Genomic DNA, 280568 nt, shown 5'->3' with positions numbered 1-280568 from the left:
GGCTCAGGCGGGGATTCGTATTTTTCAACGCCCGCAGCCCCGCCGGCACTTGGGGCGTTTGGTTCAGCTGGAACAGATGAAACGAGAAATGGCTTTTCCGCGGTCGGAACTTCGGCGTTGCAGTTTAACGAGCGTTATCGAATCGCGGTACACGAAGATAACCGAGTTACTGGACTGTTGCCGCAAAGTTACAAATCGTTTCCCGCTTCATTTCTCTGGACAAAAGAGGACGAGGTGTACCTGCTCGAGGAACTGGGCGAGAGCCTCGTGATTCGCGACCACCACGGCGCCATAATTGTCCTCGAGGCTTCGATGAACTATACTGCGGCCTCTGCGCTGCCTCAATCGGCTTATCCTCAATTCGTCGTCCTTGCTCTTCCAGTCCTGGTCCTCCTCGGGGCCCTGCGTTTCAAAAAACTCCGTCAGAAATTCCACGCCGTCCACCGAACTACCCCCGGAGCGAAATTCTTCCTAAGCCTCTTTATTAAACAAGAAAAGTCGCCGAACTTCTGCCCGAGCAATAAGCTGCCGCGAATACCGCGGGATAATAAAATCGCTGCGAAGCGCATCCCCTCTGACCGCCCGCGCGGAAACTCGTTTAACAGAAGCGTGCAAATATTTTATCAGCTCCCGTATACTGTAAATTCTCGCCGCGATCGATTGCTCCCGGTGTTTTGATAGCATCGGGTCAACCGTAAAGTTCGTGTCACTTCGCGGTGAACTCGGGGGTGAAATTCTCAACCCTATTACGATTTAGTAACTCCCGTTTACCACTCTTCGATTATACTTCCCACTGTGCAGCTAATCCGTGCTAGCGAGAATTTCGAAGCTGCTTGAATCGGGCTTGTCGAACCGATGCAACTCGGAGCTTCCAAGCACTTTTCGGTTAGGCGAGCTAGATCTACGGAAACGATGCGATGGGAACACACAAATTGCTACTCGTATCTCGGCCGATTTTCCCCGGCGGAGCAGTATTTTATGGAACCGTCGACACCGTCACGTCCACGGCGAAGGAATACCCGAGGAATCGTACCTCATCGCCGGTGTAAAAACCGTACGGGGCGTAAAGTTCGCTCTCGGTCTCGCTGCCGCAATATGGTAGCGAGGTCGATCTGACGAACGTCTGATGATGAAATTTGAATTCCGCAGCGAGCTCCATCGCGTTGCTGTCGGATTTCCTCTTGCAGGTGACATGGGATCCGCTCCCGTGTCGGAGCTCGAGATTCGAGTCGCACTCCGGCGAGCTGGAAAGGCACTCGTAAACATGACTGTCGTTAGACGTCTGGAAAAGTCGAGGGAAACCACAGCGGGGTATTAGTGATCAGCTGGCGGCGACAATGCTCGCGCGATTACGTTCGTACGGAAGCGAAATCGCTTTCTCCGTACGGTTTTGGTGGAAATTCGTTTGGGAGAGAGGTGGTCGTCGCTTTCGACTCGTAGACTCTGCGCGGAACTGCGGAGCGCTTCGTTTAAGACAACTAGTATATAAAAAAATCAGCTACTTCCTCGCGCTGCAAATATCCATCTAGCGGGAACACAAATCTTTTGAAATATCGTTAGCAGTCTTCGCCGCGATCCGTAGGCGATATCTTCCGGCATTTCCGACGGTACCTCGATCCCAAAGCCATTTCACGAAAGGAGATATACAGGGCGTTGAAGCGAAGGCGTTCGAGAATTTATTTCCACCCGTATCGGCGGAATGAAAGTTCATCAAACTCAGGCTGCACTGGTGCTTAAGTATTATACACCAAGTGCTTCTTCGATAGAAACAAATTTGAAATAAAAGGGAACATCTTTCTCGAGTTAAGCACCCACTGAGTGCAGGCTGATTAGACATCCGACGGTCATCTAATCATAAGTGTAAGAACTCCCGAGGATAGAGGAATGGGGTGGTTCGCTTCCCTTGTTGCCCGCTAAATTTTCAAACACTTTTTTTCCAACGGCCTGTACACTCGCCCGCGGGTCATAAAAATCGTTAAAAGCCCATTAATAGTAGCATTACCAGAGAATCGGAGGTGGGTGGCGCAGTAACCGCGACGGCCTCGTAATCCTGATTAAGGGCCTGGCTGGAGGAGCCGTGTTTCTTGAGGATCGGCTGCGAGGTCGCCTGGTCCCTCATGCTGGCGGTTCTTTGGGGTTTCGAGGGTGCCAGCGAGCTGCGCACCTCACCTGTAACATCCTCCGCTGCTGCAGGCACGTCCGCCATCGTCAAGCGCCACGGGTTAGTACCACAAGACACAAGGCATGTCACAAAACAGGCTAGCTACCGTAACTAGCGTGCTAGGAGGACGATATTCACGCTCCACTAATATACTATAGACCGCGGCTAGCACTTCCATACGTACCTACGCAGAGCGGGGTGTTCTTGCGAGGGGGAGGAAGCGACGACGGGGTAAATCATTCCATCGACTCGCGTGTCTCGCGGCCCTGCGACGATTATCGCGCGGATCCAACGAATCGTCCAAACTAATTGACACCGTGAAGTCGAGGGTGGGATGGAGAGGATAATTTAGCGTTAATTCCACGGGGGTGGTCAGGAATCGGACAGCTTTTGGAGGCCATTTCCACAGAGTTTACAGGCGTGACGATCGACCTGTTAACTAGGTCATCGTGGAACAGAAACATCTCTGAACGCGATAGTATATTTGCACGTTTTTATTATTAAACTTTGGCAAAGAGTTTATCCTTCTTCCCTAGTTAACAGGTCAAGCGTACATGATCGGCGTGTCTGGGTGTCGTGCGGAGAGATTGCAGCGAGTAAGAAGACGCCTATTTTTAGAGACAGCTGAAGTGCGTCGGGGAAGAATCCCTTTATCTATTCAACCCTTTAGCCAAGAGGAATCTGTCGTGTATTTTTGTAATTAAAATAGGTAGCACAGGTCTAACTGATACAGCAACGTTTGATTAAAGCTAGGTAATCGATCAAGCAGAGAATTTGTAAGCGATTGGAGGCACGCGGAGTATCCTAATCCCCCACGAAAGTAATTGCACGGCTAAAGGGTTGAATAGAGTTCTATAAATTCCGAGGGAAACACGTCGAATTAAGTGCTGTTCGGGGTTGCTGCGCGATCATCGGGAATCCTGGAATTGGCAGGCATTCGTTATCAGGGCTAGACTAAAGGGGGAGCACGATGCTAATATGCAATCAATACATGCGGCGTTAGTTGCACCCAGGGCGGTTAAGGAAACCTTGCGCAACGACGGTGCACGCTCGGACGTGCTACCAGCGGCGTTTACTATTTACAGCAGACTAGATACAGGAGAGGAGCACCCTCGCTACCCTAGCTGTCGAGCAAAGCAAAATCGATTCCTTGCCCGAAGGGAAAGAAAGGCGTTGGATATAGGTGGCCGTTGAATCTGGCCTCTCGCGAATGGTGAAACTGGTCAGTGGGAAATTCGAAAGTGAGACAGGGAGGACGATTATGACGATGGAGGGTAGAGGAAGATACAATGAATCCCTTGGTAGCCTGTGAACGCAAGTGTTGACCGGTGCATGCGGTTAACGATGAAGCGGACCAATCCAATGACAATTACCAAGGGGATCGATCACGTTTCCTTTCTCGCCTCGTCGTTTCACGTCGTCGAGGCCTCCGTTCCGTTCGTCGATGGAGGAGCACGCGCGAAGCTCCCGCCGTAGTTTGCGATAGACAGACGAGACTCCGCGAGGATCAGTGCGCGACGGGTGCAACGAACAGATTGTGTGTCCAAGAAAATAAGGCTCTCTGGTGTATTTTTTTTCAGGCAACAAACGTTTATTTCAGACACAGAAATTCGAGGTTACAGCATCTTGATCGTTTCGTTTCTATTTACAAACGGGGTGGGCCGGCTGGTATCAGCTGGCTTCGCAATCGGCCCTTATCGTTTCGTTCGGCCAGCCATTCTCAGACTTTTCGATCGCACTCCTCGCCTCTTCAGAGGCAGACTCGACGAGACAACGGTGAAATTTCTGTATCGAAAATACTATCGTATCGCGATTGCGAGGCGACCGCGAGCGGCGTCGACTCCCGTCTCGCTCCGCGGTGCACAGTTAACATTGCAATAAGATGATATCACAGGAGATCGTGAACCTCGGAAGCGCATAATATCTCTATAAGGTAGTTAGTCGAAAGAGCGGAGTATAGTCTTCGGAAACATTAGTCGTGGGGTACAAAAAACGCGTATGGCATACAGACGGAGCAGAGGATCAAAGAAACAGACGGAAAGTACATATCGTAGCGTTCGCTGTGTCGCGGTTCCAGCCTGGATATCTCGCAATATTTCCTCGACAAACCTTCCATCGAGACCTTCCTGCTCGTTAATCGAAGCGCGAGAGAACGAACGGTAGCATTTAAAACGAGAGAGAGAGGGAAAGAAGTAATATTGAGAGGAAAAAAAATAAAAATAAAATAAAAGAGACGCCAAATTGGCGACGGGCGCGCGTCGACTCGGCGAAACGAGGAACGAAGAAGAAGAACGAGAGACCGTGGAGGGGTGAGAGTTAACCACCGTTATCCAGCGTTACAGGATTATTCCCGGTTCGGACGTACACTCGCAAGAAAGTATGTAATTCGTAAGGAAGCAGCTGGCGCGAGGATTCGTGTGAGTATGGCTGTTACAACATCGAGACTTGCCGGTGGTTTCATTAGTTACATTGTATGGGCCTGAACTTACCCAGGTTCGCGTAAATCGAGTCGGACGTCGTGGCTGGCTGCCAGGACGAGGACGACGACGAGGAGGACGACGATGTCGAGGACGTGGACGAGGACGACGACGGCGATTTGGATGACGACTTGTCGCTTCTCGGAGGCAGTTGCTTGGTCTCTACCCGTGGCGGCGGTGGTCTGACCGGTTTGCTGGCTGGATCCAGCCTCGACCAATCCTCCAGGGACTGGTTCCTCGGCGGTGGTGGTGGTTTTCCGGGTCTCACTGAAACAACATCGAATAATGTAGCCACGTTAGGATCCCTGTAGTTTTAACGCGCCGCTTCTGTTAATTAAGCGGCCAGACGGGTCGAGAGCGTTGGTGGTCCACGCGCGAATATTAATCGTTGCCCCCAAAGAGAGCGTGGGCGAGGTGGGGCAGCGGCAGTATTATCTGCGGTGCGGATTGTTAATTAGAGAGAGGGTATTAGAATCGAAAAGCGGATGCCTGCGCGGACCAAGCGCAGAGAAAGCCAGGATATATCGCGGGAGTCTATGAAATCGAAGACTAAGGAGACACCGACGGTCTGCTGCGCCCGCAATCTCCCTTGTAAGCCACCGTTTGGCCAGTGATCGAGTAGCAAAAAGGAGGCTCACCGGCAGCGTGTGATGCAGCGGACAACGGCGATCGAGTTGCTCTCCCAGCGTCGTTTCTGGGCCCGCAGGAATCAGGTTGATCTTCGCTTATCCTGCTGATCCGATCGTTGCCCACCACCTCGACGGCAGCGCCGTCCAGCTCGAGGGGGTGGATGATCTCCAGGCGCGGCTTGGGCTGCGGCGTCGACGGGATCTCGTCGATCCTCCCGTTAGACGCGTGCCCGCTGACCATGTCCACGTCCTTCCTCGAGCCCATCCTCAGGAATCTCTTCAAAGAGAAACGCGATCTGCCTCTCTTCTTCTCTTCCCTCACCTCCTGGCCACTCGTCAGGCTGTCCTGCGACAGGGATATCGTCCTTCTCGATGCAGGATCCGAGGATTGCGCGCTGGTGGGGTCGGGCAGGTCCGAGACAGCCTTGCGGAACTTCGGGCTGCAAGACGAGGCCCTTTCTCGCTTCTCCTTCTCTCTGACCACCGGCGAGTCGGACTTGAAGTTCGCCCCAGGATTCCTGGCGAACAGGGAGGCACTCGGGGCCAATTCTTCCACGGAATCGGCCGCCGGTGGCTTCGGCGCCATTCTTCTCTTGCTCGGCGATCGTATCGACTCGGTCGTCGTGCACTGCGCGTCCAGCGCTACTTCCTCCAGGCTCTCGTTATCTCCGCCGTCTGCGGTTTGACTTCTGGCCACGCTCAAAGGAGCTGCAGCCTTTGCCTTGACTCCCGGGCAAGCTTTCGACGTCCCGAGCTCCTGCACCGGTGATCTCGCGGCGGCTCCGAATTCCTGGCAGCCGGACTTTGCGGGATTCTGAGCCGGCGACATCTGATACTCCTGCTGGTCCCTATCTCTCGAAGCACTCTGACCCGTGGCTGCAGCTTCGAGCTCCTCGGACTTGTCTTTGGTGGCCGGCCGAGGCGGGCTCGCCTGCTCTTGCGGCTGGGGACCTGAGAATTAGTCGCGACCGTGAACGTTGATAATTGGACGGCGTTATACGCCGGCTCGTTTCGACTAATTACAGGGCTGGCTTAGCCAGGTCTCGCGATCTCCTTATGTCTAATTACAGTATCTCATAGGAGCACGCGGAGTTTCTAAACCGGGTGTCGCTTAATCGTCGAATTAACATGGCCCTGAGTATAATCGAGAACTTGGACCGGGCACTCTGTACTACTCTAGGTGATCAGGATAAACAACGCGGCCCTGTTATCGCCGGTAGTTGAAGGGGAATCGTGAGTTTGCACGTGGTGCGGCCACCAGTTCTCCGAGGACCGTGCTACCTAGGGGGGACCCGCTAACGACTTGGCTTTTCATTGTCCATCGAAACACGAGACTCGAAACTACACTCTACAGCCACGGTGGACTACCGTGACGCTGCAACAAGGGACCCGCGGAAGTGTATCTTTAGGGGAAATTCTTTTAAATCCAAACGTAGTGTCTCTCACCTGTACTTTGAGCAGATCTGCTCGCGGCATTTTGAAGCAAAGGTGGAGGCAGCGCGTAGGTCTTCTTTGGCTGGCCGTTTCCCTCGGAGGACGCGGTGAAGCTCTTGGAGAAGTTTATCGGCTTCTGAGGCACCGCAGGCTTCACTTTCAACTCAAGATTGACAGCGCCGTGAAGGAAAGACGGTCGAGGCTCCGTGGTTATGGTCGCTGGCTTGCTGGTCTGGCCCTGAAGAGGAGGCCTCGCCTCCATGGGTGGCGGGCTTCTCGGAAGGGCTGGCGGTTCAGTCACTTCCTCCTCGTCCGCTTTCCCATCTGGTTCCCCGGCCAGTTCGCGACTTTCCTCGAAGCTGAACTTCTTCTCTGTCGGTGCAGCTTCGCCCTCGACTTTCCGCGCTTCAGGGGACAGGTGTTCGTTCACGCTCTTGCTATCGGCGGACGTTGCGACTTTATTCCCGTCCTTTCCTCGAGCCAGCATGGGCCTGTCGCTCTCGGCTGCCTCCTCGGCGTCGCTCCTCGCCAGAGGCGTCAAAGACAACTCGATACCCCTGTCCGATCCATCGTTCCTCGCTCCAGACACCTCTGGCGATTTTCTCGTCACTCGGGAAAACTCCAACTCACCCTTGGTGCCGTTCTGCGCAGGCTGAACTGGTACTTTGAGCTTCTCGTTGTCCGGCTTCTTCGTAGCGGAACTACGAGCAACGTTGCCCGCTTTCTTATCTAATTTCGCCACTTCAAGGTTCTCCTCGGTGTTGTCTACACTAGCCTCTCTCGTTCTATCCTTTGCGTCATCGGCGCCGATTGATTCGTTCCTCTGGACGACGGAAATTAGATTGTTGGGCGTGATCAGAGGCATGTCCACGATCTTCTCCGTCGCCGCGGTGTGCCTCTGCTCCTTCCTCTCGTCCTTCTTCGCCTCGACGTCGATTTTCTTCGCATTCTTCAGCGTGATCTGCAAGAAGCAACGAGATTCTGTACGCCGTGTTGTAACGAAAGCAATAGGTGGAAGACCGATGGGGATATCAGCCACTAACCTCCGTTTTATCAGCGTTCTCGGCGACCTTGTGCTTGGGGGGTTTAGCGACGCCGTTGGCGAAGCCATTCGCCTTCTTGTCGCTGGGCCTTTTGGCGGTGGGCAGCGTCTCGTCGCCGCCGAACGGAGTGACAGAGACCAGCAGGGTGGTCTTCTTGCCATCGGAGTCCTTCTGTATCCTTCCCAGCATCAGGGAGGCGAAGGATCTCGCCGCGGTCGACTTGCTCGTCTCGTGAGCGGGCACGATCTCCGTCAGATTGGCAGTGATGGTGTTAAAGTTCGTATTGGCACGCGTCAGGTTACCCAGTGCGCGCTCCTCCTCGCTGTCCGGCGCCCAGTCATCGTCCGCGCCGAAGGACTCCACGAAATCCTGCTCGTCCTCCTCCTCGCCGTCCGAGAGAAAGTCATCGCCACCGTAGCCGATTATCTCCGTCAGGCACTCCGGGAACGCGACGCTCTTCTTCTTCTGGTCCCTCTGGAAGGCCCCCTTGCACCGAAGGATACTCTGAGAACCATGAAAACGCGCATGATTTAAGGATTTCAAGGGATCATTCCGGTTAGCGCGCCGAAAAATTCAGCGATTTTCAAGAATTTATTGCGACGAATATAATTATAATAACGGAATAAAACTTTCCTCTATTTATTAAACTACATTTCTACCGTAAATAAAAAATATAAAAGTAATCAAATCTTTGTTTTTCAAATGCTTTTGAAAGCAGTCTTGATGACGTGTTTAAAAATTCTTGATTTATAATATTTCTATAACATGAATCTATGAAAATATGTATAAAAAAAATCCGATTTTTAACACTTTCCAACGTGTTAAACCCCCTTAATCTCATTGCCGCTTCTTTCAAACTACAAAGCAAATGGCCCCATTACTGGACACCCGGCAATACAATCGTGTACAGGTCTTACTGCTTTTATTAATCAGCGGGCGCGATACATTTATCCACCTGCTCCTTTTAATGGAAAGATAAAGGAAATCAGAAATAGCTACGCGACTGCTAATCGAGTCATCTACCCGACTCGCGAAATTGTCTTAACATGTAGCACGTGATAGCGCACAGAGAGTGCTGATAGGATCTACAGTTCCCTCACATATCGCCGACGTGAAAGTCGCTGTAATGAGTCTCTTCGGAGCTCAAATGTCAATCCTAAAAAAGAGGAATCAAATGCACACCGTCGCAGACCTTACGTTCCACTTGGAGCACCTAATGTAAAAGCTACTTATTTATCCAAGGATATTCATGGAAATGGAGCAGGCTGTCTCCAGTGGTCGTAACGCTACCGATCGATCTTCGTGTTTATGTTGGCCAGAGCATCCTGAACGATAAACGACAAGAGCGACAGAACTTTCTCGCGGACCCAATAGTTCAGGACGCATTTACCAAGTCGATCCAAGTGGCAGGCATGAATTAAAGCCTTCAGCAGCGTCGAGCAGATATCTCTCCCTCCGGCAAGTTTCCGCCATCCAATTTCCAGATTTACTTTCGATCCAGCGGCGCTGAAGGAATTAAATATTATTGCTGGACATCGTCGGGGCTGCTACGAGCAGAGCAACTCGGGGATCCCTTCGGCTCAGCCGAGTTGCAATCCTTTGAGACACTGTACCCCCCCCGGTAATCCAGTTGATAATTCATTCAGGCTCCAAAGAATTTCCACCGGCTATCTGGTCCGAAGATCCTGCAGCTCTCGTTGACGGCAGATCGCCTTATCGCAGTCCGCCAGGAAATGAAATTTCGTCTCCCGGTTAAATCGACGACACGGTCGTCAGGCAGAGGGGTCCCTTTTTTTTATCGCCGCGTTAAAGAAACCTTCGTTGAATAATTCAGCGAATATCAGCCAGGCCCCGATTCGAAATTCCGTAACTCGGCGGCGTGTCGGCGAGCACAGCCTGCAAGCGCGGACTATCGACTTTCCGCGAACGCGGGGGCTGCCTAAAGGCGGCCAGCCTATACCGATCGCTCCAGTTTCATGACACGAGTCAGCGAACGATGATCTAGAATATTCTGCGTCGTCCGAATGACGCCGCGAATTCCATTAGAAACGGCCACTCGGCAGAATCGCGAGCTGCATTTCTGCGCCCGCGATTTCGTTTTCCCAATAGCAATCGCTCGTTTCCCCTCTTTCTCTTCGCCGCGACCTCGCCCACTTCTCCGCGGCGGGTGTCACGCGACCAGGATACTCTCCTTCGACGGGATCCTTTCGACCGGATGCCGTCGACACACTTGCGGATCCTCCCCGGCTCCCGCCCGAGAAAACCCGTCCCGAGCGCGTTATTTTCTCGACGCGGAAAAAGTCGCGCGATTAGATGCCGGTGAAAGTGATCGGTGCTGATGAATCGCGAGGAGGCGTCGCGAGAAGTTTCCTCCCCTTTCTTTCGTTCGCCGGAGACACGAGAGAGAATTTTTTTTTTTAAAAATATCCCCCGCGTGGGTGGACGTCGCTTTCGTTCGGAAGAACGCGCCCACGCCTGTCGCGAAACCCTCGCGACGCCTACCCTCTCGGGAACGGATGCACGCGTGTGCGCTTCAGGCGATTAAGCGTTCACCCCTGTCGCCGTGTGACGTGGACGCATGCATCATGTAAATTTAGAATTCCCCGACAATGAGATCGTCTCGCCGCGATTCAAGTTGCAGAGCCTGAATGGAATATTAACGCCGACGAGGCGGGACTGTCGACTACGGGGGTGGACGTCGCGTGATTCATCTTTTTTTTTTTAACAATTCTCCGAAGGAACTCGCGTCTGCGAGCTCGTGGTACCAGAAACGTAACCGAAGAACAGCTGTCGTACCCTCCGTTAATTCCAAAATCTGCTGGCAGATACCAGCGACGTAACGATGCCGTATTCTAAATCCTGTTGGCGAGGCAGAACGGGGAACGAGAAGATACAAGCCCGTTGCACCGAAAGGGAAAGTAATGGGGCGAAAAGTTTCCAGAAATTGCGCGACGGAGGAGCGCGGCGCAATTTTACCGTTGGGCGTAAAAAGTATATTGGACATCGGTGTAACATGCATTACAGTTGGCACGGTTAGCCATAAATTCTGTTCTTACCGCGAGCGAGGCATGCTCTCGACCAGCGAGGATGCAGCGGGGTCTCTAAGCGCCAGTCCCTTACTCGGACGACCCAGTTTTACAAACTCGATACCGCGGCCATAATGCCGCCCGATTCGCGGCTACGAGTTCTCCAAACAGTTCGCCGCGACGAGGGGCTAGCGAGCCTCCTCGTCGATCGCGACGCCAGGACCTCTCGGCGGTAAAGCGACGCGTGTAAAATGATAACGGGCCAGCGCGGCACGGTTACGACCGTCCCCGTTAGCTCCGGCCACTCGCGCTGATAATCAACTCCCAGAATGCTAATTCAATGAATTCCCGCCCCCTTGATCTTGCTCGCGAAGGTATCTCCTCTAACCCAGTTCCGCGCGCGCCCCGATTACGCCCGTCCCGCGGCCAGTTTTTTCCCCCGCCGTTTCCAGAGATCATTACCAATTAAGCGGCCCCGATTTCCCGGCCGTTGCAGTAATTCGGTTAGACCCGCCGCACCGAAATGTCGCCGCGAAACGACCGAGCGTTTCGCCGAGTTAGCTGCCAGCCAACTCGAACCGGTCCGTAGGATATTCACGACGGTGCGCCGCGCAACTCCCAAGTCCATTCCGAACTTTTTCATATCCGCGGGCATCCGCCTGGGACTCGTTCGCGTTTAGAGCAACGTTTAATAAAGTGGCGACGGTGTAACGGAGCGAATCCCTTAAAGTTACATCAGCTTCCTCGGAGCGCCGAGCAACAGACATAATTTCGCCGGAGAGAGCGAGGAGGCGAGTCCGTTCCAGTTTCTAACGTCGCTACATGCAGGATACTAGCAGGATAGAGTACTGTGTGCCCTGGCGTTTAGAGGCGCTCCAGTTAAATTGCGAAAAATAATGGAACTTGCGGGGAAGCTTCCCCTGTCTTCTAATATTCTAATGTCGGCGTGGATGACGTTGAATGGTACCTGTATCTTAAGATTATCGGTCCGGACGTGCGCGAAAGCCCTGCCGATGTTCAACCTGAGCGTCTCCTCCAGCAGGGTGTGCTCCTCCCTTGGCTTGAAGCAGTTCGAACAGAGCTCCTTCTTCCAGGCGTTCTGCACGAAGCGGTTGCATTGCGCGGACATCGTTGCTTCACTGCAGCGACAGCGAAAGTCCCGTTACATCATCACCCTGAAAGGAAAGAGGTGAAATAGTAATCGGCCAATTCTTAACCCGGCAGCGAGCGGAGGTTTCGTGCTGCACGTGTGCAACATCGCATGAGAAACCACTCCTCCTACACGACCGAGCCGCGTATCCTCTGGAGGGACATTACTCCAGATATACAGGGTGTCTCTGGCCCGAGTGACCAAACTCCTGCTCCCAGGACTTTGCCTCCAGCGCAAGACACCGCCCTCAACTTGCCCCGTTTGCTTTAATTAGCGAATTACGGTGCGCGCCGTGAGAGTGGCTCGTAACGGGATTCACTTGGAATTGTAGCTACACGCGATTTCCTAAATCACTTCTTCTAAATCTAGCCGATGGAACGTGGTTCCTAGCTTAGTCGACCCCTACCCTTCATCTTCCTCCGTGGACCTATCATCGTGCGATTTTTACTTCGAAATATGATAAAGCGATTGCTCGTAATCTACACCGCGACGTGTTTAATTAAATGAAATTTTAAATATTATTACCACTGCTGGATTGTTTAAAGGGGCACCGTGTATACGTGCCTGCACGCTAGAGGGAAACCTAGTAAATTTTATAGAGCACAGTCGAAACGCAATCTCGCGATGCACCTCAAGGGCGAGATAAAAAGATAATTAAACATCTCGCGTTCCCTTTGCTGCATAGCCTCGGGAGAAAAGTGCCCACGGTGTTCCGTGAAGTTTAACGAAGGGTGTACGGCTGTAAGTTACTTCGGGGGAACGGTGCTTTATTGTTAACGTTGCTCCTTGCAACAAAGTTTGATCAGAACGAGTTGAATAAATGATCCGGCTGCAGGAAGCTCGAAAATGAGTTTAATCTCCGATACTTTCCAGACTTCTTGTGTACGATCCCACTCATCGCCCGGAGCTATACATGCTTTCAAATAGCCAGCAGCCTCTTCCATAGAATCTTCGATTTGGAATTCAGCGTAAACGTTTCCGCAAAGTAGCAAGGCGCTCGAATACAGCATTCGACCGAGAAGCTCGCCTCGCTCGTTCTGAAAGATCAAGGGGTGGACTGAAATGTCAGGAGATCCATAACGAAGGGAGAACTGTCACTCGGGTCCGACGAATAAATTCACCAACTTCATTAATACCGGGCGTTTTATCGCGTCTTCCATCCACTACCGCGGAACAAGAAGGTCTCTCTGGAAACTAGTTTGCTTTCCAGCGATAAAAATACGAGCGGTTTCAGCGGCGAGCACGGTCGGTTAGTTTTTGGAAATTTCATTCGAGGCCAGGGGATCACGTCCCGGAATATTCCCCGCTCTTTTCAGTAGGGAAGACATTTGAAATTCACGAAATCCTCGCGTGCAGTTTCGAAGTTTCGGCGATTTTTATTTCCCCGCGCGAAGTTCCCGCCCGAAACTTCTGCGCCCAGGGGATCGCCTTTCCAATACGGGATCACGCTGGGAAAATGGGTCTCTACCCAGTAGACAAATGGCGGGGAAAGCTAGTTTAACCAAAGTTAACTATCCCGCCAATAGGACTCATTTATCGAGCCCTGATTTCTGGTTACCTCTCAGTAACAAAGAGTCAACAAATCCCCAGGACTGTTACTATTAAATATACGACCCATATATTTTTCCAGAACCTTTTTGCGCTTAAAAGAACAACGTTTAAAGAACATTTGGTAACTTTTTGTAGAAAATATTCAGGTTTATAATGAAGTTACAACGGACATCGAAGAAGCCTTTTTAAAAAGTTGTTTTGGGCTTCTTGGTTGTAACTTTATTAAAAACGTAAATATTTTTCTACAAAAAAATTACCAAATGTTCTCTAAGTTACTCTTTTAAGTGCAAAAACTCCTGTAAAAATATGCGCTGCAGCTTTTTCAACAAAAAATTCACAAATATTCGCCTCATTTCGGCCGCCTGACTAACAAGGGATGATCCCGAACCCGGAAATTCAAAAGATTCTGACACTTTGTGAATACGTAGGGGATTTCCTCCTGATTACAGCGCAATTTTTGTTTGCTGCCCAAATTGACATTAAGGGGGTGAAATTACCCCGCGAAAATTCGGCTATTTTCTGATTTTATTTTTTAATTCGCAATCTGTACGAGATAAAAAAAAAGTTTCAAGACAAAAGTTACTTCTTTTAATTAGGACTATCATTTGGTAACTTGCAGATCTTAAAGTTCGCGATTTATAACACAAAATCAGAAAATAGCCGGAATTTAAGGGGTCAATTTCACCCCCTTAGAGTGAATTTGGGCGGCAAACAAAAATTGCGTTGTAATCAGGAGGAAATTCCCTACATACTCGCAAAGTGTCAGAATTTTTTGAATTCCCGGGTTCGGGATCATTCCTTGTAAGTAGGTGTAACCTCTTAAACGTCATTCATTGCACGTTATCGATTAACAGCCTCGTGAAGAATGGATCCCGCAACATTTGCCCTCCCTTCCCCGACAGGCAGTAGCCTGATAATTATAAACGCTACTCGGTGGATGATTCCATAGCATCGATCCGGTTAATCCGACTGACCGTGCTTTCCTGCCGACGTCGGCCATCGTGTACGCAATCAGAACAATTGACCCGAGCTGGCCGCTCGACTGAATAATTGCTTGGCTTCCGGTCTCGCTTTTATCCGTCGTCGACATTAGCCGGCGATACTCGCAGCGCGGTCGCGACGGGCTCGCCTCGGACGAAGTCTAGGAGCCGTCCCTTCTCTGGTACAAAGAAGAGCGCGTCCAGTTCTCGAGCGAGTGGCTGGGGAAGCGGGAACTTAGGGGCCCGATTCCCAGAGACACGCGGGGAAGCTGTCGCGATGAAAATGAACGTCGACGCGGGCGAGGGAAATAACGGATGGCCGAAGTATGAGACGGAATATTAGCGAGGGAACTAGTGCCGAACGAATGAATTGATTTATTCGTCCGTTAAATGAAAGTTCCGCGGCTCTACATTTCCCGATTACACGGTGTCCAAGACAAACGGCGACGCCTCCTCGCGAGCAGCGTAAACGTTGATTAAATTTCTCTTCTTTCCTTTCCCGTCCCCCGATTTTTTTGTTCCTTCCGCTGCGAAGGGACAAACGGATTCACTTGGCTGATTAATTGCTTCATTTCCGCCCTCCGGTGCCGTGGTAAATCGTAACATCGCGCTGGAACGAGGAGACACGGTGCTTCCAGGCTTCCCTCTCTCGGCGAAGTTGAAATGGTCAGGACACGTTCGAATGGCCGACAAGAACCTGCGCTACGTCTCGTCGATTTGCCCCTGGACCGTCCGGGCGTCGATCAATCTGCCCTGTCGCCAACAGTTCCGGAAGCAGCCGGGGCCACCTTTCTTTAACCCTTAACCGCTGCTGTAATGGATCTGCTGTACCAGGAACGACTTGAACGCCAGGGGAAGAGACACCAAGGCTGGCTTGTATGACCTGCTCGTTACGACGATCTTCCCACCGTGAAAATCGTCGTGGATCCCCGCGAACGGGTCGCAACTGTGGCTTCGATCCAGCAGGGACGAGAGCGATTTGGTTGTGACCTGTACTCTTCGGCGCACGATTCGTCAAGGACAAAGAACCGTAGTGACACCAGTGGAGCATTAACATGCACGAGAGCTGCAAGCACGCCGGCCAGGAATAAAGTACCGTTTGCAATCTCGATGATCCGTTACATCCCCTGCGTTCCATCCAAGGCGGCTGGAATCTCTTCTACGGCGATTCCGAGGCTCGATCCGAGAGGACTTTCGCGGGTCCAACGACTTCATTAACTACAGAATGCAGGAGGGGTGTAAAGACTGCAGTGTTACTCATCTGGCAATTAAATTAAGGGAGGCTGCCAACCTGAAGCCACTAACAAAAGGCAAAGTTAGGGATTTTTTTGTTCGCGTAAATGAAAATATAGGAGTTGGAGTTTTTATATAGTTTTAAAGCAATCTTTTGTTTGCTAGAAAAATTTTTTTTTTGTGGAAAATTGTACAATATGACGGCGAAAAAAATGCCTTCCCGGAGCACTGCATAAAGACTGGCCTACACTCCCGGGAATGACTGGATCATATGAGAAGGAAATACAAAAAGATATATAAGCAGGAATATATTACCTAGAGTAGGATTTTCTGAATATTTCAATTATTCGATTTTCTACAAGCATTTCAGTGCAAATTCTTATGTTAAAAATTAAAGTAAATTCTTCAAACTGCTATAATTTCCAAAATAATTCGAAGGTCTTTGACGTAGAGTAGGATTTACTGAATATTTCAATTATTCGATTTTTTACAAGCATTTCAGTGCAAATTTTTATGTATAAAATTAAAGTAAATTCTTCAAACTGCTCTAATTTCCAAAATAATTCGAATGTCTTTGACGTAGAGTAGGATTTTCTAAATATCTCAATTATTCGATTTTTTACAAGCATTTCAGTGCAAAATTTTATGTATAAAATTAAAGTAAATTCTTCAAACTGCTATAATTTCCAAAATAATTCGAATGTTGAGAAAATCCTACGATAGGTCAAAGATAATACATTCCTGTTTATATATCTCTTTTGTATTTCCTTCCCAGAGGATCCAGTCATTCCCGGGAGTGTGGGTCACCTTTTGCAGTGCTCCGAGAAGCCATTTCGTACAATTTTTCATAAAAAAATAATTTTTCTCGCAAAATAAAGATTGCTTCAAAACTACATGAAAAATCCAATTATACGAACAAAAAAATTCCTAACTTTGTCTTTTGTTAGTGGCTTCATGATGGGGTCCCCCTTACCCTCGAATGAAGCTAGAACTCGAGTGTTCGTAGATGGGCTCGAATCTCAGTTTCTTCTGGCACTAGTTACTTTCCTATCGTGTTCTATTCACCAGCCATCCATTACCAAATTATAAACTGCATTTTCCATGAGCTCCCTTCCCGTTCCCTGCACCGCTTCGGGATAGAGCCGCAGCATGCAGCGCAGAAATTCGCGCAACAAGAAGTTGAAATGAATTACCGGGTGCTTGATAAATCCCTCCTAGAAACAATCTTACGGAAGGGGCTGGGATTTCGAAGGTTTAATGACAGGAGAAATATCGTCGCGTTAAACGCTCCTCAGCCTGATGGCGATAATTTATCCGCGGAACGATCGAGCGGACTGGGTCTCGTTCGGAAAGCCGTAACAGCCCCGCTTAATCAGTTTCAAGGGAAATTTTTGCCCCATTTATCCCGACCCGGGGCTCGCGGGGGGAGGGAAGCGTCTGGAAGCGTCGAGGAAAAGTCCTGAGGATCCAGCGGATAGAACGATGACAGGTTACGCATTCCCCTTCGTAATACGATAATCTCCGAGCGATTTGGATCGGTGCTGTAACCCTGCTACCTGTCCACTGCCAGCGAATTAATGACGCATGCAACGAGTGCATTTTGACAAGCGAGCACAGCTTGCGTCCGACCGCACGCTTCTCGCTCCGATGCGTACGCACTGCCTTCTCCCAAGATCACGTTCAAGATCGAGTCATGTCCAAGCGACGTCCGCGGATCCCGCGATAGCCCTCGCAATCGTCCAGCGAATCCCACGGAAAATCGAGCGAGAGACGCGTTGCCCGTTAAAGCGGACCTTTCTCGATCTGTGGAGCTGCGTTAGACTGTCGTTCTGATGCTGTCCCAGCGATCGTCTCTTATTGGCCTGAGGTTGCTGCGGTCCGCGCTAATTCACTGGCGCTTCCGGGGCTGAAATTGAATTCTACAGAGAATTCAAATAGAATTATATCCGTGACGCCGCTGTTGTTTATTAGCGTGATTAATACGGTTAATCTCGGCCGGACGGACGCTGACGAGACCAGAGGTGGACGTCGGTTTTCTCCTTCGAGCTCGTAACCGCCGGATTGCTCTTGCCGGTTTCAGTTCCGCGCCGCTCGCGCCTCACCTACGTTCCGAAGGATTGAAATTCAAATTGCCAAGCTTGACGGAGAAAGAATGTGTCTATCGAGCGATATCGTGGCGCGGCGATGAATAAGAGAAAGTAGAAGAGTGGCCAGGCCCGGCGAGATAAAGGAGTCTCGTGGAAGGCCTTTAGAGGCATAACGAGGCCTCTCCAACGTGGCCCGTAAACAGGTTCGTGAATCGATCTCCTCGCGGGCTATCCTGGGCACTCGGGCGGGTCGTCGACCCCGCCGGGCCAAAATCATTTCAAATTCTTGGCGCGCTACTTGCGCCCGGATGAGGCACGGTCTCGTTCATTGCCACGGAGCCAAGTGCAGGCCGAGAACGGAGGATGAAGAACAGACGTATCGTATTTGCAAGCGGAACGCTCATCGTCATCCCTCGTGTCTATCTATTATGCATGAAGCGGCGAGAATAATTCTCCGCCAACCATCCGCGGATAGAGCGCCGTAGAAAAATTCGCCCAAAAGGGATCGCCCTCCGCGTGTCGCCGCAGCCCTCAGATGGTAGCGACGAAGCCCGGACGCTGCCAGTTTGCCGATGAAATTCAGTAATACGACGCGCATCGGCCGGAGGAACGCGGAGGCATTCGAATTTCCATACAAAACGTTCATCATCGAATCGCGCCTTCATTTGTCATGCACCGCGAGTTACCCGCTCGTCGAGGGGACTACGAAACCACTCTTCCTTTCGGAAAACGTTTTACTTCGAGCCTGATTAAGCCGCAACGCTTCAGGGAGCGCTAGAGTTTCCCAATTTCCCAGCAACTCCAATCGCGATCAGATTGGCCAACGAGTGATTCCACGAAGTACCCGCGAATCTTTCCAGCCTCCGTTTGTGCGCTGACGAGGTTCGAGGGGAAATTGCAGCACTCTGGAGGAAAGAGGCTCGGCACATAAACACGCGTCGATTGTCCGGTGCACGTGAAGAGGCAGATACAGCTATCTTTCGTTTGTAAAACTTCACGCTCCCGTACTTTGACCGGGCATGATTTACGGAGCAGAGTCTCTTTGATGTCGAGAGGCTCGCTCCTCTGCCGTCGGCTTCTCGGCGCGCCTCTCCTTTCTTCGACGTGGGCACAAAGTCGGAAAGGCAGACCTTGCCAGAGCATTCCATAAAGGTGACGCTGTCTCGCCACCCAAGGAAATGAACCCGATTGACGCGCCGTATTGTTCCCAGCCACAGACCGGCTCGAATACACTTTGCGCTCCGACAGCGCCGAGCTTCTCGCCTGGAAATGGCCACTGCAGCTTCGAGGTTTATCTACTCCATCGGTGGCATCGTCGATTAACCCTTAACTGGTATACTGTTTTCTTCAAACGTAACTGTTATCTCGGGGTCGTGGCAGACCCCAAATAAAAAAGGACACAGAAATCTGTAAAGTCGACATTAGATCAACCTCTATGAATACCTATTTTGTTCGTAGGTAATGTATAAAATAATAGATACGTAGAAAGCTAAACTATTACGATCAAATTAATTAGAAATTCAGTTTACAAACTTAGACAACCAAATATTTTGCAGCGAACCTTGCGTGCTTGGGGTCACGACTGGCCCCAGGATACCAGTTAAGGGGAGGTTCTGGTCTAAATGTCGATTTTTCTTTTATATCATTTTTCGAATGTTCAATCTTTTAGGAATACGGGTTTAAAAGGATTTGTTGAAATTCGTAAAATTCCCCAAGTTGTAGGCATTTGAGTCGCGGCAAATACATGGGTCACAACCGGCTACTCGGCGCTCACGTAAAACTTCAAATGCGTTTTTCTCGAAACAGTGTTCTCAAAACGGTGGGACCTGTATCTTCAAAAGTTATTATCCGATTCGACTGAAACTTGTTTTATTTTGAAGATTATTCTTTTGGCTAGGGGGGGAACTAAAAAAAATTACAAAAAGTTGAAAATTTATAATTTTTAAAGGCGTTGAAAGGACGAAAAATACAGGGAAAAGTGATTTCAAACGTGAAGTGTCGTTATTTTCTAAAAAAATGTAATTTTGTATTTTTTTTAGTTCCCCCCCTAGAAAAAAGAATAATCTTCAAAATAAAAAAGGTTTCAGTCAAATCGGATAATAACTTTTAGAGATACAGGTCCCACCGATTTGGATCAATTTTTTGACGCCTTAACTTTAACGACTCCCCAGGGCTGTTTGCACTGATTAATTATAAAACAAAAAATATATTTCTATAACATAAGACATCCTTAATACAATGCAACAAGTCCCATTAAATTATATATAGTAGTTTTCCTTTAATTAATTCCTAAATATCACCTATTTTTTGGGGCTCTAGACCAGAACCTCCCCTTAAGGGTTAAAAGGAATCTGTCGCTTCGAATAGCAGTCCGTGTATTCGAACAATGCTATTTCAAATACACCTGCTTCTTCACGGTTTATACCTGAAGTCGAAAATCGCACGCGGTGGTTGAACACCCGTTTGTAAAACAGATATGAATATTTATCGGCTCGACCAATAAATCCAGCTTATCCTGACCCCTGCGCGACACTGTTCGAATTTATGTTCGCGGTGTATTTCAGGTTCTCGTGTGAATTAGGAGAAGTTACGTAAGTGGCTGGAAATAGGAAGAGTGATCTCCTGGAAGGAGCAGCTTCGATGCACACGCGGTTGCCGAAAACGAGCCTCGATCGACTAAGCAGAGGTGTCGGGGATCAATTTTCGTAGGAGTCACGTTTCAGAGAGCTACGTGAGCCCAGCCTCTCTTCTGGCCGGGCAATAAGGGTGGCTGGGGCGAAACAAATTTTTGTTCGCCAGGCGAACTCGGCTGCTCGCATTGGCACACTACCTTTCGCGGGGCAGCAACGAAACGAGCAGACCTGTGTGGAAAGCCAAATGCAGAGTGCTAGAAAGATCCTCGCACGATACGTTTGCAGCGAGCTATTTTTAGAAACTATGGGGAGATTAATTAAGCGAAGTGTTAGAAAACTTCTTTCTCCGGCTCGTTTGCAGCCATGGCTCACTGAGCACGCTGTTCAAGCCCACGCCTACGCGTCTGAACCGCGTTACCCAGAAAATTCGGCGGAGTCTGCCGCGAGTCTCGTTTTTTGCATCGCCGTAATTGCTGTCAGCCTGCCAGTCAATTGCGGGCATTAATGCTGCTCGAGCCTAACGACACGGCGTCTGGGAATTCGGAGCGGAGCGGAGACAACCGGAAACCACGGAGAAAGAGGGACTGTTTCCTCGAGGAGGATGAAGGCAGGTCGCGTTCGGAGCTGGCTCCTAGCGCGCAGGCTGATTTAAAGCGCGAGATAGCGCGATTCTCGCGAACCACTCTCCTCTTAGGAGGACTTATTAGCCATTTCAGATTCGCCGCGGTTACACGAGATCTACTGCTGATGCTCGTCGCGATGGATTTATCGCCCCCGGCGCTGCTCCCGCCGGAATAAGGACGGGGATTTATTCGCGCGGTTCCCTGGAAAGAATTACCAGTCGGAGAATTTCGGTCGCGGCGCGCCTCGAATCGAGCTCGCTTCGGCGAACAAAACGGTGCTCTCCGTGTACAGGGGGGACCAAGCATATTCGCCAGCGATACGCTTTTGTTGTCTCGTGAATGAAACCGCGGGACCTTGGCACACTTAGCTGATCGATTAATCGAGGCATTAAACGTTTTTGCGTTACATTTCAATCGATGCTAATGGGGGAAAAGGGGAGAGGGAGATATGTAATTGTAAGGGATTGAAAGAAACGTATTTCTCAACCCGGCATCGATGGATTTCGATAAACGTGGAACTCAATAATTTCAGGGGGGGAAGGTTACAAATGGGGGAATTATATGGACGATCCATTGCTCCTCGTCTAGGGTACGGTGGGGCTAAAAGTCCCGAATTCAAAATATTTATTCTTAAACAATTTATTGAGTTTCGCTGTCTAGTATGTAAAAGGCGAGAAGAAACGGAGGTGACCACAGAGTCGCCAGTCTCGACTTACACGACGCCTTATTTTATGTATCGAAAATCGAAAGAAATACGAGTTTTATACGGAGTAAACCACAGTTTAAAAGCGTATCGGCCAAGTACGTTGAATTAAGATTGAATGTTCCTTTAGTAATGTGTGCACGATATTGTTTATTGCTTAATAATAATATTTTCTAACGTAGATATCGCAGAAACTATACGGCACAAAGTCCCTCAGACTGAAAATATATATTTTATTAATTGTTTTCATAATAAGATGGCCAAAGTATAAAGAAATGATGCCAAAGTCTTTAAATACTGTTTTCGTTTTAATTGAGCGATTTTTTTTAGTTTAAAATGGGTCTCTTATATTTTTATTTTTGTTAAAGAAGTCATGCTTTCCTTTCAATATTGTATACCAAAAAGAATTGGGTTAATAAATATTTGTTGATTTGAAAAGAGTTTTTCACTTATTTACTTTAATATCACACGAAAAGACATTAAGAACTTTCTACCTTATGTTTGTCAATGCAAAATAAACTTGTTGTGGTATAACTCAACAGAAAATAACAGTATCAACAAACGAACTTCGTGAAAGTAAAGCATAATATTTATAGTTTATACAAAGAAAACACCAGCTATCTGTAGATTGTTAGTACTAAATTTAACACAGGTTTATACAAAGAACGGGACTTTTAGCCCCACGCTGCCCTACTCGAACCCGTATCCTGATAAAATTTTAACACAAACGAGCCCAACTCCCGCGCCAATCCAATAGATTCTACACGATTAATTACGGATACGCTGGCCATGGTGGCTTTCCCAGTTAAAAAAACGCGCGCACGACGATGAGAGGGATGAAAAAGCAGATGGTAGGAAAAAAGAGAATTATCTTTCATCGTGACCAATTAACGTGCGGTTCCCTTTCGGAGCCATCAAACAGAGCCGCTTCGTCGTGGGAACAAAGGGGCTTCTAAGTGCCTTAATTTGTATTCATCGCACAGAAGTTCTGGCAAAAAGCGTACAGTCAACCCAGTTCCCTAAGCGAGCGCCCCTCGATGCTCGCGAAATAAAATCGACCCCGGAGCCGTTGGCGTACACAATCGCTGCGAGCCGAAGGGGCAATCGACGCGTCAACCGTTTCGGAGATTGCAAGCAGGCTTTGTTGGCTCTCAGACTCGCAGCGGTGCGAGTGGAGCAAACGAGCGTGCAGCGATCGTTCAGCAGCTGCCTGGTTTCAAGGAAAGCGTTGGCACAGCATTGCGATACACGATTCCGAGGGCCTGATAAGTAGTCGCACGCGCGTTAGAGGATTCGCCGCTTGGAATCCGCTGGCTCGTTCTGCCCGGCCCCCTTTGACTCTCGTTAGTTACAATTTCGTTACTTAGTTAGCGGCAGAGTCCCGCGCGGTTCGGCCGGAGCTCATAAAACACGGTGGCCCAGCGGTGTGAGAAATTGATTCGGCTGTGTAAGCGCCGGTGGAAAAGCGCCGCCGGAAAAAAAAACAAAGCAACAGCATAATTGAGTTCGTTTCCTGCTCCCTACTTGGATAGTGGAATCCGCAGTTTTTCACGCGGCCCGGCCGCGTAATTGTTATCTCGATTACTCGGCGGCGGCCCCGTTGATATTTCCATTCGTAATTGCGTCAACACGCGACGGTGCCCGACGTTCCCGGAATTAGCGGGCCGCCCCACCTAATTCGAAATAACAATTAAGCAATAAAACGGCGATTCGCAATTTGTAACGAGCGCGAGCCAATTTATTACGCGGGCTTAACGATCGCAATCACAGCTTTCTCGCGCGTCACCCCGCGCATCGCGAAAACGATTTCGCGCCTTCCCTTCGCGAGCGTGTGTACCGCGAACCGTCTGGCACCGCGGTTAACGAAGTTACTTTCTAATTGCGACTTTTTGGCGCAAAGGACGCCCCGGGATGGCGCGTTTAATTGTCTGAAAATCACGCCATTCGTATTCAAATAGCTAAACACGCGCAGGGGTTGGGGAAAAGCCGCTAGCTCGCCGCGAGTGTCGGGGTAAAACTGGACGACTGTAACTTTGCCACCGTAGCTGCTGCTAACTGTTCATAATTAAGCGATTATAACAGACTTATGTGTAGCTGCTCGAATATCGCAGCGAGGTACAGACACGACGAGCTCGTAAAGGGACTCGAAAGCTTCCATCGGGCGTCGAAAACCAAGACCGCGTAAACAGCTGGATGGTCGCCGTCTGCAGCTGCACCTTTTGCATTACGTACGAGCCGAGATTCTGAGGGAGGCACGTTCGGTAAGGCTGCGCTGCGGTTTGCAGCTCGCTAAACTCCTCCGTGCCACTTCGAGGTGACGCATTTAGCGAGCCGGTATGGTTAGCGATGCTTTTATTTAAAAAGCATTTAGTGCGCGACCGACGGCGACATTAACACCGAGACTCGTCGTATACAGCGCGTTACATTCGGCTGAATGATTGACAGTGGGAAAAACTGTATAATAGAGGGAGGGGGTGCGGAAATGTGAATTTATGCGCATGAATACGCCGGAGCAAGAATACTTGTGGCAGTCCTGGTAATGAGATTTGTCTGGCCAATGGTATTTCGTAGATTGGATTCCGCGTACAAAGAAGCGATTATAATATGAGGATAATTATACATCGCGGGGATTATGTTGCAACTGGACGTGCCTCCATTTGAAATCGAATGGAGCCCGAAACAATCGGCACCGGCGACAGATATCCCGCGGAACTGTCGCGCGTAACCCTTCAAACGGCTGGCATGAATTCTTGTTAAAATCCAACTGCGTTTGAATGCGCCCCGCTGACAGCTAACGTAAACATCGCGCTCTAAACTAGCGATTTCTGGTTAGCGAGATGAATTATTCACACGGGACTCGCAGAAAGTATTTACCAGGATGTGTGGCGCGATACACAGCTGGGCGTCCAGGTAATATTACTTTATGGCCTGTAGAGATCGGGATTCGTGAAAAACCCGACCGCGTCTGTCGCGAATAAATGCATGCCGTTGATAGAAGAGAGACACTCGCGGGCCACGATTTCGCTGGTTTCGTTTCCAACGCAGCTCGCGTCCGGTCGGGGGTGGAGCCCAGCGGGTTCAATGTTTATCGAGCGTTGCGCTTTATGAAATTCACACCCCGCGCGCTTAAGAGATTTAAGGCTGGAGCGCTCGTGATCGACGGGGGACAGTCCGCGGTTCTCCCGGTCGATTCGCTTGGGGGTCGTTTCTTTCCAGCCGCGTAATTGCCACCGCTGTTCCTCCGATGGCTGTCTAACAGTAATCCGCGCGTTAGAAACCGTTGTTAAACCGTTCGCAGTTTTTCGTCCCAGCTAATTTCAGTCACGTAGCCGCTTCGTAAACCGTTTAACGTAAATCTCCGCGGCAGCGAAATGCCAATCGCCCCTGCGGTGGTAGCTCCCCGGCGCTTCGCTGTTTCTGTTCCCCCATCCTCGTCTCATTATCCAGTTTTTGCTCGAAGCTGAGCATACGCTCGTGACAACGCGCCTGTTTCCCCCTTATCCAGCTCGGCAGGATAATTCTGAGTGGAAGAATAATAGAGACACGCACAAAACACGCCACGAAGTTAGAAGCGATCCCAGAGGCGGATTCAGGAGCCTTTCTTGGAGGGGGCGAAATATTTCGTAAATAAGTACATTTTTGAACCCTCTTTTACAAGATTTAAAATTCGCTTGTAACTTATATTTTAATATCTCCATCTGATACTATAGCCTAAATAATTAAATTCACATTAATTATTTATACAGAATAATACACAATGTCATAATATTTTTCTATTTTATTACTCTTGGGCGGGGGGGTGGGGGTGCGATCGCCTCTATCGTCCCCCTTCTGGATCCACCCATGAGCGATCCTCGGGCAAAGGAAGCTTCTAAATCAAAGGAGCAGCGCGTATGAGAGGAAAGGATCGAGACACGGAAGAATCGGTTCGGAATTCTCGCGTTTCCCGCTATGCAAATGAGCGCAACGTAATGACGCGCGTCTGCTAATCAGGGCGTCGAAGGTCGACGTGTTGCGGGGCACCGTGCCACCAAGGAAAGCGCGTTTCCCATCTACCGCGCGATAGTTGGTCAGCTGCTGTCGATGGTAATGCAACTGGATTAGCGCGCGAAGCGGAATTATATCCGCGTTTCGCGTATATTTCTCACGACCGGCCGTCGGTATTATGAACGAAGGGGAACGGTCCATAAAACGCATTCTATAAGGCTGGAACAAGGCGAGAGACGGCTACAGTCCATTTGTACTCGGTTCCTGCGTCAGCGAGGGAGCGCGCGCCCGTGTTATGCCTTTACCGGTCCTAAACGAGGTCGACCAGCTCCGACCATAACCACACCTCCTTTTACTAGAGCCAGGAGAGACTCTACCCAAGCGCTGTGTATTTCATCCCGCGATGCCAGACGCGAGATTCGACGGCGGATACCGGGCCCGCCCGACAAAAGCATCCCGCGGACCGGAATTTCAGCTGGGAGCCGAACGAACGACGACCGCGCGCCACGACTGGCCCTCCCTCATTTACATAACACGAGGATCGCCGGCTAGATTCGTGATAGGATCCGACGTGCTCCCAGCGTGCATGCTCCGCTTCGATGGGACACCTGACAACGCTGGAGGCTGCTAAAACAAAAGCCCGCGGAGCAGCGCTAAAGATTCCGAGACCCAGATCGAACCGAAACCGTACGCCTCGCCAAGGCCTCCGAGGAGAATACGGGCCTCTTGAGGCCCGCGTTACATAAATCCGGCTTCGCATTCGCTGAGTCAAGTGACCGGTCGATACTTGGACAGTGGAGCAAGCCGAACAGAACTATTGTCACAGACGCGTAGCCCGGGTGTCTGTGTAAGAAAGGACGAAGCTACTAATTGACCAGGCAGAAAGGCTGGAAAGGATAGAGGTTTCCAGGGGACTCGGTTGCGCCTAGATGAGTGAGTTGTTAGAGGCGCGCGAGGGCTCGTGGATCCCTTTGTGCCGAGTGTTCGATCCTCGCTGGATCCTTCCACTAACGGCCATTGTTGTCCGAAGGGATTCGCCCGGCACAATAAGCGGTCTCGCGCGGAGGTTGACAAGGGAGCCCGGCGAAATAAGCGACTCGTCTTAGCCGACGGATAGAGAATGGAATCGTAAAGCAGGCTCGACCGGGGGATGCTGGTTTTATGCCGAGGAACGACGATCGGTATCGAAATGGAAACGATTGCACGCGGACTCGTGACGCGACTACGCTCGATTGCCCGTGCCTTGTTGGCCAGGAAGAGTTACATAATTTCGCGGCGAGGTTGTGACCGTTCCCCTAGGTCTGCCTCGTAATCGCGCGACAGTAAAAATCGCGCCAGTTACTCAAGTTTCTCCGCGGAACCACCCACCGTTAAGCCTCGAGGAACGAAACTCGCTGGCACTGCGCGCTGCTTTGTTTTAATAACTTTACGTAATACCCCGGAGTGAAATGCGCGCAGCGATCGTATTAGGAAGCCAAGTGACTATAGGTCTGCAAGAACGCAGCACATCTTACCACCGCGAAGAAGCATCACCCGTTTTACACAGCCTGACAATGATGGATGCACAGCGGGGCAAAAAAGATGCGGTCGGTACAAGAGACTATCATGAATAGACTGAAACCTCCTCCATACTTTCCGACACTCGGCCCTCGAATTTCATTATCAAGATACGCAAATCCGCGAGCAGCGCAGCAGGCTCGTCTGCGGGGACAAGGGATAACTGAATATCGAATAGTTGCGTCTGCCTGGCTAACGAACCAATCGATAGGGCTCTTAGATCAATCAGAGGCCAGCAAAGCTGTGGGAGATACGCGGGCCGTGCATTAAGAAACTCGAAGATAAAGTCTTATCCCCCGTGGAATGCTTTATAGCCCTGAAATTCCTCCATTTCTTATTACGAATTTTTCTTGTTACCCGGGGCACCGGTGCAGCGGCCTCGCCGGCGCTCCTTCGGCCCCGCTGCGGAATTAATGCGATAACTTGGCAAGTTTTTCAAGAATGAAAACTCCACTGCCCCGGAACTCGTCTCGTTCAAATAAACTTGAAGCCAAGAGTACATTTCTCTGGGCCGCCGTTTCCACGTCGGATTTCCATGCAACACCGGTCCGGGCTGTTGCTCCTTGATCGACGTGTCCTTTCGTCCACCTTTTAGCCACTTTCAGCAGGCTCGTTCTATAATTCCCGTTCAGAGTCCCACGACTCGTGGAGAGCAGGGGAAGAAGAGCCGAGGCGCGCCGAATTCACGCGTCGTTTGTTGGCCTGCCAGGCGTTTTTAATGCCGCCCGACGTCTTTCACTTTGAGAGCTAGAATGCGCGAAGCCGACACACGTAGGTAGGTGATGCGTGCAAACGGACTTTCCCTCGTAACCCTACGATCTTACGTGTGTCTGGCTGGTCCCGTTCCACGGCCTGGCCACCGTTACGAGGCAATCAACGCCAGAAAACGAACGAATTAACGCGTTTCCACGGCAAAAACGCGGCAGGCAGGAACGCCTGCCTTACGCGGAACGAAAGGAGATATGCTCGGGTAAAAAGAGAAACGCGATCTCTGCTCGTCTGCCCGCCCGGTGAACGAGGGATGAATTATTGATACGCGTCGACCGCGGATCCGCGATTAATCGCGCGTAGGTGATTCAGCAATGCCCGCCGCTAAAGTGGCCGGCGGTTCTTTTTCTTCTGAGTCCCGATTTTCTTCACGCTGGAATGCGCACTTGCTCTTGCTGCGTTTATCCGCCGCTCCGCTCCGTGGGCGTGCATCGACGCAACACTCGGATTCTTAATCGAAAGTCGCCTCTGCAATCTGCCTCTCCGCACCTCGGGTATACTTGTCCTGAATGAACCTTGGATTATTTCTCGAGCCATCGATGATTATTGTCTCGCCCGGATCTTCTTCGCGCCGCGGGACCCCGTTCGCGGATTCGGCGCGTTTGGAAAGCGGTTCTTTCGCCGGCGAGCTTTGGAGGCATCACCTCGGGGAGTATGAGCCGTTGCAAATAAAGAAACTTTCCTGCCGCGTGTCGTAAAAATGTGAAACGCTCGCTCCATCGAGAATTTTATGTCTACGTGCTCGAGTCTCGGTGGTGAACACACAGCGGGCTCTCTTAACACGTTTACCGTACTTCACGCGAGATTCTACCTTGTTTGGCACGTGTAAGTCGAGTCGAGGGTCTAAAGAATAATTACTTCTTCGTCAATTTAACTGTGGATTGAAGTTTATTCAAGTGCAACCTGCATTAAGCTCCTATTGTTTAGGAGACTGTTACCTCAGTAATTTAATTTAATTTAAATTAATTTAAGCACCTTTGGTGCTGCGATTAGGGCTTAGGGCTCAGACTGTTTTGTTTGTTTTTATTTATTTTATTTCACTTTGTTTTATTTTATTGTTTTACATTTTATTTTATGTTATTTTATGTTTTTGTTATATTTACTTTATCCTTGTACTAATTTGCTCTATACTTTGTATTTAAAGGGTTTTCCTGTTAATTTAATAATAATAATTAAGGGGTCATTCTACTTTGATCGGTCGAAAAATTAAGCGATTTTTAAAGATTTCTTTCTCAGTAAATACAACATCTACTGAAATAAATCTTTTTGGAATTTATTAAGCTACTCTTATATTATACAAGAAAATTTAAAAAGATTTTTTTTAATTTATTTTAAATATTTTTTTATACCGTCAATGTGACACCTGCAAAAAAGAGGTGCGTTGGTGGCGCGAGTGATTTCCCGGCTCAGGCTTATCTGAAACAAAAAACTCGAAAAGATTCTTAATCCGTACGAGTGTCGCTATCGCCCGTAGCTCAAATAATAATTTTCGTTGAGAAATAACAAAATGCGCCGATTTGAAAGAAAACGTTCTCCAAAAGCGTCTTCTCTCGAACGTTCTCCGAGAAAAATCTCGGTTATTTTTCGACAAAAATTATTAATTGAGCTACGGGCGATAGCGACACTCATACAGATTAAGAATCGTTTCGAATTTTTCGTTTCAATTCAGCCTGAGCCGGGAAATCTCCTGCGTCACCAACATACCCTTTTTTTGTAGGTGTCACGTTGACGCTGTAAAAAAACATTTGCAAGCAACTAAAAAAATTCTTTTTAATTTTGTTTATATAATATAAGAGTAGCTTAATAAATTCCAAAAAGATTTATTTCATTATATGTTATATTTACTGAGAAAAAAAACTTTAAAAATAGCTTCGTTTTTCGGCCGATCAAAGTGGAATGACCCCTTATTAACTCTCAGTCCATTCAAGATTGCATTTGAGTCAGCTCCAAGCGAGATTCCAACCGTGGATCACTGAGCTTCCCTGAAAACCAGCCGCCACGTTCCAAGATAAAGAGCGGCTACACAGAAAAAAGTTCTGCAGTCTGTGCCCCAAAAACCGCCATCGTCCAGAGGCAGCGACACATTGGCGAGAGGTACGGACGAGAATAGCAGCGCCGCGAAACAAAGCGCAGACAGAGGGGGACAATGAAACGCTCGATGCTCGCAATGGATTTTTATTCCCTTTCCCATCACTTCGGAAGAGCCGCGTGCCTGGGTGCAATCGCGGAAACTCCAGGGGAAAGAAGAAGCATTTCTCAGACCGCGTGCATCCCGGATGCCTCCGAGTGTTCTTTAAACCAGCAACTCTTAAGTGGGACTCGAGCAATCTCTCCTCCCCTAACTGCTTCAAACTAATAAAAATATCGAAGCTCCGTAGTCGCGTTCCCCCGAAAATAAGGGTGTTCTTTCACGCAAAGGCAGCAGTTCCGTTTCCCCGTTCGCGAAGTTGTGGAAGTAAAAGAGCGTTTGGAACCGCGCACTTCCAAGAGACCGAAGTAGAGGCGAACTCGGTTCCCTCGCTTTTTAAAGAACTTTCTCGAGTTACGCTGGAAATACCGAATTAGCGGTTAGCAAAGTATATTTGGTGCACGATGAAGAGCGACAAAAGTTAAGTTTCAAATGCATCGGCACTCACGGCGACCAGAGTGCAGGGGATTAATAAATAATTACTCGGCCCGATAATCGCACAGTACTTCGTCTATTCCCCTTATCTGGCGCAAACACCGACACGTCGTCCACTCGATACCGCGCATTGTCTGCCCCGAAGTAAGCTACAAAGATATATCGTCATTTATCTGAGCGGGCCGCAGCTATTCTTCTCCTTGTATCTCGCAAGTGGGCACGCGTTCGCCTACCACCGATGACGAGCAGCCTATTTTCGTTGCGTGTTATTTATTTCGCCCATCGGATAAATCCTGCTCCTCTTCGCAAGGGATCGGCCTTGATCTTTCACTGTGCTGCGTCACGCCTCTTTTTTCCACGGCTCTCCGCGATCGTTCCATCCGCGTACGAAGCGGAGTTCGCCGGAGGACCAAACATGGCTTCGCTCGCCGCGCCGCTGATAAACAATTCGCGGGCCGCAGAGTTCCTCGTTCAAGGAAATGCCCACGCCGCGACTCGCGGTCAACGAAGCGAAGTGCAAGTTTCCCGCGTACAGCTGGACAGGAAACGGACGATGACCGCGATAGATCGCGGCAGAGTTGCGCGGAGGAAGCGTCACAAGAGCGGATTTCGAGGTAGCTTCGAACGAAACGAGTGCGAGCATCGCGCATTATTCCTCCGCGGGGGTCCACGCGTCCCCGTTCCACCCCCTTGCCGAATAATCGATCGCCCCGGCGAACCGCGGATCCGCCGATTGAAAGGCCCTTCGGCGCAGGTGTCCGTGGATAACTGCCAGCTACTCCTCCGGCTCGGGTTGCCATAATTGCTGTGAAATCGGACATTCTCCAGCACCCAGCCGACTAATGACGCGACCGAAAAGTGTATTCTTCACCCGGCTCCGTAGAAAGTATCTCGTGAATCAGCGTGGTTAATTAGAAGAAAAAAAGAGCCCGCGGTTAGTTAGAGCCGCCTGCGTTCTTGGTACATAAATTCCGGAATTCCGTTTTCAATAATTCATGAGCGACGCGAGTCGGCGATTAAACGATGATTAAGAGAGCGGCTGAATCTTTTAGCACCCCGTTTGAATTTCACTGCCAATAACCCGAGTAATTGCCAGCCACCGTAACGGGGCTAAAGTTCCTTTAATCGATGATGAGAGGATCATTACTCGAACAGCGAACTTAGCGTCCCTCCGCAGCCTCTCTGTTGTTCCCCGCGAGACTCCAACAAAATTCATCTTCGGTATACAAAATCGCCGTTAAAATCTATCCTCTGGGAAGCGCAAGTAAATGTCCAGGCGAAAGAAGACGAACCGTCGCGATGATGTCCCGGATAGCTCGCCGGCAGGCCGGGAAAAAGACGTTTCTCGCGCGGAGAGCAGCTACCCGAGTCTCGTCGCAGAAACCGGAACAGCAGCCCGAGCGTCCACGCGTATACGGTGATCCCGGAAGCGTCGCGATTCCGAAAGAACTCGGCGATTCACAATGCCAGTCCCCGCGATCAGCGACCAGGTTTCACGAGAGCCGCGGAAAAAAAACCGGACCCCGTTACTATGTCACCCGTTTCCAGAAACGTCTGCTTCGGCCCGCTTTCCCGAAGCTCATCCCTGCCGCCGGTGTCTTCCTTCGCTCGTTTAACCCCTGAACTGGGTCGCTCCTCGAGCAGACACGGTTCCCGTGTGCTTGGGAATGATTGAAGGCGATTCCAGCTTCTTTCCCGAGTGTAATTACATCGCGACCTTTCTTCGGAGGCTTCCGATTCGGTGGAACTCGAAGCGCAACAGACGGTATGTGTTGAATCGATGTTCACGTTTCACCTGGGTCGGTGCAGAGGCGTTTCCAAATGGCCCGCCGGCTCGGCTTGCTCAGCGGAGTGATGGAAAAAACTAGGCTCGACTGGCCGGTGTGTCATGGTTTCTAGGATCATCGAAACTCTCTCTCGGTGGGTCCGCGAGCACGTGATGCCCTTGTTCCGTGGTCGATCTCAGCCGCGGCAATGAGCACAAGGTCTCCGGACCCGGTTTCCTCCTTCTTTTTTTTCTCCGCCTCCTCCTCTGTTTCTCTCGCGGCGGCGTCGTCGTTCTTACCTGCCCTGGAACACCTCGACCCGTTCTGGGGCGACCTAACGAGGAGGCGCGATACAATTAATGCGAAGCCCTACTTCGCGACCGATGCACCCGGCCGGAGTTTTTCCTTTCCTTCGCGCGTTTAATTACCTGCTAGAAGAAACGGCCCCTTAATGAGGTCGTTCTCGATTCCTGCGCTCCGCGGCCAACTAATTCCAATATCCGCGAAATACCCGCCGCCTCTGCCGCCGTTAATTAACACCGGAACTTCGGACACCCGGCCCCTTTGTCTTTTTCGTCGGGCGACACGATCATCCGTAGGACCGATCGGTCCTGGTCCACAGGCTCGCCGCGGGAATGACAGCGGATCGGGGAGAGTTCGAACGAGGGCAGAGGGTTTCTTCCGTGTAGCTACTTGGCGCGGATATTACCGAGATTCGTGAGACACGGCCGAGGAACGTGGGAGGCACCGGACTGGAGAAAGTCTAGGAACCTCGGTGTCCAATGAATCGGGAGTACCTAGGTTCTGTTCCGAGAAGCGCGTACACTTCAGCGTGAAACACTGATGAATAAAACAGTCGTAGAAGACAATTCGTTACGGTTGCGAACGGTCCCGAAGCGATGACGAAAGAAACGAGCGGGCAATTCGAAAGGTTATAGTATCCCTGACCAACGTTAACGGAGCCTCGATTCTTAGCGCGCGGAACGTCCGTGTAACCTTTCCCGCTCGAACTTTCAAGGCGATTCAGGCGTGCATTGCACAAAGGCCCGATCGTTCGCAATACCCCGGTCGCCGAGGCAGTCAGCCAGCACGGGGAGAAGCGAGGCACGTGAAATAAATCATCGTCCACGTCGTAGCGAGTGCCGCTCGAAATTTCGAGAGACGGTGCGGCTGTGCGTGCAGCCATAAATCTCGGGCTGCAAACTCTAACGTATCGCTCGTATATCCGCACCGGCTTTATGTTTCCAGAAACTTGAATCCCGAATCGGGACTATCCACTTCGACAAAATTGCTGCTGGTTGCAGGCGCGTTGCATTTCCTCCGAATGCACTCTGTATAGTCTTCTGCGGAGTGAAAGAACTATTCGGGAGGCGAACCTGCCTGCCTGCCAATTTCAGCTAGGTTTGACAAAGTGTAGAAGAACGCTGCAGTATCTCCCTGGCTTCTGTCGTCTCGAGAGATTAACACAGAAACGGGACAAAGAAAGTTTTGAACGCCGTGACGAAGCGCTCGCGCGATTCACCGCCGATCCATCCAGAGAATGCGCTCGCTCGCTCGCTGCGTTTCGCACGCGTGTCGTGTCACTCGCTCGCGCGTGTGCGACTCGCCAAGGAGGTCAATGCCTCTGTCATTCGTTCGTTCGCATACACGCACCGTCGAATCGCGCGGTGACAGCGCTTCCTCTTCACCTCGGCGAGCTTCCGTGCCCGCCGCCGCGCGGTCCCTCGTGTCGCCGCGATCCGCTCATCGCAGAACGAGACGAATTTCTTCGGTCAGATTCGTATCCCGAGCCCTGCCGAGGCACACTCGACATTCTCATTCCCGCGTGCGACGCTCCAGCGAACCAATATACCGTAAAGTCACCTACACGCGCGCTGCCACACGCGTGCCCCATTCTGTGGGACTGTTGGTCACTGTGTGCGTGCACACTGTTCTGTTGTACAGGGTGATCGCTTCGAATCGCGATCTCGGAGGATGCAAGGGAGCTCTGAGACCTGTATTCGCGAAATTCGGAGTGGAGTATCGTTGGTTATTTGAGGAGTCATTCTACTTTGATCGGCCCAAAAATGAAGCTATTTTTAAAGATTTCTTTCTCAGTAAATACAACGTATAATGAAATAAATCTTTTTGGAATTTATTAAGCTACTCTTATGTTATTCGAAAAAAATTAAAAAGAATTTTTTTAGTTGCTTGCAAATGTTTTTTTACAGCGTCAATGTGACACCTACAAAAAAAGGGTATGTTGGTGACGCAGGTGATTTCCCGGCTCAGGCTTATCCGAAACCAAAAAATCGAAAAGATTCTTAACCTGTAGGAGTATCGCTATCGCCCATAGCTCTATTAACAATTTTTGTCGAAAAATAACCGAGATTTTTTTCGAAGAACATTCGAGAGAATACGCTTTTGGAGAACGTTTTCTTTCAAATCGGCGCATTTTGTTATTTCTCAACAAAAATTGTTAATTGAGCTACGGGCGATAGCGACACTCATACAGATTAAGAATCTTTTCGAGTTCTTTGTTTCAGATAAGCCTGAGTCAGGAAATCACCTGCGTCACCAACATACCCTTTTCATGTAGGTGTCACATTGACGCTATAAAAAAAGCATTTGAAACAAATTAAAAAAAATCTTTTTAAACTTTTTTGTATAATATAAAAGTAGCTTAATAAATTCCGAAAATATTTATTTCATTATACGTTGTATTTATTGAGAAAAAAAATCTTTAAAAATAGCTTCATTTTGGGGTCGAGAGTTCTTGTCGCATAGGTTGCGGTGGCAGTATTTCCAATTTGGGGTGCTCGAACCTGAACTTTAGTATCAATTTCTTCAATCTTATGGTGGTTACATTCTACGTTCCATCGTGTAGTAGGCTCGCGTCGCGGTAGACACAGCGTTGCCAGAGAAGCGCTGCTTTGCGAGGTACGGCGTTGCCAGGAAAGTGTTGCTAAGTCTGCGTCGAGCCGAGTAGCGAGACACATTATCTGTATACCTCTATCGTAAAGAAATCAAGCATATATATATATATATATATATATATATATATATATCTATTTCCCTATTAGCCCAACAATCCTCCAAAATACACGATGGTAGTATGGATCAAGCGAGAGTGTGCATTTGACGCATAGCCAGAATCGCTAGTGAGAGAGTGAACGCGTGAAGATTGACCTAAAACGTGTGGCCGCTAGACCTCTGGAAGCTGGAGAAATTTATAGGCGACGTCTATCATAATTCCACCGAACCATGCTTCCACCTCTTACCTCGTCTCTCCCCAGCAGGAACCTAACACCACTTCCCCAACCGATAGAAAACAATTCTCAAATCGATCATCCTTCGATCCTCTTTCGATCTTTTCGAAACGATCCCCCAGTATCGCGACACACCGGTGAACGTCTCGTTGGCAGTGCGCACAGACACGCAGCCGTACACGGCGAAGCAGGCACACGGGCCCCTGTCCAGACACTCGGGGCAAGGATTCCGGTGTGCGGGGACCACGTACGGGGCAAAGTTCCGCTACGTGCCAGCACGTTTGCCATCGGTTGCCGAAGAAACGCATAACTCTGGGAGGAACGTACATAAAGCACGCGAGAGCGCTCCATTCGTTTCGATAAAACGTTCTCGGCTGAGAGCTGGCCGGAGTTCGTTCCGCGGCCGGCGGATCGCTTTTCGCAGCGCATCGAGATTTAGCCGAGGGGCCAGATATCTATCGCCCCGCGTTGCACCGACCTCGCCGTGGATTTTCGAATGACGCGGGTCACGCGACAATCGGTCTGCTCGAAACCCCGGGACGCGACGGGACGTCAGTCTCACTTTCACGAGCGGAGCAGCACGCGATAGCTTGCGTGCCTAAATTCATTCGTAAAGGTAATCGCGTTAAACGGAAGATTTCTAAGCCATCGCGCGGCAGATGGTCTGTTTAGCGTGGTACTGTACGAAAGCAGATCGCAGGGAGAGTCGGTGAAAGCGGTTCTCCCCAGCGGCCTCTGCGATAAGCTTGCCCGCGAACGAGCTTCGCGCAGATAAGGGGATCGGCACGCGAGCAAATCGACTTCGCGGGAGGATACGCGATCGGATGGCCCCCATTGCCAATGCCATCGGCACGTAAAAGCGAGAGACCTCGCCTGGGCACCGTCACAAAAGGTACCACGGGTACTTTCACTTATTACGGGCGAATTCTCGCGGCCCTGCCTCTTTCCCAGTAATTAAGGCGTGCGCGGGCTTTGGATCACCGCCAGTGATTAGCATCGGTTCTCCGCCGAGGGGAAGTCGCGGAGGACACCGGCGCTGAAACCTAATTTCGATTCGCGCGGAAAGACACCGCCGGGTAATTGCAGAACTTCGGTTCCAACCACTCCTCCCGTGGATCAATCTGTTTCGGCTGGCGTCCGAAATCGATTACTGACCGACTTGGTCCCGCTGCGTCGTTTCAAATAAATTTTCAGACGAATCAATCGTTGGTTACATCTCGATAATATTTCCCATTGCCAGCATGCCACGCGTAGAAGGTTCCGAGCGCTATCCAAGCTTTTCTCGTGTTCGTCAAGCTCGAGGGTCAATCGAATCGATTCGAAGCGTCTTAAGAAATGCCTGGAGGTGGATCGCGAGCGAGGCGAGCCGTGAAAATCCCCGTTCGAACGGGCTCGAGCGTTTCACGCGTCTTCTTTTGGAAACTTGGTTCACCCTAGCTGGCTCGAGCAGCGAAACAACGATCGAATGTAATTATCGCGGAGAAGGTGGGCTTTAATCGAGTTCTCAGCCGAGGGGTCTGGATTAGAAGAGAGAGAGAAGGAATACGGAGGAACAATCAGGAGCGCCAGTTTCCGAGGAAAGTTCCTAACGACGAAACGGAAGTTAGGAGAGCGTGGAGCGTTCGGCACAGATTCCTAGACGGGCAACGGTACTCCCCTTCGTGTTCGTTAACTTCTATTGGCGAATCTAGCAGCGAGCAGCCGCGGCATTAATATTTATTTCGCCGACCATGCAACGCCACCGGATTCCACGGACGGCTAAGTAGCAACGCCGCGGATCGTTTTAACCGCGGCCGTTGTTTCTTTCGCCGAGCAGCGACGAGAGCAATACACAGTTTGTAGAGTTGCAAAGCGGCCGGATTTATTAATGAGTAGCAACCTGTTACGTTCGTCTCCTCTCGCTCGTTTAGCCCCTATTAGCGCTGCGCACTGGCCACGATCTTTCTCCTTCCTTATCCACTTTGAAGTAATCGGGGGATCGTCTGCTCCACTGACTTTATCGCTTTGTCAGATGCTTCATACTTTAATAGCCTCGATATTTCAGTAGAATTTCCGTGGATACTTTTATCCGGCGTACAGTCGGGAATACCAGAAGCATAGAGGAGAGAAATAAGCTAAGGAAACCACGGGGAAAGGGAATTTAAACACCCTCTAAGAGAAATTCTATTTCATTCCAAGAATGTGAATGGAAAATTTGAAGTACATACTTCCGCGGAAGCAGGACTCTACTCTGCGAAACGTTTCGTCCCAACTTCGCTTCTGTTTAATCTCGTTTGATGGTCATTTCCACAGCTGTGCTCTGGTCCACTCGATATGGAGGAATAAAAGAATATATGCAGGAGAAACCTGTACAAAACCGTATACCAGGGCAAAATCGTATATCTTACTTATTCCTGAAAATAAATGAAAGAAGCCCCCGTGTGTTTGGTAATTGTTTTCCGCTGTATTGAACTATTAGTCAGCAGAGATTCGTGGCGAAATACGTACAGTCCAGCGAATTATTAAATTTATTCTGCTTCTAAGTGCTGCGATCTTATTTTCGACTTACTTTAAGTGGACTATACAGTGTTTTGGTAATTAGAATGTTAGATACATGAAGATACCTATCAACAGTAGCTATTTCTATTATATTTTCAAGATCGTGGCCGATTGTTGTCATTTTCATATTTAGCTGTAAACAAAAGCGAAGGCGCTTACGTCCTGGGATACAACCGTGCGGGGTAATCCGCAAGAGCTAAAAAGACAGGTAGAGAAAATAACATTGAAAATAACCTTTGTGTATACATGATGAGCCCCTAAGACAAGCCACCTGAATAACTTCTATAATTTTTTAAATAGAAAGAAATGTTTGCCACAAAAGTTGTTTGGTTCCGAGGGGCTCATTACGTCATAGATAGAACTTAATACTACTGTTGTTACTTCAGGGTTTTGCCCACCCTATAGGGCAAACTCTGAAAAAGAACAGGTTTTGTTTTATGGTTAAATTAAATAGCCTGTTCGGACTTTTCAATAATATTTTTCTAATTTTATGTTGTTCGTGAAAAAATTTAATAAACACCGTTTTCATCACCCAATTTGTTTTATAATTTAACAAATTATGGACCTAGAACCTTAAGTATCCGCTTTTGGACAGATTTCCCCTACATCCGCTAAAACCTCGGTGCTCCCCGGCGAATTTCAATTTCGTATTTTCAAACGGTAAATTAAATCCCCTCTTCCCCTCTTTACCACTGAATATTTTCCCCCAAAAACCCCGATGTACACATCCCAGAACCTCAGACTATCGGGAGTCGATCGAAGAGTGCTCGCGTCGGTGCATTTCCTTTGGCCCCCTTCTTCCTTGCATTTCCGCTCTCCGCTCCGCGCAGCTTTTCCTCCCCGCTTTCCTCGCCGTGGTCGCTGCCAACGTCGCACCCCACGCCCATGCTAATTCCCGGCGATGCACACCCACTTTCCAGGCACCTCCGTGCATGGAAAGTGCGACGAGCACCGCGGGAAAACCCCCGCGATCGCGTTTACGCGGTCCTTTCACGCATTCCCTCGTTATTGTGCGTGCCGATCGACACTTTCTAACCCGTCGATTTGTCCAAGGTTAAAGCGTGAACATCGGACCCGTTCCACGACGTTCGAGAGCCGGCGACGGGGCGCCGTGCCAGCGGATTAGAAATTCCGCGGACGGTTTTCTAGACCGGCGTAGGCAGCTCGAAAGGCGATGATCCCGAGCGATTTGCATCGCCATCGAAAAGTCGAGCTCGCGAATTGCATGCATACAGAGTGGTTGATAAACGCTGGGAATTCTCGGGATCGCTGAACGGCTCCATACGTGGAAAGCAATGGCGGAAATGCGGGGCGGTAACAGCGCCGCGGGGCGCCCCGCCGCGCCGTTTTTGGCCGGCTCGGCGGCTTTCGAAATCGATTAGCCTGCCCGCCTGCCGCGCGAAATTTGCATCGCGATCCCGCCGTCACGTTTCGAGATTCTGATTAGCGGCTCGAGACAATGGCCGCCCCCAGGTGAATGTCGGTCGATCGACGTGACCTTTGAGCCGCTGACATTTTAACCCTAAGGAAGAAGAGGGTGCCGGCGCGCGAGGGGCTGGCGGCGGACGGCTCGTGACGTACGATCCGGAGAAATCGAATCGAAGCACGTCGACGAGCTTGCAGATTGATTGACCTTTCCCTCCGAAAGCTTCTGCGCAACGACCAGCTGCCTGCACCTCGTTTCGTGTTCCATGAAAGTCAATGCCGCTTAAGAGGCAGCAAGAAAGATACCCGGCCGAGTCTGCATTTAAACGAATCACTATCGTTCCCAACTCTTTCCACGAAAACTCCGCTCCGCCAGCCGAACCGAACCAGCGCCGCGTTTACAGAGCTTCTCCCGCTCCTTTCGCCGGGTCCCATCAATCCGCAAAGCTCCCGCTCGTAAACCGGCGCATGAGGCCAGCTCCAATTAACGCTTCCAGGCCAACCGCGCGCTCCGGATAATTGATTTAACGCAGCGGCTCAGTGTCAGAGCAGCGGACGCATTGTTAATCAGCTGAGTCAAACTGTGACCCTGAGAAAATCTCCGAGCCTCGGAGCAAACCGCGAGAACGTGACGGAGCGTGTGCGCCATTGTTCGCCACTTTACATTCGTCCGTCTCTCTGCGTTCAAGTGCAGCACGCCGGTCGCAACAAAGCTGCCTCGCGCTTTGGAAAAGCCGCGCTTCGAAAAGAAGACTGATCTCAGAGAGGTGAATCTCGTTAGCACCCTTCGCGTCTCTCCACCGTTACTCCGGCGCGAAAGAAGGCTGCAACCGGATCAGCGATTCGACGCAAGAGCAACCCCTCGGCACCCGCCTGAATCGTCGTAAACACGGAGGAACTTGAACCCGTGTGTTTACTAGAGACCACGGTATGGTACGTGTAGTAAAAAGACACGTGTACACGGGTACACGTGTATTACATATATCCGTACCTCGATCCGTGTAGCTTTTAGTACACGGGTACCCGTGCACTATTTCACGTGTATTTAAATACACGTGTATCAACGTATTTGTGTATTTTCATCAGAATTGGGCATTAACTACGGGAGAATGGGCAATGGCGGTCACTTAAGGGGGTATACCCGTTTGAACCCTCGGAAAATGTATACACTTTGTGGATTTTTTTACATGTCAACGGATTGATGAAGATTTCCCGTTTTTTTACTATCTTTGCATAGTATTATGAACTACTTACAAAAAAAGTTTCAGTTAAAAAACTATTGTTTTTCGGAAGTTACAGATACATGTCCGAAAGTCTCTCGATTTTAGACGGCTAAACGGTGGCCCTAAAAACTCGCGCTACGTTCAACCAATTTACTTCAAATTTTGCATGCAGAATCATAATAAGATTCCGCATCGTCCAACGAAGGCTTTTTTTATTTCGATTCCCCGTTTATTATTTATAAAGGAAAAAGGTGGATTTTTCTCTTAGAAAAATTTAACTTTACCTTTGATCTCTCACCATTTCTTTATTTTTCAAAATTTTCAAAATCGCCTTCGTTGGACGATGTGGAATCTTATTATGATTCCGCATGCAAAATTTGAAGTAAATTGGTTGAACGTAGCGCGAGTTTTTAGGGCCACCGTTTAGCCGTCTAAAATCGAGAGACTTTCGGACATGTATCCGTAACTTCCGAAAAACAATAGTTTTTTAACTGAAACTTTTTTTATAAGTAGTTCATAATACTATGTAAACATAGTTAAAAAACGGGAAATCTGCATCAAACCGTTGACTTGTAAAAAAATCCACAAAATGTATACATTTTCCGAGGGTTCAAACGGGTATACCCCCTTAAGCAATAAGTGTAATAAAACCGAGTGATGTTTTTCAATTTTAAGGATTATCGTTGCGTCTAAAAAGAAGCTCGCTTATTACCAGTAATGCCTTAATTTTTTGTATCAAAACAGGTAATCGATTAAATAAATCTTGTTAATTTTGTAATTGTGTTATTAGTTACACTCTGAAAATTTGTAAAACCATACTTTCCGCATATGATTCTAGTAAATATATTTAAACACATTAATTCTTTTATGAATTTCGCAATCCCCCAGAGTTCTGGGATATCTATAGACATTAAAAATCAGACGAATCAAAATACGGATACGTTAATATACGTGTATTTATAAATACACGAGTATCTAAATTCACGTGTATTTAAATACACGTGAAATATTGCACGGGTACCCGTGTACTAAAAGATACACGGATTGAGGGACAGATACGTTTAATACACGTGTACACGTGTATTTAAATACACGTGAAATAGGGATCTCTAGTGTCTACGACTAATCCAATCGCGTCCCAGGTCCGCGAGGCTCTCTCGGAAGAGCAGATCGAGCAGGCGCGAGCCACGCGATTTCCCGGGCGGGCTAATACAAAGTTATCGCAGTCAGCCAACCTTGGTCGTTAATCTCGTTCGTTGTGGATCCACGTCCGGGGGGGTTATTTCGAGCGGAAGTGCATCGAGGGCTTAGTCTGCGCGCGCGAGGCCTCTCTGGTACCGCGAGCGACGGTCCCCAAAAGAACACGCGCTCCTCTAAATTTAACCACCCTCTTCGCGCGGCCCTCTCGTCTGGGGTAGGCGAGCCCGTCTGCCCGCACCGAGGGAAAAACAACGAGCAGCCACTCGAGCGAGCCGGCTGCTTAATGGAGATGCATCGGCGGACAGCGCGTCGAAGGACACGATCAACATGCGACGCCCTCGATAAATTTAGCCCCCGGACGGATTTTCGTCCCGTGGAAATTATGTGGCGCGCGTTATCGTCACGTGCCGTCGAGGGTCCCTCGCCATCCCGTACAGATTTGTGGCCCACATCGGGTAAATATAAACGACGCGAAGGCGAATGTATTACGAGCTCCTGCGGCTGGGGTAGAGATGGCTTATTTGCGCGGCGGTAACCCTTGGCGAAGGGGAGTGACTGGTGAAAATCGTTTCGCAGGGTCGAGCTCTAAGTATTAGAAATCGTTCTTCGGAGTGATTGATGGGGAACGGGAGAGTGGTGGTAGATTTTAGACTCGCCCTGTATCGTTTATTCGAGGATGTGGAATTGCTTCGCGCACTTTTCGAGGACGGAAATAGAGAAGCCCGTTGACCGCGGTGGATCAGCCGGTAAAGCGGGGACTTCCTAGCTTCTGGAAACGCGACGACGAGCCACGGAACGAATTAAGGCTGCGCAGTATCTCGCGCGGTGTGATAAATCATATTCCCGTTCTCCGGCGCGAGAACAGATGCGTGGCTCCGTTGCGAAAGATCGGATGCTCTATGCTTCGGCGCATCGGGTCTCGAACCCCGTCGCGATTTCGTCACTCGGAAAAACTGATGGGATCTGCGGCGTGGTCGGTGAGCCAACGCTGGGCGCGGGAGGCCTCGATTCCGCTTGAACGTGTATCGAAGATGGTGCCAATTATGTGCGGCTTTCAGAATTAATTCAGGAAGCCGCGAAAGCCTGCCCTGCCCGGCCGGTGCTTTCCACTCGACGATACATATTCATTTGAGAAGCTGATCGAGGTAAAAACCGCCCGGCTAGAGGCACGAGCCAGCGCGCGACTCGCGGACCAAGCTTTCGTAATATCGCTCTAACAAATCTACCAACAGCTCCGCCGGGATACCGATCGACGTCTACGGAGAGCGTTTATGCTCCGTTTCGCCTAATTGCGCCTGCGAAACCGGATCACCGTTATTCTCGGTGGAACGTAAGAACGCCAGGCGGAAAAGGAGAAGAAAAGAAAGAAACGATTTTACCGTACGTGAAGGACACTCGAGCCGCGCGATTTTCCAGTCACTGCGCTCTGGCGGGTCATTTTTCTGCAAACTGCCCCAATAATCTGCGATATTGCGAAATGTTCTTTGGATCCTTTGGAATTCTACTGGCACTGAACGCGTGACTGTTGTTACGAAGGGAAGTGAAGTGGAAGCCCTTGGGTTCACTGATTACACTTTTATTTCAAACAAGTAACTTTAAGAATTGGACCTATTTATTACACTTGTTATTGAGGCGTACGCCAAAAACGGCTAAAGCCTATTAATTGAATAATTGACTTAAACCTGTCACCCTGTATGTTTTTGTAGTGCTGAATCCGAATATGACGTTGTTTTTTGTGAAAACAAATTTCCTAAGGTAGTTGTCTTAATAAAAAATCAGTTTCTTGGAGATAACTCAAAAAGAAAAGGCCGAAGAATTTTTTAAATAGCATGTCCCAGCGCTGGATTTTCTCTATGTTGTATCGTTCACAAAATACTTTCATATCACATCCCGCCTTATCTCTATAATATTCTTCGCAACAATCTTTCTTACCATGGGCCTAATTCCTTTTCTACTCAGGATTAAAATCTCCTTTTCATACCAGCACACTCGACATCTAAATTTGAATCCTATATTTCTGCTCACTATTATAATTCCCTTCCACCTGATATTCGAGGGCTAAATTCGTTTCCTGATGTTAAATGTAAAGCTCGATGATATATATTTCTACATTATTCCTAAGTCACCATTATATTCCTTCTTTTCCTTGCCTCGTCCCTGTCTGTCCATCTACGTTTATGCTTTTCTGTCTTAATGCCCCAGGATAATAAAAAAAAATTCTCTTAATAAATTTTCTCCTATTTTTTCTGTTCTTACTTAACTTCCCTAATTTTACCTTTAGTTATTTAGTTACGGTTAGGCTTCTAACAGTATTGTACTGCAGCCTCGCCTTTTATTACTGTTCTTTGTATGTTTCAAGTAATAAAGACGAATAATAATAATAATAATATTATAAATACATTTCTGTTTACTATTAGACGTCTATTTTGACAAATCTACTTTTAGGCAACACATAACACTATGCTTGATAGGAAAACATGAATTTCCCAGAGTAATTGGCGTTATGCAACGGCTACCCCAAACCGCGAGCCCTTTCAACTCTCTATTATCAACAAAACCAAAGCAACCCCTTCGTCGAATCATCCGCCATTCATCCCCCAATGCCCAACAAACCAGAGTCCACAGAGGACCCCTTATTCCCAAAACAGCAGACGGTTCTATCCGCATCGGGCCGCGACAGGTTCATCCGTCGATTCACCGTTAAACGTCAGAAATGAAGTGCATCGGTAGGCCGGCGTGAATGGTGCACGCGAAACACCGTTCCCCGTGCCGTTATCACGAGCATTAGCAGCGTCCACAGAACGAGATGCAGCCGGGCGTCTGGCGGGGGTTTCTTGCCGCTCGTACGCCGACGGTTGCACCTTAAGCGGGTCGTAAAGTTTTACGAGGCCTCGGCGTCTCGAGGCTGCGCTTTTGGTACCGTGTGCACGCGGCGCACTCTTGAAATAGCCCGCGCGAGCGCGATCCGCAGCGGGGTGAGCGCGCACGACAGACGGCCCGCTTCCTTCCCCGCGATCCATTCTTCCGACCGGATGTCGTACCCAGCCCATTCATTCGTATTGTCCGAATGGAACCGCTCTCTCCCCCCGTTCGAGGCGTGCATACACGCGCCCTCGTGACGCGGCGTGCATACCGTACGCGCTCATAAAACGCGCGCTCCTTCGAAGTGCACCGTGCTCGCGATGCATTCTAAGAGTGGAAGTGTTCTGACTTACGGACGATCGTCGTGGGGCTTGTTGCGCGAGGGGGATCTTAAATTCTACTCGTTACCTGCTCGAAAGTAACAGAACACAGCGCGCTCCCCTCGAGGGCCACATTTCTGCGCGAGTACAAAGCCACTGATCACACGGCACCGTGACTCATTCCGTGCTCGCGCTGCGATGATAATTTAATTTGACACGCCGATTCTAATTCCTCGCGGCGTGACCTTTAGCATCCCCGCTACTCTGCGCCGTGACATTGCATCTCTGATTCATATCCTCCTAATGGAAGATTACGCAATTCCGATCCCCCCCCGGCGCAACCGATCCGTCGATACGGATACCAAAACGCACGTGCGCTGCCTGCCGAGATCGTTACGTCGATGCTGCGCTCTTGAATGTTCAGTCGCTTCTGAGCATTCATCCCGGCGCGCAATCCTTTGCGAATTAAACCGTCCCAGCACACCGAAACACGCCGGTGTTTCGCGGATGTTTCTGGGTCAGGGGGTGCAGTCTCTCGAGCGACTAGCAAGCAGAGAGAAGAAACGACATTTTCGAGTGCGCCGGGACGAAAGAGGAACGTGACGGAAAAATTCGAAGAGCGCTCCGCGCTACTTCCTAGGGAGAGGTGGTTAGTGCACGCAGGGGAGCCTCGAGTGGTCTTGCGGAACGGGGGAGTTTTACGGTTCGCGGAGGGCGGTAATAGCTTAATAATACGTTGACAAAATAAAAGTATCCTCTCCGCCCCGCCGGCGGAATGTGAAATTTATCCACGAGAGCCCCGGCTCTCGTCGCTGAAACTTTTACGCCGCCCTTTGATCGAGTTTTATTGCTCGCGGAATTTTATTTTCCCGACCCACGCGCGAAATAAAGGAGCAGCCGCGGCTCGGCTCTTTTTCTCTGTTTCCACGACGGGTTAATGGGTGGCCAGGCACAAATTTCTACCCTAATCTCGTTCAGCTTCTCGAACTACGTCGCGCTGCTAATTCCTAACGTAGAGCCTGAAAGAAACAGGAAAACGTTTCAACGATGCATCCATCGACGATCGGATTGATATTCTACGACTCCCCGGTGAAGCCGCTCGGCAATTCCTCTCACGGACGGATGGCACTAGAGACAGAGAGGAGGAGCTGCTATTGGAAGAGCGCGGTGTTCTCCACGGTCGTACTTCCGGCCGAGACCAGCCGCGCTGAATCGTGCCTCTCTTCCTGCTGCCGCGCTTTTCACTTCTTAATTGGCAGATTCTCTAGATTAAATAATATTACGGCCGTTGCGGGTATTAGAGTGGCGCGCAATCTGTTACGATCGGCGGCGGGGGGATGAGGCGCGGTCGCTTTGTCTCTGGTCGGCACTCGGTCGAAATCTAGAGATCGCGTGGGCTCGCGTTCCTCTCCAGCGACACGGGATCTCCCGCTTTCCGGGCTTCTTCGACCGATTGTTCTTATCTCTCGAGACCGTAAATCTCAGCTCCGTGCGCGATGTATTTATCGCCGGGAAAGTGCGAACAAGAGCGGCCTTGATCCGCCCGCGGTATCTAACGTTCAAGCGTTTAAATCGCGAGGCGGGTCCTCCGTCATTCTGGTCCACGATTCGCGCCAGCGATCTGTCTATGCATCTTGGAAACACTTGCGCTTAACGGGGGATTCTCGTGTAAAAGCCACCGAAATTTATGATTTTTTTTTTCAAAAAGTATTGTTGATATTTTAGTAAACTCTTTTGGGATATAAGGAGGCATCTTTAAACTTGTAGAATTTTATTTTTTTATGTCCATCCCTCTTATTGTTTATTAATTATTGTGGAATCTCGATGGCAGGTGTCGCACCTGTCACAGTCATCTGATTGCAAAAGGAAGACAATTTTCTTAAAGTTAAATAATTTACCCCGGTGCTGGACCTAAAACTGTAATTTTGGTTTTTATTTGTAACACTGTTTTCGTCGATATAAAGAATAATACGAAACATTTGTCCGAGGAACACACCTACTTTTTCTTCCAACGCTATAACTCTTTCAATTTTTCATTTCTTTTCTTTAAAGTGGACTAATCCCAGCGTAAACTATCTAACTTTAAGAAACTTCTATTTGTTTTACAATCAGATGACTGTGGTAGGTGCAACACATCCCGCCAACAGGAGTTACATCGTAGAAGAGGTGAAAAAGATTCCACAGTAATTAATAAATAATTAGAAGGATCGACATAAAAAAAATATTTTCTGCAAGTTTAAATATGCCTCCTTATATCCGAAGAGAGTTTAATCGAATACGACCAACAGTTTTTTCAAAACAAATTCTTAAATACAGTCACTTTTGAGGCTGTACTTAAGGGTAGGTACTTTCGAAGGGGAGGAATACCGCGGTTAAAAAGAGGAATAACTTGGGGATCGTGATTCTAAATCGCCGCTGCTTTTTTAAGCGGCTCTAAATGCTAAGATCGCGATAAACTTGGACGAACACTGTGCGGAGCAAGTGACTCGGGGCTGCGTTTATGTATTCCTTTCTATCGCCACTAGTGCTCTAGGAACTGAGCGAACCGTCATGAAGAGCTTCTACTATCGCGTATAATAACCCGAATGGTGTCTCCAAGAGTTCTTGCTGGTGGCTGTCCTAAAGAGAACGGTGACGAGGAACGGTTAATAAGAATAAGATTCGAGGATAAGACAGGTTTAATCAGAAATTTCGCGCAGCAGCAGCAAAAACGACCCAGCCCGGGATATATTAATGTGCGATCGTAAACTGGCACCGCCATTCTCGACATTGTCTGCTTAAGTAGGTAATGTCGCGAAACGGCTAGGCTGACGTGTAGCCTCGTGGTTTTAAGAGTAGGTAATGTCCTCGTAATACGATCCCACGTCGGTTGAAATCGACGTCTAAACGGCGGACGTGTGTCGTACTTTCTCCGAATGCGTTCTCCTCCATCGGCCATTGCAGTCGCTCGAGAATCGAGCATTCCTCTTTCCATCGTCTATCCACACGATCATTTCTGTGGCCCCATTTTGTTTCGCCAAGAGGCTGAGGTGGAAGACGCGAGGGTAGTAATAACTTACGCGTCTTAATAACACTCAACAAAGAGCATGGTTTATTTAAGGGTGTAACGCCAAAAACTTCTCTGGAGTAAAAAATAGCTGAGCGGACGAAACCTTCGGTTGAACTTTATTACCCTACCTGGTCTTCTGCTTCGCTCGAAGTCCAGCGCTACGCACGCTACAAGGGTATAGAATCCAACGCGATAGAAACTAATCATTAAGGGGAGGTTCCGGTCTAAAAGTCGATTTTTTTTTTTATTTCATTTTTCGAATGTTCAATCTTTTAGGAATACGTGTTTAAAAGGATTTGTTGAAATTCGTAAAAGTCCCGGAGTTATAGACACTTGAGTAGCGGCAAATGCATGGGTAACACCCGGCCACTCGGCACTCGCGTAAAACTTTAAACGCGTTTTTCTCGAAACAGTGTTCTCAAGACGGCGGGACCTGTATCTCCAAAAGTTATTATCCGATTCGACTGAAACTTTTTTTAAATTGAAGTATATACTTCTGGCTAGGAGGGAAACTAGAAGAAATGCAAAAAAAATGAAAAATTATAATTTTCAAAGGCGTTGAAAGGACGAAAAATATAGGGGAAAAGTGATTTCAAACTTCAAGTGTCGTTATTTTAAAAAAAAATGTTATTTTTGTAATCTTTTCTGGTTTCCCACCTAGCCAGAAGTATATTCTTCAAAATAAGAAAAGTTTCAGTCGAATCGGATCATAACTTTTGGGGATACAGGTTCCACCAATTTGGATCAATTTTTTGACGCCTTGACTTTAACGACACTCCAGTGTCGTCTGTAATGATTAATTATAAAACAAAAAATATATTTCTATAACTGAAGACATCCTTAATACAATGCAAAAAGTCGCATTAAATTATATACAGTAGTTTTCCTTTAATTAATTCCTAAAGATCACCTATTTTGGGGGCTCTAGACCGGAACCTCCCCTTAACAGAGCGATCACAAGCACCCCCGTTCCCCAATATTTTACCCTAACACGAATTCCGTCAAACCGTGTCTTTCTCAACCGAAACGTCGCGTAAGAATATCGCGGTCCTCTCCGCTGTCGCAGATATAGGTCGCTTCCGCTGATTATGCGTTATAATAGAAACAGGCATCGCGCGCGGAAAAGCAGCGGTCGCGGGATCTCCCGCAGCCGGTTTAGAAATTCCTCTTCCTGTCTGTAACCAGAGATAAATCGGGAAGATATCCTTGAAAACGTAACGCAAATAGGAACGCGTCGTTATCTCGAGGAGCGTACCGTCATTGTGGCAGCTTTCATCGCGGCTGATGTTCCCCCCATTAAGAACAAATTCACCGAACTTCGTCGCCATTCAACTTATTACTTTCCATCAACTTTCTCGGACGGCTGGTCGACGGAAACGCGCGGCGCGCAGGGAGATTCAGTTCCTCCCAGGGTCTAGGACTGCGTCGTTGCCAGGAATTTCTGTTACCGCGGCCTAAATTTGATTTAACCCATGCCCCGTGGGATCGGACGTAAATTCAAGGGAGTACACCCGTTTGAAACCTCGGAAAATGTGTACATCTTGTGGATTTTTTTACAAGTCAACGGCTTCATGAAGATTTCCCGTTTTTTTACTATCTTTACATAGTAATATGAACTACTTAAAAAAAAAGTTTCAGTTAATAAACTATTGTTTTTCGGAAGTTATGCATACATATCCGAAAGTCTCTCGATTTTAGACGGCTAAACGGTGGGCCTGAAAACAGCTGTATGTCGTGTCTGAAATAAAAAACAATAAAATCTTCTTATAAAGTATGTCAATAGCTGTCGTCCAACGTGGTCGATTTTGAAAATTTAGAAAAATAAAGAAATGGTGAGAGATCAAAGGTAAAGTTACATTTATCTAAGAGAAAAGGCCACCTTTTTTCTTTATAAATAATAAACGGGGAATCGAAATATTAGAAGCCCCCGTTGGACGATGTGGAATCTTATTACGATCCTGCATGCAAAATTGAAAGTGAATTGGTTGAACGTAGCGCGAGTTTTTAGGCCCACCGTTTAGCCGTGTAAAATCGAGAGACTTTCGTATATGTATGCATAACTCCCGAAAAACAAAAGTTTTTTAACTGAAACTTTTTTGTCAAGTAGTTCATAATACTATGTAAAGATAGTAAAAAAACGGGAAATCTTCATCAAGCCGTTGACTTGTAAAAAAATCCACAAAGTGTATACATTTTCCGAGGGTTCGAACGGGTATACCCCTTAATCGTGACCCGCTCGTGCAGGGAAGCTGGAGAAGCGGCGTCGCAGGTTTTCCAGCGCGGCTCGCGGGGAAATGTGTGCCCCGCGCGCTTCCTTATAAGCCACACGACAGAGAGACGCCTATGGGCTTCACGAGAAGCTAAATGGTGCATTGTAAGCGGCGCAACGAATCGCGCGCATTTCCGCGCCCGAATTTAATTGCTGCCGCGGGCACGCGGCCGTTTCGCGCCCTTTATGGCGACCTGGGATTGATCGCGCACTGTTATCAGGGCTTGGAAACAGGCGTTTCGCGGAAACTCCAGCAGGAAGTAGCTTTGTCCAGGAGAGACAGGAGAAACCCACTGGAAGAACATCCGCGTGTTTCTCCTCAATTTTTTTTATTACTCATAGGGAAAGAGTTTTATGGCGTATCGAGTAATGGAGGGTTACCAAACAATGTGCAGCCTGGGTAATTGCAAAGGGATGTCCAACGTGATTCGCCCCTCGAATCCATTAATTAAGTTTCGCCACTTCGCGCCGATATCGGAGGAGTCAGCTTTGATAATGGACCAAGAGGGGAAAGTTACAGTCCCTGGGCCAGCGCTAACTATGCGCACAACGTTTGCTGGATCGTTGCGCCGCGAACGGTGAATAAGTACGTAAATAATAGCCTTTACTTCGGTACGCACGTTACGAGCGTTTCCTTTTACGGGGCAAGCGTCTATGGCTGGGATCGTGACTTTAACGCTATCGTTCGAAACGGGAACAGGAACGTGTCCTTTCGGTTTTATTCGCCGAGATACAGGGGGACTTTACGGGCCCGAAACAATGGACTTGTCCCTGTAACTGGTTCAGTAAAGCGGGAAACAAACGCGACGATCGTACACCTTCTCTGTTAACATTTCATGCAGCTTCCTATTGTCATTACGACCGCTTTTCTCAATGTTAACGTCCCACCGTTTCATACGGACACGATGATTACCGTCGATTCACGTTTGCTTCGCTATCGATTACACCGAGTCCACAGCTACGCAAACGTTGCTCGCTAATTGTTCAACAACATTAGGTAGGGTCCACGCTGATGAGAACATCGCTCGCCGATGTTGCCTGTAATAACGTTACTTGCGTCCAGTTCACAGCTCGCCGATGGCAATACTGTTTTCGGTAGGGTAAACTGTACAATGATTAGCACCGTAAGCGGAAATCCCAATTGGATTGTCTATATTTTTTTCTGAAGCTTTTGTACGGTCTTAATTTTCAGTTGTTATCGGTGATCGTGGGTTTATCATTAAATTAAAGCATCTTGAGTACCTATTCAGTACTTTGTTTTAGAAATATTCAATGAAAAACCAAAATACGCATAAAAGTACAATCATTGGCACCCTGAAATTTGAGGTTACGTAGAAAAATGTGTGTATTTGAAAACGAAGTTTAAAGTGCTTAAACAGACTGTTTTATTCGCTATTAAATACCTGCAACAGTTACAAGGGAAGATCCCGAACCCGGAAAATCAAAGAATTCTGAAAGTTTGCGAATATGTAAGGAATTTTCTCCTGATTACAACGCAATTTTTGCTTGCCGCCCAAATTCACTCGAAGAGGGTGAAATTAACCCCTGAAAATTCGGCTATTCTCCGATTTTGTGTTATAACTCGCAAAAATCTTTTACAAAATTTTATTTTGTAACCCGCAATCTGTAAGAGGTAGAAAGAAAGTTTCAACACAAAAGTTACTTCATTTAATTAGATCTATCATTTGGTAAACAAATTATTTTACAGTTCACGAGTTATAACACAAAATCGAAAAATAGCCGAATTTCCAGGGGTTAACTTCAGCCCCTTCCAGTGAATTTGAGCAACAAACAAAAATTGCGTTGTAATCAGTAGGGAATCCTTTACATATTCACAAAGTTTCAGATTCTTTTGAATTTTCGTTTTCGGGATCCTTGCTTCTTAATAAATCTGTACTTCAATCCATTACTTAGTTATGAAGCGACAAAATATACTTACTTACCCCCTATCAAAATTTCTCCTGCAAAAATTACGCGAACAAATCAGGATTTCAACTTTAAATAGCTGCCATGTTGTTTTAACTTAATATTTCGGAAAATTCTCTCCGCCAACCTGAGGATACATTAATATACTAACGAAATCTTTTTTGTTTTTTGATTTCAGATAATCTGGTTACGAATGGCAGAGCTCACCGCGAAAGCAAATTTTTAAAAATGCTTCTTGGATGTCGCCTGTTATTTTATTATAAACGTAAATATTTTTCTACGAAAAAATTACCAAATGTTCTTTAAATGTTGCTCTTTTAAACGCAAAAAGTTCTGTAAAATTACACGCTTCCGCTTCTTCTTCAAAAAATCACAAATATTCGCCTCTTTTCTGCCGTCTGACTAGGTATAACCCCTTAATATTTGGCTTTTTAATCCGGAGTGCCAATGATCAGCGCAGTGCCAGCATTAGTGCAGTTTACACGACTGTCGAGCAGATATTCAGAAGCGTTCGGCGCTCGGTGCGCGCGAAAGAACCCGTGGCCACTCCGCAATAACTTTTACCCGCTGATTTCCCAGGCACGGTCGCCCAAGGTGAATCTTATTAATCGCGACTGGCATCGGGGATCGCCGCGGCGCAAAGGAGACCCGCGCGCGACGTCGGTCGAGGCATCGGATTTCGTGCACAGAAATTCAAGATTTTCTTTGCGTACAGTGCGGCTACGTAACAGGAGATTTCACATCCTGCTTTCGTGGACGAGTCCACGTTCCGCGACACGATACTCCGTATCAGCCCGGGCAAGAGAATACACGGAATTCTTTCGAGGTGAGTCCGTGCACTATGGCTCGCGGTATTCCTCCGGGGTTCGAATAAACTGCGCCAGCCACTTCCGCGAAGAATAATCGCTCGCTAATCGTTTCGCGTGTAACACTTCCAGCGCGCACGTCGGTTGTCCCGTCGACGACCGTCAGCGTTCGATTACCTTAGCGTCCGCGGAAAGAGCACGCGGTCCAACGGAGTAGTTGAAAGGAACCGAGGCCTGCTCGCGACAGGCGCCTAATCGGAGCTGCAATAGGGACATCCAGCCGGAAACTGGAACGAAACCGACGCTCGGGCTTGGATCGCGAAAGAATAAACGAGCCCGAGGCTTTTTCACGGCTTCGTGCCCCGGGGAGAGAAGCGATCTGCGTGCATTAGCCGCGGGCTGCGTGCGAAACGCAGATTAAGCCGAGCCTGTTGCGTTCCAATTCAGCTCCGGCAATTGGTCACGGCGCGAATTACGTTATCGCGTCTCGCTGTGTCCTCGAAGGTGTTATAATATTTCCCTCTTCCCACGGCCCCCTCGCCCCGCGCCGTATTCCGTGTCTAATGGGATCTTTGGAATCTTCGAATCATAAATAGACGGGCGTTGTTCGCCGATACTGGAGCACCGAGGCGCGCGCAGCGCTAAGTAGCGAGGTAATAACTTTTGTTTCGGACGAAACCGGGGGGTTCTATTGTAATAATTTATACCGTCTCAATTGCGAGGGATTTTATCGAAGGGAAAGAGCGCCTTCGAGGCGTTTCTTTTTATCTGGGAATGTAAAGTTCCTGCGGAACTCGATCTTTAATGAGAAACTCGAAGAATGAAGAAACAAGGCTCCTCCATTCATCGTGTCGGCCCAAATGGGATTCGTGATTCAATTAAAAAGTAGAACGACCGTTCGAACGCGCTCCATCGTCGCGCGAGCGGGAAAAATGGGAGATGAAGAAAAAAATAAAAGGCCGGTCGTCCGGTTGCGCGAAAAACGGGCAAGTGCGAGCGCGTTATTGTCCGTCATAACTCAGCGAACGGATGCGTTCGGTGTACGGCGCCGTGGCAGATATTCGCGGCCGTATCTCGCGCGAGGCATCGACGTTAACGAACTCGTCAAATAATTAGAGGCAATTAACGCGCGTTCGGTTTGTTTTGGCAGTCAGCCACAGAACGGACGGAACGGTATTCCGTTACCGTTAGAATTAGATTATATCCTCTCCTTGATTTCGCAGGCGTACTTTCACGTGTCAGCTTTTTCTCGTTTAAATCGCGCGGCGCGTGGCTCCCTCCGCGCCGAGCGCCTCCTGGTGAAACGCTGCCGGCACGCTCCGCGCACCTTGATGAACGCGATTCGAAACGGCCGGTTTCGCGAATAGAGGAACAATTGATTTGGATTCCATTGTATAGGGGGGACAACTTTGGGATGATGGTAAAGAAAAATATACCCTCTTGCTGTTTTAACCCATTTTGTAGTGCCAATTTAATTAAAAAATATTCCCTTTTTTAGTATAAACTTAACCCTTAACTGGTAGCCTAGAGTCGGGCATGACCCCAAGCGCGCAAAGTTCGCTGCAAAAATTTTAGTTGCCTAATAGGGCGGAGCGGAAAATTTAAATTCGAATTTTCAGGTGGCCTGGGTGCGAGATAGTTTTCTTTTGATTAACCAAACACAACTGTAAAAAAATGGAGAAATATTCACATCTGCAGGTTTCTTTTTCTCCTAAAAATGGTTATATAATCATACTGTATAGGCGAAAAATTAATTTTGAATTTTCAGTTGGCCTGGGTGCGGGATAGTTGTCTTTTGATTAACCAAACAGAACTGTACAAAATTTGGAGAAATATTCACATCTGCAGGTTTCTTTTTCTCCTAAAAATGGTTACATGATTACTTATATGATTGTATGATCATTTTCAGGAGAAAAAGGAACCTGCAGACATGTCTATTTCCCCCAAAAAATTTACACTTGTGTTAGGTTAATCAAAAGACAACTATCCCGCACCCAGGAGGCCAACTGAAAATTCAAATTTAAATTTTCGCCTACATAGTATCGCTCCGCCCTAAAGTCTAAGTTTGTAAACCGGATTTCTAATTAATTTTATAATAATAGTTTAACTCTCTACGTTTCTATTATTTCACACGTTACCTAAGAACAAAATATTCATAGACTTTCATCCAGCATCGACTTTACAAAATTCTGTGTCCTTTATTATTTAGGGCTGCCACGACCCCAGTGTACCAATTACGTTTGAAAAAAAAACAGTATAGCAGTTAAGTGTTAATAAAGATCACTTATATAAAATAATCTATTTTTTCTCAAAAACCAGGGCGGCAACTGCCCCGTTTGCACCCCTCTCCTGACGCCTACAGTAGCTATTACCAACAGGAGTATCAGTGAAGGATCTGAGCGCATATACCGGATCAGTAAAAACTTAGAAAGTGGGATCTTTCTGCAATTATTCCACGACACTTCACTCTGCTGCACGGAAAGGGTTTCGCCTCTACTATTACTATCCAACGATCCACCGATCAATGCACCAAACACACTGCAAGCTCGTGCAACGGGTAGCAAGATTTCGACTCGATCCATCTATTGAAACCTCGCGCAGTTGAAAAGTAGCCGCAGCTATTCAGCTCGTGGGAAATGTTACCAAGGAACTGTTACCGCGAGCCAGTACACCCGCGTGCGCAGGGATCAGGCTCGATCATTAGCAGGGATCGGTGCATCGAATGCGCACAGTCGGAGACGGTCATACGGACAAAAATAGCCCGAGTCAAACGAGTCACCGATGGATCGCGAGTTTGGTCGCGCGTTCAAGTGGCAGCCTCCGCGTCCACTGCTTATCGCCTTTAGTATGCACGCTCGCCGCGTCCGAAGAAGGTGGTCACGGTAAGCGACCGGGTCTTTTGACCGATAACGCGCCGGCCATCGAATGGTCTGCCGATAATCCCGATAATTGCGCCGATCTCGTCGGAACAACCGATCGTATCGGAGCGCACACAAAGGAGCGCCCGCGAGCGCCCACTTTCCGAATTGCGCGTGACGATCACCATCCGGCGCGTAATCCTTGACGAAACGCTGACAGCACAGCGCGCGCATTATCTCGTGTTTGCGTTGAACCGCCGGCGCGAACGGAATAGGAAGTGACACACGCCGCGAAATTCCGCGCAGAACCGCGTATCCTTGGTGCCGATCGTGGCCGAAGCTCCCGGGATCTGCGCGATCAACGCTCGAACTATGAAAGGAAATTCCCTGAGTAATTACGCGGCGAAAACAAACAAAGCGGCGGCTCTGAATCGACAATGGAATCGCTGGCTGCAGGGGTGAGGGGAAATTAGATGGTTTTTGCCTGGCCAGCTTGCGGTTTCGCGCGTTATCACGTTCACTCGCGATCCAGCCGAACGGGAAAACTCGACTTTCCCGTTTCGGCGGGATGCCACCGGGTGGTCGCCGACGGATTTGCCAGGAGGATTTCCCACCCGTGAATTTCACCTGCGCCGCGGTGGATCGCCCATCGATCGTTGACGCCTAACGGAACATCGAAATAATTCCGCCTGGACCCGGCGACGAGTTTACAGGCGCGTGCTGGCGACCGCGAAACGGCCACGTCTCTTTTCCGATTAAAGACTAGATCATATAAAGCAGCAGTTCTTTTTTTATACGCGGTGACTTATGCACAGTGTTACCCGCTCCGCGCCGCGAAATTCGCGTCGGTTCGGCGGAGCCTTAAACTCTGCTTTTTCCTCTTCTCCCATTCCCGCCGACCTGCTGTATTCCGCGTCTCTCGCGACATCCACGGAAACGTACTGGGCTCGCTTACCTGGCCGAACTCTTCCAGGCGGCGGCTCTCGCTGGGAACGTCCGCGGGATCGGTAATCCGTGCACTGGAGACGCGAAATCCGATTCCGAGGCGGTGGAAAATCGACGCGGAACAACGGGGCTCTCTGGGGAAGCGCGAGTCCGCTAGGGAACAGGCCCGCTGAGCAGGGTGACGCCGCGCTAAGGAGCGACGGCGGGGTCGAGGCGTGCGTTGCTTCGGAGCGAGAAAAATCCACGCGATCGTGCGTCGCGGCCGGTGCCGAGCCGACTGACTGACTGACTGACTGACTCCGCCAGTCAGCACGTACAGTCACCGCACTTGCATCAACACACACCGGCTGGCATCCACTTCCCCCGCAGCCTCTCGCTTCCAGCTCCATTCCAGCCGCTCGTGCATCTTACCGGGGCCTGGCTGGCTGCTCGCGTCTTCCCAGCCCGCACTCCAGCTGCGTGCGTTCCCCGACTCGCCACGCTCCTCGCGTGCTTCCAACCTTTACGTCTTGCCCGGTGGCAGCGTGGAATTCGACGGAGATTCCGAAGAGCGCTGGCTTTGGCTTCCAACGTAGCCCCGGCGGATTCGCAGCTCAAGTTTCTCCTCGCGCTCGAGCCTAGGACTGGCCCCAATTGGAGCGCACGCTCGGCTGGATAATTGCCGGCTGGAGTTGCCGGGGCATTTTCAATTCATAGATAGCACAGTGTCGGTCGCTCCGAATAGAATGGAGTGGGATTTTTTTTGGATTATAGGTATGAAATGGTTAGCGGGTCGCTTCGCGTACTCTCTCGGCTGCACGCAAGCTTCGCAGTGATTCATAGTGGGCGATGGAGCAGTGATTGATAATCGAGGCCGTGTATAATGCATCGAGCCTAGGGAGATGTGTGTACACTTTTGTTATTCGAGCACAGAGGCGCGCGAGGAGAATGAATTGCAGCGACTCTGTTCGTCGATAGAATTACTGGATCATGAAAATTACTGTAACTGCAAAACAGGACGAAATAGGTCACGCATCGCGATGCACTCCGCGCGAGTGGGAGGCGGGCATGAAACGGAATGCTAAAGACTCCTGGAATCGCTGCAAGCGCGCGATAAAGCGTTTACACCTGAATCGATTAGCATCTTTCATTAAAATTAATGGGGAATCGATAGTAATCCTCCTGCGATCGCGCATGCATGTTTCAGGAGTACCGATTCGCTAATTAGCCGAGCTAGCTGCGTCTGACCGAGATTTTCATTTTAGAAGCATCCAAGCGTCGCGCGCCGTTCGAATCTCGATATTCGATGTTTAACGTGTTATCGACTAAAGCTGGGAACACGTGACCATAGATGTGGTTCTGTACCTAGTCTGGGAACTGAATGGTAAGCTGTGATACGAGTTTAATGACCAATTATCGATTGAGAATGGAATAAAATTGCAGCGCTGCTAACGGTGCCTCTTGAAATTAAATATCGCGTGATAATAGCACAAACCATGGTGCACGTGTTTTCGTTTTGTTGCGATCCTTCTTTCTCGGTCGTTGCACGAAATACGTTTATAAAACGATCTTTAAATCGTTACTCTTCTAACAGAATCATTTGTAAATCGTGGGTTTCGAATGGCCTAATTTTACACTTCTTGAATTCTAATTCCTACCACGCGCAGCGTTACAATCTGTTTCCAGACTTCGTCGGTAACGTTGCACGTGACACGAAAATGGTAAGTGGCCTCGCGAGCCCCTCCCACCGAGGGCGTGACACAAAATTACAATGCGTGATAGGTCTATCCTATACCTCGTCTGTGGCTACATCCTTACTCTCAACTTCGATCGGTGCGTTGTTAAATGCGTAGTTCCCTCAATTGCAAACATAAAATCGAATGGAGTAGGAAAATATTTCATGGTTTATTCAACTGTAATGAAACATACAAAGACGTGTAAAAATTAGACGATCACTGAATACGAACAGATATTGTTATGGATTAATTTCATACATTACGCGTCGGTATAGAATGAATTCGCTTTTAAATGTTCATGCTAATCGGGGATAAAATTTGCAAAAGTACGTTGATATTCTCCGACAGCAGATAATCTTCCGAGATCAGTTTCGATGTATCGATAGTCGCAGCCGTTGCCCCGCTTCGCACTTTGAACTCGTTCCGCGCGTGCACCAGTTCCGTTAAAACATTCTTGTAAAGTTCCTGAAAAGACACGTGCAAGGTTATTGAATTTCCATTTTCCGCGTTGTTCCTCTAGTAATGCTGATTCGTTTACTTCGGTGCCACTGTAATTCGCCACACCAATACAGGCCACAAGTCCTCTTCCATGATTGAAGTATCCCAACTTTCGCCTTCGCAAACCGAAACAGAAGACTATGTTTTGCCTCTTGCACGTATCTAGCAGCTTCTCCACCTGGTCGTTCAATCCATCTGCAATCACGTAGGACTCGTTTAGATCCAATAGCTTAAATGTCTAAGGAGAGAATTTCTATTCACCTTCGAGGTCGACCTTCTCAACGTCAGGGGCGATAATCACAAATTTAATCTTCTTCAACTCGATATGCTTGCGAACTTCCTTCAATCCAGAATAGTAACGACGTTTGTACTTGGATTTATTCGGATTCTTCTCGTGGAATCTTTTCTGGAGTCTCGTAATCTCGCGTAGAAATTTCTCAAGGCTGTCGTTCAGGCCTGGCGTCAACATATTCGTGCAATATCTGCAAGATTCAGCAACTTGCAAAATGGATATTCCCACCAAAGTCCATAAAAGCAGCAGTACGCAAAGGAATCTTCTAAATGAAGAGCTTGTAATTTGCAATGGGACCGGGGGTAAATTAGAGGACAGACATTTTAGTAACAAAATAATATGTTTATTAAAAAGATTGAGGAGTCGAGCGTACAAATTAATAATGTAACAGTATCGTACAATAATCTCGAATGAATACACAATTACGTGCGTCGAGTTTCAAATACTTACTCTCTAAAGTTGTGAGAATATTTCAAAAAAATTCTATCGTCCAATTCAATGTTATTCTCTTGTTTGACGTCTTCCTTTATTTCGAGAGAAAGGGTCTGTTCTATAATGTCGTCTCCAATCGTATCGTTGTCGCGTTTAAAACGCGCTCGACTGTTACTCGCAGCTAATTGATTCGACACGCTCTTTCCTCCGATACGAAGATTATTTATTTTCTTTATTATATCTGGTCTGTGATATACAGATGTTTCAGAAACGTTCCCTTCGTCGCTGGCCCTATAATCATTGCCGTACAGCGTCATTGTACACATGTGTCTGTTATAATCCACGTCGATTTCCGGATCTGCTGTAATCTTTAGAGCATTGAAGTTGATAGAGTCTACTTCTTTGCAAATAGCCTCCATTTTCTCATGCTCGAAGGCCTCTCTTTTCTCTACATTGATTCGCGCTCTCTGGACGCGGCTCGATAGAATTATTCTCTTCAATTTCGATGGTTTCTTATCCTTCGAAATAGACACCCTGACTTTCTTGAACTTGAAATTCGTATCCCTATCCATTCCCTTCGACGCTACACCAGAATTTCCTTTATAAATGTTGATTCTCAATCTTGGTAGTCCCTTGCCATTCCCTTTGTTTACGCATCTAGTGTTCTGAAAGTAAGCTTACGCTGTAATTCAGTAATTTTCTAACAAGGGAAGATCCCGAACCCGGGAATTCAAAAAATTCTGAAACTTTGTGCATATGTAGGGGATTTCCTCCTCGTTTCAGCGCAATTTTTATTTGCTGCCCAAATTCACTCGAAGGGGGTGAAATTAACCCTCGAAAATTCGGCTATTTTCCGATTTTGTGTTATAACTCGCGAACTGTAAGAGATAGAAAAAATGTTTCAAGGCAAAAGTTACTTCTTTTAATTCGATCTATCATTTGGTAAAAAATTATTTTACAGTTCACGAGTTATAACACAAAATCGGAAAATAACCGGATTTTCAGGTAGCAATTACACCCCTCTAGAGTGAATTTGGGCAGCAAACAAAAATTGCCTTGTAATCAGGAGGAAATCCCCTACGTATTCACAAAGTTTCAGAATTTTTTGAATTTCCAGGTTTGGGATCTCTCCTTGTAAGACAGTTTCTTGAACTTAAACTGAATATTCACCTGCAAAGCTTCCTGAAGATTGATACAGATTTTTTCTGTTCTCTTAAACCTTCTGACATACTTTGACTTCTGTGGTTCCATGTTGAACTCCGTAGGTACTAAAACTCTTATGGTCGGGCTCTGTACACACTGCTTCTTCTCCGCAGCAGAAGTCTTACTCCTAACAGTCGCGCTGCCAAGCTCGGGATACTCTGAGTCGTCCAAGCTCACAGTCGTGGTGCTTTCCTCAGCATGCATCAATTGTTTCTTGCGTGCAGAATGCTTGACTTGATCCTTCTGACAAAGCTCTGGCCACAGATTATTAGCATTCTCATTTCCACTTGTGCTGCAAAGGTGATGCAAACTGAATACAAGGAGTGTACAGGCGAGAGCGTGTTAAGTCGGTTATCGGCTTGATATTTGCAGCGGTGCATCTACGATGGTTTCGTTGGATATAATACGGTGATTACGCAAACTACTTACAGAAATGACCAGGTCAGATTAACAATATGTGATCTCTGCATTCTATTTCACTCCAGAAGTATTGTAATCGCAGTTTACCTAACAGCGTGCTCAGCGGCTGCTACGACCACAGCGACGTTGCCATTTGCATAGAAAATACTATTCATAATTGCTGCGGCTACCCTTCACTATCGTCAACTACGCAAATAGTGCGTCACATGTATCATGTAAACAAAACTGCAAATGCAGCAGCTGCAGCTGTAGGAAATCACGCATGTCCCCATCTACTGGAATCATCTTCCCAGTCAATTTGCTATTCTGCAGTTCCCGCTTTCAACAACAGCTGCTAAAATAGAATTTCGTTAGTGTTTCCGATTTATCATTCTCCGCTCATCTTCCTTCTTTTATTATAAGAAACATCTTTGATAATAAATAACTAAACAATAATAAATTAGGCCTAACCCGTCTCATCGCAAAAGAATTCTGAAAATGTTTGGTCTTAAAATTATAAGACAGATAAAACAAACAAAAAAATAAATACTTCAAAACCACCCTTACAAAAATTAATCCAATATAATTAATATAAATTATTATTCTAAAATTTATAGAACCAAACATATAAATAGTTCACTCTAAAACTCACAAAAATAAATCTATATATATAAATACACTTAAAATTATAAATACTAACCCTAGAAATAACATAAAAAAACACAACAATTATTATTAAAACAAACCAATTTTTTTCATTAAACTATTTAAATAATAAAATATAACTAAATTAAAAAAATAAAAAATTTACAGGAATTCAATGAACAAGTAAAATAAATCAATTTAATATCAACCCCTTATCATACCTGCAAACCACTGCAGTTTCTATAAATCCCTACCATTAAGTACCAATTACCACTAAAAGAATCTCGAACCTCGATAGCGCCAGAATTCGAAATTGCGCTCATTCTTCCCAAAGACTAATGCTCAACGACCCACGTGCCAATTAACCCAATAATCTAGCGCTCAATTGACAAGCACTGTGCATTTAAATAACAAAGACATTTCTCAGAATCGAATATTAAGAACTGCCATCAAGGCAAGATACATCAAGCAAAATTCCCCGACCTCGACATTCCCGTTTCGATGAAAAAATTCCACCCCCTATATTCATCGCGGAATAAATTTTCGACCCATTTCGCAATCGATATCAGCCACTCCGCGATATTCTCCCCGTGACGCCACGCGTACAATAGAATATCTGCGGCGTAACCTCCTCGCCACGTTCTTCTTATCGTCTGCCGTGGATTTTTCACCGCCCACGGTGCCTGCCGTCCAAAACAATCGCGTCACGGCTAGCGGGGGCGTTTCTTTTGAAAATGCTGCTCCTCGCCCCGTGCCGACCGGTGTGCTCGTGCGCCGAGACGAAAGCTCTGCGCACGTGCAACGCCGGCCTAGGACCGAGCGAAGGAAATCAATAATATCTAGGGGTATAAAAGATCCTGTTTCCGTAACGTGGCCACCTCTCGAGTTCCGGTGATCGGTGTGTGCCGCGCACCTCGGGCTCGAACGTGTTTAGTGGCGTTCTTCTTCGTTTCCATTCGATTTCCGTTCCATCGAAGAGGTACACGAGCAGGTAGTCGATTAAGTGGTTTAGCAGTAAGACACCCACCGGCAGAGAAAACAGAGAGAAATCTGCCGGTGTTTAGAGATAAGCTTCCATGGTCACGGACGATCTCGGGGTGTGAACCGTGGCCCCCGTCGACGGGGGTGGGGGTCGCCATTCGCGACCACTCTCATCGACGGAGTCGACGGTTCATCTTTCACCGTTTCTCCTTCTTCAAAAAAAAAAAGAAAAAAAAGAAAAAATAAAATAATAACAAGCCACCCTTACTCCACTCACTCTGTGCCTCTCAATTTCGCAACGCCTGCTAGATTGTATTTAAAAAGTGCGCCACGAGTACCGATAATCCGCAATTCGTTTCGTCAAAGCTTTCGTAAGGCTAATTGCTGATCGGCGGACAACGCGTCGCGACGTAGAAAGTGCAGCCTGCACGTGGCACGTAATCGAACGAACGCCAAGAAGAAAAATGCGGGTCGTTAGGCGTCCCTACCTCCGAAAATACTTTCACCGGATTTGCATACACGGAGGCTGCTCGTGTTATCGGTATTCGAGGCTCGCCCCGCGTGTCACTCACCCCCCCCCCCCTCTCATCCCTGATATCGTCCGCGGCGTCTTACGCGTTAAGACTTCGTGTCAGAAAGATGAACTTCTTACGAGATTTGCATACATCCACGAGACTGATGGCTTAAGGATTCTATACACACTATACTCTTTTTCCGCTCTATTGCGTTTCCCTGTTCTGTTTTTGGTTTTCCACACGGGGCAGAACCGTGTGGCATGGTGTAGGCCTCCTGGGGATCCCCGCCATGTAAAATAACGGGAACGCGTTCGGGCACAGTACCCCTGGGGTGACGAGGAAACCTGTGCGACTTTGTGTTCCTGTCGATTTTGCAACGTTTCGTTCGCAACGGAATCCACGTTTGCCAACTTCCCTCGGTGCACCCTTCCCTCTGCCTCGTACCCGACGCTTTACAGTCAGTAAAGCGTTTTCCTTATTGTCCTACACCACTCTCAGAATGCATCGTCAACCTTGCAACTTTCCTGCATATATCCGCGGTGGATCTCGAAGACCCATACCCTTTCGTGTCTCCGTTCGCACCCCTTTGTCTCCTCCGCGTTGACACGCTCCGGTCCGCGGCTAACAATCGAACTCGCCGGAGAGTTTTGATTAAAACCCGGCCGCAGGAAACGGCAGAACGATTCATTGTTCTTGGGACAAGGTAAATACGCGCGGCGAGTCGCGCGTCACTTCGAACACAGGTGAAGGCAGGAAAAGCCGCGGAACAAGGTGAAACGTTTCATTGTCCCGGACGGTTTCGTCGTTACGCCCACGACAGCAAAACTCCGGGGACTCTGGCCTTCATTCCGCGCGACGAGTTGCTTTTGTTCGAAAAAGAAAGCCCGATGGATTTTCCCTCCACCGCATCCCGCGGAGTGCTTCTATCCATCCTTCTGTTCTCCCCTCGTGGGTGTAGATCGAACGTGTAATCCTTCGTCCGTCAGCTCCGATGCAGGCTCTGTTTAGTTGGGCAGCTAATGGAGCCTTCGTTGTTCTCGTCCGCCTTAATTCGTGGCGGGGAGAACAGAGTGGCAATCCTGTTTCTACGGGCATTATCTGTGAGAAAGTATCTGGTATATCGGCTCCTCTATTGAGCTTGACGATCTAGAATCGAGGGGATTAAGGAAGACATTGGGTCAAGCGGTTGCGCGTTTCGATCGAGGCCTGCTAATTTTTCCCGCGGCACGCAATTCAATTTTCAGGCCGCGTAAAACTCGACTCGTGTATCCAATTTGTAACGTTCTGCGAGGCGTGAGAAGGCGAAACCGCAGCGGCCGAGCATTAGCCTGGTGGAAAAAATCTATTGATTATTACAAAACGACCAGGTAATATCTCTCGCCGCCTACTTACCTACTTATCCGTCCGTTCGTCGTTGCGTATTTCGAGGTTGCACGAAAAACACCCCCTCGCCACCGAACGCGCTGCACTGTCATCGTTCCATTTCCTCGTAGCGGCTCTTCCACGATAATCCCCGTTGATGGTGATTATACCTGACCATTAGAGAGAGCCTCGAGCGCTCGTCGACGAGATTTTTCGTGGAAAGTAGAAGTGGAATGCCCGCGGACGCAGGAAATTCGATTCTAAGCAGCTCCTACGACGGGAAAGTGGAGGAAAGAGATGAGGGAACTGGAGAACGACGGTGTCCTGAATGATGTAACTCGAGTATACTTCTTTATAATTCCGGTAACTTTATTGAGGGAGGATCCTGTTCATTGGGCTGAGAACATAGCAAAATTTAGGATTTTTTTTTTAAGAATCCAGCGTTCCGATTCATCTGAAATTTGGACCATGTTTTCAGGCATCCTTGAGGAAACTGTAGTTTTTTTTTATTAATTTTTAACCATAGATATAGTAGTTATGCATAACCGACCATCACGCGGCGCAAAATTCGTCGTCCGTTGGTGTGGACGATGTTTATTATTAAAAATGAATGAAAGAAAAACTGCAACTTCTTCAAGGATGCATAAAAACATGGTCCAAACTTCAGATAAGTGAAAATGCTAGTTTCTTAAAAAAAAATCCTAAATTTCGCTAGGTTTTTAGCCCATAAAATAGGATTCCCCCTAATGAGCTTGAGACGTAATTGAGGACTTTAAAGTAAGAGAGGTGCAACTCTATTTTCGACAGTTTTTGCATTACGACCTGTAATGTACGTAAAGAAAAAGGATTTATTGCAAATGTAGAACCTGCACTCGTTACTATTTTCTGCAATATTTTTCTTTTAGGCAGCTCCAGATTTGAAAAATTCGCCAGAATAGAAATAAAAACCTATCAACTCGATAATTACTACTTACCCTGTGAAAATATATATTTTTCAGTTAGTGCTCTCCCTTTAACGTTAACTCAAAGCATTAATTTTATAAACAGTAGAGTGCACCTCTCTCGCTGCAAGTTCCTCAAGTAGAGGATAAAAAGTAGAAGCACGACATTCGCTATTAATCTCAATCCTGAAAGCTCCGGAGACCATCTCCAGCCAGAGTGCCGCTAAACCGTAGCAAAGCGTACGTACTTGGAACTCTCCGCGCCGTTATATGGGACGACAAAACGAGCACTCGAACCATAACAACGTAAATTGCAGGCGACGCATCCCCTTTAATCTGAGCGCCGATCGTCTATTATTAGCGAAAGGCATTGTCTCCGTTTAATCGGGCCACGCAACTCTAATGGAGCCTCGAACGCCCACGAAATCGAATCTCCGCGATGCGATGGTTCCGCGCGTAAACGGGGTGAGACGGGGTACCTTGCCTCGAACGCATCACGTAATTGATCGTTCGCGGAGGGTAGCGCGTCGTCACGCGACGCATCGACTCGAGGCCAGGGTAAACGGGAACCACCGAGTGGATTGGATATGCTAATTTCCTAAGAGGGACTGTCTGCTGGCCGTTGTCTGCCATTGTGCGGCGAGTACGCGTCCCGGCAACGAGGTCGATCAGTCGCTCTGGCGAGGGAGACCGAGTGGGTTGACCGATGGGTGGTGGTTTTTAACAGACGGGAAAATTGAATACGTGGGCGACGGTCGTTTGTATTAGATGCAGCGTTGGGCTTCAGGATGAGGAGAGTATCGACGACTAAGTTGTTTCGATTAATCCATGGGAAATATAGGCCCGAGCCTTGTCAGGGAAAAAGCTTTCCACTTCGTGGGTAGAGGCTAAGTCTTCGGGTGCTTCGATTAAAGGATTTTGCTTTCTTAATCCCGAGACCTAGATCTTCTAAAAGTTCATACAGTGAATTCCAGCCTGTTCCGTTTGAATTTGCAGGAATAATCGCCCACCAAAATTGCCCACGGTCCGGCGGGCGTGTTTCATTTTTCCTTTCGCACGCAACGCTCGCGGGATATACGACACTGGCTCCGGAGGCATGTGCAGCGCGGCAAGTCGCGCGGAACGCATTATTTTCCTTTGGCAGCCTTAAAATATGTTGCTACCTGTTCGCGTGGAAGCCAAGGAGGGGAAGAGGAGACGGGACGGCGGTGGTGGACGCGAGGGAAAAGGATAGGACGCTTCAGCATTTCGTACCTCGCGGAACCAGCGCGGAAATGAGGACGGTCGATGAAGCATGGGTGTTAATGCCTCCGCGCGAAACGGCGAAACACCGGTCGAACACGCCTCGGAATTAGCGAACGCAAACAATGGAATACGCTAACAGGCGGATTTCCATAAAATCGATGCCCCTGAGTTTATGACTGGCCGCGTGGAATCGCGATTACGGTATTATCCTCCGAAACGCGTCCTCCGCGTTCCAGTTATTATAATGCTGCGACGCGTTCCTGCTCAGCGGCGACGGAACCCAAGCCTGGCTCTCTGTTATCTCGCGCTATAAAGAGCAGAAGCTGTCGATAAACCGACCGATGCAACGCGAGTCTGCCAAGTGTCAGCTGCGCCCTTTGGAAGGATCCTAAAAAATTGCGCTAGTAGCGCAAGTGGTGCACGAATTAGACCACAGTGGAATAGTCAACGCATGCTCAGACCTCGGCGAAGCTGTGGTCGGGGGAAACTCGAGACGTCCCGTCATTTCTTCTCAAAGATCCCACTGGCTACGTGAAAACTTCCTCGGTCGTCAAACGAAACGTTTCAATCCGCCACGACACGGAGCAGGCCTGCAATTACGCTCGCAGGCACGGGTTACGGAATACTTAAGTCGTCGCCGGTGTCACGGCGTACAAACCATATCGTTACTCCAAGTAATCACGCTCTTAGGGGAACCTAATTTCGCGGCATCTGGTCCCCGGGGCGCCGTCGTGGAACTTTCTCGGCCGGGAGTCGCGCAAAGTCAATTCAACGACAGTTAAGTAAATTTGGGTTTGTTGGACGACCTCGGAGTGACGAAGTAATTCGTGTCAAGCGATCTGACCGCGACGGCTGACTTATTATTATTTTATTTTATTTATACGGATGACTCCTTTTATGTACAAAGGTTTACAAAGTGTTGTCGGAAAATAATTGAATGGGAGGCTATTTAGACGCTATGCTGGTGGCCATGACTCGTCGCGCTTGCAATTTGAAAGAAGTGAGTGGGAATCCAAAAAAGTTCAGTCCGCAAGCATAGGTATTAGCTAACTTACATACCCTAGTGACCGGATCACTGTGACCAAAGGAGGAAGAATAGAATTTGGCTTTAAACAGAGGAAAACTCCTAACTCGTCTTTCAGGTGCATTTGAATTAACCTGCTGAAGAAGTTGTGGGCAGTCCATTTGTCCATTCAATAATTTAAAGAGAAAGACCAAGTCAGACACCGTCCTTCTGTCCTTCAAGCTGTACATCCCATTTAAGTGGAATCCCTCGGCGTTTCAACGAAACACGAATTACGTTCCCTTCGCGTTAGCGATACATTTACTAGTCCCTTGGGTCTCGGAGTTTGCCACTTTACCGAGGCTCTACATTATCAAACAGTTCTCTTAGTCTTCTCAGAAAATGAGGACCTGCGGCGAAATTCTTCGCCGGTATATGCTTTCCTTACGCTTGTTCCTCGAGTCCCATCAAGGTATCCTCCCAGCCAAAGGACTGGCCATCGAGTCTCAGCGCAGCTCGGTCGAATTTACGAGGACGAGGGTCGCGCGTAATCCGAAAAGCCACCGGTTAATTAACCAGAAACCAGAGTATCGACTCGGTAACGGCGATAACGAGGTGGCCGAACAATGTCCGCCCGTAGCCTGTACCGTTATTTTTTTATATTTACAGCGCGATACCGTGCAACGTTCCGGGCCCTCCTGTTACGCAACTTTCGTAACTGTATATCGCGACCGTGTCACGGGATCAACGGAGAAATATGCCCCGGCTTCGAGCGAGCTTTCGGCGAGAACTTACGAGCCTCTTGGTGGCGAGGCGCGGGTTCCACGCAGGAGTCGTACCCCCGGGGCGATAAATCCAGGCTTCGATGGTGAAATATACGCGGTGATGCGTTCCAGATGGCACGGAGGTGAGCTGGCACTGTGCTCTGGCACGAAATCTCCGCTACGAAACCTCGAAATGGTTCTGGAGTCGAATTACAAAGGTCTCAGCGACAGTCATAATCGAAGTCATAGGTGGGGCGAATATCAGGTGAAATTTCGGGTCAGGGAGCTCTCGACTGTCATTCTCTAAATGGGATTTCGTCGAGGAGCGAACGAGCCAACTCGGTTTACCAAGGATGTCAGCTTGCCCGACAATGACGTTCAGCTGGAACACTGCTGCATTCTGATTAGACGCGACTATTTCGGGCGTGTAGCTGGCCGCCAGACGAGAATTCGCACTATGTATCGATACTTTGCATAGAAATTGGCTTGACCCAATTTACATAAGAGAGAACCGGCAGGGACGATCGCGGGAGGATTTCACAGGGGGTGCACGGAGCCTACTTTCGCATTCACGCCTCTATCGGGAAAGTCTTTGTTGCTTTCCAAGCCGCAAGCTGCATCTACTTGCTTCCATCATCGGTGGATTGATTCACTCTGACGAGGTAGCGGAATTTCATATCGATCCCGGGTGGATCTTCGGAGTCTTCAATTTGGAAGACGAAGAAGGAACTTAGCGAAGAAACTATGTTTCTTTTTCTAAAACAAATTCAATGCCTTCAAGAGTAGGTTAACTTGCCTAAATCGTACCCCTTAAGAACAAGTGCCTATTACATGAAAAATAACAAGGAAAATCAAAGAAAATTAGCGGTGGTCAACTCTTTATTAAATAGAATAAACAATTTATTTTCAATATGGAAAAAGTACGATTTAGGATTAAGGTTCCTAAATCCTACAACACTTATCCTAATTCGTACTTTCAAATTTAATTACTACAATCGTTATACACATAATCAAAAGTATTTCTATCCCCGCACAAAGCTGGCGTATCCATATTTTGCACTGCGTGCATTGCATCATATTTTCCTATCTATTTCCTTGACAGAATTCACAAAAGCAGCTTTCATTCTCATCCTCTTTCTCCCACTTCTTTTCTTCCTTTCCTTTATTGGCTTTGACGTTATTATTCCTCTTACGAGTTTTCTGTACTCTTCTGGTTTTTCTGGTTATGATATTCTTTTTAGCTTCATCCAATTTCTTTTCTGGATTGTTTTTGTGTTCATACCAGTACGATAAATATAGAGCACTGTTCTTTGATGTCGAAACAAGAAATAAACTTGAGAATAGACGTAGTTTCACATAGAATTTGTTTCACTGCCCCTCACAAATAGTAATTGTACAAAATCCTTAAGAATCTTGGCAAAATTTTAGTGAAAAGTACCCGAAAAACCTGCTTTCTATTTTTTTGTGTACACAGTTGTACACAGTTTCTACCCAGAAGGGCGATTGTGACTGTCTCGGGTTAAAAGAAACAGCGGGGTTACGATTTAGGCAGGTTTACCCTAAATTGTTCTCCGCAGAGAAAAAAAAAGGCCACGTTAGTTTAATTCTTTGAAGCTTGCGCCGTGTCCAACCGCATCCATTCGTCCGTCTTCTACAGGATTTTCGTCACGTCCGCGAAACATTCCCTGTCTCCGTGCCCGCCGTTCGCCGCGAAATCCCTGCCTGGCATCGTCCCCTCGTCAGAATCGCTTCGAGACAAAGATTTCTGTTCTCGGCGCGCATCCACGGGACGGATGCCTCTGCATCCCGTCTGCGTGCAAAACTTTCACCACTGTGCATTGTCTCTATCATTATGCTAACTCACACGCGCCGATGCGGACACAGAGGCTTTCGTTTCGCCAGTGACAGTCTGCTCGCTCAGGAACGGGGATTGTCGCGCGCGCTGAAGTCGCGGAGGCGGTTGGACGGACGATTTCTTTCGCTTCCGACTGCGAAACCCACTCTACCGTCGCCGCTTCGAGAAAGAAACTGCACCTGGGAATTTTAATCCGGAATGGTGTCGTTCGCTGCGAATACCACGAGCGCAAACTCTCCTGGATTATTCAGATTTAGCTGCAGAATTATTTACTCATTTCCCCATTCGGTTATCAAGCAGCAAATGGTATGCTATTCGTAAGGAATTCAAGCGGTTGAAGTGGTAAAACGTTGGTCTCCGCGTCCGACTAGCCCCAACCTCGTTTCTCACGCGCAAACGGAGAACGATTTGCCAGAGAATGTCTAACAACCTCACCCTCGGGGGCCAGGATCTTTTTCCAACGAGAGCCCACTTATCGCTGTCATCCCCGAAATTGCATCGCTGCACGCGAACAGGGGACACCTGGGCTTGCCACTCGTTGTTTAAACGGCAACCACTATGGGCGCAGCGCGATTGTTCCGAGCGGCGGAATGCCGCGGCATTAAACCTTTACGGCTCGTTGATATCGTAGACGTTCCGAAGTGTCTTCCAGAAATAGAAAGTGGCTTCTCCGCTCGAGGATTCTTCGTCCTTCGAGCGAGCGCAAGAAAGAAGTATCTCGATCACTCTCTCCGGTGTCAGATTGCTCCAAAGCTCCGGAAGAAAAACAATCCCCGGAGTTTGCATTCGTGAACGATGCAGATTCGAGCGGAGTGGAGTCGCGGCAGCGAAAAACTGGGACGATTTATAGCCAGTACATCATCCGGCAAAAACATTGTTTTGTCATCGGCGAAGCCCCGGTTGGTATCGTTAACAATGCTAAGCGGAGCCCCGATTATTCGAGGCGGACGTGACGTCGAAACAGTGAAAACTCCTGGCAGAGCTGGCTGTTACACTCGAGATCCTTAGGCCGCGTTCGCAGGGCGGGCGATTAAATTTTACGATGATTCTAATCGCACCGCGAGAATCCTGCGTCGGGAGCGCCGATCGCGAAACGCGCGTAGAAAATTAGATAACGACCAGCGGACCTCGCGTATTTTCCCGTCGCCGTTCCGGTGAAAGGGCGGCTTTAAGTCGGAGCCTCGATTATCCGGGGCCATTGAGGGCGAGGCGGTCTCGAGCGAGCCGTTTTACCGAAGAATAAAGCGGAACTTGGAACGGGCAATCGGGCCTCAATTGCGACAAACTTTCTCTGGTATCTTCCCATCGAGTGCCTTCGACGATGCTCGATCGAGTTTTAAACCAGCCGCGAATGCACCTTCGTTTAATCCTCTCGCTCCATGGAACGCGCTGAATGCTGCAAAGCGAGGATAGAAGTAAGGAGGTTTAAAGTCCTCGGATAAAGGACGTTCCCGTTTTTTCTTATTAGAAATTGGAAAATGACGAAGCCTCTTCAAGCAGGACCTCGGATTTCGTAAGCTCGAACCGTCGCGACCTTCTCCTCCTCGGGGTCTCGTCAACCTTCCAAAAGAAGGCCGCGATCGTTCGTACACAGGCATCGCAGTTGTTTCCCCTGAAAAAACGCGCCTCCGCAATTGTAATATCAAGAGCATTGTCCGTGACAAACAATGGCAGCTGGCTTCAGCCGTGACTTCCTTCTTTTTTTTCCACCGTTTCCTATTCTCGTTCGACTCTATTACGAAACCGCCGGGCCTCGCCAAGAAGCACTTTCATCCTCTTGTTCCTCATCTTTTTTATCATGCCTCTGATCTCGTAATTCGCGAAATCGCTGGTTTTACATAATGTCTCGTTACACCAGCGACGAGTGGAACGAAAGAAGTGACGCTTGTCTCCTTAATCGCGATAACGAGGTGTCGACAAGTTCCTCCGAAAGATCGCGGACTCTAAAATCGGAGGAAATTAGATTCGCTGCTTTGTAGCAGCGAACCAAGAAGAATACCGAAGCGATTTACCTGGTTTCGATACGATTTTTCCAGGGAAGAATAAAGTATAACCGAGCTGTCATTGGAAAGGCAGAAAACACATTATAAGTGCAATATAGCTCTTAAGAAAATTTAAAGTTCCTATATTCTCGCGATCTCGCGAACAGGTATCATGGAAACTTTGTTTTTTTTTGCCGATTCCCTCTCTAGTTTTAAGCAGAACGTTCAGAAAGCCTTGGTTCTTGATGGCATTATTTAGAGTAAGCTTGTCCCGTAAAATAACTAAAATAAAAATAAAATATTCTTCTAAGCACGTGCGCTCACGTGAGCCTGTTGCTTAAATATAATTGTTATAGTGACGAGGTGCCAATTTCAGCGGTGTTTATACCTCTGATATTCATATAATTCTGTTACGTATTTTCTTATGGCTAAATAAACACATTTACAAAAAAAAAAACAAGAAGAATCTGCGCGCCTGCATTTCATTGGCCCCAAGACCGTGGTGTGCTCGCATCGCCACGTTTTGTTGAATATTATGTCGGGAAGAATCCCGCGGACGGGCAGAAAAGTGTGTTGGATCGCGTCCAGGTCGCGGGTGCCCGTAATTCAGCGGAACATCGAATCTCAAAGTGGCGAATATATCAACACGGTGCGAGGCGCCCGTTCCGAAGGCTTGCCACGGCCGCACTCGGCTCGACGCTGGCGGAAGCCGCGATAAATCGAGAGATTCGAGTGCGCGAGACTGGTAGAGACAGTGCACGGAACGAATGGCGATTTTACAGCCGAATGTTGGCGCGGAGATCCTCCTTACTGGGCCAATGCGGCTTTACAGAACGGAACGGACAGACGTTTTCTCGTTTCCCACTTTTTAAATTGGCCGCGCGATGATAAATCCGCGCGGCTTTAATTGTGCCGAGCCGAGCAGGGACGAGGTCTCTCCTCACTCGATTCATTAGCGAGAGATCATTTTCCGTGCTTGGGATAGGAACCTCGAGCTGCTCGCTATTCGTCATTTATTTCCGAACTCATCAGCGATCGCCCTCGCATTTAGGAAATGATTGCTGCGAAGATTCGCCCCAGATTCATCACCTCCCTTCGTAACAACTCGCCACTCCGTTTTACCATCCACCGATCGGTTTCTCAAGGAAGTCACGTCTCTCAGCGTCCGCGGCGCCGATTCGTGTTCGATAGCTCGCGCGGTCGAGCGCAAAAAGACAGGAATCTTCGGTTTAATATCGCGTCTCCGGGGGGGAATCGTCTTTTTGTCTCGTCGCCGAGTCAGCAGCGGCGGGACGAATTAATATCCCCGCTGGGAAATGTTGCTCCTCGTATATTTATCATCGCTCCATTCTGCCCCCCTCCTTCGGCCGGTGGAAGCGGCGACGCGGGGCCAGAAAATGCCGCTAGAAAATGTGTATTGCGACCCAGTGACACGACGAAGATCCCCAGCAACCGTTATCGCGTGCTGCCGCGACTTTTTCCCCGCGTCTCTGCGACACGTTTCAGGAATGCGAGGACGTTATCGATGCTGGCTAGTGGTTCTTGATCTCGACTCCCTAACAGATGGCCGCGCGGCATGCTAGCCCCCAGGAAACAAGCGCGAAAGTATCCGAGAGCCACAGGACAACGACTTTATCCCCTCGAGGCCACCGAGCGCTCCGAATTTCCTCACCTCCGCTTCGTGCGTCGCGCAGGAGTCGCGCGCGAAATTTATAAGATTAGATTACTTTCTAATTGAAATACCTTGCAATTATCTTCTCCGCTATATTGGAGAGATGCCTCTTTGCCCCGGAGCGAGCAACCCTCCGAAGGCCTCGAAAGATGACTCGACTTTCCAGGAAGATCCACGCGGAGAGGTTCCGAAACACCGTCGGATCGCATGCCTCGGCTACCTAGCCATCGCGCAATCCGAAGAAAACGCTTCGTCGTCGTCCACCTAACTGTATTTTAATTGTATCAAAAGACGGGAGCGAGCGAAGGCGGTCATCGTTGCCCGGGAGTTAATTAAAATTTATTGCCGCACCGGGCACGCGTACGCGTTTGTTAAGTTATAATGGAAATCTGTACGGTGGGTGGGGGCGGCGTATCGAGCACGCGCGCGCGCGCGGTAATTGCGGGAAAATAAAACGGGGCCCCTAATTTAACCGCACCGCCCCTGCCGAAATTGTTACAAGAAAAGATTGAGAAGGAAGAGAAGGAAGAGTCCAGGGGGGGCTGGAGATGTCGAGATCGATCGGCTGGATCGATCGTTTGCTCCTCGTCTTCCGGCGTCTCTGTGCCCTTGAAGTGCAATTAAACGCGGGTGCGCGGCAGCGGAGGGACCGGAGGCACAATGAGAGGGACATGCTCGACGGCGAAGTGGTCGATAATTAAGAAGAGGGAATCGAACTCCGGTTCGTCAGCAATTTCTGGTGCTACGGTAGATCCGCGCGGATGCGAGACTTGCCTAACAGAGTTACCGAGGTGTCTTCTAATAATTTCATAAGACAACGGTGGGGGCGTAATGGAATTTGTAACAGTAATGAAACTCTCAAGTCTACATCGCCTCGTAGCCAGCACCGCGAACACCCGCTCGCCTTTATAAATAAATCGAATTCATTATCGAGACGAGCCGTTGTCTCTCTGTACCAGCGACCCACTTATTACCTTCCGAGGAGGACGGCCCGATAGCTGGCCGCGTTCGACGCATGCAAAGCCGCTGGGAACGTAGCTCCCTTTCTTTTTCTGAAAAGAAGGCGCGAGCAGCGGGCACGGAGAGCGTACAAAGAGAGCAGAATCAATTTTCAGCGTCTGTTTAAACGAATTATCGACGAGCCGACTGACGCCGAAGGGGAACGGCGAGCGGTATACCGAGGAGGGAGAGAAAAGAGACGAGGTTTGATCGATATCGAGCGCAATTACCCGCGATCCATCGGACGGCGCGAATAAATTCAATCCAGAGAAGAGCGGTTGTCCCTGCGGCCGACCATGGTCCAAGTGACCCACTTCCGTCGAGGAGGAAGAAGAAGCAGGAGGAGAAGAGGAGCACAGCCACGGGGTAGGCGAAAACGGCAGCGAAGGAGGCAGCTCGCCTCTCGGAGGAAAGGGAAGAGAGGCGTCTTCGAAGTACGAAACCGAAGATCGGAATCGTTTGCGGCGAGTTCCGTACGGAGAACGATTTAACTGCGCCTCATCCATAAACCCCGATGCAACGGTGTTCGTTATACCACGGAAATCCCGCTTAAAATCACCGTAAACCTGCCATCGCGGCTGCGTCAATTAGAGGCGAGCACACAGTCCCTCGAAAATGCAACGGAAAGGGGCATCGGTACGCCTCGCGCCGGTTTTATCGCGGTTCTCGCGCGTGGCTAATATAGTCAGAGTCGTCGAGCTCTTCGAAGACAATTTTTACGTTCCAGGAGACGATGGTTTTTAAGGGTGGAATCCTATTTTATGCGCTAAAAACATATCAGAATGTAGGAATTTTTTTTTAAGAAACTAGCATTTCGATTCATCTGAAATTTCGACCATGCTTTTATGCATCCTTGAAGAAGTTGCAGTTTTTTTTTTATTCATTTTTAATAATAAATATAGGAGTTATGCGTCACGCCACGCAAAACTCGTCGTCCGCTGCTGTGCACGATATTTACCTTCCAGGGAGTCTAAAACAGAAAAATGAAACGGCGTTTTACTTTGTAATATATGTAGCTTCAATTTGATGAACCAGAATACCGCTAAGTTCTACACTTCTTTCGTTACACAAGATAATTGACGCAGAATTGGACAGCAAAAATTAAAGGTTCAGACTTTCCATTTTGAAAACTCTCCACATACCTCAATAATTTTTTTTTGCTTTTTACTGATTCATCAATTTCAAGCTACATATGTATAAAATAAAACGCCGTATCATTTTGCTGTTTCAGATTAGCTGGTAGATAAATATCATGCACACCAACGGACGATGAATTTTGCGCGGCGTGATGGTCGATTATGTATAACTACAATATTTACGGTTAAAAATTAATAAAAAAAAACCTGCAGCTTCTTCAAACATGCATCAAAACATGGTCCAAATTTCAGATGAATCGAAGCGCTGGATTTTTAGAAAAAAAATCACAAACTTTGCTACGTTTTTAGCCCAAAGAATAAGATTCCCCCTTAAAAGCCTGACAGGGGACACTCTTCTACGATACTTTGATTGCACGTGGTAGAACACTTTGAAGCCCTGCCAGGGTTATGTAGACTGAGTCGACAATTAGAGGACCCTTGCGAGGCTCGCTGCGTTATTGGAGTAGGTCTACGTGATCCATCTAACCCAGAACTTGTGGGAAATGGAATGGTACCATTTACGACAGGTCCATTGCACCTTCACGCATGTCGTTGCCATGGCAGTGCTCGGTGCGCATCCCTGAGTGCTGCAACCTCGTTCCCCCGCGACGTCCTTTTTTGCTCCGCCGTTGTTATAACGAGCCGCAATTAACGAGGCCAGGCTGGCCAGCAATTTCGAGGATCCGTGTAACGCGTGGTGGGTCGTGGCGAGGAACGAGGGTCTTCTAAGTCGTCCCAGTGGCGTGGTAAATTCCGGTTCGGCTAATCGGCCCTGCATGCATCCCCCGGTGCATTCGAAATGAGGAGCTGGTCCCCCGCAGAGGCCTCCCTGTGTATCTTAAGCGTATGCAAAGCCCCCTCCCCAGCACCGAGATTGCCTTGGCGATTTATGCTCTAATATAAGCACGAATTTCGCGTGATACAATTACGCGGTAATGGTATCGCGGGGATGAATGGACGTTCATCTTCCATCGCGTTGCATCGACGCAAGTGAAAATTAGGGTCGAGGCAAGATTGATTCGATCGGAGCTGGCTCGCGATGGGCCATTGTTGCACCGTTGCTTTTATTCGCCAAGTGGGTCGTGGCGCACAGTGTTGCTTGCAAATTGAATTCGGATACATGCAATTTGCAACGCGGACCATCGTAAAACTTACGCGAAGTCGCGACGAAGTGCGCTTTCTCGTCGACTAGTTTCTAATCTCCACTTCGCACTGTAGACGTGGTCGCGAGTTTAGAATAACTCGCATTCAGGACTCGGCAGTATTGAAGAACTGTGGCATTTCATGGGAAAAGGGCAAATGCGCCAAAATGTCATTTCAAGAAAATTGATTGCAAAGCTTTCATTACAGTATAACTTAATAAAAAGTAATGGATTTAAATCCAATTTTTTCAAGGAGGTAGTACCGTGCCCTTCAAATGTTCTGAACACAGAAGTCATGATTTGAAAATCCTATGTGTCTTTATTTATAAGCTTCCAAGAAGTGGTTTATGTGCCCTTTTCCGTAAATTCATAATAAAATTGCTTCTTTGTCTAGTTATTAAATATAATTTTGTTTACTTACTTAGTTACACCTTTTTGTATACATTGCTTAAATAAAATGAAGCACATAAAGAAGCAAAAAATGTAATGTTTTAAGTAAGTATTAGCTTCTTCGACTCTTTACAGCAAGCTGTCTTACAAATCAATTTTTTCTTTCTTAAATTAACTTCTTCCCTTGCGGATTCGATACTCGCCTCACTGTCCGTATTTCCTCGCTTACACAAAATCCTCTGTGAAACTTGGTACACTGAAACTTGACGATGAACCTTTAATAGTAATTATGTCGTTCGAGACATTGAATTTTTTCACTTCGAGTCTGATAGTAATTGAGGCATTTGATGGAATATATATTCCTCAGTCGACTTAAATGATTTAAGGAAAAACGACGCATAAGCCTGTGGGCCCTTTTTCCATTAAATACCTCAATTACTATCAGACTCGAAGTGAAAAAAATTCAATGTCTCGAACGACATAATTGCTATTATGCACTACTGGTCCATCTCCCAAGCTATTCTTTCCCTCCTGGGAATACAAATTGCCTTGCCCCAAGAAGCTCGGGTGCATCGAACCGCTTCAGAAGGATCAAAGTGTAATCCGACGTTGCCCGCCGGTCCCTGTCGGATCAAGGAAGAAAAATGCATCGAGCAACATGCAAGTGCGACCCCGCCGCGTCACGGGGGCGCGTAATCCTTCCTCGATCCCTTGAAAAGACCCCCTGATCCGACTCGCTACTCGGAAGCGTACACCACCCCCGATAACTTAATGACAAAATACTGGCGCGCGGTGCACCGTCCGCGCCCGCGGCACAGCTGCATCTCGGTTGCATCGATCGCGTGCGCCTTCGAACGAACGGGCCACGCAAAAAAGAAAGCGATTGTCGACGCGAGGAGAAATTCCTTTTTTTTCAACCGGACCCCTCTGTCCGCCTGGAAACAATGGAATGAACCGCGGTGCGCGATGCACGCGCGATGCAACTGTACCGTGAAAAGAAAACGCATCTCTCCTGACGCTGCGTTTCGATCTACGCAGCCTCTCCGTTAATGGGGAAACGGCACGACGCTATCGGGATAATTAAGCAAAACCGTAGGTACTTAGGGGGCGATATGCAAACCCGCTGCTTGTGAATTAACAGTTTCTATTTCGAGATACCCGGTCGTTTCACAATTAACGATTCCCACGTCGCGCAGAACGACTGGAGTTACGTTCCTCTCGCGGCAGTTAAAGTAATTCGAGGTTCGTTAAGGTTCCATTACGAAGAGATGATAATAGGAGATTACAAGTGAAATTTCTTTTGGGGGTGGGGAGAGTCGAAGGAGGTTGGAACGGCGGTAAAACGGAGGGGGACGGAAAGGGGGTTAATTAATTGTGTCAATTACCCGTTTACCACCCGGTGGAAAAAAAATCTCGGTTTCATTAGGCGTTTACGCGCATTTCCAGTCTGAATCGCCGGATTTTTATACACGGCGGTACGCCATGCGAGCCTCCTATAACGTTCGTCTCTCTCTCTCTCTCTCTTTCTCTCTGGCCCCGTGTATCTAGCTCATCGCCATACATCTCGGCTCACGCGTTCGCAATTAGTGGACGCGGTTAATACAAGGGGAGCGCGTTAATTAACGCCGCCGCGATTTTCACCGGCACGGAATTATCGGTAAACAAAAGTACGGGATATTTCGTGGGTGAAAACGGAATCGAAGCGATAAGGCGCGCGAACGGTGACGTTAACGGTCACCGGCGATAAAAATGAAACGATAACGAGCAACGGTACTAACGAATTGCCGGCCGCCGGTCGTTTATTTAGTACCAACCAGCCCGCGAATCCTGGCTTTATGTCGTCAACATCCGAACGAGGTAATTCTTTTTACGAGGAAGGTATTAAATGATCGGGCGCGGCATTCTTTCCTCGACGGCGGACAATTTATTCGGAGTATATAGAGATAAAATTCAAGTGATATATTAATCTGGAGTTAGTACATTGTAGAATACGTAACACGGTGTAAAAGTATTTAAACAGCGATCGATGTAACGCGATCGTTTGCAGATTGGAGCGAGAGATGCTCGCCTCTGATTCCCCATCGAGTATCGAAACTAAAAAATTTCTCCTGTGCCAGATAATCACTGAGGAAACTTTGGTAACAATGCGGAGAACGCGTATGCAGAATCGGCCATTATTTCCGCGGCTTACGCACCAGTTACGAGCCCAGAAAGGAAATGCATTTCGCGAGCGGAGCGTCCGGCTGCGCTCGATACACACGATGCATTATCTCCTCGTGCCTGATGTCTGCAACGCTACGTCTGTTTGTCACTTTATCGCGGGATCAATCCCCTTCGTCGTCTAATTCCATTGGCCACGAACAATCGTACAGTTTCTCCTCTCGACCGTTTCTATCCTCGTGCTTTTCCATGCTCTCTGGTCCACTTGCTTCCACTGGCACCCAATCCTGAGTTAACAATCACATAAATTAGCTCTTGTTATAAGTTTTCTAAAGTTGTATGTAAATTCCGTGTATTTAAATTCTTTCCTCTGTCATTTACTTTTACTTCTGTCTTATTTATTTTTTAATTGATACATACATCTTGATATATGAAGCAGAAAGCTTATCTATATTACTAATAGGCTCAATAATAGTAATAGTAAAAATGTTACATTAGTATTTCATCAAAATATTCCTTTTATCAGGCATATTACTTTGATGAAAAATCTAGGTGGAGGTTCTAGATTTCTGGTTTCATTTTGTAACTTGTATTTAAATTTAGGCGGAGGATTCTAGATTTTAGTTACATTATGTAACCTGTATTTAAATCTAGGTGGGGGTTCTAGATTTCTGGTTTCATTCTGTAACTTGTATTTAAATTTAGGCGGAGGATTCTAGATTTTAGTTACATTATGTAACCTGTATTTAAATCTAGGTGGAGGATTTTAGATTTTAGTTACATTATGTAACCTGTATTTAAATCCAGACAGAGGATTTTAAATTTGTTCGTGTGTTTGTCTGTCGCCTAAAAACTTTCGAACGATAAACTCTGGGATCACGAAATGTGTCTGAGCTTATTATGCCTGACTAATCCAGATGAATGTGACTATTTTCACAAAAAGACTGATTTTTTCGTTATAAAAGCAGAACCTAAATTTCGGTTCAGCCGAGTAGTAAAGCTAGTAATCATATATTCGGCAAAGAATACAGTCCAGCGGTATATTTATTACAAGAAGTTCAATTTTCCGTAGATGACAGGCACATTTGAAACTTCAGAATGAAACTATCTCGTAACACCTTTGTAAGAAATTAGGTGCGACGAAGTTTCAACTGTGTAGTTGAAGCTGAGTGTTGATCAGGATCAGTGGGTGGCTGGGCCAGCCTCCTCGGACGGTTTCTCCTTGTATAGGACAAAGAGTTCGTATGAAATACGACGGAACAGGGGAGCAATTAAACGGGGACGTACTTGTGCAGGGCATAGGAAATTTTTCTTACCGCTTGGCGGAAGACGGTACTCGTTAGACTGGTGAACTAGAGCGAAAACTTCAAAAACTGGTGAGAGTGGCGTCGAGAGCTGTAGCCTTGTGTTTCGGTTTGTCCGCCGGTGCAACAATATATCAGTTCGAAACTTCGACGTAGAAATCGGGCAGCGAACGAATATTAATGATCCTGATAGAGGGTAATGCAGTTTCGTTTTCCAACTCTCTTTCCCCATCTTCCGTGCCATTCGATTTCACAGCAAGCTGCCTCGAGCCGTGGCTTCGCCGGCGATTATCGAAGATCGATCGTCGTTGGAAATTTGGTGAAAAACTCCGACCAACACCACCGACCGCGAACCAAGGCTAAGATAATTCCAAATCCTCCCGAAGGTGTCACGCGAACGGCGTTCGCGTGTTACCGTCGTCGTGCACTCTAAACTTCCACCACGACAGAACAAATTACTTTGCTGAACACACCGAGTTACAGCGTTCCTCCACCTACAGTCCCACTTATCCACCTAGCAGAGCTCATTTCACAAGTCTCCATACATCCCGCGCAACAACAGTCCCCTTATTTCCTCATCAACCCGGAGGAAAGTTCTCCGATACTTTCCGCTTTCGTGCGATACTTTCGGATCCTCCTCGGAGCTTCAGAAACGACCGAGGAAGAAGGAGCGTCACGGAACAGACGACCTTGATCCTGAGATTCTAGGAACCTTCATTGACAGCATCACTGGAAAGCGAGGTACTTTGTCCGAAGGCTCGCGTTCATAAGCATTGCACGCATTAAACCTAGCAAGAAGCATTCCTTAATTAGTCTAGGACCTAGGCTAGGTCTGGATAATTCAATGGACACTTGTGACTCGGTTTGATTCAGCTCGGCACGAGGCAGCATCCCAGAGGCACCTGCATCGTGGCACAGCGATGTCCACAGAGGGAGGAGACGCAGGACTAGACGTGGTCCGTGCAGCAGGTAGCGCGAGAGGAGGCCGTCGGCCTCGACTGTTCTCCAAGAGGTCGACCCACTTCGCCCAAAGGCGAGAGGGACCGTACTGGTAGGCAGTTACGTACATATACGCGCACCGTACATACGTAAATATATCTACGATCTTCTCTTTGCGTCGTATAACGGCCCCCCCTTCCTCACCCTTTCACCGCCTCTCTCTCTCTCTCTCTCTTTCTCTTCCACTCCCGTGCTCTTGTCCCTCTGTCTCGCTCCATCTGTCTCCCGATCCACGTTCGAAAGGTATTTCGTGCCTGTATCGTGCCGAACGATGCCGTAACGCTACGTTGATAAAGCGTTTCCTTATCGTCACGCTCGATCGAGCCTAGGAAAAACACGAACGCATGTGGCCCGCGCCTTGTCTTCCAAGGGGTGGTCACCACCACCGCTGTGGGAAATCCTTCGATGTCATTCAGCTTCCTACGTACATATGTAGGGTAAACTGGCACTCCTGGTTAAAAAGTCGAATATTAAGGAGTACAAGCTCAGAAAGTACTTTTTTTTTACAATTTCTTATTTTTCTTTCACTACAACACTGCAAAGCCCAGGTAGGGGAGACCGGGGCTAAAAGTTCCGGGGGTAAGTTGTTCCGACGGCTCTATCTTCAAAATAAAAAGAGCGTTGTACTTTAAATTATTTTTTCCGTGTGAGTTGATCACGCCACTCTGTCCCCCACTTTAATAGCGTCCGCGACAGCGAATTGTGTGGTTGTAAGCAAGGACCTATTAGTCGCGTACCAGATAAGTAAAAATTTTTCTATCATTACTTTTTGGTCTATTTCAATTATTTAACGTAGATATTATAGATTGAATCGTTCTTATGGATCAAATGACATTTAAGAACATGGTGTAATAGTGTTTATCGTTTGAATACATGTATAAGCAGAATAATCTTTGAAATTGCTACATGTGTCGGTAGGGGCTAGTTGTTACCGTGACTTGGGGCACGTTGGTACCGTAAAAACTTGCCCCGCCGCAAATAGGTCTGTGAAGATAGCACCCCCAAATTCGATTTTTTAAAAAAACTCAACGGCATTCGTTTGTCCTTCGTTTGCCCACGTTTGCCCATAAAAATTTTTTTTTTGCCCACCCTACAAAAAAAGTTATGAATAAAATAAAAAATTTGTCTTCATCACCCACGATGAATGCATTTCAATTTTTTAAAAGAAGGATACGAATATACCCGACCTGGCCACGTTTGCCCACTCTCAGATTTCATTTGCCCACCCTCCAGAATTTAAATAAAAAATAAAAACCTCGAAAAGAAGGGTACAGGTGAAGCGATCGCGTTAAAGTTCGATTTTTCTGGAAAATATTATCAAAATCGTTCTTTCAACGATGCAGTCCGTTAGTTTAGATGTAGAAGAGATTTGCCCATGCATTAATTTCGTATGCCCACCCTCCAGAATCGAATTATTAATAAAGATAGCCAAGAAGTGCGGTGCCCGTTGAAGCGATCGCGTTAAAGTTCGATTTTTCTGGAAAATAATATCAAAATCGTTCTTTTAACGATGCAGTCCGTTAGTTTAGATATAGAAGAGATTTGCCCATGCATTAATTTCGTATGCCCACCCTCCAGAATCGAATTATTAATAAAGATAGCCAAGAAGTGCGTCGTTGGAAATAATTCGAGAGTATCGCCAGACATCTGTTTACGTTTCGGCAGTGGCACTCGGCGCTGCGCCCCTTTAGTTAGGGTAGCAGCGCTGCGTGTCGTCATCGAACGTGCCGAAACGTAAACAGATGTCTGCGACACTCTCGAATTGTTTCCAACGACGCACGAAAGTCAGTCGGTCTACAGAGTTCGGGCGCAACTCTTGCGAAATCGTGCGTTCATTTACGGTTTGTGAAGTAACTGTGACATTATATTATTTTCCGTTGTGCGATATCATTGCGGTAATTAGTGAAAAATGACTAGAAAACCACTCTGGTATTATTCTACACATGCTGCAGATGTGTGAAAAGTGTGAAGTATTCGATGAACGATACAAATTGAAGTGGATAACATGTCACCAAACACCTTTAACCTTTACGGTAAGAACAATCCATTTTGATAATTCATTCGGAAAAAAAACGAACGGAAATGTATTCGGTTTAACGGGTACCGCACTTCTTGGCTATCTTTATTAATAATTCGATTCTGGAGGGTGGGCATACGAAATTAATGCATGGGCAAATCTCTTCTACATCTAAACTAACGGACTGCATCGTTGAAAGAACGATTTCGATAATATTTTCCAGAAAAATCGAACTTTAACGCGATCGCTTTAACGGGTCCCGCACTTCTTGGCTATCTTCATTAATAATTCGATTCTGGAGGGTGGGCATACGAAATTAATGGATGGGCAAATCTCTTCTACATCTAAACTAACGAACTGGACCGTTGAAAGAACGATTTTGATAATATTTTCGAGAATAATCGAACTTTAACGCGATCGCTTCATCTATACCCATTTTTTCGCGGTTTTTATTTTTTATTTAAATTCTGGAGGGTGGGCAAATGAAATCTGAGAGTGAGCAAACGTGGTCAGGTCGGGTACATTCGTATCCTTCTATTAAAAAGTTGAAATGCATTCATGATGGGTGATGAAGACAATTTTTTTATTTTGTTCATAACTCTGTTTTGGAGGGTGGTCAAACGCAAAATTTTTGATGGGCAAACGTGGGCAAACGATGGACAAACGAATGTCGTTGAGTTTTTCCAAAAATTCGAATTTGGGGGTGCTATCTTCACAGACCTACCGCAAATGTATAAATTGTTTCCGCTGTGCTTTAAGATGCGAACATATGAATGAAAGGCGGAAAGGGACACGACTTCGATGGAAGTTATGCGCAAAGATAAATAAAAACTGTCGCTTTTGGTTTTCTTTTAAAGATAATACATTTTTGTTGGTCCGAACCTTCATAAATAACCATTATTAATAAAATTCTGCTTTATTTCATTAGAAAATGAAATATTTCATTAGAAGGCAACTCTTATATCATAGTAACAACTTTCCCCAATGCGATAACAACTTGCCCCATATAGGGGTAAGAAGTTCCGCTTCGATCAGCCACAAATAAATTACTTTCTATGGGAAACCTATTACAATATATTAAACACAAGCTTAAAATCAGAAGATATAATAAATTTAACAAGAAATTAGTCAATAGTGAAGAGAATAACTACATTATTTTCCAGTCATTTTTTATGTTTTATCGAAATCGGAACTTTTAGCCCCGGCCTCCCCTACAGATTTACTAACAAGGGAAGATAACGAACACGAAAATTTGAAAAATTCTGAAACTTTGTGAATATGTAGGGGATTTCCTCCTGATTACAACGCAATTTTTGTTTGCTGCCCAAATTCACTCTAAGGGGGTGTAATTGACCCCTGAAAATTCGGTTGTTTTCCGATTTTGTGTTATAACTCGCGAACTGTAAGAGATAAAAAAAGTTTCAAGACAAAAGCTACTTCTTTTAATTAGATCTATTATTTGGTAAAACAATTATTTTACAGTTCACGAGTTATAACACAAAATCGGAAAATAACCGGCTTTTTAGGGGTCTTAAATTTCGATTTTAACTACATATGTTTTTCTATAGAACCTCACATTTTAGGGTGCCAATGATTATACTTCTATGCCTATTTTTGTTATTCATTGAATATTTTTAAAATAAAATACTTAACCTTCTAGTGCATAGATTTTTAATTCAGTTGGAAAAATTAGACTAGTCTAATTTGGGGATGAAAAGACCCAATCCGATGTCTGTTTTCAATTTGGAGGAAATAATAATAATAATTTTCGCAGCGTGCGTAGTTCAAAATGACACTTCAAACTAGATTTCTGTTAAATCTGAACGTCAGATTGACAGACGTTTCTTAGATCAATATGTGCGCTGTGTGGCGCTACTTTTAAGGCTGGCGAATGAGAATTCCGAACCCCTGGATTAAACAGGCGGTGGCCTAACAGGTACTCAAGATGTTTTATTTTAATGAGAAATCCAGAATCATCGATAATAGCTGAAAATTAAGTCCACACAAAAACTGCACAAAAAAATCTAGACATTCCAATTGGGATTTTTTTAGGGTGCCAATCATTGTACAGTTTACCCTACGTACCCTCGTGCCCTTTCCCCGGTTTCGGCTTGAGAGGGAAGAGAGTACGAGAATTGTTCGGAAGGTCACGTCGCGCTCAGTACAACGTTGGCGATCGTACCGCACGGTCGTCGTCGTGTGTCCCCACCAAGGCTGTAGTCTGTGATATTACCTTCGCTCCGAAAAACGCGCAGTGACACAACAGTCCTCCTTTCGCACCCTCTTCAAGCTCCCCTTCGTTTCATCCTCGCCTCCGACAGCACCCCGGCGTATCTGAGATTCCTCCCAAGTTCGAGGTCACAGCTAAGCCAGTTCCTCTATCTCCCAGCAATTTCATCCGCCCCTGCGGAAGCATTTCCTACCAAGCGTCAATTTCCCTCCGGTGAAAACAACAAGCTGCCCCAGCTGAAATCGCTGACCGTGGCGCGCAGAGACGCGAAGGATATCGGCCCGCGTGAAATTGCTCGGGCAATCCTGGCGGGAGACGACACGTGGTGTTGTGCAGTAGCGGCTGGCACGCGGCTCCCTACTCTGCCTTCCTCCTCGAGTTCCTCGTCCACGCTGGACGCAATCAGCCGATCCTCAAAGCGCGACCGGTAGTCGAACCGCGTGCACGTGGAGCCCCGACGTGGCCTCCGTCGATCTCCGTGGATCTCCGTGGCTACCGCGATTTATCGGCCGCCGGATGATATCGTCCCGGGCATCCAAGCTCTCTCGCCCATTCACCCCGAAGGTACCGGCTGCAACGTGACCGCGATCGTCCGTCGATCGAGCGTCGAACTCGGACGAGCCACGGAAGGGATCGATCGATCGCGCGCCGTGCCTAATTGAACGTCGTCGCCGTCTGCTAGCCAGCCCGAGGTGTCCCTCCCCGCCCCTTCGCTCTCCGTCACTCGATTTCCATCGAAAAGCCCGGTGAATCATCGAGCCCAGTCATCGAGCAGAGGACTGGACCCGACTGGATTTCAACAGCGGGGACTCAGCTGCGGCCGGGGTGGATCGTCCGAGTTCAGTGGCACATGTGAACCGCAGTCGTGATCAGGAGCTGCACGAGTGTCTGGGGTTCTCGTCGGTTTTTGTCCTGTGCCGGGGAGGATCCGGGGAATGAGTGGTCAAGAATGAAGAAAGGGTGAACGTTCGGCTGCCAGGAACGAGCTGCTTCAAATCGGTGAGTCCCTCCTCGGTCTGCTGCGGTGTCCCAGCAGCTTCTTACCGTTGAAGGAGTCTGCGAACTCTCGGTGAAATTGTAAATTCAGTTAGGGCTGCTTGGATGTAAAGTTCCGTTGCAGTTGCATAGGAAGTATATTATTTTACACGCGGGGGACACTGTTAAAAGTTTTTACCGAGCCACTTCTAGGTTCTAATTTCGGGGGCGTGGAAATTTCTCGTATTCACGAGATCGCGAATCGAAGCAGAAATGAAAAGTAGGTACCACCGCAGGTTTATCGCCGTGGGAACTCCATTCCGAACGAGAGTTTCGGCGCGTGTAATTAGCGAGCTTATTAGCGCCGTTTTCATACGATGCTTTTAAAAGCGGGCGTTCGACCTACTTGACTTCCGAATCGACGAGGCTCGCAGGCTCGTTTAGAATCGGGGATACCTCGAGCCGAGATGACTGTTATAAGACAAATTACACATCCGCCGCGTCGCCAGGGAACGCCGTCGTTAATATTCCTCTCGCCAACGCGAAACGAAAGTGACTTAATTTCTGTGGATCGGTAGAAGCGCGGTGGTTCGAATGATAAAAATAAAACGCCAACGTTGAATACTTGGAATCGTAATGAGATATGCATCTCCACAACGATCCTGCATAATTATCCATCCACTCTCGTTCTCCAAACCCTACGGCTACCGTGCACACTGACTCTGACTTTTCCGGTGTGATCTCGTCGACGTTATCTTCGCGCTACGAGGAATCCCTCGATTTCAACGCCAAGATTATTCGTTACATAACAGTTAGCAGATCGTGAAACCACTCGCCTCGGTTAGAGGATGGAGTTTTATGGACTCCCCGATCTAACGATCATAGTAATCCAGCAGTTTTCTAAACCGGACTTGCCCGTGCTATCTGAAACTCCTGGTTACGCATTGTCGAGGGAACCGGTCGGCGGTCGGATCGGAAACGCAAATAAATTTATCACGATAAAATCGAGCAGCATAATCGACGCGCGCGTCGACCTGATCCCTACGACGAATGTATCACCGGAAATAATCAACAGTCTATAAACCGGTGTCTTCTCGACGACTTACGGGTGCCAATAAACTACGGGAGTTAGACGGTGATTCGAGGAACGATAAAATTTGACGTTCGCAAAGAAGATCGGCGGGGACCGCGGGAGTACAGGGAGCGAGGAGAAACGACGGGGTAGAAAAAGCGTGGCTGAGCATCGCGTACACTGGGCAGGGCAATAAATCGTGGAAGATCGTGTCCCCGCCTTCTAACACGTACAATGAATATCTTATTGTCTATGTTACTTTCTCCCGCTGGCGACAGAACATCGTGCCGAAGTCCTTTGAACAGGAGCCACGTGTGTGTCTACACGGGGACACTTGTTCCACTGTCCAACTGGATTGTAGGCTCGTGCGTGATAGGTATCGTAAAAGATTACGATCGAAGCGGAGATATTTATTTCGGATTCGTTCAGAGGGCGTGATAGAATTTTGGAGCTCCGGGTGAATTGAAAGGGGGAGTACTCCATTTGCGAGTGATCCTCAGGAATTCGCGGCATTTCGGAGCGGAGGCGGGGGTTAGACAACAAAGCAAGAAGTGTCTGAGTAGGTGGAGGAGGGTAATTGAGGAAATGGAAGGAAAATTTCCTTGTGGATGATAATATTATGCCATAGAAGATAGTGCTTTCGTGTGTTCCAAGGGCTCCTCCAAAAGCAGACTTCGGAAGTTCCCTGCGCTTCGCCTCGGAGGCATTGTTGCACAGTGGACTAAGCTTCCGAAGCTACAATTGGGGGAAGTTCCTGAGTGCCAGGATAAAGGAAAGCCATTCTTGCTTTTACTTTGGCGCTCCTCTCGAGATCACTTCCCCCGGAGAGAAGATACACTGAATTTGACTCGAGTTAGACAGAAAAAGAGGCACCTGCTTCGTCCTAGAAGCTATCTAATGAAACATCTCTCTGGAAGAAACGAGTGGCTAATTACTTGGCTTCGAATATTCTATAGCCACGATCCAACGCACAAGTCTGTAAAAAAAAATATGCCTCTCCACTTGTGGTCCTCTTCTCCGAAGTGGGCCTCGGTTACACCACTAATTTGATCCCTCGATTGTCTCCGCTCCTCGCCGTCCTCGGCACTGTCCAATCCCCTTAATTGCATTCTCGAATATCCCCGGCGAGAAAGTGGCGTCCTTACCGCGTCTTACCGCAATTAACTGTAAAATCATCGTCTCGCTAGCCAGATGGCAAGAAGGATGGGTACTGAGCGCAAGCGAAGGCTGATCAGTGAAAGTGCCGCACGGCCAAGTAGCCGCCACCGCTTGTTTTGAAAATCGAATCGACCCAATTCGATGCACTCACGATTGGCCATTACGTACCTGTCGTATAATATAATCTCCGTTGCCTGCTGGTGTACGTGTCGCTTAATCGCGACACGCGTCGCCTTAACAGAAGGCGACTAATCGCGCGTAAAAGCACCTGCGCAGAAGAGAAAACCAGTTAGCTTGCGAGCCGGCACGCACAATGCACTCCCGCAGAAGCCTTTTCGTACGTTTATTTTTCCGTCACGGTTTCTTTAAGTGGGTTGCGCGTCTTTCGTCTTGTTCCAGTCGCCTACTTGCCTGTGGATAATCGTTCCGCAATGACGGTGCTAAAGACTCCCATGGAATTCGCTTCTTTGACAGGATATTTGCGGGAACCACTGGTAACTAGGATTTGGATGCTACGGAGCAAAGGTATCCGCGATCAATTTCCCAGGTACACGGTCCTTAAGGGGGGAATCCCATTCTTGGGGCTAAAAACATAGCAAAATTTGGGATTTTTTTTTTAAGAAACCAGCGTTTCGATTCATCTGAAATTTGGACCATGTTTTAATGCATCTTTGAGGAAGCTGCAGGTTTTTTTTCATTAATTTTTAACCATAAATATTTTAGTTATGCGTGATAGACCACCACGCCGCGCAATATTCGCAGGCCACTGGTGTGCATGATATTTACCTTCCAGGTAATCTGACACAGAAAAATGAAACGGCGTTTTATTTTATACATATGTATTATTTATAGATTCGTAGGCTTTGCCTGCGTATTAAGGTAGGTTTGAAGTAATATTCAGAATTTTCTTGATCTACTTTTTTGCACATATACATAGATATAGTCGGTGGCACAAACTTTTTCAACAAAATTCTTATCCGACGAGCTTTGGTGTGGGAACTGTCATCCAAAATTGAAAAACTAAGATTTACTTTCTTTATTATGTCTGCCACTATGGTTCGAACCGCGAACGAGTCTCTATATTGTATAAAATTAATTCTACGGAACGAAAACAGCTAAATTTATCAGCAAAAATTAAACATTTTTTTCATCCTGCTGTCATTCTGCAAATTTGTATTGTCAGGGGGTCTCTGTAGTTCCAACCATAGCGACAAAAATAATAAAGAAAATAAATCTCAGTTTCTCCACTTGGGAGCACTAGAGCGATAATATGTGATAAAATAGTTCAAAAAATTCTGAGTATTACTTCAAGCATACCTTAACATGAAGGCAAAACGGCAGATAGTATAACCTTATAGTTTTTATTAAATAAATTCTCAAAGATAGCGTTGAGAAGCGGACAGTTACACTAGAGTACACCCTTAAACCTGCTTGACTTATGAATCACCCCAGCTGTCTCTATCCGAAGCACCCTGAAGTCTTCCAGTGGCTATATCGAATCTTTCACTGATCCGCCACGGGATCTTGTTGCACTGCGGAAAAAGAGAACAACGTTGCGGAGCAATAGTGGAAGTGAAAAGGGAGCCGCGCAGCTCGTTGCTAATATCTGTTTAATTCCAATGAGATCCCCATTAAACAAGCGTCTAACAAGAGTTTAGCCACTCGATGTGACGGAGCGATAAGCTTACACGAGATACTCGGGTTACCAGCCGCGATATCGATCAATCCTGTTTTCTAAATTTCACCGCGGTCGCCGAGAGAGAGAGACGGGGATCCTTTTGTTCCAGGTAAGAGAGACAGAGAGAGGGTCGATAGACGGGGGATCCCGCACGGGCGAAGCAGAGATATCGGGATACCCAGGTGTCCCGATTAAATCGCTCCGTTCGCCCGGGATATATCGCGCTCGAGCGATCCGAGTTCGCTCTCATCGAAAGTCGCAGGTGTTAATTTCATCGGAACCGGAGCAGCCGGCCGCCACAACAGAGAATCGGCAAGTGGCTCGGTTTCCTTCCCCCCTGGCACCGACGCAGGCGCTCGCTGGTCACCCGAGCATCGGCCATTCCGCTCTAGTTTCGAGGCTCGCCAGATGTGCCGATTCGGAACAAATTAGAGCCGCTTTTGCCCGCGATGAATTTGTGATTCTCTCGTTCCAGCGGGGCCCCCCTTTCTCTCGCTCCCTCCACCGCCGGGCCCGTTAGATCGTTTCACCGTCACGGTCCCCGGACCACAAAAGATTTGTCCTCTATACACCTGGCAAAGCTCGCCGCGATTGACCCAAAATCCCCGCCGGGTTCGTCGCGAATTCGTTAATGCCTGCCCGTCTAACGTGCACTCGCGTGCGGCTGCTTTCTCGCGGGCGCACGCGTGCCTCGGCCACCGCGATTCGTCCAATTAGGATCCCCCGGAGGGAAACAGCCGAGTGAAAGACGACCTGGGAATGTATCAACGCCGATGACGAGGCGTTTCTGTTTTATGCCCGCGGAGCGCGTAAAGCGGTGCTCGCGAGCGCTTAATTGCTTTATTGTTGCGCGATCGATACTCGATTTTCCGTGACAGTATAATTGGGCCCTCTCTCGCGGCCTTTCCTTTTTTTCCCCCCCGTGATCCTGCAGAACCCAGGCGTAAAGCGAGAAATATTGTGCTGCTGGTGCGAAAGAGGAAATCGCTGTGACGTTTGCTGTCCAATGATTAACTCATTACTCGCGCAAGCAAAGCTGCAACGGGGATCTGGTCCGCTGCATACGCGCCGCTGGAATTCTTACGGGATACCTGCCGCGCTGCTGCGCCGTCCATTACGACAAAACAGGGAAACGATCCTCGGGGAATCGAGCGAGAATTACAGGCGGCAGTGATTCGATTCCCCGATCGGAAATGACGGGGATGCGGGCTCTCGTGGAAACATCCGGCGAGAGATTGAGATCGCTTGTTACGGGCTGCAGCGACGGAACCTTTGAATTCCCAGCGTTCGTTTTCCGTGGTCCATTCAACTCTCCCTCCGTAACCCCGCCGATCGAAAAGCGGCGCCGCTCTAATGACGCGACAGGAGAGATTTATTCGCGAGGGTGGCCAATTATCTGGTCCCGCTTCGTTCTAGAATTTTGATTCATCGATTGGCACGCCGGCCGCTCCACCCCCGAAATCCGTCATTCCAGTCACGAGTATGGACTTTTCTGTCAACATCGGCTCGAAATAAGCGATCCCCCGATACGACCATTAGCAATCGCGTGACCCTGTTTCCCGCGGCAATTGGAGGCTCGCTGAAATTTATCGAACCATTGGCTCGCAAAACTGCGGCGCTTCCCCCTCGACGAGTCCGATATATGGAGCCGGGGGATGATACTGTTGGATCGAATGGCGGTGGCACATCGCTCTGTCCCCTGGGCATATCCTGCTCGGGGAATATAAAAAAAAACGGTCGCGCGAAATAACACGGAAACTCTTTCGCGAGATTGTTTTTAGAGATTAGAAGATAACAGTTCCTCAGTCTCCGCCCTTTTAGGTGCAGCAGTTATCGATCAACCTTTCGAGGAACGAAAGACCAGGCTTCGCGGAAGAACGTTTTCGGTGTACCGCGATATCTCGTCGGGCGATTTTTCAATTTTGCGAGCCAGCACGCAATATCCGTTTCCCTTCGCCGAAATCACGGGCTTTTTAAACGGCCGAGGGCAGTGAAATCGGCGAGCCCGATTTATCGCCACGCCAGTTTTAACGGGCTGCAACCATTGACCCTTTGCGGTCCCTTGCCGGGCCACTGCTTGGCTACACTGTAAATAAAAGCCAGTCTGGTGGCTGTGTGCCGCGTGTACCGTAAAACAGGGTTACTAAAGTCGGATGTTAGCTGTGGTGTACACGTGTACTTCGTTCCCAATGATTTCAAAGGTTCTGTTCTGCTGGAAGACAAAAGCATCACCACTCCGTTTCAATCATGACGTAGTTGAAAGACGTGCGAAAGAAAAAAGTAGACAGTCTTAAGGGGAGACACCACTGTAATGGCTCGAAAAGTAAAGGTCTCTTTGGAAATTTATTAAAAGCAAACTACTTGACGAATCTTCGTGCAACTTTCAGCACTTTTTACTGGATATTTAGGTTATACGAATATATTTTTTGCGGTTTATTTAAAGCAGATTTATAAGTTGTACAGGACCAGTAACTTGGCGCTGCAAAAAATTTCCGCTGACACGGTTGACGGCTTTCCGACGAAACGGTTCTTCGGGAATCAAAAAACCAAAAAGTTTTAGAAACTATATACACACGGCTATGGCGCGGCGGGTTCGATTTGGAAATTTTTTAAAAATGACGAAATGGCGAACCTCTGGAAAAATGTTTGAAAGTTTGTTCTTTTAAATTAACCTCTTTCGTTGAAAAAGAAATAGGAGGAAACGACCAATCAATAAAATCTCCCGTCGTGCCACAGACATCCGCATATAGCTTCTAAAACATTTTGGTTCGTTGATTTCAGAAGCAGCGTTTCGTCAGAAAACTGTCAACCAGATATTTTGCAGCGCGAAGTTACGGGTCCTGTGCAGCTTGTAAATCCGCTTTAAGTAAATTTAAAAATAGATATTCGTATAACTCAATTACCCAGTAAAAAGTCCTGAAAGTTTGAAAAAGATTCATTACGTAGCGTGCTTTTAATAAATTCCCAACGGTACCTTTACTTTTCGGCGCACTACAGTGGTGTCCCCCCTTAAACTTTAATTTTAAAATTGCATAAGGTCTCGAAAAATTAAGAATTACGAATTAATTACAAATTCCCTACTGTGGAATACCATGAAAGAGAAAATCTAAGGAAGTCTCAAGCCAGTGGCGCACCCAAAGAAGGAGACTTTATAAAAACTTTCAGTTGGAAGCTCTTCAGACTATTGTGTCAGGAAAATCCTATCACTTCGTTGAAACTGTGCTTTGTATTAAGCAATTCCCGTTTAATTTTCAATAATAATAAAAAGAAAAGAAAACTAAATTTATTCATAAAAAAATAATTTTGTATTCTCACCAAATTAATTTGATTGAATTTCCATTAAGAATAAAAGATTAAATCCTGAGTGGCCACTGTCTCAAGCCATCAGTTACGAGAATCTCCGCGGTGACATATGCAAAGGAGCGTCGCGCATTAACAGGCGCCACATGGATCAGCGTGACGATCTGCAATCGCGAGGATGCTCGAAGGGATCATGACTAGGTACTCCTCGGTTTCCCATGAAACGGATATACGGGGCAGGCCCGAGGCTGCCAGGTGCGTTCTCTGCCGGGAGGCTAATAACACGTGCATCATCGTGAATAATTAACATCTCGCCCGGCCGAGCTGCCACGGAGCTGTTAGCCGTGCCAAGTGAAACGGGAGACATCGCGCTCGTGGGAAGGCACGGCCGAACGAGCCTCGCATTTTCACCTGCTCCCCACGCGACGACGATCCCTTCGCGATCGTGGATCGAACTTGAATCGCGAGCTCGTGATCCCTGATCGTTCCATCGATTGGCATTCGCGAGAAACGAGCTGGCTGGCAGGCTAGCTACGCCGAGACACCTTTTCGCTGAACCCTAGTGCTCGTTCGAAACACCAGAGCTCCGAGAAGTCAAAGAGCTCTTTCAGCTTTTAAGGCAGCAACTGTCGTACCTATTCGATATTCAAATTCATCCACTGCCATTGAGTCGCTTCCAGGTCACTCCAGGCGACAGCCTCATCGATGCATTTCAAGGAAATCGATCACCAGACCCGGAATTATTCTCGGCACATATTTCAGCCCGTTCGACATAAACTGTCCTCAGGAGCGTCGCCTAATTAGCCTAAACCGGCAATCCCGGTGCACAAACACGATGAAATCGAAGCCAGTGAACCGGTTGCTCCCCTGACAAATGTATGCCAACAATCGTACGGTTTCGCGAGGCTCCGGTCGAAAATCGCCGCGATAAACCACGAAGGCCGACGATCACCGGTGGCGGCCGTTTGCGCCGCCCAAATGGCCCGCGCAGAAACGCAACCCCGCGGTCGTTAATTGCGCGGGCCCCCTTAAAATATCGGCAATTAATAGGGAACGGCGGTGGAATTTTTCGCGAACGGTTCTTTGGTCGCGACCGAGCCGGTGGTCCCGGCGATCTCTCCATCGAGATAAGATTTTTCGGTCGAGCGAACCGACGGTGAACCTCGGCGAGCTTACGGATGCCGGTGGCCGCGAATCCTGGCGGCGTATAAATTTCGCGGAAGGCGATTCGCGGGGGAACAATTAGCGAGAGGCGGCCGAGCCCTGAGCGAGCGGGTACGCGCACCGCGAGCAGAGCGAATGTGTGTCAATCGAAAGCCGGTTTCTAGGTGGCGTCCAGCATCACCGGCCCCGGCGATTTTCAGCGTGGAATTAATGGGGGTCATTAATACCGCGGTGTAATTACGTGTTCCGCGTAGCCGGCTGTTAATGCGAGTCATTAATACGGCCGCGTAATAACGGGGCACCGGGGCTATTGATTCATCGAATCGTCGCTGATTAACGCCCGTCCTGCCCGCTGAAAATCGTACTCCTCGCGCGGGGCTAAATTAATATTTCCACTGGCCGAACGGGGTATCGCGGGGGAGGACTGCGCAGATTCCTCACTTTTACTTTAGATCCGGGAATGGCAGGGGATTCTATTAAAGCTGAGGGGAAATGTGGTGGTGTTGTGTTTTGGAAATCTAGGGTGCTTTTTATTCCTCTACAGCTTTCGATAAGTAGTTTGATTTAGCATCGAGTGCAATGACTACAGATTTCGTCGCTAGTGTTTCTACAGCTGTTTTACATGTTACGTCTGCGACGCTTAAAGAAGCCACTGTGAAATTCTTTTTTCCCGATTTTTCTTTTTGTGTATTTTCATTATATTTGGGGTCTTGAAAATATACCTGCACAATTTCAAAGTGGAGCTCGAAAAATTCTGGGAGCTACGAAAGGTTTTGTATAGGTAGCAGCGCTCAGAATCGAGGGTCGATCGCCCGAAAAGATTATATCCACGAATCCAAATGTATGTACTAAAAGGGATTATGAGTTTATATATATATTGTTTAGAAGTAGGTAGAGAATCACTGGCCACGACGAGACTGTATTATACAGCTGCGATCTTTAAGTTGCATAGAATAATTTAGTTTTGTGTATAATTTAGTTGGTTTTTATACCTTTTCTTTAAAAGTTCGTCATTTCTCCAAAAATTAATATTTTTTTAAATCCGTAAGCTTAACTCAAGCTATTGTAATATACTTTTAAAAAACGATCGAATTTTTCAATTCAGAGCAAACGGTGGAAAGTTACACGACCACCCGTTTTTTAATTTTTTTTTGCAGAGCGTAACATTATCCTATGCTGTGGCCATACTACCCAGTATTTTTTCAATCTAGAAGCATAAAATATTAGTTAAATATATGTATTTTCTTAGGTAATAGAGATTTTTCGTAGAAAGTTACAATTTCATTATAAAAGAATTCCTTGAAAATAGCCTTTATTTTCGCCCGTCGCAGTGGCTACCCCCTTAAAAAGGAGCAGCTTGTAGATGTCTTCTTGCCAGCCACGAAGTAACCCCTGTAAAGGGGGATCCTCTAAAATTCATAGCCTGGAAACTACGCGTTGCCTGGGTCCCGATTCTTTCCACGGGTAGCATCACGCGGCTACCAGACACCCCATAAAAATGAATGTTACGCGCGCATGCAGGCACGCCGCCGTTCTCGCGCACGTATACAGGCCCGAAGTGGGTCACTTTTACCCCCTATAGCAAGCTTGATCGCGAGATCGAAGATCGAGATCGGCCTGCCCGATCCGAGCAATCGTGATGTTGCGTGGCCATCCAACGTGCGCCGCCTCGCGTCGCCACGCGCGAATACAGGTCGTTTCAGAAACCTTTCACGCCCTTAATTGTTCACACTCTCCGTTACTCAAAACGCAGAATTGCGTGCGTTTTAATATCTAGCCCAGACGTGATAGAAACTTATCTGAGACTCGACCCAGATCTCACTGGAACGTAATCCACATCTACCTTTGACCCAACTGGGGCTTATCTGTGATCTGTCTCAAAATCCACGCGGGCCTATCTCAGATCTAAGTAGGACCTATTTCGAAAATACTCGAGGCTAACCCAGATCCAGGCTGCACTTAATTCCCTTAGTTTCGTGTGAATTAGTGGCGATTATATTCGATCCTTTTCCCAGTTAAAGAGACGGTGCTTGCGATATTTGAACCGGTCTGTATCTGCCTATCAAATATTCCCATTCGTGATCTAAATATTCCCAATAGAAAATCGCCGATCGACGTTGGAGCAAATCAACTGGTTCCCCCAATGCACCGCGGCTTCCCAAGATTTACGGCGATGCATCGATGATAACTCCAATTATGATCGCCGTGCTACTTCACGAGTTTACGATCTCACCAGCGACGGATCCGTCGCTATCGATCGGAGATCCAACAGCGAGATCCTCCTGTATCACTTACGCTGTCTCGGGGCTTGTTTGTCGATCAAGATACCTGCTCGGAGATCCATGACCGGTGAAAAATTCGAAATAAGTAAATCGAGGCTCCGACAGCCGACGGTTTCAGTGCAATAAAATTTGACAGTGCTCAACGGTGTCACATCCTCTTCCACCTAACTAATGCTTCCCTCCTGTAGCCTACCACGAGCCGAAGTACCCTCGAGTCCACTCTCGAAATGCGATTTCCCACGAGCATTCTACCCAACGCGTTACATTACCACGAGCCCAGGAAACAAAATTCAGCCGGGGCATTTCACTGGGGATTTCCCCCAGCGAGAGACGGTAATAAAAGACAATCACCCCCGATAGCATCGCGATCAAGATCCCCGAGCGTCGTCTCCGTCGATCAGGCTGGTACAAGCCGCGAACGAGCTGCGCCTATTCTCCTACCGCGGGAGAAAGAGGAGACGAGGCAAAAATGGCCCGCGAGCATGCTCCGAGGTGGGATCGGCGTCGGCGCTATCGCCGCGGAATCATCGCGTGTCATTCGTTATCGGAAGCGTGTCATCTATCAGAACGGTGCCCGAGGTGGTGGTTTCGTAGGTTGCTCGGTTTAGACGCGCGGCGACGAGATCGAGGACGATGGACGGAAAAGTCGACGGATCTCTCTTAAGAAGGTCGACCGGGTGAACGCCATGGGCGTTGGTACCGGCGCGAGAGGAGGTGGAAGAGACCGAAGGCCAGAGACGGAAGGCGAGGGAAGACACGCAGCGGATGGAAAGAATCGATCGGGGGAGGAAAGAAGACGAGCGCCCCGAGGTTGCGTCGGTTCGTAGGTGGTTCCCGAGACGAAACAGGAGGTAATGGGAGCGCGCGCCACCGCCACGGATATTGGGATTTGAATCGATGATTGGCAAGGCTGGATCTCGTGAGTGGCGACCGTTTTGTCGCGGTAGAAATCTCCGCGTGGCCATTTAGAGCAGCCTGCTCGTACCGGCAGAATTTATGGCGGGCGGTCTGTAACTGTTAGAAAGGGTGTTTCTACGATGGACGATGCATTTTAATGGCGACAGGCCGGTTAGGCGGCTGTTACGACACGCCAGGTGAGAGATATATAGAGGCGCGTGTACCTGCGTACGCGTTTTCCCCCGCGGATCATCCGAGCCGATTCGTCATCGCGAGTCTCTCCATTCGTCTCGAATTAATTCCCGGGGATCTCGCCAGTCGTCGGGTTTCTACGGTTTTTTTTTTTCTTTTTTACAGCCGCTCCATTAGAAATTGTGGTATTAAACGCGCCGGTGTCAGCTGGGCGAGGAGCCGCACGGTGAGGATGATCGCTCCGTACCTACGTGGGTCATAGGTGATCGACTCGCCTGATCTCGGAATCGGTCGCGCTGGAAGAGGAGTGGCGCGTACTGGGAACACCTCGGTCGGTATTTTCTTTTCCCCTTATACGGCCGGCCGGATCGAGGCTGATCCATATGAAGAAGAAATGCATTTCTCTTCCGCGCTCGGACTTCCGCCTGAAAAGCTTTCACGGAGTGGTTGAAATTTTCATCGGCCCCGGCGAGAGAACGGCCCATTTTCTCCGGACGAATTCTCCGCTCCCGAAGCAATTACTTTTTTCTTTTGCACCGTGACGGATTTGATACATTATTAATAAACACAACGGCGCGGCGAGTCGCCGCGGCGTACTATCGCGTTTTCTCATCGTATCGCGTTCCGCGAGCCGTGCATGCGAAATATCATCGGGAAAAATATTTCGCCTGGCACGCGAGCTTTCACAGCGACTTAAAATCGGGGAACAGGATCGGCCGGCTGCCGCGTTGTCCGCTGGCTGTGTGCTCGCGCGGCGTCGTGGAAAAGGAGAAATCACAATCTCTCGCCGGCCGTACAATTAAAGTAAAACATATTGCACTTTGCATAATGATCGTGCACGCGCGCCGCGCTCCGATCATCGCTGATCGACGTCGTCGAGCGTCGGGCGGCGGTGGTGTGGCATTAAATAAATTAAATGATCCGACACCCCGTGATCGTCGACTGTGCAACGGCGTCACGCGACACAGTGCGCGTTCCGGGGCCTACGATCGTGTCCGGGGGGCGAGCGAACGCTCGAAACGAGAGGGTGCACTCGTAGGCTCCAACTTCCCTTGTGTTAGGGGGTTATACCTAGCCAGGCGGCCGAAAAGAGGCGAATGTTTGTGAATTTTTTTTGAAGAAGTGGAAGCGAATATTTTTACAAAACTTTTTGCGCTTAAAAGAGCAACGTTTGAAGAACATTTGGTAATTTTTTCGTAGAAAAATATTTAGGTGTATAATAAAAATACAATCGACATCCAAGAAGCTTTTTTAAACATTTGGTTTCGCGGTGAGCGCTGGTATTCGGAACCAGATTATCTAAAATCAAAAAACGAAAAAGATTTCGTTAGTATATTAATGTATCCTCGGGTTGACGGAGAGAATTTTCCGAAATATTAATTTAAAACAAAATTACGGCTATTTAAAGTTGAAATACTGATTTTATCTTGCAAAAATCACGCGAAAAAATGAATATTTCAACTTTAAATAACCGTAATTTTGTTTTAAATTAATATTTCGGAAAATTCTCTCCGTCAACCTGAGGATACATTAGTATACTAACGAAATCTTTTTTGTTTTTTGATTTTAGATAATCTAGTTCCGAACGGCAGTGCTCACCGCAAAACCAAATGTTTAAAAATGCTTCTTGGATGTCGGTTGTATTTTTATTATAAACATAAATATTTTTCTACGAAAAAATTACCAAATGTTCTTTAAATGTTGCTCTTTTAATCGCAAAAAGTTTTGTAAAAATATACGCTCCCGATTCTTCGAAAAAAATTCACAAATATCCGCCTCTTTTCGGCCGCCTGACTAGGTATAACCCCTTAACCCTCGTTGAAGAATTGGGTCGCCTTGAAGGTCCTTCTTTTATTAGCGATTTTACGGTCCGATCGGTTATATTCGGAAAGAGGAAATCCTCGCGTGGAAATTGCCTTCCCCACCCCTTCGATCTTCCAGCCTTAGCTTCGCGTCGTTTCAATTTCTAAACGAGGCACTCGCCTCCCTTCTGTCAAACATGGGAGGACAGTGATGAATCAGTGTCGCATCGATACTTTCACTGATGCCCAGGGAACAGCCGAGTGGCTCGTACGCTCGTTGGAGGCGAGCACGCGTGGGCGGAAGTTACATATTAAAGTTACGTCGAAACGGGACGGACAGGTGCACCGGTACACGCATTCTCTTTGCATTGTTGGTCGCGACCCGGTGCATCTCCTCGAGCGGCGGCCGCGCAAAGCTGGAACGGGTATGCCCACGCTTTTATGCAAATCGAAGGACCGTGTACCGATCCTGCGGCGCATCGGTTAGCCGTGTGTACACTGTTGCGTGGACACGCTGCCCTCCGAGGGATGTAAAGCGACCTGGACATCTTGCACGGGGAGGGGAAACACGCCGGGGAACGGGTTTTAGAAATCGATAGGTGAAACTCTTCATTCTATAACAAATTCGTCACATTTAAATCTATCATCTATACTTTATTTTATCAGAGCGTCACAGTGGAAAGACTCCTTAATATCTCTTAAGCCCGTTAAGATGTCAACTTGTTTTTTACTTACAAAGATTACCTACATAAATGCCTAAAACCCAATTTCTGTGTTTCGCCCTAATCAACCCCTAAAGGGGTGAAACGGGGTGAAATGTATTTTCGCGAATTCCTCAAAATCTCTCAGGCCCGATTAGATATCAACTTGGTTTTGACTTCGAAATATTACCCACACAAATGCCTAAAAACCAATTTCAGAATTTCGCCCTAATCAACCCCTGGGGGGTGGTGAAAAGCGGTGAAATGCGTTTTCACGAGTTCCTCAAAATCTCTTAGGCCCGAAGCGGAGCGCGGGGGTATTTTGCCAGTGTAATAATAAAAAGCTGCCGCGCATTGAATTTTGTGAAACATAATACTTTCACCGAGATTACTTCACAAACACTGATGGCTCCGAATTACGCCTGACTCACAATCAAATCAGCTTAACTCTCGCCTAACTGCATAGCGGTAGTGGCCGCGAAGCGCATAAATAAACGCCACCCTCTATCCCGGACCCGCGGTATCCCCGGCCAATCAACGCCGCACACTGTACAGGAAGGAATCAGCGTGCATTCGCGAAATGACCGAGGTCGCGGTCGTTATCGTACCCTCTCCGGTGTACCGCTCGAGCCGGATTAAAATTATTAATCTCTCGCGCGGCGCCTAATTGTTTGGCCGGCGAATTTATCACGTCGCGTCGCGACGGGCAGCCGCGGCAGATTTAATCGCAGCCACGTCCCGGGGGCTAATTAAAGAAAGGCACAGCCTCCGAGCGTGCGCGCGCTGGATGGCATCGCCTAAACGGAACTAACGAGCGAGCCGCTCTTAAAAACACGCTGGCACGGGAGAGTGGTGAGCGCTGCCATTTCGTCGGGGAAGAGTGGTATCCGTGACCACGTAAACCTCATTGTCGAGCGCACATGTGAATCGCCGAGTGTCCATTCAGCGCCAATAATCGCTGTTACGCCTCCAACTTTCACCAAATTAGCGCGCCGCACACGGCCGCCTTCCCGCATTAGATAGGGTTGCCTCCACCGTTTCCCTTTTACTTTCGAGGCTATTGTTGGATGGCAGGATCGCCCGCTGGAAAACGCTGGCTCGCGTGTCTGCAAGCCTGAAAGCGAGGGAAAACTTCGCCGGGAAACTCGCGCGCCATCGAGGTTCGAGCGCGCTCCTCGTCCGCGGCGAGGCAAGCTCCTCGGCCGGGAATCACCTTGGCAAATCGCGGTTCGCAAGTTGGGAACGCGTGGAAGTTTTTGAGGCTTTTTACTGTCGAGGTGTAATGCCAGCGGCAGTGGCCGCGATGGAAACACCGGTTCTCGTTCGATCACCGAAGTTAAGCATCGTGGGGCGCGTATCGGGGAAAGATGGGTGACCGTTTTTCTCCTGGTGCGTTGCTTGCTGCTGGCAACCTTACGGGTAGGTTTTCCCCGGTTGCGAACGTTTATAATTCGTGACCGTTATGGCCTGCCCAATAGCAAAAATTCCTGACGGTGTGTGATATCCCCCATCGAGTTAAGACCACCGTGGTCTTTCAGACCTCACTCTCTGCTTTCCGTCCACCCTGTGGTCTGCACGGTGGTCTCCAAGAAAAGAAATTTAAATGTTTCACTCCATCTGGCTTGGTATCAATCCTGCTATAGAGGAAACTCTGAAGCGCAGCGCGTCAGTTGGATCTTGAATAAACCGACACTATCTGTCGAGGTGTAATATGTGGATGTGGGAGAGGTCGTAGCAATCTTCTTCGAGGTGCTATCAAATTACACAGGGAGAGAAAGAAATACTTTCGAAAGCGAGTAACTTTCAACTTAACAGCATGTCAAATGCATCCCTCCTTTCGCCACCCATAAAGCATCCTCTTAATGGCAACTGCACCGTATTATTACGCGTAATTTCGACTCGACAAGCCGAAGTCGGTCATGAACACGGCCCTACGCGTATCCCAGAATCGTTTCGTCGACAGGGACTCGAACTTTCGACCGACTCTGTCGTTGATCTTTCCCTTCCACCGTGCCTGCAACGATTTTCGGTCATAAAGCATCGACTTTAAGTGATCGTAATCGTTCCAGGACCCTCGCCACGAATTCGGGACGAGGCTTTTTCGTCGGATAATAAAATCTCTCCAGAAGAAAACCACCTCGAGAGCGATCACCCTATCAGTGATCTTCGTAATTAAAACCTCCTCGAGAAACGACTTTCCCGAACCCTCGTCATCGAACTTTATTTCCTCGATTATTTATACCCGGGTTGTTAACACGAAATCGCTAGGTTTCCACTTCTGCGTGGACGAATCACCCAGCAAGAGTTACTGGCGACAATTTCGAGCCTGAAAAGGCAACTCTTCAGACCCGCTTCGAAGACAAATTAACAAAAACTAAGCTGACTGCTAATTGACTGTGGCGACTCGGGGGGAACTCGGTGAAAGGTAAATCTTAATAGCCTCGCATTCGAAATCGGATCAACCAGATTTCCCGAGCTCCTAGTCTAACCGAGGAGAAGTCTTATCCACCCCCATCAACAGGTATCTTCTCCATCCTGTAACGAAGATTCAGGCAGCACTGTTGAGCCAGCCTGTACAGCTTCCAGCTTCCAATAGACTAGGCAGTGTGTAGCAGAAGTCAAAGTGCAGGATCGGGGCGCATTAAACAGCGATCGTGCGCAGAAGAGAGGAAGCAGGAAATGGCGCGGAGGTTACTCAAAAGCAATTATCGATCTTCTATGCAGGCTGCGCGCTCGCGGCCGCCTCTTAAAACGTAAGTTATTAACTCGATGCCAGAGGACGAGAGGGGAGGGAGCCCCCGGTAATTGCCCGCTCGCCGGAGAGTTTATCTACCTATCGTCCGTACGGCGTGGACTTTCGTTGGGGGATTAGTAAGAGTAAAACGTAATGCACGGAGACATCGATTAACGGTAACGGTAAACGACTTACTCCGTTGGTATTCGTACGGTGAACGCGCACGAGCTTTCGAAGGCTGCCTGGAGTATCGATTTTCAGCGACGCGCCCTGACCGAACCGCGCGTAATTAATTATAGAAACGCGTGCGCGCCTGCCCGACCGCCGATTAATTAAATATCGAACACGGAAACGATCGGAGCCGAGGAAAGTCGACATCTGCGGGGGACCTTGACGACAGATCTAATCCAGAGCTAACCCGACGCAGAGGCGCATCCTTGACAGTTGGTTGCTGGATCTACGAGCCTAATCCAGACTTAATGCAACCACAATCCAGACCTACTTCAAGCGGTTCACCAGCGAGAATTCGATCCGCCATCTCACGTAATTAACTCGGATCTAAACTGCTCCGATTCAGCCTCCACTCACAGCCCCGAGTTCTATAATTTCCATATCCCGGGTCGTTAAGAAATCACCGTACCGCCAACTACAGGAAAGCTTATCGCCGAGTCCGGTCGAAGGAATTCCGATTTTAATACTGTCGACGGCCCCCGGCGAAATTCTCGTTTTCCCCGAGTCCCGAGCGCGACTTAAATATAGATCGCATTACGATACATCATAGGAGCGGTGATAAAAGCCATACCATAGCGGCGCCGCGTGTATCACTTGTTCCGTAATTAAAGTTCCTCGCCACCGGTCCGATAGAGGTGCCGATAAGGCGACGATAAGCGTCGATACAAATTAAACGTTTCCTAGCGACTGCGCCCACTGCAACAAACTGTAACCGCCGTCCACCAATCGTGCGAATTTTCCCACGGAACCCGTGCTAACTCGATTTTTCCCTTGGCTGGAGTTACTGGAATCTTTGCGAAGATAACAGTGAGGATTTCGTAGTAGGTAAATGGACGTCGAACAGATTCATAATCTTTAACGTAGTTCCCGTTTCGAATCCTGGATATTACCAAGGGGGATATCGTCAGTTGGGATATCATCAAGTGGTTTATCACAAAGTGAAATATCACCAAGTGGAATATCACCAATTGAGATATCACCAAGTGGAATATCACCAATTGAGATATCACAAAGTGAGATACCACAAAATGAAATATCACCAAGTGGAATATCACCAATTGAGATATCACAAAGTGAGATATCACCAAGTGGAATATCACCAATTGGAATATCATAAACTGAGATTTCACAAAGGGGGATATCACCAACTGGGATATAACAAAGTGAAATATCACCAAGTGGAATATCACAAAGTGAAATATCACCAAGTTGAATATCACAAAGTGAAATATCACCAAGTGGAATATCACAAAGTGAAATATCACCAAGTGGAATATCACCGTTTAGGATATCACAAAGTGAGATATCACCAAGTGGAATATCACCAATTGGGATATCACAAAGTGAGATATCACCAAGTAGAATATCACAAAGTGAAATATCACCAAGTGGAATATCACAAAGTGAAATATCACCAAGTGGAATATCACAAAGTGAAATATCACCAAGTGGAATATCACAAAGTGAAATATCACCAAGTGGGATATCACAAACTAGGATATCATCAATTCAAATATCAGAATTTGGGATATCATCAATTCGGATATCACAAAGTGGGATACCAGCAGTGCGGTTCGTTTCAAACACACGCAGAAACCGCGCCCCTCGTTCCCACCGAAACTGAAATCTGGACTGGTACCCGATTTCTCGTAATAAGGGTGCCGCGTGACCTGGAACCGCCGCATTCCCCATGCAAATGGATGGAACTCGCCTCGAATGGGAGCGTAGAGCAAACAAGGTGGTTCATACAGCTCGTTCTCATCACAGACTTCGCTTTGCATTCCGTCAAATCGTGCCCGGCAGATTTACCGAGGGATCATGCAAATCACCCGTGCCCATCATCATTTCAGGGGGTATTTTCTCTGCTGGCAGAAACCGGCGGGGAGGGGGATGGCGGTGGAAGAATTTAATCGAGAACTAATTTCGTGGGGGTTCTCGTTACTCGGCCACTTTCACTCGATTAGAACGTGCGTCGTGCCCCCTTAAAAAAGTGTGTGTTCGAGATCAAGTCCGCCGGCTGTGTTACGCTTATACACTTGGGCAGGAAAAACGAGGCCCGCTGGAAGAAGGGAGGGGAGGGGGGGAGGAGGCCCTTTGCAGGTCGTTGGAGAGTAAGATTTAATTCACGATAGGGCCCGGGCTTTCGCTACCAGGACCATAATCACTCGGGCACGTTGATGTATCGCGCGCCCTGGGGGCCCGGAGCGACGCACGCTGCTTTAATTACGGCCCTCGATCCGGGATCCCCTGCTCCAACTCATTGAAATTTGGGGCGAATACCTTTATCCAGGTCCCCTGCTGTCCGAAAGTAAAATTGCAACTGGTTAGCACGGCGGCTTTTCGTGCACGTACACCTCGCGACACAACGATAGCCGTTTTAACAAACATACAAGAACATACGCACAGGCACATTATACACGCTTTCTGGTGCAGAATGTAAGCCACTCGGTTAACGCAGAATATCTCTTGTTAAGCCAGTGACTAAGCGATTCCAGCAATTAGTCTCGAATCTTAACGATGCTCGTTACATCAACCACGCCTAGGTCTCGCGAGCAGATTTAGCTAGAGATCTCGGAGCTATCGTCCTCGATCGGCTTCGATTGTGATCTCTCCTCGCGTACCTAGCTCGAGGTTTCCAGATTCCAATCGGCGATCGTTTCCTCCTGGAAAATCCGTGATCGCTGTACGCTCCAGATGGGAGACAGAGGGATAAAACGGAACACAGTGAATCGGGAAGAAAATTCTGATGCGTTCCTATCAATAACACAGAAATGAAGCGCGCTTCGAGCGGAGCCCCATAATTGCTACAGTATTGACAGTCGCCACAAGGCTTCCCAATTATCGAAGACTGACCATTATTCAGGACACCATTGTCAGGATCACCTGTTCAATGATGGACTAGCGAACGGTGCAGGTTAACGGTACACTGGGGCGAATAGCATTGACTCGTCACCGGGGACGAAGCAAGTTCCCTCGAAACGAAACGGCCGATATAATTTACATCGGAATCGCATTATGATCTCGGTACGGTACACGCGTGCTGTAATAGTAAATACGTAAGAACGGTCACGGCGTGCCTCCGCGTATCCACGGCGACCGGCACACTATCGCCGTATGATAATGATCTTTGATTAAAGGCGTACCGGCACCGAAACGAGCGGGTGCTCGCCAGGCCAGCCGCGGTATCGCGAAAATAGGCGGAACGCCACCGCGTCCAGTCGATTTCAGCGCACCTGTGGCACCTGGGTGCCGATGATCGATGGGACCGTGACTCGGCTGCTTCGACCGCGAGCAGAGCCGTGGATGTAGCGCCGGTGGAAGATTAGTCAAGGACCCGCGTGACCATTTCCCATCGAATTCCGCGACCTTCGACACGCTTATCGTTAAGGGGAGAAAACCGTACAAATCGAACGAAAAATACAAGAATTTTTCCATAAATCGCTTCTAAAACTTTTCAAAAATATATTCACAAAGTTACAGGCCGAAATTCAACTCTGAAGCGCATTTTAAACGCGTTTCTCTCGAAACCATGTTTTCAAAATTGGCGGCGGGAATAACTCAAAAACTATTTCACCGATCAACTTCAAATTTTGCACTCTTTTAGTTTATAATATTCCTCAGAGTATGAACCACAAGGTGTAACCAAATTATTGTTTTTAACCACTGTTTTTAAACAAATAAGACGCGAACTTTTGGCGAAAATCGCACCTAATTCTTTGAAGTTCTGCTATTTTTAAAATTTGCAATTTTTTTACCCCATTTGTGGTTGATATTCTTACAATTGGCACATAAATGGAAGAAAGATTATTGTTCTGTTTCACATAAATACCAGAGACGCTGCAACCGGCGCCGTTTTGCATCTCGAAAAAAAAACCTATTTCAGATACTGCTGTATTTCCTTTGCATTTATTATAATTTTACTATTATAAAAAAAAAATTTACTTGGTATAATGTGAAGTAAAAAGTACCCTTAAAGTTGCGAAAGGATTAGCGCATTGGTATCTTCGCAAAAAATTCCTAAAAATTGATACAAAAATAAGCCGTTCATCCCCTTGAGACTGCCCTTGTAATCTTGAGGCATGACTATCGATATCGGTCGACGCGTCCACTGTAGATCCCCGTGCATAAAGTACACAAAGTCGTCGATCATCCAGGCCTCGAAAACGGCGCAGGATAAACTAGCAAAGGGCCATTGGACCGTTGGAAGCCGTGGACGAGTTAGCAGAGGCGCGAGGAGGCTGAAAGGCGGACGCTGCCGTGTCATTAGAGAGTGCTGGCCACGATAGAGGAGGGATAACATTCCTGGCTCTGTCGATAGATCAATCATCGTATCGTCCTGGCCTCCGTCCTCTCTTCCGCCGCTTTTTCCTCGGCCCAGCTCATCTCGCGTGTTTCGAGGTATTCCAGGAGTAACGGCTGTGGCAGCTCGAACCTGCTCGTCCCTCCGTCCGATTGGCTTCCTCTGCTCGCTCTGCAAACGATTTCGCGTCCGTCGATTGTTCCACCGAGCTGTTTCGTGATCGATCGTGAGCTAAGGGTCGGGCTGCGCGGGGAACGGCCACTTAAAGGAAGTGGCAGTTTTTTGGCGCTTAGCTTCTTCAACTATGGAAGCCAGTCGATCTTCTAGATCCACGAGCCTGCAGCGTTCAGAAGCTTGCAGGTCAAGCGTAGCGCATTCGCGACCGTGTCTCTGAATTTTAATTAAACAGAATGAAAGCTCCCGGCGTGGGACTAAACGACCTGCAGCACGTGCTGGACCGCTGCGTCCCTGGCTGCTCGCGTATATATAAAAACCCTTGTCCGCGTTTAAATGAAATACCCCATGGTCTCTTGCTCGCTTTTCCTTTTGATCGCGGTGCTCCTCCGTCGCGCGTGGATGCGCATCGAATTAATTAATATGGCCCGTGCCGCTGGACCGTCCAGCATGCGAAGAACCCTTCCTTTTCTCAGAAGAAGAAGGCCTCCCAAAGGCTGTCCCAGTCGCGGTCTCATTATACGACGTCTTTTCGACCGATAACTTTCTCGATACCTGAGCCCTACTTGCTCCTCCTAGCTCCCCTTTTCGCCCTCCTTTTTCTCCCTTTCGTCCAAGCACCTTGTTCCCGCTGCCCGCGCCCCTCGAGGCTCCTACGGCGAGGCGTGCCGTGCGAGGAAACTCGCGTGCGAACTGGCCTTTACTTCAATGGGCCACGACTCTTCCTCCACGTCGCGAGAGAGTTACCGCTAATCTGCACTTGCGCTCAGCTGGCGTTGCCCCTGTGCTCGCAGAACATACCGAACTACAGATGGCTGCGCGTCGCCCGCAAGCACGAACCAGCTTCAAAGTCAATTTCCATTAGGATTCTGTTATACCGCCTTGTCTACCGTGCACCCATCCACCTTCGCGCTCCGCTGTCCCTCCACTTTCTGCGAGCAACATCCTCGATGCACGCAGTGATATCTCCGTGCAAGCTAGACTCTAAGCCTCTGAGCTCCCACCAGGACCACGAAAACTCGGCGACCGGTTGCCGCGCGGTGCCCCCGAGCGTTCGCATTTTCCACGCTGATTTATTGTTCCAGTGGAGCGCGCTCGCTCCTAGCCGGCGCTGGTTAAAACAGCTCCAGCTGGTATGCCGCGCACGCGGCGACACGATCAGCAACGAGGATGTACCGTGATCGCTGCGCCAGGATCACCGGAGTTTTTCACCGTTTTTTCGGGGCCCGACCTCTCCGCGTCCACCTCGATCGGATCTGGTTTTCCAGGGCAGAGCGTTTCAGAGTTTAAGCCCCGCTCAGAGACCGTACCGGTTGCCCGGACCCCGTCGAACCTTCGCGGATGCTGCTAGCCGAGTGACGAGGCGGTGTCGAAAGAACGGCACAGTGACACGATTTCCCCCGTGCGCTTTTAATCGACGCCTGTAATCCGATCCTTCCACCTCGTCGATCCGGATCTCGGCTTTACGACGCCCGCGAGGAGGAACGCGCAAAGCCGACAGTAAAACAGCTTCGACGGAATGCCCCGCGGCGTCTGCTGTCACTAAAATCTCACGAATTATTCTCGGATCGAGCGTGCAAGAAGGTAAAACGAAGAGGGAGATGTTCCTGTGCGTGCCACTTGCGACTTCGTTTTTTATTAGACTCGGGCTTTCAGGGATTGCAAGTCAAGTGCCACGAAGATTCAATTTTCATGAAATCCCTAATAGTTCGCGTAGCGTCGACTTTCTTCTAGGGTGACCGTAATATCGCCCAGCAAAAGTTCAATCGCTGTCAATTGAATAATAATTGGTACATTTGCATGCAATTTTTTTCGAAGTAAAGAGAAATTAATCATCTTCCGTGTACCACAAGTTAGAATCGCTGAAACCTACCAATTTTTAATTGGGAATTAAAAAACGTAAGACGTGCAAAAATCAAGGAGGAAATATCGATTAATATTTATGAGTTTTTAAAGTCATTTTCGCACGTGCTTTTGTTATTTCTTGCTCTATATGTGTTTCTTATCAACCTTGGATTTTATTTTTATTACAAGAAATATAGAAATAGGATTTTTAAAATATTTTATTTTTTACGTTCGGGTGTACGTATTGGACGAATTAAGTTTATTTCGGTTGCTCCACAAATTTCGTCACGCCACCTGTAACAAACATTACATCGAAACCATTGTTCTCCGGTAGACGGTATTGAGAACAAGCATACTGCTAACAGAAAAACGCTATTACGAAAAATATTTGATTCGATTTCATCGCTTAAGTACATCATTAATTAGGTATTTCTAGTAGATATTCTTGCATGCACAGAATTATTAGACTTAGCTTCTCCGAATGCGATGCAAAACTGTGGCAGTCCAATAAATTTTTACAGTGTTAAAATTCTCTAAAATACTTCCCTTTCTGTAATTGCTAATCACATGACGCTGCAATTACAGTATGCCTTCCTACATATGTTTAGGTACTAATTCCGTGCGTAACCGTTCAATTTTAGTGCTAACTTTGCGAGATATAGTGGCGATATTCGGTACGGTGACCCTATAGAATTCCAACGAGTGCAGACGGCTGAAATGAAAAAGAACGTCGCCGTCTCCGCCAGTGCTGTCTGGGGTGGTCTACCTATACTACTTGCAAGCCCCTGAGAGTTCACTGAAATAGGTCAGACGTCTCCGGACCTGAATCTTTCATGTTTCTTATAAAAATGGGCGCCCATTAGCGTCCAGTATTCTATGATTTATTAATGCCACTCTTCTCCAACGTCTCAAGCTCGGTTCCACCCAGGAAGCACTCATCCAGATCGCGACCTACCCTCGCGAAGTCCTCGGGCCTCCTTTGTTCGCGCGGTGTCTTCAGAAGCATCCCGGGCTGGCACACTTCGGCGCGTCCAGATTCCAGCTGGGAAGCGCGACAAAAATTTCGCGTCGCACGGTTCGCAAAACGTGCTCTGGTAAGGGCCAGCGCGACCGCGTGCTCGCGACTCCAGAACCGCAGTCCCGCGTTCCCTCGCAATTAGTGGAAATAATTTCGTCGTTAATTGCGTCACGGGCTGCCGGCCGCGTGTTTTCTCCGTTGCGTCCGCGCACCGTTCCGTTTCTTCTCGCCTCCTTTCTCCTCTTGCTTCTACTCCTTCCTCCTGGGCACCCGCGATCCGCTTTCCTGCCGGTCGTCCTCGCGGACTGTCACGGCCGCTGAACTCGCTGGGGTTAACATGTGCCTGCTAAAAGCAAGCTGTTACATCATCCTCATTGTCCGCTCCCGAACGCCGTTGGTGTACGCGATTGCGAAATCTGTTTCGCTAATTTCGCGACTAGGAAGGTCGACGCAGAGACAGTTTTTCCTCAGAAGTTACTCGACGGCTGCTTTCGAGGTTGACGGGCAGGGTTGCCATAATTAAAGTTCTTCGAAGCCTGAGGTCCTCCAAGCTTCAAAGGGAAGGAGCTATCGGTTCACCAGGGCACGAGCACCTCGTCCCCGTTGTCGGTCGACCTGCGAGTAGGCAGAGTGGCTGGCAAGCGCGCGGTGATTTTGACAGATAGCGACGTTAATAATTCTCGCCTCTCGGGTAATGCAAACGCGTCCCTAGCTCTCCCGAGAGACGCGTGCACATCGGGCACAATGAGAAGCGTTCGGCCTAGTTCTGGCTGAACTCTGGTCGAGACGGAGGTTCCTCGCGATACGAGCGACGTTTCGCGCAGTGTGGCAGCGCGCCCTGTTTTTCGAGGCGTGCGTAGAATTCGTGAACGGTCGAGGGAAGCATTCCGCCCAGTCACGAGGACAGATTCGGGTCCGCGCCTTCGAGCTGCCCAAGCTGCTGGACTTTTCCGGTATCCGACTTGCCTCTTCGCTCCGTCGAAGTCGCCTTCTGCCACCAGGCTTTCCGCGCCTGAATATTGGGGAAGGTCCCGGGAGCAGGAGTCGAAGTGGACCCACGGTTTCCTGACACATCCTCGGGTAGGCGAAGAGGTCCGCAGGATCCGCGCTGCAAGAAAAAGGACGAGCGACGGTGGCGATAGTAGTTAGCGGTAGAAAAGAAGAGGGCGAAGGAGAAGAGAGGAAGGAGGTGGAGACGGGGCGAGAGAGCAGAGCCGGGAGAAGGAACGGAGACGAAGAGGGCCGATGATGGCTGCGATGGTGATGGTCAGTGGTTGTATACCGGTTAAGCCGTTCAGTGCCAGGCCGGCGTCCGTCACGGTTAAACCTCGAGCACTCGCAGTCGCCTGACTCTTGAACCGGCCGTGTCGTCCGCGCCACCAGGATATCGTCCTTGCACCTGGATCCCCGCCCCGAATCGATTCGATCGACCGGTTAGCCAGCAGGCCCGCGAAGTCTCGTCAAGGACGCGTCGGCTTTTTCGAATCGGTCGATTCGGTGATCCTTCCGCTATAATGTCCCCTTCGCTGCAACTTGCCACTGAGATCCTTAGCCTCCTGCACGATCGAGAGCTTCCAGGAACTTGGAGCTCTCTCTGGTGACGAAGCAACAGCCGATCGCTCATCTGCCGTGGATTCGGAGGCTCGACCAGAATCTCGAGAATTATACCGAACGGTTCGCTACTGAGGATCCTGAATCATATTCCTCTGACTCACGAGGTTCTGCGCCAGAGGAGGAAGTGATTCTCGCCGGGGTATCAATCAGGGCCAGGTCGCGGCCAGTGCGGTGGACGGTCCAGGCGCAGCGCGACCAAGTGATTCATCCGGGAGGCACCGCGGGCGAAATCGGCTGTTCCGGGGGGAAGCAGCGTGCTCGAGATGAAGGAGTGACACCGAGGAGCAGGGCGACAGAGGCGACGGGAATTCGGGCTTGCCGCGCGAATCAGAATGGCGACTTGGCCGCGCGACGACAAGCACGCGATCGTCACGTCGCCGGGCACCTGGACGCCAAGTAGCCAGCCAGCAGCAGGATACCAGGATTCGGAGCGGATGAAGTAATTACGAGGACTGACCAGTCACGGACCAGTCTGATCCCACGGGAGATCCAGGTACTCCTTCCGCGTGTCTCTCATTCTTCCGTGCTTTCTTCGGGAGGTCGTGTTCGTTCCTCGCGCGCTCCGACCGCTCGGTCCCGCAATACCGATCTCCCTTTCTCGCCTCGGTACAACTTCATCCTCGGCAACGGCCGCGCTGAAGCCTCGGAATCCGATGAATCAGCCGCGATATTCTCCGGTCCCTGTCAGCGGGATGACCAACGATTAGTGTTTCCGAGGAAGCCATTTCGAAGATATAAAGTCTCAATGTTCCTCATAAAAAAAAAAGAAATAGGGGCTTTAGCGTTGTCTCTTAGGAGCGAATGATCGCAGGTGTCTTTTAGAGAAGTTGGGTCTCTTTCGGCGAGGGGAAAGATTGCAGGCTACCTCTGGCGGAACGCGAGGCTCGAGGTTTCTTCTGGAGGAGGCTCGAAAGAAAAGTAAAAGCAGAGGAGTGTCACCGAGGAGGGTTATACGTACTTTGGGTTAGGTCTGCGCCTTGACGGCATAATCTACCGGTTTCATCGCGGCGAGGGGGTACGCGGCGAGGAGGGGGATTTAATCTGAGAGGGCAATCGCGCGATAAAGCGCAGCAATTCCGCTACCAGTTACGAGTGCTTGATAGTCGATGCTATAATTTCCACGTTACTCGCCGGGCCGCTTGAATACCGTAACGACGCCGAACGTGACTTCGATTGAAAGCCCCGACGCGATACGTCCCGTGCTCGCGCGTCCGTGACGTCGACGCTCGTTTCCAGTTATCTATTACCGTTGTCACACTTCCGTAATACTTCTTCATCGGCCGTTAATCGTGCCACGAGCCTTATGCCTGGTCCACACCGACGTGAGCATCGTTGCTCGCGAGATGCTGACACGCGGGTGGAGCTTTCTTCCCCGGGCAAGTGGCTCGGATCGAAGAGTTTCGTCTCGAGCCGCGGCGAAGATCAAAGGGAGCAACTATGTTGCTAGCCAGCGCTGCGAGCGCACTCCACTTCCGTCTACGATAGTCTGCGCTGGGCTGCACTCTTCGAAACTCGCGACAGAACTCTGTACGTCGATTTATGTATTTCGTAAGTTCTTCAGTCGCGTCGCTTTAGTTATAGAAATATTTAAATGGAGCTTACTCTAGAGGGTGCCGAATTTCGGGGGTGGTAAATATTGGGCGAAAGAAATTGAAAAGGCTTGGGACAGCATTATTTAAAAAGAATTCACTTTTCTCTCATCTAGCAAATGAGCAATGACTTAAAAATTAATTTAAAAATTTTAGAATTCTACACGAATTTGGGGTAGCGATAAATTTGAGGGAGCGGCATATTCTTGGGAGCATCAAATTTTAAGGAGCGGCATATTTTGAGGGGTGGTAAAATTTGGGGAGCGATAAATTTTGAGAGAAACAAATTGGGAAAGGTTTAAACACAGAGGCTTGAGACAGCTTTAAAAACAATTCCCTTTTTTTCATGTAGCGAATTAGCAATGACTCATATGTGAGTTGCCATATTAAATTATTTTCGAAATAGCCTCGACTCTTTTAAATTAAAATATTTTATGGAATTTCGCGGTAGGGGTGGTAGAGGCTTGTTTGTCTGGGATCGCCAAATTTCCAAACCCGTCCCTGACTCTAGGCTTACCTCTGAAGCTTCAGCTTCAGCCCTCGAGAAAGCAGAAAGTGTAGACGAGCGGCTGACATCTTGATTGAACTCCATCAAATTTCACTCGGCGATTAAAGTATTAAGAAACAAGGAGATATTGGTTGTACAGCGGGTTTCCACCGTGAACGCTCGTCCGTCGTTGGACAAATTGTCCACCAACTTTCCAACTACTTACCGTCGAGCAGCCAGTGAACGTTGCTCGCGTCGGTGTGAAACCGACGTTACGTCCGAGACGAAGCCCGAGGAAAGGCGAGAGAGACACGTGCACGCGCATACACTCGCGGATAATGCAGTTGCACGGTAAATTTGCCTCCTTACTGAACAAACTATCAGTTTCAATTGCTGTGTCGCGTATCGCGATCCAGGATTTCACCGGGTTCGTTCCAGTAGCCGGTTATTATTATTATCGGCGCGCTCGTCGTACCGTGCCGTTGTTACAACGAACGCAATGCGTGCCATTACTTTAATTGCTTATATTAAATTGTTGCTCCGCCGTCGGTGCGCCGCGCTCAGTATTCGCGACACGCTTCGATATTTCGCGATCGAACGCGGAACGAGCCGGCGATCACTATACTCCAACGACACGGAATGGAATCGGATTCTAACTGTTTTGAGTCTCTAATATACCGCACTCCACGTCCCGCAATAATAACATTCCTAAGCACCGCTTCCGCTCCGGCCAAATTCACGTCTCCTCACTCATCTCCCTTAAGGGGGTAGGTTACCCTCAGCAATTCAAAATCAGGCCCTTCTTCAACGCACATATTCTGAAGTAACAAATGAGTGCAGGGATATATTTTTTTTTTAATTTTTAATCGTCATTTCGTTGACTTTAATGCGCGAAAAGAGTCTTAAATATATTTACAGGGGAAAAAGTTATAAATATAAATGTGAGAGCTAAAACACAAAGTAAAGGCATTTTTATAATCTGTAAAATAGCTTCCTGCATCTCCCTGTAAATTTTCTGTGAAATAGTTGCAGCAGTTTTCCAGATTTTATGTCCACCGTTTTGGAAAACATAGTTTCTGAGAAATCGCGTTTAAGGGGAGGTTCCGGTCTAGAGCCCCCAAAATAGGTGATCTTTAGGAATTAATTAAAGGAAAACTATTGTATATAATTTAATGCGACTTTTTGCATTGAATTAAGGATGTCTTAGACTATAGAAATATATTTTTTTGTTTTATAATTAATCATTGCAGACGGCACTGGAGAGTCGTTAAAGTCAAGGCGTCAAAAAATTGATCCAAATTGGTGGAACCTGTATCTCCAAAAGTTATGATCCGATTCGACTGAAACTTTTCTTATTTTGAAGAATATACTTCTGGCTAGGTGGGAAACCAGAAAAGATTACAAAAATAACATTTTTTTTTTAAATAACGACACTTGAAGTTTGAAATCACTTTTCCCCTATATTTTTCGTCCTTTCAACGGCTTTGAAAATTATAATTTTTCAATTTTTTGCATTTCTTCTAGTTTCCCTCCTAGCCAGAAGTATATTCTTCAATTTAAAAAAAGTTTCAGTCGAATCGGATAATAACTTTTGGAGATACAGGTCCCACAGTTTCGAGAAGACTGTTTCGAGAAAAACGTGTTCAAAGTTTTACGCGAGTGCCGAGTGGCCGGGTGTTACCCATGCATTTGCCGCTACTCAAATGCCTATAACTTCGGGAATATTACGAATTTCAACAAATCCTTTTAAACAAGTATTCCTAAAAGGTTGAACATTCGAAAAACGAAATAAGAAAATAATCGTCTTTTAGACCGGAACCTCCCCTTAAGGGGTTATTCTACTTTGGATCCCGAAAAGAAAGCCATCAAGAAACCGGCCCAAACCGTCCCATACACCCTGAGCCTCCGAACGAAAGCTTGCTCTGATCCGCCTTGAAGGCCGATCGCGGTCTCCTTTTCACGGGCCGTCGTGCTCGATCATTCCTCGCCGCTCGGCGCGGCTCGTCATCGATCGCCGCGTTATAGGAAGTGGCCGGGCGTGTTATCTCGTGGCGTACTCGCGCGGCGCGCGCGGATTCTCTTCCTTTTTGCCGGCTCCGCCGTGCAACGGGATCCCGATGGCTTGATTTCGCGCCTATCGCGGCAAAAACGCTGCTGCTGGCCGCGTTATCGCGCACCGCGCATCGCTGCGCCCCACGCGCGCGGAGGAGGGAGCGGGGCCCGCCAGGAAGATGGGACTCGCCTTGCTATCAAGGCCCCGCGGGATTTATCGGCCAATAAAGCGTCCACGGTGCTCCCCGTTTAAATGAGCGTCACCCATCGCCGAAGGAGCGTCTTGAAATTTCAACGGTCGTCGCCTATTGTCCGCTTGCGGCGACCGGATCTTTTTGCCTCGGTTTAATAACTGGTTCTGTCTCCCCGGGTAATTATATTAGTCTGCGCGTAACGGGAACGGGTCGAAGCTGCGTCTGTGCCTTTCGGTTTTGCGCCACTGTTCCTCGTTGCCAGCTGCTCCCTGTGCCTTGGGTGTCATCGACGGGCTTATTCCGAGCTTCTTCGACCTTTGGGTTGGTTGATGTAGTGTGCTGGAAGGTCTAGGGATGTCGAGAGGATTCTAATAACATCCCCGAAGCACTATTCGAAATCACCTACATAGGGGAAGTGTCGCGCGGTTATCACCTAAATAGTTTTTAATGCTTGCGGATTGCGTTTCCTCAGGCTGAAGAATTGTTGTGGCTAGATCCGCGCTTTCTGTGTACCAAAGGGTTTTCCCGTTGACAGTAATAAATAACTAAGTAACTAAATAACTAAATAACTAAATAACTAAATAACTAAATAACTAAATAACTAAATAACTAAATAACTAAATAACTAAATAACTAAATAACTAAATAACTAAATAACTAAATAACTAAATAACTAAATAACTAAATAACTAAATAACTAAATAACTAAATAACTAAATAACTAAATAACTAAATAACTAAATAACTAAATAACTAAATAACTAAATAACTAAATAACTAAATAACTAAATAACTAAATAACTAAATAACTAAATAACTAAATAACTAAATAACTAAATAACTAAATAACTAAATAACTAAATAACTAAATAACTAAATAACTAAATAACTAAATAACTAAATAACTAAATAACTAAATAACTAAATAACTAAATAACTAAATAACTAAATAACTAAATAACTAAATAACTAAATACCTAAATAACTAAATAACTAAATAACTAAAAAAACATTGCCGAGTAAGGGTTACTTGTGCTTCCCGAAAGTTCGCTGCCATAAATTTGATTAATATTGCACGTATGGATTATCGACATATATTCTCCTCGATTCTGGAGACACAGACGTGTCCTCCGCGGTATTGACAGGGGTGTGTGTAAGAATCGAGCGATAAATCGTAGGTTATCGTGGAAAGCGCGACAGCAGGTAGCCGCTAATTCGACGGCGGCGGACGGGCATGGTTGCCGGGAACAATTAAAATTCTTGCTGGCCAACGATATCGAACATCTCGGCTCGTCAATTCACGGTCCTGCAGTCCTCTTTGGCATCGATTAAGCGCAGAATGACCGTCCATTAATTCTATTCATAGCGACACCGCGGCGACCAGTTTCCCGTGCGGCGTGCACGCCACGGGCCGCGCGCACGGACGCGCATTAAGCTTGACGGCTGAGCGCTCGCCACGCTGATAGCAGATAATACGCGGCTAATAAAACTGTACGCTAATAAACTGTCTCGCGAGCCGCGGCCTCGCCGTTAGACCGCCTCCCGAAACGTTCCGCGGCTTCGCGAGGAAAAAAGGATTACCCTCCCCGGGAGTCATAAGTACGCGAGAAGTTTATTAACAGGCATTAATCGCGCAAAAACCGCCGGGCGATCGCGATCCGCTCCAATTCCCGCGGCATTGGCACCCTCCGAGTCGATTAACCGGCCTCCGAGCTGCCCGAGGAGCGTACCGTTGTCGCGAATGGATACGATGCTCTCTATACTCCGCTCGCGCCAGATGGGAGTGTGCCGAGTTCATCAGGATATCGAAAACTGGAAAGTTTGCATTTTATCGGTGCCTCTGCTGACGGCGGATAACTCCGTGGGGTCTCCACTCGTGCAGCAACGAGTTCCAATGTTCCCCGAAGTCTTCCCGAGCCTGGACTTTCAGAGAAGCACATCTCGCGCATCGCGCTCTTTTGGAGGTCGGTGATCCCCTCGGTGGGGATCAGCGATACGCGGGATAGTTCAGTCCGCGGCATACTCGAAAGCGAACGGAATCTACCACCGGTAGCAACCGAATTCCAAGGCTGACGAACTCGCTTCTCCGTTCTGCTCCCCCTTAATCATCCTCCATTTCCTGCAAGCTCTGCTACGCCCGCTAGTTAAAGCGGCGCAACGCTCCTCGTCGGCACCTGAACGCGCCAGGAAAGACATAAATTAAATTACCGCGGGATCGACCGCCCGCCCATAGGAAATAATCCGCCGACTTAAGAATCGCGAGGCATCGAAACGGATGTGCGAAGATTGAGAAAATTTAGAAACTTGAGAACGTAGGATGCAAAGAACACCTAGTGTCTCTTCAGACTGTAATAGCAGAATTGCACATTTGTAAAGCTCGCCAAGCGACGAAGCGTTCGCCGCGGAGCCTCTGGCCAAAAACAGAGGACGATCCAGGTAGGCCTCCGTCCGCAGCCGACTTGCGGAATGAAACAGTAGTTGCTAACCAGCCGAATGAACAACACGTCCTTTTATTTAAACCTTCAACCATCCTCTTACGAGACTAAAAGCTTGCTATGAAACAACCCGCTCGTATATTCGCGGTAATTTTATTCACCCTGTATCGATTATCGCAGCAGCATCTTTGCCAATCTTCCGAGGGGGTCCCTGAATCACGATGCCCATGAAATCAGGCTCTTAATCAGGGCTTAATTACCTTGACAACCGTGTCACGGGACACCTTGCTGGAGCCGCTTAATGTCATCCGTCGCTAATTACGGTCTATCGTGGATTATTAGCCGTTGAATAATGGCCATAGACGGTCGCCGTGTCGCAGGCTGCAGCTGGCTCGCGGGGGATAATGTGCTTCTTAATCCTCCGCGTGACATCGACCGGAGAACACCGACGGTAGACGTTCGATCCTACCGCGCAATTATTACCTGGCATCCTCCAATATCTTCGGGGAATATTCGCCGAGCTGCCGTGGAATCGAAACGAATGGTACCCAGACTGCCAAGTGCACAGAAGCATGGCCTGGGGGATCTTGGACGCTCGCTTAAAGATTCCATCATGCCTGAGAACACCTCGACAGCCCCACTTGATGATTCACCGCGAGAGTATCATTCGTGATTCTCAAAGGATCCTGCACGATAGCCGCGTTCCCAATGCCGCGTCACCCTCCGAGAAGAAATGTTCCGTGACGAGTAGCGGTTATCACAGCCACTCGTTCCCGTTTCTGCTTAATCGTTCCCCACCGACGGCGAAATATCTCTCTCGTCTGATCCTCGGGCGAGTCGCCAGGATTCCCGGAAGAGGACGCGAGGTTAAACGGCGCGCAGGCCTCTCCATTGTGCTGGACGCGCGCACGAGGTCAGATCTAAAGCGGCGACCGCAACTTAACCCCTTTATCCGTGCGGTGACACGGCACTGATTAAGAGAAAAGAGCGCGTCAATTAACCCACTAACCGACCAATTAGCTCGCCCCTGCGACTAAGGAGGACAGTGTCGTTTCGAGGCTCCAGTCGAATTTAATGCAATTGCGCGGACCATCTTTGGGAACGAGGTTGCGCGTGACGTTTCAATATGTTTCGCTTGCGGAGGCGATAATCAGCACCTCGATGATTCTTCAGCTGGGGTTTATTTACGCTCGCCGGACAGGCCGAAAATGTGCGAGCGTATATTTTAATGGCGACGCCAGTCCTCTCGGGGACGCTCAGGGAGTCCTGTCACGTAGAGATCCCAGCACGTGTTTAGGAAGTCGCCGGAGAATGGAGAGCCACGAGCATTATGAAACCTCTCGTCGCAACTCTGAATGTTAATGACTCCGGCGTTTTTACTGTCGTCGTTGCAGAAAGTATAAACAACAGTGAAATGAATGCAAGCGCTACCAAGGTACTTGGCATGTCTCGTTCACTTGAAAATTACGCTGCCTAGCTGCAGAAGTGTCGTACAGCAGAATTTCAATGAAACTCAAGTGTTCATCCTGAAAACGAATGGGATTTTAAGCCGATCGGTGCAACGCTTAAAATCCGCGATCAGTAGGTCACCGCGCGCGTTCATTTTTCTTCCTCTTGCTCCGCTGCAGCCGCCGTCCGTTCTGGGAACACCAGACAGCGACAGTTTTGTACTCTTTGCTTCTTGACCTTGCCCCAGAGAGGCCACCGATCGGAACACTATTCGAAGCATGTAGGGTAGAGCAGTAGTAGTTTCTTTCTCGCCGCTGGACGCTTAACGGTCTCGGTCCAGGCCGATCGAATCGACTCGCCTAGCATCCTTGGAGTATCGTCGAGTGACCAACTCGAGGACGATCGACCCGCTTCATCTTGCAGACGTCTACATCCACGATCCTCTAACGTTTAATGGAGAGGTTCTCCTGTAACAGCTTCCGAAGTTTAGGAATTTTTTTTGAAAAAACTATCGTTCATATCGCATTGAACTCTTTTGGGATATAAGGAGGCTTCTTTAAACTTGCAGAAAATATTTTTTTTTTTACATCGATCCTTCTTATTATTTATTAATTATTGTGGAATCGTGTTAACCTGTTCGACGATGTTGGTGTAGCACCTGTCACAGTCATCCGATTGCAAAAAGAAGAAAATTTTCTCTAAAGTTAAATAATTTACGCTGGGACTGGACCTGAAATTTTAATTTTAGTTATTATTTATAATACTTTTTCGTCGATATAACGAATAATATGAAAAATTTGTGTAAAGAAAAAACTTACTTTTTCTTTCTAACGCTATAACTCCTTCAATTTTTCATTTCTTTTCTTTAAAGTGGACCAATCCTAGCGTAAACTATTTAACTTTAAGAAACTTCTATTTTTTTCGCAATCGGATTACTGTGATAGGTGCTACACATCCCACCAACAAGAGTTACATCGCCGAAGAGGTGGATTAGACTCCGCAATAATTAATAAATAATTAAAAGAGTCGACGTAAAAAAAATATTTTCTGCAAGTTTAAGGATGCCTCCTTATATCCCAAAAGAGTTTAATCCAATATGACCAGCAGTTTTTTAAAAAAAAATTCTTAAGTATCAGTTACTTTTGGGGCTGTTAGACGAGAAACCATTAAGAATTTCGTCGACTGTGAACCTTATCCTCGATACAAACCTATCCAGTGGCGCACTCAGGATTTAATATTGAAGGGAGCCGAGTTGAAAGGATAGCAATATTTTCAATGCAAATTCATTGAAGTCCATCAGGCGATTAGAAAAATTAATTTAAAGAACAAAATCCAGTTTTCTTTTCTTTTCACAAAGCCCCTTCTTTGTGGGGCCTTATTCAATATGCTACTGAAATTCAGTACCATCACGTAATATTTATCCAACTATGAATCTCTGTAACAATAATCTTCCCGAAGGAGAGCATTCTGAAAAGGAAGTAGGAAATCGATAGCCCCTGTCTGGACGAAGAGAATTCGCGGTATAAATCTGGCGACATTGATCGGGAAATTCAGTGATCGTTGGCCGGATATGTCCCGCGTGTTCGCGGTCAGCCGAGTTCTCGTTCCTCGTCGCCCTGAAATATGTGTCAGTTTTTGCCGGGCGCTCGTGCGCCCCATGCGGGAGACGAGTAACGCGAGACCACGGCCCAGTTCTTCAGCAACCGCGAGGGGCACACGCACTCTCCGCCACTCGCGTGCTCCTCTTCCTCAAGGCGTTCGCCTCCAGTCCTGTTTGCTTTCCTCGTTCCACGCTATTCCGTTTCCATCGCTTTTTCTTACGCGCCAGGTCTCCTCGCGTGTATTGAGACGTTACTCGCGGAACCCGCGAGTACGTACTTGCTAGTTGAACGGTGGCATTAAATGTCCCATGGAGAAATAATAATTTCATCGCGGATTCAGCTATTCCTTCGTTTAAAGCGAATACTCTTAACCATCCGCGTTATATTCTATCGCGAGAGAAGCGCCGCGCGTAATGCTATCAAAAGAATTCAATTCCCCAGGGAAGACGAATCTCCTTCGACTCCATAAAAATCTACATAAAGTCCTTGCATAAAATTTCCATGAAAAAGAGGCCTGGAATGCTTCGGATCTCTCGGATCGTCTACGGTACATCCGAAATGTCGAGAAATTCGTGATATTCTGGAAATAACAAGTACGAGGAGCCACTTATGCTAGAAACTGCAGGCGAAGAGGCGAGGTACCTCCGGACTCGCTAGACGTTCCCATAAAAATTCAAATTTCGTCCTATATCCCCGGCGTTGCGTAAGAGGCTCTCCGCGAGGCAGCCTTATGCCCGAGGACTTTCGTTTTCGATTGACAAGCGTCGCGGGGAAAAATAGAAGTTACCATTTCGCGAACGGAGCGCTGAAGAAAGAGGCTCTCCGCAGAGGCAGCACAGGTGAAAGGAAATGAGAGGCAGGAGGTTGTTGAAAGGTTAATATGCTACCACGGTCTCACGTTGAGGAACAAGAACAATATCGTATGCTGCGAAGGGTGTTTCGAGTTACCAGGCTCGCCTCGCTGTTTGCCGATCGCTCGCCTGCTATCGAAACTTTCTATCCGGCCAGTGCAATATTCCGTGGCCCAAGGGAATTCCCCTTGCCATCCTCCTCGCCACTCCCAGAGATCGTACTTTTGATTCGACACCCTGCTGCTACCATATCCCGCCAGCGTCCTCCAGCAAATAAAAGAAGAACGGGGGGAGGGTAAGACAATGACGATGACAGTCGTTTAGCCACTCCGTAGAGCAAACTCGCCTGCGGGGCCCGACTTCCGGATTCGAAATTGATGTTTGCGTACCACTCGGCGACGCTCGATGATCGAAGCGCGTGCGTCTGGCCGCGGCGAGCTCCTAAGTGGAAAAAGGCTCGCACGGCAGGCTGCATTTTCTCCTGCAAACAGGAACACGGATCCTCGAACGGAACCGATATGCCGGTTTCGCGTGACCTCGCGCACTTCGAGGCGTTACCCAGCCGGCTCGGATCGGGCAACGAGATCGCTGCTTTTAGAAGGCGGCCCGCGGTCTATCGGCCGACCACCCGCAAGCGCGAGCCTCCCCATCGACGGTAATAAATTATCGCTGGGCAATCGGGATCGTCGCATCGTAATTCTCCGGCCGATCACCGGTTGCAATTGATAATTGGACGAGCGCCGATTGTTCGCTTCCACGCGAAACCGGTGCTTCGTTTCGGGGTGCTGCGCAATCGGTCAGCGCTCGTGGAGAACGCTAAAGTGCGATGGAAGGTTGCGATTGGGGGGTGGTGAGCGAGGTTCGACTATCCTTTCGTTGCGGGAATCAGAAGTTTCAAATCTGGAGAAACTTTTTGGTGCTTCGTTTGAAAAGGGAGCTTGGTATTCGTTAGATCCTTCAAACGCGCCACCCGCGACCGCACAAGTGCGTCACTGAAATACGTAGGGGAAGCCTTGGGCATCTAAGGGGACTAGGCAGTCGAGAAATCGATTTTTTATTGCATTTTCCGAAAGTACTATCTTTTCTGAATACAATGCCGCTTGGTTTATAGTGAAATTTGCAAAATTGCAGATTTGGCAGCTAAAAACGTCAAGCGGCAAAAAAGTATAGCGTCGCCTTTGCCCAGAAACTTTAAATGCGTTTTTCTAGATTATTTTTTTCTCGAATATTTTTTCCTGATTGCGAGCGAATTGAGGTTCAAATCGACTTGGAAAAAATTACAGGATGTGTAGAACACGTGTCACTTCGGCGCAAACCTCTGATATGGTCCCTAAAAATTCGAGACTTTCATAAAAAAAATTAAGAAGTCACCGGATTTTGGTAGCACGCAAACAATGATGGTACGCTACCAAAATCCGGTGACTTCTTAATTTTTTTTATGAAAATCTCGAATTTTTACAGACCATATCAGAGGTTTGCTGAGTAGTGTCACTTGACTTCACTGTCAAATTAGAATTGTTTAAGTTGATTTTAAAGATTTTGTTATGAAAATTTTCAGTTTTTTTTGCCGCAATGATCGCCAAGTTTCGGGGCGAATCGGATACTTCTCACTTTTTGGTTTTCTGTTTGCAGAAGAAAGATCTTTAAATTTGATTTTATTTTCTGTTATTAATCTTAAAGCCGAAGGTATACTGGTCACGAATACATAATAAAAAATTAGTACTTTAATGTCTGACTAGTATTTTGTTACCGTCAAACACAGAGTGATCCGATTCGCCCCGTTCTACCCTAGCTTGATAGCGAAGATACCACGATGTCAGTTGCTACCCGCCTTTCCCCTAATTCAATGACCGGCAGGTGCAGCGCGTCGACATCAGAAAAACGTGGATGGAACCACCTCGTCGACGAGTTCTGGTTTCGCATACCGGGTCATGGAGCAGACGTTCGGGCTTTCTCGGTCGGTTTTTCGGGCAATTTGTCTCGCTGGCACCGATTCCCCGGCCGAGGGAATCCTCGGGCCTTTCGCCTGCGGTTTTTGTTGGAGCCAACCGGTGGTTATCGGGCCTCGTATTTCAACGACGAAGGACAGGAGAGAGTGGACGGTCGTTCGCGGATGCAACCGGGCAGAATCGATATCCTCTCCTCTCCGGCTGATAAAAATATCATCGGCTTGACAGGGGAAACCGTGGAAATCGATACCTCCAGCCCTTTCATCCCCCTTCCGCGAACCAGTTCCCAAACGAAAAGCGCAAACAGCATCCTTCGGCATTCAATTAGAATCTCTCAATAGCGCACGCTCGTTTGCCGGAATGCTCGAGCAATCTCCATGGAAATGAGCAGCCGTTCGAGATAGAACGTTGCGCGATATCTGACGGTTTTACTGACAATTTCTTTTATTTGCATAATAGCCACTGATGACCCGTCGTAAAGGCGATGCGCGGCGTTTACACCAGCGCGCCTCCTTTCTCCTCCATCTCCTCGCTTTTCGTCTCTCTGTTCCATCCGACGTGGCCGTCCATGCCTGCTGCTCCTTTTCTCGCCCATCGACGTTTCCAATAGAAAGTCGGCGATTTTTCACCGGCAACCCCTTCGGGCGGTCGGACGTATGCTTAATGTTTGGCATTTATCACGTCCCCGGGATAAAAGCGTTTAACAGCGTGATTGTTTCAGAGCTGCTACTCCGTTCCTCGCCGTTACACGCGCGATCCTCCACATAAAGTCAACCGCTTTCCAACAAGCTGCGCTTTCTCGGTTTCCCTCGCCTCGACCCTATCGATCCTTTCCTAGAAGATGCCAATCACAGAGAGATGCCCCCGAAGTTAGAGACGGTAACGAGCCTGCTGGTTTCCATCGGTTTCGCGCTAGGAACCAGTCGCTCGCCGTGGTAAGAACGTCCCCGCGGAAAGTAAGAGTGCCAAGGACCGCGTCGCGGATCCTCAGCCGCGGGGACAGATCCAGCAGCCCCGACATCCTGCTCCGATACCGCGGCAGAGCTCGCCGTACGGAAAAAGGCAAACGAGAGATGTAGGTCGTAACACCGAGATCGACTTATAAAGAGGCTCGGACCGTGCAATAAGTCAACTGCATTCAGGTCTCGTTCCCCCTGTCTACGCTCAGGCCGCAGAACATCCGTCTTCCTTCGACGGTCCGCCGAAAGGCGGCCTGTTGTTTCGTAAGCGGAGGGAAATCGGCTCCCAGGAATACCTCGCATTCCTCGAATCACTTCGCGGATAACCCTGATACCTTTCCGTACCAATTAAACTGTTACTCGAACTCGATGACTCCTCTTCGTCGGATCCACTTTCCTGCAAGAGTCTCACTGAAGAAATCTTCAGTCGATCTTAAATCCTCAACCCGCTCCGCCCTTAAGAAACACGAAATCCCTTCACGAGGGCGTCGGGAAGCCCGGTCTGGAGGCGGTCTCGGTTCGCTTCTACCGTCGAGAGGGAAAATGTGACCTCTGGTTCGTACTTTGGCGCGCCTCCAAGGCACGCGTGGAACGCGCGGCGTCAGGCATGCTTATTAGTAACAGAGGCGCGAGGAAAGCCGTGCGAGCGTATGCGCACCGGGTGCATCAGAAATCGGCGGGTGCCAGTCGCGGCGCGGAAACGGCAATAACGCGAGCCCTACAGGTGTAACTGCTCGGCGAATAACTGGACGTACACGTGCCTCCGCTGATGGGACTGCAGGGGTTTCAGCGGCTGGCGAGCCGGCAATTTCCATGCTTCCATGGCTCCGCCGTGGTTCTCGGTGGATTAACCGTGGACGGTGCGCGCGATTGCGGTGTCGATGCACGACGGCCGGCGAGAATTATATCGTCTGCCCGCGACAGGTCGTATACAACGAGGAATTGCTATTCCATGGCTTTTCCGAGATCACGCTTAATGGGTGTTAAAAAGTCGGCTGGTTTTCTCCGAGTCGATGCTCCTTTGAATCGCAAAGATGCGCTGCAGTTTCGTTCAGCGAGGATGGTGGTTTTTCTGTTAAGTTTAGGGCCGGAGGTCTGTGGTAGAGACTCGGAGGTTGCGCTAAGTGGTGTGTTTTCTGATTTCAGGGATCAGGATGCGGTGGATCGGTTACGTGGCCACAATTCTCTGGTGGTCGGGCATCGCCAGGTCCCTCAGCACGCTAAATCGAGGTCACAGTCAGTAATAATCCTTTTGGTGGTTTGAACGCGAGCATTTCAGTAGCCGGGGCGCTTCTCTCCCCCTCACTGCTTGCTCATTAACTCTGCTTCCCTCCTCCACCTTTCGCGGATGCTGCGCGGCAGCTTTCGGTAGCTTTCTCTCCGAACGATGGACGTGTATTGTATGTATTTCGTAAGGGGTTATTCTCGTCTAGAAGGCCTAGTTTTTGCCGTTCTTCAGGGGCGATGCACAAAAAACTACACAGTTTTCACCGATGAGTTTTCAATTTTTTTCATTTTTGTTTGAATTAATTACTTAGTAACAAATATTCTACGATATACTTTGGTCCTTCCTCTTAAATATGTAGTAAGCGAAAACTTGAGAAAATGCATTCAAAATGAATGAAAAAATGTTATTTCGACGAAGGCGAAATGTATCAACTTACCCCTCTGCGGGGCAACTTGATACTGCTTAATGAAGAATAAATTTGAAAAGCTTGTGAAAAAAACTTCGCCTTGATTCTGCTACCGGCTAGAATTATATGTTTTCTGAAGGTGTACGAAAAAGATGGACCAGATTGGCCCACTAGAAGTTGAAGAAAAACACTGTTTTCAGAAAAACCCACATCTCCATTAATTATTATTATATATGTCTGAAATTTTTTTCACAACTTACTGAAATGTTAGTAAATACGTGTGGATAATGCTTATCGGTAAAAATTGCGTAATTGTTTTGTGGATCGTCCCTAAAGAGAATAGAGGATCTCGTTCCTCTAGACGAGAAATTAAGGGGGTACACCCGTTTGTACGCTCTTTTGTGGATTTTTTTACAAGTCAACGGCTAGATGAAACTTTTCCGTTTTTACATTATGTTTACATAGTATTATGAACTACTTAAAAAAAAAGTTTCAGTTAAAAAACTATTGTCCTTCGGAAGTTATGGATACGTATCCAAACCTCTCTCGATTTTACACGGCTACACGGTGGCCCTGAAAAAAGCTGTATGTCGTGTCTGAAACCCAAAACAGTAAATTTTGTTTATAAAATATGTTAATAGCTATCGATCTGCGGCGCCGATGTTGAAAATTTTGGAAAATAAGGAAATGGTGAAACCAAAGGGTAAAGCTAAATTTTCCTAAAAGAAATGTCCACGGTTTTTCTTTATAAATACTAAACGGGGAATCGTGATAAAAAAAGGCGCCGTAGATCGATGTGGAATCTTATTCCGATGTCAATCTTCCGAATTTTTACATCGGACTTGATTTATAATATTTCTAAAACATCAATTTATGAAAGCATATAAAAAAATCCGATTTTTGACACTTTCAAACGGTGATGCCCCTTAAATTCACGCGAGAAAGAGGGGAATGGGTTATGTTAATCAACCCCGACGCAACAAGTAGCTAAACTACCTCTCTGTTATATTAATATACCTCGGACCTTGCTTATTTATCCGCCATTTATGCATTATTAGACCTAAAATACTGCACGTCGGAGAGGTTCGGTGTATCCAGTACAGTAGGTCGTCTAATCATCGAATAATCGACGATAATGCTATCGGCCGAGCTTCCCGTTACTCGATCGTAAAAGAACGATCGAATTATTCGTAATCGAGCGGCTGTTTCGTGCAACGATTATGTACCGCCTCGGATAACTGTTACCCCAAGCGTTTCACGGTGTTCTCCAATAATCATTCGTCTGGCTCGAGTAAAAAGCAGCCAGTTCTCGATTGCAACTCCGTGCGCGGCCCTTCGCGGAACGTTTTCCCTCAGCTCCCTTTCTCCCGCGTTTCTCCTTTCCTCGTCGGTCGCCCGGCTGCCTCTTTGAATATCTGTAACGCCTAATTGGACCCGAGGAACTCGGTCAAGGTGCGTGTCGGACGTGCGCCAGGCGTGGGAAAAGAAAAGCGAACGAAGGGGGCGACTTTCTTCCCGATTCGAGGAAGCACGCGGAAGGAACGCCGCTGGAAAACGCGCTCCCTCTTCTCCCCGCGATTCCCCGGAGCAATTTATTTCCCGTTTACGGTACTAACTGGCCGCTGCTCCTGATACTAATCGCGCTCGGCAACTTATGTCTCGCTTGGGCTACTAATTACGCTGGCAATGGGAGGGTAATGAATATTAACATATTTAGTCCTGCATCTCATTCAATTCCCCATAATAAATGTACTACGCGATTATTTAGTAGCTGCTGAGAATTCCAGTAATTCGTCGATGGAAGCAAAGTAGTTCCCCAAGGGGTGCGCTTGCGGGACGCAGCAGGATCAACGCGGTACCTAAAGGAGACGTTATTTGCACCCTCCCCGTTCGCATCGCCAGCGCCAAAGCCGCCGTCCACCTCCCACGATTGTTCCCTCGAAGACGAACGAACGTTAGACGCGATAAAGTTTTTCTTTAATTAACGCAGCCCGCGCTCGCAACGCGATACAAGCATATTTCTAACGGAGAAAGCGAGACCGTGAAGGTACACACCGCAGTAATTCACGTTGCCGTGCTCTTACGCTGACTCGGTTAACGACCTGGCCCAGGTTCCACGTACTCCTTCGCCGCGACGATTAAGTTTCCTTTTTTCCTTCCTACCGTGCACTCTTTTTTCTTCTTCTTCTTCTTCTTTTTTCTCTCATTTTTCCCTCGTTTCTCGCTGCCTCCAGCCGCCCCTCAATCGGGTACACTTTCACCGAGCGCCTCCGGTAAAGAGATTCCATCTTCGAACGCTAATGACGTCCCAATTAACGTGGCCAGCCCCGGACCATTGTGCGATCCATTAATCAGAGTGCTGGACGAAAATCAACGGCCGGGCGGAGCTATCGACCCACTGTTTAACGCGAGAAACGATTTTCCCTCGCACGTGTCGCGGCCTCGCCGGACTCCCGGGACGGTTTCGTTAATTACTGAGAGAATTACGTTGCAACCCTTAAACGGTGGCTTATCACGCACCCCTTAGCCACGATGTGGGTCAACTTTGGAAGCGTCCAGAGCTCGCGTCGACTCTCTGCTTGGGCGAAACAGTGAAGGGCGCAGGAGTCGCGTGTATGGGGTATAAGAAAAGTCATGGTCGAGGTAAACCATGGGCTAGGTAAATCCAGAATGAGCGATTGCTTAGAACACTCCGCTGTAAAATTTGTGGCGGCATTCAAGTTCAACGTTAGAGTCTCTTGCTTCCGTGCGTTCTATTTGCGATAGGGGCGGAAACTCGTTAAGGGTGCTAGGCAGTCGTTCCTGTCAAAAACGAGGCATTTCTCTTTCAATTTATCAGAAAGAAACAAATTGAAACTGGGGCTTGTTCTTTGGCACGAAGTTTATTAACATCGTAAGCTTTAAAAAATTTGTTTGTTTAGTGAAAAATATGTTTCCCCACCCTAGCTTTCATTAACTGCAATCTAGTTCCGGTCCGAAACTACACATTTCGCGAACATGCTCGAATTTGATTTGAATCGATTGGAACCTCCGTTTTTGAGTTATCACTGCAAAACAAAAGAAACATTTTTAAAAAGCCTCTTTAGTGACCCATCTGTAGTGTCATATTTTTGACGCAGCAAACATCTTTTTTATAGCTTTCTATCTTAATAAACTTCGTGCCAAAGAACAAGTCTCAGTTTCAATTTGTTTCTTCGTAATTAATTGAAACAGAAATGCTTCCTTTTAAACAGGAACAACTGGCTAAGTAGATACCATCCAAATTGCAATAATCAGTGAAAAATTCTTCCCCGATCATTAGCAAATCCTCCATCGATCCGGATGCCGACATTCGCCCGTGAAAGCCTAGACCGTTAGAATTTTTACACCCTGCGCGTATCGTTTCGCGTTGGAGATCGTTACGAGCGTCGTTAAGGATCGATTCTAATCTGGTCGTAAATGCTCCCATTAGTCGGTTGGCTTAATTGTATGTTTACTGGCCTACTTCGTCGATATTCTTGAGCTAGCGACGCATGAAGAGCCGGCTCGCGAGCGAATAAAAGCAAGAGCGCGAATCAATCACCTCGAGTCGCCGATGAACCGTTCGCTGGATCGTTTGTTGGGACGGGGTATCGTTCGATTCACTGGTCGTTAACATTCGACCCTTAATTCGATCGGGGAACGGTTTGATGGGTCAATAAGCGTCTCCTGAAGTAGCTTTTACACCCTCGTCAGCTTCACAGAACCCACCTCCCCTGAAATCCTTACGGACCTACTGCTCGATTGAGATTCAGTCGTTCAAGGCTTCCCGCTGTCGCGATCCTTTGCGACACTTGGAAGCTAAGCGCTTCCACCCCCATGCTTCGAACTCGATCCGTGAACGGCCACTGTCCTCTGCGCGCAGGTTACAAGATCACCCCGAAGCCCTGCCGGGTCCCCGGGCCGGATTCGAAGGAGGGCACGTGCATGTTCGTGTGGGAGTGCATCAAGTCTGAGGGGACGCACGTGGGCGTGTGCGTGGACACGTTCATGTTCGGCAGCTGTTGCGTGCACAACTCTACTACGAACGCGATCGCCGCGTCCCATCAGCAGCACGCGTCGTCCTCGTCGGAGCCGCTGAGGCCGACCCTGGCCGAGGCCCTGGGCAGCGAGGCGACCAGGCCTACGCTCACCTCCCTCTCCAGCTTCCTCGTCACGGACTCGAGCACCGCGAGGCCGACTCACCACCGTCCATCCGAAACGCTGGAGTCTTCCGGAGGGTCCAGCAGACCGCACAAACCGCTGCACGCCGGTTCCGCTAGGCCACTGCAGAAGAGGCCGCACGCGAAACCCACGTTCGATCACAAGGACAGGATCCAGACCTCTGTGCAGCCGAACTCGTCGAGCTTCTGGGAGAAGGGCTCCCAGGGCACGAAGAGACCTAGCCCCGGTAGCTGGGAGAAAGGTACGCAGAGCACTAAGAGACCGGGCTCCGTCGATCTCTGGGAGAAGGGCACGCAGAGCACGAAGAGACCGAGTACCACCGATCTCTGGGTGAAGGGTAGTCACAGCACCAAGAGACCAGTCACCACTGATCTCTGGATCAAGGGTACACATAGCACTAAGAGACCAGGCTCTTCCACCGATCTCTGGACAAAGAATCCTCCCAGCACCAAGAGGCCAAGCACCTCCGACGCCTCGGAGAAGAACTCACCGAGCACGAAGAGGCCAGGTTCCATCGAGCTTTGGGAGAAGCATCCCCAGAGCACCAAGAGACCGGCTTCCACGGATCTCTGGGAGAAGGGCTCTCAGAATACGAGGACACCAGGCCTCCATAGCACCAAGAGACCCGCTACCACGGAGCCCGCGTGGAGCGGCCAGAATACGAAGAGACCTGGCCACCACGAAGCACAGATCCCTCAACAGAAGACTAGGCCCGACGATAGCCAGCACACGGCTGTTAAGGAGAAGGAGACGGTTCATAGCGACAGCCAGAACCACCACCAGGGGTTCAAGGATAAGGTGGACACTGGCCATAACACGTTGGGGATAAGACTGCCCGGAAAGGAGCATGCGTCCGGCGAGGATGAGGGAATCAGGCCCAGCAGGCCGAGCAACCAAAGACCGTTCGAGTCGAGGCCCGACGAGGGGAAAACCGAGGACGCTGATCTTAGTGTGCAGGAGTCGGTGCATCGACCTAGCGTTAATTCGGTGGACGAAAATGTAAGGAGGCTTTTGTAGCTGATTTTGGGCGTAGAGAGCTTTAGAATTATCGTGATAAGTGGGGCATTGCTGTAATAGTCGGGGATCAGATCATCTCAGATCCTCCGGGGAGGGTTGCTTGTCGAGTCTCTCGTGTTCGAGTAGCGCGTAGAAATTCCTTGACATGGAGATTTAGAGGTGTTCGGTCTCGTTTCTCGCCAGGAAACCGCCAAGGAGCCTCACTCCAACTTGAACTTCATTCACACCGAGCGCCCGCAGTGGGCGACCAAGCCAGTCTCGCCGAAACCCACCACGGACTTCTCGAAACCGTACTTCTCGGTCAAGACGACCACTTACCGACCGACCTCCGTCAACGACCAGGCAGACTCTAGGCCGAATTACGTCTCGAAGCCCAGCAGCTCGAGCACGACCACGAAGACCTCCACAACTTCCATGCCGAGCCACTACGGCGGCCAGTCCACCCCCAGGTATTCGACTATGTCCTTGCGTTCCACTTACCGCCTGATATCACGTGTGTTCTATCACTGAAATCGCAGAATCGCGATCTAGTCAGGGCTGAAAGCAGAATTTAGATAGCTAACGACTTAAGGGGAGAAGCCCGTATAAACGGATTATTTTTTAATCAATTTTTAGGAATTTTTTGCTAAGACACCGATACGCTAATCCTTTCGAAACTTTAAGGGTACTTTTTTAAACCTTATTACAAGTAAAACAAATTTTGATAACAGTAAAATTATAATAAATACAAAAGAAATAAAGCAATATCTGAAATAGTTTTTTTTCCAGATGCAAAACGACGCAAGTTGTAGCGTCTCTGATATTTATGTAAAACAGACCAATAATTTTTTTTGATTTTATGCGCCAATTGTAAAAATATGAACCACAAATGGTGTAAAAAATAGCATATTTTAAAAATGCTGGAACTTCACACAATTATTATATGTAATATTATAAGAAAAAAAATATTTTCTGCAAGTTTAAAGAAGCCTCCTTATATCCCAACAGGGTTTAATGCAATATTAACAATAGTTTATTAAAAAAAAATCCTAAATTCCGAGGGCTGTTACACGAGAATCCCCCGTTAAAGAAAAGGGGGAAGAAGGCTGTCTAGCGACAGCTTCAAACTTTTCTTTCATTCTAGCGCAGCCGGATCTGTGCCACAGACCACTCACTGGCAAGTCACCACAGAGCCAGCGTTCGTCACGAAGCAGAGGCCGTCGTCGTCCACGAAGCCGATAGCTTCCCTGGAAACCGCTAAACCTTCGAGCTCCAGCTCCCATTTCTGGTCGGAGAACAGCTGGACACCGCCCAGGCCGTCCTTGAAACCGCACTGGACGGACAACCCGAGCCTCCTGCAGAACGGCCCCGAAGGATTTCCCTCGCGACCGAGTTTCAAACCAACGGAACCGCAAGAAGTACGTAGAAGGTCTTCCTTGATCGACGTTAACGATCTGGCCTAGCGACCAGAATAATTCCGTAATCGCAAATAGTCGGGGAGTAAGATTCAACGGAACCAGCGCTTCAAGTATCTCCTGCATTTCTATGCTTCCGTTGACAATGCGCGAAACACTGGAGCATTCGAATACTCGGCTTGACGAAACGAGGAATCCGTGATTCGCGAACGCCCTGCACGCGCCGTTGACCGTAATAGCAAAAAAAAAAAACTGCGTCCCCCCTCGAGCCGATGAAACGCTCCGGCAAGTATCTGATCGAAGGATCGGCGCTCCTCCGTGGAACAGCTTTATCGCGTTACATCCTCGATCGGGGAGCCCGCGCGGCCGCGGTGTTATTAGATTCTATCTATCGCGCGAAGGCGCGGGGTGGGGAGGGAAAAAAAAGAAACGCGCCGGCTTCGAAAGAAGACCCCGGCTGCTTTTTGCCACGGTTACTGTTAATCGCGACAAAGAAGAAGACCGACGGGGCCTCGGCTCGATTACACAGTCCATTGAGCAGCGTATTACAAAGTGGAGAAAAACCGTGGAGCGATTTAGAAGATTAACGAACGTGGCCCCCTAGGAAACAGCTCGCTGGAATAGCCGCGTCGGGATCGATCGATCGACGGCGTTCTCATGCGTCCCCGTTTTCGCAGAGCACGGAGTTCCACAAGCCTGTTGGCTCGGCGCACTACATAACCACGTCCCACTTCGAGACGTCCGCAAGGCCGAGACCGACGAAGAAGACCACGACGTCCACCACGACCACTACCACCAGCACTACCACGACCACGACTACCACTACAACCACCACCACCACGCCGAAGCCGGACACCACCGTGTCCAGCACCGAGGCTACCCAGAAGACGGGCTCCGTGCCGACGGTGTCAGCGGCGGCCGAGAGCAAAGGCATGCAGTGCGGCGTGCCGCCGCTGTTCCCGCGGCCGGAGACCAGGATCGTCGGCGGCAAGGACGCGCCGTTCGGTCGATGGCCTTGGCAGGTGTCGGTGAGGCGCACCTCGTTCTTCGGCTTCTCCAGCACCCACCGTTGCGGCGGGGCGGTGCTGAACGAGAACTGGATCGCCACGGCGGGACACTGCGTGGACGAGTGAGTAGAGCTCCGCGAGTAGCATTGCAGAGGCACTTAGCAATCGCGCGCAGTTTCGCGCGACCAGAGATCGTGGCTACAACCGGGGTGTTCCTTTGCTCGTGTTCCAGCCTGCTGACTTCGCAGATCCGGATCCGCGTCGGCGAGTACGACTTCTCGTCCGTCCAGGAACGGCTGCCTTACGTGGAGCGGGGCGTCGCGAAGAAGGTGGTCCACCCTAAGTATAATTTCTTCACCTACGAGTACGATCTGGCGCTGGTCAGGCTGGAGAGCTCGCTGACGTTCGCGCCGCACATCTCGCCGATTTGCTTGCCGGCCACGGATGATCTGCTGATCGGCGAAAACGCCACCGTCACCGGCTGGGGCAGGCTCAGCGAGGGTGGCACTCTGCCCTCGGTGCTGCAGGAGGTAAATCTTATGGCGAACCTGTGTTGCCAGTATTTCTTAGCGACTTTCAGGGTAACTGCCTTTCTACCACTAATCTTCTAAGACCTGGGGCTTGCTTCGTGGGCATTTTAAATCCCAGAAGCATCCCCTAAGGACAGACACATGCCGCACGAGTACTTAGGGTTGAAAACTCAGATATTTAATCCCTCGCAGGTTTCCGTGCCTATAGTGAGTAACGATAGATGTAAGTCAATGTTCCTGAAGGCTGGTAGACACGAATTCATACCAGACATATTCCTGTGTGCTGGGTACGAGACTGGCGGTCAAGATTCCTGCCAGGTACGTCTACGAATCGACTCTGCCTTATCTTCATACCATTCAGCATCGCCTGGTTTTAGGGTTGCCAACCGAACTATGATATACAGTATTGTACTATATTTTTGTCTAGCGTACTATATACTGTGATTTAGAATTTCGAACGTAATGAATTTTTAAAACTTAAAAGTAAATGTTATCGGCGCACCGGTTCGGTCTATTTTTTAATTAAAACATAACATTTACTTTTAAGTTTTAAAAATTCTATAACATTTACTTTTAAGTTTTACAAATTCTATAACATTTACTTTTAAGTTTTAAAAATTCTACAACATTTACTTTTAAGTTTTAAAAATTCTATAACATTTACTTTTAAGTTTTAAAAAGTACTATATACTGTTAGACAAGATGTAGTACGTGAAAATACTATATTTCCGATACATGGATAAAATTGTACAATTTTCACTTATTTTTTTTATTCTACGGCAACATCGAAACTTTAATGATTAATCTAATTTATCATTATGTTCATTAATATGGAGCGGGGGGAAGAGAGAAACAAAACCACTCTATCTCTCATAAAAAATGAGCCCCTGATACGTATACCTTATCACATTCGGCCGTAAAGTACTATATTTTTCTCCAAAAAAGTTGGCACCCCTACCTGGTTCCCTTAGAAATAAACAGAACTGTAAGCCTGCCTTGTCTGACGATTTTTCGCGTTTGTACTTCAGGGAGACTCGGGCGGTCCTCTTCAAGTCAGAGGGAAGGACGGCCGTTACTTCCTAGCGGGCATCATATCCTGGGGGATCGGTTGCGCGGAGGCCAATTTACCAGGGGTCTGCACGAGGATCTCGAAGTTCGTCCCTTGGATCCTGAAGAACGTAACCTGACCCGGTTCCGCCCTCATCGTTCGCCACAGAATCTTCTTAACCAGCTCAGCGAGACGATTTCCCAGAGTCTCGCGCGAATGTCACTCTGCTCGTTTCCGCGAATTCTTAGAGGAGCTTTTCCAATGGGATGCAAGGAGCTTATACATGTAAATCACTGCCAAATAGTAAGACTTGGGGACCAGCGGTATTGTCCCTCGCTAAGAGAAATCGCGCGTCGAGGCGAGAGCTTCCATTGTCGGTGGAAGCTGATTTTCTACGGGCCAAGTCACGCGCCCGTTGAAGACAGCAAGGCGGAAAGGTGTCTTCTTCGTGGACGCTGATTTTTCGGAGGTCTCCAGAAACCTCCATCTCGAAGACTGCCGCTCAGGAAGCGAAGCCGCTTACAGAGACTCGCGAAGCGTCTCGTCTGCGAAACGCGCGCAGGATACCCGTCGGGGCGATCCCGAGGCGGGATCCCTGACCCATTGAGTAATACGCACGCAGTACTGTATTTATATATAAATATAAGTAAGATAATAATATATTTCTTCCCGTGCATAAGTGAGGAACTAATCGGCGCGTTATCAGGCGCGTTGCGTCACGCTTCTGCCACCCTGTACATGAATATATAAAGACAGAAAAGGATTAACGGAACAGCTGGCTTGATGTTGAAAAGACCAAAGTCTCTGACGATTTATTTTCAGTGGTACTCTGAGTTTCAGGCAGTTTCAACGGCAAGCCCGTCTCTTATTCACCACTTGTATAGCGGAGCCTGTAAAATGCTAAGTTCTTGCCCATCGCCTTTAGCAATCGAGGCTTATTAATCGAGGATTAAATTAAACACCCTTCCCTTTGCCCCTCTCTCTCTCTCTCTCTCTCTCACTCTCTCTCTGTCTCTCCCTCTATCCCTCTCTCTCTTTCTCTCCTTTATTTACAACACACGCATTTGTACAGAGACCATACATCGTGTACTTAAAAGATAGGTGCGTGCGAGCTAGGAATGGTCTAATAAATATAAATATATATATAATTGTTTATAGATAATAACGATATTTATAAGTATGTCAAATATACGTATGTTTATTATTACTACCGAAGATTCGCCCCACTGTCTTTCCCCCGCAGCGAGCTTGCGAACGAAGGTCTAAAGGATTCGCGAGTTCAGGGGATCGTTCACTCGGCCAGCGATCAAAGCCACCGAAGTTTCAGCGTCGACGATGAAGTAGAGAAAGGGATGAACGGCCGTGAATGGCACCGGTCCAGCTCTCTCGAATAATCCATTACCTGCGGGGACAGATCTTTGAAAAAAGTTTCTCCGAGGCTCGTTCCCTGGAAGGCCTTACTCAAGTATTCAAGTGCGAACGGGGGAATTTTAGTTCAGAGAACGGAACGGTTTTTACGATAAAGTCGACAGAGTACAGTAGCAAAGAGTAAAGATAAATTAGTGGAATAATTAATTTCTGGAAGAATCAGGGAGCTGACAGGCAGACGATATTTACGAGCATTCCCCGCAACGATTCAGGAATTCCTAGTAGGCATAACGGAGAGCAACCGCAAGGTCTTTTTATCCATTTCCCTCGGTGAGTCAGCCGCCGGATATCAGCGATTAAATCCAGCCAACTTTATAACAATACTGAGAATATTCTCCCGGTCCTGGCCACCGACAGTTACGATAAACCGGAACCGACGGTTCTTCGGCGACCGAGCGACGGATCAAGAGCTATTCGACATTTCCCAATCGAAGGTTACTTATCCAACGATTTACATAACTCCAAGAAACGAGTCAAAACTAAAGGAAGCTAATTGCAATTCTTCCAGCGGTTCGCGAGGGGCAAATTCATCCAGTCGCAAGCTCTGCGGTTCGCAGGAAATTGCAATGTCCCTCGAAGCGGACACCTCTGACGATTCTCGGGCCTTCGCAGACGTTTCCAATGTGCCAAGCGCCTCCGCAGAAAGGAGGATCATCGCGCGACCTCTTACCACGTTTGCTCGTGCGTGTAATTTCGGCAGGAACCATGCATTAAGATAGTCTCGACACCGAGGCACGTTTGCACCGTCGTGAACGACGATAATGACGCTTGCGTGGAGCGCTCGGAAGATGGCAAGAAGAAGGGGAAGACGAGATACGCGCCAGTAGTAATGGCCAGGCGTCGCCAGACACGGTTCATCGCGCACTTCGCCGAGTGACACTCTCGACGAATTGTAATTTCATACGATACCAGTGGAGATTGCGTCAGGCCAACACTCAATGGTCGATCGCTTCCTTTTCCCCTCTTTTAATCCGAGAAATCCTATCCCCCTTTTTTTTGTACTCTCGGGCTCAGAGTTTCTATAGAAACTCGACTCTTGAACCTCCTTTTATTCCCTTCAACGTGGGATGATCGCCTGTGTAATCGAAGGGATTTGAAACGCTTTTATAAAAGCCTGAAGGCTTTCAGAACGGAGGCTGAATATTTTCTCCGTCGCCGATGCTCGATTTCGTTCTTGTCTTTGGACGCGAAGGGAAAGGAAGAAGTGCAGTAGTACGTAGAAAGCGTAGAGCAGAAACCTGGATGATAGTATCGGTAATAGTCCCGTCGAGGTGGAACGATCAAGAGAGGATTCGACGACTCACGAGAGTGGGTTCTATCTGGTTTCATATAGTTCCTGATGTTCACCCCGATGCTCTGCTGTACGTCCCTCGCGTAAACTCCCAGATCTGGCGTCATCGGTGACAGGTCCGCAGCTCTTGGTTCGAACACGTCCACGATTCCCAGCTGCGAATCAAATCAGTCGAATTAATCGTCACTTGAAGTGTCTGTGTTAATAACAACCCTAACTCCTCACTGGAACCGTTTAGTAGCAGTGGCGGATTTAACAGGGCGGCTGATGAGCAGTTGCCACCTAAGTCCCTACACAGAAGGGCCCCGCAGGGACCAAAAAGAAAAAGTTGTGATTAGGTATCCAACTACTATATTTTTTCATACTACTATACTTGGCCCGCTTTAGTAAACTACCTCTTCATTTCTCCAAAAAATGGGTCCCTGCCCATAAGGCCCCCTAGAGCCCTATCTCAAAAAAAAATTATGATTTTAACCAAACATTATATTTTTTCTGTACTTCTACACTTGGTCCGTTTTTAGTAAATTAAAGAGGTAATTTCCTGAAAAATGGGCCTCTTAACGTCTGCCATCTGGGCCTTTTTTCTTAAATCCGCCACTGCTTAATAGGTACCGAGTTTCGCGAACCGATATTCGAAGATTGAAAGGAGTTCCAAATTCCAGAAAGCGGTCTGTTAAATTTAATATTCCTCGCTTCCTTCTGATGGTTCCAGTTTAGAGCCACTTATTCGCTAGCATTGTTGAGCGCCGGGACCGTTGATTGCCAGCGAAATCGTTCCGCGGAGCCCGTAACACTCGGTTAGAATGGTCACCTCTGAATTACGCCCATTAGAACAATTCCCATTTTTCGCACCCCCTCTTCCCTCCCGTCGAATTATCCTGAATTGCGTGTCGTCAAGGAAGCCACGTGTGCCGATATCTTTGTTCGTGGAAGGCAGCCGTGACGGGAAGCGGAAAGTGCACTCAAGATCGCGGGGCTAACGCGATTAAGTAATTAGGAGCTTAATGCCCGAGACTAATGGCGAAGTATCGAGAGTGGTGGGCACTGGAAAACACGATTCGGGCTCCGATGTCTGGCCCATTATAAATTCACTCGGCCGATCGCTTCTTTCTTGAGGCTGAAGGGACTTTCTCTAATGCTTTACCCTCTGGAGGAAGGACGTCAAGGTGACAAAGCCGCGCAACATGAACGACGGAATGGTGGCCCTGACCCAAGTGGCCTGCAACTGCTTCCTCAGCAACCTCAGCGACTTCCCGCCGAGATCCCTCGACAGTCGATACGTGTCCCGTCGGTCCGTGGACATTAACAGGAGAATATTATACCTGGGGTCCTGAAACGTGCAATTAAAACGTTTCCAAAGCTTTGCAACACGCTGACTTAGCCGTGATGAAAAAATTCTTACGTCAAGGGGAAACTCCAGGGCGACCGCGTGCAATGATGGGAAATAGGCGAAAGGTAGGACAGCAAAGTATCTGGAGGCTGTGACCGAGGAGACGTCGCAGCCGTTCACCAAAAACGATATCTCCGTCGAGTCCCTGACGGAAGCCTCCCCCAGGCTGGTAGAGTAGGGCTTCCAGATGCCCAGGTCTTGCATCCAGATGCCTTCGTCTGAAATTAGGCAGACAGTAGCGTAAAACCAAATGTTCCATTCAAGGGGGAATATCTTCGCGAGCATCATCGATCAAAATCGATCAGGATTCTACGACAAAAAATTCCAGGAAGCCTGCGACCGAACCTGGGTAACTGGAGAAGTATCCCCTGGAGCCTCTGAAGCTGCGCTTCCTGCGACTCATCGTATCGCTGGTAGTCGAGGGCACAGCGGTGGTCGACTGCCCATTCGACCCGGTTTCACCTGTAACCGTGGTCGTGCCCGGCAAATCGGTAGATCCCATCTCGCCCGGGGCCGTCTGATTGTCCGTTGAAACGGTATTCTGATCGGCAGGTGGTCCATTTGTCGATCCGCTGGTCGCCTCGTTCGCCTGCCGCGAGATCAGCGGACTCATCGAGGCCTCCGGGACGTTCATAGAAACTGCTGTGGTCATCGGCACGCCCGTAGGGGTCGCTGTCACCGTTGACGCGGTCATTAACGTGGTCGTTGACTCTGGCAGGGGAGTCGTGGACTCTGAGTCTTCTTCAGTCGCACTCGTCGAAGTTGGTGGAGTCAGAGTTGCTGGGGTAGTCGTCACAGTTGCTGGGGTAGTCGTCACTGTTGCTGAGGTAGTCGTCACAGTTGCTTCAGCTGTGCTCGCACTTTGAATTGTCGAGCTGACCATCGTCGTGGGTTGAACAGTACCTGCAGTAGTCGTCAGAGCTTCCTCTACCATCGTTGCAGGCATTTCTTCCGATAGAGTCGTAGACTGGCCAGGCGGAGCAACAGGTTCAGTGACGTCCATCAACACCGTGGCACCAAGGGTACTCTGCGTCAGCCTATCTTGCGTGTCAGCCGTGTTCAACGTCGTTTCGACAAGCTCAACTTGCGAAGTGGTCGACAGCCCCGCTTCACTCGTGCTTTCAGGAACCTGCATCGATTCCTGGGTGGTTACTGGCGTAGTAGCTTCATCCTGGGCGACTACTGGTGTAGCAGCTTCATCCTGGGCGACTACTGGTGTAGCAGCTTCATCCTGGGTGATTACCGGGGTAGTAGCTTCATCCTGGGTGATTACCGGGGTAGTAGCTTCATCCTGGGTCGACATCTCCGTCTCTGTCGCAGGTTGATCGGTCCCGGTACTCATCGTCGTCCCCTCTGACCCAGGAGTAGTTTCAGTGAACTCGTCGGGGACAGAGAGATCGAAGCCATAGAATCTCAAAACATCCTCGTACTCCCCGCGCAGTCTGGTGTACTCCTGATTAAGCGTCAAACCTCCCAGGAAGGCGTCAGGGTTTAGATACGTCTTGAAACACGAAAACGATTATTTTGCATGCTCGTGTCGCGGGTGGCGTTCGAAAAGCGCGCTGGACCGAGAGAGAAACCAGCACTTAAAGAAGAGAAATCGCGCGTTCAGGCCTCAAATTAGGCAGCAGTCCTCCCGTTGGACCGCGTCGTGGCAAATCTGCCGTGTCCCCTTAGCAGGAATCGGTTAATCGACAGGTTCGGATTACGCGGCGACGCACCATTTCGCGAGGCTCGTCCTCTATTCGTCCTCTATTCTTACCCTCAGTCTCCGATGGATATCCCGGAATCCGATCCTGGTGATGTCTCGGTCCCGTGGCAAGCCCAGGGCGTCCGCGATCTGCTGTCTCCCTCTGCCAGCCGAGCCCTCGTAGAGCGCTGCCAGGACAAAGCCAACCCCCGTCGGCGAGAATGCCACGTTCCCGTGGCTCGTGTATTGCTGCAGAATCCGCACAGCCAGGTCGTTAATTACATCCGTGATGATGTCGACCGGCCGATGGGGAACCGGTTGATACCAGCCGTCGAATCCCACGTTGTCGTAGCCGCGGACGAACACCGTCGACACTGGTCGAATATTTAAATCGAGGGATAGTCGAGTTTCCAAAGAACCGGGCGTGGGTACTTAATCTTCTACAGCGAGTGTTTTGAATGACGTGCTTAGGGTCCAGTGTAATAATACCGTGAAACGGAAAATTCTACGGTTGGGGCAGTAGATGAGGGAACCAGTGGCAATATGTGGCAACCAGAAATGAGTCAAGCATCATTCGCACAGTGGAGGTAATTAATATCTACTGTAAAATTATCTCGACAGCTCGAATGGGAGTTGAATGCTGAACAGAAGCTACGGGTTACTGTTTCCCTGATATTTTTCGACCAGGATACGAGCAACAGGCGAGAATACGTACGCAGCAGCAGGATCAGCCAGGACGTCCCCATTTCGATCTGGACCGAGTTGCTGGATCACTGTCGTAGGATCGATACGAATCGACTGACGCTCATGGAAGAGACGCTGCCCTGGGTTGGTTCGGTGCACCTGGAGGAATCGCGACACGCTGGGCGCGGGTACAGCCCGTGGCAGAGCTCTATTAGGATTAGTGTTAGTCGTTCGCGCTTCGCGTCGGAACTGGCTCGCGGATGGTGCACGCCGACCGCTCGAGGCCCTGCCGGCCACTCTTGGATTTTTTAAACGGCAAGGTCGTCAGGTAGATAAACCCGTGTCTATGTACGCCGTCATATCGCGCGCGCTCGCCCTTCCCTCCTTCTGCCCGCGGGTCCAAAGCTAGGGGTACAGGTTCCCTCGAGAACGGGAACCTCCGCGGAGAAGAGAGGAGTCTCTGGATCAATTATTTACCATTTAGAGGATAGAGAAAGACTTCAGGGGACTCGTTTTATTTTTTTGGAAACGCGCGCTGCTCCGGGTGTTTTGGGAGTGCTGGATTCGAAGGTAATGCTTGGGGTAGAATGGAGAATTTTTGGAACATAGCAGCAGATAATTTAACCCTTAGTGTCATAGTGTAACACCCGCGTTACACGAATTGAAAAAATTATGCGCGCCATTTGGGGACGTTTTCATGAACTTTAAAGCGTTACTTTACTGTTACCATAGGTAACAAGTGTCCTTAGGGCAGAAATACATTCGTAGAAATTCTACTGTGATATACTGTCTCGTATTGTTGATTGCAACTCTTAATTTCGCCAGGAGCACTGAAAGTACCAGGGAAATTCTAATTTTTCTCTCAATTATTCCGGATTCCCTTTGCGAATAAATTTGATGTCGAACATAATAATGCGTGTAACACTAGTGTAACATTCTGCAAACCGAGCACTGGCTTAACATTATAATACATAGGTACATTTATGCATGGTTTAACATTAGTGTCGTATCCGTATTTTTTCATTTATATAAAAAATTGCTACGCTAAGAATTTTTCGCTTATTTTTACGACGAAGCGTGGACAAAATGGACCGATAAGAATTTTTCTGAGTTAAATAAAAAAATCATGGCACTAAGGGTTATGTTTTATTCAAGGCGAATATAATTATGAGCGTGTAGCTTTCGGTAGTAGATCATTGAACCTTCGTCGGCAAAGTTAACGAGCTGCTGGCTCGAAGATGTGCCGCAGAAGCAACCTTTCTGCGTTCGCACACTTGCAATTCCCATTCTTCTGCCACTGTGATCTTAATAAAGTAACTAGTTGTGGCAACTTCCAGCGTAACGTAACAAGACGCAACTGAATCATACGCGTCATAAGTCTTGCTCAATGTGCGTTTGTCGCTCTCTTCCACGACGCTGCGAACCTTGTTAGACACCTCGTCTTAAGGAGGGATTGCGCCTTGTTGGGCTGAAAAATAGGTAATGCTTTGTGAATTTTTTGTACGAAAACGGCGCGACAAATTAATCCGAGGTTTTTCAGGCTGTTTTATTGTATCTTGAGCTATTGTTCTGAATTTTTGTGTCACAGTGAAAGAAAAAGTGCTGACTGAGAGCGCTGAAGAAAATCGGGTGGCGTTGACGGAAAGTACTGTAAGAGTTATCTGAAACACAAAAAGGAAAAGAGATTCTTAATCTATATGAATGTGGCTATCTGTGGTGATAAATTTATTACCGTATCTGTTACGGTTCCTTTTTTATTTAAAGAAGTTTCCCCGATTTTGGGGCAAAAACTTTTTTAGACACAAATCAGGACGTTTCATCTTCTTCAAAAAGCTGCCACTTTAACATTTTTTTTTCCTGATGCATCTACTACTGCAGATAGCCACATTCATATAGATTAAGAATCTCTTTTCCTTCTTATGTTTCAGATAACCCTTACAATACTTTCCGTCACCGCCAGGACCACCCCATTATTTTTCAACGCTCTCCGTTCTTTTTCACTGTCACACAAAAATTCAGAACAATAGTCCAAGATACAATAAAGCAGCCTGCCAAATCTCAAATTAATTTGTCGAAGCGTTTTTGCACAAAAAATTACCCATTCCTCGGCCCAACAAGGCGCGATCGCCCCTTAACTTCGCCAACCGCAAGTGTTTTAATTTTGAAGGGCTTGCGCTTGCCCACGAAGCTCAGCAAAGCTTCGATCCTCGCTATTCTCGCTCCAAACCTAGTTTCAGCAATGAGCGAAACTTCCAAGGATATATTTATCCCTACCATTCAGAAATTGAACTGACAACAGCCTGATCTTTATCTACCGGTGCCACAAGCTCCGACAATTTCTGCTACCATTCACGTGCACGTGAAGGTTCCAGCCATTCAAGATATCTCTACGCCAGCAGACATCCGTCACGAGAAGGATCGAACGTTGCGTGGATATCCATGCAATATCCGGTGCCGTCCATTACCCGCAAATTAGACGTTCGTGATGGTGATTGTAATTCCCGAAAGGCCGCAGGCTATCGTTTAACTCTTTCGCCAGAGAGGAACCACTTCGCGCCTGTTTGGCATCGCAGCAGATTATCGTTGAAAAAGAAAAACGGACCACGGTACAGCTGTGCGAGATTCTCATTGTGCCGTTCACCGTTTCAGCGACGATCGACAGGGGGGAAAGGGAACGCTGGGTCCAAAGAAGCCACGGGGCTCTGATTGAGCAACGATTTTAGGCCTTCCGGTGGCGTCGACCGGTGCCAAGAACGGTTTTTTGTCAAGCCAACCGAAAAGGGGAGAAGCGCTAATTGCGGGAGATCGGCAGGCGGGAAAGGGACGCGGTGCTGCCGAGGTGGAGGGAATAAACGCGCGAGTGGCATAGTGTGGGACTGGTTCGTTTATTCGAGGAGAAATCGCGCGAGTTCTCCGGCGGGGAGCTGGTGAGAAGAGAGAAAACAATTTGCATGGCTATGCTCGCGCCCTAGGGACGGGGCTCACGAGACGAACGGCCGAATCAGTTTCCGCTCCTTGGATATCTTTCGCCTGTTCCAGTAGAACTCGAGGAACAAGAAGAGGAAGGCCAGCGTCACTCCTGAAACGTTGAAAGTCGATGATCGATCGCTGTTATCCCTCGGCGGGCGAGGAAGGGCGTTACCTATGAAAAGAACGAAGAATATTCCTTGCATATCGGCGACGTTCACCTTCCTCTTATTCACCGCCTGATTGCTCCCTGCCACCTCCCAGCACTTGTCCTTCATCGGCATCCTTTCAGAGATCCACTTGTGCATCAGCCCCGACTCGTGCATTCGGTGCAGCCTGCATTGCAAATTAGTTTCTTATCCACTGCAGAGCCACGCACCTTTCAGAGTACCGTCACACTGTTGCAAGACGAGTTTCAGCCGCGGAGATTATCGCGCAACTCACTCCGCGTTAATGATAGGCAAATAGGGGCTCCCTTGCGGCATGATCATCGCGATCGGCTCGTCCAGGAACTCGTCCCCGCTCAGGGAGAAGTGGCAGCCTCCGGTTAGCAGCAAATCCTTCCTCATCAGGAACCTATTCCCATACACCTGTTAATACCGGTCCTCTCTCCCCGCCACGGACCATCAGAGTCGAGAGGCAAGCTCGAAACTAGTAATAGACACCTGAGGGAGCTCCTCCAGTCGATCAGAGCATGCTTCCCTTCCTTCACGCGGTCCACCAGGTCCACCCTTTCCGTGTCGTTGTGCCTCTCCGCGCGGGACAGTAGGATCTGATACTTCTGCTCGTCCGAATTGCGCAGGTACGTCTCTAGGAAGCTGCCGTTAGGGAAACCCCAGGTAACCCCGTCCCTTCGCGAGATCAGCTCCTCCACGGTGAGGATGGACACGTCCATCCTTGGGAATGTTAAAAAAGCGACCAAACTGCCGGAGTACGTGGCTACCAGGACCATCACAACCATCCACCAGGCGCCGATCAGAATGCGCGCGCTGTCGGACTGCGGTAGGTACATGCCTCCTGCAATTTTGTCACACGATGAGATGTGATTGCGGGTCGTTGAATTTTGACGGGGACCACGAAGTCGTACCTTGCTGAAGAAGCGCCCCGTACACGTACCACACGCACTGCCAGGAGGAGTTCAGGCCCGAGGTCTTCGTGCTGAACGGACTGTACTTGTGAACCAGGTACAGAATCGGACCCATTATGATAATGGACACGGCCAGGAAGGCCCAGGTCTAAAAGCCAGGCAAAGGGCCGCGCGTTAGAGGTATGCGAGAGCTGAGAATACCGAGCTGAACGGACGATCTTTAACAGTTCCGTGTCATTATGCGCCATTACGCGGTGGAATGCGGGGAACATTAGCGAGAGCTCTGGGAGTCAGGATGAGATACCTCTGCAGCCTTTGCGTAACAGCGTCGATTAATTCTTGTCGCTGTGCAGCAAGTGCGGCGGGATCTACGATTCCATTTGGTTATTTAATTTCGTCCTCGGAACTCGGTTCGGTGGCTTTAAGTCGAGGGGGGGTCAAAGTATTCGAGGAAGAACAGCTCGTGGAGCAAGGGCGAACCTCTTTGGTGAACGGGGAGGCGAACAGAAGTACCCTGGACAGCTGTCTGGGCCTGGACGTCAGGAAGCTGTAGGTCTGCACGAAGATAGGCACCGTGAAATTGATCGTGTCCTTCCCGTATTCGTTGACGGTGTACGCGCAGGCGGCCAGCAGCACTTTCTTCTCGTGGACCAGGCTGATCACTTCGCGCGGCACGTTCCGCGTGTTCGACATCTTCATGTCCTTAACTTTCTGTGTGAGAGCATGATCGATCGATACGGGGGTGAAGTAGGCCCGGCTCGTACCTGGGGCGCGAAGTTGAAAAGGGGCGCAAAATGGTATTTTCATTGTTGGTGTTTTTTAAAACAGAGTTTTACATGAAATATTACAAGTTGTACTATAAATGAAAGTTCAGAGTGAGATCATCGAAAAACTGAAATAAAGGGTAGAAGTTAGCAAGTTCGCCTAGGGCGCAGAAAGGGCCGAGCCTGGGGCGAAGGGTGGAAGGCAGAGGAACAAGCGTCCTTAAGGGGCTGTTCCGGTCTAGAGCCCATAAAAATAGGTGATCTTTAGGAATTAATTAAAGGAAAACTACTACATATAATTTAATGGGACTTTCTTCATTGAATTAAGGATGTCTTAAACTATATAAATATGTTTTTTGTTTTATAATTATTCATTGCGGACGGCACTGGGGAGTCGTTAAAGTAGAGGCGTCAAAAAATTCATCCAAAACGGTGGAACCTGTAGCACCTAAACCATTAGTCTGAAGTAAAAAGCAATGCCAGAGTATTAAAGGGCGTGAAACTCGCTCGTGGACTGACCAGAATAAATTACAGAAAATTACATTTTTTGAGAAAATAACGGCACTTGAAGTTTGAAATCACTTTTTCCCCTATTCTTCGTCCTTTCAACGCCTTTAAAAATCACAAATTTTTATTTTTTTGAATTTTTACTGGTCTCTCCACGAGCCAGTAGTATATTCTTCAAAATAAAAAAAGTTTCAGTCGAATCGGATAATAACTTTTGGAGATACAGGTTCTACCGATTTTGAGAACACGCGTTCAAACTTTTACATGAGTGCCGAGTGTTACCCATGCATTTTCCGCTACTCAAATGCCTATAACTTCGTGAATTTTACGAACTTCAAAAAACCCTTTTAAACACGTATTCCTAGAAGTTTGAACATTCGAAAAATGAATTTAAAAAAATCGATTTTTAGACCGGAACCTCCGCTTAAACTCCTTACCTCTCCCAGCTTGAAGAACCGAGAAGTGTTCCAGGTCCCCGACTCCTTGTCCACGTTCGGGGTGATCACGGTGTACGTGAAGTTCAGTTTCTGGCTCAGATACCTGACCACGTCGAACACCAGGCCCTCGTACCTTTTCTCGCCGGCGCTGCTCACGGAGATGATCTGCCACGGTGGATTCTAAAAACAACGAGCATTGACACTGAACCGTGGATGAAGGTAATGGCGCGGAATTTCTAGTGGAAGCCTTAACTTCTGCTATCGTTCCTCGTGGTCCCTCCTCCAAGGAGGCAAGTGTTTGTACCCACCTGGTAGGTCGTGATCGGTAAAACGACGCCTCGAAATCCGTGCGCGATGTGGGGGAAAAGGACGTCCGTCAAATTGCCACCGAATCCAGGCGTCCAGGTTCCTATGTCGAGGAGATGCGCCACGTTCTCATCGTGGGAGAAGAAGTTTCCCCAAGTTATGGACGAGGAGAACTTCCACAGCAGGCACCTCCCGCAGACAGTTTCCGAGGCAAATGCACGTCGGGCAAGATGTGCCTGAGAAGAAGGCAGTATCTACCGGTAACACCGAGGAAAGCACGAAGTTAGTCGCCCTTCGGCGTAATCTACTGACTCGGATGTTCTTCAGGATCTGCCGTCGCCTCTCGCGCTTGAACATCCTGACGATCTCGTAGTCCTCGTCGCCGACTCTCTTCAGCAACTCGATCTCGTTCATCAGAGAGTACTCTAGGGCTCCGGCTAGTGCTTGAATCAGTTCCTTCACGTAGCACGTTAGGTTTGCCTGAAGTCAGAGCCTTTCAACAATTAGATGTCACATTTAAGAGTACTTAGGCTCGCAGAGACAGGCAGCATCGCGAGTGCAAGATTACAGTGGAACTAGTTACAGCCTTGCGGCAAATAGAGGCGAGGAGCTGTCGGTTATCTAAGAACATTCGATTATTACTTCGCAGACGGAGTCGATATCGGTCGCGTTGTACATGAAGGCCACGTTTCCTCCTTCGGCCAAAAAGTCAACGAAGGTGGACATGTTGAACACGTTCTCTGCCTCGCTGTCGGTGACGACGTACAACCACTGGCTGCCCGGGTCCACCATGTTCAAGGACCTTGCCTGCAGGATGCAGATAGGGAGGAAATGAAATTTTCAAGTAGCCCTTGAATCATTAAAATGCTGTCTCCAAGGTCTCCTGGAACCTCCGTCACTCAGTCAACCGATGCGAGACGAATTGGATCGCGAGCCAAGCAATGATCTTCGGAATAATAATAATCACCACTTCCATGACGTCCGCGACCATGTCGACAGTGGCGATCACCAGGAAGCAGTGGCCCAGCTGCTCCACGCGGAAACCGCTCAGCACGCTCTTCACCGAGCCCTTCCTGCTGATCTGGTTGTCGTCGTGCTTCAGCGTGAAGATCGATCTGGAGATGAGATTCAGGCTCTTGTTCGGCAGTTTGTCCGATATCGCCTTCAACACCCTGCTGATCGTATCCCTCTCTGAAACGTAGCGCGAGCTAGGTTTAGATACAGAAGGATGTTGTTACGCGGTTATCGGGGCCAGCGGCTCGTTTCATCACCGAACGTATCGTCGTGGAGGATGTTGATCATGTTCCAGGACAGAACGTTCATCATCCTTAGGTCGAGGAAAATCTGGGACAGTTCGTCGCCCGGGACGACCAGGGGAACGCTGATGCCATCAGTGTCTGGTATTCTGGGGCAGTCTGGATCTTGAACAGAGAGGAATCGGTAGCTGTGTGTTCGCAGGTTTCCCTAATTCTCTAATACGCTTCTACAAAAGTCCGTTCATAAGTTTACTTTGAATTAACACTGAATAGGAAACTTTTATAATGATAAGACAGCAGGCAACTGTGAAGATACTTAGAACCGGAGCTCGAAAGAGTTTTGGGACTCTTCAATAGGTTCTATTTGAAACGTGGACCGTGGAACTTTTTTAAAAATGTTCTCACATTAGAAGTTCCCGTGAGAACTGATACAAGTTCTAGTTGGAATGGAGCTTATAAAATATAAAAATAAAAAAATCTCTATAACAGGAACAGATACTTTGTTCGTCAATATTAAAACAAAGTTCTGAATCGTTGTAACAAATTCTGAATACTATTCGATGAATAGTGCTACAACAATAGTAAATAATTATTACAGTCGAATTGATATTCTGAATGTGTTATCTATTTGTAATATTTACCTACGCAGATAATTTCTACGCAGATATTATAGAATTTTTGTTAGAATTATTAAGCAAAACTAAGCAGTACCTAATAGTTTTGTGCTTTTCTTCATCTTATGGAACCTTTTTTAATAAAATATCTGTTCCATGAGAACACTGTCTAAAGAAGTTCCTAAGGGTAACATTTCTTTCAATAAAAATTCCACAGGACCAGATATCTTCTCAAACGAAACATATATGTTCTAACAGAATGTCTTTAAAAATAAGTGCTCCAGAACTTTTTCGATCCCTGCTTGGAACATTATAGATATTCCGAGAGCAAGTGGACGTCTTATCACTCGCTGCAGCAGCGTACCTGTTATCGCCAGGTGCGTGAGCTCCTCCTTCCGCGCAGCCTCGTGCAGCCGCCAAGTAACGTAGCATGTCGCGATAGATAGAAGCACCGTGTAATCTTGGTGCACGTGTCGAGCATAGGCGAGAAGAGGGTTTAACGACGACGATTAATTAGACTCAGGCTCGATCGATCTTCCGATTTGCCATCGAGACTTTTGCCCGTCCGTTCGCTTACCTTGCCGCAGATTGACGTTTGCCCCGCGGAGAACTTGAACGACGATACCACCTACGTGCATCTCCCGCTTCACGATGTCCGTGATCAGGTCGAGTATCGACTCCATGCTGCTTCGGTATTCCTCTTTGGTACCGAACAAACTCTTGTCGATGACCACCGCTGCGGAGATAGATTCCCCTTGTCATTTGACTGCGTCGGATTTTTAGGGCAAGCTCTTCGAGGGTGTATCAGTTGTGATCAAAGGATAAGCTTTGAAAGTGGGGCAATTTTTGATGTGCGTAGATTAACGTTCTCTTTTTTTTTTTAGAACTTCCTCGATTTATCCTTGGCTGCAACTGACACCACCCCTTATCCCCATTTTCGAGAAGATGAAATTTACCCATCGTCGCGTTCGAGCCTATCAACGAAGGAAAAGCGTTGAAACTATTCCCATAGCTGACGCTCCATAGAAGAAGCAAGGCAGATATCATTTCTATCGGTGGCCGGAATAACACTGCGCCGTATTGTTCGGGAGGATATATAACCGAGGACACCGCTGAATAATGTAGCACTTCATTAGTTTGACCAATCCGTTATTACAACTTCGTTAGGAGGCAATCACGGGCGGAGTGTGCCCGGCCAGGGCTAATGTAACTCGATGCACCGCGAATCGCAGGAAAGGTCAGTTCTTTAATAACTTATTACAGAACGATCGAATCCCCGTGGAATTGGAACAGGACGTCTTGCTTAGTCTAGTTGCGTGTACTTCCCAGCCAGCTGCGAATCGGCCTCGGAGTTTTTAATACTTCAGCACGTAGTTGCAGCGTGGAGGAAAAAGAAAAAAAAAGCGTGGAAAGTGCGAGGCTTGAAATGAAAAGTCAAATGCGTTCTAGGAGAGCAGAAAGTTTATTTAAAAATTCGAACGCAATTGAAATTGTAGGCTTGATTTAGGATTCGATAGGAGATATATTTCGCAACGAGTACTCTCGATTGTTGCACGCATGAGACATCGACGGTTTACGTTATTACCTTGTCCTCGCGTATCTGTCATTTCGCGACACAATTGTATTGTTTCATATCGGCCGGTGGAACGCGATGGCATACCACTTCCACGTATCGAAATCAGAGATAAAACCGGTGGCGTCGCTTGCATTATTGCAGCCTACGCGTCCCCGTCGCCAAACCGAAAAATCACACATCGCTGTGCGATTTTACAATGCACCGCAGTGGCATTTCTTTCTCCTCTATTGTTGCTCGAAACCGTTGCGTGTCACGCGGATAAGTCATACACTAATATTCGAGGGATCAGTCATACACTAATATTCAATATTATTAAGCTAGCATCTAACATTATTAAATAACACGTAACTAGAAAATCAGAGATCAACTTCAATTTTTCAAAACAGTCATTTTATTCGCCGTCACATTATCTCTGTTATACAAATCCTCTGCTCGAGCTACTCCCGCATACGGAGTCCTTATTGCTATACAAAGAAAACTTACATAATACAGAATATATTTGCGCAATGGGAATTCTAGTGATTTCAGAGAACTCCAACAAGTAGAATTCGAATCAGCTTTGCCGCCCTTCGATCCTATCGATCCCTATCTCGTTGATTGAATCGATAACGCTCGAAGTACCAAGCACGCAATACGAAAGGAAGCAAGCTCGGCGCGGCCATGCAGCTCCGATGATAAATTCAACGGCAAACGAAGTTGGAAGCTGACGCGAGTTGAAATAACAAGGAGACGAGGGCGAGTTTATCTCACGGAATAGTCGCGCCGCTACGTCCGTTCGTGACGATTCGCTCGGGACAGCGCGGACGGATGACGCGCATGCCTCTCTATTGCTTTCATACCGCGACCAGTTGGCTCCGAATGTGCCCAGGGAGCCACGCGCCGGCTGTACGCCCTGCGCACGTATAAATCGCGCGCGGACACGTACGTGCATGCACACAGGGGCGGGCGACTCTTCTCCCGGATATCTGCTCGGCGTTAACACGTCGGGCGGCAAACCTCCCGTGCAATGTCAAGCACCGTGCGCTACGACGATGGGCTGAGCGTACACTACTCCTCGGGAACGCTATCGACGTAACAGCGAACGATCGCGCGGAACGCACCAGCAGAGGCGAACCAGTGAGAGGAATCGGACGGGCGGAAAAAGTGGGAGTGAAAGTGGAAAAATTCCGTTTTTCCAAATTACACGAGCTAACAAAGGCGCGCGCCTAGTCGAAACGCGAAGGAGGCTGCTGATGTTTCCACGGAGAAACCATGGAGCCCGAGGAGCCTCTGTTACAAGGGATTCTGCTGCTACCACCGCAGGGAATGCTAGGCCAACTCAAGGTTGGTTAACGTCGGAACAGTTTCACGTGTTTCGCGAGCTCTCGCGGTCCATCCGCGAGCGCATTCCTTCCACCTTTCCTTGTCTTTCTATTCTCCCACTGGACGGGCTCGTTTGACAATTCTACTCGTTATCACTCGTCCCTGCCGATTTATAACCTACAAAGATGCAGGATCTACGAACAGACATTCCACAGGTGTATACGTAAATGTTAGAGTTCGACGTGCAATTCCTTATCCACGCAAAGACTTCGAAATTTATTGAGCGCTCCTAATATATTCAGTGAAAGTTAGCGCAGCTTACTGATCGCACTGATGGAAAGGCGTAGGAGAAACGTAGGCTTGCGTGTGCATTCTTTTCAAGATATATGAAAGTCGATTGTTACGCGTCGATAGAAAGATTTCAAACTTCGGGTGGATCGTCCAGTTCGTGGCGCTTGGATATAACAGCAGATCGTTGTATTGTTCCTGTTTTGCAGAAATCATGGCATAAAAGGTTCTGTCAGCTGTTCAGGACTAGCAACTATGGGATCAAGCGAGTGGAAATATACGATAACCAGGAGGAAGCTGTGTTGCAGCTGCACAGCCCGCGCATCATTACGTTAGATACGTGTATCAAAATTGCGCCTAGCAATCAAACCCATGTGTTTATCGTAAGTAATGTTTTGGTACTCGAAGGGTAGGACCCGCGCGCTCTTTTACGGCTTTATTTCTCTATGTAGGTAGTGACCAAATCAGCGATTCACTATTTCGGATGTTACTCTGAATCAGATATGAGTCATTGGATTACTGCGTTTCAGTTGGTAGCATTTAAAGACAGTGTGACTAACCAGACACTAGAGGAAAACAATGATCTGTACTGTACCAGTGGAGAAGGAGTATTCTCCGTCAAAGTTGTGGAGACAGATGCGTCTAAACGATGCGGATTAGAATGTAGGAACTATACGCTGGTAGTAGCTACTGCTGATATTAAATTGATGGACGGGGATACGGTCTTGTTCACTTGGCCGTATCGGTACATCAGAAGATACGGCTACAAGGATGGGAAGTTCATCTTCGAAGCGGGGAGAAAATGCGAGTCCGGGGAAGGATCTTTTCGCTTGGAACATAGCAGCCAGCAAGAGATTTTTCTGTGCATGTATTCGAAAATGAGGTCCATGAAGAAATTAATGAACGAAGAGAATAGTCCGAGCATAGACTGCAACGACGTTCAATATCACGCAGCGCTGTCCATGGAGGCTGGTTCTAGGGCTGCGTTGCCTCCTTCCCCGAACAGTTCCGCGAATTTGATCGACATTGAGCTCTCGTCTTCGCAGAATTCTCAGAAACAGTCGAACTCTTCGTCCAATCCAGATACCAGCGTGTCCAGCAAAACTTCTCTGTCTCTCATTAAATGTAAACCCGCGAAGCCGCCACGGAAAAATGCTTTCGCGGGCTTGCTAGATAAGAAAGGCGTAGATTCGGATTCGTCAGATTTGCCGGCGTGCGTAGAGTATAAACCATTGAATCGCGACAATTCCCCGGAACTATCGCAGAAGACTATAAGTAGCTCCATTCTTGACGACGAGGAAAGACATTCTTATGATCTGGTAGAAGTAAGAAGCAATGCTTGGAAAACGCACGGCATTGATGAGATACATCACACAGAGAGATCGAACTCGTTGCTACAGAACGATAAGGATACAGAGAACGAGGATGATTTCCAGTACGAAACTATGATGATCGCTTTGCCGGCTCAGAATTTGTCAAAGAGTAAGTCTAGTATTACGGATAGTCCGATACCTACGCCTAGGATTAATCATATAACTTGCAAATCCGGCGAAGAATCTGATTACGATAAGTTAGAGCATTTCGGTTCGGCGAGTAAAATTAGTCAAAAGAGCGCGTACAAGTTCGGGAACTTTGGCGCGTCTCAAAATTCACATTCCAATATTTCGTTGAATAACTCGGTAGCGGATAGCAATACCGCGTGGTCCAATTACGATATAGTCGAAGACATGTCTGCTGTTAGATTAGCGGACGACAGTCATCTTGGATACGGTGTTATCAGAAAGAAAACGAATCACTCTGAGTCTGTTTCTGCGAGCAGCACGATCGGTCCACAGCATAACGTCTTTAATAATAGCGATTACGCAATTGTATCAAAGCCAAAAAGGGTATAAAATATCCAATAACTTCGATCCCATACATATATTAAAGATTCTTAATCCAGAGATTTCTAATTTTCCAAAATAATAAGGATATTGCTAGTCTGTGTTACGACTAGAATTAGCTCATTCCTACTTCTGAATAACGAAAGAGTCGAGTGCTGATATTATATAAATTTATCAGAAAAATACAGGAATGAAATATTCGATTTCTGCAAAGATTAGTTTAAGGAACACTAGTCTTCTTAACCATCGTCAATTATATAGGAATAATTACTTTAGAAACAAAATGATATTACCTTCTCAAGTAATTTTGAATGTCATCCGGTAAATATTACGAGTAACTTCATTAAGTAAGCTCTGAGAAAATTCGGCATTGATTTTTCGAAAATATAGAAACGACTGATTGCAACGAAGAAGATATAGTGCCTTATATCGTGAAATAAAGTTTAATAATGAAGTCAAACGAAGTTTGATGAAATCTTTGCAAAGTTTAAAAATCAAATTTGCATGTTATTCCAATATCAGGTGTACTTAGAGATTTTTAATATTATTATCGTAATAAATATCGATAGACCCTTATTATAATGTTATTACAGTTTTAATTAAAGTTGTGCCTTCTTATCCCCGGTGCGCACCAGCGGCATGCGTCATTTTACAGCCGCGTCAATGTAACGTTGTGTGCCAGCAGTGCATATATGTATATAGAGAGATATATAAAATATATGTATATTTTGCGGCAGTATTGTCGTATTGATGCGACTGCAAAATAACGCATGCCGCTCCTGTGCAACGGGCCTTAAAGATATTTAAAATCTATGGCAATACGAATCTTCCAAAATGCAGATTTTATATATACACACACACACACAAACATATATATATATATGCAATAAGGGAAAATAATAAGTCATTCCTTTTGTTTCTACCATCATATATTTTATATACATATATTATGTATTATATACACACATTCTGTTGTTAACGAAACATGTTTTTATAAAAATGTGTTACACATATATATATACCTTTAAAGATATTTACACGAGTACTCAACACATTTTCTTAATTAAAACTTGCCATATAACAACTTTTGCATCATGTGCCAAGGTCTGCCATTTCTGAGAGTAAGATTAAACCTAATCATTAGACTCAACGGTAGCGCGAGGATTTTTGCACAGAAAGTTATATGAAATCTTGTTACATCGCACCAAGAGGCAAGTCTCGTAGTATTTTTCTAAGATCTGAGAAGTCTCATTCGAGAATATGTATTTTCTACCAAATTGTACATATTAGAAGTATTATTTACATTTTATACAATTAAAGAAGTATGCAACGATTTGTGTAATTCAAAAGACCAAGACAAATATTCTTTAAGTCTTTCCATATCAACCAAACTTTCCGATATTATTTTTTATGCGTATACCAGTAAATTTGACGTAGTATAGAGAGTATAAGCAGTATACAATAAATTTAGAAATATTTACATTCGCCTATATACTTCTTTGCCTTCTCTCTGCTAGGCTAAAAAATCTTTCCCTTCAACTATGTTTTCTCAGAAGTCCCAACCTTCTTTTCTTCGATACAGCTCTCGTTTTCTTCTCCCTCGATTGAATGTCCCATATCCTTGTTATGTTGTATCAAGTCCAGCTCTGCTTGAGTGACAACCTCGATATATCCGTCGTCATAGTTATGTACCTTACGAACAGTCTCCCCCTTTGATGCTAAAAACCTCTCAATATTCTTCGTATTTTTCATCTCAGAGAACCATCCGAGGTTGTCGGCGATTAAATGATTATTTTTACAACCCTCGCATCGCACTATAACTAATCCCTTCTCGTATGCCACCTTCGATATGATTTTGCTATTTCTGTAATTGCATTTCTTGCACGTAAACATCAACTTGAGCTTTCCCTGGAGCTTCCCAAGTGGTTTTCTGTTATTAGCTTCCTCGTTCTCCTTAATTGCCTCACGGAGATTCGCCTTCGTGTGGACGAAAGTTCCTCCGTAGAAATTGGCATCGAGCTTTTCTTTGAAAATTAATGGGATTTGACGCAAGTCGACAGATTCTCTCGTAAGAACCAGTCGCGTCCCAAGTCGAAATGCTTGCCGGCAGGCAAACATAATAGAAATACCTCTCTTTGCCTATTAAATCTTCAGTTATGTATTCTTATTTGCCGATACCTAAAAGTGTTTTTTTTAAACACTTTTACGGCCCAATGTCAACTAAATTTCTCACGTGGATGGCTGCACGATTCAGATACAAACGAATGTACAGACAAGTTCTCATGTATCTTACCGCCATTTTGTCTAACCCTAACGTCGCTTATTGTAAGCGTCATTCAAATTTGAGGGAACGGTAATCAGGAATTCTTTGAAAATTACATCTCTGCCTATTAAATCTTCAGTTATATATTCTTATTTGCCGATACTTAAAAGTGTTTTTTTTTTTAAACACACTTATACGGTCCAATGTCAAATAAAATTTCGTGGTAAAATGTTACTTCTCGCATCTCACGTGGTTGGCTGCACGATTCAGATACAAACGAACGTAAAGGCAAGTTCTCGTGTATCTTACCGCCATTTTGTCTAACCCTAACGTCGCTTATTGTAAGCGTCATTCAAATTCGAGGGAACAGTAATCAGGAATTCATTGAAAATTACAGTAGCTTTATTTCAATGAAAATTCACCCCATGCATTGCTCTGAATGTGCCAAAGGACTGATCGTTTTACATGAATACATTATTCAATGAAACTCTATGAATATCCTCTAGTGATTGCATATGGAAAGTATAAACTTTTTTTGAAGACCATTCAGCGCATACTTATTTTTAAATAAATTACAACGAAAGTTTCACACGATGGCAATGGAAACTAATCTCTTTAAAATGACTAATATCTTAGGATTAATGGCTTCTGATCTTAAACTAGTTTCTTCGCTTCGAAGAAGCTCTTCAAATGTCTCATTTGCCATGCACCCATGATCAGCAGAACCACAGACTGTGTGAACGACCACCAAAACACACGACGATGCGTGCTTTCGGACGTCTGCCTAAAACGCTCCTCACGATACTAGAAAGCAAAAGCATACAATTATAGCCGAAACTGATATGGGAATAATCAGGCATTAGAATATTAGTTACCCTCTGATAATTCTGTTCCTTGGTTATCTGTTCGACTTGATCGAGGAGTTGACGCAATCTCAACTGCAACTCGGACAGTTTCTCCTTCTGAGCTATATTGGCGTAGTCAATGGCGTGTTCGCCTACTTGAATGTCCAAATGCACTCGCTGGAGGGAAAGTAATTCTTAGTTACACTTAGCTACGTTACGGTAGAAACAGAAATCCTTTGAGTTCATAGGAGCTAATATTCTCGTACCAATTGAGTACCACTGAACCAAGAGCTGCTGTTAGAATACAAGCAGATAATGTGTTCACCGGGCGTGTGAGAGGTGAAAGAAATTCGCCCCTCGGAACTGTACACCCTCGAAAGGATCATTTTATCATCTGGATCGCGGACTTCCACGTGCATCCCCATCCCAAGGCTGCTCGGCATGAACCCGCCGGTTCTCGGGTCGTACAACTCGACCTTATACTTTACTGCAAGTGGAAGAAAGTGAATCAAAAAGTGCGGTGGAAAGTCCAACCGGGCCAAAATCATTGGCGTTGACTTCGTTGACGTATATATTTTAATATGCACCTAATACTGCCGTTTCATCTGGAATCTCTTCGATGAAACACTTTCTCTCGGTCTCGGCGATGTGGAAATAAAGTCCCGTGCCATATTCGAGGATGCATAGAAGAACGAGGAATACACTTCCGAATTTTAACATGATTATCTACTTCTGATCGCTGTTAATACCGCGGTGAAACGAATTACGAGTAACTCCAATTGCGGAACCATACACACAGCACACGTCACCTTCGAAAAACAATCGGCGAAATTCACGTATGCGGCGCCACTGGGCATCGTTGATTATCGAGGCAGGCGATAATCCGCTGGCAACTTGCAGCAACTTGGAAAAATAAAAAAAAAAATGGACGTCACTTTGTTAGCAGTTTTTGCTGTTTTCATTGTTCTGTTGATTATTATCTGTACGGTGTTCTTAAGTCGAAGATCGAGTACGTTCACCTGCTTATCGTAATTCACTTCATTATTAATAAAGAATGTTCAGCGTAGCTTTCTAACCCCTAAATTTGTTATGAAACAGATGTTTCCATAGCTCCTCCTGTAATTCCGTTGAAATTCTTGTGTCTCTGACAGATCGATGTATTTAAGCTAGATTCTTAAGTTCTACGAGTGTTTGTCACCAAAGGGGCTTCCGTTCGTTCATTCTTTTCAATCCATTGTAGCTGCGTCGAAGGAAGAAGCTCACGCGCCAGAAAGGGCTACAGAAGGCAGACCGGTGAGGCGGGCAGCTGGTCAGAGAAATGTTAGACGTCGCATGCAAGCCACTGCGAGCCAGCCAGTCGAGAAAGATGAGAATGGCTCGGGAAACGAAGGCAACGACGAGATGGATGTCAAGTCAGACGCGTCCGATCAAAAGATAGGTACTAAGAAGCGGGCGAAATTGGCAGCCAAAGCGGAGAAGAAGGTGCAAAGAGAAGCAGCTGAACAGGAGCGGGAGACACGCAAGAAGATAGAGCAACTGGAGCAAGAGGAAAGGGACAAACAGCACGAGAAGGAACGAGAGGAGGAGTTGCGAAAGGAGGAGGCGGAGAAAGCAGCCAGAGAGGAGAAAGAAAGGAAGGAGCACGAGGAGTACTTGCAAATGAAAGAAGCGTTTAGCGTAGAGGAAGAAGGGTACGACGAGGATGATGCGAAAGAAGATGAGGAGAATTTACTAATAGAATTTCTTCAACATATTAAACAACACAAAGTTGTGGTCCTCGAAGATCTGGCAGCAAGGTTTAGCTTAAAAACAGCGAGCGTGGTAGATAGAATTCAAGAGCTGCAAGCAAACGGGAATTTAACTGGCGTCATTGACGATCGCGGGAAATTCATATATATCTCTCAGGACGAGCTCGAGGCTGTCGCGAAGTTCGTGAAACAGCGCGGGAGAGTCAGTATAACTGATCTGGCGGAGAATTCTAATCGGTTGATCAGTCTGAGTCCGGGAAATCAAACTAGCGTAGCAGAAGCGAGATAAAAACGGTCCCTGTTGCGATTGTAAAATAAGTGTAATATAATAAATTTATACATCGTTTTCCTTAATGCGATACGTATGTCCATCCAATATGAAATACACTACACATCCCGCGAAAGGGAATTGTTATACATCTCATTTAATTGTACATAATTTTTTTTACAGTATAAACTTTATTCGCATCGAACTTCCCTCGTTAAATCCATTCACCGATGGTTGCGGATTACTAAACAAATACGAAATCCCCCGCAAGTAGAGTAATACACGATATTCGCGCCGGCGATCTGTTTCGCAAGACTCAAGTATTAGAAAGTACTCCAGTGATTCTAATTCAGGACCGGTAATGTAAAACAGACATTCTTATGCTTTTGAGAATCGTTATAATGCTGCGTGTTGTTGAGGCTGTTCAGCAGAATATTTCGGTTGTTGCAGATTAACAACCTGATGACATCGGGGATACCTGTTGCGTCAGATTCTCGTTTGCCTTTGCTTGCAAGTTGCACGACGTATTTTTTATTTTCCCCTTGAATGTATAATTTATATCGGACGAGGCAGCGATGGCGACCGCATCGGGAACTTGCGCGGTGGTTGTCGATCCCCGGCGAAGACAGAGTGTAATTGACTTAACAATCGCGGTTCTAGAACGATCCAACGACGGAGGCTGGAAAGATTGATGCGCCGTTGATTTACGCGAAGGCGAGACCGCGGCCCTTTACGACCATTAGGTGTCCCATCTCTCACACTAAAGTTAGTTCAGGAGCCCGCGAGGGATCCGGAATCTTCCTACGCCCGAAAACAACGCGCAGTTTGTTTTTAGACGAATGATAATAGTTCCGGTCTGGGTGGAGTTCGATCTCCACCGACGGCATGAATTTACAGGCTTGACTTCGCGCTCGACGACTGTTTCTAATGTCTAATCGGGCTCATTAATATTTCCAGGCGAAGAAGGTGGATGCTGCTACTTGCTTCCTCCTTGGAAAAGTTTAATGAATGTTACAACGCGGAGGTACATAGTAGCTTAAGTCACGTTTCCGACTGCTTCGAGGAATACGTAAATAAAGTCACCTTCGTTAATTAATGTACATTATTAATGAATCTATCGGGCAGACCGTTCCAGTAAACAAGTTACGGTAAAGGACCATTTCCCCAGCGAATTCCATTTCTTCGCTTTTAATTCCCTGCGACCACTGCCCCTCACTGTCCGGGATATGAAAAACCTCATCGAGGATGGACAAAATCGTCTGGCATTTTACAATCGTCTATAAAGTATTTCGCCGGTGGTAGATCGAAGGATTCGAGATCGACCCCCACCTGATATCGGTGGTCAAAGCGCGAAGAAGGGGACACGCGGAGACTATGTAAGAGCGACGGAATCGCTGGAGAACCTGCAGTCTTGCTGAAGATCTTCGCGTGGACGTCCGTCATTTAATTCGCTCTTGGACCTGACATCCTTTGATTGGAGTCATCGAGTCGATCGTAGAGTCAGGATTAGCTTGCCACTAACGGGAACCCAGTAGTGTTGCGTGGCCATCTAGGAGACGTATGTGTCGATGCGGTGCAAAGTTTTAGACTGCCAAGGCAACTCCCCGACATTCTTACCCAGTGTCAGGTAAGTGCGGACACGTAGAAACTGGTTCCTACTTATGCGCTGCACCTTGATTGTCCCTCTGCGACATCGATCATGCTCGATCTAACTTCAGAAATCGGGTGGAAAGATCTTGCTTCAATATTCGCTGCATCAGCTTGCGGTGACGAATATCAGGTTGCAGAAACCTCGAAACCTGTTCTCCCTTTCTTTATGCAATTGCAGAGGACTCCTCTGCACCTTAGATCCCCGAGTTTAAATAATAAACGGGTTACGGCTTCAAGATGAAGTTGCAATAGTTTTGCAAGACCTTTCGAGGACTTAAGGGGGATTCTCGTCTAACAGCCCCAAAAGTAACTGATATTTAAGAATTTTTTTTAATAATACTGTTGGTCATATAGGACTAAACTCTTTTGGGATATAAGGAGGCATCTTCACACTTGCAGAAAATATTTTTTTTATGTCGATCCTTCTTGTTATTTATTAATCGAAGAGATTCCACAATAATTAATAAATAATAAGAAGGTTCGACATAAATAAAATATTTTCTGCAAGTTTAAAGATGCCTCCTTATATCCCAAAAGAGTTTAATGCAATATTAACAATAGCTTTTTCAACAAAAAATCATAAATTTCGGGGGTTGTTACTCGAGAATCCCCCCCTTAAGCCTGTAGGAGATTTCGAAACTACGTGTTACTGACTTTTGCTACTCATTTCTGAACAGACTTGCTAAAAACCTCCGGACTCGCAAGGGGAGTCGTCGTGGTAACGTTGCAAATCGGTTAGAACTACTGGTTCTGGTTCACCTGCATCACGTACCATAGAGTGACGTCATCTGGCATAAAAGTTATTCCCGAAAGATTGTTCGTCAGTAGCGAAAATCGATTGCAATTGGCTGAAACCTGTGATTGAAAGACGGAAAGAGAGAATAGAGCAAGTCTAATTATAAAATCCAAGGAGAAAGGAAGGGAATCAAAATGGTGCACACTAGAATCAACGTCCACGCAATCAAGGGTCCCCTCCAGGACTTTAGGTGCGTAATAAATTAAGTAATCTATTTCCGTGCATCTTTGAAGCCTCTTCGATTCCTTTTTGCTGAAGGGGCTAGAATGACAACGTTTTGTCCTCATCCTGTTCTTTATTGTCTTCCCTGCAGCAAGAACAAAGGTGGGCGTGCGTCGTCCGAAAGTTATCTGCCATCCCAGCAGCAGGCATCGAGCAAGAACAAGTACGGTGCTTGGGGCCCAGTCTACAAAAGCAAGCAGAACTTCGTCGACATGCATATTTGCTGACGCATCTTCGAAGGGAATACATCACCAGCAGTATCACGTTTATAATCTCACAATCGTGACGTTGCCTCGCAATCAGTAGTTCCTTTAACACGTCGATCATGGGTTCATTCACACTTGTAAAATAAAAATGCATTGAAGGAAGATACGATGGTTTATCAGGACTAACGAATAATTCAATCGCGACAGATTCGCCGCAGTATAATCCAGAGAGTCCTCCTTTTAGTAATGCCTTTTAATACGATTTAGAGGGGGAAGAATGCGAGGCTGAGCATCGACGGGAGACGAAAGTGAAAAAAGTATTCGTGGGCTAGTTCCGGCGGATATGCTACCCGCGAAGGGACAAAGAAGAACTCGGAAAAAATAGCGGATGGCATCTTGGCCAGACTGGCACGTCTAAGCTTGCACGTCACGTGTAACTTGCGTAGTATCTGCATTTTTTACATTACTCACGTTGCACTAATTCCACAAAAAATTATGCAATCAACTGAAGTTGTAGTAACCAGTTCTTGATGCATTTCAGTGGATTCTTCCGCGTTAGTCAGACGCGCCGAGCGTTACAATCTCCAGGGATTCGAATACACTTTGACTCCATGACCAAGCAATTCACAAACCATTGATAGATTAACTACCCCGTGCTTTGTTTAAAGGTTCGAAATTAGCACAGGCATAAAAACTGATCGTAAATTGGAGGACGAATTAAAGGCATCGTGGACGATCGACTCTCAGGAAATCCATAAATAATCGCATCGAGACCCCATCGCTGCCATCCCGGGGAAATGGGTAGAGAGAAGGCCGAAGACTGGTGGGGAAAGCGGAAAGAAAGCTTCTGGACAAATGGGAGCTTTGCCGCGACTGGAGGGGCGAGCGTGAGGACCGAGTGGCGGCAGTCGTTGAAAGCGCGTCGACTGGGTCGGTCTTCCTTTGAATGGAGGGTCGGGGGTGGAATATCGCTGAAGCTCGGATCCACGCTCGACCATTTAATTTATTTATTTATTCGTCCGGAGGTATCGTCCTCCGCGAGTCGGGGCACGGTTTACCATATTCCGTCCTATTCCGCGGCGCGAGAGTGCCTGGCGAAGAGGAGGACGAAGGGGAGGAGAAAGAAGGAAAAGTGTCGTTGCTCCGTGGACCGCGAGATACTCCGAGAGTCGACGTCCCGAGGCGGCTATTTCGAGGCTGAAACACACCGGTAAGCTTTTGTCCGATAGTCGGCACCTAGTCTCTTTTCATTCCCGAATTCGAGATGCACGAGCTTTCGTTTCTTCGATCGAGACTACTTGGGCCGAGAAGCGTCTGTACGGTAAAAAGGGGGGGGGGATCGTTTCAGACTTCTTTTTTCGGGATCCCAAATCGACCGCGTTCTTCGCATGCTTGGGAGGAAGACTAAACTCGCTTGCCCTTCGAAGCGACCGACTGCGTACGCAGAGTTGCAGAATCCTTCTTTCCGCACGTTACTCCGGTCTTTTAATAGCACGACGATTGCACGGAGTTTGATTTTTTCCCCGGTAATTATTACTCTCATGAAACATTCATGATCTTCGTGTAATGGTTCGTTTCTGAGATCTCGATCGGTCGCTATTCTCGGAATAAATCAGTCCCAAGGAAATCTGCTTCCGATCAGCTGACTGCTCAATCGCACTCGAGCGCGTACACCGCCGACTATAATATAGCGGTACGTGATTGAGGAAAATATTACCAGAAGCGTCTTAAGATCATTGTAAGGGCCCCTGAGTAGGACTTAAAATCAGACCTTTTATTATTTGGAGGTCCCTAATATCATGGGGCCCCTGGCGACTGCCTAGAGCGCCCACGTTATAAAGACGCCACTGAAAATTACACTGTGCAATGAATTCTGTCTTTTGCAAAAGAAAAACGAATGAATTCGTGCGGAACCTTTGACGAGGACATGCAAAGATAGAAGTCGATGAACTCTGCAAAATGGGACTTTCATTTCAAAAGAGACAGACCTCGATCCAGTTCTTCGGATCATTTTACATGAGTACATGTTTTCCTGCCAGCGTTACGCGATCATCCTCCTCGCGTGTGGTTCGTGAAGCCTCCAGGGCAATCCCTAGAAAATCCGAAGGACTCTGGTTTTTCTGCGTTTTCCTCTGGAGCCCCGTGCTACAGAGCACCTAGCGAGTCGAGGGCCTTGTAGACCGGAAATAGAGCTTCCTCCAACTCCGCGATGATCCCTTGGTTCAACGTGGAACAACGTCCCTTTCGCGTGTCGAAGGGCCCCCGTCACGTCTAAATCCCGACGTGTCTCCCTTCCTTCCTCCCTGTCGATGGTAATGCTCGTTGCATCCGTAGGTACAACGGCATCGGGGCGCTATTTTTGTCGGCTGCCAACAGTAGGCACCCTCTTGCGAGCAGCCGGAGATGGTAGGCGCGAGCCTCGGTATCCCTTCGCGCGTGCCCGTGCACGCTCTCTAGCTCGTTAGACCACGTCCTCGAGGAAAAATGATGAATGGCCCGATAAGAATACCCGAGAGCCCGACGAAAAGTCGGCGCGAAGAGCGATGGCCCATCCTGGATATCTGGGACAGGCTTCCTGGGCGTTTTGTGGGGTCAGAGTTCGAGGTGCACGCGCTGGGCTTTAATTCAGAGAGTGGAGACTGGACAAGTTTACTCCAATTCACTACAGTACTACTTCACTTCGATCTCTTAGAATATTAGGCAGTTATTTGATAATGTAGTAGGCAACGTCCTAGTGTGTGCCTTTAGCACATAGGTGGTGTACATTTATAAGGAGTTCCGAGAACAGAGACCGCGGAGAGTCGGCGTTAGCCGTGGTGGCAAAGGCAACTGATCAGCACGCGGACGACTCGGGTTCGATTCCCGGCGCCCGTGGATTTCTTTTTCTGGCTCCGAAAATAATATAGAGTATGGAGCTCCGGAGTAGTAAGAAAGTTAAGAAAGTTTTTACCCATTTAATGGGGATGCACTTCCTCTCGCTCCAGCTCGAAGAAAAAGCTCTCACCCAAATGCCACCAGACGGACGGGGATGTTCCTCCGTTCCGTCATAAGTAAGTTTGACAATTTCATACACAGCCGCGCACGTGTCCGTCATCCCGCAGGCGCGCGTGCCCCCCATTAACGTAGCCTTACTTTCAGGGAGCTTTAAAAGACGGGAGAACATCTACGCGAGGGAGGAGCACAGAAAAAACGTCGGACGAAAAAGTGTGTCGGAGGGATCCTCTGAAAATAGGGGATACCTGAGCGTGGTCTATATTTGCTCCCCAGAAAGTAGAAAGCGGAGGCAAATCGATGGGGGAGGACACCCCTGCAGTACCACTGTGTCTCCCATCGGTTATCGCGGATTCGTGCGGTCGGTAGCGGGAAACTCGATCTTCCTCGGGGCCTAAATATAACCAGGAAGTAATGTCGGTGGCAATTTACGTATGTTCTCGTCACCTTCTGGGACCGGCACGCGCATAAACCACGTGGTAACAGGGCTAAGCCCCGACAGGGGTTCCGACCGCGTTATTGCATTAGCCTGCAGGCACGTGCGCGCGTGGGTGCAAAGGGCAGAGAATTAGTAAGTGGCGTCTGAGGCGTCGAGGGTGCCGTTCTGGCCCGCGCATAGAGCCAGCGAAGTTCGTTCAACTCGAGGGGAGGTACGGGAGAGGATACCGAGGCCGAAAATTTATTGGGCTCCGTAAATCGGAACACGGAACACCCTGCTGCACCTAAATACTTCCGGGAAACTGGGTGGTGGCCATTTCGTGGACACTGGATCCAGGGGAACAGGAGAAAAGCAGTAATTCTTAAACGATATTCGAAAAGGGGTAAGAAGGATTCGAAGCCTAAATATAGAGCGGAGTTAAGCGTAGCTCCTCTTCTACCAATCGAGAAATCTTTCGTAATACATGACAATATACCGCGCAATTGCCATCGGAGACAAAATTAATACGTCTCGTGAGAATTCGTCGACAGGATGTCAACATATCCCGTCGTTAGCATCAATTACAACAATCGCGCGCGATCGCACGAATTATTTCGTTCCCCGACTGAATTACTCCAACTGGGCGTGCTTGCATTCCACCCGCGGATCTCTCCTGCGCACTTCTCCCAGGGGGTACCTGGCTACGTCTAACCCCGCCTTCGTCTATTTATCCCTTCTTCTGGAACATCGATTCAGGAATCTCCGCGAGGCCCTTCCTACGCGAGCAGGGCTTCTCTTATTTCCAAGTCTCGACGCGACTCCGGCTCGAGGCGCCACGGGCATTAACGCAACGGGGAATAGAAGGGAAAAATGTGGAAAGCGGAGGAAGCCGGGAGAAAAAGACGAGGACGACTTCGATGATTTCCTCCCTTGCTTCTGCCGCGCGGAACGGAAGGGAACGAAAGAACGCGCGCGCGGTGGGGGAGAGTGTCTCCTAAGAATAGAAGAATTCTTTTTCCTGTTGTCCTTCCGCCGTGCAATTGTCGGGGGAGTCTCTGAAGGCGTTACCTGGCAGAGCGCAGCCACGAAAACTCGTCCGCGAGAGATCCAAACCCTCCGCCAGACGGCTCGGTGACGTTGGCTCCGAGACGAGATCCTCTTAAATCCGACCGTTTAAAAATATCGATTCCTGGAATGGATCTGTGAAATCGAGCAGCGAGATATATCCGCCCCTCTTCTTCTTCTTTGTTCCATGTATATTCGCGGACGGACCCCCCGCGAACCTAAAGGCGTGGTTAGAACCGCCGCGCTGTGCAGTGTGCGGCGTATACACACGTGCATCCGCTGCTCTTTTGCGCGAATGCTTTCGGGGAATAAGCCTCTAATTGACTGTCATGGAAATGCAAAGGTTGCGTTAATCCTCTCGTTAATCAGTAATTGAATAAGCATCGATACCTCTGCCTGCGCCGATTTATATATTATAAGAAGATGAGGGGTGAAATTGGGGAAACAGTAGTTAGGGAGAGAGAAACTGAACAAAGAAATCTGGATAGGTGAGGTATTCGTCGTGTTTTCGAACGTCGCGGCACTGTGCGCGATGAAGCCGTGTATCGGCAGCTGGTAAATTCTCAAGCATAAAGGCGGGTTCGTTCGGTGATCGCATCTCGGAAGAATGACGTCTACCGGTGCGTCGAGACGGCGGCTGTCGTCTTACCCGAAATAGATCCTCCATCCTGAACACGAAGGCGACTCGTGAACACAGCCACGGGGAAACCGGTTGCTAGGGGAAAAACGAATCGCTGATTTCCGTGGATTTATTAACGATGAAGATTGCGAGACCACCCTTTACGAGTCGCTCCGCTAAATCGTCAAAGTGAAAGAACTGGAAATAGGGATGGAAGGAAGTAGAATAATTTAGAGGCACTTTCAAACCGCCAATTCGTCGCGTAATTGAGGAGAATTATAATCCGTATCTGATCGCGCGCAAAAAAAAAAAAAAACAGAGTTAACTTGCTGCAGCTTATGTAATTGAGTAATTACATTTTTCTTGCGACGATTAACGATCTCTCTACCCTGCTACGGAGCTTCTAGCCAGTAATGGTTAAGCTTTCTCTACCGCGAGAAATTTCATCGATATCCTGATTTAGTATCGGTATCTTTTAAAAGAGCGGAAGAAACGGATGCTCCGTGCACGCGGAATGTGAAACAGAAGTTAGATTGTTTAGCTTGAATTCGGAAGGGGTTGCCGTTTTGGGCATACAAGGACGCACATGTCGGCTGTAGGGGAGCTCGTATTATGGAACGAGGGGCGAGCGTTCAAATAAACCAGACCTTTATTACCTGAAGACATCTCCGAGCAACCTCCTGCTCCTCTTACGTTTAATTTGCATCACAATGGAAACTGTAACATTGGCTTTCGTTAAACCTGCCGCCACTTCCGAGAATTTCGTCTGGCGCGCAAATGGCTGGCGATTTAAGCGCGACGGGGAGTTCTTTTGCCCGGCAAACGCGCCGGTATTCCATCGCGTAACGGTATCGGTAAGCCTGTGACGCTCTATTTCTGCTTTCCATAAAGTGCATTTTAGGTTTATGGCTACCGTTAGTTATGCCCCTTTTCGAACTCGCCGCGCGTCGATAGTCGTTGGATCGCGCGAGCGTTAATCGCAATCGGTATGGAACTTGTTTCGCCAGCAAACGCGGAAGGATAATTCAGTGATTTAGTTTAATAGTCAACGTCGCGACGGAACGGCGGGGGGAGATAACGATTTCCCGAACGAATTGGAATTCGTCGAGCGCCGCCGGTCGAGTCTCGGCCGATAAACCACGAAGGCGTAGTTTCGTGAAAAATCGCTAGAAATCCCTGCGATCACTATATTTGGCGTTCTGAGTCACGGCGCAGTCGTGCAGTCGTCGCGCAAGCTTTGAATTCTACCGCGCGCGGGGCTGTGCGTGTCGCTATTTCGTCTTCTACTCCATCAGATTCCTGGAACGCTTCCACCCTTTTTCTCGTCTCTGCGTATTCTTTGCATCCCCCTTCGAACCAACGCTGCCGAATTGGACTGAATATCTGGCTACTAGGGTCCATCGACTCAGATACTACTCTATCTTAGTTTCTGCGGCATTTCTTTGGAATTTAATCATTGCTAATTTTTATCGCAATCGAGCAATTATTGCTAGCGACCTGGCTTTTGAGAAAATATCGCTTATCTTTAAAAATTGATCTTTACTAAGTTTATACTAAATGTACTGAATATTTTTCAATTTCGGTTTCAAAATTTTAATTAAACGCCCGCAACGCCTGTGGTTCTCCTTTCAAAATTTATGAAAATCTCCTGAAATAGGGAAGAGAAATCTGTTAAAAGGCATTATCGGAAAATGCAGGTTTTTGCATATAAATTACGACTCGAAAACAGGAACGTATCACTTATGATATTCATTTTATTACAAAAACGGAAAATTCCTACGGTCGTGGGCGATTCGGGCGTAAGTGGAATTCGCAATGAGTGCAAAAAAACATCCGATTCGTCGATTTCATCTCCACGGTTGTTCTTTCATTGCTATATTTTCCTTTACCGTCACCCCAAAGTTGCACCCCCTAGAAAAAGCTCACAAACGCCCTTGACTGTGAGACTCTCGAAGGTACAGTTTTATCATACATCAATTGCCTGTTGTTTCAGGTCCCCCGCGAATGTACTGCAAAGGGAACGCGTCGACCATTTGAGAAAAGTAACACGATGAGGGCGCGGGAGTCTGTCGTGTACACTCCAGTGTCCCTTGGACCAGACACCGACGACGAGGAAACGCTGGTCAACGCGGAAATTTACAACAATGGTGAGTCTGTGTGAGATTTTTCTGAAAAACACTTTGTCACTTGGACGCTTTAAGCAAAGGTGACATCAGCCTGCTTGAGATTCGACTGTGATTCACGAGATAAATGCGGCTTGCATGAATAAAATATTCGCACCAACATACGCTAAGCAAACGCGATTCCGGGGCCTGCAAAGTAGGGTGGAACGAAATATAGGGTGCAAAATATTTTGTTTATTATTCACGACTTCTATCAGTGGGCAAAAGTTGACTTTTATAATGTTATTTAAGCTGTGAAAGTTTGATCTTGATCAAGAAATGTTTTGAGGTGCCGCAAGCCAAAAATTCATATTCAAAGACTTTTGACTGGCTTGCGGCACCTCAAAAAATTTCTTCATCAAGATCAAACTTTCACAGCTTAAATAACATTATAAAAGGCAACTTTTGCCCACTGTTAGAAGTCATGAATAATAAAAAAATATTTTGCCACTATATTTCGTTGCACCCTACTGCAAAGCCCACTGTCATTTTCATCGCACATTCGTCGTTATCGATTCTGAATGGGACCAGATAGGAATGTTATTAACGACAGTAAATCAAACTAGATATAGCAAGACTGCAGCTTTTTACAGTCGGAATGCAACTCCTCACTTATCAAGATAGATAAAGTATCTATAATTCCTGGTGACACTCAGGGACGGATTAAGACTTTTAGGGGCCCTAAGCACTTAAAAGATTTTCAGGCCATTTTATACAGAGTGATCGCTTCAGCGCAATATACGATTTCTTAGGCATTTCCGAGAATTTAGCTAAAAAGCGTTTCTAAACAAAGTTAGATTTTAAAATTCAGAAACTTCTACAATGCCCTCTTTTCTCCTGATGCTCCACGTGCTTATTTCGCTCATTGGTTGATCCAGCACTGGTGCCGCTATTAATTCGCGAATATAGACACTTGAGAAAATCACTAACTCTTCATATAATCAATACTTAAGCCTCCGCGACGCAGCTTTGAATAAAATGTCACAGGCTACTCCGCGCATACCTCGTCTATGGAAAAGCCAAGGTTAGTGGCCTCGCCCGTATGCAGGGAATCGCATCGACACCGACAAAAAACTCCCCTTATCTCAGCTTGATATTTAGCGATGCTCAGCGCCAATACAATTTTCGCAAGGAATTTTTATAAATCCCGTTCGAAGTTACCCGCGGTCCCGCGTGTCTGAAAATGTCTCGGGGTCATCCACTGTAAAAGCAGATACAATTTTCTGCCTCGAGCTGCACCGAAGCGTGCCGCTGGTGTAAGATGTAAGGCGAATTCCTCGGCGTTCGTGGACGTTCTCTAACTAGACAACGTGACATTTTCCTGCATTAAAATTCCACGCCGATCTAGCGCGGATATTCCTGACCAAGTCAAGCCGGATACGATTGGAAACAGAGGAGAGAAGACAGCCGCTCTGACTCAGAGCACACCTACACGACTTCCGAATTCGAACTTGGCGGTTGTACCGCATGTAGGATAGAGCGGGGGCGTGGTGTATGTACGCAATACCCGAACAACCGCGTCACGGCTCCGTTTTTGGCAATGATAATGCGCTCACCTGGAAGAGCATTGTTTAATCGTGGCCTCTTATCTCCCACGAGCCTTTCTCAAAGAATCACACTCGGCGCTGCGGAAAAGAGATACGATCATCGTCTTCAAATATTTAACAGCTCGACACTTCCCTGGAACCTTGAGTCTAGTCTTTTACATAAAAATACCCACGTAATGACAGACGCCGAGGCTCCAGTATCTCTTGCAAGCATGCCAAGCATTCAATGGCAGTATTAAGGAGGGAATCCTATTCTTTGGGATAAAAACGTAGCAAAATTGGGGATTTTTTTTTTTAAGAAACTAGCGATTTGATTCATCTGAAATTTGGACCTTATTTTGATGCATCTTTGAGGGAGTAATAGATTTTTTTTTATCAATTTTTAATCACAAATATAGGAGTTATACATGATCGACTAACACGCCGAGGAAAATTCGTCGTCCGATGGTGTGCATGATATTTATCTTCCGGGTAATCTAAAACAGAAAAATCAAACGGCGTTTCACTGTATACATATGTAGACATAATTTGATGAACCAGAAAAAAATACAAAATTTTTTTGTCGAGTGTGGAGAGTTTTCAAATTGAAAGGTCTGAAACTTTCACTTTTGCTATTCAATTTTGCACTAATTTTCTTATGTAAGCAAAGAAGTATGTAACTTATTAGTATCCTGGTTCATCAAAGTATAAAGTAATGTTTGTTGGACATACAGGCCAAATTTGAAGGTAATCGGTTCAGTGGTTACGGAAATATATTGCACACCAGCGGACAACGGCGGCGTGATGGTCGATCATTCATAACTCCTACATTTATTATTAAAAATTAATGAAAAAAAACTACAACTTCTTCAAAGATGCATAAAAACATGGTCCAAATTTCAGATTATTCGAATCGCTAGTTTCTTAAAAAAAATCTAAAATTTCCCTATGTTTCTAGCCCAAAGAATAGGATTACATATATTTTTACAGAACTTTTTGCACTTAAAAGAGCAACATTTAAAGAACATTTGGTAATTTTTTCGTAGAAAAATATTTACGTTTATAATAAAGTAACAACCGACATCCAAGAAGCCTTTTTAAAAAATTGGTTTTGCGGTGAGCCCTGCCATTCGGACCCAGATTATCTAAAATCAAAAAACAAAAAAGATTTCGTTAGTACATTAATATATCTTCTAATTAACAGAGGGAATTTCCGAAATATTAATTTAAAACAAAATGGCGGCTATTTAAATATGAAATCCTGATTTTTTCGCCTGATTTTTGCAACAGAATAATTTTTACAACAAATAAATATTTTTCTACGAAAAAATTACCAAATGTTCTTTAAATGTTGCTCTTTTAAGTGCAAGAACTTCTGTAAAAATATATGCTTCCGTTTTTTAAAAAAAAATTCACAAACATTCGCCTTGAATGTCATAACGCGCTTTAATTCCATTCCCTCGGCAACGTCACCGTTTCATCATAATTGATAACGTGGCTGAATTTACTGGAAAGCAATGACCGATGCTCGCAAAAGCAATCTTGATTTATACCAGCCTATTGTTGCCAGCGTTAAGAGAACGCGTATCGTTTCGCGCGCGAACGATAATCGGTATTTCTACTGTTTGTCCGTGCGACGCGATAAGGGGCGCAGCGGAGGAGGCAAAGAAGCTGCACCCACAGGATTGTCCACAAGCCTGGTGCTCGATAAGTATTATCAGAAACTGGCGCCGTCTGGCAATTCTATTAATTTCCCAATCGTGCTGCTCCCAAGCGACAGGCTAGCGGCAGCCACCTTGCCGTGAAGACGGCTTATAGGCGCGAATTAGCAGCGCCCCGAGCTTCGCGATCCGCTTCCCGTAGCTTGGAGAAAGTGGCAGGCCCGGTGGAAAACATCGGTCCAGTTTAATTGCGAATCTCCGCGGCACTTTTCAGAGCGCTGACTCCGGGTGCTTTCTCTGTGTCGTCTTCCCTCTCGCGGTTGCCCGCCGCGCGATTATCTCCGGCTCGTACGTCACAATGATCTCTTCATTCGGTCGTTCGCAGCGAGTAGTTTGAATCCGCGCTATCCGGATGCAGATAACGGTCCAATAAACGGCCCGAGTCGCTTCGCGAGCCATTGTGGACGGCTGTAATTAAGTTACGTGGCACATTTCTTTCGTAATACGCCGATTACACCGATATACCCCCACCGTTTCATCGTGCCGCAGAAGTTGAAGCACCGGAGGGACGTCCCGCGCGTATCAACCAGATGTGATCGAGAGTTCCCCGGGCTTCTTCCATCCTCATTATCGTCCCAGGCGGACTGTTTCTCGGCCGGCGAGCCTTCGGACACTTTCCACATCGCGGATCCAGCTTGCGTAATGTCGGGCATAAATCGTATCGCCGCGGCCGCGTTACTCAATGAACCAGCCGCAAACGATGGGTATCGAGCCAAAATTAAAAGTGAAAATCGCGAGACGCGGTCGCCTGGGTCTCCTCTTCCCCTGTAACTGGAACCGGGTAGGGCTAACGGTGAACTAGATTGGAGGTTCAGCGATCTAGTATCGAAGCAACGTTGCCGGGCGGTCAGAGACTAACCTGGTCCCTTCTTCTCGCCGCTTTTATGTTCCTTCTACTCGAGGCAGTTAAAAGGAGGGTTGATCGACTGGCTGGGACGCGCGCCGGGGCACTTCTCGCGGGCAGCTCTCAGATATCTACGAGGATCGCGGTGTATATCTTACGATCGCACGATCTCCGGTCCTCGTCTTATGCCGGACACGTAGTGGACGCATGCCACGTACGTATCGTGGCCGCATAAAACGGCGAGGCCGTACCTTTCAGCGCCCTCCTGAGATCCACGATCTCGGGCACGTATAATCCCCCGGCGAAAAAAGCGCCTAGGAGCGGCTACGTGCGCGTACACTGGCGGATATACGTGTACACAGAGGCGGGAGGAGATGGTAATCGAAAGGGACCGGAGTGGTCGGTCGTCGTGCAACGCCGGCCACCGATCGTAACGAGCCGATCCCAGGGGTTTTTCTTCCTTCGTGGGAATAAAAGAGCGATATGCCCTTCTCGATCTCGTCCCGCGCCGCAGCCTTCTTGCGGTGAACGGGAACGATCGCCCTCCCCCCCTGGAACTGCCGGCGTACTTTTCAACCGGATCGGCGAATCTGGGCAGATGCTCCGAGGGAACTGGACACCGCGGAGGCGCTTCCTCGACGGCGGAGGAGCGAGTCGACCGATGCCAGAGGTTTCTCCTTCTTTAAAATGGGTCGCGGGCGAGACCGGCGAGAAGCGTGAAAGTAATCACTGTCTCAAGGCGAGCGATATTCAATCAAAATTGTAGGACCGAAGAGACGCGGGACGAGAAGTCACAGCAACGGGGTCAAGAGCGGTCCGCGAGTTTCGCCGGCGAGCTTACAGCCGCGGGGGGTTAGAGACACTTGGCGGGCAGAGTTGCGACGGTAAAATTTAATTAACCAACGAGCAAACGGACGACTATGATGAGTGTTCCGTAATGGGCAGCCGCGGGGCCACTAATTACGCGAAAATTATATAGCATTCGGACGGTTAATTCGCGCGAATGGTATTACCGCGCCGCCTCGGCTCACGATCCCTCTGCATGCGTTACCGTTCGCGCGAGGTTGCAGCAATCTCGCCCCGGGGCGATCGGTTGCCCAACCGCTGCTCGGTGCATTTACCGGGTGGAGATGGCTAGCGTCGCGACACCTCGCCCCGAGAAAATACGCGTGCACGTGTTGCAAAACGTAATCGAGACTGTTATTGTTGCAGATCGTCGCCCGATATTACGGAAAGCAATTTGCTCGCCGGCCTGTGTCACGTTCGCGAGATGTTTTATAGGCCGCCCCGGTTTTTTCCCGCTCCCTCCGCGGCGTGTAATATGCCGCGCGATCTCGGATCGATCGGCCGAGGATCGAGCCTGCGCGACGCTTTAAAGCTGCCGCGAGCGCGTACGTGTCGGAGATTTTATCGGGAGACGAAAATGCAAAAAGTTCAATTACGCTGTGTACAAGCCATCGTTAACGAGGGTGTATCGGAGGGGAAAGGTGGAAACTAGATCACGAGGCGAGACGCCGACAAATTTTCCACGTTCCGCGCGCTGTTAATTAATTACGCGCACCCTGCCCGCCTCCCCCGCTCGATGACCGCATAATCATCGACGTTAATTTATGCGAGCGCTGTCCCCCCTCGGAGATGCCGTGAGAACCGCGGTGTAACGCGATACATTCGTGGCAACCCTTGTACGTTCTACAGGATACGCGTGATCGCGAAATTCCGTGTACACTTTGTTAATTCGCAGTCTAATAGAAGGTGCCGAAGAACGCAGTATTAAGGTGGATGTCCCAATTTCTGCTCATTTAAGAGGTAACTCGTCATAAAGAAGGTGAACAAAAATTGTTTGTGATAAAAATTTACAGAGTAATTGATTAACTCTTTAATAGTAAATCGACCAATTCAAAAACTATTTAAGAAAGATATTTGAAAATGTTCAACTATTAGTAATTTGTAATTTTAAAATGTTCAACTATTAGTAATTTGTAATTTCAAAATGTTCAATTATTAGTAATTTGTAATTTCAAAATGTTCAACTATTAGTAATTTGTAATTACAAGATGTTCAACTATTAGTAATTTGTAATTTTAAAATGTTCAACTATTAGTAATTTGTAATTTCAAAATGTTCAACTATTAGTAATTTGTAATTTCAAAATGTTCAACTATTAGTAATTTGTAATTTCAAAATCTTCAACTATTAGTAATTTGTAATTAAATATATAATCCTCTAAATGTCCGTATTTCTGCTGATGAAAAACAGCGACGTATGTATTTCCCCAAGCCCGTGCAACACTCGCGTAAATATTTAAGTAATTTATAATTATTTTGTTGCAACTGTAGTACAAGCGTAACGCATATAATAATAAGAAAAATACGAAATGAGCAGAAACGGGGACACGAGCAGAAATTGTGACATTCACCTTACGCGCTTCCACGGATGTTTATTCCGAAAACTGTTTGCGGTGTTGTATAAATATTACGCGGCCTCTGCAGTGGCATCGGCAACGGGCTTTAGCTTCTTTGGTATCGATAAGACGGGCTTCTCGCGCAGGGCGTGCACGGAGTTGCGTGATTGACTGCGTTTCCCGTTGCTGGCCGATAAAGCGTGCGCTGCCGTGCACGTGCACACGCGTGACTATCTACGAGGGCCGGTGCTCGTGTACACGCCGCGATCGAAGTGTATCGGGGCCTGAATGAAAGAAGGATTGGAACGACTGAATGAACCGAGTGTCCCCGCGCGCGTGCAGCCAGAGACGGCGTGTAGGAGCGAGCGTGGGCGAGCGCACGCGTATCCGCGAGCCATTTCGCTCGCGCGCGCCTGTGTGCACGACACCTTGTGCGTCGCACATCCTCCGAGCAGCTTTACTCCTCCGAACGTGGAGCTCCTCGGTGGAGACTGTAACACGAGGGTTTGAAGATGCTGGAGAATAGGAGGATCTTAACCCGGGCGCTATGAATTTCGATTGAAAAGAAAGATAACTTAGCTTTTGATTATACGAACAGATAACCCGAGTAGCACCAGCCATCCGACTGCCGGAGGGAACCCTGACACAAAAATGTAGAAGCCCTCGGTGCCTTAAAAAAAAAACTGGTACCAGTAAGTGGCACGGATAGTTCGCTAGAATAGACGTGGGTCCAGGCGATTCTTAAACCGTCCACGTATCGATCGGTCGATCCCCGACGCCACACGTCGGCCCACCATTGAAAAGCGAGCGCGCCAGCACTTCCTCGTGCATTGTGTTGCAAATGAGACGCGGCCGGGCAGTCGTAAAAGTTGCCATCGCTAGAACCCGTGAAGCAGCGCTTCCCCTCGCGGCAGACTGGCGCGAAGCGCCTTTCCGCGACGGTTTCCCGATGGATCAGGGCGACGTCGCCTCGTGAAATTCGATAGGAGACGAGGATCTTGTCAGTGAATCATCGCGACGCTTCTGCTGGACGCAGCCCATCCCGCCTCGAGTCCCATCGGGCCCTCGACGTGCATCGACGTTTATGCGATCACGCCCACGCCGCCGGGGGCCATTCACTGTAAATCGCGAGCGGCGGACACGTCGCCCCGTGTAGTCGCATACTTACGCTCCAGAGACAGGCTTAATTCGTGTCCCGCGTGTGCACGGCCCTGCTTCGCTGGTTCGTTCATTCGGTCCCCATGAATGCAACCCGCTGGAAAACCGGTGTCTCGTTTCCTTCTTCGTTTCCCGCCCCTCTCGTTCCCGCCTGGGCCCACGGACGACGCGTGTACACGCTTCACGGACGCGCGAAATTACGCCTCGGCGTGTATGTGCGCACGCGAGCCCGCCGACCGGTGTGTGCCCAGCGCCCACGTGGGCGGACTAGGTATCCGCGTTATTGGTCTGCCGATTCCACGGTATGTGTTTCACCGGGTCTCAGGGATAGCTTTGGCTGTGCGCTGCAGGTAGCTGTTTTCTCTGACTGTAGGTACCACAACGCTTTTGGGAAAGATTCTCTTCTTTTGCTCTCTGGATAATTCACAATGCCGCTCTATTAGGTATATATATATATATATATCTCCATGGTCTCACTTTTAAACATCGCTTCGTCGTGTTAGAACTTTGGTAAGATTGAATGTGTTGAACCCTGTTAGACTCGTTGGTTTTCAATGAACCCCTGTGGGATGGTTTGAGAGATTTGAGACACTTGTGGCTGGGGGCTATTTTACCCAATTGGAGACTTTTTTCTGAGAACTTCAGAATTATTGAGGAATCTCAAACAATTATAGGAATTGGTTTCGCAATTCCGATTTGTTCGAGAATCATGGGAAAAAATGGAACTCGGGTGATGGGGATTCGAACCCGCGATCTTCGGATCCGCTGCGTAATGGCCAGCCGCTTAACCAACTCCGCCAAAGCTTCTTTCTTTTGTAATTGTGTTTATTTAGCCATAAGATAATACATAGCAGAATTACATGAATATCACAGGTATAAACACCACCGAAATTGGCACCTTGTCAGAATAACAATTATATTTAAGCAACAGGCTCACATGAGCGCTCGAGCTTAGAAAAATATAGGAACTCTAAATTTTTTGAGACCTATTTTGCAATTATAATGTGTTTTCTGTCTTTCCAATGACAGCTCGGTTATACTTTATTTTTCCCTGGAAAAGTCGGTTCGAAACCAGGTAAACCGCTTTGGTATGGACGCAATATTATTATATCTAAATCTAAATTAAAGCTCTTTCAATCCTGATCTTAGGATCTCAGACTTCCAGCGCGAAGGAGCAGCGCTCGCTACCGTGCATCGATCACTCTCGCGTGTTCAGCCAGCGACGATCGCTCCGGGCGATCGTAAAGAACGTCTCGCTCGCGGTACGAAGATACCTTTAATCGATGCCCGGTCCCCGGGGAAACGCTTAACGATCGTAGCCCGCGAGGGCCGAAATAAATTCGGCGCGTCGAGCGAACACGCTCCTCCGTTCGTGACGCAGGGCCCCTCGGAATCGACGGAGCACTCTCGCGCACGCATCGCGTATAATTTACGCGCGCCGGCAGCGCAGCCGTTGCGGCCGGACATTTAAGACCGATGAGGTGTTATTTCTTCCTGAAACACGGCCCGCGTGCCATCCACTCGCGTTAGCCTCGCGCGTTCGGCAATCGTAATTAGCATCTCGCTCGCCTACAGGTATATTAAACTCAGCACACGTACTGCCTCGTATTTTCAACTGGATTTTCACGGTTTTTACCATTCACGAGGGCCTCTTACCTGTTGGCGCTCAGATTCCTCCAGCGTGGCTTCATTGAAACTCTCAACTCCTTCGAAACGAAGCATTCTCTTCGTGGAGAGGCCGAAAAAAAGGGTGGTCTTTGGAAATTTTTTACCCAAAAGCTATAACACATTTCTCAAAAAATCTTTTTTCCTTTCAAGGATTGCATCTAGTACCGTGCATCGTAATTTTTTCATTTAAAAATATTTGTCAATAACTAAGTTATTGTCCATCACTCGAAGGTTCTCTAAAAAGAAGGCTTCTGCGGTGACCACTGCTGCTCGAAAGTCGATCATCTGAAATAAAAAATTCAAAAGAATTTACTTATTATATTTTCTAGTATTTGAACGAAGGATTTTTTTATCCGATGCTTTGTTTTCTTTTAATTGACGAAACTCTGGCATGATTTATGATAAAAATTGAAACTTTTACTTTAAACATCAGCCATTTTTTCCCAAATCAATATTTCGAAAAATCCTTCGTTCAAATGCTAGATAATATAATAAAATAAGTAAATTCTTTTGAATCTTTTATTTCAGATGATCGACTTTCGAGCAGCAGTGATCACCTCTGGCAGAAGCCTTTTTTTATAGAACCTTCGAGTGATGGACCATAACTTAGTCATAGATAAATATTTTTAAATAAAAAAATTACGATGCACGGTACTAGACGCGATCCTTAAAAGGAAAAAAGATTTTTTGAGAAATGTGTTATAGCTTTTGAGTAAAAAATTTCCAAAGACCACCCTGTTTTCAGCCTCCTGACTGAGCATGACCCCTTAAACGACTGCCGAGCTATTCGGTCGCCTGCACCATGGACTCCACTGTCAAGCTTATCGATTCGAACGAGACACTAGCGTTCAAGTTACCGTTACACGAAAGCTTACGCCAAGCTCGAAACACTAAACCAAGCGGTTGAAATTTCAATAACACAGGGAACGCTCGTCGAAAAATGACCGTCGATCGTCGCAATTCTCATCGTCTTCCACCCTTAATTATCCGATTTATCGCGAGAGTCCAAAGGGCCAAAATCTCGACACGCATTCGGAGCATCTTCATTTGAATCTCGCCACGAATTCCTCCAGGACATTCTTCTCCTCCGGGATAATATTTCGCGGCACGAATTTCCGGAAATTTACGAGCAGCTCCTTTCTCTCGTCTCTGGCTGCCCTATCTTCTGGAGCGAATCTCGCCAGGCTTGCAGCAGCCCGCTGACCTTAAAGCTCGTGAAACAGATTCGATGAGCTCCCCCCGCGAGGGGGAAGGGTTTCTACGCGCCGGGAAGGATTCCTCAGCGTCTACGATCTTCCCAGGGCAACTACCTGCCGAATGACGTGGCCTCGCTGCATTTTTTCTCTCCCCTTTCTTCGCAACGGGGCCCCCTAGTCTGGGTCGAATAGATTCTTTCGCTACTCGAGCCTTCTCCTCTCCTTAACACTCCGACTGCACCGTCATCGACACAAGCGCGGCAATCTCAACACCGCTTTACACGAACCATATAATTCAGGGACACTTCGCACGTGCGAATATATTGTACTCTCTATCTCGAGAGAGTTTCGGATCGCAGTGGACGTGTTAAAGAGCGGGCAGTCGCGAACGATCGTAAACGAGTCCTTCCTTTTATCTGTTCTCGAAACGTGTCGCTCGGAAGAAACTCGAAAACAGACGGTACGCGACTTTCACGTTTATTAACAGCTCGACGGCGATAAAGGAAGAAAAGGGACGGGGGGGGTGGGGCGCGGATGTTCGTGCGCCGAGGAGAAATCTCTTCGGCTAAGACGTTTATTAGTGACTCGTAAAAGCCGCGTGGCCGATTTAACGTACCTATTCATTTCGTTGTTACCGCGATTTATGCGCCCGCGGAGGACGCCCGGGCGATGATGGACGCCGATCGAAGGCGCCACTTTTATCCCGCGAACGCAACGGGCCCCCGGTCGATGACGATGATCGCGTTTAATTAGCCCCCAGGTGGACCGTGCGGTGCCCCGCGTTTTCCACTTGCCGGGCTGATTGATTCGCGCTCGTCCGCGCGAGATTGGTTTGCAGGATGATCGAGAGGCACCGTTTCCACCGTTTAATTGGCCGGCCCGGTTGCTATTTGATCTTTTTAGTAACTAGACCTGAATAAATGCTCCGCATCGGTGCCACAGGAAATTCGTACGTGGGCGAGCAATCTCGTCGCATCGTCTCCTATCGTGCCCAACGATTTAACGTTTAACATTGCCCACGCACCCAATTGTGCCTAATGCGTCGGTAGAGGCTGCGGCAACGCGAATAACTCCCTCTCATCGGCCCTGCGGAATGTCGTTCGACATCACCGTCAATAGTTCTCGCATTTTTTCACTCGGCCGCCGAGCTCCTTCACCCGCCCGCCCAATTATTCCACGCTCATCTCTGGCCATCAGCTCGATTAGCAATTGGACGCGCTTCCGAGAAGAAGGTGCGAGATAAACGGTAACGAAGCGCAAGTATCCTCGAGGTACTTTATTCCAGAGCGTTGGAACGGAGCCGCAGCACGGGAAATTTCTGCTGCTCCACTGCTACAAATTCTTTTTTATTATTTCAATTTGAAGAAAGTGAAATAAATAGATAAATAAATTTTCTTTGGTTCTATAAGAGCAGACGAGGGAAATGCTTTTAATAAATACACATTCTCAATTTTTAATCATTGGAAAAATTATTATATCGTAGGGCCGTTAAAGGCATAGTTAAGGAGGCATAGCACCTTCTTTGCCCGAAAAGTAAGCATTGTTTATGAATTTTTTTCTATATGGAAATTAGAAGCTAGAAAGTTGGGGTTTGTTGCAAATGAAAGATCGCTGTTTGAATGTATTAAAAGAATTTTTATTTAAGCGGTTACGCCACCCTGAGACGCTCGAAACTGGACGAATTTTTTGAAGATACTATGAGGTTGAAAATTAGTAGTGCTTATATTGTATGAATACTTTACAAAAATATTAAAAAAGAGCGGTGTATCGAATATCTCCAAAACTATTTGTCCGATTTATTCCAAGCTTGGTACACGTACTCTTAATGGTATTATCTAAAACGTAGCATATCATTGTTTTTATTCGATAACCCATTCGTATATAATAAATGTTTTAAGTTTGCCGTGTTAGGTAAAAACTGAATATTGATATTCAGCTTGCTCTCATTTGTACAGTAAATGTGTGCTTCACAAATCCGTACGCTACATTGTAGATATTTTATTAATGAACCCTAGAGTCCTGGTCTTTCTCATGTCAGGCGAACCTGGGCGTCATAATTTGATACACCGCTCACGCGGACGAGCCTCGCGGAACACGAAATAACTCGGCCATTTTTTAATATTTTTGTACAATATTTATACAATATGCCCACTAATACATGCTCTACATAAGAGTGTAAAGAAATAATTTTCAACCTCACAGTATCTGTAAAAAAAAATTGTCCAATTTCGAGCGTCTCAGGGTGGCGTAATTTCTTTTTAAAAAAACAGCTGGAGCGAGTATTTTGATGTCGGAACGGAGCTGGAGCGGGGCAAATAAAAAATTAGTCTCCTCCAATCCCCTGCTTTATTCCCCCAAATTATACTCGAGAAGATTTCCCCTTCGAAGTGCAAACGCCTCCCAAAAATCTCGTCCCACACTTTTGGCCTTTCCACCGGTAAGAACACGGAATATTCAATTACCTGAGTGTCCCTCGTGTAATGGAGGCGCACACTACGGTACCGTGCGTATTCTGCGCAAGGGCCACCGAAAGCACCGCGCCGAGTGCCACGGCGCAGGGGTTCTTTTTGCTCCGAAGAGGCTGAACCTCGTGTCTCGGGGCCCGTATAAGGACCGAGTTGCACGGTACAACACACCGGGCCCTGGCCCCCTGCCTTCCTGTACACACGATCCGCTATACCCTGGTACCGATACCGGCTATCTCCGCGCGGAATCATGCGTAGTTAATTTGTCGCGGTACCTCCCGACGCGTTTCTTTTATTCCCGGCCATTCGGGCAGGGCAACAAATTTGAAGCGAGAAGGAAGAAACAATCGATGGTCATCCCGGAGCTCGAGAGACGAATAAACGATTCATCCTGCGCATCAATCACGTGTCACGCGGTTCTGCGGACCATCCGCGGCTACGTAGAACCGCAAAACTGTACATATATATTCTAAATCCAGCGTTCCACTCTGCCTTTGTCCTCGACGAGGTCCCGGCGGCGTGCTGGGAGGTGGACGAAAACCTCCAGGACGGTAGAAAGTAAAAAGCGAGTGGACTCGGTGGAAAGAAATGTGTAGGTAAAGACCGGCGCGGATCGGTGGACGGACGGGTGGGTCCGCTTCGGTCGTTACGTACGAGCATGCGGCGTAAATATATAGGTGTATATCGCACCTTTCCACGTAGGCCAGTGTGGCGGATGCGGGTGGGCGGACCGGGATCGGGCCCGTGGCGGTGCTACGGAGCCGGAGAGCCCACGCTGAAACGAGCATCGGTAATTAAACGAGCACCTCGCTCCGCGAACTTGTCGCTTTTAACGACGAACCCCGCCGGTTCGCCGCGAGGAGCGCACCGCTTCACCGGGTCGCCAGAGGCTCCAGGATTTTTCCCAGTGAGGTAGACTTGCCACTCGCCCGAGCGGTGGGACAATAATCAATTAATTAATCGATCCTCGCCCATCGAAAATTTCCCAGGGAATCCTCCGCAAAGTCTCAGTGTTCCAAAAAGGCTTTCAAGGCAACAGGGATCGCTCGCCGATGTATCCTGCAAGAAGATCGTCACGTCCGGTGTCTTCTTCGCCCTTTTTTCCCGTGCGAAACACCCTCTCCTCGCGGGACCCGAGGCGTGGAACCTGTTGCGCGCTGCACTCAGGGGCACCGTGGTGCCTGTAAGTCGGCGTGTAATCGTACGGCTGGGTTGCCGGGAAGGCAGGCTGCTCGGTGACGTGCGCACGCTGTAGGAGCTACTTTAACCTGTTCGTCGCGGTGCTCGAGATCGGGTCACCCCGAAGAGAGGGGGACCGCAGCGGAGCGAGGAGATGCGCGAGGGAAAGGATCGACGGGGATCGTGATCGGCAGCTAGGAATAGAGGAGGCGCGCTCTGGAGCCAGCTTTCCAGGAACACCTTCCCCGTGTCTTTTTCCTCGCTGCTCCGAGGATTTCTAGCCCCGAACCCTTTGTCGGGGCACTTCTGCGCGGCCGCGGATCGCATGCATCGAGGCGACGTGAAAGTAGAAAGCGATCTATTCGCGGAGGCGCTAAGCGTTGCATCCGAGTACACCTGCTCTGTGAATCGAACGTGGCGTTCGAAAACGTATGCGCGCGCCCCTTCCACTCGACGCGGTCATCGAACGTCGCGCTGCTGATCGACGCTTTTCAGTGGCGATGAGACCACGCGACTCCGCGCTTTGTCTCGCGAGCGCGTTACGCTCGCGTGGGTGGCTGCGTGGGCGCGTAGGCAGAGCAACGTCACTCCGCGAGTACGCGTCCTTTCAGCGCTACTTCCTTCGAATGATCGCGTAGTTAGCACCTTGTGGAGTGTAACTGGCGTGCGAAACGCCTAGCCGTTAGCTCGGTTTTGCGTCTACCGAGTGTTTCGCAAGAAGCTCTTCGAGTTTCGCTCTTTTCGTACTGGAGGGAAATAAGAAATTGGGGGATTTGTGGTAGGAACGCCCCTTAGCAAAGCTTTCAAACGGAGATAGGATACCAAAGATGCGACTCAACCTGCTCAAAGTTCGGCTCGAGTAACGGAGGCTGCTAGTAACCCTCCGTCGCGCTCGCAGGATTATTCCCTGGGTGTCCTGTTTCTCCAAGGGACTTTGCGTGCACGTGGTAGGGTAAACTCGGGTAAATCCGTGATAGTTTTAAAATTTTTCTGTTAACTGCTAATATTCGCATGTTCTGAAAGTGAGTCTACGATATAACGATAGGTCAGACATCGTACAAATATATAATAGGTTAGCAGAAGTTTACTAAGTATATTTAATTGAAAATATATAAAATTAAATTTTCACGATATACCTACTCTGGTAACTCCGTGATAGTCCTCGGTCGCCCGATATAAGTTCACCAGCTACTTGTTTATATTATTTTACATTATTTCACATTATTTTACATTATTTTACATTATTTTACATTATTTTACATTATTTTACATTATTTTACATTATTTTACATCATTTTACATCATTTTACATCATTTTACATTATTTTACATTATTTTACATTATTTTACATTGTTTTACATTGTTTTATATTGTTTAATATTATTTTATATTATTTTATATTATTTTATATTATTTTATATTGTTGTTATTCTGTGTATAATCAATCGTTTCATGATCGTTAGATGTCTCAGAAGTAAGGAAACATTGCTTATGTTATTGACCATCAAAATTTCTCAAACAGCGCAATCAGAAACGCAGCCTCAGGCCCGTGATAAATAAGAATTTAGTCACTTTTCATAAGCAAAAACAACACTGATGCCTTATTGTATGATAATGTCAAGAGTAAGACTTGTTAAAGTGTCATTTCACCATCACTTACCTGCCGTTTGAACTTTCCATTTATCTTCTAAAGCACATACAATACATAAACAAGCGATCGTCCACAACTAACAAGAAAAATTTCACGAATAATGCGTTGCTGGAACGCAAACGCTCTCTCACTCTATCACGCTAACTTCAATTGACTAATTATTTTACCACAACATAAACTAGAAGGTCTACTCTGTCTGATAGTTCTTGTTCCATCTAAATTGTGTCAGACAATTCCGAGCTACAGACAAATCAAAACCTATCACGGAGTAACCAGTACCACGAACTTACCCGAGTTTACCCCATCTATAAATGCATTCACGCCTCGCGGATAAACGAGCGGCCGCGTCAACTTCTCGGCACTGGACAGCTGAACAACAGTAGCATTCCCCCCGGAGCGTGCTATTACCGCCCGATACCGGTCGTAACTTTGTTTTATTAAATAAGCGCGTTGCATAAGCCGCTCGTGCATACACACTTTCTGCGTCGCTGAAATCACTTCCAGAGCCCTCGAGACGCGATTTCCGAGCCGCGTTGCATACCGAACGAAACGATTACCGAGCTACCTCGGCAGAACAAAACTGGAAGACCGCAACAGGTTGAAGATGAAACTGTATTAAATCAGCAGAAAATAGCAAAGAGGTATTCCAAAAAAACCCAGAATACCGAACAGCCACCCTGAAGTAAACTTTCTTCCCACCCCTCTGTCATCTAAAACCAGTGAAACAATTCTACAACCCCCTGAAACATTCCATCCAACGATCTCGAATCCACATGCACACCGAATGACGCAATTAAGCCACCTGCGAGCCGCTCAACTGCATCAAGCCTGCCGAAGTCAGACGGAGAGAAACCTCGCAAGCAGTCTCGTCCTTGAATCGACCAAGTCACCTCGATTAAAGCCGCTCTCTCCCCACCGTGGAGCCAAGGCGCAGCCTCTTTTGAATCGCCCGCTAGTACCGGTGGCACAATTAAAATTCCCCTGCCGAAAAAAAAGGGCCGGGGCCCTCGGCGCGCTTCGAGGGCACCCCTGCGCCCTCGGCTCTCGCGGAGCAGAAGATTGAACAGCGTCAGCGCGGTGTGCGCAGGCGCGCGCGCGCGCGACCGACCAGACAGAAAGCCAGCGAGGAAGAACGACCGTGAGGAACGGAACGGAGTCGTCGGGTGAACCAGCGTCTATCCAGTCGAGCCAGCCGACCCGGTCGGCCAATCAGCCAATCAGGCGTCACGCGAGCAGACCGGTGCCGAGGTGGCGAGCGCGTCTGGCAGTCAGTGATCGAGCAGCGTTCGCGGGGAGAGCACGCCGCTAAGCCGTTTTCCACGGGGATCGTCGTCGCGAGATCGGTGTGCTTTGGCGTGGCCGCGCGACTCGCTTGACCCCGGACTACCATGACACCCTGGCGCGAGGAGAGCCGACCCAGTGCAACCCGCTCGGCTGGATACCAGCGCGGACCCAGCCCTTGAAGGACCACGACTCCGGCCACCGACTGCCACCTACCAGGAAGTTGATACTCGCGATCCAAGTGTCGGCGAACCCGCGATCGTTTCGCTCGCGCGTGACCCGTGCGTGACCTGTGCGATGAAAGGAACGTGCCCGCCACTGGATTAAGCCGTCGCTGAACCACGAGATACGCCATGGCGCCCCCAGACAGGCACAGATCACCCAGGCCTGGCTCTGGGCTCAGCCTCTCCGTGCTCGGTGAGTTCGCACGCGGAATATGAAGCTTCACGGAGACAGACTTCTTTGCGTCTTCATCGCGAAGGGGTGAGACAATTGTTTGGGGGATGGAAGGGTTGGAATTGTTCAGTATCCTGAGAACGGGGAGCCTAAGGTATTTTCAAAGTTGATTTTCTCGAAAACGAAGCGCCACACCGAAAAAAGTCACTCTTCCTTTTCGACTCGTAACGAGTAAATGAGTCGAGAAGAAGGAATACAATTTTTCGATATTGCGCTTCGTTTTCGAGAAAACTGGCTTTGAATGTATACCTTCAGGCTGGTGTTTGGGAGAGATGGTCTCGTCTTCTTCAGCTGCATCGCGTGTCTGGAGTCGATATGAAGGTAGCATCGGTAGGGGTCCCTGGTGATTATAAGTCTACGGACCATGTTTGCGTTAATGACGGGGGCAGGTGCGCGACTTTTTGCCCCGCCGAAGAATAAGTTATCTTCGGCGCGAGCGTCCATGCGGGCAGCTTTAAAGGCTACTCTCTGAAGTCTCGATGGAAGCGCGCTTATCGAGTCTCGGCGTCCTTGCGTCGCGAGCTAAATGCACCGCGACACGAGAGCTTTGGCGATCGTTAACGGGCGGGACAGTTTTAATTAGCGAGGAATGCAGCGAGATTCGAGGAGTTCGACGACCACAGGAATGCTATCGCGGGCTGCCCGACTCCGCGGCGCTTAGATTGCGCTCCGTTATCGCGGGGAACGCGATCTCAGCCGATTCTTTAAATCCTCCGCTACAAGGTCGCCATTAACGCGCCCCCCGTTCCCGATAATCGCTCCTGATGGAACGTAGAAGCTTGAACCGGTTGCACGGTCGTCGCGCTCCTCTTCTTCCTTTCCACCAGCTCCGAGTGCCCTCGACTTCACCGGCAAGACGATTCGGAACGGAGGAAAGGGAGCGAGACCGTTCCTGTCGTTTTCGAGGGAGGCACACCAAAAGAGCGAGCGTCTAGCCGGCTCTAATGAGTGGTTGCGTATGAAACCGCTCCACTTCCAGGTGTTGCGCTATATAATCTTTACGTCTGGGGGCTTTAAGCTCGCCGCGAGTCGATTCTCTTCCTCCAAAACGCCTCCTTCATCCGCGCATCCCCTCGCCTGTTAAAACCCTCAACGAAGAATACTTCGCTCTACATTTTCGACTCGTCATGGGACAAAGAATCGGTACTCCCTTGGTCGAAGCGTGGAACTATAAGACACCCTGTATATCCCCCTGAAATGCTGCTCGCGGGCTGTTACGTCAGGGCCCCCGGTTTCGTGGACTTATCGCACAATCATCTGGAAAGTATCGCGACAAGTGAGTCACTGCTCCAGGGACGAGCCACTGGAAGACTTAACATTGCCCCTGGCTTCTCCGCGCTGAGCCCGAGCCAGGCGGAGCGGCAGGAGAACTGGTCGCGTAGACGCGGACTCGCGGCTCCGCAGCCGAGTGGAACCGGCCGCTTCCGTTTTCGGTGCGCGCGTCCGACAGGTTCCCAGGAAACTTATTATTTCGAAAAAGGGGCAGACACGAACGCAGCCTGGCGGTCACCGGCCACCGGCCACCTGTTGCACCCAATTAAATGGCGTAATTGACGCTCGCTTTTTGGAGCGTGACAGAAGGCTGCCTCGCGCTGGTCGGTCATTATTTTCGTTACCGATCCACTTCTCCGCGCTTTTTTCTCCCCTTCCTTCTCTCTTTTTTTTTTCCTTCTTTCAATCCTGTCCTCTCCCGCCGCACCAAGCCCACCTGTACTTTCTCGTCGCAAAAAACGGCCACGATGGAGGCGTTCTTATCGATTTTCCATTGGGCGGTTCTTGTTGCTCTTAGCACCTTTTTAATGAATAGGTTTCTAGCTCGTGGGCTCCGGCTGCGCGCAGCGCAGCTTTCTATACCGTTCGACCGTCTCTACTTATCGAGCAGCCCCCTGTGCAGTGCAGGGTGTTCGGAGATAAGCCGCGAGGTACTTGACAAATGCTGGGAGATATGCAAGAAGCCTTTCCTCAGTTATCTCTTTGCGCGGAAGCTGATAGCGCGCGCGCAACAGATCCTTCTCCTCCGCTGTTTCAGGATCGAAACTGCGTCCTGCTTCGACTGCTAGTTACCGGAGAATCGAAGATACGGATCGTTTAAGGGAGTAATGAAAGCGAGCGCTGGATATCGCGACGCAGTGTCAGCCTCGACACGCGTGGACGAGTGACAACCGCGCTGCGTCGTATTTTTAATGGACACGTTCACCGCGGCAGGCGTCATCGACAGGAACTGCCAGCTTCATTGAAAATACAAGCGTACGGTACTCGTCAGTCCGGTCGATGAATCGATCCTACGGCGTCGCGCTGTCGTTCATCACTCGTTTCCCTCGGCCGTGAAAGGGTCCCGCGTCGACTCCTGAGATCCACGAGCCCGCTGCGTGCCGAGATGATAAAACCCGTCACTTAGCACGTCCACGTGGTCCTTTTCGCGCGTTTCACGGCTCCGCGAAGCGTTTGGTTAACGGAGGATTTCGATTTCGTTCGCCTCGCCCCGTGTTCGTCGAGGATCGACGTGGACGGCGTCGACGCGCCGCGGTTTATTTAGATAACGTCGCTGGTTGGACTGCACGGGAGCCTCGGGAACCAGGGCCCGGTGTAAGTCTTCCGCCGATCTGGGCAATAAAGTATTTTTGCCGCCCTGTATAGGTACCTACATACTTAATCTTAACGACGAAGTAACGACTCCGTGAAAACACATTTCACCCCTTTTCATCTGCTTAGGGGTTGGTTAGGAAATAATTCTGAAATTGGCTTTTAGGCATCTGTGTGGATAACCTTTCGAAGTAAAAACCGAGTTGATATCTAATCGGGCTTAAGAGATTTTGAGCAAACCGTGAAAATACATTTCACCCGTTTTCACCCCCTTAGGGGTTGGTTAGGGAAAAATCCTGAAATTGGTTTTTAGGCATTTATGTGGGTAATCTTTGTAAGTAAGAACCAAGTTGATATCTAATCGGGCTTAAGAGATTTTGAGCAATCCGTGAAAATACATTTCACCTGTTTTCACCCCCTTAGGGGTTGGTTAGGGAAAAATCCTGAAATTGGTTTTTAGGCACTTGTGTGGGTAATCTTTGTGAGTAAGAACCAAGTTGATATCTAATGGGGTCTAAGAGATACTAAGGAATCCGTGAAAACAGGGTTTACCCCTTTTCACCCCATCGGGGATGGAATTTGAAAAAAACCCCTTCTTATCCAGCACCCGCGTCGCAGAAGGAATACACCCTCCGAGTTTCATGTTTCTAGTGTCAGCGGTTTGGACTGGACGGCGATGAATCAGTGACACAGCGATTATGTAAGCATAGATTATTTAAAAAAATAATTTGTGCCAGTGAGTGACGTTTTTTGTAGGTTGAATAACAAAAGTAAAGATCTTTAATCTGGATACACACCTTACTCTAGTATAATAGTAATCATAGTAGTGACTTAAAAACAATTTTAAAAACGATTTTAATCATCTGTTTTGACCAATTTTGCCGCCCCCAAATTTGCCGCCCTGCGCAGTTAGTCTCTCGGGAACCTGTCGTCGCAGCTGAAACGCATTTCCGCGCGGATTTATGTCGCAATCGATGGAAGGAGACAGCGCGTGACAGATTGCAAATCGACCGGGCCCGGCGCGCAAATTAAATCGTTGGGTTGTTATTCCTTCGCGGCGACTAAGTAGTTATCTGGTTCCTACCGGCTGCCACCCTCCGCTGCCTTAACCGTCGGCCATTTTCCTTCGTCCTGGTGGCGCGAACCACGGGACCGAGGTCCAGTTTCTGCGACTTCCTGCTCGGTTATGTCCCTCCTTCTCTCTCTGTCTCCTTCTCTCTCTCTCTCTCTCTCTCTCTCTCTCTATCTCTCTCTCTCTCTCTATCTCTCTCTCTCTATCTCTCTATCTATCTCTCTCCGCTGCTGGTGATTTAATTGCGGCTCGCTCGCGGGTTATGAATGAAACGGTGGATTAGGGCGGCGAGGAAATTTCAACGGCGGTGTTTCGTAAGCCTCGACGCTCTCGGACACGCTCGACGTGTTCCGAGGGGATATTACGTAAACCGTGAACGTTTGGAGGTTCGATTCCGGGCCGGCGATCCGGAGTCCCACGCGATTTCTGCCGCGATACCGATACTTCTCGCCTGTTATTATAGGTCACCGTTATCTTTCTATGAATCTCGATAAGCGCGGCCCGATAAGGGCGGCCGGTGCTCGCGCGAATCGCCCTGCGTTCGACGCCGCGCCGCCTCGAAGCAACCTCTGGCACAAAGAGGTTGAAAACTACCTGCGCTTATGTCTCTCAGTAAATTCGTCGTCGAGTTTCAAATTCCTGACGCGCCAATAGTGGCGGACTTAAGGGGGGAGGCCTACCCAGAAATCTTCGAAAAAAAGATTCTAAAATATTCCCTGAAAGTGTCGAGTTAATCCGTCCAAAATTGACGAAGTTACACGCGTGTAAGTAGGTAGGTGTTCCTCGGTGCAGCGCTCGGACCCAAAACTTTAAACGCGTTTGAAACTTTAAACCAGGCCCAGGTGGAAAACGTTCTTGGACACCCCGTATGCATAAAAGAATTACAAATAAATTTCGGGGAACAAAAAACCATCATTTTTTTCCAGATGGGACCCTGGGGGGCCTTTTGGGTCCGGGCCCAGGCGGCAACCGATCACCAAATCTTCCGTAACTCGCTTAATGTTTACCTACTGCCCTAGAAACACTAGAAGGTTTCCCATTTCCAGGGAAAAGGGGCCTCAGAGTTTCGAAAGCCTTCTCGTTGAAGCAGCGCTCGCCGCGATGCGTCCAGGCCCCCGTAGCGGGCCCAGATCAGCCGCCGGATAATCTCGGGGAATTAAAGGTCCGCGCTGGAAGCAGCCCTCGCGATACGGCTTTACAAAAACTGGTTTAATCGCGACGAGAGGAGCGTGTTCCCGCGCGAGGAGCCGAGAAAACGGGCCCAGCGGCCTCGGTGCACGGAATTAGGGGGGGAGCTGGGATCCGCGGAGCGCTGGGGAGAGAGAGAGAGAGGCCAACGTACTTCCTACCCCGTCGGGGCACATCGGCTATTAACTTGGCAGGTTTCTCAGAATGGATGTCCCAGACGGGGACTGGTAGGACTGGTGTCCAGCGGGCCCCGACCCTCCGCCTCTATTCTTACCCGCGTCGCAGGCCAGACGCTACCAGCGAACGGTTCATTCGAGTGTCCTGGCCGATCCTGCGGGAACGGCCGCCACGGGCAGGTCAGCGAAGGCTGTGAAACACACGGCCTGGCCTGACACTTTCCACCCGTGGGTGCCGCTATTGTTGGCAGGTATATTTTAAGAACTACGTGACGGAGAATGCAACGGTCCGGTGCCGCCAATGGACGCATCGGTCCGCCTGTACGCGCGGGGAATAAGTCGTAAAGTCTCGATCGAAGAGGCGACAGAGAATGAGAGAGGGAGGGAGAGAGAAGGGAAAGTTTTATAGAGTGCAAATAAAAATTGCCTCGCGGTCCACGTCGATAAAGATTCCCTGGAGAAAAGAGCTGCTTGCGTAACGGCAATTATTGAATAACAAAGCGATTCGAGGCATGAATATGATCACCTTCGGTTATCGAGCAGGCTTGCTTCGAGAGAGAGAGTTCAGCACGGTTTATACACACATTCTCGAGCATCGAAATTGCCTCTGTCGAAGTCTCATTGGCTGCTCTTTGATCGTTGGGCAAATCTTCGGGAGCGTTCGAATTAATTAACGATTTGATTGATCGATGCCCATTGTAGCGTCGTGTTCTGTCCTCCGATCTTCGTGGACATTCTTTTTATCTGCCACGGACAGAATGTACTCTGTTTTGCCCGTAATTTTTAATGGAATACTCGATTCGATGCTTCTTAAGGGTAACCTCCGGTCAGAACGCTTGACAAATACGCGATTTTTATGAATTAAAAAAAAAGAAACTGAACGACACTCGGTAAAAATGCTTTTTGGATTTTACTACTTCATATTTGGAAAATACAGGAAAAAATTATTGTTTGAATTTTATCAATCTTTGCCTTAGAAATACAGCACTCATTGTACCACTGTAGAAATTAGAGCTCTTGGCGGGCGCCACTGTAAAAAGCTTAATTATGAACCGATTTCAATAATTCTTACGGCATTCTATTCATAATTAAACACGCTACCACCTTACCCGCGAAGAGTAATTTTGGATCGCCCATTTTCTGTTTATGAACAGATTTATGCGAAGAAAAACTACTTTTTTTGCAACATTCCGTTTAAACGTGTGCTAAAAGTCGCCGGACTGTTTGTTTGCAACGAAGACGGATAAGGCGATAACCATTCGCATATATTTTAAGAATATTTTTAGTTTTTCAATTTCAGATGATCCTGTCAGAACTTCTGACGACACCCGTTAAGAGCTCTAATTTCTACAGTGGTACAATGAATGCTGTATATCTGACGCAAAGATTGACAATATTCAAACAATATTTTTTTCGTTTATTCTTCAAATATGAAGTAATAAAATCTAAAAAGCATTTTTACCGAATGTCGCCCAATTTCTTTTATTTTTAATTCATGAAAATCGGGTATTTTTCTAGCGTTCTGATCGGAGGACACCCTTAAAGTGAATTTGCGACGGGACACCAGAGATTCTAGTTGATAATATGCGCGTGGGTGTCTCGTAGCGAAAAATTCCCATTAATTCCCGAGCAACGGCGCAAACGGACAGTAGTTTTTCGGAGGCCCGAGAAAGTGAGTCACAGCTGACGTTGTGAGATCACCGGGCGTATGGTTTCGAGGTCAGGAGACGCGTTGGAAATAATGCATCGTGTTTCGCGTGCCCTTTTCTTTTTGTCACCCTCGTTTCTTTCGCGCCGGGCGACTGGCAGCGGATAGTGGATCCCCTGGGAGGAACGATACGCAGTTTGCGTGCCGACTGTTCAATCGCCCATTGCCCCCGAAACGACAGGTTTCCTCCGTCGCTCTTTGTGGTCCGAGGCTCTCGTTCCTGTCCCAGGATGAGAGCACTTGCGGCCACGCAACACACCTGTACCCGTTTCGGAACGCTCAGATCAATGTGTACCAGGGTGAAAGGAGCATAGCGAGATCGTAAAAGCAGCTGGGGGTGAACAGAGTGAACGCAGCAGTGCACCAGAGCGTCGAGACTCTAGGGACGAATTTTGTACAGCTTTTGGGTTACAGAGCATTCAATTTTCCACCCGTTGGACTTTTTTATGAGTAGGGACAAGTAGGTGGAAGCTTTGCTAACCACTTCTGCTTCCATATTCCTTCCACTCCGCGTAACTAGATTGAAGAACCTCTGCAAAGTGCTTCTTGGAGAAATGCACGATCCCCGGTGTACCGTGTTTTAATTGCGGGTTCAAGGCGCGAAAGGTGAAGAGTTTCTCTGAAAATAGGCGCGAGCAGGAATCGCTACAGCTTGGGAACGAGGACAAGCCGGATATTCCCCGTTGAAAGTAATCGGGGCGATTCGGAGTAGCAGACGAAATATCCGAGATGAAAGAAACTCTCAGAACTTGGTACAGGGTAATATCTCTCATGAATGCCTAATTTAGATAGCGCGCTCGAGCTTTCGAGATAGTGGGATACCTAACCGGGTATCACGCTCGTTTGAGCGGTCGGTATTCCGATTAGCTTAAGCAATACGAGCGCATAGAAACTTCTTTTCGTGACCTACATCGCATTAAATTACTCTCCGGAGGTATCTGAGTTGCTTTCCGATCAGGGCCGAGGGGATCCTCCCGGCGGATCGAATAATCGCCGCGGAACGGCTCGGCTCGGACCGAACGCGCCTGTTCCACGCGAACGCGTACGCCGAGGCGTTGACCGGCAATCGAGCATTACGTGAAAAAGATAAATCGCGTGCTAAAAGCAGCGCGGAGTATCCCGACGAAATCGAAAGAAGCTCCGCGGAATCAGCGGACGTCTTTTCTTAGCTCCGCTCCACGGTTAATTCCGTCCGCTGATAGGGGCGTCCTCTTATCAGTCCCTCTGACCGGCGGACTGCCTCGCGTCTGTGTGGTCCAGCTAATGGACCGGACATAACGAAGCGTGTCTACACTTTCAAAATCACCAGCTCCCTTCTCCGACGAGCTCGTTCATTCCCCGCGACCCGCGTATCTAAAACTACATCTCCCACTGTAAACACGGTCAGCTTACCAAGCCCGCCCCTCGAATCAGAGGATATTAAACCGCACAGAAATCTGAATCGCGGATCCCACCAATTCCGTGCCCCGATATTCCAGCAGAGACCCAGAATCTCCCAAGTGACCTCCCTGATTTAGAGCCGATTTATCCAGGGAAACACAGTACAACTGCTCTATCACTGAAAAGATAGGGAAATCCAACTAACAAGGAGAGTGTTTTAGGTGTCCGCCTCCGATCATTTTGATTCTTGGATATGTTATAGAGGACCGAAAATTAAGAAATACGTGTTTTTTTATTTTTCAATGTTTTCATATTTGGGGGGTGAAAACTGCGTTGAAAGTTAGGGTTGAAAAATCATTTTTGTGGAATATCTCGAGAACTATTAGAGATAGGGGAATAGTGTCAATGGACGAATTTTGTGTCTTCGAATGCGAAATATGACTGACTCATCAAATTTTCCAAAATCCACAAAAATGAATTTTCAACCCTAACTTTCAACGCAGTTTCACCCCCCGAATATGAAAACGGGGGAAAATAAAAAACACGTATTTCTTATTTTTCGGCTCTCTGCAACATATCCAAAAATCAAAATGATCGGAGGCGGACACCTAAAATACTCTCCATGTAAGTGCAATTTAACATATATTAAAAATTAAGTACCTGTATTTTGTTTAAGTACGAGCGCTCGTTAGAGACTGATACCTAGTACATATTGTTATTGAAACGAGGTGCCAATTCGGCTGTGTTTACACCTAGTAAGCATTTATAAAAAAAACTGTTACGTATTCTTTATGGCAAACTAAACACATTTCAAAAAAAAAAAAAAAAGACCCAGAATCTCGGCAGCGAGCGTGTCGCGTTACGCGAACGAAATGCGGAGGAGGTAACAATGTCTCTCCCAGCTCTCGATCACTGTCGTCCCCGATGAAATTACGCCTCGCGACGACTCACGAGAAACAAAACCGCGAGCGTCACGCGCGATCGGATCCGCAGCTCTCCCAGCGCCGGTCCAGCTCTCCTTCGGTCTCCGATACCACTGTCCATGCGGACGGTGCAATGTACAGTTTCCACGGAGCGTGTAATAGATGGGGAATCTAGGTTTAATTATGCGGAGGTGCCCCGGCACCAATTGCCGCGGCTTTCGTCGGGCGTTATTTCGTCGTCGGACCGAGCGGACCAAGTTGGATTTTAATCCGAGGAACGACTCGGCTCGATAAACGGCAGATAACCCGCGCACGAGTTTTCCCGCTTGTCTACGATTTAATCTGTGGAGGCACACCGCGCTTATCTAGACTCTGTTATCGCGCGGGACTAGAGCCGCGCTTTATCTCGTGGAAACGGACAGGTAAGCTCTTTTCTGGGACGACTTTCGTCTTGGATCTCTTCGGCCACCAGTCGCCACCGGTTTCTCCTCCATGAATTACAAACCGGGGGCGTAATTAACACCCACGAGCGCAGCGGAGCTTAGGCTCGACAAATTTCAAATTTGGGAACCTTTCGCGTGGATGGTTTCTGGAAAGATTTGAAAGTATTTGTTGGAGGGGTTCTGGATGTTTGCTTGGGGGAACTGAGGGGATCTTGAAGGAGATTCATTTTGATTTTTGGATATGTTATAGAGGACCGAAAAATAAGAAATACGTGTTTTTTTATTTTTCCTCGTTTTCATATTTGGGGGGTGAAAAAACTGCTTTCAAAGTTAGGGTTGAAAAATCATTTTTGTGGATTTTTGAAAATCTGGTGAGTCAGTTATATTTCGCATTCAAAGACACAAAATTCGTCCATTGAGACTATTCCTCTATCTCTAATAGTTCTCGAGATATTCCACAAAAATGATTTTTCAACCCTAACTTTCAACGCATTTTTCACCCCCCAAATATGAAAACGGGGAAAAATAAAAAAACACGTATTTCTTATTTTTCGGTCCTGCATAACATATCCAAGAATCAAAATGATCGGAGGCGGACACCTAAAATACTCTCCTTGTGAGTGTCAAAGTGGTCAGTCGCGGGGGAATAGAAGCTACGAGCCCTCGATAAAAGAGCATGTGCACGCCGGTTGACCGTTTCCACACAATGCTCGCCACGATTAACATACCTAACAGCGGTCGCGGTTTCGACACGCTCCGCGCGTCCTCGGATCAACGACACTAGGCGGTTATTAATCGCGCCGGTCGCTGTGCAGGCGAAGAGGGATCCATCAGGGAAATTATCGAGCGTCGCGGAGGCAAATATGGTAGGCAGATTGAACTTTTGATGGAGAACGGTAGGCGAGATCGTGATGGGGTTTCCGAGACGGTGCTCCAATGAAACGCCGCGTCCTTGTTTAGATTGATAGGAAATCTAGAGGGACGTTTAAAGAATCCGAATGAAAGGAAACTTAAGGGGGGATTCTCGTGTAACAGCCCGAAAAGTAACTGATAGTTAAGAATTTTTTTTCAAGAAACTGTTGGTCATATCGGAGTAAACTCTTTTGGGATATAAGGAGGCATCTTTAAGCTTGCGGAAAATATTTTTTTTTATGTCGATCCTTCTTATTATTTATTAATTATTGTAAACCTCTTCGACGATGCAACTTCTGTTGGCGGGATGTGTAGCACCTATCACAGTCATCTGATTGCAAAAAAAATAGAAGTTTCTTAAAGTTGAATACTTTACGCTGGTATCGGTCCACTTTAAAGAGAAAAAATGAAAAATTGAAAGAGTTATAGCGTTTGAAAGAAAATGTAACTTTTTTCCTGAGACAAATTTTTCATTTTTATTCTTCATATCGCCGAAAAAGTATTATAAATAAAAACTAAAATTAAATTCTTGGTCCAGTATTTGGAGAAATGTATATCGAATAAAATGAGCTTTATTTGAAATTGATCAGTCAATTAGTTTTTGAGTTATCCGAGACGCCAGCATCGTCGGAGAAATTCCACAATAATTAATAAATAATAATAAGGATCGACATAAAAAAAATATTTTCCGCAAGTTTAAAGATGCCTTCTTATATCCCAAAAGAGTTTAATGCAATATTAACAATAGTTCTTTTAAAAAAAAATCATAAATTTCGGGGGCTGTTACACGAAAATCCCCCCTTAAAATATAGAGATCGCTGAGTAGGACACCTCCAAGTAGTTCCTGTTCACCAATACTTGGACTCCAACAGTGCTAATGATAGCGCATACCATGGAGGTACCATCGATACGAGTTTCGATTAAAAATTGCCGGAGCAAACTTTCTTGAACGCCGTGCAAATGTCCCTGAGAAATGTGGCCTGCAGTTACTGAAACATTTTAATGAACCCCATAAACTTGGGAGCCGATCGAACCGATCCACAGTCTATTTAATATCGCGCCATAAAATACGAGAATTATAGGCAACGCCAAAGCGGTGAGCGACAGTGGCCACTGGAGTAAGTTTAATAGAGCGACTTCTTCTCCCCGGATTTCCAATTACGCCATTCTTTGATTCCTTTTGCTATCCGTCGAGAAAGTCGGTGTTTTTAGAGGCGCGTTGTTGCCTATCGATTTTCCCTGATTTATTCCTCTCGAGGGGGGAGCTCGATCGTGATCGAGGCGTCGTTTCGCGGCCTCCCGGTATAACAGGAGGCGTCGATTTAAATACACGAGCCGTAGGCGAGACTCGGCAGGGTAACTTTCTCTCACTCGTCGGGGTACCGAACAACGATTATTACGCGTGAGTCGTCGAAACCAAAACGGTCACCGGATGGACGGTGTCGTCCTCCGTCTCCCTTTAGACGCCACTGTACTCTACTCCCCTTTATACCTTCGCGACGAACCGTCGTTGCGGACCCTTTCTTCCGTGTTGATCCCTTTTCAGCCGTGTCGATGCCTGAGTTTGTCGCGACGTGGATTAGGGACGAATAGGGTTCGTAAAGAAACTTGAGGGAGACCCAGGATGCAGCGAAAGATATTGTAAGGGTTTCGAAAGGGTTGCTGGTGATACAGGGTGGGATTCGAGATCAGGATTTCTTGTGCCAGTAGTACACGTCAATCTTTCAGTAAACGGCAATTATGTGAACCGCACAAGATCAAGTGGCGAATTTAACGGGCAACCGATAAGGAATTGCCGATTGGGCCCCGGCCCAAAAGGCCCACTCACGGCACCATGTTCCAAAAAAAAATATGATCTTATCCAGACACTACTTTTTTCTGTATTCCTACATTAAACCCGTTTTTAGTAAACTACCTCATCATTTTCCCGCAAAAGTGAGCCCCTCAGAAACAGCCCCCAAAATTTATGAATTTTTGTTGAAAAAGATATTGTTAATATTGCATTAAACTCGTTTGGGATATAAGGAGGCATCTTTGAACTTGCAGAAAATATTTTTTTTATGTGGATCCTTCTTATTATTTATTAATTATTGTGGAATCTCTTCGACGATGTTGGCGTCTCGGATAACTCAAAAACTAATTGACTGATCAATTTCAAATTAAGCTCATTTTATTCGGTATACATTTCTCCAGGTACTGGACCAAAAATTTAATTTTAGTTTTTATTTATTATACTTTTTTCCGGCGATATGAAGAATAAAAATGAAAAATTTGTCTCAGGAGAAAAGTTACTTTTTCTGTCAAACGCTATAACTCTTTCAATTTTTCATTATTTTTCTTTAAAGTGGACCAATACCAGCGTAAACTATCTAACTTTAAGAAACTTCTATTTTATGGACAGGTGCTGTATGAGATAGCATGAGATAGGTGCTTCTGTGATAGGTGCTACACCGTCGAAGAGGTGGACAAGATTCCACGATAATTAATAAATAATAAGAATTCTCGACATAAAAAAAATATTTTCTGCAGGCTTAAAGATGCCTCCTTATATCCCAAAAGAGTTTAATCCAATATGACCAACAGATTTTAAAAAAAAAATTCTTAAATATCAGTTACTTTTGGGACTGTTACACGAGAATCCCCCTTAAATCCGCCACTGGTTACATCCCATTTTGCAAACTCCATCAATCCCGAAACTAATGGCAACAGCTGTTTCTACCAAAACCTTGCAAAAACACCAGCAGATTCTACTCCCTACATCATAACCCCGAGAAACAATTAACCCGTCCTCCCTAAAGAGTTGCCAATCAACGTGTCCTTAAATCAGTTACCCGAGGAAGAGAAACTCGCGGGCCCGCCTCCTCGAGCGGGTTCACCAAAAGGATGACCCCCGCGTGTTCCGCCCTCGGTGCGCGCTGGCACGAGAACGAAAGCAGCGTAAATGAAAAACAGTGTTTACCTGGGACGGGATTCGGGTCAGCCGGTTCGGTGACGGGGCACCGATTTACGAGGACGCGAGAGAGCCGACGACGGGGAACGGAAATGGCGGGACGGGAGAGACCAGGACAGGTGGCCCCCGTGTCCACGTCGTTCTCCTCCGTTCCCTCTGCTCGTGAACGGGCTTTAATCGCGGCCGTTCTCCCCCTTTGCCCGGCCGAGTCGTATTTTATCGCTGTCCCGACCGCGGGGCCGAGTGGAGCAACGGGTCCACGGGAAAGAGAAGGAACCGGCGTGGTCTCAGGGACAGGGGGAGATGCAGGGAACCAGAACACTCGAGAGCGCCAGATTTAACGAGTCTTTGGGATACTTCTTTAAAGGGGGGTCCGGGTGGCGATCCAGGATTCTCCTGGATTTATCTCAGAAACGACTGCATTTATTCTGTAACAGTATTTATTCGCCAACTTCTCAACGGGCAGGGACATTTTACTGTTAGGGTAAGTGGAGGACAGTCGGCTCACCTAATATAAAATGGTGCACTGATATTATTCATTTTATCAGAATAAACCAAATATCTTCTGGTCGATATTTGCTTTGAGTGCTTTCGGGATTTTTTTTTTAAACACTCGAAGACTTTTTTTTAAATAAACGGTTATATATTCGAAAGTATATATTTTAAGGTTATTGTACTTTTTTTTGCAACGCGATATCTAAATAAATAATGGAATTATAGGCGATCTCCTGGCAGCGTTCTCGTGGCTTTTTCATTTCCGTCGCGCAGTTTTATTTTACAGATGAAAATCGATACTTTTGCTATGAGAAGCCGCCACCTTTAACGATTAAGCACTAGATAATCTAATATACTGAATAAATTCCCGCGATTTTTTATTTCGGATGAATCAGGTAAAAATTAGAGTGGTCACCGCAAAATACTGAGAAAAAAAATCACTGCAGGGTAAGATCTTTACATTTCTTTTATTTATTTATATTTTCCATCGCAAAAATTTCTACAAGTAGTTCAACATGTACACTTTCGAATACATAAAGGTTTGATTAAAAAAGCTTTCAAGTTTTTCCCCCAAAAATTCCCAAATATACATGTTTATTCAGACGCCACAGGTAGGCATCCCTTAAGACAATATTTCCTGAAAATAGGCTCGAAAACTGAAGTCATGCCATCTGACCATCCCTCCTAAGGTCCTAGAAGACACGACTCTAGTCGTTAGAAGGGATAGACCGTTAGGAGAAGCCCCACATAATCCTTCAAAACAACAAAGAAGAAAACAATACAATTCACAATTACAGATTTCTTGCTTCCCCTATATTTAATATCGATCTCTGGGTAGACGTCATTGTTCCCCGATTTCTGGTAGCACAGCAGAGTAGCTAGGGCTACTCACGCGGTCAGGCCTAGATCATCGATCAGGCGCCGCGCTGTCGCGTGAGAAGATCGCGGACTGGACCTTTAGGTGTCCCGTTCACGGTCCGACGAGCTTCCTCTCGCCAACCTTTTGCATGAAGACGTCCCAGTCGGCGTCGAGTGCTCCGTTCATCCGTGCCAGGATCGTAGCGCCGCGAAGCAGACTGGCTAAGAACTGTTCCTCCATTCAGCTCGGAACGAATCCGCGAAACGCTAAAGTGTGACGCGCGGACTGGTTGTGTATATCGCGAAAGGGGTGAAGGAATGCGGAACCACTCGTCGCGCGTACCTTACTCGCGTCAACGGCTGAGCATGCGGCTGCTCAGAATCTCTGCGGCGGTAAACAAATTAAAAAGGAGTCATCCGAGGCGACGAGGCGGAGCGGAGAAACGACGCGTCCCCTGTAAAAGGTCAGTCGACTAGGTCTGGGAACCGGGGGCAGAATGGATGCCACTGGATGCGGCGTAACGACGAAAACAGTTACAGAACTGCATGGTGATTTCTCGATATCGATAAGGAACCGGGTCATTTTCCACGAAGAAGCATCGACGGTCGCTGCTTCATTCTCGCCTTCGGAGTAATTGGAGAAAGTTGAAGACAGAGCAGAATTGCCCTATGATCCCTCTTCCCCTGGCGAGAAAAAAAGAACCATTCAACGCGCAGGGAAGAGCTGTTCGGGGCGAGGAACTCCCACCCGATATCGAGCCTTTTGATGCTACAAGCCGTCGTCACGGTCTAGGAAACGTGGGAATAATAGATGCCGGATTTACACGGTTCGCGGCGCACCGGGGCTCCGCTCCGCGGGCCTCCTCGACGCTGGTTCTCACCTTGTTAGGTCGGAGGAGGGAAAAAGGCCGAAAGCCCGGGAAGACCATTAAATTACGATACAAAATGCCAGCGAGTGAAACGTCTGGGTCGTGACTATCGCGAGCGAAAGAACCTCGCGTAATGTGGCCAGCCGAGCTGCTGAAGTTCCTTGGGATCGACGCAAAAGCTGCTGTTCTCACTTCGCGTGCGATAAGCAACGTAGCAAATGGGTCATTTCGAACTCGCCATCAATCGTTAAAAATATGAGGAAAGCTATCGCTAGATTCATAGAACTACGAGAGCTGTCGACGTAGTTTCTTGCGATCCATGCGCGAGTGGAGAGGAGAGGAGCCAGAGGGGAAGAAGTTGTCTAAGAAAAGGGGAAGAGTGTTCTTTGTGGCCACGTTTCCTCGACCTTCGACGTCTACGGCGCCTATTTGATCTGGCCAGGAACCGAGGATGCGGAATGGATGGAAACTGGATACACGGCGGAAACGCGTGAGTCAGTGATGCCTCCGGAGAAAACGACATCGTTGTACGAGTTTACCGTGGAAGCGAGGTCTCTGCGTCGTCGGGTGCGTTGACCCAGCTTACGGTAACCCAGGCCGAGTTGCACCTGCCTCGCGCGGACTTACCGGGATAAAGGGTCGCACGACCCGAATTACTTCCTTCTTATTTCAGCCTTTTTATTCTTCCCTCCAGCCATCGCGTTTTTCTGCCGCGCAGCGCCCAGCGGGCACGCGAGCTGCGCCGATTCTCCACCGCAACGAGGAGAAGATGCAAAGATGCATAAACTACTTGTGGGATCGATTGGGGTGTAACCTAGGATGTCTTCTTGCTTCTGTGATGTAATTGTATCCACTGGCGCACTCGGGATTTAATCTTTGGGGAGCCGAGTTGAGGGGATAAAAATTACTTTCAATGCAGATTCGATGGAATTCATTAGGGGGTTATAAAAATTTATTTAAAGAATATGTTAGAATATAATGTTTATTTATTTAAGAAAATGAAAGTTACACAGTCGATCGTCAGTATAATAATAATAAGAACTGTGTGAAACTTAAACTAAAAGTAATAGAAAGAAAGAGTAGTCTTTAGCGCGATGCAAGTTAACCGTTTGGAGGGTTTTCTCGGACTGAGAAGCGCAGGGGTCGAGAAGACCGTTTTTTGGGTCTCCTGTGACGAAGGAAAGGAAAACTCACAAGTCACCGGGTCCCCAAAGTCCCTGACACTCCAACTCCAGGAACAGTCCATCGTTGTACACATTCCAACAGAATATAACCCAGTTTTCTTTTCTTTTTACAAAACTCTTGGATCACTTCAGTCGTGGTTGCATTAATCTCTTTTTTTTCTTTCCGATAGTATCGCAGTTGCATAGCCTAAGTCTAAAGGGTTCCTCCACTTCCTCAACGCGAACTCGTCCTCGGAGTTTAGAAAGCAATTAGCATTTCACTGTCCAATTACAAATTACCCAAAGCCATCGCGTCGACAGCACCCTCGTCTTAATCGCCTCGACTCATCGATGCCACTTTAATCCCTAATTTACATACGCCCCGTTAAGTCCCCTCGCTTCTTCACCGCCGATCAATATCTTGATCGTCACGCTGGAAGATCGAGAGGCGTCATCGAAGACGCGCTTTCCATCGCGACATAATTCCCTCGGCCAGGGGAAAGGACACGGGGACGATTATAGCGCGGGGCTGCGGTATATCTCCTCGGGATGACGAACGGCACAAGCGACGAGGAATGGCGGAATCGAACGAGAGGATCTCCAGGCTGGGGATCAGAAATAGATGCGGTAGACGCCGCGCCGGCAGGTTCTCGTTCCGCGTTACCCGTACGTGAGGACGATCGAGAGGAGCACGTGAGGTTCTCCTCTTGACCTCACTTTCTAGAATCCTTTAAGTGTATGGCGCCTTCGGACTTACGGCTCGTTTATCCATTATCGATGAACGAACGCCGCTTCCCTGACACACGACGTGTCTCTACTAACCGAGATACCGGGTACCTCGTATACAGATTGCTCGTGACAGATGGTCCACGCTGCCCGATGGCTACGGGACCTGGCGCACACTCGTTAAAGTAGAACGTTCCAGCGCGATTCTGGCGAACGGAAAGTCGTGGCTTCGGGGCAGTTCTTACGGTGGGCCCGGACAACCCTCGGGGGGAACCAAAGTGGAGGAGCTTGGAGTAGCCTCAGTGGCTTCATTTTGGTTCTCGTAATGGGAGGAGTCATGGAGATGAAAAATGGGAAAACAGTAGGGGATGAACAGCAGGGCTGGGACAATTTGAAATAGTTCGAGACGCAAAACTATAAAGTTAAATATTTATATAAGCAAATACTGTTGGAAAATACTATTTCGTTTAATGCATAAATCATGAGCAGATACTATTTAGTATTTAGACACAGATTCACAAATAGGAAATGGGGGAACGAAAATAGCAGATGCAAATTTCAAAACCAAAAGTCTGCTAAATGTCGCTCGCTACCTTCTTAAAATTACATATGTTCGAGAAATATTTCTTGCAAGTATTTGTGAACGCAGCTTTGTATGTTTACACACATTTTTGTGCTGTCAGACAGTCAGTCATTAATTGAAATACTAGGTATTGTTTGAACTTTTGTTATTTGAAATACCATTTTCTTATATTTCAATGAAATACTCAATTCTCAATAGTATTTGTATGAGTTAGTATTAAAATATATATTTGAAATACTATTTCATTATGTAACTACTACTTCAGAGAAAAGTTTATTTCTTAAATCCTGTTTCAGTGGAAGAAATAAAAATATTTATTTCTATTTACCTGTTTCAAAATTCTATTTTCCTCAGCCCTGATGAAGAGGGCAGTGACACACCCAGAAGGAGGAGGGCCAAGGGGTGCTGGCACCCCCAAAGAAGGGGCTCTATGAAAAGAAGAGAGCCCTAGATTTTATCACCTAAAGAATTTTATTGAATTTGCATTAAAAATATTTGTATCCCCTCAACTGGGCTCCCCTAAGATTAAATCCTGAGTGCGCCACTTGAAGAGGGTAGAATCTTCGAATGTTGGTCAGGTGTTTTAACTCTAAGTATTTCACTGTGTTCCTCTACTATCAGCACACATCCGCGATCCTGAAGATTACCACCAACCCTTCCCACAAATTCCAAATGCTTAATCTTTGTAATATTCACTCTAAATTGAATAATTTTAAATGGTTTGCAGATCTGGCCCAGATCCGAGCGCTGGTGGAGTCCACGGGGATGCTAGGCGGCTCCACTTGCCCGTCCTGCGAGATGCCGTTCGACAAGGGGAAGAAACGTCGCCTGATCGACTCGTGCGGCCACGAGCGTTGCTATTCCTGCCTGTTCCGCAGCGAGGCGTGCCCCCTGTGCCTGCGCGCCGACTTCAACGACGACGACGGCCTGGAGGGGCCCTTCAGGGACGGGTTCGTCGGCAGCTCGGGGCCCATGTCCATCCTCGCGCCCACGGATGGCTGGATCGATGAGTCATCGACGGTGAACTCTCTCTGCGGCAGCCCCAGGCCGCGCACAAAAGTCACCACGAGAGCCAATCTTCCGTCACGAGTCATGCACGTAAGCATCATCATCGTCGAGTCGAGAAACACTTTGTTGGCTGGAGAACACTTGAGCGTTCCCTTCTAGACGTCTGGAGCGTTCGCGAGCTATTGTTCGCTGAGGTGCTCGATGGATTCTTAAGAGAACAGCTCGATTTTAAGCGCGCAAGGGTGAAGGGATAGAAATTTATTAGAAATGTCCCCTGATTCCTCCTCTGTCTTACCAAAACGCTGAAAAGCGTAGCAGTCCAGAACGTCCAGTTCGACATTAAATTGCTCGTTGCTTTCTATTCAGCAACGAGAGATGGACGACAACATCTCCACCGCGGCGATGACCAAGGGCCTGAAGAACAAGCCACCGGCGCTTCCGGAGTCCTCCGCGTCTCAGGGTCGCCAGAAGCTTCAAATGATGACGCAGAGTACGTAAAGGATCGCTCGTCCGCTAAACCGAACTAGCCACCAGCAATTACACAGATATTTTTACATGAATTCCTCCGTTCAGGCTGCCCCACCCCACCGAATCAACGGAAAAGGTTCTTCCTAAATCCGAAAGTCCTCAGGAGCTCGTTCGTTCCGCAGAGGTCGTCCAGGCGAGGAGCGTCGTCCCCTGAGCCCGCCGCGAACGACAATCCCTCAGCGTTGTCAGGTAAGAGTGTCACAGTCTCTTGAAATAAAGTAGAGATCTAAGGAAGAGGTAGCTTAGTCTACGGAGTCGGGTGTACAGCTTCCATATAATTAACCTTGGTGCCTGCACGCACACGCAGTTTGGATGGCCTCGTCTTGGGAGGGGAAGTCAAGATGGCCGGGTGTAGTGCTGGGGAAAATCAAATCGTTGTGGAGCAACAGCCAAGGGACGGCGAACGATGGGCTGAACCAGCTGATCGACTCGAGGAGCAAAGTTACAGGCAGGGAGACACTTTAGGCATCGAGTGTGCATTGCCGTGTTTTAGAGTTGATCACCCAGGCTGCTTGAGGGTTGACGATGATCGAGGGAGACCCATTCGAACCTACCCTAGCCCCGGTTCCTCTAACGCTTACCACTGACGCATCGGCTTTCCTACCCTCCACACTTCTCTGTAGAGCACTGACTGCGAGTTTCCAGCATGCCTGATCGTTTTAATTACCCAAAATCGCGCGGTGTGTTTGAATCGCACGAACCTCCCATTTCAGCGAGGCGTCTCTTCCATGGAAAATGCTTAGCATTTTCTATCACATCGGTAGATTCTCGAGATGTTTCCTTTCCAAGGTAGCCACTGGACTCTGCATCGTGTGAACGTATTTCTTCCACTCTGTTTTGATGTTATATTTTAATGCATCCCCCGCGCAAGCCAACCCTTTCTCGGTGGTGCTAACGTTAGAAATTCTCTTTGCAGACGACGAAGGTGGCTGCGTGAAGCCTCTGTCCTCGAAGACGAGGAAGTCGTCGCAGTCGGACCTGTACATGAGGCTAGGACTTCTCCTAGGCAACAACCACGCGCGGGCAAACAGCAGCGTGGACACGACAGACCTGCCTGGTGTTTCGAATCGTTCCGGGGCAGGTGCGTGCCAGGCAAGGGTGCCTATTCAAGGCCACGACAGCTCGGCAGCTTCGTTTAGTAGCCTGACGAGCTTCGAGACGCAAACCCTCGCCTCGACGAACACCAGCCCCGTGTCCACGCTGACGGGGACGTCGAGCGAGGCCGAGGCCGCCGCTGCGCTACGGTGCCCCATGAAGCCCAAGGCCAAGGTCAAAGGCAAGAGCAAGTCCAGGGATTGCGACAGCGCTGGCAGCCTAGCGTCGATCTCCACCTCGGTGTCCGCGTCCACGTCCATGTCGATGTCCATGTCCGTGTCCGTTTCCGGACTGTCGAACGGCAGCTCCAGCCCTCTCACTCCTAGAAGACATTCCGTCAACGCCTCGCAACCCGGCCAACCCGAGGAGCCTGGCCAGTTTAAGAACAGACGGTCCTGCGCCAGGAGGTCGGCCAGAGCTGGGAACGTCAAGGGAACCATGGACGCCAAACGTAATCATCTTTCCTTCCGTATGACACTTTAGACAGAGTTTTTGGTAGTCTTTCCTTTGGGTGGGTTAGGTTCTTTCGTGAATTTTGCTTGCTTGAGTATTTGGTTTATTAATATTTTCTTGCAGTCATTCTCAAGTGGGTCGGGAAGTGTTTTTTGGGGGATCGCCACGGTTTGGGTTTTTTTTACTATTATTAAGTTAGAATTATATTCTGAAATACCTATTTTTATTGTGTTTTCTTCACCTCATTAAGTTCACCTTATTTTATATTAAAAAGGGGATCGTGACTCAAAAAGAGGTTGGGGAACACTGTTTTATTGGGTTTGGTAGATTCTATAGAAACTTTGACACAGTAGTGTCATCTGGAATTCTCCTCTTTGACAATGAAATTGTTTTCTTTCCAGTGCGTTTCATGCAACACCACGCAACGCAGCTGACCCTGAAGCCCCTGTTCTTCGAAGTACCTCTCCTAGAAACAGACCCCCTGTTCACTGGCCGCCAATGGCTGCTGCAGGAGATCGAGTCTGTGGTGAACGGTTCCAGCCCCGGAGTCCTGATCTCCGGCTGCCCTGGGACAGGGAAGACTGCGCTGGTGCTGCAGCTGGTGGAGCACAGTTGCTTCGGGCGACGAAGGGAGCAGCCTCTTCCTTCGGAGATCGCAGAAGAGGCTGACGAGAAGGAGAAGTTCAGCTGCGCTACGACGTTGCACGCTGGTATTCGTAACACGAACGAGAAGGTACGTCACAGTTTCCAGTCTACTCCTAAAACACCACTTCGTTCCAAAATCTCACAAACCATATTCGAACCATAGGTCCGAGAACTGGCGTCCCACGTGGTGGCGTACCACTTCTGCCAAGCGGACAACAACAGCACCTGCTTGGTGCCCGACCTCATCCACTCGTTGGCCGCTCAGCTTTGCCAAGCTCCTCAGCTCATCTCGTACAGAGAGTACTTGCTCTCGGAGCCACACATCCAGGGCTCCCTGTCGCAAAGGGAGTGCACGGTGGACCCAGACCTCGCGCTATCCAGAGGCATCATCGAGCCCCTGTCCACCCTGAAGAAAACGAACAGATTGCCCGAAACCAACATGGTGAGCAACATCCCCTTATCCAAAATCCCTCCTACTTCATCTGCGAGTTCCCACTAAAGACGTATCAAACTCCACCAGGTGATTCTAATCGACGCGGTCTGCGAGGCCGAGTACCACAGACCAGACAGAGGCGACACGATAGCCTCCTTCCTGACGAGGCACGCCCCGAACTTCCCCAGCTGGCTGAAGATCATCTGCACGGTGAGGACGCAGCTGCTGGAGTGCGGCAAGCAGCTACCCTACACCAGGGTCTCGTTAGACAAATCCGCGAACGACGTCGCTGGGAGCAACGTGACCAAGGACCTGTCGGACTACATCGGTTACAGGCTGACCCAGAGTCCGGCGATCCAGACGAACGTGACCGCGTCGGTGAACGGGAAGGCGGAATCCTCGTGCAGCGCGAACCAGACGCGATTCGCCTCGCATCTGCTCGCGCTCGCCAGGGGCAGCTTTCTCTTCGCCAAGCTGACGCTCGATCTTATCGAGAGCGGACACTTGGTAGCTAAATCTGCGAGCTACAAGGTGAGCCGAATCGTATCTAGCGAATCTCGCTTTCACGGTGGATCAGGCGAAACGTCTGGTACGATATCTCAGCTAGGAGGACCGTTTCTATTCGCGCGTCGTTACTTCCAGGTGCTGCCTGTGTCCCTAGCGCAGATCTTCCAGCTACACTTCAACTTAAGATTCCCCACCGCGACCTCCTTCGACAAGGTGCAACCTCTTCTCGGCGTTTGCCTGGCTGCCCTGTACCCTTTGACTCTCCTGGAGATCTTCTACTCCGTTAACTCCCTGAACACGGACCACTTCGTTTCGTGGGAGGATTTCCTGCAGAGATTCAAGGTAAAATGGTCGCTTCTTATACACGCCACTGTGCCTTCTGTAGCTTCCTGCCTCTCTCCACTGTTTCTAGAGTAATACTTGCCCCTCTTGTTCCCTATCGCTGCCTGCCAGTGGATCGTGTAAGTCTCGAATGTAAACCGTAACCCTCCCCGTCCCGCAACGGCCCCAGCGCCGCCCATTCGTTGTAAGAAACGTATTGTGTTATCAGATGCTCTCTGGATTCCTCGTGAAACGTCTGGACAACACGTACATGTTCTTCCACCCGTCGTTCAGGGAGTGGTTGATGAGAAGGGACGAGGGAGAATCGACCAAGTTCCTCTGCGACCTGAGGCTCGGTCACGCGGCGATCGCGTACAGGCTGTCCAGGCTCCAGGCACCGTTAGACGGTGATAAAGCGCTGGAACTGGGTCACCACATACTCAAGGCGCACGTTTACAGAGGCGTCGCCCCGTGCTGGCCTTCCCGCGACCTGCAGGTAAGCCACCTGCTCTCATTCCCAACGCGGCGCGTTGCAACTGCGGTTACGAAACAGATCTGCTATCCTCTGAGCAGGCTATCTGGCTGGCGTCGTCGACGGAGTGCGTCTCCTCGGCGCTGTGCACGCTGAGGAACATCTACAGCCCGAACGTGAAGGTGTCCAGGTTGCTTTTGCTGGCAGGAGCATCCCCGAACCACGTGACCGAGTACCTGGGCAACGGCCCGGCTCTCTGCATGTACGCCCACGAGGGCTCCGTGGAGATGGTGTCGTTGTTGCTGGAGTTTGGCGCCGACGTCGAGCTGACGAACAGCCAGGGCTACACCGCGTTGTCGTTGGCGGCTGCCCGTGGACACTGCGACGTAGTCAGGAGGCGAGCATTTCTTATGATAACACTAGGAGTATACTGAGAATATTCATCTCGCGAAGGTTCTGAGATTAATGAAGATTCTTACACAGGTTGGCAGCCGCTGGAGCTTCGTTGGGCCACACAGACATGGCTGGACAGTGTCCCCTGGTCCACGCTGCGAGGCATGGGAGGCTGTCAGTGGTTGGGTATCTTCTAGCCTGCGACTGGCTGGTTCCGACCAGTGAGAACGAGTCTGAAAGCTCGCAGGAGATAAGCAGGGAGGAGGCTGCCCAGCAGGCTGTCGTGGCTGCCGCTGCTCAGGGGCACGAGTCCATCGTGGAGTACCTGCTGGACATGGCAGAGGTGATCGTGGATCGTCCTGACAGCCTGATCGGCGAAACTGCCTTGACTATCGCCGCTGCGAACGGTTCTACAGCCACAGTTTCCGCTTTGCTGGCGCGTGGAGCCAGTCCTACAGCTGTCAACGCGAAAGGACTGTCTCCGCTGATGCTGGCTGCGAGGGAAGGACACTGGGGAACTGCTGAGAGACTCCTGCAAGGTTTGCGGATCCTCCTACGCTACACCACCTTTTAAATAGTTGTTAACTGAGCTTTTACAGTAGTCATGGGATTATGTCCGTTCAGGAACCCTGTCCAGTAGCACAGACACCATTCTGGACGACGCGGTGTCGCTCCTGGAGCAACGAGACTCTGCGGGCCGTACTGCGCTGATGTTAGGCGCCTCCGAGGGGCACACGAACCTGATAGAGCTGTTCCTGGATAAAGGGTCCATATTGGAGAGCAGGGACAACGAGGGACTCACTGCTATCTGCTGGTCCTGCGTCCGGGGAAGATTGGCTGCTGTGCAGAATCTCATAGACCGTGGGGCTGATGTTAACACCAGCGACAACACTGGCAGGACTCCTTTGGATTTGGCTGCGTTCCAGGTACAGTTGTTAAGATTGAGGAACAGATACCGATTGTGATTGGAGGGATAGTGTGAAGAGATTTAATAATGATGTAGTCAGCTAATCCCAAAGTCGCCATTTCTAGGGCAATCCGAAGCTAGTGCAGCTGTTGCTGGAGAAGGGAGCGGCGGTCGAGCACGTCGATCTCCACGGTATGCGACCTTTGGATCGTGCCATCGGATGTCGCAACATACCGGTCGTACAGTGCTTCCTGCGCCGCGGGGCCAAGTTGGGACCAGCCACCTGGGCGATGGCCGCCGGGAAACCGGACGTTCTCCTCATCCTGTTGAACAAACTCCTCGAGGATGGGAACGTGCTGTACCGGAAGAACAGGCTGAAGGAGGCCTCGCATAGGTACGCGTATGCGCTTAGGAAGTTCCCAGCGTCGCCTGAGGAGGACTGCCAGGGACAGGAGCACAGCCACATGATGCTGCAGCTGCAGACGTTTGCGCAACTGCGGCTGAATTTCTTGCTCAATCTCAGTCGATGCAAGCGCAAGATGAACGTGAGTGATCGTCGTATATATCGTAGGAATAGTTTCGTAATTCCGTAATTAGTTTTCAATGCTAATATTATTTTATTATAAAAAAAGGTAAAAAAAATAGATAATTTACATTATAAAAGAAAATTTGGGAATTTTTTTTTATTGATTTTCATTGAGTCTAAATTTTATAAGTCTAAATAATATTCATATAAAATATGTAAGGGTGCAAATGTGCCTCTGCCGTCTGTTAACGTTGTAAAATTCTGCCGTCTGACGAGGGTTGAAGTCGGTTTTAATTTTTTTTTTAATTCTTATTAAAGCTAAGCGATCTTTGATTTAAGTTTTACATCCAAATCGTTTCTTCGACCCAAGGAACAGTGACCCAACAAAACATCACAGCGATGCCCGAAGCTTTCAACTACCAATCATTTCATACCTGTTATTTGTCCCATCAGGAATGTGCGGAAGCAATCGAGCTCGCTGACGAGGCACTGAAGGTCCGGCCAGTGTCGTACGAAGCCTTCTACGCCAGGGCGAAGGCGCGTGTCGACTCAGGATTGTTGAACGTCGCTTTGTCCGACGTCCAAGAGGCTCTGCAGATCGCTCCACCACAGAACAGGCAAGATCGACGAGTCCTCGTCGCCCTCAGGGAGGAAATCGTCTCTCGATTGGACGGCGTGGGGACCAGCAAGGGACTCAGCGACTGCACCGGTAGATCTCGACTTCGTGCATCCGTGGACACCCTCACCGAGTTGTAAACAGCTTCACTCGTGGAAAGCTTGAACTATTTATAAAGCGCTGCTCCTTCTTTAAGGGAGTGATCGATTATCGTCGCCTTCGAACGTTCTCAAACAGTTCTGTTCGTCGCTCGTGTATTTAAGTTAACGATCGACCAATGTTCATTGGATTTACGATCCCTCGAAGCTCTCGGTCGTTCAGGATTCGCTTCGAACGTTAGACGAGTCACAATATACCCACCTGTTCTGTTCTTTCTCTGCGCGACGTTCAGAGCCAATCCTGGCCCGCAGAGCCTATTTAATGACTCATTGCGTAAGTTGAACGTAATTGAAGATATATTCCTTTCCTTGCGTCTTCCGGGACGCTTAAGAAGCAAGGATTGTGCGCCGTTTCTCTGTGCAATCGCATTGCATGACCGTTGTAAGGTTTTTGTACGATGTTCAATTCGATCTCGGATCGAATACAGAGTTTAATATATATATACATTTTATATATATATATATATATATGTATTTGTATTATATTATCGCGTATGAAGATTGGTTTCTAGTGTCGTTGTAATTTAATGAAAGTTATTATTTAATTCTGTTTCTCCGCCGCATCCGTTTCTTTCAGTATTTTATTAGCTTGCGTGAAAACGACCGCGAGAAAGGGAAAGAAATAAGCGACCACTTCTACTCGCCGAAGAAAAGTTCAGATATTCCAGGCGTTGGAGGAAGAAGATGAAGAATCCCCACGCGCGTGAAATGCGACGATCTCGCCGATATATTTATAATGCATTCGCTTGCCAACCATTTATTACACCTACTCTCCTCTGCAATCTGTTGAGCCACAATAATTTTCTAGGTAATGCTACTGAATTAGACTACGTGGGCTTTTAAGTGATTATCATTCGACAAAATTAGTTGAGCATGTTGGCGCTAGCTACCTAGTTCGATTTTCTTGTTAAAAGGCCTGGAGTGAGCATGCACAGGCTTCTCATATTATCTGTCAATGCAATTCAACGTAGAGGTCCAAAATAAACGAACTTTTCACCGACTCATGGCCACTATCTTGTTTCAGTTCTGCTGTATATTTTGCGATATCGTTCAAAGTTCTCCCTGTCAACTATAATTTCCATTGCTAATTTTAGTACATCACGAACAAAGAGAAGCAGCGTGAGCATATTGGAACAGTGTAGAATAATGGCGCACCCCGGATTAAATCTCGGGGGGAACCCAGTTGAACGAATAAAAATATTTTTAATACAAATTCCATCAAATTCGTTAGGTGATTATAAAAATTTATTTAAGCAATAAAATCTACTTTTCTTTTCTTTTTACAAAGCTCCCCTCTTTAGGGGGTGTCAGGGCTTCTTCCCCTCGGCCCTGGGTGCGCCACTGGTGTAGGGGTAGTTGTAGAAAATTAGGAATCATCCACCGAGGATAAGTCTATTCTTTACCGCGCCCCAATCAACCCTAAGCCCAGCATTCTGCTAACAGATGGCAGCACAGATCTCTGCCAACGCATCGATATTGCACCGTGCAATTATTGATGCCATTTATTACCCTCGTTCTAATTTATCTGCCACTTGCTTTCGCTCAGTACCTTATTCTCCTATTATCGTAATTGTATCTAATTACGCATTCTCTTACCATTAAATTGCGACAAATTGATCGGTGCAGAATTTCATATTAATTACCCTTACTCGCAGCAAATGCTTCCCATCAACTATAGCCGTAGAATTCTCCAACAGCAAGCGGCGTCGTTTATATGCATCGCGCAACAAGTCCTTCACTGTCAAACAAAGCTCGTCACCGGTTTCGCTTTAACAAAAGGCTCGCCTCGCGACACATGCACCGCGCGAGTCATTTTTATTTTAAGATTCACCCGCCGCGCCTCGTGTGCCTTTAATCACACATTTAATAAATTACACGCCCCAAGGTGTTAATTTAATTACACAAGCGACTTCTTTATCAATGCTTTTTTATCTCCCGCCATCTATACTATTATATAAATTGAGAGGCGATTTTTATGCTCGCGCAAAACTCAGCACCTATTGAACTAATCTTCCTAAAATTTTCACACGTTATTGCAGGATACTCTAGGATGGACATAGGCTACGCAGCATGTCTCAAAAACGCGTTATTAACATGGAACGAAGAAACGCCTGGTAAGTGTTCCGCTGGGGGGAAAATAAATCTCCCAAATTTGGAGAGAACGTTATCTTCTTCGAAATATTATTAAGAATTTTTTTTTCTCAAAATACTTAATTTCCTTAAAAGATACTAATTCTAATAAACAGGAATCAATCACGCTAATATCTCGGGCGAAGCCCAGACGGGGGACGCTAGTCTTTTATAAATACGAGAGCCGCGTTGCTCGACTTCAGCTATGTACGTTGCTAGATGTATACCCGTGTAAGCTGAATTTTGTTTTCAGGGATTTTAAAGGCTGACGAGGCGACACAAGTCTGCAATTACGCGATCAAATATTGATGAGCGCGTGTCTTACTTTCCAGTCGAATGTGACGGGCATGGGTGGTGGTGAAGGCAGCCACTTGGCTCGTACGACATATCGTTGAGTCATACTACTTGGGCGTAGAAAAGTCAACTTTACACTCTCCTCGACGGTGTTCGAAAAATGGGCCAAGGATCGCGTCTGAATATCCATTCGGTTTGTAGACCGACGCTTTTACGTCGAAGCTTTTTACAACTGCTGTCAACGCTCACCTTCCTGCAAATCACCTCGCAATAAGCATCATTTAATAAAACACAGGGGCACAGCGAGCGCTGATATCTACCTTTAAACAACCGTTGCCGTTATCTCGTTCTCTTCCTCCGGTCGAACCTTGGTCCACAACTTTTACAGCATACTCTACGTTACGCGGCAAACGATTTTTAATAAAAAAAATAGCAGCTCCGATATCAGCAATCAGGCACAGATAAAGCTGCAAACTTTTCTCGGGGCTCCCTCAAGGCTGAACTTCGGAAATCATTAGAATCCAACCAGCATCTACGTACGTCATATTCTAAGCAGAAGAGACATTGTAAGTTAAAGGAAAATGGGAGAAATGGTAATGATTTTCGGATGCATAAAAGTAGGTGATAACCAGAACGTAGGAGCACAGCAGCTGCTGGCTTAAGTGGGGGTGCAGGAGGTGGTGGTAATATTGGTGGTGGTGGAGCAGAGGGAGCTCAGTTTCACTCTCGGTCTCGTTCGAGCTGGAGTCGCGGCGATGAGCGCGCCGAAAATATACTGAAATTTCTGTTCGGGGAAACACTTGGGAGAAAAATCGATACAGTGCGCGTGGAACTAGAAACCGGACTGTGAATCCCGTGTGGCCATCGGAAGCTGACTGAAAGGTGACCACTCAAATTAACATTCGCAGAGCAAACAATCATTCGCACGATTGTTATAAAACTCGCTGCGTAATTATCGAAAGTATTACAGTCCGCTGAGACTTAAATTATTTTGTTCACCCTGAGGGGTTGTTCTACCAAGTTCCTCTGTCTTTTCCCTCGTCGAGTCTTTTCGCTACGTGTCAACGTTCCGCGTTGTTAATATCGAGGCGGTTTATCACTAGTGACTCCCCTCGCTCGCCGCGACCGACACTGCTATTTCGAACCGCGGCGTAACGCGGTTGACGTAATATCCAAATAAAACTGGACAGCAGCGTCGCGACTGAGATAACGGATGTATATAACGAGCGCGTTGCTTCTCCGCCGAGCGAGATAGAGGCAGAGTGGGCGCGCGTTCATTGGCTGGCGATAAGGGGAACGAGGCTCGCGTGCACCGTTCGCTATCAGACGTGACGGTGCGGTCGCACGCGAGAACCTCTTGGCAGAAATCGCAGGTGAAGCAGGCCTCTGCGAAATGGGCTGCGGAAAATTCGAGTTCGCGCCAGTTCCCTTATCACCGAGCTCCGGAGAATGAAGACACTTGGGAATTCTCCCGCTGATAGCTTGCTCTCGAATTTGGCACTGCAGTGGCTTCGCGTTAATCGTAAACTTTATCAGCCTATTTAGTTTCTCTGAATGTAATAATATCTGTAGGGGTGGTGGACTCTGTGATTGAGTGTTTAAAAAGGGGATGAAGGACAGGCAGCTTTGGTTTTTAATTTTAGAAGTAGTTTGTTCTGGAATGAGAGGTTCAGGAAGGATAGCTTCGGCGAGGAGCGTGGATCGAGGATTTTAGTAGTTTGGTTTGGGAAGCTTGTTAGGGAGAACCCCCGTAGCTCCCATTTCGGCTGCAGCCAGGGGTGAAGCGCAGTTTCAAAGATGTATTAAAAGGGTGACTGCGTGCTCCCCGAACGAGAAGATCGATATAACACATGCGCCTTGGGGCGCAGATTCCTTCCTGCAACGCGTGTTCAACAGCTTCTCCATTTGTACACAAAGCGTGGCGCAGCGTTTCCTCTTCCCTACCCTCGTGGTATGCTCTCACGTTTCCTTTAGTAGGGTTTATACAGAAATCGACTTATGAAAAAACAGTTTCCGAATTCCACTATTCTAAAAAAAAGAAAAAACAGTTAAACCGGTTTTCGAATTTTCGCAAAAATATAATTAAAACAGAAAATAAGTATCTGTACTTATTTAAAAAAAAATCAGTGTTTTTAATATTTATGGAATTATAAAAATATACCAAAATAAAATATACTCTACCTATACAAAACCAAATAATTGAAAAAAGTTAAAATAACTAAACTCCGTACAAATCCCTACAATTTTTTAGTTTGTTTAATATATATATGGATCTACAAAAATATAAAAATAAAAAATAAATCAACGAAATTATTAACACCCCTCAACTGTTCCACGTAATTCGATATTATTCAAAGAAATCAGACTCCGCAATTTTCCACGCTACAGTGTATAAATTATGAATTGCTTGTTAACGTAGAGAATGAATCGCTGTAATTATTCTTTAAATCCAAAGAGACCCCTCGGTACTAAAAACTTAATCAAATTTATTTACCACAATTTCCATAAACACTCGCAAATATCAATTAGTACAGCCTTTTCAGCGATGTTACTAGGATGCGGAAGAACATTCATCGAAATCGTGGTAAATCTACCGGGTGTGTAGTCGGATAATCAGGGCGCTCGCCGCAGTGATTGACTTATACTACTTGCCAGACGCGCGGCGCGCCTCGCGGCGGTTCGACACCTGACCGGTATTACTTAATCATTCCCCCGCTTCCTGTTTCTTGCTAATCACGTTAACACACTCTGCCGCCGTAATCTCTATTTATAGTCATGAGATAGCGCGTCGCCAGCGGCCTTCCACAGATCGGCGGCGATCCAGGATCATTCTCCATCGACGCTGAAACAGCTCTTCTGCGGTCGCGAATTTAAATCGACGCACTCGCGTCCTCGAGGAACTCTAATACCTCCGCCTGTGTAAGACAACACCTGCAACCTCGGTCGCCAATCAGCTCGGAAGCTGGCCCCTTCCAGAGGTATCGTGTTCGCGGGAGGCGGCAGAATAGCGCGATTGTCTTCTATCCTTGAACGAGCGAAAAACAAATGTGATCGGCTCGATTGGCTTGTCACGTGCTCGCCTTTGTTCATTCAATTGAACGAGCTGTGAATTACGGGGGCGTCCCAGTTGCAACGCGTGAATGATCTGACGAGGATCTGGAACGAAAGATTTTTAAAGATTTTAAAGCTCGCTGTTTAAGGGATGATACCAAAAATAAATCAGGCGGGTGATTGTTTAAAACTTTATTTGTTTAAACCGGAGAAAATCAACCGCGCGAAGCGCATAAGCCAGTTGACTTAGAATTAACAGATTTAAAACAGGAGATAAATAGAAAATACGGCAAATAAATTCAACGTTATTTCGTCATAGAAATTAGGTAAGGGAAGAACAGATGTATTTCCAAGAGACAGAATGTCCCAGTCGTATTATTTTAATAACAAAGCTTGTCGCCTCGGGAGCCTCTGGTAATTGAGCAGGGAATACTCTTCCCATTCAGCGGCGAAAGTTGATTCAGACTTGCACCATTGTACCTCGCAGTCCTCCATCTGTGACAATAGCCCAGGGAGTTGGCCGGGGGATGCACGCGCAGTAGAACGAACTAGAACAGAGGTACTCTATCATCGATAGCTACTAGATTCTTTATTCTCCCATACACCCTCGTCGATAATAATTAAACCAATTGGAAAGCACTGTGCCGCGGTGCGTCGATAAGAGCCGTAGTTACTTTCCGTGGGAGTTAATTAATTAAATTAGCGCGCCAGCTTCGAGGTATTTGCGTAATCAGGTAATCCGTGCCGATTAGGGAGGAGCATTAATGGCTAAAGACAGCTCATTAAAACGCTAGTGTCAATTTGACGGGAGCGCCTACGGGAATTATGTTAAATCGATAGCTCGCGTTGCTTGACCTCAAAACGTCACCGCCGCCGCCCGTCACACGCTAATGGCGCGAACAGTCCACCAACACGCTTTCCATAGTAATATACTCGTTTAAACTTGACCCTGATCCGCCACCTTATGCACGATTCGTTCAGCTCGTTTCCCGTCCGAGAAACTTTGATCGCGGAAGTTCCCTGGGAAACGAGGCCCAAGCCACCCCTAGAAGGGCGCGCGCTTGGCGCCTGACCCATTAAAGGCTCCCCCGAACCAACGCGAATATCCGCTCCGCGCCGCGGATCGGATAAGACAGCAGTTTTTATACGCGGTGGCTCATGGGCAGTGTTATCTGACCCGCGGTGAAATTCGCGCTGGTTTGGGGGGCCTTGAGGCCCCGAATTTCTGTGCGCAAGTTGACAAGTTTATTTATTTATTTATTTATTAATTTAACGGGACCTACTCTTTAGATACAAAACAGCATATAACTAAGTAAGAGACAGTCAGCTATAGTTAGCCTGAATACCGGACAAAAAGCATATATAGGGTAAATGTCCCAATTACTGCCAGTGTCCCTATTACTGCCACTTCATTTATTTTACTTAATAAACACGCTATGTACAATGAATAGTTTAAAAAATAATTTATCATAAAATTGGGACTGTTCTTCTTATTATTATAGTACATTCTTTATATTTCTATTCGTTATACATTATATTTGTTTTAAGTGAAATAAATAAAGTGGCAGTAATAGGGACACTGACAGTAAATGGGACATCTACCCTACACAGATTCAGAAAAAAGAGAAGGGAAAAATAATAGTAATCGCAACGGTAAAGATAACAATAACACTATGGTATTCTATGCTCTAGCTCAGAAATAACTTGCGCCTTGAGCCGTTGAGGCGACCCATTAAAAAGGTCTGAACAAGAGAAGAAAGTGTTCGCCGTTTCGCGGCATCTATGAATGGGATCACGCGCACCGTAATGAGACCTGGGCAAACTATCCGAAAATATATTACTTACGACGTACGTTACGCGACATCGCAGACAAATTGATAGACCCCAGTAAATCCTTACAATCTATTCGGCAATTTAAGACGTTGTATAGAAAAGGGATGATTTTTTTCACGAGAAACAGAAGGAAGTCGAGTTAATGCGTCCCGATCCAGCAGGACGAGTTAGCTCGTCAATGATCTATACTCGAGGAGCAAATGTAGCATCGGGTCGTACGTATAGTGCCTCTACGAGCTATAGTGACTTAGGTGTGAGGCCTCTCAGTGGGGTCTTAACGGATATCCTGCTGGGTATGGGCCGCTAAACGTGACCTCCTACTACCTCTTGCAGGACTGCGCTTAGGGATGACCAGGACAAAACCGGGGCCCTAAAGATTAAGTAATATAATTTTAATAAAATAAAAAAGAAATTGAAGAAATTGATTATCAATATTAAAAGACATCAATTAAGCTTTGCTACTGGCAATTAAAATTTGTCTCGCTGTCAGCACGTACTAAATAAAAATCCATTGTAGTAAGGTATATGTACTGCATTAGAACAGTTGTAATATAAATTATTTTATATTAACAACTTATTTTAAATTAAAATCACTGCATGTCTTGAAGTAATGTTGGAGACTTTACCGTTTGGGACCCCAGTTTTGTCCTGGTCTTCCCTAAACACAGTCCTGCAAGAGGTAGTAGAGGGTCCGTTTGGCGGCCCGTACCCAGCAGGGTATCGGTTAAGACCCCACTGAGTCACCTCACACCTAAGTCACTATAGCTCGTAGAGGCACCATAGCATTTGCTGTGAGTAAATGTTAATTCATCCTGAATCATTGCCCAGTTCGTATTTCTAAGCGCGTTGGCCGAGAGGGAGGATTCAGTCCGCAGTGTGGAAAGGAGACAGCTGTTCTTTTGCGCAGTTTTAGGCGCCAGGATGCAGGCTGACAGTGAGAAGGCCAACGCCGAGGGGGGCAGGAACGACGCCGCAGTGGAGAATAGCGACGGCGAGACGGAGAAGAACGGGGCCAAGACGGAGAAGAACGCGGTCGCCGAAGAGTCTGGGGATGAAACGGTGGCGGGCAAGGCCGCGAGCCTGAAGATCGAGGAGGACACCGGGAGCTCGACACCCAGCAGCCCGAGTGCCACGCAGCCGGGTAGCTTCCTGGGTAATTTCAAGGCGTTCTCGAAATTCGGCGACCCGAAGAGCGACGGGAAGCTGATCACCCTGAGTCAGAGCGACAAGTGGATGAAGCAGGCGAAGGTGATCGATGGAAAGAAGATCACCACCACGGACACAGGGATTTACTTCAAGAAGCACAAGTAAGCGATGCTCTTTATTCGTCCCAGGGAATATCCGCGGCTATATTGAATTAATTTCATCGACAGATCTACGAAACTGGGCATCGAGCAGTACAAAGCATTCCTGGAGGAGCTGGCTAAGAGCAAGAAGCTCGACTTGGCGGAGGTGAAGAAGAAGATGGCGAACTGTGGACCACCTGGATTCAGCAGTGGCTCCTCAGCAGTGAGTATTTTCATTGCGAGATATCGACGAAGTTAAGCAGTGAGTTCTTTAAAGATTGAAGCTCCTTTAGAAATCTATAAGTACCTACCTACTGTATAATGAAAGTCGCTTTCATCGGTCTGTTACCGCTGTCCAAGTAATCCATTTGAAACGAAGAAACCACACTGTGATCAACCCCACATTATGCAAATGCGAATCGATATCCGTATGCCCCACCCACGATTTCATAAATTAATCCAAGTGAGTAGCTTACCTCGTCCATTTAGTTCCGCGACCTTGTCGGCCATACCTTCGACGCAGAAGATTTACGATGCCATTAAACCTGGCCTTATAAGTCCATTTAACATCGATAAATTTTAAATTAATAATCCCCGTCGCCCACGAATCACAGCCTTCCCAATCCCCACAGCACTGCAGCAAATAGTTGTCTCGAACGTTTTAAATCTTCTAGTATCTGCTTAACTCTTGGAAATAAGGATTAAGGAACGAATAAAATGTTACGCGTTCGTGCACAGGGATGGATTTTTATTCGACTAACCTTCGAATATAATGAAGTTTTTCGAGAGTAATGAATAATTTTTTATTCGAATAAATTTTCAACACAAATCCGCCCCTGTGCGTATGGATTTCAGAGGGATGTCGTTTATTATTCTCTATACATCTTTACAAGGCTTTGCATTAATACAATCGATGCTCTTTAGGCAGGAAAAGCGGCCTCCACCGTGGACAGACTCACGGACGTGAGCAAGTACACGGGTTCCCACAAGCAGCGCTTCGACCAAACCGGGAAAGGAAAAGGGATCGCCGGCCGGAAGGACCTGCCCGACCAATCTGGATACGTGCAGGGCTACCAGAATAAGGACACTTACAACAAAGGCCACTAGCCTCGAATCGCTTGCTTCTGCGATGTCTTCGACACACTGCTGTCCCGTCCACGCGCTTCACGCGAAACGAGCGCGTTCCCGCCTTGTCCCCGTCGCTGGAGTTCTTCCTGGCGTCGCAGCTCGCTGAACCATTCCGCTGACAATCAAGACAAGACGACGAGGAACGACGTACCCATCGACGATTGTCCGCTGGCTAACTTCGATGATCTCCTTGTCCCGGCAAATGTCACGCGGCTACCGAAAAATACGCGGACTCACGCGATGCAAACGCTAGTCAGAATTAAGTAGAATTCTTCGTTGATCACAGGCTGAAACATTCGAGAAAGCGTCTGTGCTTCTCTTCTGCTCTAGAGAACGCCATCTGGAGCCCTCGTGGAAATTATATATGTAAACTCGGCGGAACTCGGTGATGATATTAATAAATTTTGGGATACACGTATTATGGGAATTGGGTTCACGAATTTGTAATCACGCTCGAGATATTCGTGGCTATTCTTCTGATGTCTATACATGTATACGTAATTGATTAAAGTGTACTTAAACGCAGCTGCCCAGAGATGGCGGCAGATTCGAGACCAAAATTCTCAACTTGGTACTAACCCTTCGTGATTATTTATTGTTAGAAGTGATATTGTAATCGCGCGATTGTACGATTGTACCGTTTCACGTACAAACGCTCCTGGGGAAACGTCGAAATTCTAGCTTCGGTGCTGTTGAGGGAAGAGCGTGAAAATTTGACGAGTGGCTATCTTTTTGGACCATTTTTTTTTGCAGATAATAATGTTTCGAGGGGATCGTAATTGATTTGGAGTATTGGAGGTTTTGCGTTTCGATTCAATGAGTTTGTTTTTTTTAAGTAATCTGCTCACTTTTAACCGTACGTCTTCAATATGCTGTGTTTCGATATCGATTAAAATATACTGCAGAGATTTTAATTCGTGCTATGTCCATCATTTCCCAAGACGAGTGTTCCTTTAATTGTTTAAAAGGAATGGGGAAACTGAATAAATTTTTAAGACACTTTTTTAAGCAATAAATAAGTGATTTATTTGTTGGAAATGATTGTATAATGTATTACAGTGCCTCTAGGAGAGGCCCACGACCTCAAATTATGAATAAACAAATAAATAAGTATACAATTCATGAATATTTCTAGATAACACCACCCTCTGCCTCATTGTTAGCATGCGGTCTGCAATCAGGGGCTTCGAATCCGAACGACGACTCCACCACGACCACGTACTTGCGACGGTTTCTTCTATTCCCTTATCGACCAATAGATGGCTGCACATTATAATTCTACATCTTCAGCAATAGATGACAGCAGGTAATATTTAAATAGTTTTAACCTCACAGAGCTTGTCACACAATGCAAAAGTTCTCTGTACGATCTTTTTCTAACTTGAATTCCAACACAGATAGCCCGGTCCAGGATTTTGGAGCGCATTATTCCCTTTACTAATATATTTTCATACGTGACAAACTGTTGTAACGTTTCTCCCATGTTCAATAATAGACAAGTCAAGTTACTAAAAATATTTTTCAAGTTACTAATATATTATACATTTCCTATGTACTTTACTGATATGTTAGTAGAATTGTACAGCGTTGAGATGTATTTTACATGAAATAAAGGGGAATTGTCTTAAATTAGGAAGATAATTATATTCTTTATATGTTCTGCCTAAAATTAGTTGTATTTTCTATAATAGACAAATCTATTTGTTGTATTTTCTATAATAGACAAATCAGATTGCTAAAAATATTTTCTTCTTGTTACAGATTAACCTTGGGAACATTTCTCGGTAGACAGGATTGAGGAACTTTAAGTGAGACAAATGATGGAAAGCTGATAGTGATTTTATACATAAAATGAAGTGAAATTATATATTTTATACTTAATAATAATACAATATTAATCAGCATTCATTTCTACATACTTATATTAATTTATTGTAACACTGTAAAAGCCTTTTCTGCAAATAAAGTGGGAAAAACTTGAAAAGAACTGTATTATTATTTAGAAATACCTTTTACATATTCCTATCCAAATTCCAAACCTTTGCAGCTTCGATTCGCAACTTTAAAGGTGACGCCTTTGAAACTGAAATTCAGAATACCTCTTTTCGCTTCATGTTCTCCTGATACCTGGGCCAAAATCTGGCCAAAAATTTCAGAACGCACAAAATTTGGCTTTGTAACAGGAGAACATGATGTCGAAAGAGGTGGCACTAAGTAACGTCTTCGGAGAGAGAATCGAGGATGCCTTCGAAGCTGAAATTCAGAATACCTCTTTTTGCTTCATGTTCTCCTGATACCTGGGCCAAAATCTGGCCAAAAATTTCAGAACGCACAAAATTGGGCTTTGTAACAGGAGAACATGACGTCGAAAGAGGTGGCACTAAGTAACGTCTTCGGAGAGAGAATCGAGGATGCCTTCGAAGCTGAAATTCAGAATACCTCTTTTCGCTTCATGTTCTCCTGATACCTGGGCCAAAATCTGGCAAAAATTTCAGAACGCACAAAATTGGGCTTTGTAACAGGAGAACATGACGTCGAAAGAGGTGGCACTAAGTAACGTCTTCGGAGAGAGAATCGAGGATGCCTTCGAAGCTGAAATTCAGAATACCTCTTTTCGCTTCATGTTCTCCTGATACCTGGGCCAAAATCTGGCCAAAAATTTCAGAACGCACAAAATTGGGCTTTGTAACAGGAGAACATGACGTCGAAAGAGGTGGCACTAAGTAACGTCTTCGGAGAGAGAATCGAGGATGCCTTCGAAGCTGAAATTCAGAATACCTCTTTTCGCTTCATGTTCTCCTGATACCTGGGCCAAAATCTGGCCAAAAATTTCAGAACGCACAAAATTGGGCTTTGTAACAGGAGAACATGACGTCGAAAGAGGTGGCACTAAGTAACGTCTTCGGAGAGAGAATCGAGGATGCCTTCGAAGCTGAAATTCAGAATACCTCTTTTCGCTTCATGTTCTCCTGATACCTGGGCCAAAATCTGGCCAAAAATTTCAGAACGCACAAAATTGGGCTTTGTAACAGGAGAACATGACGTCGAAAGAGGTGGCACTAAGTAACGTCTTCGGAGAGAGAATCGAGGATGCCTTCGAAGCTGAAATTCAGAATACCTCTTTTCGCTTCATGTTCTCCTGATACCTGGGCCAAAATCTGGCAAAAATTTCAGAACGCACAAAATTGGGCTTTGTAGCAGGAGAACATGACGTCGAAAGAGGTGGCACTAAGTAACGTCTTCGGAGAGAGAATCGAGGATGCCTTCGAAGCTGAAATTCAGAATACCTCTTTTCGCTTCATGTTCTCCTGATACCTGGGCCAAAATCTGGCCAAAAATTTCAGAACGCACAAAATTGGGCTTTGTAACAGGAGAACATGACGTCGAAAGAGGTGGCACTAAGTAACGTCTTCGGAGAGAGAATCGAGGATGCCTTCGAAGCTGAAATTCAGAATACCTCTTTTCGCTTCATGTTCTCCTGATACCTGGGCCAAAATCTGGCCAAAAATTTCAGAACGCACAAAATTGGGCTTTGTAACAGGAGAACATGACGTCGAAAGAGGTGGCACTAAGTAACGTCTTCGGAGAGAGAATCGAGGATGCCTTCGAAGCTGAAATTCAGAATACCTCTTTTCGCTTCATGTTCTCCTGATACCTGGGCCAAAATCTGGCCAAAAATTTCAGAACGCACAAAATTTGGCTTTGTAACAGGAGAACATGATGTCGAAAGAGGTGGCACCAAGTAGCGATTCCAGAAAGCTATTAGGACGCAGAAGGATCGAGCGAAAGTCGAAAGAGTTGCAGAATATTAAATGTCATTTTTAGAACAGTGCGTTAACGCGAAGAGTTTTAAAAGCAACTCAGCGTGGAAGGATTATTTAATACCAGCATTCAGGATTAGTTAAGTTCTCATTTTACGTGTTTTTTTTAGTGTCTTTTATGTATGATTTGGAATAGGAAGGAGAAGTAGTGGAAGGAAAGGCTTTTTAAGAAATAATACTCGTTTATCACTTAGCTGCATTTTATTGAAATAAGTGAAATGCGATACAATTAACACACAAGATGCATTTGTAATTCATAATTCAAGTATAGTAATATCTTGTAGAATTTTCGTATCGGTGAATGCAGTCCAAAATGCAGCCGGTGATTGAGTTTGAAGCCTTTTACGTAAAAATTCCTTACCTGTAAAGCAGAAATAAACACGATTAATAATCGCTCTATTTACGTATCACGCAACAGAACAAGTTAAAACTGTTCTGTGGGGTTTCGTGTTTGTGTTGTGGTATGCCTGTTTGCGCGCGACTTTATAATTTATCGAATGAATGAAGAATGAATGAAGTGAGTTATAAATGTTTATAATTAATTGTTCTTCTGTTTATTAGTTGCTAACTTTTTAGAGTCCCATCTAACCAGATTCAAGCACGCACTTTTGAAGTTCCGCTAGTAGTTATATAACGTATTTGAGGAGGTACTCTAATGTAATTGTCCGTTTCAACAAAATAATAGGAAAAGGGAATAGGAATTTCATATCACTTCATTATCAACATATTTACACAACCTATATTACCCACAACGAAACTTCATCTGCTGCCATCTACTAACAAATAAGAGAAATACTATCGTACTTTATAACCATCTACCAATAGATACCACAGAACAGACTAGTTTCTTTTTATACCCTTGCAATTTAAGAATACACTTGATCGATAATAAAATTTTGAATATTTCCCGTATACGATTGAATATAACAATGCTACCAGCAACAGGTACTTTCTCTTTAATATCAAATGCATAAAATGCCCACCAGATCGGAGACAGCATCGTATTCCAATTGATTCCAATTTCAAATTCCCTGGCGCTAGTCGAAGCGTTAGAAGCTTTTCCTAACTTAGAGGACAGCAGTAGACACTTCGTAGGACGCAGAGTTAGGTTAGGTCTCTCTAGCAGACTATAAGAAACTGCCTCGAGTGTGGTCGATTTGTAAAGTGATGTCATCTAGCAAGTCCTTACACGTGGTCTTCGATTTCACGTAGCAGTCTCGTTAAAACATACATGAAGAATGTTAAAATCTTCAAGTAGATATTTCGTTACTACGTCCGATGATCATTTCCGTTAATCCATCAACGACTGGCTGGTATTCCGTCGATGGTTAATTTTTCCTCTGCACAATGATTTTCGATATATTACTTCAATTACGTATTTATTCCGTTTTACAATCACTTCTCAAATAGTTAACTTCATAAAAAGAGTCACTGTAACAGTCAGCGATGTTGCACAAGGATAATCATCCTATGCAGAACGTGAGCGCGACGAATGTTTTCATCACGTCTCTTATCGTAAGTAGAAAGCAAAAAAGAATGTACGATATATTAATACGCATGTTTCAGTTCATTGATATCGCCGCCACATTAAATTAACATCGATTCACTAACTATACGCGCCAGTTTCGTTTATCAGGCACGAATAAACTCGTTACAATTACTGGACCATCATTTTGAATTCGCGCGGACCATCCTTCAATTTCGTCACAGTGACGAACGCTTCCTGTTATTCTTATTTAAACCCTGCTTCGATCGCTATATTAGCATGAATACTGATAACTGTCAAGGGTGAATGATTTTTAATGTAAATCATACGCAATCTCGTAATAATCGCGTTTTCTGTTAAACACTAATTTCAATTTCCCAGTCATTAAATCGCGTTATTAATTCTTTCGCATGAAAAGGTATATATATATGTTTTAGAAAATTCTATATATTCTATGATAATTCACGTACATAAATATTTATTTCGTCACGTTCTTCCAATTTTCTATTTTTAAGAACAATTTTGAATCACCTTGAAATTTCGAATATGGCTAATGACAATTTCGTGTCATGAATAAGCGTTCCTACAATTTACGATACCACGAATGTTTAACTAGCAGAAATGGATAAAACGTTTTATAATTGCAACAGTCAGGTGGCCTCGCAGGGGTCATTTGCGACGTGACGTTCTTTCCCTTGGATACGCTTAAGACACGCTTACAAAGCCAGCATGGCTTCATGAAATCCGGCGGGTTCAATCGGCTGTATCAGGGCTTGGGCCCTGTGCTGGTAGGCTCCGTGCCGACGGGTAAATTGAAAATAAACTTACCCACCGTTATCGATAAAAACGACTTCGATTATTAATAGCCGTACTCCTTACAGCCTCGCTATTTTTTATAACTTACGAAGGAATCAAAGAGGTGTTTCAACCCCGCGTACCTTACCAGTATCATTCGCTTATACATATGACCGCCGCGTCGATGGGAGAAACGGTAAACTGCCCCTTCGGTTAATTTTTACAAATAAGAGGCCCCGTAATTCTTCTAAATACCACCAACCGAGCGATCTGCTTAACAGTATTGAGATATTGCCAACAGGTTGCATGCCTTATTCGAGTACCGGTAGAAGTAGTGAAACAAAGGAGGCAGGCACTTTTAGGCGATACCCACAGATTAGCCATAAAAACTTTATACCGTGGTTACGGGAGTACTGTTATCCGTGATTTACCATTTGGCTTAATACAAATGCCACTGTGGGAGTACTTCAAAGTGTGTTGGAAGCGGCGCGTTCAGCGTGAATGCACGCCTATAGAAGGTGCCACTTGCGGAGCTGTGTCAGGTAGCGGAATGTTCATGTGCAGCATTCGTGGAGATCGCAATGGAATGTTTATTGAGCGTTGATCTTTGTAGTGGGTATATCCGCGGCCATAACAACGCCTCTGGACGTTGCGAAAACTAGAATAATGTTATCGAACACGTCAGCAGACAAAGATGAAGTGAAAATATCTTTAATGTTGAAGGAAGTTTATCGGAAATGTGGCGTTAGAGGGTATGTACGATTTGTTTTTCAAACTACTTATCTTCTATTCCGCAAGTAATAACGATTGGAAAATGTCTCCCAGGCTTTTCGCAGGCTTTCATCCGAGAGTCGGCGGCTTTACCATTAGCGGATTTGTATTTTTCGGCATTTACGAGAAAGTTAGACAAATTTGTGTTTCAATTCTACCGCCATAGAGCTACTAGCTAATCGAAATAAACGTGGGAGTGGGAATTTTTCTTAACGAAGCATTCTTGATAGAGAATGTAACGTAACGAAAGGTAATTTTAGCCGTCGGACTAAGGATTAATCACTGGTTTACCTTAATAATTTTCTCATTGCAGCTCTCAGGAGGGATCAAGGTTTATCTCATAAGAAATATTTAAAAATATCCCCACTTGACGATAATTTCCGGCGTCTCTCGCGCCAACATATACTATAGTATTTAATAAATTTTCTCTGTAAATCTAAATAGTTAATAATTGCATTCTACGAAACGTTACCGTCGCTGTTCTCATAGGCAGAAGCCTAAGAATTAAGGAAAGTATTAAAAAATGTAAAGTATATTTAAATATCGCCTCCTTGAGTATGAATTCCGCTTACATTTCCATATGTGCAATATAACATATCATGGCCCGGTATACCGTGCCAATTCGCATCCGTAATATTTGCTCGCATTGAGCAATGTGAAGTACGAAAAAATAACAGAACTGTGACAATCTTCGATACTGCTTTCGCTATGTAAACCCACAACAGCGTGTTTTCTTGGGCTCTTTACTTACTTCTATTCTCTCTTCTACTGTTTGTACATTGTTCGGGTCGGACATAAAGTCTAACGCAATATCATTAAACAGCTCAGCTGTAAAGAATAAGCTAATAAACATATCGAATGTTAAGATACCAGTACGGATCTGATTTATATTCTTACCAACATTCTCCCCGGTCTTACTAGATGTTACAAAAAGCTTAGCTTGAATGCCATCGGCATAGGTTTGCACAACGTCTACATCAGGCGACGGGACTGCATTGTGCTCTAAGACATCCTTTTTCGTCGCGCAAATGTACACTTTGCATCCATCCTCGATAGCTCTGAGTTCCCTTACCCAAAACTTTGCCTTCTGAAATGTATTTGAATTTGTAATGTCATAACACACTATAGCAGCCTTCGCACCACGGTAATATATTCTAGTCATTGCATCGTATCTGTGGAAATATTACATTACAGAAATGACGATAGAGCGAATGAAAGGAACGATCAGAAATACACACTTCTCGCTGCCTGCTGTGTCCCATATCCCCATGATCAGTCTTTTCTCGTCGACCTCTATTTGCTTAGCTGCGAACGCAGCGCCTATAGTCTACGGAAAGTGGAACTGGATTAATTTCTTTCGTGACGCACCTCCTACACGATTCTCGGCGCAAATTTTAATAACTCTATTTTAGAATATTCCCTCCATGCCGCGGACTACGAGAAACAGGACAACCTAAATTAGTGTAGTCCCTAGGTCAGGGAAATCTGAATCTTAGAATTCGCACAAAATTTATAAATAACGATCCTGGATAATTCGACACATCCTGCGTAGGGCTAATCAAATTTATAATAAATTGTTAATTTGCACAAAACAAACCTGATCGACGCTTTACGGTATACCTCGCATTAAGTCGCACTGTGAGAAATTCACAGAAACTATTCGGTGGCGTGAATACTTATAATAAATAATCATACACGTAGGATATACTGTATTGATATCTGTATACTTACATTTTGATAGGAGAGGCTTTGATTAAACCTTTCATGTACAAAACGCTCCACGAGGCTCGTTTTCCCTACAGACGCAGTGCCCAGCAAAACGACTTTCAAGTCGACGCGATTCATGCTCGAGCAATGTCGAAACTTTCAAAATACAAATGTATTTTGTATCACTGCAACATTTAGGTTAAAGTAGCCGCGAAATATATACGTACATATTACTTACGCAGGCCCCTATCATCAATGAACGTTTATAAAAGAAAAAAATCCAAACCAATCGCACTGGCATTTGATACGAGTGACTGTCCCATCAATGATTCACTGTTAGCCAGTGGCGGATTTAAGAAAAAAGACTCAGGTGGCAAACGGTCTGATGGGCCCATTGTGGGGGGAAAATAAAGAGGGAGTTTATTAAAACCGGACTAAGTGTAGCATTACGAAAAAAAATGTAATGTTTGGATACATATACCTAATCATAATTTTTTTTTGATCATGGGAGCTTCTGCGCAGGGACCTAGGCGGCAACTGCTTATCAGCCGCCTTGTTATCTGTATCTACTTCTGATAGCTGCACACCACGTTCTCCTCTTCCCACTCTTCGCTCCCTACCTTACCGACTTTCCTTCTTCAACTCCGACGCTGCCGCCGGCAGTATTCAACCTCTAACTTATTTTCTCCTTCAATCCTCCTTCACCTTCTTCTCCCCCACACTCCTGCTGCGCTCAACTCTTTCCTCACGCCACTGTGCGACTCCACACTCTATCTTTCTCTCCTACCCTTTTTCTCACTTCTTTCACCAACTTCCAATCTCCTATGCTTCTTCTACACACTCTCTCTCAATCGCACCGGAAACGGAAGCCTCGCGTTGAGGGATAATTACGTACCGTTTATTTCTAAATTCTTTTATATTTCTCTTATAATACCTTACAATGGTTTTCAATAAATACCTTTCTCAATAAATTACAACTTAAAGATGTTAAACCATTACCAAAAAACGATGACTATATTCATCAGTTTCATCTTCCTTTTTACGAATATTTCTCGTACAGGACGCGTACTTCGTAACGATGAAATTACATTTCATAACGGTAAAACCAGGAGCTAGTCAATAATTCTCTCACATACGTAACGATGGGCTTTCATTTCGCGGTGACTTTACTTGGCTTTACCCTGCGCAGCGACTGCAGCCATTGCGGCCTTTACGGTCTCCTCGTCGCCTAAGAATTTCATGGATACCACGGGCTTGAAGTTTTCGTCCAGCTCGTAGACGAATGGAATACCAGTTGGCAGATTTATACCCATAATCTGATCGTTGGTCATTTCTGAAAAGGGAGAACGAGTTAGCACGATGCTTTTTTAAAGCCCTGTTGTTTTGTGAATTGAAATATTTACGATCTAAGTGCTTGACAATGCCACGTAAGCTGTTTCCATGAGCAGCGATGATGATTCTCTTTCCCTCTTTCAACTGTGGGATAATAGTGTTGTTCCAATATGGTAATGTCCTCTCGATTGTCAATTTAAGAGACTCGAACATAGGGAACTCTTCTGGCTTTGGTTCGTTGGCGTATCTCGGGTCCTTTACTATAGTGTCGTAATACTTGTGACCTGGTTCCATGGGTGGAGGGGGCACGTCGAAGGACCTTCTCCAAATCTGTACTTGTTCTTCGCCATACTTAGCAGCCGTTTCAGCTTTATTCATTCCCGTCAAACCACCGTAATGACGCTCGTTCAAACGCCACGTTTTACAAATAGGAATGTTCTCTTGATCTATTCCTTTAAGAACCGATTTCAGAGTGTCCTGAGCTCTCGTCAATACCGACGTGTGAGCGACGTCAAAAGTGTACCCTGCATCTTTGACCGCCTTCCCCGCTGCAACTGCTTCAGTCCTACCTGAAATTCCAAGCGAACGTCACTGTACGACTTAACCAAACAAATTGCTAATACCGAATTCAGTAGACCCGACTTTCCACGACACTTTGGCTCTCGACCTTTTGCCCTTGAAGATTTATCCCAAGAATCACTCACCCTTGTCGGATAAATTGGCGTCGTACCAGCCGCAAAACAGATTCAATTTATTCCACTCGCTCTCGCCGTGGCGTACCATCACAATCGAGTACTTCGACATTTTTCTATTGTAGAAATTAACGCAGCGTTCAGCGAAAACGAATCTCCCCTCGATGCTTCTGCACAACTACTTGAACGTGCTTGTGATTAGTTGAACCGCAAGCCCCCGCCCGCCCGTCACTCAAAGCTGGGCAGGCGCTTTATTTGAAATTTCATTCAAACAGATTCTATCGCTCGCACACTCGCGTCTTCGCGGAATCTTTCTCCACGGGCCAGAAAATATTGCTCCGCTTACGAACGTGTTTTTCAGTCACACGTATCTGCAAATATAGTACTCTGGGTTTTGTATTTTCTTATTTGGATGGGAACATATTTCGCGCCATTTGATCAAATGGTCAATTTTCATCGCACAGATGCGATATATCGGGAGGATATTTAGCAGCGCTAGATTATGACAGATAAAATATAATTCGAATGATCATTGTTGACTGTACGTGTACAGCTTTGTTATGGCTTCTATGTACTAGGAAATCTTTACGCCAATCTGAGGCAAGTTTGGCTTGTTCCATTACAGTCTGACGTGGGATAACCTCTGTCAGAATGACAGGTATATAATTTTCGCATTTATTTTAAGATGATTTTAGGAGAATAGCGAACATAAATTTGTATTCTTTACCAGCGGCGTTCGTCGATTCGCTGGGAGAGTCTGTCGATCAACTGCGCGCGATGGAACTTTTAGGTGGTGAGAAGATTGATAATTCTCTGTCGTTGAGCAATGAGTTTCTGCGAGTGTCGTGCAACTGGCAGATTACTAATAACAAAGAGTTTCACAGTGCTTTCACTGTGGCGGCCTCGTCTCAAGCACCTGAGAAGTAATGGAAACATATAGGATAGGATGGAGTACAAGTTCCTTGAGATTCTGAGAGTAACATAAAATCTTTTATAGGGTCAACTTCGAGGACGTAGTATCTTTAGATACTTGTATATCTGTGCAACCAATTCAGTCCAACAGCGAGCCGTGCATGTTAGATATAAAACTAATCAATCATCAAAGGATATCTCACATCGCTGTGGTCTCAGAGGCCTGCGTGCTAGAATTTTTCAAACAGTTCGGAGAATACGAGAAGACAGCGTTTGCAGAATTCGTAGATGAATTTGAAAATAATTCTGTCTTCTTCGCGGAGACGCCAATTGTTCCTCCTGCTACAGAAGCTAGTATCAAGGTATAATTATATATACAATGTTAAGACTGCTTCTTGAAAACTATTCTATTTAAAACTTTCATTTCAGTTTACAAAAACGATGAGTAGAAATTCAGTTATGTGGATATACGGTATAAGGCTTTATTTAACGGAGCCCAGCAACGAGCCTGAAAGTTATCCCGCAGACATGTTTAGTCCTGAAATAATAACGAATTTTTTAACTAAGCTTAATTTGAATAGTAAAAAGAATAAAGCTAGTAATGACATCCAATCGTGTTACAAGAATATTTTGAATCTAGCGAGAAATCAGAGTACCGAGGAAGCTAACGGACAAGAGGCACAGGGTGCCAGCGAGACTACTATATCGAATATGGACACGAAGGCTTACATTGATTACAAATTCCACGACATGGAGACAAGAATGATGAAAAGGATCGACGAGATGGAGCAGAGAACTAATCAGAAGCTCGATATGATATCGAAACAATTAGAGGCCCACTTTATTGCAAAGTGATTTTCCACCTTACATAAATTAAACATATAAAGTACATTTGTAAATAATCGAAACGTGTATTTAATGTAACTAATCGTAAAGTTCGAAGAACTAAAGATTTTGAAAATAATACTGCTCTCCAATTTTCATTTCTAGATTCCCACTTAACACTTCCGCGCTCGTAACTTTGTGCATAGTAACGTAAAGTCATATGTACCAAGTTACAATCCGCTTGTACATACACAGAATTGTATAAGCTACCTTATAAATGATTTAGAGTTAATAGTCTCGGGCGGTGCGTTCACAGAATTTCAAAATGTACATTGCGGTTTGTACTTTCGCAGCGCATCTAAATATTTCTGTGTAAGAATGTACCAAAATTTATACTATACTTTATTTAGTTCTATTATCTCAACGATATTTTATACAATATGTAAAAAAACGCGGGTCCCCGTCGAGCATTACAAGATGACACGTTTATGTAATGAAGTAAACATTCAATGTAACTTTATTTTAATCAGCATTACCGCTTTCTTGCGGAGGATCCCACTGGTGAAGTTGCTTCCTCCACAACCTCACCATGCCGTCCCAGCCTCTTCTACTATACTTAATATACTTCGGCGGCGTTCTCGGATGTTCTCTCGTACGATTCTCCCTGAAATAAATCCGATAAATTGAACACAATATTTCTCAGAATCATCTCGATAACAACGCAAGATCCTTACCTAGGTACAGCCTGAGAGTATCTATCATACCCAATAGTATTCTTCCCATAATCTATTTCCTTTTGCCTACGCGCTAACACAGAGGGGTCCGTTTCGTATTCTAAGTTCTTCCTGCCGCTATCAGAGGAATTTGTAGTGGAACTAGACTCGCTGCAACGTCTGGTACGAGAGACTTTAGCGTCCTCGTGATTCACAGTAGTCTCTCTAGGTCTTTTCCGAAAGCAGGGCACATCTTCCGGTTTATTCTTAACATTCTCCCCGTACTCTATAACATTTATATTATACGCATTGCTCGGTCTAGTCTCTGGGAACTTAGTTCTAGTATTAACACGTTTATCCAGGCTACTGTCTTCCTCGTTCTTCTCATCGTTCTCAACAACAGCCTCGTATTCCAGCGATTCTCTTTTGAAGGAGCTCTCCGTCTTCGCGATATCCTTACTGGGGTCTATTATTTTGCCCAGCTCATTGGAGCTCATGCAAATGGCTTCGTTGAGAAGAGCATCGTCCTCAGCTGTCAATTCATGCCATGACTTATACTTGTCTACATCCATTTTATTTGAAAAAATACTTCAACGCAATCTGCAAGTAAAAATCAACATCAAGCGAACTTCTCTATCGCTCCGAGGAAAGAAATTCGAGGATGGAGCAAGCGCGCGATAAGCTAGGGAAAATAACCTAAACACGAGAGTTCATTAACTTTCATATTATATAGCGCATGGAGGGTCGTTAATCACTAGTCCCCGTGGTAAGAGAATTCGGAATACCTCTCTCTCCTTTGAGCTTATTTAATGAGGCAGCTTAAAGCGCGCTCAGAGATCGCCGCTTAATATTAAACAAACGCGTAGAACAAACTCAATCCTACAACTGTCGTTATGAATTCTATGGTGCGCGCCTTTTCTGACAGTTTCTTATTATTCGCACACCCCGTAGCGTCTGCAGCGACGCTATAGGTGGCTATAACGTCTTCTGCTATAGAAGCAAGCGCTTGAAAATCTTTTCAGTGTGATAAGCGATTATGCTGTTGGATGGGATTGCATAATGCGCTGCAGCTGTTCTGGAAGAGCCCTTCACCTATGCTTTTGAATACTTTCACTGTTTAAAAAATCTGCGCGCCAATTGTAACTGCGCGAGATGCCTCCGAAAGCGAAAAAGGTTATAGCCTCTTACAGTTCGTTGAATAAATACAGAATTAGAAGTGTTAAGCTGTAATTTTAAAACGATGATTTTCAGGAAGCTTTGGTGCTGTTGATGAATATTGGAGTAACGTGTTCCGATGCGCAAAATAATCCTTCCCTATTGGAGAAGGAGAAGCATATTGCTCAGAGAATAATTGAGAAGAAGGTATGGAATGATCGTCACTGCTGTTATTTTGAATCATAAGCGTGTACCAATTTGCAGATCTTTCTAAGGCCAAAGGATGAAATCGCGGTGATATTAATGGGCTCCTCCGTTACCAAGAACAGTTTGAATACGGAGCATGTAGGGGAGTTCATAGATTTTCAGATTCCAAATTGGAACACAGTGGAAAAGATTATTCAACTGCACGGTACGAGCTTCTGCTCTAACTGGGTCGAAGCGCTTGTTGCCACTGTGGAATATATCAAGCAGAATGTGTACGTTTAAAAGGCTTGAGATTCTGCTTATCGTAAATCATGTATTTTACAGTTATGTATTTCTGGATTTTAGTATTGACAACTGTATGAAGAAGATAGTTTTGATGTCTGACTTTAACGAACATTTTGATATCATCTCACAGTTCAAAGCAGATGTAATTGCCGAGCGGCTTCAGGCAGAGGGCATTCAGCTGGTTACAATGTACAACAAATTCATAGATTTGTGTATTTAGCAATTTGATTTTAAGATTTTGTTTTGCAGAGGAGAAGAATTGTTAGACGGAAGGCCTGGGAGCTCTATGAAAGTTAGCGAAGTGCTACTTAAAGACCTCCACAAGAAGGTAATGACTATTGCAACTATATCATGTTCACTAGGATGGTTTTTATTTACTATTAGTAACATTTTTTTTCAAGATTTAAAAAATAATAAAAAGAAAATAAATCTGTAAAGTTTGAGCTCGATCGGATAATGGGAATAGGTGCCCCCTGGGCCCTTGAACATTTAAATAATTATTTAACAGCTCGCGAAGTTGATTTTATATAATATCCTCCAAGTTATTGATTACATAAAAAAATATGCCAAATCTTTTATGTTCTATTATTTTTTCTCGCGCGACAAACGGTTTTCGAAAAAAGGCCGAAAAACTAAAAAAAAAATTATTTCTCAAATTTTGAAAGTTTAAATCCTTCTCCAACACTTTTTACTTATGAATGCGAAGAAAAAAGTTGTAATTTTTATTTTCCTGAAAATTTGGGACCGAAACTCGCAAAAATATCAAAGATATAGACATTAAAAGTGAGGTATTCAAATGCATTTTTCTCGAAATCATGATGTCTATATCCGATATTTTTGCGAATTTTGGTACCAAATTTTCAGGAAACATTCATGACATATCAAACACTGAAAATAAGGAAAAAAAAATTATTTTTTTGGTATATCTCGGTATATGCTACGCCTTAAATGTTTAAAAAATAGTCCTCGAAAATAAAAATTCCATTTTTTTTGTTCGCCTTCATAAGTAAAAAGTCTTCGAGAAGCATTTAAACTTTCAAACTTTGAGGAAAAAAGTTTTTTTACTTTTTCAGACTTTTTTAGAAAACCGTTTGTCGCACGAGAAAAAGTAATAAAATATAAAAGGTGCTCCTTGTCCGGATCTACAACTTTTGTTTGACATATTTTTTTATTCCTCCAATAAGTTGGAGGATATTGTATAAAATCGACTTTGTGAGCTGTTAAATAATTATTTAAATGTTCAAGGGCTCATGAGCACCTTTTCCCGTTATCCGATCGGGCTGAAACTTTACACAGATTTTTTTTTATTATTTGGAACTATTCTGGAGGCTGCCCCGAAGAGAATTCAAATGTCGAAAATAAGAGCCACCCTAGTGTTCACAACTTATCCTCGCACAAATCATAAATACGTTCTTTCCCGTTTAGATCGACGGTCAGCATTTAACATTCGATAATACCATATCGGATTTAAGATTTTATGTAAAGGCACCGGTAGTACCATCGCCATGGTACGCTGACTTAATATTCATTGACTTCAAGATACCAATTGTCAGTTGCATTAAAGTAAGCAAGAATTCTAAATTTAATGAATCCACGCGTCATGATAGTCTCTTTAATTAAACATTATAATTCATGGCAGACAGAACCCGATAAGTTTACACCGTGGAAGACAATGAAAGATGATAAAAAGGTTGTGTCAAAACGTCAACACTTAGATAGGCAAAGGAGAACCTACGAGCCAGACGAGATTGTCACGGGGTATAAGTATGGAGGGATTTTCATTCCAGTCGAAAGTATATCAATTCCTTTCGTTACCATTACTTCCTTATGCGGCTAGTCAATTATATAAATGCTTCTGTAAATATAGAAAGGCTAGAGGAGGATATGAGTTACAAGAGTGGTCCGAGAATCTACGCGATCCACAGCTTTACGAAGAAACGAAACATTGATTTGGATTATTGGTATGACAATACCATACGTGTTGTCTTTCCCTCTACCCGCGTAAAAGTATGCTTCACGAATCTCTTTTTGCTGAAAAATTCTGTATCGGTAATACATGCATCTCTGCGTTTCAGAACGCGGCGAAACCATTTTACAGTTTGGTACAGGCGATGCACAACAAGAACTTAGTTGCCATTACGAAGAAAGTTTATAACAATAATTTTGCACCTAGAATGGTAGCATTATTTCCATGCATCGATGTTCCTGACGAACCATGGGTACAGTGAAATACTTTTCCAAATTGTATTATACCTTCGAACCTGTGCGATTAATATTCTTGTTAATAATCTTACGTAGTGCTTGGTAGAAATTTCTCTACCATTTGCAGAAGATCGAAGAGTAATGGACACGAGGCCTCTTAAGTCTGTCAGCAAACAACTGTCGAGCGAGCAACACGAGGCTTTGGATAACTTAATAGACTCCTTGATGTTGCCCGACACAGAGTAAGCGTACTTCTATTTTGCTGCATTAATTATGTATTTCCCATATTCTTACGTACTTGTAAACAGAGACAGTTACGTGGTCGGAGAGAGTCAGCACCTTCTACCAGGCTGCATACCAAATCCTGCAGTGCAACACAGGTGGCACATGCTATCGCATCGCGCCCTTAACCCGAATAAACCATTGCCACCGATGGAGGATTACCTGAAGGATCTTTTGGAAGTTCCGTTGGTGAAGGAAAGGAGCAAGTGCCATCTCCAGAGGATCGCGGAATTGTTCCAATTGGAAAGTATAGACTTGAAAGCGAAGAAAAAGTAAGGATTCCTTGCCGCGTGCGATAAATATGACGAATACTTTCGCTATATAAATACTTATTTAATTCAGAGCTGAATCGAAAGCGAGTGAAGCTGTCTCCGGTGAGAATGAGACTGGTACCGACGAACCTATCAAAGTGGACGATAAAGTTGATTCACAGCACGACTCTTTTAATGATTCAGATCTGTTGATGGACATAGATTGCTCAGACGCTGACCTCGATGCGCAGGTAAAATAAGAAACAAAGAGAAAGTATAATTAGTATTTGTAACACTTACATGTTTAACTGATACGCTGCTTTTATTTCAGATTGATAAATTTTAATAAGCCATGGTCTTCCTCTACAATGTTGATCAGACAGGTCAGAGTTACTTGGTCGATGAAGATTTTCGAAAGGACTATTTTATACAATAGGCATTTACCGTGTGATACTTCACATTCCTCTTGAGTGCTGTACCTCAGATGCGTGATATTTTTTTATACTCTAGAAGAGACATTGTACGAAAAGGAGTCATGAAATAAAGCGCTGAGAAGTAATGCATTTGTCACGTATCCTAATTGGAAGAAAACCGATCCCTGAAACGAAGCCCACCACAAATTGATGACACTATCAGTTCTGAATATGGTAAGGGTCCGAGGACGAGGTCGTCCACCCACGTTACACCCACTCCAATCGTCTTCACGCCATCCGAAATTCTTCGCTGTGCATACACGTGACTCAACGGCAAAGGGAATACTCTTAACTATCTCGATTACCACATAGTAAACAGAACAGATTCACAAAATAAGTGAAAGCTCGTCAATAATGATGATTATCTTAGCTTTTACGAAGCGCTTTTAATTACTGCACCACTCGGTTCAGGAACGGAGAAAGCTGTGAACTACTTTTCTTAAGGGAAGTCCTTTGTAATATTTTTCCAGCCGAAGTAACTGACCCCATCGACGAGGCTGAGAGGCTCAGTCACGGATACTGTTAGTCCGCCGCTTTTGGCGCGTCCTGTACGATATAACGGCACTCACTTTCAAGGCCTCTGTGGAGCGCAGATCCGCTGCAATCTCAGTCAACGAAGAGACGCCGTCTCGCGTGGATCAAAAGGTGTCTTTGCCCGTGCGAAACGCGTTCACCAGCATGGGTAAGTTTTCCACTTACGCCGGCCCTTATTTCCATCGAGGAATCTGGCATCGCTTCTTATGGCGAGAAGCCTGAACATATTCAAGAAATATACCGCCCCTGAAACGGCGAATTAAAGACAAAAGCCGCGCAACAATACCTTGCGTCTTCGTTTAGGTATGCGGGATGAGGCATGCGAGTGTAACGTTAGGTGCTGTGCTGACGCTATTCCTCTGACAACAATAGCGTTGAACGTCTACTATGATTTGCGATTGACAGTCACAGTATTTGAACATATTTCGCAGTATTTTAACTTCTTTGGAAGAACAGTTCTATATTAGATTTTGTGGAAAGATTTAGAATTCTTGGTGGAATAGTATGTGATTGTTTTATAAGTATAATTAGGATATTCAGCGTGTATTCATTGAAAATGAGATCTTACACTACCATCTGCAACGAAATGCCAATTTAGTACCGAGTTTGTAGCACAATGAAGGAATCACTGAAGCCTTAAATGTCACAGACAAATGTCAGAAAGGAAATGTCACGTCGAAGCACGCTTCTTTGCCCGTTTCAGCGATCGCTAGTTCCAGTTTAGATCGCAACTCCTAATACTAATAGCTGCGGGATGGTAATTTTTGGTAAAACGTGAATCAGCGATCGCTTTCGTAATCCTCGCGCTTTTACAGTTCGTTAAGCATTGACCTAGAAAGGAATAAGAACATCTTGAGTGAAAGAAAACGCTAATCTACTTTTCAAAGTTAAACCCACCCACTGCTTTTCTCTACTTCGCTCGTTCCTTCTGCAAATATAAATTCTATTAATGAGATCTGCTTTGAGAGTAAATTCAGGAGTTCGTAGAAAAGTATATATTCGACGTTATGCCTTAATTAATCGGAGCCTCTGTTACCTGTGCTGAAAGTGATCAGTTTCCAACTTGCAAGTGTAATAATATAGACGCCTAAGTATCTTCTTTCACTATGTCCAGATGCTGAGCTCGTAAATGAATAGAGGAGAAGCTTGCATGGCTACGAGACTCTTATCTTGCTAATGAAATGTCAGAAGGGTATCAGTTGAGCGGTGATCAGTGTCCTGAAACAGGAGCGACCTGATCAAATGCGCCACGCGGAACCGCACCGATCCCGTTGTCCTTGCAGAAGACGCGCTTGAGCGCTGCTTAGGAGCGATGTTAGATAAAAATCAAGCCTGTGTCTGGCTACACCCTCCCACGCGTGGCTAGATATAATGTCAAAGATCAGTTCAAGGAAACTGATCTCCTGTGGCTGTCCCACCTGGTGTTGACATACTTGTCTGTATTTTTTCATTAAGCATTAACATACGCCTGACTTCTAACTGCCCTTGAGATTTCTTAGTCATCTTCCTCATTGTCAAGTTTTTGTCTACTGAATTGGGACGTCTTTTCCCTCTTCCTTTTACAGTAATAAACTCTGCGTCCTTTCTCTTTTAAATATTCAGTGGGCGAACTATCCTTTCCTCTCTTTTCTGCTGCCACCGCTTTGAAGCTCCTAAGGAAGCACCCCCAAGAAGCTGAAGCACCTAAAATTCAAAATTGATTTGTCAATGAAGCCACGAGAATGACTCGTTGGAAAAGGGACTGTCTGTAAATGAACGGCATTGACTTCCTTTCCTCGCGGCCCAGTTTTCGCAGTTTACGTTTACTTAATGACGGAGTATGTCCACGAGCTAGTATTGCGTAAGGCCCCGCTGTTCGCAATGAAAGCTTTTTTGCTCCCCTGCCCCGTTGTTGTCCCACCCCGAGGACCGATCTGATTCGCTTTCCTCTTCTTTCAGGGGCCGTCTACGTTTGCAGTGCGATGGCGATGCTGGCTGTAAGTTCCCGGCGAGACGTCAACCGGGCCACGGTTGATTTTCACTTTCCACGCACCCCGGAAAAGAGAGCCGAGCCTGTGCCATTTAAATTCAGCCGCGGTCGCAGCTAATTCACCGCGAGCGAATTGTGCAATTTCTCCTGCGAGAAATCGGGGGTATTGATCCTCGCGCAGCGATCAAAATCGTGGTCCAGACTTCATGGACCACCAGCTCGCTTCTTCTTTTTTTACTATTCTACGACCTTACGCAGGAAGGAATTACTTCACGAGTAGCACGTCTCAGTTTCTCTCATTCGTACCCGCGGTAGTGTCGATCCTTTCACGAATGGAAAGTGAAGTTAATGATCTATGAATCACGTTCAGCGCGTTCGATTGACACGTAACGCGCGTGGAAATGTCTTCTTCCTTAAACTGGGACGAAGAGATTTGATTTAGATTTAAGAAAAGGTAGATAGCTTTGTCAATTGAGATATCAAAAACCTAGTAGCATTTATTGTTGGCTTTTGATGGCCAACTAATTCCCAACTTGGGGATACTCTGGGCAAACCAGAAATGCTACTAGGAAGGGAGAAAAGTGTTGAGTATCTTGAGGCATCCAGGAGCTGAGATGCAATAAGTACAAAATCACTTTGAGCGTTAATAACTTCGCTAAGTTTGACTTGATATACTTCTTCCCATACGTAAGAGTTGAAGTTAATATTATCATTAAGAGGGTTGAATCCTCCCCTGGTAGAACATTGAAGTTTGCGTTACTATATCTGATCAGAAATTTCTTCCACCAGGTGCTTCTTCTCTCAGTGGAAGCTGGCGATATGATGCGCAAGAGCATAGTCTACGACAAGAACACTCCAGACGTGTTCTACTGTCCGCAACAGAAGCCTACCGGCTTCGAGAAGATGATCGTTAACGCGAAACCCTTGTCCAGGCTCTGCCAGTTCGAGGGGAAATCTGTACCGCCCGATTACAAAAGCGACTGCTACAACGACGTGGACGAGACGGAGTACGCCTGCAAAGAGAAGTACAGAATTATGGTGAGTCATCGGTGAGGTCACGGGCCCCGAATAACAGAATTCCTCGCCAAAAGCGGTTCGACGTCGGGAAACTTGAGAAATAAGTGTCGCAGAGGGCGGAGGAAATCTGCTCGGTTTAAAGAGAAAATGAAATTCGAACTCCTAATGGAATCACTAGAGGGAGCTTCTGTGCTTCAGTCGCATTTCATGCGTTCCAGGTTAAAACATGATTAAACTTTCATATTTGTGAGGCCCAATCGGAAGGTACCTCAAGGCAAAAGAAGAATGCGGAATTATAAAGATTTTAACTCTCAATTAGTGGCAAAGATCCTTACAAGAGTTTGCTGTAAAGAACTTCCAATCGGGCCTCGACAATTACACGAAATAAGCCAAGCAATGATCAGTTTTAAGTACCTTGAGATGCACGCATCATCCCGATCATCGTAACACCCCCGTGTTCATCACGTGTAACGAATTGGTGTCGGTTTTTTTTCTTGCAGAAGCGAATCAAAAACTTGGAGGGGGATGAGAAAACTGCGGATGACTTCAAGAAATAGATGAGAATTCGGTGCTGCACGGCCGTGCTACGCGTGCAATTTTGCGATCCGCGATTAAGCCGGGGCCCCTCCGCTAATGCTCAAGCTTGCATCCTACAGTCCTATACAATTAAGCCTTCTCTTTTTTTTTTAAGTTCGAACGATCGAGGTAGATCCTTATGACAGGAACGATAGAACGATTCTAAGATATGGAATTAAAGGAGAGAATTGTACAACAGCGTTTCATTTAGTATTATCGTCAACTCGCTTCTGAAGTTCTGACAAGATTGCCGTTTTAAATTCCTCATTTAATGATTTAAGGATTAGCGTTATACGGACGAGACTTTACCGGTGCTCTGTAGTGTCCGAGCTTGGTGGGCGATTTGTATTTTTGATAACAACATTAATAAAACTAACAAAAGCGGAGCTGGGCAAGTTAATTATTAATCACCCAGGTGTGGCTTTCAGAGCTGCTTTGAAAAACCATAAACTAGATACGAGATATTATGCGACTCCTGGTAATTCTGATAACCGTTTGCTCACTAACTTTGCATTCTTCATTATACAGTCGGTCTTACTAGACTCGTTTGTACCCATCGAACTACAGCCTCTTGTTTCATGAGCCCAGAATAAATTGTAACTCTGACAAATTCTTGCAAACACTCTTGTTAATTCGAATTCATTCCCTGTAAGTTGACTTCGTAGCATTGATACTCGGAACAAAATGCTGATAAAGTAATAAATACTTGCGAATTAATTGAGCTTTTATCGCGAAGTGAGCCAGACGACAAAAGAGATGCGCAGATTGTGGTAGGTAGTACTTCACCATAAACTTTAAGCAGTAAAGCAATGCGATACAATGAATATCAATCTCTCTCAACGGTTCTCTCAGATTCTGTTTCTGTCCGCGTACTAGTTTCATTAATGCGCGTCTGTTTTAGATGCGGCTGCATCCGCCAGGAAGCGATACACCCTACAATGGAGCACGCCTGTCAAGGTTCCTAGCTTTCGACGAGGATGCGTACAAGAACAAAAATCAGATTTAAAATGCTGACTCAGCTTTTCATACGTGGCTTTTTTTGTAGCATACTAGTGATGACTATTTTAATATGATTTTCTATCTCTACTTTTTAAATGTATCTTGCTTACACTTCTTGAGCCAGTTTCGCAAATGGAACAAATTTGAAGATCGATCGATCGCAAGCTTCAGCTTCTCAAATGTCAGTAATATGAATTTTTCTTGATACTTCGAATGCTACAATCAATGTTCTCATAATGATAAATTTATACAATGTTTTGTCAGCGACGGTTGTAAATAATTCAAGTTCCTGTGTCTTTATAACGCTCCGAAAGTCCGACCCGATATCGTCTGTTTTCTTAAATAATTCACGTTTGGAGAAAAAGCACGCTCATTATTGTTAAAATATTTAACGTTCCTATTCACTGTAAAGTGTACAAACGTTTCTTAGCGTATCTTTTGTAATATACTTGTAACATAAGCGTAACACACTGTAAACAAAGAGAAAGTATAATATATGCCAGTGAACATACTCTCTGTACATTGTTAATTATATGTGAAATAAAAGGATAACAATACTTTAACAAGCCTACTTCTTCGAATCGTCTAAGTACGTTAAAAGTTTCAGGTAACATTAAATCGGCTCGTAATGGAACATCTCGGAATAAAGTGTTGGATATATAATTTATATAATATATTAAACTATTTTAAATATACACATCATTGCCAGCCAAAGACTCAACGTTCCGCGTGTAAACTAATTCTCTGATAACAGAAAGTGTTGTATCAAGCTCAACGACGCTTAAGTTAAGATCGAAAGACAATAATTATTTCTTGTAATGTTTATGTAAACCATTTCTTACGTAAATACATTTCATCGAGATTCGCCACTCTGAGTGAAAACGATTACATGTGAATCCTTTCTCTGTGTTTGCTTGCCGTTTAATAAATATGTAGTAGAAACTGCATCAACTATACACAAAATAATATGAATAATTTATGCGTCCAACGATAAATTTGTACGCAGTAAAGAATAGCGTCACCGTGTTCCACAGTCGTCCATTTTACACAAATAGAAATTATTAGCAAATTTAATTATTCATTCAGAACATTTGTAGTTCAAGAAATATACAACTTCTAGTTATACAAATAATTTCTGTGATTTGGAATACAGTACAACTCTCCCATGTTATCATTTGTAGCAGCTCTGTGCATTTGTGAAACTCTCGACCTCGCATATCTTACAGCTTTTAATGACTCATATAAAAATCTCAGATACGAAAATTTATTCCACACTTGATGGCCGCTGAACATCAAAGTACTCCGTGTATTCATGCTCTTGGTACATGAACCATAATTTTACATACTATCCTACTTGTATAAGTTATTTACACACTGGTCTATGAAATGCGAGCTATTTAATACTATCGTTTTGCGATGTCATTCGAAACTGGACAATACACAAAATATCTTCTACTGTGTCAGGAAAATAATTTTTTTTACCGCAATCGTTGCCTGCCCCCTCCTTTGTAATTACAATTAAAGTTGAAATATAAATTCACGACGTAGTGAAATAACAAAACGATATGCATCTCCGTGCATGCAATATCTTAACAATCCGTGCCAAAGTATCTATGCCTTATAAAACGATGTCCATTAAATTGCGAGTGTCCCAAATTTCTCCGAAATTCAACAAAAACCTCTCTCACTTCCCGCTAGAATTCCCCACGTATGAGAGTACACCAATATTGCTTCGACACCACGTAACAAAAATATATAAAAATCGATATAGGCATCACAGGTCCCAAGTATCACTCGAACAGTTTTACAACTTTGCAAATGGAAAAGGAAATATGCAACATGCATAACGCATAAAACTGTATGATTATAAATAATTTCTCAATAATGTTTCGAGAGTCGTCGAAGAATAAATCGGAAGAATGAATTCATGAACGTGAGGCTTACCCATTAGTCCACTTTAAAATTAGAAACGTAAGCAGTCTCGCTGCTTCGACAGCATCTCCCTTTTGAAACTTCTTTGCAAACTGATTCCCGATGCACGAAATGGAATCGCGCCATACTCCGTGCTATAAACTGTAGGAACATTAGCTTTGAAAGTATACAAGTCAGAAAGAGATCGAAGACCACCCTACCAACTCTACCAGTATGAAAATTCTTTCCCCGCGACTCCGCTTGAAGACTCTTAAACTGTATTTTACAAAATGAGTTTCCCACCGTTCGAAGCTCGTATCTGTGCCACCTGTTCAGGGGTGAGTATCAACTTGCTACCGTTGGGCAGTGCTAAGGCATAGTGGCTTCCAGTTTCATTAACGACTACCACCAACTGCGTGTTTGGGTTCTGAACCGGGGGCGCAGATTTCACAGGCGTTATCGAGATGCCACCTTGGCTCATGCGCTGTATAATCTGTGGGGAGATAGCGTTCTTCGGCGTGGCGGCCTTCGTGGTCGCTTTCTGCACGGCCGGCGAGGTGTTTTTACGAGCTGGGCTCTTCGCTTTCCCCGCTTCGGACTCGGGGCCAGCTTTCTCAGTGATGATCATCTCGATATCATCGTCACTGTCGCTGACGACGATCACCGAAGTAGTCTTCTGGCTCGCGTTCTCCGAAGCTGCGCCTTGGCTCCTTGGTCTCTGCGCCCTCACGGGGGTCCCGCGTTGCTGAGGAAGGCTTCTCGTTTTAGGGTTACTACCTCTTGGAAAGTTCCCTCTAATAGCCAGACTGCTCCTTATAACAGCACCCGCAGGGTGCGGATGACCGTGCCGTGGAATGGGATGCCTGCTATGAGGGGGCCTGGTGGCTATGCTCGGGTTAGAATGAACGGTGAGCGGGGGAGCTTGGGACACTCCTTGGGTGAGAACTTGAGAATCCGTAGCTACGAATCCAGGTCTTGCAACCACGTATGGAACGTAGCCGGGGTGGCCGACGAATTGCTGAGGCGTCATCATCTGCGGCCCTTGTGGCTGGAACGTCTGAGGGGGGACGAAGGTGGACTGTGGATTCTGAATAATGTAATTTTGCCCGCCTTGCACGTAGTAGCCTTGATGTATCGGCGGCACGATACCGGAGACTACGGGGCCAGGCTGCACGATTGTGTTTTGCGAAACTACGGTCGTAGGAGTCGGCTGCATCAGGTAATAGTTCATCGGATTCTGGCCAGCTTTAACCATCACGTAATTGGGATTGACGCCCGCGGCGTAACTGTTATCGAAGTGACCGGGCACAGTATCGTAAATCGGGCCCTCATCCTTTATGTCCAGCTCCGAATGCACGCTCTCAATGTTCTCGACTTTGCACGTCGTTTCCGCGGAAGGCACTGTTGCTTGTTTAGGATCATTTGCTACCACAGCTTCTTGGTTCTCGGCGACTCTGTTCGCGCTGAAAGCCCGTGGCTCGACCGGCTTCTTTGGTTTGCATATTTGGACGTCCTTGATTCTAGGCTTCGCTTTCTCCTTTTTCGCGGGCGCGGGTGCAGGCGCCACTGTCGACTCCGCTGCCTCCTGCAGCTCGTCGACCTTGATGCTTTGTAACTTGTGCTGGAATGATTTTAATCTTCTATTGGCAGCTGCAAGAGAAACGTTTTAGTTGTTAATGGCTCTGTCGTTCAGCGTTTCCGTTGTTAGTTAGACGCATGTTCCTTGTTCACTCACACGGACGTTTATTTTTCCTTTTGCGAGAGCCCGGTAGAATCCAATCTTGGTCTGAGTCCTCCTCCTTTGTCCGATCGTCAGCGTGTTTGACTTTCGGACCAAAGTGAGGAGAGGGTGCACCGGCCTGTGCGCTGGGAGCCGCGTAGACTGCCTCAACGTCGGTCCATTCTTCCAGCTCGTTCTCCTCGATCTCGTCGTCTGAATAAAATTGTTCTGTGTACGATGAGACGCCGCGGGCTCGCAGTACTCTTCGCGTTTGGTGCTCTCCTGCAGGGAATAATGAATTTCAGACAACCGTGATTAGGGTTTGTCGATTTTTTTTTATAAATTTGTAAAATTCGAAAACTGGTTTTTAAATTAAAAAAAAAACGGTTTTATATAATAGAATTAATGTGTAAAAGTGAATTAATTATTTAATTAAAAATGTTAACATTTTGACTTGAAATTGCCTCGGACAGAAGCATATTCTGGTAGGTAACAGTTTACTGTAAAACTAATCTTCATGAGTTCAAAAATACTAAATGAAATAGAGATTTGTAATTTATATTTTGTACGGATTTTAGTTATTTTTTCATTTGGTTCTGTATGCAGTGTATTTTATTTTGTTATATTTTTGTAATTCCATAAATATTAAAAGAACTAAAAAAATTGAAAATAAGTATAGATATTTATTTTCTATTTTAATTCTATTTTTTTGTGAAAATTCGAAAACCGGTGCACCGGGGTTTTGTGAAATAGTGGAATTCGAAAACCGGTTTTTCTATAAACCCTAACCGCGATACTTTCGACTCGCAGGAATGAAAGTGAAGTGGTCACTCCACTGTTTTTCGATCTCACCATCTCCATCCGCATCCTCTTCTTTCGTCTCTTCTTCAACTCCTGTGCTTTCTTGACTATTGTCGTCGCCTCTTTCGGACTGACTTCTTTGCGCTTCGCTTTGCGCGTCTTCGCCCTGGTGCTCTGTACAATCTTGCCGTTCGTAGCTTCTGTGCTCTGTACGGTCGATGGGCTCCTCTTGGTTTTTGATTTTGTTGGAGGCGTGCTGAGAGCCAGCTGCGGGTAGGGCAGACTTCGGTATCGTTTGTAACGTTGCGTCTCCGGGATTTGGCAGTGGACAGCCCTGTGATCCAAGAACCCACCAATTAGAGCCAAGACCCTCCCCAGATGAGTCCTGATCCTCCACACTGCTACAACATACAGCAGCTTGTCTGCCACGCACGCTCAACAATGAAGTTAATGTTACTGTGAAAGCGTGCGGGTATGCTCCGCTTTACAGATCACAGATTGTAGCAATTTCGAGGGACTCCGGGTAGGGAACTTTCAATACGAATTGAGAATGTTATGTTTACATATCTTTTCAAGGTAATGATGAGAAACTTTATAACAGAGACTTTTATTCCTAAATGGTGCAACGGGATGAATCATGTTGTTAGGATATTGCTATAGGTGCTTTAATATAAATGAAAGTGAATATACCCTTCTTTGAAATTGGTCCATTCCTTCTGGAGCTTCCCTCTCGCTTTCTTCGTCGAATCCCGCAGAGCTGGCTCCATTCCTTCCAAAGAAGCGCTCAAATTTTTCATGTTCTTGATCAGCTTCGCTTCGCAAGGAGAAATAGGCTCGTTCTAGAAACATACCGTAACTTAGTAGCAGAATTAGACAGCGTGGAAATTTGAACGCAAATAAAGATTAAATTACATACATCATCGTCAATATCAGCAGTTGTACTATCGGACTTTTCTGAGAAAGTGGATATCAGGTCTCTGAATGAACTAACGCTGTCGGCTACTAATTGAAATCTTGATACACTCAGCTCCATTAGCATTTCGTTAAAATTCTCCACCTCTTGTTTCCAACCATCTGTTCTCTCGTTCTTAATTTTCCGAAAATTATATGAATTACATCCCGCCTCGGTGTCCTCGTCGAAAGAGAAGTCCTCGTCCATCGCTTCTTTCTGCAACATTCTCCTCAACTCGCTCAGAGAAAGATCCTTGTCGTCCCGAGGTTCTGCGTCCTTGTCATCTGAATTTTTGTTAAACCTGACTGGCCGCGCCACTTTCCTCTCGTTAGAAATCAGAGCCTTCGGTTTCTGTTCTTTAACGCACTGCCCATTGTGCCTGAGGGTTTTACTCCTCTCCGTTCCCTCGCTAGAGTTGTCTTCCTCTGTCGTACTGTGGCTAGTTCTCGTTTCGTTTAACTTCTCGTCGTCAGATTTCGACGCGGTGGATACCGCAAAATTACTGCAGCCTTTGTCGTTCAATTTCAAACATTCCGCGCTGATAATCTCATTCAGCTTTTCATCGTCCGTCTTCGAAATGCTGGACAAATTATCGACAGCTCTGTCAATAGCTTCGCCCCTATCTGCACACAAATCTACGGAGTCTGCGTATTGCCTCGTCGGGGTTGATTCTAGCCTGCCTTGGGACGTATGTACTAAAGATATGTCGGCATCGTTTGTTCCCTGTCCTTCGGTTGCGTCCGATTTCGCGTCATTCGTTATCCCACTAATTGCTTCTGTACCACACTTATCGTCACTAGTATTCGGAAAACCTTTAAACGGCGAACTCGAATCGGAAGTCGCTTCGGCTGAACTGTTCATATCGTAACCATTCGACATTTCACTGTTACAACGCGCCTTTTCAGACTTCGTTCTCACTTCCGAGCAGTTCGATAAACTTTTCGTCCTATTCCCGTTTACGGTGTCTAAACTAATGTTATTATTACTACTAGTACTACTATTATTATTATCATTCCTACTACAGCTGCTTGTACCACATGGATTTGTATTCTCGCTCTTTAAAGTGTCCGCCTTACTGTCGCTAATACACTTGTTCGGATTCTTTTCGCCGCACTTGATTACTTTCCTCCTCGACCTTGGAGCCATCCCACTACTCCACCGCGATCTCCTCCTCTTTTGCTTGGCCTTCTTCTTCGTCAAGCTATTCTGCTCTGTCTGCACTTTAGTTTCCAGCTCTGCTTTTAATTTCGGCTTGATGGGCTGAAATAAAATTGAAATCAATAGAAGCTCGAATAATACAGCGATAGGTTTGAATGATTTATCTTTAAGTTTACCTTCACTGTCGACAGAATCTCATTATCCAGGCAGTGCCTGTAAACTCGCAGGTCGGTTTTAAGGAACTGTGGGAAGTACGTGTATCTTGCCCCATGGCGATCAGTTCCCAAGACCGTCTCGAACTGGTCTTCCCATGGCTGCTTGGCTATTTCTTCTTGTACAGTCTTCCTAGTGTGCTGGTCGAAGAGATTTCTGTTATTCGCAGGGTAAACGTCTCCGTACCTCTAGAGTTAATAGAATTCATTCTGCCGTACCATAACTGTGTCGCAGACTGTTTTTAGCAGCCACACCTTCTGCTTGAACGTCAGCTCCTCGAAGTCTTTGCCATTCAGCAGAGGTGCGTCAGGGAATACGTTCCAGAATTGCGGTTCAACACCGATGGTTTCTAGAACCTAAAAATCTTTGATCATATTTCTCATCACTGCAATGCATGATGGGTTTCTACGCATAAAAAGGGTTTCATTCCGTGAGAATGGTGTGGTACTCTGACAAATCCGGTTAAGTAATGTCAGTGCTTACTTTTACCGCATCCCTGTGCTTCGCCTCGTAAACTTTGAACCAGCTTTTCATTTTGTAAGCGAGAATGTTTGTCCAAAACTCATACGGCATAGATGGTATTTTCCTTAGCTTCGCTTTGGTGGTGGAGGAGCTGTAATTAAATATCTGATTAGACCAGTAAGCTCATGAAAGCTAAAGCTCTGCAAAGCTTTCTTTTCATTCTGTGCGTTCGAATGAGTCATGTATCTACCTTAGCAAGGACGTCATGATATTAGCCAGCTGCTTCGACGCCCTTGGCATTAAGAGCATGCGTTCCATTTCGTACATGGACAGATGAGGTATATTCAGAGTATCCTTCGCCAGATGAAGAAAATGGAATACTTGTGGGATCTGAAATATAATTGTACAAACATTCACAAGTGTGTTATACCAGGATCAGCGCCAGCGTTAACGATAGACACTCGTACCTCCCACATAGATTCCATTTCAGCTTTTACTTCATCCGGGAAAATGTTCTCCTGCTCCCAGTCAACCATTGACTGCTCCTCCTCCTCCGCCTTCCGCTTTCTGCTTCTCTTGGACATTTTCTGCGGTTGAAATGAATAATTATACACAAATGCGAACAGTTGTTTCAAGCAATTAGGCACGCAACATTGGAGTCACATTCCAAGAACAGTCTGGAATACATCAAAGGTGTGTAAATACACTATTAATTAGATAGAATCAATGTGTAGTTAGAAAAATTGTTTCCCTCCCAGAGATATTAACATAATATAAACAATGATGACCTAGTGGAGGCGTTCCAGTGTCAACAGCACTCTTAAAGGCCGAGTGTCGTTCGCAGTATTCTATTTCAACATTTAATATCCTTTACTACACTATTACCCTTTTATACTCATTAAGTATACCCAATTTTCTATATTTACTGAAGATCACGCGCACTACTCTGATAAAGGGAACAAAACATAGGAATTTCACAATAAGCAATTTCCTCTGTAAATGTGTCTGTAATGAACAATTCCACAGGGCAGTCCGTAATTGTATTCGTGCCACAGTCGACCGTCGACTTGCTTGTAATTTCTTTTATCTACCTGGAGAATCATCGAAGTCTTACTTTGTAGAGAGAATCAACAATTTGAACTATGCATGCTCCTTGATCGCTCTTAGGATTTTCCTGTGTTTCCAAGCCAGCTCTATTCTAAGGAATCACTTACCTACTACTAATAATTTCTCTTTTCCTCTACCTTCAGAAATCCTAAAGACACTATGCTCAATCCCTAATCTACTGATCCCTACCAGGAATTCTCAAGCATAGCAAGGAGATACACTTGAAATTAACAGAAAACCTATTTCGTATTTTCTATAATTTCAGAACTAGTGGCCTGCAGATCCACAAAAAGAAAGCCATCCCCCTTTCAACGGGGCTGTTGAAAAGAACCATAGATCATTTGCTTCTTCGATTCTTCACCCTTCGACCATGTGCACAAAAGATCTTCGCGGGGAGGGTGCGATAAACACTCGACATTCACGATTATCCGTGTCATCGCGGGTGCTGAGCACGCACGCCTGGCTAAAGGGCAACAAGGAATGTTGACACGCGAGGATCCTGTCCAGCGAAGTTAAAAGGATGTCCATGGGAGTGTTGCCCACCAGTCGGTTGACAGGCATCGCTCGCTGATGACTTGGAAGTGAAGTGACAAACAAATTGCTCTTTGAGGGACAACCAGCTGACACACATTCCAGCCGTAATTGCGCGAAAATATTTTCTTTCGGAGCCAAAGGCTGTCGAGGCTGCTTTTGCAGAGGGTGCAGCGGACTCTTGGGAGGGAATCGGGCGCATTGGCAAACGGGATTCTCCTTGAGTTTCGAATCTACGTTGCCTCTTCGGGGAAGAAGGCACACCTTCGCATCGGCGGAAACTGCTTTCAGTTCTCCAGAGATATAGGATCGAGGGTGAAGGCAGCAATTCTAGTGGCTTTGAAAAGTAGCTTCGTCAATTTTCATGGGAGTGTTCCAGAGTGACCAAGTGGTAGATGAATTGTAGTCAATCATTCATAGTGGCGATCCATCGTGACGATTTGGATAGGAGCAGGGAGGCCCGCGACATTGATGCAATGCCGATCAAGCTCTATTATCGAGACTACTCAAGCAACCAGGATAAAGAGATCGAGAGCTCTTACAGGGCCACTGACAAAGCGACGCTGAATTATTTGAGGAACCACGATCCTAATATTCCCTACTCCATCAACACCGTGCACCTGCAGTATCCATACAAGCCACCTCAACGACTGGAAGGATTTGCGACTAGAGAGAATTTCAAGGTGCGGCCAGCATCCGTCAAGGTGATTCCTTCAGTCATTCGATCGTTTCTTGCACGAAAGAGATCCTCCAGTCTCCAATTTCCTCAATGATACAGAATTGTTGGTAACTCTTCTTCCTCGGCAGAGCTGGGCATTAATTGAATAAAAAATTATCGAATACAAGTTACTTCAACTTAGATTATTCGACGAATAAAAAAATTAACTTTATTCGTTGAATAAATTCTCGTCGAACAATTTTTTGAACTTTTATTCTTTAAATTAATTTTGGCGAAATCTCACCCCCTCCCTCCCCCAGTATAAGAATTCATAAGATTTGATATTGCAACTCCCTCCTTACGTAATATTTTTCACACTTAATTTTTTTAGTTATTAAAATTCTTTTAAATGTTTATATAATTCATTGAATTCGGTTTCGGGAAATTTAAACTAAAACTACTTTTCCGGAACATTAATGATTGAATTTGTATTTCTTGAAAATTAGGTTAAAAAATATTGCACAAAACGCTACCTGACTCCCCCCCCCCCCGTGTAATTAACATAATAAATTCTCCCCACCCCAGAAAGCCTTGCGTAATTTAAGAATGACTCCTACATGGTATCAAGCAAAATTACTAGTGACTATTTAGTAAGGTTTTATGCGAACTGAATTTCTTGCAAGATCATGTATCGGACGAGGGACGCGACGCTGCGCTCGAGGAGCAACAAGAACTCGGTATCTAAGAAAGACCCTGCTATGATACAGCAGAGTGATCAGGACGACGACAAAGTCATAAGGTAATTCATCTCGCACAAGTGCGACGAAATCTCTCGAGAAGAATAATGAAAGATTGCTTGGTATTAGAACAAACGATAGCCAGAGCTGTTTAATGAACTCGGACATCAGGAACACGCTGAAGCAGTACTGCACCAACAGCAGTCTTCACGGTTTGCGTTACGTTGGCGACTCGAATTTGACGATCCTCGAAAGGTAAATTATTCATTCATTCTTCGAGTCGTTTACTTTTTTTCCCTTTCTCGATAAAATTAACTTTACAATTTCTTTTTCAACCAAAGCCTCGCATGTTATTCTCGACGTCTGAAACGCTAATGTCTCTTCGCCAGGGTCTTCTGGATAATCTCCTTCACCCTCGCGGTCCTAACAGCCGCCTACTACATTTGGTTCCTGTACCAGAAGTGGGTCTCGACGCCGATCATCATCTCACTGAGCCCCGAATCGGTGTCCCTCGACGAATTCCCATTTCCCTCGGTCACCATTTGCAACATGAACAACGTGAAAAAGAGCGAGGCGGTGCGGATCAACGCTGGGTGAGCAACTCCCTAAACCGTTCCTGTAAAATAGCGATTTCTGATTAATGATCCGTGCTAGTGAACTTCTGAAAGATCTATCCCGAGTACTCTCGGTTTCAATATTTATTGAAAAATTTCTTATCCTTTTAAATCCTCGAAGCAATGAAGACACGAGTCCTCTTAGCATTCTATCGACAGAGTAATTAAATAAAGCTCGATTAAGAAACGGGAACGATTAATCTGAGCTTCTAACTTCAGGACCGACGACCGCAAGAAGCTGATGCTGGAAGACAGATGCAGCATCGAGAACCTGACGCACTTCGATCTCGACGACAGCGCGATAACTTGGAACAGCATGTTACATTTCATGATCAACGTACGTAACTTCTAATACCATCTACACCTCAAGGCTACGTCGCGATAACGTGCACACCGCTCGCCCTCTTCGACGTGTAAAAACGCCTGTTTAGTAGTACACGTATCTAAACTCCTCTACGTAATTCCACGGCAAACAAGATCTGTATCGATGCCCTTCGAGAAAATTGCCTTCGCATGTCCGCTCCTGTGTAAACTACCGCGAGAATTCTTCGTAATTTGTTAACGCGTTTAAGCGGACGAAGCGGTGGACAGTCGCACAGAAGTAGGGGCTCAGCATGTAGATACATTTACATTTGCCTCAGCATGTAGATACATTTACATTTGCCTCAGCATGTAAATACATTTACATTTGCCTCAGCATGTAGATACATTTACATTTGCCTCAGCATGTAGATACATTTACATTTGCCTCAGCATGTAGATACATTTACGGCGGCATTACTGTCGATCCAGTTCCGCGATCAGCTGTTCGTTTAATCTTCCGTTAGCATCCATCGAATTTCTCGCGCGTCCACAGGTGTCGCAATCCTGCACGGAGATGCTGCACCTGTGCCAGTGGCATGGGAACGTAACCGAGTGCGAGAAGATCTTCAACCCCTCGATGACCGACGAGGGGATCTGTTGCAACTTCAACTCTGTCCATAGGAAATATATGTTTTACAATCCGTGAGCTAAAATGGAATATACAAGTTGTTATATAAATCGCGTGCTCAGGAGGAGAGATTTTAGCGGCAGAGTAAGTTTTTGTAAGGGAGTCCTCGATGTTCCAGGCGCGATTGGTCGGATCTGAATATCACGTTCCCCTTCACCAGCATCGACTGGAACCCTGAAACTGGATACGACGAAAACGTCGCTGCAGATTCGATACCGTGGAGGCCATACGGCGCTGGACAGTTCTACGGTTTAACTCTGGTTCTCGACGCGGACATCGAGGAATATTACTGCTCATCCTCCGCAAGTGTGGGCTTCAAGGTAGAATTTCATTCTTGCATCTCCAGCATTTTAATTCACTGTAATGGAGCAATTACTATGGGATTACGGTTGGAATAGGATATTATTATTCCAGGTGCTGTTTAAAACTTTAACCCTTTGCACTGAGCATCCCCTAAGCACAGCGAGGTTTAACTTAAACTTACACTGTGGTTCTATTAAGAATATGAAGTTTAATAAATTACTAGCTCAATTGAATATCACTACGGGGTGTAGTGAATATTTATTTATTTTCTGTCTTTATTGCACCAATTGTCTATAGTAAGGTGAAAAGAGCGAGGCCCAGCTCAGTGTAAATTCCTCTGTAGGGTAAACCAACCAGTAACTGACCGCATACCAGTGAATGACCATTAGGCAAAGAAATGTCAATTATAAATTTAAACATTATTATATGTTTATAAATGGAGCGTAGTTGCACGTTTAATATCCTATATTTTTAGTTACGCGTATTAAGCAAACATTAATAAGTACAATTCTTATTAAAAGTATGCGGTCATTTACTGAGCTTCTACACGTTTTGCATTTTATAATTGTTTCTTTTTTAAATTACGATAAGAATAAGTAATTCTTTGTATAGGTAAATTTCAAGAGAAATAAATTTAAATGCAATTTCAACAGTTGTCTTGTTGCTGTACATAAATATATTCAAGTATTAATCTCAAAGGTCCATAGATTCAACAATTCGGTCATTCACTGGTTGGTTTACCCTTTTCCGGGAGCCACGTGTCCTTTTACTACACGTACTATACTATGGGTCTCTAGTTTCTAACAAAAGTTTAGATTTCAAAATTCAGAAATTTCTATGGTGCCCCTTTTTCTCCCGATGCCCTAAGCACGTGCTTATTTTGCTTACTGGTTAATCCAGCACTGGTCACATTGCTAACACGAGTCAATCTAGCCCTGGCTAACTATTCTCAATGAGACCGCCTGACCGTTGAGATCAAGACAATGGTGTTCTCGCAGATGTTGCTGCACAACCCCGTAGAGACCCCGAAGATAGCCGAATTCGCGTTCACGGTGACCCCAGGCGAGGAGACCCGAGTGATCGTGGCGCCCCGGATATCGACCGCCAGCAAGTCGATAATCTCCGTCCCCCAGAGGAAGAGGAAGTGCTTCTTCACGTCCGAGAGGAAGCTCCGCTACTACAGAACGTACACGCAGAAGAACTGCGTCCTCGAGTGCGAGGCGAACTTCACGCAGAAGATCTGCCATTGCGTCCAGTATTACATGCCCAGTAGCTTTCATTCCCCGTTGAGAAGTAGTCACCCACGCATAATAAGCCGAGGATTTATTACCGGTCTCTGTTGCAGAATCCTCGAACACACCGATCTGCGAGAAGAAGGACGACGCGTGCGCGACGGACGCCCGGAGGGCGATGGAGTTGAAGCTTTACGACGACGAGAGTGGTATAACTTCTATAAATGCTTCCGAAACGTGAGCCCTCCGCTATGTTAAGCCGAAGTTCCGTTAGGAACTGCGTATGATTCCAGACCCTAGATGTTACCATTTTGCAGACGTAGCTGCAACTGCTATCCAGGGTGCTTCGAGATTAATTACAACGTGGAGATCTCGCAGAGCAAGCTGGTGCCCAATTTCAACATCGCTGAGAACTATGTGAAGACGAGCAAGAAATACTTCACGTAATGATATTTCATTTTGATATCCGCGCAGGTCGTCGATTCTGTTCAGAAGAATTATGCAATCCTAATTTTTCTTTCACTAGCGAGAACATGGCGGTGGTTCATCTGTTCTTCGTCGATTCTCAGTTCACTAAGTACATGAAGAACGAGTTGTTTGGATTCACGGAATTCCTTTGTGAGTCTATCTCCTCGCTTTTCAGATTATTTAATAGTTAGCGTTGTTAATTAGCTACGATGACAGACAGAGATTTTGGTCCCTGTTCGTTTAAGTCTCTCTTCTATCTAATCCCTGACCCCTTTGAAAATTCTAATCTTCAATGGCAGAGATCTTTCTATTCCTGTGGTGGAGTGATTATCCTTTAACGTGCCTATTGCTGTTTGTTGTGCACAGCGAGCACGGGAGGCTTGTTGGGACTCTTCATGGGATTCAGTTTTCTGTCGCTGGTGGAGATCATCTACTTTCTAATTCTGAGGATGTGGTGTCGTTTATACAAGAACAGACACGTGCCTCATAACGTTCTTCAGGTACACCCGCTAAATACCAGTCGGGATGTTATTTACCCTTTTATACAGTAACCTCTCCCCGGATTTTCCCATTCTTGTTCCGCGAATTTCTTCTCCACGGGTGTACCAGTGATTTTGTAAATAGTCATTAGACGCATAAAGTAATGTATGAAACGCGTGCGAGCTCGTGTACAAATAATATGTAATGCGAAACTTACGTCGTGAGTTTTAAATGTCTACGAATTCAGTGAGATCCTAATTAATTTCTCCTATGAATTAAAATATAGATGAATTCAAAGATAAAAGACGTTTGAAATGATTGAAATATTTATCCGATACCCATAATTATTATTTCGATAGTTGAACGTTTCCTAGTGAAAAGTTATTTCGTGGACGCAGAGGAAATTAGCGTCTAAGTCGCGTTAATTTCTTTCAATGCCACACTTTTTTATTCACAATATTCGAAGTAGTTCGATATCGTAGAAGATCGTAAAGTAAGGCCCATTTCGTAGGATCCAAGGAATCAAAAATCCACAGAACGCGTTTTTATTTACGATCTACTCCGATATCAGATGGCCTTGTCCACCTCGATGAACTCTTCTCAACAAACACTATCGTGAATAAAATAGTACAGAATTCCATTGAGAAGAATAAAAATCTCTTTCATATCTACACCCACGAAATAAACTATTCTCATCGCGAAATGTCCCCAATCAACTTTTCAAAGAAGAATTCTTTTGCATCCTCCATTGCTTACGAAATCTTCCCGCCTGTTCCGATAAAACATACACACTGTATATATGTCACGAGTGTGTACACAATCCCAAATACCGTAACAGCGTATATCTAGTTTAGTACCTAGCTAACGTAACCTAAGAAATCATTTAGATTATATACTGCTCATAAAAGTGACCATTACATTCAAGCTTGACATGTTTGATCATTAACACAGCTACAGCAAGAAATGCTACATACAAGATCCTAACCAAAAATAAATGGTACTATTTTACTAAACACTTTGAATATGAATTAAAATTTGCTTTACTAGCATTCGAAGGCATTTACGCACGCAAAATTGTGCCACGCGAAGCAGTTTTGGTAACAAGCTATAAACAACAAAATTACAATCTACTATCACGATAGTAACAGTCAGAGGCCTCGAACCAGAGAGAATCGGATCGTCGCACACAAATAGTAGCTCGACTGTAATTGTCACTTTTCTGAATGATACGTACATATCCAATACTCCAAAAACAGTAATGCTACACGAAGTAAACGTAACTTTTTAATTGACTTACCGTTGACGCGTGGCTCTCGGCGAAGCTTTAGCCGTAGTCAGGTAACATCCTCAGGCACGCATCGTCGCGATGACAGGTTAAAATGGCACCTGGGTGCCGACGAAAGCCGACCGGGCAACCTCACTTATCCTGGAACCGAGCACACTTCACTGTTTCCCCAGCGCCATGTTTCTTCCACCATCTTGCGTTGCAGCACGGGCGTGACTGAACTCACTCACCCCGGCGCTGCGCTCACGTCGTTCGTCGAACCTCTGGCGCATGCGCGCCTAGTGCGCGGGGATTCAAATGCTCTCTACCAAGCGTCCATGCTACGGCTTGAAAACTTAAACTTTCAATAGTTTCTCGAGCGTCCCATTTACTTTTCTCTCAACAAACCCTTTTACTGAACTTTAAATTTCCTATTGTCCGGGAGATATATCTGAAACTAATGGTAATGTTAAAAACAGGCAGACGTGGAAATTAGCAGAAACAGAATAATGAATTTTTACCATATACTGGGCGTGCTTAGACTCGCATGTACAATACGTCTACTAAATAAAGTTCAACGTGACTGTTCAAAAATGAAAATGTCCCGTGGACATCATTTATTAATTATACCTAATGTCTGATATAATCGTGCGCTAACGTTTTTAATCGGTACGGTTTTCTTATCTAGGCAATAATCAATATGATACATGTTACATTCAAAATTATAATTCTAGTTATATTGACAGCAGACTAATCTAAAGTGACAATCCTTTTTCTCTTTTTTCCTCCTTTCTCCACGACTGTTTCCTTTTGTTCATACAAAAACGGTGTGTGTGTGTGTGGTGTATGTGTACACGCATTATAAAGTTACACTTCACAGTGGCTTCACCATCGCGCGCTATATTCGTCGGTTTTATTTTAGCCTTTTCTCTCTGTTTCTCTCCTTCACTCTCTCTTTCTCTCTGTCGGCAACATCGTACGAAGAACTGAAAGCTTTTTCCTAATTCTCTGGTCTCCTTTCTCAATCGATTCGATCGAAGATCTCGTAGAAGTCGAAGCCAAAGGAAAACGGAAGATTGGAACTTAACTTTTAAAAAGATCGCATTTCGTCGCGTGGGTACATGCCTTGCCTTCGGCGCGTTAACATGATAAAATTGATCCTTCCCTTTTCTCCTGCTCTCATTCCACCGCGCCGTTACTCCCCTCGGATCCTTTCACGCAGCGAAGCAAAGAGAACACGGAGGCCCGTTTCGTCATTTACATACACCCGGCGGAAATAAATGACCCCTATTTCCATTCCCCTTCGTCGCCTTACAGTTCCCCTCTCTCTTCCCCCGTCCTTTTATATATGTATAACTTTACAATCCTACACAGTAGTTAGCTTATAGAAAGTGCGCAGATTCCCAGAAATTCCGTTTCTTCTTTACAGATGGCAAATGAAAAAATATCTCGACAGATACCCTGAAAATAAATTACGTTAAATATACAGTCTCACGTGGTTGATTCGCGGCGCATCTTCCTTTAAACGTTCTCGCCCATCCCTCCTCCCCGTTCAAGGTACAGGACGTCTCGGTTCTAATTCTTATCTTACAAAGAGGCCATTCGACTATTCCCTCGCATCTCGTCACGAGAAAGAAAGAAATTTGTGTACTTCATCGCCGTCTATCACGCCTCTACGCTTCGGAGATATCGTCCTTTCTAATAACTCGCCGTCGAAGACTTAACAATATACGACAATGAACAGATAATTTAATAGGAACGTGTTCTTTTTATTATCAAAAATTCGTATGATCAGCATTATTGCCCATACAACGTGTGTACGTGTACGTGTGTGTATGTCATGTAAAAATTAATCTATATCGTCGCGATAGGACTGCATATTTATTTCCCCCTTTGTTCATTTTTTTCCCCATTTTCTCGATCCTCCTCCGTTTTAATTAAGAAACCTTTTTTTTTTCCTTTTAAAATTGCACGCTATGCCTAAGTTCTATTCACGGGTTCTCCCATCTCGCCCCTCGTTTTTCGCCTCCGTTACGAATATGTTTCTAAATACGCGGATATATTCCGTGTGCACCGTATACTCGGTCCATCCCCCGTCCGTTTTTTAGTCGCCTGCTTCTGTACTCGCTAGACCATGAACGTACGTGTTCTTATCGAAAAGAAGAAAAAGAAAAGTAAAACGCAAGTTCGATCTCCCTTTTGCGTCGGCGACGTAACGAGGATAGGTTTTGTTTCTTTTTTTTCTTTGTACAAAAAGACTTTTTCTCGCCTCTCTTCGAGCACGGACGAAATCTGTACACTCGTCTCCCTTCAGACTTATTACAATACTTATACAAAGTTTATGTATGTATATTCGCCCCGATACGCTCGATCGATCCTTATCTGGATGTTCGCAGTGTGGATAAAAATCGATCGTCGAGTGGCGCGAGCGCGCGAATTGTTAAGCCGTCCTTCGAAAAATCAACGTTGGGTAATTAAGAAAGGGTCGCACAGTTTTGAGGGCACTGGGTGCCGTTTCACAGAAATTCGTACGCAGACATTTCGCCTCGAAGATCGCGTTACATATATAATTACAGAGAGTTTTGAGCTGCGGTGATGGCCCTGAAACCTCGACCCTTGAGTCCTGGATGAACGATGAGCTTCCAGCATCGAGCGTGCACTCCGCGGGGAAAATCAATCTTTCCTCTCTAGGTTTCGTTGCCCTTGATCGAGCTCGCGTTGCTAAAGCGAGGTTTCAAGTGTCCTTAGGGTAGGTCAGGACCCGGCGGGACTTAGGAAGACGCTTCCGAGGGCGTTTTGATTAAAAATGGAAGCTCCGAATTTTCGTTCCGTACGCATATTACCTAAGAGTGTGGTGAAAGTGCGAGGAGCCACGCGACCGTGAACAGGACGAACCTATAAGTCCTTATTCCTTTGAGTGCTAAAAGTACGTCGCTGTGCGGGGAACGCCTGAGGGGCGTTCGACGACAGTGGTTAACAGACGAGCCTATAAGATTTCCGCACGTGAACAGTGTCTTAAGTTCGCATTTTCTGGGCGTCGAGGAGATGAGTTTTCTATACTTTGCTGTTGAATTTCACGCTGGATATAGGTTCCTCAGATATTCTTTAACGGCTCCGTAACTCCTCCGGACAATTACCACGACGCAGTTCCTATAATTACTTAATTATCTAGTACTTCGTACTTACAATCCCCCAACGACCTTCCCATCAGCGGGTTCTCTTAACGTAGGTACAATGTACATATAAAAAAGTGCGTTTTCTTTCCGAAAAAAAGGGCTCGATACAAAAATGTCGTTAACGCGAGTTATCGTGGAAGTGCATCGCTCAAAGCAGTTAGGAGATCACGTTTCTAGAGAGTTTTGAAAGACGAACGGATCCTCAAGGTATCAGAGAAATACTAGGCACTCGATTCTCGGAATGTTGTGATTGATCAGCGCACCGCGTACGGAAAACGCCCAAGGGCGTTCGGAGGCTGTGTCTTGGAATACAGTATTACCAGTTCCCGCACGGAGGTGTACTGTTACCGATAAAAATGTGTTTTTATTCGACCTGAGGCTTGAATTGGTGATTCAGTAATAATGTCCTTTAAGAGGGTGGTTCGCTAGCTACTTTGAGCGCGCGATCTTCAGTTTCCTCGTACAATTTTCTGTCTTCGTGTATAATGAAGCGTGGTAAATGCAATTAATCAGAGAATAATTCGTTTCGCAACGGTCAGAGCCCTCCTCTTCGGCCCTGGGGGATGTCGTATAATAATAATCCAATATGTACATATTCTGAGTGGTGAATCCGTGTTCCAGACACTCCTGACCTACCAATCGCTATCGTTTCTTTTTATCGCTACGTCGAAAACGGTACCAAAGTTGGCTGAAGAAGGTCCGATCGGTGACGGGAATCGCGCCTAGCGGATTCATCGGTCCTACGATTGCACTGGGCAAGCCGAGGCAGACGGTCGACTTAGCTTTGAAGGGGTGTATCGAGAAGAGTTAACAGAAGCCGCGTCTCGGAAAAGGGGGCGAAAACGAAGAGAAGCTCAGGGGGAGCAGCGAGAAAAGGAAGAAAGATCTCTAATATCTAAATCAAGAATACTGTAGCAGGTATTATGACCACATTAAAAGTAAATTAAACGTAAATAGCATATCTTTATTTTTACAAGAGCGTTATAGCGATAAAACAAAGAACATCCCCAAAAACCCCAGACTCCTCGCGAGATCCACATCGGAAGGTTCTTAAACGCGCCCGTCGATCACCTCGTGACCGGGTGGCCCGCGATTAATTAAACGTACCGTGATGTAATTGTATATAAAAAGAAAGTAATGAACGATTCTGGGACATCGCCCATCGCCTGTCCCCCGTGATCTTGGGGTGGTTTACTTTAAACCCATCCATTTCCCCCCTGCCCTTTTCATTTTGCCTTGCGAAAGATAATGAATTAGCGAAACGATTCCTATTGATACTATTTTTTTAGCGAATTCTGAAGAGAAGTGTCTGCTTTTTGCGTGGCTGTGTTGGGGTCGAGTCTCTCGACGGGGACGAGTAAAACAACGAAGATCGAAGATTAAAAAAGAGCGAAGAACGAAAAGAACAGCGACGAGGATACACGTAAGGATTATCCGAGGAACGGATCGGTCCTTTTCATCGAATGGCGTGAATGCATCCTGATCGTCGTAGACACCACGAGTCACCGACCAGTCGGAGCTGTGGAATCGTCGACATTCCTGCAAGGTGTTTCAGAATTGTAGGTGAATGATTGATTGACCGACGGAAGTCGAGGAAATAAAAGCTCGCGGCAAACGTAAGTCTGTAAGTAAATTATTCTGGAGATATTCAATTTACTAGGTCCCGGGTATCAATAGCCCTTTATACAATGATTAATTGTTTGAGAAGTTCAAAGTGTCAATGATTAATAGGCGATCTCAGCGCAAGTATATCTTGCTGGTGTTCTCAGTAATATAAGGGACTCACTTCGAGCAGTCATGATATTTCTAAAAAAGATTACGCTCATTTTAAAAGACGAATACGATAATCGAAAGACCATTCTTCTTCTGGTTACCGGTTTCAGGCTCCAGGATCATCAATGATTTTCTAAATCCAGGCACTCGCTTTTTTAATCCTGAAACTTCTTGGTTTGAGCATTAAGAAAGTGCACCTAATTAAATGTAAGTAAAACCGATGATCTTGGAAGATGAGAAACGATAGTCTGCAGATGAATGATTTTTTGAATACCGTTATTATACCTTTAAATTCATAAAGCTTTAAAAAACCTTCTGAGTAAACTGCATACATCAAGAACGATTACTCTACAGGCTTGTATCCACCACGAACTCTCCGTTCCTTTTCAGCTCCATTATCCAGTCAACAGTGTACCTATAGTTTTAAAGCACCCTGTGTGTACGTTCCTTATTACAATCGAATCGATGCCTGATTCATCGTTATTTAAGAGTTCTCAGGCGACGGCCGATCGCCGGTACCATCGCTACCCTAACAATTGGGGATAAAAAATTAATCGTACGCATTATGTATAGATAATCTAGCCAGCTATTTGCCGTTTACAAACTAGCAACTATTATTTTTTTTTTTTTTAGTAACTGATACTCAATATAGTTCACGGCCTTAAAATTATAAAACAGAGATTAGTCTGCCGGTCGATATTCACTATTCATTATTGCAGCTTCGGTGAGATATAAATCAATTCGTTAATGTCTCGTGGGCGCTCCTACCCTCACTTTTCTCATCCTTCGTTTTCCCCCACCGTATTCATGTAACCGTGGTCCTTGTCATTGCAATAACGCAATATTCTTCTTTTCAATTATTATTATTCTGATCCCGAATGACTGGACGGAAGAGGGCTCGCTCAAATCACGACATCATCCGTCCCGCACCGCGCTCGAACGTAGAAACGGGGCACGAAGATGACGATCATCTGGTGTATCCCTTCTCATTCGGTTATGAATTCCAATCATCGAAGAAGAACGATCGAAACGATATAAATTAATACTAACTCGTTCTCGTCTGTGCTTTGTTTCGGGAAGGGCCGAGGTTCAGGCGTCTCGAGCGCGTTCTGCATTGTAGCGACCGTGGTCACCGCGCGTCCCCTGCCTAGCCGAGCTCTAATTCGAGCTTATCGCGCATTATCGGCTCGAACGAGTCACGGAACCCCGATAACGCGTCGCCTACCGCATTCCGCTTCGCTCTTTTCTTTTTTTTTTACGAATTAATTTAATTCCTCGGGGGGGTTTGATCCGCGTGCGCCCCGCGAACAAGAGGAACGAAAGGTGAATTTGCGATTCGTCTTGTAAATCAATTGGAAGAGACTACTAATCGTTTTCCCTTAAATAATACATACACCGTCTACCTCCAGTGAGAAAATATATAAAGTATAGATCCTCCTACCGTTTCCTTTTGCTTACGTTCTCCTAGCGTCTCGCCCCGTTCGCGAATGGATATCCTTGACTCGATGAACCCATGGGCCGGTCGGTAGAGCGTTCCGAGATTTTTCACGAGCCCGACTCTTCCGAGCCACGTTCCCGATCGGAAAGATTACACACCCGCGCAGAACCGCGCCGCTGAGTCTCTTCTCGGATACCGTCTCGATTTCAGTCACCGCTATAAAATTCTGCAGCCGACGGGACCTGAAGGGGCACGGGCGTGAGCCCTGCCCGCCAGTCACTCTGGAAACCTGCCTCCTCGCTGAATGGTCCTCCTCACGTCTCTGCGTATCATATACGGCTCGCACGCACGCGCCTCTGTGTGTGGTGTACTTCGCGCTCTCAGTTATTTAATTAGCAATTTGTATTTTGTTTTTTTTCTTTAAAAAGGTTAAAAAATTAACCCCTTTACCAGCTCCTGAAAGGTATTCTCTAGCTGAATCATTTAGGCTCGGGGAAGGTCACCTGACACTTGTAGACTTCTTCTAGCATTACCGCTTGCCCTTGGCTTTGGCTGACGGTGACGGGGGTCGTGGCGTTCACCACGACCACCTGCTGGCCCTGCTGCGCCTGCTGGGGTTGCTGCTGCTGCTGCTGTTGCTGCTGCTGCTGATTGCTCGCGTTCGCTTGCTGTGCGTTACTCGGATTGTTCGCGTTCTGGTTCCGGGCGGTCTGCCCGTACTTCTCGTGGATTGCACGATGACGCTTTAATGCGAAACGATCGGAGAACCCGATCTCACATATATCACATCTAACGATCAAACAGAGCATTTATTAAATACAGAATTAGTTTATCTACCTATTAAATGTCCAAAACACATTCTTCCATTCACTTATTAACAGGTCTTTCTACCTGTCCAGTGAGTTATGGTTGTGTATAGGCTATAAGCAATACGTTACCTGTGCGGCTTCTCGCCGGTATGGACTTTCGCGTGATTTTTCAGATGTGTAGCTTGATTAAAGGCCGAACCACATATATTACATCTGTAAGGTTTTTCACCGGTATGGATCCTCCTGTGATTCCAGAGGGTCGAATGTCTGGCGAATGTTTTTTCACACACTTCACACTGATAGGGGCGTTCACCAGAGTGGATTCTCTCGTGATTCTTTAAGTGAGGGCTTTGCGAGAATTGCATACCACAGACACTACATTTAAACGGCTTTTCACCAGTATGCACTCGTCCGTGATTTTTTAGATAGGCAGCTGTAAAATTAGAAGCCAATGTTTTATGGGCACGCCGCGCTTCTCTGTCGTTACCTAGAGACGGTCGCCTCGTTCTTTATTCACCTTTTGCGAAGGCCAAGCCGCAAACTTCACACTTGAAGGGTTTGTCTCCGGAGTGGAGTCTCTTGTGGGACCAGAGCGACGAGTACCGAGAGAACGTTCCATCGCACACGTTACAATGAAACGGCTTCTCCGCCTGGTTCTGACTGTTCTGCTTGCCACCTGCAATTACAGAGACACCCAAACTCTTAGCTTTCCTCGAAGGGCCAGTTCTACAAAAAAAATACGCTGCTAGATGATTCGTTAAATGTTTTCGACAACGTGACACACTGGATCGTGTATGGTACTTTTGGAGTATAGTTCTCTTTGCCTGATACGTCTAACAGAGAGATTATATATTGTTCACTAGATGTAAACATTTTATGAGAGCTAGCTCTTATTATATGCAACCCCGTTACTTAAAGATCTGAACATGCAGGTAATGAAAGTTAGTGCAGAAATTAAGAAATAAGAGTCTGACGTTCCGATCCCGATGGTTTTGTGTTGTTACACGAATGATCGAGCTATGTTAAAGGTAAATGATCCATTCGCAGCCTGTATTCATGAAATAGGAAAGTAACAAAACGGTGAACTGAAATTCAAAAGAACCTTCGAGTACCAAAAATTAGTTGAAGATTAGAAGACTGAATTTATAAAACTGTCCCTTAGGGGAGATTTCATTCCGTGCAGTGATTCTTAAATTTAGATATCCACAGGTCTACCAAAAAGGAAACAGAATTGCCTCAACAAATCTGAAGTGTTCAACAGTACGAGAAACTAATGAAGTTCTTGTTCCATCTACAATAGCATGCAAATAAAATTGAAAGAAGCTTGGCGCGTAAAATTTATATTAAACACTTGTGTTCTTGTTACAAGTCCCAAAGGGAAACTTCGATTATTCTCGAATGTGTGAATTTGAAGCTCGTGTGATGAATATAGAATGAATATCATTCAATGATCCTAGATACTGCTTTATATGAATGTTTTACTCGAAATTTTTTTTAGAAATGTATCTGAACGTTTCGACTATATTGTACGATATAAATCCCGTGTTCTTTTTGGCGGTTAATTTTTCTGACTTACTTCCTATGATGATACGACCCGTTGCCTTGCAGCGGCCACACTTTGCGAGGGAACTGATTCCAGAATCTAGTTTATCGTCGTGTTTACCTACCATACACCACCCGATGTACGATCATGATAGCAATGAAATGATAGAAACAGGCGAAAAAGATGGTTCGGGAAGAAAAATGTTTTGTCTTACTACAACCGAAAAAAAAACACTCCTTTTAACTGTCGCGCTCGTTAGTAGATACAGCTTCGAAGCAAAGCGTTTCGTACGTTTTAGTGAACATTTTTCTTCAGCCTACATGAAGCGTGGCAGCGATAGTTTCCACTTACCGATAAAAATTATTCCCGTGCCGTTACACTTGTGGCACTTCGTGACACTCGTGACACCCCTTCGTTTCACAGGATGATGACCAGGTTTGATAGCTGTAAAAATAAATATTCTTTACGTAACAATCGTATTCATACTCGCAAAATGTGTATTCACCAATAAAAACGCCACGCGTACTCCTGGTTTCTTTCGAATAGATCGTATTAAGCCTTTAAACGTACTCTTTTTAACTTTAGTAGGATGGTGCTCGCAGGGGTCCTCGCTACCACAATCTTCGCATATCTGCACCTTGGGCTTCTGGTGCATATTCGTTTTATGGCTCTTCAGTTCTCCCGGCAGCGCGAAGCATGCTCCGCACACGTCGCAGGTGTACGGTCTCTCCGGTGTGGTCGCCACAGTAACCGTTGTCGGGGTCTGCACGACAACTTGCTGCGGCTGCTGCTGAAGATTACTAGGTGTCGTATTATGAATCCGCTTGTGATGATTCAACAAGCTCATGTGCCCAAAGACCAAACCACACAAGTCACACTTGAAGGTGGCGTTGGTAGCAGCTGCGATGCTCATCTGATTCAATAATGTATTGTAACCGACGGGCTGCACGTCGAAACGATAGCAACCCTTGTCATCGGTAGTGATCGCACCGATCGTGCTCACCGCGTTCGTCTGAACCTTTTGTAGCATGTTGACATTGTAATAGAAAGGGAACTCAGCGGTGGCTGATTGCTGTTGCGATTTATCCTCCTTCTTATCCGATGTAACATACATCTGCTGGGACTGCTGCTGCTGCGACTGTTGACCCTGAGCAGCTTGCTGCTGCTGTATTTGTTGCGGGTCAAACATTGCGGCCTGCTGCTAAAAATCAATATCACGGGACTTTTAATATATTTTATCCAGAGGCAAGTGCTGTCGTTTGCAGAAAAGAAGGCACCAGGACGCTAAGCAGGGCAAGGGGGCTACTTTGCTCGCATTGGCCGACGGACAACGTCGACCAATACAAAGTAAGCGAACGGGGCACAGGCGGTGGGAGCCAATGCGAGGAAAGTAGTCCCCTTGCCCCGCTCAACGTCCGGGCACCTTCTTTTCTGCAAACGACGGTAGAGACAGGCAAGAAAGCACTGCGCCGATAAAGGATAAATACATAATAATTAATAACCTGTCTCTGATCGCTGTAGCTGGAATTACTCTGCTCCGTCTGAGTGAAACTATTAGTTTGCTCGGTTTGAGTAAACATGGAACACTTCACTGGCTGCTCAATCGGTTGGCTCTGTCAAACATCCCTTGCCATTAGACATCGTCCTACGCCAATACTCCCCGAAAACAATCGCATACTACAAAGTCCCGTTCGCGCAAGCGTGCAAGAACGAAACAGAGGCCACTTGTTTCCCTTTCAAACAGCCGCTATATACACTTACGCATACCTGTTGTATCTGATCAGGACGGGTTGTGTTCAACCACACCACGTTGTTGCCATTTGATTCTAGGGCCATTGATGTGTTGCCTTTGACCCTGCGCAAATCAGTGGGCATTCGTTAAACAGAGACAAACCCAGACCGCGGTCAGTCGCCTCCGATGGGTCCGATATAAAGGTGGCTAACCGTGGGCTGCCTCGCGAAGCGACCCAACGGAGCACCAGCCGCAGAGCAATAACGTCGACCAGTGATACTCACATGTGATAGTCTACACAGGCGCCGCGGGTTACATGTCTGGCTGCCAAGCGGGTGATCTTCTAGTTGCCATGACTGCGGCGCGGGGTGCCGCGCAGCTGGTCACACTGTTCCTGGTGGTCGCGGCGGCTGAGTGGCTGATCCCGGTCTATCGTCCTATACAACATCCGAGAACGGGTTCCTCGTGTCGGTTGGGCCGTGGTCGCGGCAAAGGGAGATCAATGGCGATCGATTTGGTGCTTCGATGCGCCTCGCTCTGTTCCGTTTTGGATCCCGCTGGAATGAACGCCAGCCACGGGCGCCGCCGTAATCCAGGGCCCTCGTGCGCGCCGCGGGATCGGTTCTGTGTTACACACTTGTCAATGGGCAGCGTTCACCCGCGCAGATCATGTCGTCCAAGCGCGGTGGCGGCTGCGGCGACTGGCGGACGAAGCGCGGGCACCTCGGTCGCATAAAATTTTGGCGGTAGCTCGCGGCGTACCGACTCGCTCTCCGTTTCTCCCTCTGAAGTCAGGTTGGGCCACGTCGCCGCGTACCGTGGCTCAGGATAGGCCGATGCGCGAACAAGCAGACCGAGCACCGTCAACAAACTCCACGGTAGCCATTACACGCGACGAGGATAACAATGGGCGACACGAACGCGCGCTGCCCCCGATGCCTTTTTCCGAAGCGTTTTCGGGCGCCTTCCGTGAACACAGCCAAAGCGCCGCCAAGGTCAGCCCCCCGATGACGCCGATCCCCGTAACACCGAGGCTTCCGATTGGCCGGCTGGCTGCTGCCGCTCGCCGCTTATTGGTCTGGACGCCCTTCGCCAGCCAAACTCGCGAGTGATTATTTATCCTCCTGCATGAGAACGGTTAATTACCTTTTTCCACGAATGCGATTAGTTTTACTCCTCCTCGAATCTGATTTTAGTAGAACTATCCGATTAAAGGATCGTCGTCGGAGTGGAGTTTGTTGTAGTCTTCTTATAAATACGGTTATAGTAAGGTGGAATAAGAGAATTGGGGGATTAATGGGTAATGAGGTGGAAGAGGTTATGTTTTTATGTAAGAGAGACGTTTGAGGATCAGTAATACGGAGAGAAATAGGAAAGTAGCTTGGGCACTGGGGAAGATTGTAGTCGACGTGGAAATGTGACTTCACAGTTTATGTTCCCAAGTAGTTGCGGGACTCCACGCTAGATGGCGCGGTGGAAGTCGTTCGAGCCCGGAGTTATTTGAAATTTCGAAGTTCCCGCGCAGGGGCGACTGCGTTCGCGATGAAAATTCATCGTTGATCTGTTTAACAGAATTTTGCATCGAGTATTTTCAAAACAGATGCGAGTAACATTAATCGCACAGTTTTTTTTTTAAATTATAATCTAAGGTACTCGAATATTCTGACAATACAAACATTCTATAAACTGCAATGCTACTTAAATAAAAACTATTTCAGATCAAGGAAACTTTTATGTTTCTCACCGAAGAATTTCAGCGAAGCGCTCTGTTTTTATTTCGCTCTATCCTTCCCACTCTAAAAATAACAATCCTCGAGTGGTTTCCCGCGACCGCGGTTTCCTCGTTCTTTTAAACAGAAAGCACTCCTTTGGCTTTGTCGCGAACAAAGGCGCCAGTCAAGTCTCGCATCAAAGCTTGGAATGCGGTGGGACACCACAATTGCACCACTTCCTTTGCACCTACCCTTCAATTTCACTGAAAAGCAATCGAGTGTCTTCTCCCCTTCCGAATCGATCGCCGCTGGCACGCGTCTACTTGATTACGCTCGTTGGCAGAACGCTCCCAACGATGTCTCGACGAAACTGCGTGGGCCGTCTCGTTCTAGACGACGGTCATAACAGTTTCGCAGGACTTTATTGTGAAATTACGCGTGGCATCTTATAGCTGGCGTCAGAGTAGCGGCGATCATTGGCATCGGTCTTTAGACGAGCAAGCGCCTTATCACCCTCGAAATAACTCGAGGTTCTACGACAATTACTGCTCCTCGGAGAATCTACCGTATCCCAAAATTCTTAGTCACCGGAGTACTTAAAAATCCAAAGCACCCTCCACTACAATTTCTTAATTAATAACCCCCGTCCCTCGCATCCCAGCTCCCTCTCCCAGCATTACATAAGCTGCATGAATTTTTAAGCGTTCCATACGGCCCTGCGGACCGTAGCGCCTGTTTCAAACCGTCTCGGCGCCCGACACCAGTTTAGCCCGAGTCAGTTGGCGTCGCGACGCCGCCGCCAGAGGTTTTCCAGACGACGTGGCCACGCACGACGCTGCCCTCCACCTCCTGACACAATCGGACAGACAATTGTTCAAAGACACTCAGTGCGAGCGACCAGTGCACCGATTCCAATCCATCAACGGTCTCCTCCGTGCACGCGCGTACAACAAGTTGCCTGCTCCAGGGGCAGGGGCTCGGGAGCGAGTTCGAAAGTCACGTTGCGCGTGAAGGGAACTTTATAAGCACGCGAATTCATTTCTCGAGCAGACCCTCTGATGCGACTTAAATCCAGATTCAAGCTACCCGATTAAATTCCGAGTGTGATGTCTATTTGTGGCAGTGTGGCGGACTATCGACGAGAGAGTTCCCCAGCTTCGTCTCCATAGTACTGGGGCCTCTTGATCTTCCGCTATTCCGAACTGGAGCGCGTTCATCCTGCTTCGCGGGGACGGTGCGTTCTACGCGGATGATGCGGAGGAGGCTTGGAAAGCTGACGGCTGACGCGAGCGTGGTCCTGATCGGAATCAAATGACGAACGAGCCTCGCGGTTCGTTCCGAAGGTCCAGAAACGAAGGGCACAGAAGCGGACAGGAGTTTGGTAACGTTTGATGGTGAACGGAGGGATTCCAAGCGGCGAGGTGATCACCCGCTGTCTTGCAACGATCAGAGAGGCCTTGTAATTGGATTCTCGTGGCCGGTCGGCGGTGACCGCGATGAGACGAAAGCTCCCGCGACGGAAGCTGCAGTTTTCATAATCGCTCTCGACGCGTGGCATGCTGTGGACAGCGGTCGATCGATCGGCGAGAAAGGGACTCGAGGCAAAGTGTGCTGGAGCGGTATTTTGGCCATTCGCTGTCGGAGCCTCCTTATCGATCTCGGAAAACTTCCCGCTGGGACGGGGGAAGTCCTCTGGAAAGCGTTCGGTGAAAAAGTGCGGCTTGGATTCGCGCACGATCCTCGGGGGAGTGTCCGCAGTCCTTGGGTGAAATCGCGCGATAGATCCTTGGTATCTGAAAATCAATTTCTCAACTGTAACCTTCTAAGAAGCTAGTTGAACTGCTCCGTTTACAATTTCCCGGGGTATATTTACCTTGCATCTTCGAAGCTTCTAGGCTACTGTCTCCTGGTAGGAGAATCACACGAATCACTTTGCAGGGATATTCGAATACCTGCCGCCTAAATCCGTCGAGATGCCCGCGAACGGTGGATCTATTTATCGCTGAGATGCATCCGGGGTTGCTGACCCGCGGGGTGCCAAGCGAATAATTTTAGGTGGACCAGAAATCGGCGATCAGGGGAAGAGCAAGTTCGCAGGGGAAGACACGGTCAAGATCAATGAGTCGAGAGCCACGCTCTGGTGCACGTGGCTTCTTCCCATTCATGGGCAATCGAGTCCTGTCCTTTTGTTTCGGCCATATCTTCTCTCGTTCCTATTAGTAATTAATGCCTTCGCGCTCTCGGCTCCCTCCATCCCTTGGATGAAAAGATCGAAGCGCTACCAATTTAAGTAATCCAGAAAGTATCCGAACACGATTTTCTAGTCACCCACTAGTGTTCAATCTCCCATTAATACCAATCCCTCTTCTCTTCTAACTTCCTCCATCTCCTGGATCAAAAGATCAAAGCGCGAAGAGGTCGCATCTTTATGGTGCCGTTTCAAGTAATCCGGAAAGTACCTGAACACGATTTTCTTGTTATCTACTAGTGTTCAATCCCCCATTAATACCGCTCCTTCTTCCCTCCTGACTTCCTCCATCCCCTGGATTAAAAGATCAAAGTGCAAAAGAGGCGCTCTTTCCCTCTCATTTTTATGGGAATAAGTTCTGACGTAGAAGCCACCTCACCGCGATTCCAACGCCGCAAAGACAGATCCCTGGGTTTCTCCGCCGACTCCACGACTCGATAGAACACCGGCTGCACCCCGAATCTGGATTATCAGAAGCAGGATGGCTGGCGTGATAAATCGAGAGGCACCCGAGAGGATCGCATAAAGAGGAGCGCTTGTAAACTCGCGGAGCATGACTGATTGCCTGACGGCCACGCTCCCGTGACAAATATCCCGTGGAATTTTTCTCAAGACCTGCCAGGGTTCGGCGATGCCATCTATTTATATGTGTCCCAAAAATCAGATGCTCGCGGACGCTGAGAGAAGGATCCCCAAGTTCCTCGTCGAGGAAGCTCAGAATCGAAAGCACAGGCGCGTATAGCGTACATTGATCGTAAACTACCTCGTGCACAAATCAAGTGACTAATCCCTCCGGAGAAGCACGCGTTCTCGGAGCTTCTATCCGCGAGGCACGGAGAAACGAAGAGCAGAGAAATAATCGAGGAATCGGCAGGATTTCCAAGTCTCCAATTAATCAAGAACCCTTCGAAGATGTCGAGCTCGCCAGGCGCCCGAAAAGCGCCTCCCAGGC

General features: G+C 46.8%; 20 protein-coding genes and 1 long non-coding RNA gene across 50 annotated transcripts in view; 10 read left to right on the top strand and 11 right to left on the bottom strand.

The window, feature by feature from the left end:
* The window catches only part of LOC143373614 (uncharacterized), a 60232-nt gene extending 2818 nt beyond the window's left edge, over positions 1-57414 (bottom strand). Inside the window, exons 1-10 of one of the 5 annotated variants that reach the window (XM_076821006.1) lie at positions 57111-57414; positions 11738-11945; positions 7745-8248; positions 6720-7662; positions 5277-6218; positions 4651-4905; positions 2003-2187; positions 1034-1282; positions 241-402; positions 1-67 (exon numbers count right to left, since the gene is read on the bottom strand). The exon at positions 1-67 is cut by the window's left edge and continues 219 nt beyond it. In XM_076821006.1, coding sequence (XP_076677121.1) covers positions 1-67; positions 241-402; positions 1034-1282; positions 2003-2187; positions 4651-4905; positions 5277-6218; positions 6720-7662; positions 7745-8248; positions 11738-11899 — 3469 coding nt within the window. In that variant the 5' untranslated portion in view covers positions 11900-11945; positions 57111-57414. Of the gene's footprint in view, positions 68-240; positions 403-1033; positions 1283-2002; positions 2188-4650; positions 4906-5276; positions 6219-6713; positions 7663-7744; positions 8249-9134; positions 9751-11737; positions 11946-57110 lie in introns of those variants that run through there. The other 4 variants (XM_076821005.1, XM_076821008.1, XM_076821009.1 and 1 more) reach the window with 4 other exon arrangements.
* A 1551-nt stretch (positions 57415-58965) lies between these two features.
* LOC143373786 (uncharacterized) lies at positions 58966-61885 on the bottom strand. 3 transcript variants are annotated; one of them, XM_076821337.1, is made up of 6 exons: positions 61670-61885; positions 61208-61550; positions 60056-60702; positions 59575-59795; positions 59354-59508; positions 58966-59280 (listed from the first exon to the last, which is right to left on the bottom strand). In XM_076821337.1, the coding sequence occupies exons 1-6, from the start codon at positions 61708-61710 to the stop codon at positions 59104-59106; spliced, it is 1584 nt and encodes a 527-aa protein (XP_076677452.1). In that variant the 5' UTR covers positions 61711-61885; the 3' UTR covers positions 58966-59103. The 3 variants fall into 3 exon arrangements, with proteins under 3 accessions (XP_076677452.1, XP_076677454.1, XP_076677453.1); XM_076821339.1 differs by having other exon boundaries at positions 61208-61526; positions 61670-61884; XM_076821338.1 differs by having other exon boundaries at positions 61208-61532; positions 61670-61883.
* Positions 61886-87186: 25301 nt separating this feature from the next.
* LOC143373676 (uncharacterized) lies at positions 87187-140338 on the top strand. Of its 4 annotated transcripts, none has more exons than XM_076821135.1 (9): positions 87187-87980; positions 128831-128920; positions 133202-134499; positions 134701-134966; positions 135641-135914; positions 136589-137040; positions 137151-137448; positions 137641-137766; positions 138477-140338. In XM_076821135.1, the coding sequence occupies exons 2-9, from the start codon at positions 128839-128841 to the stop codon at positions 138633-138635; spliced, it is 2955 nt and encodes a 984-aa protein (XP_076677250.1). In that variant the 5' UTR covers positions 87187-87980; positions 128831-128838; the 3' UTR covers positions 138636-140338. The 4 variants fall into 4 exon arrangements, with proteins under 4 accessions (XP_076677250.1, XP_076677252.1, XP_076677253.1 ...); XM_076821137.1 differs by having other exon boundaries at positions 128831-128914; positions 138477-140337; XM_076821138.1 differs by lacking the exon at positions 87187-87980 and adding an exon at positions 114394-114611 and having other exon boundaries at positions 128831-128914.
* LOC143373752 (uncharacterized) lies at positions 90098-90703 on the bottom strand. Its single transcript, XR_013086524.1, has 3 exons — positions 90528-90703; positions 90355-90454; positions 90098-90192 (listed from the first exon to the last, which is right to left on the bottom strand). It is a non-coding gene; the product is annotated as an uncharacterized LOC143373752 (long non-coding RNA).
* LOC143374200 (ionotropic receptor 93a-like) lies at positions 139277-153948 on the bottom strand. Its single transcript, XM_076822135.1, has 22 exons — positions 153874-153948; positions 153495-153653; positions 153282-153377; positions 152319-152468; positions 152015-152238; positions 151690-151854; positions 151360-151527; positions 151050-151283; positions 150742-150921; positions 149514-149744; positions 149034-149181; positions 148612-148963; positions 148391-148522; positions 148122-148282; positions 147965-148058; positions 145011-145060; positions 144368-144669; positions 142951-144106; positions 142618-142823; positions 142360-142545; positions 141163-141370; positions 139277-139898 (listed from the first exon to the last, which is right to left on the bottom strand). The coding sequence occupies exons 1-22, from the start codon at positions 153875-153877 to the stop codon at positions 139759-139761; spliced, it is 4746 nt and encodes a 1581-aa protein (XP_076678250.1). The 5' UTR covers positions 153878-153948; the 3' UTR covers positions 139277-139758.
* Positions 153949-155245: 1297 nt separating this feature from the next.
* Positions 155246-158542, top strand: Dok (docking protein homolog). The gene is made up of 3 exons (XM_076822111.1): positions 155246-155816; positions 156293-156466; positions 156536-158542. The coding sequence occupies exons 1-3, from the start codon at positions 155745-155747 to the stop codon at positions 157973-157975; spliced, it is 1686 nt and encodes a 561-aa protein (XP_076678226.1). The 5' UTR covers positions 155246-155744; the 3' UTR covers positions 157976-158542.
* Positions 158543-158877: 335 nt separating this feature from the next.
* Positions 158878-160500, bottom strand: LOC143374181 (uncharacterized). Its single transcript, XM_076822116.1, has 2 exons — positions 160393-160500; positions 158878-160144 (listed from the first exon to the last, which is right to left on the bottom strand). Exon 2 carries the CDS (start codon positions 160082-160084, stop codon positions 159506-159508), a length of 579 nt encoding a protein of 192 aa, XP_076678231.1. The 5' UTR covers positions 160085-160144; positions 160393-160500; the 3' UTR covers positions 158878-159505.
* Positions 160501-160613: 113 nt separating this feature from the next.
* Positions 160614-161908, bottom strand: Eca (transmembrane p24 trafficking protein eclair). Its single transcript, XM_076822115.1, has 4 exons — positions 161662-161908; positions 161341-161561; positions 161105-161251; positions 160614-161033 (listed from the first exon to the last, which is right to left on the bottom strand). The coding sequence occupies exons 1-4, from the start codon at positions 161792-161794 to the stop codon at positions 160884-160886; spliced, it is 651 nt and encodes a 216-aa protein (XP_076678230.1). The 5' UTR covers positions 161795-161908; the 3' UTR covers positions 160614-160883.
* A 7-nt stretch (positions 161909-161915) lies between these two features.
* Positions 161916-166128, top strand: Ddrgk1 (DDRGK domain containing 1). Its single transcript, XM_076822112.1, has 5 exons — positions 161916-162083; positions 162315-163188; positions 163274-164717; positions 165418-165726; positions 165850-166128. Exons 1-2 carry the CDS (start codon positions 161999-162001, stop codon positions 163109-163111), a joined length of 882 nt encoding a protein of 293 aa, XP_076678227.1. The 5' UTR covers positions 161916-161998; the 3' UTR covers positions 163112-163188; positions 163274-164717; positions 165418-165726; positions 165850-166128.
* A 2748-nt stretch (positions 166129-168876) lies between these two features.
* Rols (zinc-RING finger and ankyrin repeat domain-containing protein rolling pebbles) lies at positions 168877-217857 on the top strand. Of its 6 annotated transcripts, XM_076822108.1 has the most exons (18): positions 168877-169014; positions 169103-169776; positions 173051-173204; positions 209523-209893; positions 210170-210293; positions 210377-210520; positions 210639-210779; positions 211248-211877; positions 212281-212612; positions 212688-212966; positions 213045-213488; positions 213600-213806; positions 214015-214281; positions 214359-214654; positions 214741-215189; positions 215275-215576; positions 215683-216102; positions 216537-217857. In XM_076822108.1, the coding sequence occupies exons 3-18, from the start codon at positions 173108-173110 to the stop codon at positions 216837-216839; spliced, it is 4806 nt and encodes a 1601-aa protein (XP_076678223.1). In that variant the 5' UTR covers positions 168877-169014; positions 169103-169776; positions 173051-173107; the 3' UTR covers positions 216840-217857. The 6 variants fall into 6 exon arrangements, with proteins under 6 accessions (XP_076678223.1, XP_076678222.1, XP_076678219.1 ...); XM_076822107.1 differs by having other exon boundaries at positions 169001-169776; XM_076822104.1 differs by lacking the exons at positions 168877-169014; positions 169103-169776 and adding an exon at positions 171640-171911.
* Positions 217858-220023: 2166 nt separating this feature from the next.
* Ringer (tubulin polymerization-promoting protein ringmaker) lies at positions 220024-227697 on the top strand. 2 transcript variants are annotated; one of them, XM_076822114.1, is made up of 4 exons: positions 220024-220163; positions 225079-225472; positions 225539-225674; positions 226376-227697. In XM_076822114.1, the coding sequence occupies exons 2-4, from the start codon at positions 225087-225089 to the stop codon at positions 226556-226558; spliced, it is 705 nt and encodes a 234-aa protein (XP_076678229.1). In that variant the 5' UTR covers positions 220024-220163; positions 225079-225086; the 3' UTR covers positions 226559-227697. The 2 variants fall into 2 exon arrangements, with proteins under 2 accessions (XP_076678229.1, XP_076678228.1); XM_076822113.1 differs by having other exon boundaries at positions 220025-220163; positions 225073-225472.
* Positions 227698-231524: 3827 nt separating this feature from the next.
* LOC143374061 (mitochondrial S-adenosylmethionine carrier protein) lies at positions 231525-234319 on the top strand. 2 transcript variants are annotated; one of them, XR_013086603.1, is made up of 7 exons: positions 231525-231915; positions 232537-232693; positions 232768-232877; positions 232983-233223; positions 233295-233433; positions 233507-233702; positions 233766-234319. XR_013086603.1 is itself a non-coding variant. In XM_076821903.1 (6 exons), the coding sequence occupies exons 1-6, from the start codon at positions 231847-231849 to the stop codon at positions 233616-233618; spliced, it is 828 nt and encodes a 275-aa protein (XP_076678018.1). In that variant the 5' UTR covers positions 231525-231846; the 3' UTR covers positions 233619-234319. The 2 variants fall into 2 exon arrangements, 1 of the variants encoding a protein (XP_076678018.1); XM_076821903.1 differs by having other exon boundaries at positions 233507-234319.
* LOC143374065 (ras-related protein Rab-24) lies at positions 233967-235565 on the bottom strand. Of its 3 annotated transcripts, none has more exons than XM_076821908.1 (5): positions 235398-235565; positions 235184-235344; positions 234691-234779; positions 234350-234624; positions 233967-234280 (listed from the first exon to the last, which is right to left on the bottom strand). In XM_076821908.1, exons 2-5 carry the CDS (start codon positions 235295-235297, stop codon positions 234159-234161), a joined length of 600 nt encoding a protein of 199 aa, XP_076678023.1. In that variant the 5' UTR covers positions 235298-235344; positions 235398-235565; the 3' UTR covers positions 233967-234158. The 3 variants fall into 3 exon arrangements, with proteins under 3 accessions (XP_076678023.1, XP_076678022.1, XP_076678021.1); XM_076821907.1 differs by having other exon boundaries at positions 235446-235552; XM_076821906.1 differs by having other exon boundaries at positions 235184-235564.
* A 491-nt stretch (positions 235566-236056) lies between these two features.
* On the bottom strand, positions 236057-237385 carry Pglym78 (phosphoglyceromutase 78). Its single transcript, XM_076821904.1, has 3 exons — positions 237196-237385; positions 236563-237060; positions 236057-236492 (listed from the first exon to the last, which is right to left on the bottom strand). The coding sequence occupies exons 1-3, from the start codon at positions 237293-237295 to the stop codon at positions 236326-236328; spliced, it is 765 nt and encodes a 254-aa protein (XP_076678019.1). The 5' UTR covers positions 237296-237385; the 3' UTR covers positions 236057-236325.
* A 128-nt stretch (positions 237386-237513) lies between these two features.
* LOC143374060 (uncharacterized) lies at positions 237514-239059 on the top strand. The gene is made up of 4 exons (XM_076821902.1): positions 237514-237841; positions 237914-238106; positions 238181-238457; positions 238525-239059. Exons 1-4 carry the CDS (start codon positions 237835-237837, stop codon positions 238948-238950), a joined length of 903 nt encoding a protein of 300 aa, XP_076678017.1. The 5' UTR covers positions 237514-237834; the 3' UTR covers positions 238951-239059.
* Slbp (Stem-loop binding protein) lies at positions 238912-240570 on the bottom strand. Its single transcript, XM_076821905.1, has 3 exons — positions 240419-240570; positions 239655-240233; positions 238912-239584 (listed from the first exon to the last, which is right to left on the bottom strand). Exons 2-3 carry the CDS (start codon positions 240203-240205, stop codon positions 239443-239445), a joined length of 693 nt encoding a protein of 230 aa, XP_076678020.1. The 5' UTR covers positions 240206-240233; positions 240419-240570; the 3' UTR covers positions 238912-239442.
* A 69-nt stretch (positions 240571-240639) lies between these two features.
* LOC143374059 (X-ray repair cross-complementing protein 5) lies at positions 240640-244578 on the top strand. The gene is made up of 13 exons (XM_076821901.1): positions 240640-240806; positions 240885-240995; positions 241053-241267; positions 241341-241469; positions 241530-241608; positions 242706-242843; positions 242920-243073; positions 243148-243287; positions 243356-243499; positions 243579-243724; positions 243791-244036; positions 244107-244266; positions 244347-244578. Exons 1-13 carry the CDS (start codon positions 240786-240788, stop codon positions 244359-244361), a joined length of 1698 nt encoding a protein of 565 aa, XP_076678016.1. The 5' UTR covers positions 240640-240785; the 3' UTR covers positions 244362-244578.
* Positions 244579-245080: 502 nt separating this feature from the next.
* LOC143374066 (uncharacterized) lies at positions 245081-249813 on the top strand. 2 transcript variants are annotated; one of them, XM_076821910.1, is made up of 4 exons: positions 245081-245170; positions 246961-246998; positions 247781-248029; positions 249486-249813. In XM_076821910.1, exons 1-4 carry the CDS (start codon positions 245167-245169, stop codon positions 249588-249590), a joined length of 396 nt encoding a protein of 131 aa, XP_076678025.1. In that variant the 5' UTR covers positions 245081-245166; the 3' UTR covers positions 249591-249813. The 2 variants fall into 2 exon arrangements, with proteins under 2 accessions (XP_076678025.1, XP_076678026.1); XM_076821911.1 differs by lacking the exon at positions 249486-249813 and adding an exon at positions 248509-249027.
* Positions 249814-251033: 1220 nt separating this feature from the next.
* Positions 251034-265432, bottom strand: LOC143374055 (uncharacterized). 3 transcript variants are annotated; one of them, XM_076821887.1, is made up of 11 exons: positions 265219-265432; positions 257268-257387; positions 257051-257190; positions 256822-256951; positions 256557-256694; positions 256302-256478; positions 254932-256227; positions 254706-254854; positions 254067-254437; positions 253230-253496; positions 251034-253144 (listed from the first exon to the last, which is right to left on the bottom strand). In XM_076821887.1, exons 2-11 carry the CDS (start codon positions 257382-257384, stop codon positions 251778-251780), a joined length of 4152 nt encoding a protein of 1383 aa, XP_076678002.1. In that variant the 5' UTR covers positions 257385-257387; positions 265219-265432; the 3' UTR covers positions 251034-251777. The 3 variants fall into 3 exon arrangements, with proteins under 3 accessions (XP_076678002.1, XP_076678003.1, XP_076678004.1); XM_076821888.1 differs by having other exon boundaries at positions 254067-254416; XM_076821889.1 differs by having other exon boundaries at positions 254067-254413.
* LOC143374056 (pickpocket protein 28) lies at positions 258450-264952 on the top strand. The gene is made up of 12 exons (XM_076821890.1): positions 258450-259142; positions 259780-259895; positions 259963-260088; positions 260223-260426; positions 260667-260784; positions 261304-261452; positions 261557-261758; positions 262740-263010; positions 263087-263210; positions 263291-263416; positions 263500-263591; positions 263808-264952. Exons 1-12 carry the CDS (start codon positions 258834-258836, stop codon positions 263990-263992), a joined length of 2022 nt encoding a protein of 673 aa, XP_076678005.1. The 5' UTR covers positions 258450-258833; the 3' UTR covers positions 263993-264952.
* A 337-nt stretch (positions 265433-265769) lies between the features above and the next one.
* LOC143374057 (uncharacterized) lies at positions 265770-276712 on the bottom strand. 9 transcript variants are annotated; one of them, XM_076821898.1, is made up of 10 exons: positions 275941-276712; positions 275686-275779; positions 275427-275537; positions 274928-275125; positions 274495-274837; positions 274276-274368; positions 273958-274044; positions 272899-273057; positions 272511-272814; positions 265770-272361 (listed from the first exon to the last, which is right to left on the bottom strand). In XM_076821898.1, coding segments are annotated over exons 1-10 (1701 nt in total). In that variant the 5' UTR covers positions 275943-276712; the 3' UTR covers positions 265770-272051. The 9 variants fall into 9 exon arrangements, with proteins under 9 accessions (XP_076678013.1, XP_076678010.1, XP_076678007.1 ...); XM_076821895.1 differs by having other exon boundaries at positions 265770-272028; positions 272106-272361; positions 274495-275125; positions 275941-276708; XM_076821892.1 differs by having other exon boundaries at positions 274495-275122; positions 275941-276693.
* Positions 276713-280568: the final 3856 nt, after the last annotated feature.

The sequence above is a fragment of the Andrena cerasifolii genome, chromosome 10 (genome assembly GCF_050908995.1).
Source record: "Andrena cerasifolii isolate SP2316 chromosome 10, iyAndCera1_principal, whole genome shotgun sequence".
In the NCBI taxonomy this organism is placed as follows: Eukaryota; Metazoa; Arthropoda; class Insecta; order Hymenoptera; family Andrenidae; genus Andrena; species Andrena cerasifolii.
This window is presented reverse-complemented; position numbering and strand designations above follow the sequence as displayed.

Coding starts and splice junctions, on each gene's coding strand:
- LOC143373786 (XM_076821337.1), bottom strand. CDS start 61,710: ATGCAGAGATCACATATTGTTAATCTGACCTGGTCATTTCT. Junction 61,551..61,669: donor AATCTGACCTGGTCATTTCT/GTAAGTAGTTTG, acceptor CCTTGTATTCAG/TTTGCATCACCTTTGCAGCA. Junction 59,509..59,574: donor TGAGAAGGTCGACCTCGAAG/GTGAATAGAAAT, acceptor ACGTGATTGCAG/ATGGATTGAACGACCAGGTG.
- LOC143373676 (XM_076821135.1), top strand. CDS start 128,839: ATGCGGTGGATCGGTTACGTGGCCACAATTCTCTGGTGGTCGGGCATC. Junction 135,915..136,588: donor AACCAACGGAACCGCAAGAA/GTACGTAGAAGG, acceptor CCGTTTTCGCAG/AGCACGGAGTTCCACAAGCC. Junction 137,449..137,640: donor TGCCCTCGGTGCTGCAGGAG/GTAAATCTTATG, acceptor AATCCCTCGCAG/GTTTCCGTGCCTATAGTGAG.
- LOC143374200 (XM_076822135.1), bottom strand. Junction 148,964..149,033: donor CGGGGCGCTTCTTCAGCAAG/GTACGACTTCGT, acceptor ACAAAATTGCAG/GAGGCATGTACCTACCGCAG. Junction 142,824..142,950: donor ATACTTCTCCAGTTACCCAG/GTTCGGTCGCAG, acceptor GCCTAATTTCAG/ACGAAGGCATCTGGATGCAA.
- Dok (XM_076822111.1), top strand. CDS start 155,745: ATGGAGCCCGAGGAGCCTCTGTTACAAGGGATTCTGCTGCTACCACCG. Junction 155,817..156,292: donor GAATGCTAGGCCAACTCAAG/GTTGGTTAACGT, acceptor CCTGTTTTGCAG/AAATCATGGCATAAAAGGTT. Junction 156,467..156,535: donor ATCAAACCCATGTGTTTATC/GTAAGTAATGTT, acceptor TTCTCTATGTAG/GTAGTGACCAAATCAGCGAT.
- LOC143374181 (XM_076822116.1), bottom strand. CDS start 160,084: ATGTTTGCCTGCCGGCAAGCATTTCGACTTGGGACGCGACTGGTTCTT.
- Eca (XM_076822115.1), bottom strand. CDS start 161,794: ATGTTAAAATTCGGAAGTGTATTCCTCGTTCTTCTATGCATCCTCGAA. Junction 161,562..161,661: donor AGATGAAACGGCAGTATTAG/GTGCATATTAAA, acceptor TTCCACTTGCAG/TAAAGTATAAGGTCGAGTTG. Junction 161,252..161,340: donor GGTTCAGTGGTACTCAATTG/GTACGAGAATAT, acceptor CTTTCCCTCCAG/CGAGTGCATTTGGACATTCA.
- Ddrgk1 (XM_076822112.1), top strand. CDS start 161,999: ATGGACGTCACTTTGTTAGCAGTTTTTGCTGTTTTCATTGTTCTGTTG. Junction 162,084..162,314: donor GTTCTTAAGTCGAAGATCGA/GTACGTTCACCT, acceptor AATCCATTGTAG/CTGCGTCGAAGGAAGAAGCT.
- Rols (XM_076822104.1), top strand. CDS start 171,768: ATGGAAACTGTAACATTGGCTTTCGTTAAACCTGCCGCCACTTCCGAG. Junction 210,521..210,638: donor CAATCCCTCAGCGTTGTCAG/GTAAGAGTGTCA, acceptor ACGCACACGCAG/TTTGGATGGCCTCGTCTTGG. Junction 216,103..216,536: donor GATGCAAGCGCAAGATGAAC/GTGAGTGATCGT, acceptor TTGTCCCATCAG/GAATGTGCGGAAGCAATCGA.
- Ringer (XM_076822114.1), top strand. CDS start 225,087: ATGCAGGCTGACAGTGAGAAGGCCAACGCCGAGGGGGGCAGGAACGAC. Junction 225,473..225,538: donor ATTTACTTCAAGAAGCACAA/GTAAGCGATGCT, acceptor TTTCATCGACAG/ATCTACGAAACTGGGCATCG. Junction 225,675..226,375: donor TCAGCAGTGGCTCCTCAGCA/GTGAGTATTTTC, acceptor GATGCTCTTTAG/GCAGGAAAAGCGGCCTCCAC.
- LOC143374061 (XM_076821903.1), top strand. CDS start 231,847: ATGTTGCACAAGGATAATCATCCTATGCAGAACGTGAGCGCGACGAAT. Junction 231,916..232,536: donor TTTTCATCACGTCTCTTATC/GTAAGTAGAAAG, acceptor TAATTGCAACAG/TCAGGTGGCCTCGCAGGGGT. Junction 233,224..233,294: donor CACTTGCGGAGCTGTGTCAG/GTAGCGGAATGT, acceptor TGATCTTTGTAG/TGGGTATATCCGCGGCCATA.
- LOC143374065 (XM_076821908.1), bottom strand. CDS start 235,297: ATGAATCGCGTCGACTTGAAAGTCGTTTTGCTGGGCACTGCGTCTGTA. Junction 234,780..235,183: donor AAAGCCTCTCCTATCAAAAT/GTAAGTATACAG, acceptor CACTTTCCGTAG/ACTATAGGCGCTGCGTTCGC. Junction 234,281..234,349: donor TAAGACCGGGGAGAATGTTG/GTAAGAATATAA, acceptor TATTCTTTACAG/CTGAGCTGTTTAATGATATT.
- Pglym78 (XM_076821904.1), bottom strand. CDS start 237,295: ATGTCGAAGTACTCGATTGTGATGGTACGCCACGGCGAGAGCGAGTGG. Junction 237,061..237,195: donor CGCCAATTTATCCGACAAGG/GTGAGTGATTCT, acceptor TTGGAATTTCAG/GTAGGACTGAAGCAGTTGCA. Junction 236,493..236,562: donor CATTGTCAAGCACTTAGATC/GTAAATATTTCA, acceptor CTCCCTTTTCAG/AAATGACCAACGATCAGATT.
- LOC143374060 (XM_076821902.1), top strand. Junction 238,107..238,180: donor TCGTCTCAAGCACCTGAGAA/GTAATGGAAACA, acceptor AATCTTTTATAG/GGTCAACTTCGAGGACGTAG. Junction 238,458..238,524: donor CTACAGAAGCTAGTATCAAG/GTATAATTATAT, acceptor CTTTCATTTCAG/TTTACAAAAACGATGAGTAG.
- Slbp (XM_076821905.1), bottom strand. CDS start 240,205: ATGGATGTAGACAAGTATAAGTCATGGCATGAATTGACAGCTGAGGAC. Junction 239,585..239,654: donor TACTCTCAGGCTGTACCTAG/GTAAGGATCTTG, acceptor GATTTATTTCAG/GGAGAATCGTACGAGAGAAC.
- LOC143374059 (XM_076821901.1), top strand. CDS start 240,786: ATGCCTCCGAAAGCGAAAAAG. Junction 243,725..243,790: donor TTGATGTTGCCCGACACAGA/GTAAGCGTACTT, acceptor ACTTGTAAACAG/AGACAGTTACGTGGTCGGAG. Junction 244,037..244,106: donor GACTTGAAAGCGAAGAAAAA/GTAAGGATTCCT, acceptor TATTTAATTCAG/AGCTGAATCGAAAGCGAGTG.
- LOC143374066 (XM_076821910.1), top strand. Junction 246,999..247,780: donor GTGCGATGGCGATGCTGGCT/GTAAGTTCCCGG, acceptor TTCTTCCACCAG/GTGCTTCTTCTCTCAGTGGA. Junction 248,030..249,485: donor AAGAGAAGTACAGAATTATG/GTGAGTCATCGG, acceptor CGTCTGTTTTAG/ATGCGGCTGCATCCGCCAGG.
- LOC143374055 (XM_076821887.1), bottom strand. CDS start 257,384: ATGTCCAAGAGAAGCAGAAAGCGGAAGGCGGAGGAGGAGGAGCAGTCA. Junction 253,497..254,066: donor AGAGGATGCGGATGGAGATG/GTGAGATCGAAA, acceptor TATTCCCTGCAG/GAGAGCACCAAACGCGAAGA. Junction 253,145..253,229: donor AAGGAAAAATAAACGTCCGT/GTGAGTGAACAA, acceptor TTTCTCTTGCAG/CTGCCAATAGAAGATTAAAA.
- LOC143374056 (XM_076821890.1), top strand. CDS start 258,834: ATGAATTGTAGTCAATCATTCATAGTGGCGATCCATCGTGACGATTTG. Junction 259,896..259,962: donor GACGACGACAAAGTCATAAG/GTAATTCATCTC, acceptor GCTTGGTATTAG/AACAAACGATAGCCAGAGCT. Junction 263,011..263,086: donor CGTCCAGTATTACATGCCCA/GTAGCTTTCATT, acceptor TCTCTGTTGCAG/AATCCTCGAACACACCGATC.
- LOC143374057 (XM_076821891.1), bottom strand. Junction 274,369..274,494: donor TCCTACTAAAGTTAAAAAGA/GTACGTTTAAAG, acceptor TTATTTTTACAG/CTATCAAACCTGGTCATCAT. Junction 272,815..272,898: donor CGGCTTGGCCTTCGCAAAAG/GTGAATAAAGAA, acceptor CTAATTTTACAG/CTGCCTATCTAAAAAATCAC.